The sequence below is a fragment of the Pagrus pagrus genome (genome assembly GCF_965226575.1).
Source record: "Pagrus pagrus genome assembly, chromosome: 8".
NCBI lineage: Eukaryota > Metazoa > Chordata > Actinopteri > Spariformes > Sparidae > Pagrus > Pagrus pagrus.
The window spans coordinates 2646167-2934524 of NC_140192.1; the positions used below are offsets into that span (position 1 = coordinate 2646167).

General features: G+C 41.9%; 4 protein-coding genes across 5 annotated transcripts; 2 read left to right on the top strand and 2 right to left on the bottom strand.

Moving 5' to 3' along the window:
• The first annotated feature begins 5044 nt into the window (after positions 1 to 5044).
• Positions 5045 to 6115, top strand: tcima (transcriptional and immune response regulator a). Its single transcript, XM_084361052.1, has one exon. It carries the CDS (start codon positions 5197 to 5199, stop codon positions 5497 to 5499), a length of 303 nt encoding a protein of 100 aa, XP_084217178.1. The 5' UTR covers positions 5045 to 5196; the 3' UTR covers positions 5500 to 6115.
• Positions 6116 to 68511: 62396 nt separating this feature from the next.
• Positions 68512 to 175294, bottom strand: zmat4a (zinc finger, matrin-type 4a; the record flags this gene model as incomplete). The annotated part of the gene is given in 8 exon segments (XM_084361051.1): positions 68512 to 70022; positions 88370 to 88466; positions 100654 to 100875; positions 112071 to 112227; positions 133421 to 133510; positions 156345 to 156446; positions 175075 to 175182; positions 175184 to 175294. Coding segments are annotated over 8 exon segments (915 nt in total). The 3' UTR covers positions 68512 to 69994.
• Positions 175295 to 213218: 37924 nt separating this feature from the next.
• Positions 213219 to 228706, bottom strand: sfrp1a (secreted frizzled-related protein 1a). The gene is made up of 3 exons (XM_084359044.1): positions 227608 to 228706; positions 223003 to 223083; positions 213219 to 216282 (listed from the first exon to the last, which is right to left on the bottom strand). The coding sequence occupies exons 1-3, from the start codon at positions 228128 to 228130 to the stop codon at positions 215960 to 215962; spliced, it is 927 nt and encodes a 308-aa protein (XP_084215170.1). The 5' UTR covers positions 228131 to 228706; the 3' UTR covers positions 213219 to 215959.
• Positions 228707 to 253840: 25134 nt separating this feature from the next.
• On the top strand, positions 253841 to 273053 carry LOC311261438 (golgin subfamily A member 7-like). 2 transcript variants are annotated; one of them, XM_084360051.1, is made up of 6 exons: positions 253841 to 253928; positions 255751 to 255876; positions 259634 to 259786; positions 263846 to 263947; positions 265603 to 265655; positions 272094 to 273053. In XM_084360051.1, the coding sequence occupies exons 1-5, from the start codon at positions 253920 to 253922 to the stop codon at positions 265642 to 265644; spliced, it is 432 nt and encodes a 143-aa protein (XP_084216177.1). In that variant the 5' UTR covers positions 253841 to 253919; the 3' UTR covers positions 265645 to 265655; positions 272094 to 273053. The 2 variants fall into 2 exon arrangements, with proteins under 2 accessions (XP_084216177.1, XP_084216178.1); XM_084360052.1 differs by having other exon boundaries at positions 272097 to 273053.
• The last annotated feature ends 15305 nt before the right edge of the window (positions 273054 to 288358 follow it).

Sequence of the window (288358 nt, forward strand, 5' to 3'; positions counted from 1 at the left end):
AAAGCCTGCGAGGAATCGTTATTCATCTTATTGTTCTTCATCCAATAAGATGCTGTGAGTCACTTAATTAGTACAGCTGCTAGTTGCTGCTAGTTCAGGTGGGTTTTTGTCACTTATTGTATTGTTATATTCATGTTAGCAGCAGCAGCAGACGCCCTTCTCATGAATTTAATGAGTATTTATTCTGTATTCCTAATAAAAAGCACTAAAGCTGTTAGTGCGAGTCACATGGTTCAAACTCAAAGGTCAAAGTCTCACCAGAGCTGCGAAACCATTACCTGATAAAAAGCCGTCTGCGCTTGTGCTTACCTCATGTGTTGAACATTGAAATCTGACATCTGGGACATCTGTCGGTTACACAAGAGGAACAGCAAACAGCAATTGAGGCATTTCCAAAACACCGCCTGACCATTTTTGAGAAAACCAAACAGCCTCCAGTCAGTTTCTTTGAATTAGCAGATTTACTGAGTACGAATGGTGTCGTTTTGTCTCCGTACGTCCTCTTCTGTCTCAACAAGCAGGACTGATTGTTCAAAGTTTGTCCCTGTCACATGTTTTCTCTGTGACACACTTGATTTGGATTAAATATGGATGTATTTTCTCTTATTATCTTTTCATAGAAGATCTTCTGTGACTGATTGTTTTTAATCCAAACAAACTAAATGCTGCTTCCTACGAATATATTCAGTATATAGAAACAGACAGAGGTGGTAAATGGCAGCAAGTGGTGCTTCATATCATGTCAGGGTGACAGACATGGACAGTTTTTCATGACAGTGTAAGAAATAGAGGAGGTAAGTCAGATACAAAAGTCAAGAGGATGATTATTGGCTGTATTTAAGGGTCAAGGGTTTTAGCTGTTTTCCAGTGCCTTAAAGGGACATTACACACTTTCCCTCCGGCCAGCAGTGATATTGAGTTTTTGAGATAACAGCGTAGAGATTTCTGCCTTCTCCAAAACAAAAACATGTATCTAACAAAGACCTGGTTGTGAGAGTTTCATGTAGAAATATTTTCTTTCTACCAAACAACAGCCACCAAATGCATCACTGTGCATCTCACTACATGGACGAGAGGCTTAGCTCACCAGCCTCTCATCCATGAGTAGATGTACTCTTCCTTCTGCTGCTCTCATAAGCTGAGTGCCATCTAGCAGGGATTGAACTCACGGTATGATAGATACCACAATATTAAAAATAAAGACTTCTGTGACGGTCCGCACCATGTAGTTCCCATTATCTGTGAGAGAGGGCAGACTTCTCTACAGCCAGCATCCTCAAAACTCAACAAACAATCCTGATGGATGAACAGCGCTACAGACTCAGAGGGAAAATATGTATTTTTGACTTGGTGGGGGAACTGTCCCTTTAAAATTATTCTGAAGTGTCCGAGATTCATATTTAGTAAATATGACTCAGTGAGCTCATGACACACACGGTCAGTTTTTACATTTTCATACATTTCGGGCTTCTCCCCGTCTTGTATAAATCCAATTTTTAGGGCAAACAAACTGCTGTCGAGTTGGAAAACAAAGAAAGGGCAGAAACTACCTTGTGCTTCTGTCTGTGTGTCGCCCTTTGTTCTGCTCAGCTGCTGCGTGCTAACCTGCCTGGTTATCAAATGGCCTCGCAGGACTTTTCAGAGAACATTGGCTCGCTGACGGATGTTGAGCTTAACATCGAACATGTCTGGCTACCTGGAGCGTTACGCAACCTCCCCTGTTGTATCCCAAACGGACCATTTCAAAACCTTGTTGATTTGAAGCTGAGAGATTTGTAACTCAGGATGACTCAGATCTTCTTGCAGCTCAAGACGTCTCACGCCAGGCTCTGATTTTGACGAACGGTTCTGGAGGTGGTTGGTATCTGAGACGTGCTCTATCACAGTTTACTGCCTGAAGTACAGTTAACCCGTACACAAAGAGGAGGACGAGGAGGAGGAGGAGGAGGGAAACACGGCGATATTGCTCCAGATAGATTAACACTGAACATTGACCGTTACTTAATCAGGAGGACTCCTTAAACAAGTCTCAACAAAGGCCCTCTTATCTGTGACCTGGACTCTATTTTAGGGACAGTTGGGAGTGCTGTTATGCAATTTGATCCAAACATTAAACATCGGTGGACAGAATCTTATCTTTAAGGGATACGGTCTCGGGAGATCCCTCCCTGTGGGGAAGAAGATGACTGAACTCTGACCCCCGGTTAAATTTAGTGTCCCTTTTGTTATGATAAAGTATGAATGCTTGGTGTGGACAGGAGAATAGGGTCAGCAGCTCAAGGCTCCAGTTTCCGTGTCCCCCGCTGCAATCTCATTGTGCATTGCTCGTCTTTCGTGCCGCGGGGACAACTTTGAGGTCATAAATATGCCGTCTCCACCAGCAGAGGTGCAGTGACACTGTCTGCAGTCATAACTGCCATGCCAGCTCCAGACAGACAGGTATCCTGTGGCGACACATTGTTCACGCAGACCTGCAAAACAAAGCTGTCAGCGAGGATCTGGGTATTGTTTCGCTTCGGACTCGGCGAGGATCTTTTGCTTTATTGTTCTGCGCACAAAGTCGGTGCACATGCCGGGCATACCGTGCATGAACTTCATTCTGCAGCTCCTCTGGAGGAAATACACTTCCCCCGAGCCACATATGGCCACTGCAGCTGGCCGGGCTTTTTCCCCATATAAGGGACTGGAGCCGTGGTCACGCTTGTAGAGGTGACAAGTTTTTTTTTTAGGAAAACATGAGAGTTACATCAGCGTGAGAGTGACACTTGCCGTTGTTTACATGCAGAGTTGCGACGAAGGGGGGGGAACGCCTTGCAGCCTTATCAACACACATCAGCCACGGGCCATGGGTCAGCGCCAGCTGTAAACACAACTCAATAACCCTCCCAGCTGAAGGCTGAAATGTAAGCTAAATATTTTTAGCACTGCTTAACTGGAAACGGCAGATATAATCTTCTGTTGCAATTTTGGGAAACTGTAGAAATCACACGAGTAGTAACACACATGACTGAATAACGATAAACAAATCAAGTTAATCACATCCAAAAATAACACTTCAGACAGCAGTGTGTTTGTTTGTAGTCTTTAACAGGGGCACTATGTAGTTTTTTAGAAGAAATTCAAACTCAGATTTTTAACATTTAGGATATTAATGAGGTAATAATACAAATTCAGAAATATTAATTTATTCCATAAGTTAATAAACAATCTGCTCTCAGAGGAAAATAAGGTTTGAAGCGAGAACGGTGGCAGGGTCCGCCACATTTAAACAAAGTCCTTTAATTTCCGATGAAGATCTTTCTCTTCTGGTTAAAACAAGTCTATACAGCGCTGTGTTTGAAGTCTCAGAGCTGCAGTCGGTGTGAACGGACGTCCAAACAGGAAAAGGCCACTCGCTCAGTAAACACACGGAGAGCAGTTTTATTTAGCTTCATCTCGGTTTATAAACTGTTTCAGCGACGTGTTAACAAATCAAAAAGACACAAATGACTCAGAAGAGCCGAGACATCACATCTGCGTCACATCAACACACTTTATACTGTTCTGCTTTGTTTATATGTGGCGGACCCTGCCACCTTTGTAGCTTCAAACAGTGTTCTGGGAGCTTATTTTCCTCTGAGAGCAGCTTGTTTATTCACTGATGGAAAGGATAAATATTTATATTACTGCCTCATTAATATTGTAAATATAAAAAATCTGATACCTCGTCCACACGCAAACGCAAAGCATCAGGTGGCGATATAACCTCTACCGTAAGGCCACGTTGGCCAATCAGAAGCCGGCAAACAACCCCGGGTTTTCCTGCCTACGCATTAACACTGAAAACGTTGTTTCTGATTATCTTCAGCCTGACAGTCTCTGTTTTCAGTGACCTGAAACTCCGTTGACGTGTGTACAGACGGCCAACGCGCATAGAAAAAGTTTTGTTTTCAGAAATACCCGTGTACGAGTGTGCGCGGCCTCAGTTTGAATTTCCTCTCCAAAACTGCATGGTTCCCCTTCAGAGGGGGAAATGATAAGTAAGTGGTCCTTCTTATCACTTCAGGGTGACAGGAAAACATTTCTGAGCATTCATTTCTTCTCAGAAACTACATAGTGCCCCTTTAACTTTAATATTTTAAGGTGCCCATATATTAAATTATAGATATTTTAGTGTTTCACCTGATGTCTGAACTTTTATTTTGTGTTTTTGTCCCCATGACACATTTCGTTTGACTTTTATTGGATATCCATACACCAATATCCTGGGTAAGCAGGGCCGTAGCCAGGATTTTAGAAATACTGAGGTCAACACTTAATATTAATCATCATTAATAAATGGTGGACAGCACGGCGGCGCAGTGGTTAGCGCTGTTGCCCCACAGCAACAAGGACTTGGGTTTGAGACCTGGCTGGTGGGTTTTCTCCCGCTTCCTCCCACAATCCAAAGGACATTGAAAAAAAAGTCAGGTTAATCAGTTACTTTAAATTGTCTGTGAGTGGGAGTGGCTGTTTGTCCCAATATGTGTGATGAACTGGCGACTTATCCAGGGCGTACCCCGCCATTCGCCCAATGTCAGCCGGGATCGGCTCCAGCCCCCCAGTGACCCTGAAAAAGATGAGAGGTTTCAGATGATTGATGGATTAATAAATGGTTCATAAAACATTTTTTAAGTAATTGCAAAGGTTGAAACACAGTATTATGAACATTAATTGCAACTTTTCAAATAAAACAAATAAATAAAAGTCTAATTAACTATGAATGTGCCTTTATTAATCATTTATAATTGCTTAATTTAATGATATGATAGATATTATAAAGTCTAGCCAAACATAAAGGCTAGGACGTGTCCTCAGTGGCGGCTGTGGCCCGTCTGGCTCCTGGTTCGCTCCACATTGATGAGCTGATACCGAGGCAGGTCTTCCATCAGTCAGCCTGCTGCACACTGTGTTTGTGAGGAGCTGTGCAGTCTATTGTGCTGCTCGGAGGCGGTGCCTCGCTCTGCTGATGTCACGGCTGGTATCTGTGCAGAACAACCCTCCTCTCGGCTCCATAAATACTCCTGAGCCTCAGCTCTGCTTCACTCACTCTGCTCAGCCGCTGAAGCCCGGAGCCGCTGCTGCCCAACGGTGCGCACCTGACAACTCATCCACCGCGAGTTGGAGGGCCACACACGGAGCAGACAACACGCAAAGACATCCAGACAAAGAGACAACATGTCGTCCTACGTGTCCTCAGAGTGCCGCCGGGTCAGCCCATCCGTCCATGGCAACAAGTTTGACACGGCGCACCGCAAGAAGGCGTCGGCCAACATCTTCGAGAACGTCAACCAGGACGCGCTGATGAGGCTCTTCCAGAAAACTGGTGACATGAAGGCGGAGGAGAGAGTGAGGAGCATCTTCTCCTACACCCAGGACCCGGAGGAGACGGCCCGGGCCCTGATGGCTCTGAAGCAGCGCAAGAAGGACAAGTTCCTGCAGATCGCTGGGATGCTCCGGCAGCTGCTCAAGATGCGCTGACCGGGGTGTCTGCAGTCTTTTTTCACCGCCTGTGTCTGTCTGTCGGCTCCTTGCGTGAGCCGAATGTGAAAACACTCCCGATACGACCGCCGCGCTGCCGCCTGGGAAAAAAAGGGGAGCGTGAGGTGCGGAGAAGGTCGTGCGTCCGGCCGCCTGGAGCGCGCACCGGGGGCAGCAGCTGTCGCCTCACGGACGGAGGTGGCAGCGGAGAGAGGTCCTGCCCGGAGCGGAGGGGAGAACATGAGCTGTCTGAAGCGGGAATACGAAGAGCAAAAGAAACACGTCTTCCCTGAGACTTGAATTCATGAATGCATTCCTGCGGATGCCTGACTGTGAAGCAGCACCTTGTACAGGTGCAGCCTCCATCGCATCAGTGGTGCTGTTGGTGGAGGCGCACAGCTGCAACATGAGACTTTTCTAGTGCCGAACAACCAGCCTGAATGCCTGTCCTGAACACATGCCTTGTTTCAGCTTTGTTTTATATGAACACTGTTTCATTAGTGGCCACTAATGTGTTGTTGTCACCAAAATGTTGAAGCACAGTGATGTGCATCGATGATGTGCTCCTTTGTTTGTCATTTTTAATAAATTATTACATTGTCTACAAAAAGTTGAACGCTTGTTTGTCCTTATTACGCATGTTGGTTGCATTGTGTGGCTTCATTGGCCCTGTGAGGTTAATATCCTGTTTAGATTATGGCAGATTAGTTTATATTACCTCAGGCTTAATATTCTGATTCAGTGATGCTGTGTGTAAGTCTGGAGAGGCATCACAGTGGTGTCGACCTCTTTGTTCTGAGGAAAAAACCAAAAAGAAGCTCATGTTCAGGCATTTTAAAGGACAAAGCAGTGAAGTTAGGCTCATCTTTTAATCCTGGCACAAAACAAAAACACAAAACTGATAAGTGAGGATTAGCTGCATGAAGAATCACATTTCCTTTATTTCTAAACAGATATAACGTCTGTGATTCCTGATGAGTGGGAATGATCATTTATTGGATCACAGTTTTCATTTTCACTTTAAAAAAACACTTTAATTCATGAAGTGAAAGAAAAAGAAAAATGTTTTTACACCAGAAGACAAAGATCTGCAGGCCAGAGCGTCTGTGCGTTTAAATCTTCATCACAAAATTGCAGGATTTGGATGATATTAAGTCTGAATCTAAAGATCAACGTGATTTGTTTTGAGCTTTTTTGACACATCTGCTGCCGGACAGCTGTGTCCGTACGGGGTCATAAACAGGGAAACCCCTCGAGTCAAACAACACAAGTCACCTCAGAAATAGGAAAAGTGATCAGTCTTGACCTCACGCCTGCGACATGAGGGTGTTGAGTCATGTAATCTAGGACGACGTTTCCGTTTATTTCACGGACACATGGTGATCACATTTGTGTCTTTTGTTCTTCATCCTGACGCAGCAGAGGGCATTTGAAGGGAACGGAGTTACTCATGAGAGGATGTGGTTAACCTTCATCGGGTTTCCCCTCACAGTGCTGAACGCCTCACCAGACCAGCGTGAACCAGTTTGGCTCAGTTTGGGCGGGGAGGTGGAGGGGAGGGGAGGTGGAGGTGGAGGGGAGGCTGACGGCTTTCACCGCACAGTGTGTTTGCGTTGGAGTCTATTTAATCATCCCCGCTCTCTAGATAAGAGCCTGTCTAAGTGGCATTACAGGGTTTTAGACTGGGTGGAGGCTTCCCTTCCCCCCTTATCCCCTCTGATTCTTCACACTCTACACAAAATCATAAATGACCCCTCCACCACTGCAACCATCTACTACATTCACTTCAGCCGTTTCAAAAAAAGCTCCTCTGCCTTGTTTTACAGCGTTTCATCAGCCGTTGGGTGGAGGCTTAGCTGCAGACACACAGATCGCCTGAGTGGATGCCTGCTAATCTGCTTGCCGTGATAGTTCCTCTGCCGGCTCAAACCAGTTCCCTGGGTTGTTGTTGTGCATGACGACATCTGACTGTAGGCGCTCCCTCACATGTGCAGAGAGATATATGGGGGAGGCTCCAGTAGCAGCAGTCACCCTGCGGTGTGTGTGTGTGTGTGTGGAGCTCTCAGGTGAATAATCACCTGTGACTGGTAAAAAAAAAGGTGTGTCTGCGTGCTGACGCCTGAAACAAATTAATGTGAGCCACAGACAGCCGGATGCTCACGCGATCAGCTAATTTTAAACCATTACTCCTTGACATCTTTTTGAAAGATGAGGCCGTTAACAACAAATTAACAACACAAAATGAAGATAGATTTAAATGCAGGTGGATAAAATCAATACATTTGATGGTTTAATGACAGGTGAGGTTAACTATAAAAGGTGTTTGACAGATTTTATGACGCTGAGAGAGGATACACTCGTAAAAAAACAGCTACCATCATCATTTTTATAATAACGACAGTGTGAAAGGTGTCCCTGCAACCGCTCACAGCTGTCAGCTCTGAAATCAGCTGACGGACACAGTAAGCAACCAGCTGTGAACATGGTGGAGCATTCAGCAGCTGAAGAGACAAACATCTTCCTCAGGAGATGGCGGAGACCAAAAACAGAGCTAAAAGAGAGCGACTATTGGACTTATGTATTCAGCAGGTGACGGTGACGTCATTCTGTAACTGCTGAATGTGTAAATTAGTAACTTTACAACAGATTGAACCAACTTTATTAATGTTTAGTAGTTCAACATTAAGGGAAAAACACATCAGCATGACGAGTATGAAGCAACCAAGCGTGGTCAGTTAGCTCAGTTAACTCCCGTTAAACCACAAAATGTCTTTGTTTTCACGGCTTGAACAAGGAAGTATAATGTGTTAATAAGTGAGCTTAGCGGTGCTGTTTGGTGGATTTTGTGAATCAGTCTTTGTGCTAATCAAAGCTAACCGGCTGCTTGAGGTAACGATTTTCAATATTTTCATCCAAGTCATCTACAGGAATGACGCCTGAAGGGGGAAAACTAACATTTAATGTCACTAAACACTGAGGATATGCATGATTTTTCTTTTTATTTGAATAATCATCTCCAGTGGAGGTTGCAGAGGTCACCCACCTTTTAAACCGACCGCTGTATCACAGTTGGTTTATCACAGCGACTATTTTTACTCTTTTATCTCTCGGTCCCTTTTGTTTGGCTCGTGTATCTCACACCAGGCAGCGTTTTTTATTGGCCCCCTTTTCCCTTTTAGGGCAATCCAATTGTTCAGGAAAAAAAAAAAGCTAAATATTCAAGGCAGTTGTCTTGGCCCGTCTTTGCTGTGTTGGCAGCGGTGTGCAGGGTTGGACCCGTGCCTGTGCTCTCCCACCCTCTTCCTGCCTTTCATCAGCCCTAGAAACGGTAAATGCTTTGATGTCAACAGACACTCTGGCAGACAGCCTTCGAGCCTGGAGGACAGTAACCTCAGTGAGAGGAAGATACTGGGTGGAGGTGTGTGTGGGGGAGGGGGGGGGTGGGGGTTTAACACAATTGCATAAATGAGAATATAGGATGTGTTAAACATGGCGTGATTATCAGAATCATAATGTGCACAAAAAACATGCAGTCGACATGAAGATACAATTAATAAGTCAGATGAAAAAATACTGACATTTAATAATAAGTGCTTTTTTTTGGCGCTCTGTTCAGATATTTCTTTATATTCAGGAAAGGCTGGATGAAGGATCTGAGCTCTTTGTCCTCTGAGAAACATGCACAATAAAAAAAAAGGATCACGTGTCTGCAGAAAAGGATCTCCTGCACCCTCTTCCCCCGAACAAAGAGAAACATTTACAGTGTGGTTTCTCTCTTTTCAGGCAGCCAAAGCAAGATCTGGCCTGTTCCCTTTTATCATAAATGCAGTGGGGGGATGGATAGAGAAAGAGAAAGAAAGGCGGTGGAGTGGAGAGGCACCAGATCAGTGACTACAGCGCCGGGGAGTGGCAGTCAACTCATATCCAGCGCAGACCGGTTCAAACCGAGGTCTGTGATGAGGAACTAAAGCATGAGCTGTACACAGGCTTAGGATTAGTCAGCGTTTGGCTGGAAGATCCTGCCATAAAATCAACTGCCCGAGACATAAGTCAGTGTCTTGTTTTGTGAAATAGTGCGGGCTATGACAAAAAGGCTCCGCTCGCTTCTATATTTAGTTTGTTTTATCATTAAAAAGAAGCCGAGCAGCTGCATCTTTTCCTGGAAACAGGCATCAGAGAGTGAGACAAATGATTATATTCCCATTTATCAGACAAAAAAAGACCTGCTTATTTAAAATCAGCTTTATTAAAACAAGTGGAGGAGGTTACCAGCAGCCACCCACCACTAGCTGCTTAAATGTGACAGTAAGAACACTTCAAAAGACACACATCAGATTTTTCAGGCCTTCAGTGTCAGTGCCAAAACACTGCAAAACTGTTTATAATATGAGGAAAGACTTTAATGCTCTGGAGCTCTCGCAGATTGTATATTTGTGGCAACAATCTTGAGGTTAACCTGTTCATAATATGGATTAATGCACCAGGAATGAGCTGTGACGTGGCATCGTGACTCTGCAAAAGTTGAGTCACGCCGCTCGCGTGGCAGAGTACGCTGTTTGGGACTAAACTAAGGTGAGGTTTAGTCGTAAAGTCAGGGGTTTTTAGAGATTTTAAAAGTCAATTTTGTAAGAAAGTTGATTTGTGAGTCTCCTGACGCTTTGAGATCCCCAAATCCTGAGTTAAATAATGGAACGATTCCAAAATACATGAGTCATAATTTAGTTTGCTGAGCAACACTTGCCTCATTCAGGTAATTCTGCATCATCATCATCAGCCTCCATCACAGTTAAATGAAAACAGAGCCTGCTGTGAATGACTGTTTAGTGTGTCACTTTCAGATCCTTTGTAATCCTCAAGCACCCTTTCCCTTAACACCGCCAGACAAAGTTGCCTCCTCTAGTGTCGAGTGTGTTTGATAGTTCGGACCAAAGCGCTGGCCTATTTTTCGCCCACCGTGTTGTCAAAGGCAGCTGCTTGACCGGGCCTGCTCGGGACGGAGCAAAGGTCAAGGGGCTGCGTGGTGATGTAAGCTCCATACAGGAAGAGGGTCAAATATGTGAGGAGAAGAAGAATGCAGGGAAAGAATGGGCACTCAGTGAGAGTCGGAGAGTTTTCCGCGAAGCGCCGGCGTGTCTGACTCACAGCTTTTCCCACAGGGGCCCTCACGTCTGTAGTAGCATCATCCGGCTTATCTCATACAAAAGAGACAGACTGAAAATGAAACACATTCCCTGGCATCAAAAAGGAGGGATTCCTGGAATTTGGCACATTTCGCTCTCTCTGATTGTCTTTGTGCAGATGTCATTCGCTGGGGAGCGAAGCTGCTCAGGCTGAGGGCCCTCTTTGTTGTTTCACGATGACTCATTGTATTGTGCATGCATGCCCCTCGCTCTGGTACGCAGTTTGCCCAAGCCTCACATTAACACCTCTGCCCATGTTGCGTCAGTGGCCCCGCGTCGGAAAGACGACCTCCCATCACCTGGACGGCGCCCACAGAGGGGCCGCCATGACGCTTCATTCACATCCCCATGAAAACATTTAAAAACGTCATGGCGGTTCAGGATCGCTTTCTTTTTCCGACAGCGGTCTTTCCTGTCGCTGCAGCTGCTGCTGGATTTGACAAACATGGGATGGATGCAGATGGTGAGAAACTGTGACCAAATATGGTCGAAGTGCTGTTGTTTCCAAGGAAAAGGAGGGATTCTCATGTGGCGTGTTTGCAAGATTAAATTCTTTCCCATGAAAAAAACAGGTTTGATTCACACTTCGGTCGGACTGGATGTTACTGATGTTAAAACAACTTCAAAGCTACGTCTGTTAACAAACCCCTTCTCATTAACTTTCATCGAGTGAGACTCTGGACCCTGTTTTTAGAGTGATGGGAGAGACGTCTGGCACCGTGCACGTACTTTAAACTGCATCTGGCTTCGTCCTCAAAGTGCTGTCAAACACTCGGCTGTGAGTCTGTTAGTTCAACGGCCAAATGCAGCTTTGGGATCAGGGTTGGGAGCGACTTCTTCAAAATAAGAGATTAAAACGCAATAAATAGTTTGACAAGATCAAAGTGAACCAAAAATATATTCTTAAATAAATCATAAAACAAGTCTACAGCCTGCCGCAGCTCTGTGAGGCTGTACCTGAGGCACGGTGATGCACTGAGCTTAATGCTAATGTGAACCTGCTAACAATATACTAATTAGCAGCTACACTGTGCAACGCTGTCAAAATTTATTTTTTGGGGTCAGATAGCCTCACTGAGGGGTCGACCGGTGTCGGTTTTCAATGTCCTTGATTATAATAATCAGTATCGGCCCTGAAAAAGACACATTTTAGACAGATATTAATTTGCGTTAAAAATGAAACTTTCAAAATTTGTAAAAGTCAAAAGTATAAGTACTTTACCTGAGTATTTCCATGTTCTGCTACTTCATACTTCCTCTTCACTACATTTATTTGATACGTTTAGTAACTAGTTACTGCAGTTTCTGAGTATTCAGTGTTTACAGGCTGTTAGTTGTGACGTGTTACCAACCAAAGATTGTTGTGGCCGGGACAACGTGTGAGAGGATCATCAGAGCCAAAGTAGCTTGTTTTTTAAATTAGGTTATTTTATCGACAATCTGACAGAACTAAAACAGTGCAGCTTTAAAAAATTGTTGCCATAAAAATATAGATTACAAGATAGTTAATGCAACAAAGGTTCATTAAAGTCTTCTGGGGATCATGAATGTGTGAAACGTGTTGCTGCTCAGCTGTTTCAGTTGAGATATTTCTGTCTGGATCACAGTGGTGCGTGTGACGAACACTGTCGACCATGTCAGCCTGCACGAGCTGTAGCAAACTACACCCAGACCACAACATTTTGCCTGTATGCAAACACGCCAAGTCCAGTTCTGTTTTGTACACTTTCCAGGTTCCAGTGAAAACCACGCTGGTCCTTGAATATAAACAGCGGCCTGTCAGATGTGATATTAACCTGGCCTGAGTTTTGTTGATGGCTGATATCGATGCCGTGTGATGATCCCACAGCTCGAGGTCAAGCTTCATATTTCAAATGTTCTTCTTGAACTTGAGATAAGTGACCAGAAACCGGCCCGGTCTGGTATGATTCCTGACCACCTTGCAGAGTTAGTGCTGTGTAAGCAGACAGCGAGCAAAGCCCCGGGGGCTGAATCTTCTACGAAATGTTCTGCCCTTTGGTAACCTCGGCCTCTGCAGCTCATCCCCCCTGACAGAACGGTCTGTTCTTTGAGTTTGTGTGAGATGAGTCCCAGGAGCTACAGCAGAGTTATGTCCAGGGCTGGGTCAGGATGGGGGCCTCTATTGTTCGCGTTTGTCTGTATCAGTGTGTGTTTGTATGTTCTGTCAGTGTGTGTGTTTTAGGCAGCTCTGGAGAAAGCCCTTTCCTGTGTGGCGCTGGAGGTTCCTTCTGGGGCTGGGCGGCCGGCGGCCCTGCAGACATGCTGTCTCGCTCCAGTTCCACCACAAGGCCTTACCATTGTTCTGCCCCTCACTCCCTGTGTCCTGTTCAGTCTGCCAACCCGCCAACCCCCACACCTCCACCCTCTCCTCCTGTCTCTTGCCCTGCAGGTGCAGCTGATCCTTGGCCCGGCGAAGGAGGAAGTGCAGGCCCAGAAACAATAGCGGAGCTCAGCTCCTATTTATACATCAATTCTTTTTTTAATCTATATGTTTGACTGCTTATTTTGGGGGATTTGACATCAGTATGTTCAACTTTGTAACCATGCTGGATTGTAAAACCCCCTGTGTCAGCATACAAACATGTTTAGCTTGTTGCTAGCCAACTAGGTTAAGGCATTCCCCTCCTGACGTGAATGAAAAGTCCACTCTGTGCGCTTCTTGTATTGACTAACTTCTCTGTGCTGTTGAAATCGCCCGTATCTCCCACACAGATTATTTCCAGTAGCTTGATTTGTATCATAAATGGGAAGGAATTAAAATAATAGCCGCAGCTTATCTGAGCCACACTGTGGCAAAGTGTCTACTTTACTGTAAGGGCAATGAAAGTGTGATGTAATGAACGGACGTTGGCGCAGTGCAAAGGTGAAAGGTGGATGATAAGGGTCTTATGAGAGCGCGGAGAGATACCGCTGCTCGACGCGGTTACAATATGGATCAAAGTGCTTGGCTGGTAAAAATGTGGCAGACAGATAGTGTGTAACAGGGCGACGAGGGCAGGACGGTCACTCTGTGTTTTGAAAGGTTTCTCAGACTGAATGAACTCCGGACTGTAAACCTCCGATAGAGGAAACTGAGATTATTGCTGTTCGCTCACGCCCCAGCCAGTCAAACAAGTCGGACCTTTACTGAACGTGTTTCCAGTATAAAATGGTGAGGAAACCTGTTTGACCGTCATTTGATCAGTGGCTGTTTGAACCTGTAGGTTCCCTCGAACGTCACTTCTTGAAGCGCAATAACAGCCAGAGTCGGGAGCTGGTCGGGGCGGGTCGTTCACAGAACCTTCCCTCCGGAGATCGGGCTCTGCTTCCCGGTTGTCAACAGTCACGAGTGATTTATTGTTAATTAATGTAACAAAAGCAAGTTAACATCGATGAATGATGCGTAAGTAAGTGACACCACTTAAGATATGTGAGTGATGTTAGGTACATTTTGTGTTTGGAGTTAAGTCACTTACGTTTGGAGACTGAGTGAAGCTATTTTAACCCAAAGTCCAATCAAATCTAACCAAACTACGATCATTTCACAACATTAATAACGGTCCAAAATCCATAATATGTCAACCTTTGTCAGCAAGCTTTATTTTGGAGAGAAAATAAGTTCAGACATAGAAAATGAAAAAGAAAGTTCTCACTTGGCCCTCAGGGCTTCCGTAGTCAAATAACCAGCACTGTGAATGTCTTTTGCAGCTGTATTTTATATAAATTATGTGTAAAATGTGCATCGCATTCACTTTTTGCAGGTGAACATAAATAAATATTTGATGTTTTGATATTGTAGCAACCTTTGCAAACACTCCCGAGTCTTTTTCTCCCACCGTTTATGTTCGGTGAAGTTTATTCTAAACTATTTGAAAGTAGTTTTTTAACCTCATCCTGCACGTGCAGCTAATACTGACACTGTACTGACACTGTGAACTCTCTGTGCTGGTGCATGAACACGTCAATGGATCAGATCTTTAGGACAACATGGCAGCACTGTAAGAAGTTTGGTTTTGTTTTCTAAGTATGAAATACTTGTTTCCTATTCTCTCATATTCTAGGAAGAATATTTTAGAGGCCGATGTCATACTTCTGCAGTACTGACCCGGTCATGGACCATGTCACAGAAGTCTACTCCCTGTACCAGTCATACTCTCATCATGTGGCCCGGCTGGTTTGCCAAAGCCTTCATCTTCATTTCTGCACTGAGCCGACATCAGTAGCCAGATTAAGAGCCCTCGCTGCCCACCATCGCAGCCTAACGACTACTGACTGCCTCCCTCTCGCTCTGATTCTCCTAGTGATGTTGATTATAGGCCAAGATAAATACTCCCTCTCACATCTCAGCAGCAGCAGCAGCTGAGGAACAGAGCGGAGGAGGGAGGACAATAAACCCAAGTGGAGTTTCTGAGATCTTAAAGCTCAAAGTCAAAGGTTCCACTGAAGACTTACTCTTTCTTATCTAACGATGGATCGGCAATAAATGTTGTACAGATGATCCCAGAAGATGTTTCAGCTCAAACAACCTGTTAAAAAATACATTCCCATCAGCTTCAGCTTCCTTGTATCAGTCTCATTGTGTGGTACTTGCTATATTTTTAATTTTGGCTGAATTTTTCTGTATTGATTGCAGTGGACTCAGATCAGCTGTGTGCAGGCTGCTGGACACTGGCTCCTAATTAATGAGTGAAAGCAGCTTGGGGCGTTCCCCTCTCAGCCAATCAGGGTGTGACGACGGCCCTTATTGTGAAGGCTTAAGAGAGGTGGGGAACGACACCCGGGTCAGACTGGTTCTGATTCTGTCCTCGACCCAGAAACTCTGCTCTGTTGAGGCTGAAGTTGTTTGTGTGCTGAGTGACCAGTGAAAGTCTCCCTTCAACTCGTCTACCTGCATCAGGCAGTGTGTGTTGCTCGTCCTTTGAACAGCCTGACGCCTGCAGCTTTTCTTTTGTTTGCTCATCTTAACTGAACCTCTTGAATCCAAAGCTCCTCTACACACCTTCAGTTTTCCCATTTTATTTCATGTAATTTTGGACTTGAGAGGTTTTAAAAGCATATTTCAGTTTCATTATCCCCTGAAGATGCATTTTTCCTGCCAGTACCACAACATACTAATTAGCAAATATTAGCATGCTAACATTATGCCCACTAAACCTCAACATGCCAGCATCATAAGCATGTTACCATGCCGTGAGCATTAAGCTCACCGCTGTGCCTGATTATAGCCTCGCAGCAATGAAGACTCTTAATCCTGTCTTATCTTGCCAACACTAAATTACCATCATCTTCCCCATATCTCCTTTTTAAAAATCAAGAGCTGATCTTTGTGAAGTGGGCGCACCTTTATGGACGTACTAACAGACACAGTATCACATGAGGAAATCATTAGATGATGAAATCCTCGTCTCACTTGATGTAATGAATCGAAGGTTAAGAGAGGACAGAGATTTTTATATAAAGATTCATCACCTGCAGACAAGCATTGACGGTTTGAATGAGCATCTGGACACATGTCATTCAGGCCACTGCGTGCGTCAAGTATCAGTAAAATGTGTGTTACACAATGTGAGATTGCAGAGCAGATACGGTCTGATTTTTATTGCAGGATTGAATCGGTGATGCACAATGTATCACCAGCGAACAAAGCGCATTGTCCCTTTGAAAATTACTGGCGGTCTATAATGTTGCACGCCCTGATGAACTGGGCCGGACAGCTGTTTAAGACATCAGCGCTGATGGAGAGAGCGAAGACGTAAACCCAAGCGTGACTGCAGCAGACGGTCTTCAGATCTGCTCTCCCAGTGGCGTAACGCCTGACGTTTGCCCACTCAGATATGGATCAGCTACAAAGCAATTGAGCCTTATCAGCTTCCTTTTTCTTTATCAAGTTCCTGCCTCAGCTGATGGATGTTGGGCAGGTCTGCAGCTATTGTTACTCACATGTTACTCTGGAACTGTGAAACTGTCAGAGCCACATCCAGATGTAAACAAACTGTCGGTCTATATCGCGCTGTTCACATGAACCCGACTGGAGCTGCAGCGCTGTAATCTCACTTCCAACATTTCCCCTTTTTGGGAGTCACATAGGTTTTTCTTTTAGTAAATATTCTCATTTTAATTCCTAATAGAAAACATTCTGGTTACTTAGTAATTGTAAAATAACAACTGAAGTTGTTTTGCAGATGTTACACACCCATTTTTCATCATTCCTAATTCTTAATAATTCTCATTTTACACACGCATTTATTTGAGTTACATGAAGATCTGATGCTGATACTTCAAAACGTTTTCATTGGTAGCATTATCAAGTTGTTGCACCACACTTAACCTCCATTTTGCTACGTCTGCTTCCCCACAAGATCACACAGGAGACATCACATGAGGTGGTGTAGTGTCACTGTATGTGTCCAGCGTGTTTTCTGGTTTTTGTGGTGTCTGTTGTCTTTTTCTTCCAGTCTCCTGTTTTCCCTCCACACCTGCACTGCATCCTTCCCTCCTTCCAGTGTTTTTCCAGCCTTTTCCAGTAATATTGAGCATCCAACACTGCAGTTTCTGTGACAGACGGACGTCCTTGCTTGACAGTTAGATGGCACATAAAGAAGCACACTTTTCTATCTACAGTACACAAGGAGGTGTTTGGTCCTGTACATGTTGAGTGCGTCAGTGTCATGAGACAGGGCTGCGGTGGTTTCTTCAACAGATGCCATGTTGTTTTCCTCCTCTGCTGCACAGTTTTGGTTTGATACATTTGACTTGATGCAAAATGTAAAGTCTCTATCTTTTCCCTATCAGGCCTCCTGACAGTGAACACTCGTTCTCTCCCATCGTGTCAAATCCAGCAGCTTGGTCAGTGGCCTTAGACTTTAAACTATGACGCTCTACCTTCCCCTCTAGTGTCAGTTTTGCAGATAATGGACAACATCATGTAGACATTTGGTTTGGTTTTTTCCCACCAGATCACAAGTCATAAACACAGGAGAGAAAATATTATATCACCAGGGGAAAAAAACTTTCTCACTTGCCCCTCAGAGCTTCTATATGTTACTGTTCCTACAGTATCGAGATTTAAACAGAATATATTTCCCCCCATTTCACATTTTAATGGACCTGGTTTTTTGTGTGTGATATTCATGTTCCCCAGAGGATTAAATCCGACTGACTTTAGTGATTCCCTGACTTTTCTCTTGATCCACCATGAGGTCAAACATATCAATAACTTTTGCATGGATTGCTATGAAATGTGTAATTTGTAATAACTTTGATCCCTTGACCTTTCACCTCCTGTTGTCGCGCACTAATGACATTCCCATTAATCTCTGTGGAAATGTGTTCAGTTGATAATTGACAAATGTTAGCATGATAACATGGTCAACTACATTCAAGACAGCATCCTCACAGAGCATAACGCATGGTTGCAGACTCTTGTTGTGTTAATGCTTTCATAGTCAGTTAAGTTTGCACCACCAGTGTTATTTTGCATAAATATAATGACAATACATAAAATAACATGTCTAACAGACTTCCTCTATCGTAGCAATCAGTATTTTCTTTTACTGGAAAGTGTCACTATTTACAATAAAGATCATCTGCATTTTAAGTTAGTTTAAACAAAACACACATCAGCTTCTTCCATGATAACATATTGAAACTGGAGGAAATCTGTCCGGTCACAAAGCGAGCTGAGGACACAGAGGAGGGCTCAGGCTGCACACAGAGAGCTTTAATGCTGGATCAGCACACTCAACAACAACAACAGTGAGTAAAAAACCTACAGAGTATCTGCCTGCATGTGCGCGGACCAGGCTGGCTGGCTGGCTGGCCCAGAACCGGTTTCAAACCTGTTCAGATTAACCCTGTGGGTCAGATCAGAGGGAGCCGGAGAGAGCATAGCAGAGCACACCACACCACTGCTTTATCCAGGCAGCCTGGCACCTACAGTAAAGCCTATAAGCAGATCAGCTGTCAGCCGGCCAGAACAGACGTACCGCACCACCGTACACAAAACTGGAACCTCGACAGGCAGAGTTTTGTGTTTTAGTGACACAATTCTCTGCTTCTCACCAGGGAGAGCTTGATCTCCAGAGCATTGTTCCTTTAATTAGTGTTCAGAGCCAGCCAAAAGCTTTGATAGACATGGACTCTTATCCCTCTTAGCGTATAAAGTAATACTTAAGAGACTAGTGAGGGGACGGCCAGAGATCATCACGGGCCAAATCCTGCTCAGCTTTCTGGACCAATAACCGGGCCAGAAGATCTCACCACTGACTCATCAGTGGCTCCATACCTGCAGATGATGGAGGAGTTAATTTCTTTTAATCAGATTGTAGTGCTGAGAACACACAGGCACTGCAAGAAGTTAGAAACACTAAGCTTATTATTGACCATAATCATGAGTCATTCATTTACCCGGGCTGGAGTTATGTCACAGGTTGGCTTGTTCAGGACGCATTTCAAGGCTCATGGGCAGCTTCTTAGGCCCAGTGAAATGAAATGAGACTTTCTCCAAACAACAAAAGTTTTTGGCAGGTTTGCACCAGCAGTCTTTGTCTCTAACCTCTGATCCAAGCCACCAGGAGCTGTCACACACTGTCTGTTTGGCTGGTGTGCTAATCACATGGATCTATTTACTGCAGGTTAACCACAGCGCGCGGGAAGACGGCAGGAAAATGCCTGACTGTTGACTCACCGGGGTTTGTCTGCTACCTGGAGCAGGTCAAACAGTGAGGTGAGACGGATGAGATTCCTGTCTGCATCCACGTGGAGGCATTACAAACTGGTTCAAACCAGCCATCCTGAGTTTGCAAAATGGGACACATGTTTCCTTTGTTCTGTGCACTTGCATCACCTTGTTGTGTTTGTCAGTGATCTCTGTATGGGCGACGAGATCAGCTCACAGATTAGATCACTGTAACCTGCTCTTTCGGTCAAACCCCCGAAGAGACTTTTCAAAATGAATTTACGTTAGATTTTAATGTTTGTCATCTTGCGTGTGTGTAAATATTGTATGAACGCTGACAGAAGTGAACTCATCTCAAACAGTGTAAATGTGTGACTCTCTCCTGACTTCATTCACATCACGATGTCGGCCATCGGGATGCTGCAGTGAGATTTAACCTGCTGATGCTAAACTGGCTTTTTAGATTCAGGGACAGGGGAAAAAAAAGTGTCGAGCAGTTCCAGTGTGGATGCAAAGTGGAGAGCGCCATCTGGTGTTGAAACAGTATTACTGGTTTATTAATATGAGTCTGAAAATCATTTGATTTACTGTCTCAGCTTTCCTCCACACTTTCTGTATGCTCCTTTAACAGCTGGATATCAAACAGTAATGTTTTTAGGTGAAAGTCAATCAAATTATAGAAAGCTGTCTTTTATTTTTTTTCTTTGTGGATCATAATACAAAGACAAGACATTTCAGCATTGTGATTAAAAAAAATATTAATAAATATAGAAGAGTTTTCATTAAATATAATTTTTTAAGTGGAGAAACACTAACATGCAATAAAAAGAGGTGTGTTTCATTCAACCAGTACAGGAAGACATTTTAGCAAAGGGTCACATGACCTATAAGCTATTGAAAAAAATGACAATTTTTCATTAAGAATATTAAGAATCATCAATAACATGACACAATATGATGACTTTTGATTAAAACTATTTTTAAAATTGAGAAAATGCTACAAAAGAGCCATTTCTCATTCAATGAGTACAACTTAGCTACCATCACCATGGTAACCCTTAATTCCAGCTGGGGAGCTGACAGATTTATCAATGAGTGCAGTTTAACACACACTGTGGCAAACACACGTACAAAGGTTTTACAGCCAGCAGTTCACAGTTGGTGTCAGCTTTTCAACAGCCGCGGGTTCTTCAGAACTTGGCTTCTAGTTATTATTAGTTTATTTCAGGTTCTTACACAGGACACCGTCACACTCGTATCTGTTTCTTTGGGTCATGTCCCCATCTAGTGGTCAAGATTTATACTTCACCACTGTTCCTCTGCAGTGTCAGTAAACTTTTATAGCCCTGACTGAATTACACTTACATTCACTGAAGAGACGCACACTTCTCGTCCTGCTGCACGGCTGTGATAAAGAGCTGCAAACAAAAACCAGAGCATCGCACCAACATGGACGGCCTCTGAGGTAAAACAATAAACAAAGGAGCTCTACGCACGGACAAGAACAGCACTTCCTGTGTTTGCATCCAGCAGCCAGAGCTATTTTCTCTCCATTTGGCATGCTGATTCTTTACATTGTGCTTTGTTCGGACTCCAGTGGTCATTGTTTTTTTTGTTAATTCCACAATTTGTCATGGGCAAAGCTAAACAGATAGACACAGGGGGGGAAAAGCCCAGAACAAACATGGGGCTTATGAGTCAGTGCGTTTGATGCCTGCTGGAGAAAAGGCAAAAACAATGCTTTGATCTACTCAAAGGAGAAAGTACACTATGACTCATTTTCTATTATACCCAGTCCCACAACAAGACGTAGCCTACAGTGGAGACGCTAATAAAGTGTGATAGCCAACAGCTCATTAAAAAACAGTGTGCAAACTAATCTGTTGCCAACTGTGCTCAAGGGAGCACATTTCAAATGACTGAAATGTTTTCTAAATCTATTGTGCAATTTAAGAGTTTGTCTGAGTGACTTATTATTACTACATATGACAATACTCATCCCTTTAAATCATCGACGCAGGAAGTTAACAAATGTTCCTTGCGTTGATGATTGATATATGAAGCCCTAAATTAACATTCTCATAAATTACTTAATCACAAAACTTTTTCAATCAAAAGTCATCAACTATACAATAAATGTGCTGTATTACATATCAATACAAGAGTGAATGAAAACACACATCCGATTCAACAATAAAGAAATGAAATGAACTTGACTTTGGACCGACCAGCGTGGTACCGACCTGTTCTGAAAGTGTGCGTATTTTGTGACGTCGTCTTTTAGTTTTCTTCTTGAGTTTAGTAGATTTGTACAAAGGCTCATCTAGCGACAGGAGATTTTAATTAGTTCAGGCTGCTGCTACTTTCATTAAACTAATTGTATCAGGGGCTGATGGATGGTCAGATCGGCAATAAAGCCATTCATAAAGAGGAAGAGAGTTTCTAATGTTCTAATAAGCCATCAGGGAAAACTTGGGGGATCTTCCTGATGAGCTAAAGAGCTGAAAAATATAAATCCATGTCGTACTGGAGGAGGGTAAACACCTGCAGCACTCAGAACTGTCAATACAGTTTCCTACATGTCCATATAAACATCAATCTAGCAAAGAAATCATTGCCTTGGGGGGTATTTTTTCTTCTTTGAAGAAAGAAGATGACTGGCTGCTCTACTTAACACAATGTAGGCAAAAAAGAAAAGGTGATTGTAACGGTGATCCAGTCACTGCAAAAGAGAAAATATCAAGAAACATGGACGAGGACGAAATTAAGAAATAAATGAGCTTCTCTAAATTAATTTGTCTCTTTGTTAGATGACATGTTTTCACTGAATATCAATAATTATAATACAAAACAGTTATTGTCATACTTTTTGTATTTAGTTGTGACTTGGACCAAATGACTTGAGAATTAGACCAGATGACTTGAGACTTGGACCAAATGACTCTGGACTTGCTTGAGACTTGGGCCAGTGACTTGGGACTTGCTTGGGACCAGAACCAAATGACTGAATAAAGGCGGCTCGGTCGCGCATGTTTCAAACTGATATTTCTGTAACCTGGACCACGAGGTTCAGAGAGAACCAGCCGTTGAGGACGTGATGAGGTCTTTGCGGTTCTGTTGAACACTGCAGCAAAGAACCAGCGTTCTCGGTGATTACTGCTGCCAAGTGCCCGATTAAAAGCACAGTACCTCTGTGATGGCGCAGAACCGGGCCCCAGACCCTCACTGTGGCAATATGTGTCGAACCCATTCAGCTGCATTTATGGAATTAATGGTAAAAAAAGGTTAGCACTGGTGAATGCTCGGGCCTTGAGGGCAGCAATACAGGCTAATTTGACAGATATTTCTATTGTTGCTGTTGCTAATCTAATGCTACGATGGTCCTTCCTCTCCCTCCCCCTGTATTTTCCTCCTCTGTCATCCTCCTCCACCCACTGAGCCGAGCATTGCCAGGCCACCAAGATGGCTATAATTATCCCGACAAACGGAAATATGTGTTGTTGGATTTGACACGGCCATTTTCACTTTAATTGCTGTTTAGATGCCAGCAGCGCAGTTTAATCATGGCGGGGGAGAGAGAGAGAGAGGGAGAGAGAGAGAGCTGGTGTGTGCAGATCCAACCGGAGCGATCAGCATGGAGATGAGCTGAAGTGTCAGCTGTAGCACATAAACACAGCCGCTCAGCACGCAGAGCGCCGCCATAATTACACAGCTCGAGTCGCCGCGCGGGGAGACTTGAGTGGTACGTGGATAAAACCTTTTAATTCTGAACCTGCCTCGAAGGAGGGGATGATGGATGACAAAACTTCCGTAACAATTTAAAAATGGAAGGGTGATTCTTGACATGTGCTGGATACTTTATTTGATCTCCTGATATTTTTGTGTTAAAGACTCGTGTGTGTGTGTGTGTGTGTGTGTGTGTGTGTGTGTAAACTTTACAGCTTAATTTTGGTATATATATATACTGTCATCCCTATGGATTAAGCGTGAACTGCAGCTTCCCTACATTTCCTGTAACACAACTCAACAAAAGTAATTTCTTTCACGACAACTCAAACGTACACCGTTACCTTGAGTAAACGTGTGGATATTTGTGTTTGAACAATGTTGGAAACATTTGGGATAATGTAAGTAAAAGATGAAGAAATCAGTCCTCAAGGTCCTTTTTTTTGCTAGAGTGTGCAACAAGTAAAACACAGGTTTTTAAAGTTGCTGTAATCTGAACTAATGTCCAAACAATCTCATTCTTCCCCTGGACTGATTCAGATGAGCCCTCCCTCTCTGACCTCCTGTCCAGTGCTTCTGTCGAACCCAGACCCACAAAAAAAAAAAACAACTAGATGACAATCTTGCAAAATAGCCTCACCTACTCACTCATCATTGTCTCTGTTGCTATCTTAATGGGCAGAATGGAGAGATCAGTGCAGCAATGTCTGGATCCAAACTGGAGGATTTTAGCGTCTCATAACACTCAACAGCTGATTATTTCTTACATAAATCATAAATATGTTTTGCAGGCAGTGTCGCAAAACGTTTGGTTACATTGCTGAAGTCTGACAGCGGTAAAACAGCCAATTAATAATAATGCTTTGAATTTACGTACAAGTTGGTTTAATATTAAAAACAACACATCTATCCTGCTCACTACGAGGCTTTGGAGTCGCTCAGTGCTGCTAAAACATGATATTTTACCAAATCTACGGAGCCCAGGAGGTGACATGGATGCAATTTAGTAATTTGCACACGCTGTAAATGGACTTGAATTTCTATAGCTTGCTTTACCAGCCTACAGACAACACTTGTCACGTTCACACACTTGTGGCAGTGGTTGCCATACAAGGTGCCAACTGCTCATCAGGAGCAATTTGGGGTTCAGTATCTTGCTCAAGGACACTTCGACATGCAGCTGAGGGGAGCCAGGGATTCGAATCAGCGACCTTCTGATGACCAGACGACCCGGTCTACCTCCTGAGCTACAGCTGCCCACACGGCACACTCGATCAGTCAGCTCTCGCCTGTCCACTACATTTTGGAGCTTCAGGAGGAAGATTGAAGGAAGTTAACACGTGTTTAGTGCCACTGTGAAAGCCAGGAGAAAATAATTAGACGGTCTTGAGCCATGATACATGCGTATATTTAACCAGCTGCGACTGTTTTGGCTTTCCAATCTCTTAAGTGTATAGATTTTGGCCGTGCAAATGACTTAATATGAATAAATCACACGCACAAGTTAGTAATTGCTGCATGATTTAAAAAAAACATCCATGTCACCTCCCGGGCTCCTTACAAATCAGCTCGCAGACCACACTTTGACCCCATTAAGCAGAGCAGGATGTAGCCGTCAGTCACAGGAAGTATAAATACTCTACTGTATATTTAACCTTGTTACTTAGTTTCTCTTGATTTTGTGTTTGAAGGTTGGAGGTTAATTTCCTGTCCTTCCCACACTAGACCTCCCTGATCTCCCTGAAGCAGAATTATCAAGCTGTCCATTCAACTCATTAATAACGTCAGTGTATATTAAATATGGCCACCTTAATGTGTGTGACACTTGGAGGACGCTGGCATGCGTGACATATGACATGTATGTGGTAAAACAACAGGCGTTGTTTGCGTTACGCACATCAGGGGTTACACACATGGTCAAATGGCTCCACATCCAGTATGGTAATTACACAGGCGCTTAAAAATATGGAAGCAGATCCAGATCTGCAGATAGGGTCAGAAAATGTGTTGCCTGTGAGGCGCCTGGAGGCTGCACGCTCTGCCCTTGTTGTCGCTCACAGTCCTTTGATGGGCTTCGAGAGTCAGATGGGAGAGGAAGTGCACGGCAGAGCGTGGTTAATTCCCATCGGAGCCTCACGGAACGACAACAACCAGGGGGCAGTGAGAACTCACGCTGCCAAGTTTGACGCAGCAACAGTGGAGAGCATGCATGTTTAATGGCCTGCTTTACAGAGGGGAAGACACACGTTAGCCAGCATGTAGCTCAATTAAATAGGAGGGGAGGAGATGGAGGATGACATATATACTTGATGCCGTCTATGGAAAGTTACCGGAGCGGCACATACTGCATGTTGCGTGCGTGTCCTTGCCTCCGACGATGCAGCCTGAGTGGTGCTCAAGGTCCATGTTCACTCAGCCTCCTGTCCCTCAGCCTCATGTTGTACTGTGAGATAATACACTGTAAACTGAAGATGCCTCATCCAGTATGGCTCATTAACAGTGCTGGTAGCCCCTAGTGTTTATACTACTCATTAACACTGTTAATTATGTGAGGAGGGAAACTAAATTTTCTTAAAGTCACTTTAAAAAAAAAACACCCTCTACATAACAACTGCTCTGCTGAAGTAATGTGTGCAGACTATCATCATCGTCATCACTTCATAAACTCTCCAGTGGTTAACCTCCTGATTACAGTTGTGAACGAGTGATTTCAACACTCTGCAAGAAACTATATGACACAATATTATGTAATCTTATTTTATGGATTGGATTATCTCGTGCTAACAAGCTGGTTGACTTAATTCAATTAGATGTGACTTGCCTTTCATATTTGGGATTACACGTAGCCAGATAAAGAGGCAGAGTCCCGCCCCTTCCTGTGAGCCTTGCTACCCTTTGACTTGAGCCATGAACTACACATGTGATATTTGTCAATTTAAAACAAGGGCCGTCATCACAGCACAGAAAAAGTATATAAAAATGTGAAAATCACAACAAATCTGGCAGTACCCACCTTTAGAGAAACTTCAAATTATATCGAAGGTTGAACTTTCACATTTTGACAATATTTCACCGGGATTTTCAATACTGCGTTTCAACAGGGAAAAAAATGACAATAAGCTCTTATTTTCATGTTGTAGAGCATAAAAGATCATCTTTGTAGTGGATCCCCCAACAATAACTTTTTACTGTGAGGGTCAGGAGTCGACCTGTCAGCCTCTCTACCCGTTCCATCAGTGCTTATTAATTATCAGGTATTTGCGCATCAGCGTCGCAGCAGTAAGCGCAATTACATTAATGTTTAAAACCGCTAACCCCATTACGATGTCCTGGAGGCTTCTCGTTGGCTTCTTTTTGGCAGCTCGGATCTTATATAGTTCCTTAATAATGACTGACTTAACTTTGGAGGAATATCTTCATATTAATCACTAATCCTAATTAACATGTAATTTCTTACATGTTGACGTAACCAAATTTTAGCTGGTTTAAAAGAGGACGAAAACAATATCACCCAGTTTTCAATTAAACGTTGAAATCCATGTTGGAGCTCGCTCGGTATCGTCAGCTGCAGTTGTACAACAAGGAGAGTTAGTTTTGTGAGCATGACAATATGCAGGACTGGCTAAACGAGGTTTCAGTTGACTTTCTCGAGTTGAAAAAGTATCTTTATAAATTGACGAATATCGTGTGTGTTATTTGTGGTACTGTTTCTCTCTCCATTAACCGCTGTGTGCAACCGAATCTAGTAGATGTTGAGATATTTTACTGGATAAGTATAAGCTTTCACCAGCTGGTGGTGCTAAAGAGAAAGTAATGGGATCACAGCATCATTGAGCTTCATCCTCTGGGGACCATTGCTATCTGCACCAAATTTCATGGTAATCCATCCTAAAACCCGTCACTCAAAATCAAAGACATCAACACCATGGTGCTGCTGTAGGAAAAGTCATGGATCACAAGAGCCAGTAAGAATTTCATAGATTCATGTTATGGCAACGGCAGCGCATGAAGATGCAGCGGACCATCATGGCGTCTTTCGCCCATCCATCCTGACCGGCTGGACCGCCCCAGGGAGGAAGAGAGTCGTAATAAGAGCCATGCTAATCCAGCTCGGTTTAAGGCTGCTCCTGGCTAATGTCTGGTCCCAGGAATAGGAAATGGACAAAATGGGAGTCAGGCTGGCAAAACAATGTGAAATCAGAGACCTGTCTCCACCACAACATCTCGAATCAGGCTGTTGTGCTCGACAGGCGGGACTACAGCTGGACGAGGAGAGGTGGACTCAGAGTTGACATCAGTGATGAAAGATGAACCACGTGTTTATGTAATCTGTGTAGCATGACGGTGTTTACAAACTTTCATTTCGGTATACAACCCTGCGTTGTATAATGACGAATAAATGACCTTGCACCTTGGATTCACCCTCTGGACACTTTGAACAAGACTGCATGTCAACCCATCCTGTAATTGCTGAAATATTACAGTCTGGATCAAGGTGGTGGACTCACTGAATGACAGCGCTACAGCTAGAGTACACTGGATAGGACATTTTTTCAGCTCTGTGACCTTGGCTGTATTATCAATCCCTCCCACTGTGACTTTATCCACAGTCTCTGCAGGACAGAATCAGCACTGACCTTAATACAACATGTTCTGAATTAGTTATCTGAATCTAATACTTCGGCAGCCTTGGGATGGATTTTATGTCGGTCATCACCGGTAAAAAGATATCTTAGCTGTAATCTGATGAACATGTTTATGATGAATGACTCAGATGGAAGATTAGTTGTTGTAAATTAATAACTAGGTGTTTAATTTCATATCCACATATTTTAATATGCTGTAGTGAACATGTTTTTTTTGTAATTGCCTGCATAGGAGCTCTGGGTTGTGCAGCTCCTGGGAGACGGGAGACGGCCACAAAAGAAATGTGATTCCAACCAGAATAAATGAAATTAAATCCCTGGTTGATTAATTATAGGCTAAAGGCAAGCAAGTCGAGTCAGTTCTTTTAAATGCTAGATTAAAAATATATATATATATGGATGAGAATCGGAGAATGTGTGGAGGCGAAAAACAATCAAACAAAAGGAAAATATTAACTGGAAGGTATGACAGCGTAATCGTTACTTCTCCTGCTCAGATCTTCTCAGCACAGTGACAGTTATCCTCGTGCACAGTGGAGATAAGAAACTTAATTTGCACCTCTCCTGTAGCCTGCTAATCTGCCGGAGACAATATGCCTCCTCAAGCATCAAAAAGACTTATCAGCAGCAAACCTGAGATATTACAATCCAAGTGACTGGCCAATTAATATGACATCCAAACAGGGGTCACATGACGTCACAACTGTTTCCTTCGCTTGAGCTTTTTCCAGACAAATGCTTTCCACACAGTGCGGCACTGTTAACCCTGTCTCTTTGAAATTGCATTTACACACTGCTCATTTCTGGTGGCTCAAGAGGTAAAGCAGTCCTATCCCCGACCCCTGCAGTCTACATGTGGACAGGGATCCTTGGGCAAGATGGCGAACTTCATTTTTATTGCTCTTGATGAGCAGGTGGCGCTTCACATGGTAGCCTCTGCCACCAGTGTATGAACGTGTGTATGAATAGGTGGATGCTCTCGTGTTGTGAAGTGCTTTCAACGGTCGCTAAGATAAAAAAAACCCAATATAAATAGTCCATTTAAAAGCAAGTATTTTTTGAAAGAAACATAATCCAAGTAGACTAAATTAGATTCAGTTTAAAAGTCATTGCACAGACAATGAAATGCAGTTTCTTTTTTGGACTTTGCTCAGAAGTGGTCAAAGTGTTGAGGGTCCATGAAAGCTGCTCCCAGAAATGTATATCTGGGGACAGCTCAGGGTTGAAGGTCAGGTTGTTGACCTTGTCCCTGTGGACCAAGCCAAAATTGATGTTGGTTACACCATTGTGTCGTCCGCAAACGTTTGAATGGTTGTTACACAATGTTGTAGACAATGTTAGACAATGATGAACATGTTAAATGCATGCACTTGTTCCCTGAACCTAACTACAAGCGCAAATCCCAGTCTCTGGTGTCAAAGTCCTGTCCACTGAAGTCAGGACTGCAGGGTCAAGGTCCAACTTCCACTACAGACTGCAATCACACCCTTACATATGCAGAAAACAGACGTAAATAACAACCTGGTATCAGGTTTGAACAAAAGTTCTTGTTGGTGTGAAATTAAAAGCACTTATTTTCTTTCAATGTAAGCACCTGCAGAATAAACATTTTTTTTTATTTTTAGTGCTACAGCTAGAAATCTGAAATTGTAGCAGATGAAACATGTTTTCTTACAACAGGTGTAGTGCTGCCAAGTGAAGAAATAAAATGTTCAGTTTGCATAATCCAGCTAGCGAGCACTACCTCTCCACACAGGGGGAGAGCTGACGGTCATCTACTGCAGGTAATACACTGACTGGGAAAAATGTACCTCATACACATTCACAGCTTCTCCAGAGAAAAATTGGGAGAACCTTCCAGTATTTTCTAAAAATGTGTATCTTATGAATGTCTGCTGCTTAGCTCTAGTTAATACCAGAGTCCCATCATGCGTTTGAAATGTGAAAGCATAAAGGAGTGACATTTTCTAATGTCAGGGATCGTTGTGAAAAAGCTCTTAATATTCAGCGGGTATCCCCTGGCACACATCTGCCCTCTGCCTCCTCAGTGTCCCATGCACTATTAACCACTAGCCTTTATGGAAATACTGATGCCTTTCAATATTGATATGACAGCAACTACACACACAGACTGACGTGCAAGACTTCAAACAAAAGATCCAGTTAAAAGCTCTCGAATGACCTGTGTCACCGAGGGAAATTAATGCTACATGGAGTTTTACTCCAGGATCTGATTACAAAGAGGGGCAGTGTTTCAGTTAACACACCTGTCACTCAGGTTTAGTGAGACAATGCAGGTTTTCCCCAGACTGACACCAAATGTTTTAAAAGGAGATCACAAGGGATGTGTCCTAATCCAGATGTGTTTATGTCATACAGAAGTACTACTCCGCCAGTGGAAACGGTGGTATCATGCCTTCAGTCGTATATATATATATATATATAGATATATATATATAAAACCCCCGATGGAGATTACTTTCAGGGGATACCTTCTCAGATTTTTGTCAGAATGCTACTCTTCAACAAACTGAGTAAGAAACGAAAAGACCAGTAATGATCAATAAATATGTACTTAAATACAAAATGGCATTTTTGCTGCTGAGAGGCTCTCAATCTCAATAAAAAGACAGGAGAGCTCAGAGATTCCTTTTAACTTTTGGGATTAAAAAGTGGATTTATCTTCAATTCTGTTTATCAACCTGATTACAGCAGCAATTTGCAGAGGGGACCTCCACTGTCGGCTGTTTATGAAACATTGATGGTCGACTGGAGCTGGAGGGGAAACATCCTTTACTTCAAAAACGTAATGTAACAGAGAGGAGAGGGGGAAAGAGAGGGAACTGGACTCTCTGGTTCAGTGAATGACCAGAATTCAAATACAGACTCACACCACAGTAAAGTGATCTGGCTGTTTGGGCCAATAAATATGCACATAAGTAATGTAAACAAACGCAAATGAGCCCCCCCGTTAAAGTCACATGAGTAATCCAAGAAGAAATTTTGTTCGCTGGTGAAGACACTTTTAAACAAACACCACTGCTTAAGAAAATGTATCTGACGTGACTGTGGTGACTGACCTTCACTGTAGTGATGAAGGAGGATCTAATCCAGTTAAAGCTCCATTAGTGAATAAGCTCTTGTTTTTGTGATAGGGCACCATGTCCATGCCATCCTCCTGTTTAAGAGGAATGAAAGTAAAAGCTCTGGGGACACAGTCGTTCAATACTTTTACTTTGATTTTTTTTAAAGAGCAAGGTGTTGTTTCAGAGAAAAGCATCCTGGCAAATCTTCAGAGGACTGTGGAGAGCTTGTTTTTGTAATGAAACATACGTGATTGAAAGAAAGAATTAACTGAGCAATAAATGCTTCAAATACAATATGTTGCTTTACTCCAGAGACTGTAATCAAGCTGACCTTGCTTGTTGTTTCAACCTTGTAATCACTGAGTCATACAGGTCCGGTTTTCCACCTCAGAGGAAATGAGAAAGCTCCTTTTTAGAGACAGATCAAGGCTTAATGGGAGTCCTGCCTGAACCTCCATTCTTTTCAAACAAGAAAAAGACTATCGTGTTTGCATGGAGAATAAAGTAGTGAGTGTTCCTAAAGACTACAGTCAGAGACTGGGGCTTGTTGGGGAGGGGTCATACAGTGATGGCAGAGGCTGCCATCACTGTATGATTGTGTGTTGATGGCAGAGGCTGCCATCAAGGGGCCGACCTGTCTAACCTGCATATCTTCAGTATGTGGGAGGAAACCGGAGCGCCCGGTGTAAACCCACGCAAACATGGGAAGGACATGCAGACTCCACACAGAAAAGCAAGAACCAGATGGCTCTGACCCGATGACTTTTCTGTGAGAGGTCAGTGCTTGTCTCTGAGTCACCATGCTGCCCTCAAAGGAACTAGACGTTTTTTTTGAAAAGGGGAATTCTGGTATTTTTTAACCTGGGCCCATACTTACAGTTTTGGAATTGTTCCAGCAGATAGCCTCAGCGGCAGCTGCTAAACAGCTGCCAGATGACGCTATCAACTGCACTGATCCCAAAACTTTTGTCAAGTATGAATTATTTACACGTCAAAACATGTAAATGTTGGGCCCCGGTTGAAAAAACCAAACAGAAATCCCCATCCGAAGTGCAGGTAGGAGGTCTGGCTCAGTTTTTCCGTCAATGATCAGGCGTAAATGATGTAGGCGTCCACCTGTACACCACTGGTAGGAGGCTCGGGTTGTTTTTTTTGTTGATGACCTCTGATCCTGAGGTAGATTTAATGGATTTGTGTAGAGCACAATTTTTCTTGCCTGACACCCAGAAGAAAGGGCAGCCTTCGATTCGGCTACAGTCAGACACTGGGGCTTGTTGGGGAGGGGTGGGAACCTTGTGCGTCTTGATATGGTTTCATGTGGGCCCTTTGATTTGTCCTTAGTGGGAGACGGTGTCGTATTTGATGCTGTACAACACATGTCAAATTCACCCAGCAGAGGCCGCCGTCAAGGGGCCGACCTGTCTAACCTGCATATCTTCGGTATGTGGGAGGAAACCGGAGCGCCCGGCGTAAACCCACGCAAACATGGGAAGGACATGCAGACTCCACACAGAAAAGCCAGAACCAGATGGCTCTGACCCGATGACCTTTCTGTGAGAGGTCAGTGCTTGTCTCTGAGTCACCATGCTGCCCTCAAAGGAACTAGACGTTTTTTTTTAAAAGGGGAATTCTGGTATTTTTTAACCTGGGCCCATACTTACAGTTTTGGAATTGTTCCAGCAGATAGCCTCAGCGGCAGCTGCTAAACAGTTGCCAGATGACGCTATCAACTGGACTGACCCCAAAACTTTTGTCAAGTATGAATTATTTACACGTCAAAACATGAAGATGTTGGGCCCAGGTTGAAAAAACCAAACAGAAATCCCCATCCGTGTTGCAGGTAGGAGGTCTGGCTCAGTTTTTCCATCAGTGATGTCTGAGCCTTACAGCGTTGGGGTGGATGTAGGCGTCGACCTGTACACCACTGGTAGGAGGCTCGGGTTGTTTTTTTTGTTTATGACTTCTGATCCTAATGTAGATTTGATGGATTTGTGGAGAGCACCCTTTTTCTTGCCTGACACCCAGGAGAAAGGGCAGCCTTCGATTCGGCTACAGTCAGACACTGGGGCTTCTTGGGGAGTGGTGGGAACCTTGTGTGTCTTGATATGGTTTCGCATGGGCCCTTTGATTTGTCCATAGGGACAGGCGGTGTCTTATTTGAAATAGGAGGCAAGCAAATGTTCCTTGATCTCTCTGCAGATTCCAACTTGAGCCTCCTCAAATCATCAGTCAGCTTTGTGTTCTGCTCCTTCTCATGTCTGTGCATTTCCTTGTACATTTCACAGTTTTGCTGTGATACCTTGTACTTTTCCTCAACCACTCTGATATCTATTTGACACTGGCGGAGCTTCTGTGTTGTGTCAACTGGCTGTTCAACCACCATCTTTCTCTCCTCCTCATTCTTTTTCTCTTCCAGTTCTAGTTTTTCTAAAAGCAAACTGTGCTCTCGTTTTTGCTCGTTGCCCCAAGTTCTGATGATCGTTTGGTTAGGAGGTCTTTTGAGGTTCCCGGTGTTTTGTTTCACTACCTTGATATCAGTATCATATTGACGCCTGAGGTTCACGTTCTCCTGCTTGAGAGACTTGATTTCCTCCATATATTCTCGGGCAGCTTCTTGTTGCCTGGTCTTCTCAGTTGTCTGATTGTCGATAGTCTGTGTCTTATCTGCTAACTGTTGTTTGCAGAACTTTAGCTCTTTAGTCATCTTGTCCTGCTCAGCTGCCATAGTGACCAGCTTTTTCTGTAGCAGGCACTCGTCCTTATTACTAACAGCTGAAAGGTTCTCCATTGATCTTTTTGTTTCTTCCAGCTTCCTGTTTATGTCTCTCCACTGTTTAGTTCTGACCTGATATTTCTTCATAATATTCTCCAGCTCTAAATTATTTGTGCTGATCTGATCACTCTGATCTTGAATTTCTTCAGTCAGTTGGTTAATTAATTTAACTTTTGAATCGATTGTTTCTTGAGCCTTGAACAGGTTTTCAGAAATGACGTTTTTCTCAGTCTGGATGAAACCAATCTCGACGATTCCATGTCTTACTCTCTTCTCCAACAAATCAATCGTATTGTTAATGGCCATATTTTCCTTATAATAGTTGGAGACGAGCCTGGAATTTTCCTCTTCCCTACTTTGGAGTTTAAGCTTCAGCTCTTCTACACTGCTGACTTCACATTCCATTTTTAGGATCAGGGCGTCCTGCTTTTTTATCTTTTTTCCTTTTTTTTCCACTTCTGCTGTTAGGGAACGCTTCTCTTTGGTTAGGATTTCAATCTTGACTTCCTGTTCCAGAAGTAATTTGTCTTGCCGTGTGTTGTCTTCTTCCAACCTCTTATTCTCCTGTTTCAACTTCCATGTTTCTTTCCTATAAGCCTCAGTTTGTTTTTGCATATCTCCTTGAAGTTTGATATCTTTTTTAGTAGCTTCTGCTTGGTCATGCTCAAGAGTGTTCACATTCTTTCGCAGCCTGAGATTATCGAATTCATTATGTGCTCCAGATTTTCTTGCTTCGTTATGTAACAATAGTAGCTCTTTATATTCCTCTGACTTGTCTTCTAACTTCTGCCTCAGTTCATCTATTGTCTTCTTGGCATGGTTGTGTTTCCCCTTCAAGTCTTCCAGCAGAGTTTTCAATGTCTGCTTTTGCATGATCAGTGTCTTGTTTTCCTTATTTTTGTCGTCTTGTTTGTCTAACTTCCTGTCCTTCTCTTCTCTCAACATCTTTTCCGAGGTGTATTCTTTTTGAGATTCTGACAGTTTTTTCTCCAAAACCAAATTGCTCTCCTGCATATCTTTTATTTCCTTTACCCTCTGTTCCTCCTCTATCCTGAAGTTTGTTTTGACCTTTGCATAGTTTGTCCTAAATCTGTCAATTTGGCTGTCCTTCACGCTGATTTGTTTACGTAGCCTATCAACCTCAAGCTGTTCTTTTTTCAAATACGTCTCAGCTTCAACAAGGCTGGAGAGCTTTTCTCGAAGCTCTTTGTTGACGTCCACCAGCCTTTTCTCACTCTCCTTTTGCTGTTGGAGCTCTTCCTGGAGTTGTGCCACCTTTGTAGTAGGGCGAGATCCTCTCTTTAACCTAGACCACATTGTGATAATGTATTATTACCGGCCTAAATTCGATTCTTTAACCTGTATTAGTCTTTCCACTGCGGTTTTACTCAATATAGAAAGCCTACTGTGTACGCTGAACGGGAACTGTTGATACACTGGTCCAAGCCACAGAATAAAAGCTCTTAAATACATGTCCTGTACCTCTTGTAAGGTGGTGACTTTGATGTCATGACATTCCAATGGTGACATCAAAGACATCAAAGATGGGAGTTGCTTTGATCTATTGTGGAATCACTTCTTGTTCCAGAACACTCTTACTAGCTGCTAACAGCAGTCTGGTTGCTATGGTTACGGAATACATCAGACCATTGACCACGCCCACATTCTCCGCTTGAGAAAGAACTTTGACTGTGACCCAGATAGAGAGCCGAGGTCCCGCCCCTTCCTGTTCGCCCCATGGGACCTTAATTCGGACAAAACTTTGTACGGAAGTGATTGAACGAATGAATGAAATGATCTCATTTGAGTTGTGCCATGAATTACACGTGTAATGTTTGTCACCTGCAGTTATTATACTAAAGTATAATAAGTTTATTTGCAAAAGCAATTAAAATCTGATCTGAGCTGATGTGTTATTATAAACTTTAACATGTAAGTTATAAGATAGTATGTAAAACATGCTGGAGTACTACCTCAAAGAAGCCAATATGTGTGCAAAAGTATTAAATAGGCTCTATCATAAGAGTAAGCACAACTACAAGCCAAGTATACTTAAACATTCTATATAAGGCAAGAATACTTAATTATACTTTTCTTAATTATATCTCGATCAAAGGATTAAGTACAAGTATAGGCCAAATATACTTAGACTTTTCTATAAGATAAGCCAAGTATACTTAAGTATAATTTTGTTAAGTATATCTGATTAGTACATAAAAAGTATACTGAAAGCATACTTCCTTATTTTTTAGTTTAAAAGAAGTATACTAATAGCACACTTGAATAAACTTTTTTTTCGCAAGGGCATGACCGCTCTTTTAGTCCATTTCATATAGATGTGTTCATCTATATTCAAAGTAATCAAACACAAATGTAGTGGATATCGTGTTGTATTTTTAATGCACACTATTTTTACATTTACAACTCTTCGGTCACACAGTGACAAGTTCTGAAATCATGATATGCATCGAAGGCTGTTACTATCTCAAAGTGTAGGAGTATCCGAGGGTGGTGGAACTGGATCGTGTTAAAATAATAAATAATGTACGGACAGTGTCTTTCACAATTTTGTTCTCGTCCAAGTGAAAAGGCTCTGAAACAAGCGAGCCATGGAACAGAGTACATTAACATTACCACTACAGTAATGACACCATTACAAGGATTAATTATCTAAATATGCAATCAACTGTTAACACACGGCGTGATATTAGGGCAGGACAGCCTTAACTGCCCGTAATCAGATTTTTAATAAAAGCCCACATATGCCAATGGATACCAGTCTGACCCTTTTGCAGTCCATTACACTGCAGGAGCCTCTTTTCATCGGTCTATTCGTCATGTGTATGAGGGCCAAAGAGCCTGTCACCTCAGAGTGAGGAGAGGAAGAAAATATCATCTCTGCTCTGGCCTGGCAGATGGATGAACTCATTTTCGGAAGGCCTGATTTCTCGTGCAAGAGCTAACAGTAGATTGGGAGAAACCGGCAATCTTATCCGTCATTTATTTTCTAGATTAACCCAAGAGCACATTTCTCCAGCCTCTCCTGATCAGGCTCTGCACTGAGGAGGAAAAGGGAAGAATCACAGTATTGGATTCTCACATCCTGTGCCTCACATAATGAGAGGTTTATCATTGATGGACACGTTAGATTGCTAAGGTTGAGATCTGTAGTTAAAGTGATAATTCAGGTGTTTTGATGTGGGGCTGTATGAGGTACTTATCCCTAGTCAGAAGATTACCTGCAGTAGATCAGCTCTCCCCGTGTGGAGAAGCAGCACGTACTGTAGCACCAACAGGGAAGCAGAGCGTCGTACTGTACCTGAAAGAAGGCACACCTAAAATGTATGAACGTCTTTCAAGGGTACGCTATGTTTTGAACATTTTTGGCGCTTCACATTGCCGTCAGACAGCCCTGTCCTGTGCAGGTGTAGCAGCTTTAGTAGTCAGCAGGCCAGCTTTGTGTCACAGCTGCTGGTGCTAACTGAGCTTGGGACAGGACCTTGCGTTGCAGCTGTGGAGAGAAGCTGGAACTGCCCCTGAGCCCAGGACGATCCACGAGAAGAGCCGCCGTGGTAGAAGAGAGAGAGGAAAGAAGAAGCCGGAGTTTCTGAATTCCAAGTCGGAAACTCGGGCAAGATCTCCGTAGCTTTTTTACCTCTTCGTCACTTTTTACTTCATACAGTGTTTGTGAGTTTTTGAGAGTATGTGTCAGGAGTCTTTTTTTAGAGCCCTTAAATTTTGAAATTAGCTCCTGTAGTTGCTTGTGAAGTTTGAAGACTTTTCCATTCAACACCCGTTTGAATGCGCCCATGTATTTCTGGGCAAATGCACTGGGGCGCTTTCAGATTGGAATTCAGGAATACCGACTCGGAAATTGCAATTGAACGCACCATTTGCACCAACGTATGAAGACTGGGGAATTCTGGGGAACTGAGTTCAGTTCAGAGTCTATTTTTGAAATGACAATGAATGACTTCATCTGTGGATCCAACACAACAACAGATATTCTTTTAATCAAAACTTAAAATACTTACACTCACTACAAAGTTTGAAGTATGAGCATCACTCTCTCTCTATATATATATATGGCCTCTTCTTTAAAAAACTAAAAGACCCAACAACAAAGATGAGACCAATATCCAGTGTGTTAGCATGATAGCTCCACACTTTAACATGTAGACAACTTCAATCTCAGTGACTGCAGTAATAGTCTGACACACACACTCACTGTCATTTGAATGCATCGCATTAATTCAGCCAGGAGAAGAATTCAATTACTTTCGAACAAATGAGTGTCTCTGTATCAGTCGGGGTAAAAAAACGCACTGACTTCCGAATCGATATGACTCCGTAGGTTATTCAGTGGTGGCAATTACTTCTCCCCCTGCCTGTTTTAGCTGCACCGATTCAGCCACAGCTTGTGTTAATGCCACGTTTTTTGGTCTGGAGATTTTTTTTTTTCCTTTACGCTTCATCTCCTGCCAGACAAAGGAGAGCCTTTTTTTTTTCTCAGATCATGATTAGCTGATCTCCTCCTCTCGAACACCGTCTCTGCTGCTTCAGATCCGGATCATGACAGGTCCTCACTTGAAGCGTTGCTAATCAGGAGTCAGGCCGCTGTGCTCGAAGGCGCAAATGTCACATGCAGCTATTTATCAAATGTCAGTTGACTTTCAGTGCAGCTTTTTCCTATTTCATGTTTGATACGGACCTACTCTCAATATTCTTAGTGGGGCCATTCTGCTGTTGCCGCCAGGCAGAGAAATGAAATGCTCTTTCAGTTATAAGATCAGTGCTGGAATAGCTTTTGGGTAAAAAAAAAAAAAAAGTGTTTACAGAGCTTTCATGTGATCTAATGGTCTCAGCAGAATGACTTTCGAAATGAAAGAACAGGCCGTCTCGTTTGAATAAACTGGTAAACATTTTACATTTCTATGCTGGCTTTGCTGAAAATGGATCAAGATACTGTTGTCATGACATTCTTCCTCACCCATGGGGAGCGAGAAGGGCTGGGTTTGGCTAATATCCTGTCATTATCAGCACAGACAGATTAGTAATGCCAGCGGGGCCATTATCAACACTTTCTGCATGATTTCCCCCTTACGTGGTTTTTCTACTACTGTGATGAGTCGAGATATTTGTGTATTAGCTTTAATCTTTGCTGCATACTGTATTTAACCATACTGACGACAGCCAGTTATCACATATAGGCCTTCGTGGCAGCCAGGATATCTGTAACTCTGAATGTAGAGGTATATTACACCGTCCTACATCCCTCTGCACTGTATATGAGGTAGGAGTCAACTGATATGGTCTTTTTCAGGGCCGATACAGATTATTAGTAATCCAGGAGACCGATGACTGATAATTGGAACCGATATAGGAAAAATAAAAAGTGTCAAAGTTGAGAATAAATAGGGGTGGGCGGGACACTGAGTGAGACCACGGAGTGATGGCGACAGACAGACAGACAGAGAGAGGACGCTGCATCCAGCCTCGGGATGAACATTTTAAGCAGTTTATTTAACCAATAGTCGGCTGCCTTAAGAGCCGATTAGCAGTTGATCATTGAAAATATTTGAAATTCATTTTTCCATTAGGAAACACTGACATGATCTGTGTCCAACGTAAACTCAGAGCAGGTGATATAACACATAAACACCAAGTTACTTGAATGATAAACTCAATAACACAAAACAAGGACTTCATTTTCATTGCAGAGCTCCCACCTGTAACTATAACCCATACTGAGAGTACTAAATGGCTGAAATGGAATAATATCTGTTTATATCGAATGTCTTCTTGTATTTTGTATTTTATTTTGATAAACTTGATGAGCGAGTATTTGTAATTTGTGACAAGATACTTTATGATGCACGTGTGCCCATCTCTGATTGTTGTTTAATGCATTTTTAATCAGCTATATTCTTAGTCCTGATTAATCGATTAATGATCAATCATTTACATCCCTAATCCAGCTAAAGTAGCTCACTCTTTAATTAATTAATTTTATCAGCAATCAGACACAGACACTGATACCCGATAATCAGGCAGACCAATAATCGGTCTACCACCATGAGGTACTGATACTCTTATACACTGTGTGGTGTTGTAGTGTGTTGGTTCAGTATGCCTGTGGGCAGTGTGTCCCTAAGCTGGTGATTCTCATATAAACACTAGACAATTGCTCCATTTACAGTAGCAGGAACAGCTGTCCAGCACCAGGTGAATAAACCATAAAACTGAACTGCCCATGCTTGAAATTACCCAGTCTCAGCATTTGAAAGGTGCTCACATGCACCTTGAAATTGCAAACCTAAAAGGCTGCAGTTTCAGCCGTTCAGGTCGCAGCTATGGATGATTACAGATATCGTCTTTATTTTATTTTCCCCGCTGCCGACAAGTATTCAGCATGCAAATGTTTCCAGGGTAAGGTCACTGTAACGACAACTGTAGCGTGAGCGTCAGTGCCGGGTGATATTTACAGCCATTTACTGCTGCGTTCATTCAGCTTGCATGTTATTTAAGGTGTAGCAATAGATGAGAATGAGTGCTGACACTCATTTATCTTCTCCTGGGAGTAGGAATTGCAGAAAACGCGACCCGCTTGCCTTTTGAGAGTAATTACACGCAGCATGTGAAATCGAAGACAGCTTTACTAAGATGTAACAGGCACTTTCTAAAGCCCTTAACTTCACCTTGATAAATGCCTGGAAGCTGTCCGATATCACTTAAAGATTAGTTTAGCAGCTTCACCACCGGAGGCAGGGATTGTCCTTGTGCATCTCAGCTGGTGTTGTTAGGAACTTTTGTCCCACCTGCTTTTTTTGTAAAAACCTGTCCTGACTCTGAGAATAACTCTGTTAATATGAACAGAGGACGGTGCGCAGGGGTTTCTGTGTCCTCTGCACATCACCTCTGAGAAATCATCTCAGAGTTATCTCTTACCTTTGGTCTTCATGAATGCTTGATGAAATTACCCTCTGACAAGAGGGCAGAATTTAACTGGGGGAGGGATTCAGGTTGAAATTTGAAATGAGATCATGCTGAATGAGGGCAGGGTTAGAGCACAAGGACAGAGCTGAGTGAGGAAACACTGACTCACAGCAGTGATTGACAGCGAGACGTGTCTCGCGTTGAGAAACACTAAATTAATGACGTGTCAACCAACATAAAAATGCATAAATTCATGAAGGAGCCTGCATGACGTCCACCTGCTGAAGATGAATATCCTGTGAAATATTTTATTATAAAAACTGAACTTAAAGGTGTAATATGCAACTAAAACATCAACTGAATATATTAAAAAAAGAAGCAATTTTAACATTATTACAAAGATGTCAATCTCTGAAACCACATGTTACACATGACTAATGTCATATACAGCCCAGTCTCATGCCAAAGCATATCACAGACCTGCTGATCCACTAGATAACAGGTGATGGTGACTGTTTAGCTTGACTATAGGCACAAAAAGTGCATGATGAAGGTGCTGTAGATGTATGATACTGTATGATTCGCAGCCAATAAATACATAAATACATAAAAACAAAAAAAATCAGCTCTTTTATAAGGGAAAACAACTTAAATTTATATCATCAAATACACAAATGTAACATCATGCATTGATTATCTTTAGTCACTTAAATGTTGGACTGAAGACCATTTTGTCTCGAGATGTCTCCTCAGCTCACTTGGCACCATTGCTGACAGGTTTTTCCTGCAGAGGAGGCATTTCCGTGTGGGACAGCTCGGTTGGCTCAGGTTTGGTCATTTCAGACCGTGTTGAGGGCTGAGATGTTCTGTATCAGCACAATTTACACAGACAAATATTTCCATCATCCCACTTGCTCTGCCAGTTGCTAACCAACAGCCAGAGAGTGTTAATGTGCAGCGCGGTTTCGCAGCCACACTGGACTGTCCTTGAGGCACCCACAACTTTCTTCATCATATTACAGCGTTTCAGGATCAGGTGCCTGATGTGCCTCTGCACTTGATGAAAAGCCAACTTAATAAAAAGGGAGCATTCTTGAGCGTTCCCAGTCTTTGTCAAGACTAATTCAAACCACCAAGTTCACTAAAATGTTAGATGCTTTGAATTCATATGCTGTTTTGACCTTTGAGTCTCTATTTGACACGTCAGATGTGATGTCAGTCTGGATGGTCCCTCTGGTCTCAGAGTTTAAAGGGGCTCTATGTCACAATTTGTAGCAATTTACATGAATTAATCACTTTTTATCGGCCGGATTGTGATCTGAGGTGAAAAATGAGACTTTTCCTGTCTGTCTTGGTCGCCTGTACAAGCCTGTGGACGATTTGTTGTTCAATGCTGTCGGACTGTGGATTTCTTTGTGAAGGCCTCGGGTTGGATGTCCTTGAATGACCGATTGCCATTAACAATAGCCGATAGCGCTGAACATGAACAAAAAATAAGGCAAGTGCCGCACTGGGTCGAAGGGAGTTTTGTAGAAGTTAAAAAATCAAGAACTCAAGGATGACGACGGAGACTGAATACAAATAAAAATGGCACAATGGACAATGACTGTCCAGTTTACTTGCAATGGAAATCCACGGTGTGTGGAGACACACTTTTTTAGGTAAATGGATACGCCTACCCATTTTGATGACAAAGTTCATGATCACTGAGCAGCTGGAGGACATCAGTGGGAAAATCAGATTGTATTTTCACCATAAAATATGATCTAGTTATAGATAACTGAATATAACTGAATATAAGTTGTGTTTTTGTACAGTAATCAGTGACCCACTCCCCAGAAATGCCCTCCCATGGCCGTGCCATAACAACTAGAAAGAAAAAAAAAAACCAAAAAACGTTAAAATACATTTTAGAAAACGCACAGAGGACTTTTGTTTGCCATTGTTGGGCCTGATACTGCTGTAGAGCTGATAAAAACATTAGAGCACTAGATCAATGCATTTAACCTGTTCAATAAGTGATAGTATTAAATGTTTCCATGTGGGGACCTCCGCCCTCCTGTTGTCACCTCTGTGCAGGGTTTTTTCTACATCTGCCGCTGTTTGTGCAGCTCCCAGGTGCAACGCAGCTCGAGTAAATGCATCTGAAGCCATAAAACTACATGAAGAACTTAAATAGACCACATGAACCCTGTGTTGCAAACATTCCCTAGAAAAATAAAGACCAAGAAATCATTAAGCATTTCGATGTCAAGAACCAGTCACATACAATTTCTGTTTGAGAGATACAAAACAAACAGGAGCCCTCGCTAGTTAAAAATAAGATGTGAATATGATCAGAGCAGACGAATATCAAGAATGATCTGGATAACAAATACTCCATTAATCTCAGTATCAGAAGGGGACACCTTCACCTGATATGAATTGCTAATGTGAAAGCGGCAGTGCTGCTGATGTTTCTGCAGATAAGCGGCAGCGTGTAATTTGTTTGCCGATGTGATTATGTTTATCCTCCTTTAATGCAAAATGATTCGGTTACTGTTTGATATGGGACTGAGCCCGGCGCGCTGACTGATCCCAGAAATGAAAAATTGAATCCTCTCGCTGTAAATAAAGCTGCTCGAGTCCATCCATTTGTGTTTGTACTCCGGTGTGTGCTGTTGTCTCTGAGGTACATCAAAGAGCCATTAAGACTTGTGAATCACACTGTGTTTTACTGCCCTGCCTGAGAAATGATATGATTACAGGCCAAAAATGGCCCCTCGTGGCCACTCAAGCTCCAGTGTGCCCCCGCTGTGGGCAGATGGGCTGTGAAAGAGAAAAGGGCTAGTACGGAAAAAGGGCAGATCCTGCTCATGTACTTAATTTAGAGATTAAAAAAATGAGTCAGAGGATTGTACAAACAGGTGTTACGAGCGTGGCTAATTTCAAATTCAACCAATTGCTGAACAAACATTACTGTAGCCAGGCTAAGAAGCACCATCTGGTTCATGAAATACCACCTGCATAAGCAGTTGGCCTCTTGAAACATCTCCATCGAGCTTATGGCTGATGAAAATCACAATATTTAGCACATGCTGGGATGGGAACAGACAGCATTAACCCAAATATTGTTGCTAATCAGCAACGCCTGGAATGTAAATGTAATCAGTATACAAGCCTTTAAAGAAGTCTGTGGAGTGAGACTTATGTCTAGATTTGTCACAGTTGGTATCCTCATCTGACAAAAAGAAAAAAAAAAAAACCTTTTCAGACACATTGTGTGGACAGACAGTGCCCACACTCCTTCAGTTAAGATGCAGGACAAATTATACCCACATTTAACCAAGCTGGAACAAAACATCTGTTGTACAAGATGCATGATTCAACTGGCTAAGTTTAGCCAAAGAGGCAGCTGTAATATTTATGAGAACGTGTTCTAAATCTCTGCCGAGAAAAGTCAGCCGATGCAACTACGGTCTGAGAGCGGATGCAGCAGGCGGGCGATAGTCCACGCAAACACACTCTAATGGCTCTAATGGTGGGCAAAATCTGGGTCTGCAGAGCTGACTTCAAAGACAGAGTTAAGCAAAGAAATAATCAAAGATGGCGTTATAGTGTTATATTGAGTGTAAACAAACATGTCTATTACTGCTCTGATACTGCAGGAAGAGATTTTGCCTGAAGGGCACATTGGATTTTTCAAAAACACTTTTCCATCTTGTTTTTAGGGTTTTCTGTTAAAAACAAGTTGTGAATATCTTATTCTAATGTGAACGTATAATGCATTCTGAAAATCACAATTTTTGCAATGTTATTCATTTTCCCATCACTGCAACAACAGTTCCTCACTCTGTCAAATCAAAACACACAAACTTCTGTGCACCACATTTACTGCTGTAGAGAGCAAATGGGTGCACAGGCCACATCAGTCCCCCTAACCAGAAACAGCTCGCCTCGAAGCCACCAGACTCCATAGACAAAAATGGTAATTTTACTCAAAGATCATCAATTGTCTTCTTATCAACAGCTCTGGTTTAGCTAGCGGTCCTATTTGTCGACTCAGCTGCAGCGTTAGGAGCCAAACCCAGCAAGAAAACCTTTTCTGCAGGCTGCTTCTACATGGCAGGGCCTTAACTCACATCCATGCCCCTGATATATTACTTCCCTCAAAGGTACCAGACTCCATTAACAAAAATAGTAATGTAGGGGTACTTACAGCTGAAATAAACCTGTAACTAGATGTGAACATATTCTGGATCTTCATGCTGTTTTCCCACACTGTACTTCAGTACAGCTTACTGATAAATGCAGGGGCAAGTTAAGTTATCTTAACATGGTCAATAATTGTTTGCTGTTATATTAATGTTGATCTCTTATATTAAACCTTTAAAAAAAGAAAACAAACATGATGCAGCTGTTCTGAATACGGGTCAGCCTCCACTGACTTGTATTCTCCCTCACACCCCACACCTGAATACAAATACCTTTGTATTACACCCCTATTAAATGCAATGCCTAATGTGAAGCATATAATGGTTTCAGCTATTTTGCTAAGCTTGGTGAAATGGACCATTAACCCAGGGTTTATCTCAGCAGCTAATAGACTACAGCCAATCTCAAAGTGGTTTTCCCAACTTTTGGCCAGGACCCGTCTACCCTGAGCTCCAACTTTTCTGCTAGTGAGAGCAGAGCTAAATGATGCAAAGCTAAATGAGGTACCATTTGCCAACAGCAACCTCCAGGTTAGAGTTGCCTCGGGCTAAGTAGGGAACCATTAATAAGGAATCCTGCTCGGATTCAGGCGCTGTGAAAGAGAGGAAAGTAGGTGTTGACTTTATATATGCAATATATATATACTGTATATACAGTACATAGCAACTTACTTTATTAGGGTGTCAATTTAGGTTACTTTTTCTTACAATAGCCTGGCAGCCATTAACCACTAACTAATTATGGAAAAAAATAAATAAAAACACAAAATTAAATACGAAAGTGTTGTCGCTGTGTCAGCGCTGATGAGAGGAGCTCACCTGAGAGCTTCTCCCAGTCAGCACTGATGACGTTACAGGGAGCTGTAAAGTTAGCTGTTGTTTGTGAGTCCAGCAATTGTTTGTCAGACTTAATGTTAGCTTTGTCTGCCCCGGCTAGCTTGACTTTTAGCTCATCCTTCGTCTTTTTAAAATTGTTTTTCCACGTGTTTAGTCACAGTAGGTGAACTTCGGGCTCGAGGTACCGACACAGCTCTTTCGAATCCTCAAGTGCATCACACTTTCTTGCCTCGGCGAGTAGTGACATTACTTTTCGGCTGTCAGCCATCCTTTATACATGCTGTTCTTAAAGTGGTTAATGTGGTACAGCACAGTACGACTACTAAACTGAAGAGTGGCACACATTAACTTACAATAGACTTTGTTGCCTGTGCTTCACTTTTGACCTCAGACTGCTCTGAGCAAAAGCCGTTATCAGATAGTGTGCCTGTATGCAAGTTAACCTAAAGACTGACCTGCACAAATCTCCTCAGCAATTAACCGATGAATGTGTAAGAGATCGTAACTAATGATCGTTAACCATCATTAGTTACAATCCTGCAGATATCTGGCCCACTCTGCTCTCATGTCAACATTAAATACAGTAGGGAGCAGTTAAGTATGCAAGTCGCACTTGTCTCAAAATGAATGCGATAATGATTTGTTGATGTTAAAATGGAGGAAAAAATGTCTGCAGCTTAACTTCCTCTCATGAAAAGTAACTGCGACCGTAGCCTCCTCAGCACTGGTGATATATAAAGAGCCCCCACCGCCCTTTAAAAGCAGCCTGATGAAGCTCAGTCGACGCTCTGCCAAAATATTTTTGCTAGTTTTTTAATGACACTAACTTATCCTCCCTACATCGGCCTTCAAGTGTGCTATCATCCTGCAAGTGACACGATTTGACCGGCTGAGTTTTTGCGAGCGGGACAAATTTCCAATGTTCCTGACTGGGTTAAGCAAAAGGTTTCTGCTGCATTATTGAAGAGGACATTTTCTAAATCCTGCTGTCTCTGCAGCTTGTACCCGAAAGGGGAGATTGATGGGCAGATATTGCTGGAGGAGAAATATTCTCACAGGTTTATTTTTTTCCATTTTTCTTTTTTTATTTCTTTTCCTTAAGAGCAATTTATCAGCTACAGCCGGTGACATTTCAGACGACACCGCATCAAACAAAACCATGGATAAAATGACATTCTACTCTAAATATGATGCCTGATGTGTGCGCATGCATTTGCTTGTTTTGGCTTGTGTGTGTGTGTGTGTGTGTGTGTGTGTGTGTGTGTGTGTGTGTGTGTGTGTGTGTGTGTGTGTGTGTGTGCGTCCAGTTGTTGATTCAGCAGACTGAGAAAAATCCTTCAAAAACAAGCGTGTCTAAATTGCATTTCATTTTACAGATGGAATTTAATTCAGCCAAACAAATCTGCTTCTTCAGGCTTCACACTTTTGACAAAACTTTTAAATTACCAAAAACACATTTGCACAGACAATCAATATCACTCAGGTGACCGAACTTAATGAAAGCTTCAGCTCAACTGGTTTACAAGGTGGCTGCTGCTGTGTGGCTCTCCATGAAAATACATCTAGGTTTTGTTTTCATGGTGATTTCCCGGCTGAGATGTTGTTTCATTAACTATAAGTCACTTTCCTCGGGTGATATAACTGATGAGGAAGACTAAATGATTCAGCTGATTGCCATCGATTGTCTATAATAATAACAGACTATCATAAACTGGTGGTTTGGTTGTTAGTTATTTTCCACAGAGGCAACACATTCACATGCCTAATTGAGGGATTGGGTTGTGACCAGAACGACATGTATCACAGACTGTTGCAGCGTACCAGACCTTTTGTTGTACGGTCACAGTTTGGTCAGGTTTAGGCACCAAAACTACTCGGTTAGGTTTGGGTCAAAATACGTATGTTACCTTATGCAACCATTTATTGCAACAAATTGAAAATTTTGTTGTAATCTTGTCCATTGTTAATACAGAAATATTGGTTAACGCAGCTTTAAATTATTCTGGACATAAAATATTAGCATATTGACGTATTTCAAGAGAGTAACTTGGACTGTGCCATAAGAATCGTATGCCATGCTATCTGGTATTGGATTTTAAAGGATTTGACTTAATTTCATGGTCAGAGTCGCCTCAAAGGATTACACTGAAGTAGGGGTAGACTGATTTTCTGGACCGATATTCAGTATTTTCCGATTATCAATATAAAAAAATGTACCTGCATCAATTAAAAATGTCCCGCCCTCACAACGCTTGGTAACGTGTCACAATTAATAGCCTGTAAACGCTGAATAATCTGAATCTGCAAAGTAACTAGTAACTTAATGTATCAAATATACTGTATGTAGTGGGGAGGAAGTATAAAGTAGCATAATATGGAAATGCTCAAGTAAAGTACCTCAGAATTGTACTTAGGAACAGTACTTGAGTATATTGTACTTTGTTTATTTCATCACTGGTTGTTGGAATTTTTACTGTAAATGAATATCGGTCTCAAACATCCGTTTTCAGTCGCCTTGATTTCTAATAATCGGTATCGGCCCTGAAAAAGCCGTATCAGTTGACCTCTACATTGCAGCCATGTCGCAGCTTTTGGTAAGTACGAATCATTTACACAACCAAACATGAAAATATGGGTCCCAGGTTTAAAAAATACTTGGAAGTGCCCTTTAAAGTAAACTGATCTAAAGCCCATATCCCTTGCAGAGTCAGTGGATGCTTGTATTTTGAGAGATCATCAAACACTGTGATCTCTGATAATTAGGAGGAACAAGTGCCTCTCAGTCAATTGATCTCTTTCTCTGTGATCCTGCAAAAATATATTTTAAATATGTTTTAGCATTTGAAGAGCTGGAATAAATAATCTACATGTACCGATCAAAAACACTTTGAAACTGAAACTGATAAATAATGGATATTTTGTGCAACAAGGAACTGAAATAGTTGTAAAGAACACAGAGAGACGAGAGACAGACGTTGACTTAGAAGTGTATGAAAATGCACTTTTACAGACGTTTTAATGGGATTTTGTTCCTGCCCTATTTTCTCTTGTTTGATTTCTTGTGTTTTTGATAAAAAAATAAATACTTTATACATTTCCCAACATAAATATTTAATAAAGTCTTATCTCGCATCAACATTAAATCCTTTCTCAGATCAAGAAAATGCTGAAATATTTAATCTTGTATCTGTCAGTTTTGGAGACTTACACTCCTGGGAAGAGATGATGGCAGACAGTTTAATAGAGAAGATCAAATGAAGCCGATACGATTCAGTGAGAGCAGCCGTAACTGGAGCGGTCACAGTTGGCCACCAGCACCGGCTGCCTGTGTATTGAAGTGACACTGGATACGGGACAGGACAGCTTTTGTACAGGCCCGGGCTGACGCTGATGCAGCCAGAGGATTGACAGCGGGACAGAAACTCTCTCCTGGCCTGTCCCGTCTCACTTCAGCTGATGAACACAACCTGATAGGGTTCAGAAAACACTTTGAGGGGGTGCTGCCTGATATCAGCTAGCCGGGCCGCTCGGCTCGACAGCAAGCGAGCCGAGATCCTGTCGACAAGAGGCTTTCATATCTTTCCTGGGAAGCATACGCAGCATGTCACGCATAACACTCCAACACCCACGTGAGTGTGGATGTATCTGCGGCTAGTAGATGTGCAAAGTATCCAGCGGACCAATCGTGTGTGTGTGATGTATAAGTTAGGATTAGGAAACAGATCATTTGCCGAAGGTCGCAGGAGGGGGACTGCTGAAACCTGTGAGGCGAAGGTCAAGTGACCAACGGAGACAATGATCAGTATCAGTGGGTCACTTTACAGAAGCCTTGTACCAAGAAGATTATTGATGTAGAAATGCATTAAACAAATGACTATATAACTATGATAAGTGTTAAAGGTTGATGTGTTAAAGAGCGTTAATTTGTCACATGTACTTTCAGCTTTTGTTGAGTTTTTTCAAAGCAGCCCTGAACTTCTATTTGAAAAGTAATCAATGCAAAACTTTCTAAAATGCAAAAACAATTCTTTTGAGACGATCAAACTAGGACAGCATGTACGACACATACTTAACCTGTGTCGCCGTTCATACAGGCCATGACGACATCCCTCCCGTCGTCTCTCTGTGCAGAAATATCTTCTGAAATATATCTGAAGCTAATCTGAGGCTTCAGCAGACTGAGTTAGTCACATCAATGGGATGTTTTCCAACTTAACAGTCGTTTTAATACAGAATTCCCTCTTTGTGTTTCCACAGACAGCTGTTTTTCTGATCACTAACGTAACAAGAGGAAATTTGGGCTAAAAAGACTGTAACTTTGGAAAACTCAGGCTGCTGAAGCCTCAGATTAGCATCAGAAATACTTCAAAACACATTTTTATACAGAATGAGGCCTTGATTTTTATGTCCCATCACTAGAGAAAGAGCTTCAGATCGGGATTTCCTACCAGAACTTATCTTGCAGAGATGGACTGATTGCTTTTTCATATGATGGTATGGATGGATATATTTTGGGAGTCTGTAAAAACTTCTACCTGACTTCCTCAGGTATCTTGTTGTACAGTTGATGGCATTATACCATTTAAAAGAAATACATTGTTCGACATTCACCCATTTGCCCTTTAATGACAGACTTCTCCCTGTTCTCAGTCATGTTTCCTCTATTTTTAATACTTAAAAAAAAGTGTGTTTTTCAGTTTTTTTGCACATAAAATTATGCCTTCATCTCATTAACTTTGCTGGGCCAATCATTACAAATGAATGTTCTGTAGATAAGCTTTGGAATTTGAATTCAGAAAGTGTGCGGTCGTATTTTTCTGTTTTGTAATAAAAATTGATGAAAAAGTTTTTCATTTCTTGACATTTTGTGGATTTGTTTTGCTCATTTTAAATCACTAACTGCTGGCGTATATCTCCTCGCTGAAACCAGGGGCTTTCAGACTATCGCCTCTGAGTGCATAAATGTAGCTTTATTACATTTTCCTTACAAATAATTTCATGGACGATGTGTTTAAACTTCACATGCCTTTCCTGCATGTAGGATGTGGTCGGTGTAGGATTGCAGCCCTCCCGAGGTGTAGAGCTCTTTACACCTGGGCCAGTGTTTGTGAGGAGCAGTCTTTTCACCGGCCATTACACTAATTGAACAATTATGAGCTTAAGTGAAAAGAGAAACTCTCAGCTGGTCTCCAAGTCTCAATTTGTCTCACATCTGTCCCAATTATCAGGTGGTTTGTAAAGCGATATGTTTGCTTTTGTCTTGGCAGAGAGCAACGACGACAGGCCCTAAATATTATGTAAAAACTCTCATTAACACTCTGCAATTGAATCCTCATGAATGGAAGATGAAATAGTGACATTCGACTGAGGGAAAATTTCTGTGCCATTTAATTCTGGCAGCTACAGCCAATTAAGTTTTAAAGCAGTGCAGCAGGCTGGCAATTATTCCTTTGACCTTAAGAGTCCCAATACCAGCGTCGTCGATCAAATTAGCCCGGTTTCATCACATTTCAAGCTCCTCTGATTTTTTTTAAAAGCATGTTTTACACAGTAACCCAGCAATGAATGAACAGAGCACAAAATAACAATATGATAATCTGTGAGCCTCACGAACAGAATACAGGACGGAGACTCATCATCATTATCTCGACATCACGACTTTTTAAATCAGCACTGTACCTCGTTATACAAAGTAAAACCAATCAAAACCCACAGTAATGGAGATGACATTTTCTTCTGCCTTGCAAAAATTCATTTTGAAATAGCTGGTAGATTGATTCATCTGTCTCCATTTGACTTCCACTGCTCAATCTCTTTTTTTTCTAGAAAAAGGAGGGAAGGATATATTAGCACATTTCAAGTCAAATGCAGCACGTCAGAGGACCGACTGTAGCTGTATTCTGTGTGCGTACAGAGTTCCTCTCACCAGAACATCCAATTTTCATCAAATATGTCAGAACTCCTGCAGAATTTCATTCCTGATACTGTACATCGACACTCACATTCATCTCCTGCTGCACATGCACACAGGAGATGAAGAACATAACTTGGGGCACATATCGACGAGTGTCTCTTTAAATTAGGTTAACGAGTTGCATATGTGTTGTAGGAGATTTGCTTCTGATTAAGGTTCTTGTACTGAACCCTCTACTGTGCATTCAGTGGGAAGGATAACCAGGAAGTATAAGTCTGGAAGTGAACGCCATCTTTGGGTTCCCTATCTAGTTATTTTTTAAAATCTATTCTCACTACAAACAAAACTGTTTTGAAAGCAAATGCACAGCTGAGCATGAGCGGAGAGCATTATGCTGTGTTTGTTTTGCAACAGTAGTTCTTAGACAAGTTTTCTAGAGTTAAAAGTATTAACCTTCTGGGGTAGACGGCACCAGTGATGCAATGACTTCCCTGCATTAAGCTTGTTAGTCTTCATGTTGCTAATGTGCACATCCATTTTTCATGCCTCATGTCTCCCATGAAATATACGATCATCAAAACATTGCAAATGAGGTACACGCAGAAATAATTAAAGAGGCTTCATCAAATATTTAAAAGGCAGAGGGCCATTTTTTTTTCTCGATTTGCGTCTAATATTTCCATTTAGATTATTCTTTAATTGCAGAGTCAGTTACGATGATTAGTCGTGAACCAATTTGCAAATGTCTGAAATGGGAGAGAAATGTGGGAATGTGAAGTCAAAGCAGTCGATAAAAGCTCTTTAAAACAAAGTCTGTAAAAAATTAAACATAATTGTCAGGATGATGACATTACTCTAGCCAGGGGCGGACTTACCATTAGGCAAAACGTGGCTAATTAAGCATACAAATCAAAAACAAGATAGATAGGAGGTATATATAATTAAATAAATGTTGTTTTTTTTAAGTCTTTGATGATCAAAATTGCTGTGCTATGTGTGCCACCTTCAAGCCACCAGGACCAGGAACTGCCATTGTACAATGGGTGAGTAATTGAAAAACAGTTAAAGACATGTTGAATTGTTATATAGCCGTGAAAAAAATATAATAATGTTTAGGTGTCAAATAATAATAAATAAGAAAATAATGAAATATATCATTTGTTTTCAATTAAACAGATCCAATGTGATGACTGCGACCGGTGGTTCCATGGCTCATGTCTGTCCATGGACAAAACCTGGAAATGTCCCTTATCCCAACAGAAACAAGGGACATGTTTATGTTATAATAAAATCATTGGAGCCGTACTAGTGTTGCATCATGTTATTCCACTGGCTGCATGAGATACACCTCTTGTTTTTACATTTTGAACCTCTAAATATTTTTTTATTATTTTTTATATGCAAATATTAGCATTTTAGCTCAATAGCTTCCAGGTCATGTGATCAATTGACTCAAAATCAGCGTGGGATCATGTAACTACACTGGCTGCATGAGATACACCTCTTGTTTTTACATTTTACATCTGTTCGTATTTTTTTATTAATTTTTAGGCTATATGTAAATATTAGCATCTCAGCTCAATAGCTTCTCAATAGCTTTAAACACAGTATCTCTGCTTTAAATATCCCACATTTTTATTTTGAAAACAGGAAGTCGGTACACGCTGTAGCCGTCTTCTGTGTGTTTACTGTAAAGTCTGTAATACGGGTGCACTTGAAATGTTGGAGTGGCTGCGAATGTCGAATATCCAACTTAAAACTAACTTCACTGAAGTCTTGTCATGATGTATTTTCCAGCTGGCCCAAGACGATTTTTTAAAGAGTTTTGGCTTAAGAAGTCGCCCCACAAAGGAAGACTCTTTCAGTTTATCACAAATATTAGCATTGAATCATCATTTTGAGGGTACATGGTTTTCACTGGGCAGGAAGTGTTTGAATCATGTAACCAGCAACGTAAATGATGTACAGTAGTGGAGTAGAAAGTGCAGTATTTGCCTCTGAGATACAGCGGAGCAGACAAAACTGAAGTTGCATGAAATCCTAAAATGTCTACGTCAGCACTTGAGTAAATATACTTACACTTCACCACTGGGTAAGAGCCTTATACTGTGTTTAGTGTGTGTTTGTTTTCAGAATGAGGGAGAGAGACAACGTGAAAAAGGGACAGGAAGAGAGGGACAACAGGTAAAACACATAATACATGTGTATTCTGTTAAAATGTATGTGTCTGTATAATTGACCTGTTGTTTTGTGTGTTGTCTTCTCATTTCAGAGGGCCCCATGCCTGCCTTTGCCTTGGGCCCCAAATGTCTTAAATCTGCCACTGACTCTAGCGGCCTCAGCCCATTTGGCATGTTTATAAATTAAGTAGTAGTTGTACCCATCCACACAAGCGCTACAGTCTAAAATCGGTTTGATACAATTTAATTTTCTCCTCCTCTGCTGCATTTTCTTCAGGCTGAAGTCATAAACTGACTGACGTTTGAGTAAAAGTGTACTTTCATTGCACGAATGTTGACGTCAGTTTGTCAGGATGAGTCCTGGAGGCCTCCCTGTGGAGGAAGTCTGCAGTGATTAATATTCATGACTCACTATTTTATTGGCCATATGTGAGATATTTGGGTTTTCTGCAACAGTCCAAAGGATGTTAAAATATCTTTAATACAACCGAAGAAAAAAAAAATAAAAGACAGCACTCTCATCAAACTGTTTATTCTTGCCACATGGACGCCCTTCCTCAGCGTGTATTCTGGCAAATTAGGGTTGTTTTTTTTAATACAACCCCAATTCCCAAAAGTTGGTCCTCTGTGTAAAACATGAATAAAAACAATGCGATCATTAACAAATGAACTATGTTTACTGACAGCAGGTTTACAACGTGTTACCGAGCCCATGTCGTAACATCCTGTATACAATTATGTGTTCCCCATCCTTCTGACAACAAGCACAGCATGCTAGCAGTTCAAAGATGTCATCCCCCATGTGAACAGTTTTTTAAAGCTCAGAGGAAGACAACACGATTCTGCAGGGGTTCATATGAGTCACTTGAAAAGCCGTCATCGACCACACAAGTGTATTAGGGGAATACAAAGCAGCAGCTCCATGAGTGCTCCACTGCCTACACACTAGTGCCTATTCAACAGGCATTTGAAAAGTGCAGGACGTATTCTTAAGATAACCCAAAGGCCAAAGCAATTACCGACAATACTGAGTTCACTGCACTTGACGACCGGCTCTTTTCCGTGGTCGATGACCCGAGGATCTTGTGGGATAATGGCAGCCCAGGTATTCTCCTCTGAGCCGCCGATACTTTGCAGACGTGTCCGTGCAGTACCTGCCCTTTATGATTCGTAGTCTGATTGATGACAAAGTGAGCGGATGATTTAATATGCCAACGCTCTCACCATCTCTGCAGTGTTTATAAATAGTTTGTATACCTAGTTTGTGTAACTTTTGAGGCCATAAAGGTGCACATATGTTTTCATGCAGTAAAGAGTATGTACTATTCTTCTGAAGGTGCAAGGTCCCCATCGCTCCATCAGTGTTTTGAGTGACTCTCAGGACTGTTGGGTCTTTGTAGGTCTAAAGGTGACATTGAGAAATTAGGCCTTCTTTCATGCTTTTAGCTGAAAACGTTGCCATAAGTTTTGGTTTCCAGGGACCATTTCTGTAAAAAGAGACAACTAAATGGGTGCTAGGATACAACCAATCACATCCAAGACATTATCATCGCTGTGGATATTGGAAAAGATGGTGCCTTTGAATCAGATGTGAAAACACAGCCCCGCTTAAGATCTTTTCTGTTGAAAGTCTTTGATTTCTCTCTCTCTGTCTTTCACCCACTCTGAATCCTACACACACACACACACACACACACACACACACACACACAAACACACACAAACACACACAGATCACCATTTTTTCCGGGGGATTTAGAAGTGACATTTCCATTTACCCCATGGAGAGTGAATTGGACAGTCTTCAACCACCATCCGTTTTGAAGGGCAGGATGTAGTGACGTGTCTCTGTGGGAATCTGCTTAGAAATAAGCTTTTTTTTTTTCTCCCAAGGATTCTTGATTGAATTCTAGAAACACCTCAACATTTACAAAACAGACATACTAAGATTAATCATTTAAAGACATCTCAAGAGTTTCAGAAAATTGTCTGTGGCAGTTGAAGCTTTTCTGAAAGTCATTTTTATTTCATTTCCAACCTGTATTTTCCCTTAAAATGTCTTTTTTAAATAAAATAAAAAAAATCTTCCATCAAACCTTATCTTTCATGCTCAGAGGACTTTGAATCAGAGAAGGTTTCACATTTGTTTTTTTTCTTCAGTGGCTATATTGCGTGGGAATGGCTCCTCAGATATTCCCTTAATGTTATTTCATCAGGCCGTCACTTGCCAGCTTTTAAATTGAAATTCCAGCAGCACACACCCACATCCACCAGAAAGCCAAATAAGATGGAGATGACATGCAGAAAAAAAAATAAAAATGTGACCCACTCTCTGGGGGGAAAAACACAAAACACTCAGACTCAAGTCAGAATGGTGGAGAAGCTCAGTATCTGTACTCCATCACCACACACACACACACACACACACACACAGGCATGTGCCTCCATTGCATCAGTCCCATAACTGTCATTAGTGGATTCCAGCGGTACCGACCACCCAGCTGGCAGATCAATATGCTGGCTGCCTCTGGCCCGCAGCGCATAATAGTGTCATCAGTCGAGCTGCAGTCAATGCTGATAGAAGAGCAGTGATTGCAAGCTTGGTGTGCTACTTGGCAACTGAGAGGCCTCAGTAAAGTAGATGAAGCGGGGGTTAACTGCCTTCCTGGAGCACACCTCTAGCAGTGCTGCTGAGGAAGGGGCGATGATACTTTGCTGCCAGTTTTACCATCCAGTCCGGTGGTTTAAACCGGTGTAGCAGTCCCATTGTGTAGTACTTAATATCTTTTTTTATTTTAGCTGAGTTTTGAAATGATTGCAGAGGACTCAGATCAGCTGTGTGCAGGCTGTTGGAGACTGGCTCCTAATTAATGAGTGAAAGCAGCTTGGGTCGTTCCCCTCTCAGCCAATCAGGGTGTGACCACGGCCCTTTTTATGAAGGCTTAAGAAAGGTTGGGAATGTCACCCGGGTCAGACTGGTTCTGGTTCTGTCATTGACTCACTGCAGACCTCATCCCAATAGACTGTCAGCCAGGAAGTCTGCTCTGTTTGGGCCCTGTTCTTTCTAGTTGAGGGAGGTTGTGTATATTCTGCAAGTTGGGTGACCGTCGAAAGTTGTTGGTTATTATCCAAGTATTTATATTATATTTGGTATTCCCTGGAAATACATGTATTTTTTTGTTTATATTTTGATGTGGGTTGCGGCTGGTTTGTAAGCATTTTACTGCTGGTACCGTCACACTGGTGACACTTTTAGTTAAGAGCACATCCAGATTTGATCGCTTAACCAGTGGTAACACAGAAGCTGTGCTGAATGAACCTAAATGAGGTGTCATCCTGCATATTTATTAAATGATTTATCACTTAATCAGATATTCCTTTCTCAATAGAAGCAAACAGGCAGCAATGTTCGGGATGATCCAAGCATTTGAGAATTTTACACCTGTTCATCCAAAACAGGGGACGGATACAAAAAATTATTTTTCACTTGTGTTTAAAATATGAGATAGGACAATTGGCCTGGGCGAGAAAACATTCAATACATCTTAAAATCAAGTAGATCGCTGGAAAGTTCAATGTTGGAAAACATAGCCAGCTGTATCTGAATCCACATTCACGGGATCCAGTAATCCTCCGGGTTAGCCGACTTCGTACAGAAAGCAGTTATTAGTGCCCTCTCAGTGGCACAGGTATCACTATTGGATCAAAAGATGCTGTAGAAATCAAGAAGATCTTCACAAGTTGTCTTTTGTGCCCTTTAATCTATGAAATGTAAACAGTTTCACCCAAAAAAGGAAAATTAGGGACATTTTTATATGTATACCTTTTTATCATATGAATTGGTGCTTGTGAACCTGTTGTAAAATGATATTTGAATTAACCTGACTTATTATCGTACAGATTTCTGTATTTGAATTTAACATGCTATTGTCTTGTTTTAACACAGTTTGGTTTAGTTTCTGGTAGCACACTTTGTTGTTACATCTTGGGGATTTAACTACCACCGAGCCTTCCAGCTGCACCAGCTCCTAACAGGCCACCTTAAAAGCCTTGGTTGCTAACAACAGTACAGGATTCTGGCCTCACATGAACCCCAGTGAGCTTCAATCACTTTCTGCAGTTGCTCCGCTTGTTCCCACGCATCCCTGCAGGGACTCTCGCCACGTGGCAGTGCCAGCTCGCGCCGGTCGTCCTCTTGTTTCAGTTCATTTAGGTTAACAAAGATGCAGACTGAAACAAAACCAAAGCTTTTGTGTAAAAGCATGTCAGTATCATGAATAATGACAGGTCATTTTTCAAACTTGATGTTATTGGGTTAATTAGTTTATCTTCCGCTGTCAGATCCCATTTTATATCCAGTTAATCAAAGCTGTATATAATATCAGGATAAAGTCTTTGGGCGTAACTATCTAGTACATCTTTACCTCGGAACTAGATTCATCAATCGTGTTACGAAGGAGTTAGAAGGAAAAAAAGAGAATCTCATTTAGATACGTATATTTTAAAGTAACTTTCTGGTCGTGGAAGAAGTGCTCAAGGCTTTTTACCTTAGTAGGAGAAGTGATACCACTTTAGAAATACTGTTACAACACTTCTGGGAATGAAAGAGCACAAGAACTAGTGAGAAGTGGTAGGATGGGACAGACACTAGTGCCTAATGAGAGTGTAGTCAATGAATCTTTGATTTGAGTCAGTAAGTCAGGAGTCTTCCCCTGCCACGGTGGCTGGGAGTGTCCCTGATGTGCACTTGCACGCAGATGTGAAAACACACACACACACACACACACACACACACACACACACACACACACACACACACACAGAGAGAGAGGAAGCACGCACACACAGCCTTCAAGCAAAAAGTAAAAAAAAAAAGGGTGGCATGCTAATTAAAAATACATGACATGGCTTATGGGAGTGCCTGCGTATTTGCATACATTACTCAATACCCGGAGGTGCTGCTGGCAATCGTGTGCCACTGTACATGCAACGTACAGCCAAGCACAATGTAATTAAACTTGTTGAACATGCGCCCATTGATTGTATTTAACCAGAAGCAGAGTCAGCTCGCTGGAAGACAAACTGTCAGTCAGCATGGTTGATGGCAGACAAAGACGTCGACATCAAATCCGATTTCTAAAAGAATGTGACGGTGATGTCACCAACAACCACTTGATGAATGTCTGATCAAGTAGACAAAAAACAAATCATCCTCAGGTTTACATCAAAATCTTTTTTTTGTCTTTGCTTTGTTACAGAAATCTTCAGTTTACGCTCTCCAGTTTTTAAGCTCTCCAGGGGATTGAGATTGGCTCTGACTGGGAGGGAGGTCATCACGCAGATTTGTGTTTTCTCTGTGTTTAAGTTTAGCTATCGTGCTCACAGTTTCCTGGTGTGCTAATTAACTCTTAACAGATGAGTCGTTGTGTGATTTTTAGCTACGTTACCTCCATTACCTTTCCAACGGGAAGTGTACCTTGTGTATCCACCAGCTGTGCCACGGCACATCTCAGCAGAGTCCCAGAAGCAGCTCTCCGCTCCGGAGAACAGGCGGCAAGTCTGTTTTTGATGGAAGCGTCTCGCTGCACAGAGCAGATCGAGCCACACAGGAAGTCAGACAGCAGAACAGTATAGTGTGTCTGGTCAATTTTCAAAATAAAACGCCCTGTGCAACAAAGTAACAAAGGCAACAAAGACGAGCCCAGTGGAGTTAAGGGCCAGGCGCTTTCATTCAGCGCCATCATTCTGCAGCATGTCGACCTCATAGTCTGGAAGTTTGCAACAACCAACAGTGTTACAAACTGTATTTTACCTCTCTGGCAGATCTGAAGAAAATGAACTTGATGCTGTTCCAGAAACTGTGCTGTGTGTTGTGTTGTGTTGTGTTGTGTTGTGTTGTGTGAGTGTCCCAGAGGAGGTCAGCGTGCCGTGTGTGGTTGTACCGGCCCTCACTTGTGTGGGAGGTGTTATGGCAGGCGATGCAGCAACAGGAATGGTGCTCCATGGTAGTCCTGTTTGACTGGCAACCATGCTTCACACACACAGACACACACACACAGACACACACACACAGACACAAACAAACAAACAAACACACATCCCACCTGTAACACTAAGATGCCCTGACAGGTCCAGACCCGCCAGGACAGCAGCATCTGGGGGATGCGTGTCAGAGTGAAAACAGACGTCTTGCTGCTGTTGTGTCTTTTTTTTCTATTTCTTTATTTAGATATTCAGACAATGGATGGTGCTGATTAGCCATCGATTAAAGATGTGGAAGTCCGTCAGTCAGTCTTTGCTCATTTTCAATATATTACATGTGATGCAGATTGTTTGAGAGTTAATTATAATTGTATTGTCTGTGGGAAGCCATCTTGAAGGCATCCATGTACAAAATTATGATTGGATTCACCAAAATGTCTGTAATAATGTGATTATCATGGTGCTTCAGTGTCCCAGCAGTGTGCTGTTTCTAATTAAAAAAACAAAACGGAAGGCTGATTCAGAGATCTGACACCCGAGAAGAGTGACAACACAAAATACAGCTTTAATCTTACATTAGCAGTTAAATCTATAAGAAAATGACATTTTATGTATATACAAAAATGCTTACATTGACTTGCGACAGCACCACTCGAGCGACGGCTGAACAGAAACATGTTGACAAGCGTGAATTCCCTCCAGACGTAATCTGTGGGTTCCAATCATGCATCATTTAAGATAGACGAACTGATGGCGAATTTATTAGTGTGAAAGTGGACGTATTAAAGCTCTTTTAGGAATTGTTTGCTCGTATTCAACTTTGTTATACCTACTGCACATAATCTCAAGACTGGCGGTTTGAACCCTCCGGCCTTCGGCTACTACTGCAACCCACAGGTTTGAGTTAGGCATTTGGGCTGCGGGAGAGAAATGTTGCCTGGCAGGAGACAGTGGTACCAAGCTTTCCACATACCTCACCAAAAGAGCGTAACATTTGTTTCCGACCACTTGTCTTTCACACATGATCGCAAACAATCGAAAGCACGTGTAGGGTATATAGATAGATCATAGATCACTGCTCACTGTGTAACAGACAAATAGCTCGATGAATCGCTGACTGCAAAAGAAAAGGAGCACTAACGCTGCCCGTCACAACAAACAGAAATGAATTTATTACAAAATCAAACAAAAAAAATTCACATTTTATGACAAATTATGGAAATGTGTAACGTGGTTACAGTGTGATGTCAAGAAGTCACAGGATTAAAGGTTTCAGGTGCATTGTGGGAGAGAGGAGCTTCTGTTGTTGCTGACTTTGACCTTAACCTTTTCTTTTTACATGCACAAGAACTTAAACTCTGAAGAAAGTAATAGCTCTCCTTAAGAAAACAATCATCACAAGGTCTTTTAGCAGCTCTTCTTTTTTTTTTTTGTCAGTATTTTCTCAGTCTTAGAAATCTCCCCCCAGAGGACACTATACAACCCTTTATTTGACACAAACTCAGTATCTGGATGAGCAGTTGGAGAGATGTTGGCTTAAAAGTGACAAGCTGGAGAAACAGAACGAGGACCTTACCTCTCAGTACAGCGCACTGGAGAAAGACAGGACAGACATCCGAGTACATGAAACGCTCCGTGCCTGCAAAAGACAAGAAGGTGGAGGAGCTGGCTGAGTGTCTGGAGGCTAACCATCAGACAGGACAGCCAGCAGGTGCAGGAGCTACAGGAGCTACAGGAGCTACAGGAGCAGGTCGATGGAGTTAACTCTGACCGCGGTGCAGTGTGAGAAGTACTTCAACACTTGCTTACGGTGGATGCATAGTGTTGCATCGGCTGAAACTTCATGTTTACAACTGAACCTCTTGTATAAAACTGATGAAAGTTCCCCTTTTTTAAAATCAAAGAAAAAACATTCATACGTTTAAAAGAAAAAATCAACAACAGCAGCGTCTTACCGCCACTTTCAGACCCAAAGAAGATTAAAGATAATTTTCCTCAGCGGGACTCATCAGCACCACGTGCAGAGGCTCACATGTAGAGTTGCGGGTAATGATGCTGCAAGCAAATTGCTGATTAAACATGAGAAACTGAGATCATATTTATTTTACGCTACACGCTTCTTTCCAAGTGGGTGATCTCTGATTAGCTGAGGAAGAGATTTACTTTTCCTGACTAAGGTTTTTGTAAGTCTAGCTCTGTATTAATGTCTCCACGTCTGTGTCTTCATACTGCTGTGTCCACACGGTGGGCGAGGTGTGCAGAGCCGTGCAGCAAACTCCCGCTTCACCTGAACGTCACATGTAAAATGTGCTCCGGCGATCAGAGCAAAGCTCCGTCTTCGTTTCAGCCTCAGAAAATTATGAGGCAAAAAAAAAATAATTTATTAATGTGCCATTAAAAATTGATTCATGTTCATTACTTTCTCCGATAACTTTCATCCACTTTGCATGCAGAGAGAGAGAATTTCATTTCCTCCAAGAAGAGGCATTAGAGGTTTGATGCAATAACTTCTAAATACTCGTTATCAGGAGACGACTAAATCAGGGTCAGAGTGTGGAAACTGGGTAGAGCTTTTAAAGACTCGATAGCTGAGCGAAAAATGTCTCAAATTGATTTTTACAGTGTTGGAGAACCACTGATGCATGTGTGAACAGAAATATAAAAGTATTTTACTGGTATTGTGTGCAACTGCAGTGATTTTAGAAATGAGTCCACATCTATGGGACATACATGCAACTGTGGGACTGAAGCCTGTCAGCGCCAGATAAATGTCTTTTCGCAGTGATGCCCTTTACATCAGACAGCAAAGATTGTTATGTGCCACATTTGGAGGCAATCGTGGTGAGGGAGCACACGGGACGATGGCGAAGCCTGTGGTGTCATAAGCATGTGGACAGTTTGTGTAATCACTCTCACTGCCAGGAGGGGGCGATAAGAGCTCCACACTTCAGATTAAAAATGTCCCCAAAAAAAGGTAAAATACCTCTATATAATTAAGTAGTTTTGGTGATTAAACCTAACCAATCAGCAGCCATTTCATTTCCACTTGATGAAGGTCACCTGACTCGTCCTTTACTGCAAGTCCAAAACACATAAAATGCATCATCCCTTCAAAATTTGAAGTATATGGGGACTCAGTCGCATATTCACCCTGTAGAGTAGGAAACATTACAGATAAACACAAACTGACATACAGTGTCTGACGGTATCTCTTTGAGGCACCTGTCCTTCAGACAGGATTACAAAAATATACCTTTTTAGTGTGTTTGTGAATGCAACATGTTGATGGACAGTTGAAAGCATCCAATATCTATCTATCTATCGATCTATCTAGAAAGTGGCTGAATCTTTTTCACATTCAAAACAATGCAGTGTCTTTAAAGGGGACATGAAACAGCCTAATACTGACAAGTGCACAATAAGTGTTATAATGGATTTATGTTTGGTACTAACTAATGCTCTCGCCACACTGACATCCATTATTTTTGCATATAGCTCCTTTAAAGCACAAAAGAAGCCACTTTCACAAATGTAATAAGTTAATAAACAACATCAACAATGACTATTGCACAATGAAGAGCACAGACGCTCTCATCTGGTTATTACATCCATAACTTCATGAGAATAAAATGCTTCTGTTTCCTCAAAATACAGCAGACACATTCAGATTTATTGTCCCATTACAGATGAGTGCAGCGTAAACAGACAGCGCTCAGCTCCTGTCGACACAGAATTTAATAAGTAATATTTGTCACATAGAATCGTGATAAGAGGCAGTTAAAGCTTTGCTTTCTACACACATTTCACTAATGTCTACATATCTCTTCTGTGATCTCATTTTAATGTGGCATGGAAGATTCATGTCACAATATAAAAACAACCCGATGTATTTAGTTGTTGAAGGCTATAAGCAAAATTCTTTGTTCATTATTTCTTTCTTTATTTGATACATTTTTATTCAGGCGTCTTTAATCTTCCATACAAAAACTCATCCAAAGATGACCTAAATGATGATGCAGCACACTCAGTGCAGTGTATCATAGATGGTATCAGCTCAGGATGTAAAGTGCCCGTACGTTTTCCCTCGGATTGTTAACCCGGCTACCGGCACACAGCGCTTTAGCTTTAGCAAAGCTCCTTAAATCCCTAATTCTCTCAGTCCTGGAAAGAGCAGTAACATACTTTTTCTATGCATAGGGGACTCACACAGGAATGGATGGGTTCTGTCCCAGATCCAGGAAACTGTTTTCTCATCTTTACTCTCTAATGAATCAAAGTGGCTGCGAGTGTTCATACATGTTGAGGGTGTAAGAGCCAGGAAAAGGAATAAAGATCTCATACTCACCTCAGCCCCAGTCCTCAAAATAACCCTCCTCCTCCTCTTCTTCTTCCTCTTCTTTCAAAAGGCTGGGACAGAGCTGCACCAACCCCCACAAAATTTTCCCTTGCTCAGATGTTTTTCCAGCCTCCAGCCCTTCAGGCTCCAACTCCTCCTTTGTCGCTCTTATCACGCTCAGGTAGAACATTAGAGATGATCTGATTCCATCTCTGGAAACCACACTTCTCCAGATCAAAAGGATTCCTGCACATCAGGTTTAATTCGGGCAGTCAGGAGGCTACAACGGGAAACAGGATTACAGTGTATCCAAACAACAAAGTTCGGTCCTCGACTATCCAAACTGAGAGGGTAGTTTTTGTGATAGAAGTCAGGAAAAATATACCAAACTGAAAGATTTGTTCAGGTTTTGATTGATGGCTCTGCCGGGAAAAAAGGTGTCAGTGACAAACTGATGAATGCAGTCTGATCCCTGAGTGTGTTGAGAGAAATTTTAATGATCCCTTTAGAGGTCGGTGCAGAAACCTCCAGTAACGCCCGGGCTCCTTCTCGACACACCGCCTCCTGCAGAAACCAATTTTGGGAACCTTTCCCCCCGTTTACATTCAATTATTCAAATTTCAGAACGAAGTGAATTAATGAGTCTTGCTTCCTGATGGGAGGCTGTTGTGTGCATAGATTAATAAGAATCATTTATCTTCACGGGTCACGACACACAGAGTCCAAACCCCGCTGGAACGTTTCACTGGAAAATGAAACATGAGGAGCGACTCGTTTTGTGTTGAGTGTGTTGTGGTTTAATCGCACTGAGCAAAAACATCCGATGTTGAAAAGACTTCCAGTGGAGAGCAGGATGAGAAGGTATTTCAAGACATCTTTTCAGCGTTCACTGGTGATGTCCAAGTGACAAAATTAAAGTTTTTACGATTTAATTTTCGACATCTTTCAGCAGTTTCAGCTTTATTAAACACCTTGTACCCTGTAGCTTTTGCTGCATGAAGTAAAATTTAATTTCGAGCCACAAAAAGTTCTTCAGGCGTCTGTGACTGAAGTTGTAAAATATGTCTAAAATTACATTGTAAAAACTGAAAGGATGTCACGAGTGAAGACGTTTAAAGGACATTCATTCTGGCTCTTCAGTGGGAGTCTTCAGCGTCGACAGAGACGTTGAACGGGCGTCTTCTGGAAATGTTTTTGCTCAGTGGGATGTTCTCGAAGGGTTAACAACGTTTTGCTCATCTGTGAGGAAACTGCAGAATAAAACTAAAGTTGAACAGACTCTTTTGACAGCTGACGTGTTATCAAAGTTTAACTGACTGCAACACTGTTCGCTGCACTGCAGTAACTGCTGTACCAAAGCATCGTCGGCGTCCTCGCCCTCGACCCTGCCACCTTTCTACCTGGAAAAAAAAGTGTTCTGGGACTTTATCTTCCTCTGAAAAACACACCAGTGCCCCTTTAAAGCTGACTATGAACATGGGTGTGGCCTGTCTGTGAGTCCTGAGTAACTATGTAATAATGTAGTAACGATCACAGGTGGGAACATCGTGATGCTGACAGGCCTTGTGGCTGAGCCCATCGAAAAATGTTCTCCAGTTCATTTATTTATATTTATTTGACACCTTTTCTCTCACTTTTATTTATTTAACACCTCTCTGGCACGCAGCCTGGCTCTGCTAACCAAATGTTAACAACCTGGTGGTCTGCCAACAGGAGACGTTTCGTCTCCACACAGGTGCTGGAGTGTTTTAAAAAATGTGTTGTATACTGAGATGATGTGTTATTTGTCATTATATGTGATATTATAATGGCAGAATTTACCAGACAGCCTCATCCGGGCCCACATACCACGTGAAATGGCCACACTTGGGGCGGTCTGCTCCCGCCACAAGCAGGCTAACGTGGACAGATGTGGGCCGGGGGGAACCAAATAAACCAGAAGTGGCACAAATCTGGGCCACAGCTCATTATTCTGGTAGGCTGGACCCGGCCGACTGCCTAAGTGCCATCATTTCACGTGGTATGTGGGTCGCGACACTTGTCCTATCAGGGAAGGCTATCTTCAGCACTTATTAATACTTTTACTTCACTTTTACTTCAATTTATGTAAAGAAACCTTTTCTGTATCTGATTGTAATGTCATGTCAGAAGTGAAACTGATTAGCGATCTAACTAATTAACTAACTTCCTAACTACAAATTATACATTTTAAAATGTCATTAAAACAGCTAATTTTGAGAACCTTTGTGACGTATGTGTGACTCTAAACTTCCTTCTGCTTCTCATGATAAACTTGTCGCGTTGCGCTAATTACAGTGATTATAACTCACTATAGAGGCATGGACGTGACTGTAATTATTGTAAACAAGATTAAAAAACACAACGGGATACAGAACAGAGTTTGTGTAGTTGCAAGTGTCTTTTTATTCTTTTTCTCAGACACAATAGAGCACATAACCCAGAGCACAGGGGGACTAGAGGGTGTATGTATGAGAGGTGGACCTGTGATTTAGGAGAAACGACCGATCCGAAGTAATGTCTGGACGGAGATGTCATCACTCAGGCTGAGCAAAGCAATTCAGTGGATGTTTTTTTTTTTTTTTTTTTTTTACGACTTGCAATAACAAATCATACGTGCACTTCTTCTTATTTGCAATATTAAAAAACACATTTCTATAAATCGTCGTTAATGTCGCCGGCGGTGGAGCCTCTCACGTCGGCTGGCGGCTCTGACATCAGCCAGCAAACAGTTTTTTGTTTCAGTCCGTGATGTTCGTGATGATTTTTTTCTTCTTCTTCTCGTTCTCTACAGCACAACTCTCCGGCTCTCTGTGTTCACGTGATTTCGGCTTTCAGTAAACTCAAGAGGTCAATGCCAAAATAAAATAAAAAATGCCTTAACAATGTGAGTCAAAGCTACATTTTTGATTCGACACAGCTCTGCAGTTGACACGGCACTGAACATGTGGAAGAAAACTGTAAACGGATAACAAATTAATCTGATCCACAACAGTGATATATATTACTCATTTATAATTTTTCCTCATAAATTTCATTTGTACAACACTGGCTTTAAAAGAAGAAAGAAAGAAGAATGCTACATTAGCTTTCGAATAAGATATATTTAAATATACGTATATATAAAGCTGAATTACCCTTTTTTAAAACACTCCACAATATCAATACTCTTTTTTTTGTGTGACCGTTACAGTTCTGGTTCTGTTCGTCTGACCTCATCTACCAACTACAAAGGCTCTATAGTGGAATGGATTCAGTACAAGTGAATGTTTGACTCACTAAAGCAGCCAGTTACACCTCCCTGAGATGAAGACCATACTGAAATGAAAGCATCTTACCCAGAGAAAACATTTCTGTAACACTGACCACATACTGTAACTGTATATGTCGCATCATACAGCGAAAAGGAAAATACCCATTCTTAATTTGTGAAAGACATCAGGTCCTCTATTATCTGTTCAAACTGGAAGAAATCTAAATATTTTATCTTTTGTTCTCATTTTTGTAGTATAGGGCATTATTTCTGATATTTTGGCGTTTTTTTCCCATCACAGCTGTCGGCCCGGCTCTGCTCGGTCTGACTCGCCGCGCACGGATTTGCATTTCCACCACAGCTGCGCTACCTGCTTAAAGGTGCGTCTTAAATGTATGACGCACTTGTCTCGATCCCCGCAGTACTTATCGAAGAATCGCAGCTAAATCAGCTACAAACACGTTCCATTTCCTATAACTCCTTCATAATAAAAGTCAGCCTTTATTTAGTCATTTAAAAGCTTTTATTATGAAGCAGCATCACAGGAAACGTTGTGTTTTCAGCAGCAGTAACTAAACATGAGTCCTGAAACAGCTGAAGCGAAACAGTAGAGATGTTTTAAGAACAAAGAGGACGAGAGAAACTAAAGAGATTCAGTTTGAAGCTACAAAAGTACTGAGAGCTGAACACAGAGACTTTTTAAAACCTACATGAGTTGAGTATGGATTGTTCGAGGGGGAGACGGGTGCTTGTTACGGGTTGGCCGCAGTAAAACTGGTGGTGGAAAATCAAATCGGCACAGCTGGGTTGAATCGGCATGGCCAAAAGTGCTGGTGGGAAAAAAAAACGCCAAATGTCCTCACCGAAGTAACTGCTGAGATCTAGAAACATGGTGCAATTAGTGGAACAAAATGGGGCAAGAAACCTGAGCAGTCAGGCCATCAGTTAGGCTGTAAACAAGCCAGCAGTTTAGCCAGCTCACCTAAAACCACTTCACCGGGAGGTCAAAGCGAAGGTGACACCCAGAGCGTCGGTAAAAAGCTCTCAGTGCACAGAAGGAAAACTGTGCACCAAGAAAACACAGGTAGATACGACTGTCTTACTACTTAACATCTTTTCTTACTCTTGTGATCAACAATCATTGATCTGAAGTCCAATTCTGAGGCGGTTCTGTAAATGGTTTTCTAATAAATATTAAATATAGCAACTTCTGTTAATCCAGTATCCATCAGTCCCGAGTGCGAGGAGACAAATAATTCAGCTCAGGATGGATGATCACAAATGTCCTCGAGGCCACATGTAGGTGAGCATGAACAAGGTTGTTGTCTGTGGACGTTCATGTGGCACAGACCAGGTGTTGGTTTGTCAGCAGGGTTACACAAAAACTACTGAACAGATTTTAACGAAACTTGGCTTGAGGACGGGTCTCAGTCCAGAACAGACCCGGTTAACTTTTGGTACAGATTCGGATAAATGGATGGATCCAGGAAGTTTTTCATTTTTCTTAATATCTCAGAGAATAATGTACAGATCTTGATTAAAGAAAAAAAGGCAATTTAGGTGATTGGTATCTATGAGTGAGGACTATTTAATACAGATCCTAATAAAAAATCCACATATGGGCGTGATTGAGTTGAAGGAGACTGTATGAGGGTTGAGGTTTCCGCTCTTCTGATTGACATCTTAGTTTTCTTCTGTTTTTGGATCAGCCAATCAGCTTGCACACTTCTGCACTTCATGTCGTTGAGATGTGGACGATCTTTGCACAAGAACTCTTTCAGCTTTAGACGTTTAGAGAGCTCGGAGCCGAACATCTGCCCCTTCATCTTCATGTTAGACTGAGTGAACATGAACCAGAGGATCTGAGGACTGTGGAGGAGGCTACAGGTCGTGTCCATGGATGGAGTTGGGGTAATAATTTTCTGTTCGCTTTACTTTACTAATTTAAAGTTTTGTTTTAAAGCCAGTCTGATCATCTGACTGCGAGTCTCTTCAGACCTCTTTATATCAATATCGTTGCGTTCCCAGATCTCAGTAATCACTTGGTGAGTGCGATGAGTGTCGGCTATAACTTCAGAACAAAATTGGACCTTAAATTGTAATCTGACTGAGCCTTTTAAAAGCTTTAAGAACTCATAACTGCATCATATTAACTCTGTTGGTCTCCTTTTTTAAAGCACTTTCAGAGCCACGGACAGAAGTCATTCACTGTTCAGTACAGCCCAGACAAGATCGTACCATCACAGCGTAAAGTAGGAGTCCAACCAGTGTCATTATTGCCATCAACCCCTTTTTAAGCTGCAAAGGGGGTTTAGCTCCACTGCAAGCATATATGCAATAAAAGCAGTATAGTTGAGTTGCATTGTGTGTGTACCATACAGCACGGTTAATGATCTCCGACTGTCAGTGGATAAAAAAAAAACACAGTACAGAGCTGCAGTGGGATGTCAAAGGTCGATGATTTAAGAGCGGCCAGCGATGCGGGAAAAAAAGGGTTTAAACTGTACTGTTTACTGACAGGTGAGGCAGTCGATGCAGTGCAGTGTTAGAAAAAAAATAAAAAATGTTGCTTTATTTTCCTCCTCGTCAGGGCGGCCGAGACAGAGACAGGAGAGAGAGAGAGAGAGAGAGAGAGAGAGAAATTGAAATGATGTGGAGGAGGGCAGAAGCAGGGCAGAGGCAGAAAAAAGCAGGGCAAGCTGACCACAGCTTGTCTGACATCAATCCAATAGTTGGTTTTTAAATCTTCGGCCCACGCTCACTGGACGCATATCTGATTCTTCAGGCTGTTGGACAAAAGACAAGAGAGAGAGACGGGAGAGGGTCGGGTTAATCAGGGACACACTGAACATCTCAACACAGTTAAACTCAGACTTATTTATAATACAACACAAGGTGTATTACAACGAGGTCATAATACAAACAAAGAAATATTAATTTTTTTTATTAACGAGCTGTTCTCGGAGGAAAATACGGTCCCAGAACACTGTTTGAAGCTAGAAAGGTGGCAGGGTCCGCCACATATACACAAGTTTGTGTATTCAGTCATGAAAACAAAGAGTTTGTTTATTTAGTTTGTTTAATCATAAAAAAAAATCAGTCGAAGAAGATTTACTACATAACGTACCTTTTAGGTGGCTAGCACTAGTAAAGTGTTTTTTCTTTAAGAGACAGGAGAGACTTTAAAAAAGGGGCTCGTCTGCTGCAACACGGTCAAACGCATCACAAACTGCAGTTTAAAGCTTCGACCGTGACTCGTTTTCAGAGACCTGTCCTCGCAAGAAAAACGACACCGTCAGAGGTTTTTAGAAAAATGCCCCCAAAAGATGTATGTGGACATTAAAGTGACAAAGAGCGCCACGGGTCGTTATATTTATGATTCTTGTCCGCACGTAGCAAAACAAGGAAGCGGTGTGATGTTGTTACAGAGCCACAGAGTCGGAGAGGTCAGGGCGGATGGATGGAGCAACAAAACGTCAAAGTAGATATTTTAACCACTAATGTTCATCAAGCTTTTGTCAAGTATTGGTGCCTGAACCGGTTCCAGCTGGTGTCACTGTCGGTGCCGCTGTCGCAAAGACAAACGGATAACTTTCTGTTTTCACAGGACAAAATGTGAGTTTATTCATTCAGTGAGTCTTTAAAGGAGACGTGAAAGCAGACAGAAACAGAAAGCTGACGGCCGATGCAGACAACATAGCAAAGTGAAAGTGAAGTTTATAGGGAACCAATCTAAAACCCAATCAATATTTACTTTACAACAATACTGAAGAAAGGAAAATAAATAAAACTACAGTATATATTGGTGTGAGATCAGAACCAGTATATCTGTGAAGCAATGATTTGTGACGGTGTTGGAACATCCTGACAGCTGATGCCTCGTGCCTTTCAGATCAGAAAAAGCTTGTGTTAATCTGTAGGGCAGACTTTGTCGTTTATTTGAGAGGACATCTTGAAGTGAAAACACTTGGCATTCATTAGACTAAAACAGAAAATAGGATCAAGCTTCCAGGGCAGAAAGGCTGAGCTGTGCATCGAAACTCTGTAAAACTTCTACCTACATGTCTTTATTTCAAACCGAGATCCGTGAAGTTTTCACATTCAGCCCACGCTGCATTGTCAACATAAATGTCTGCGAGCAGTGTTAGTCCCTCCGGTGTCGCCCCAGGAGTAACACTCATCATCAACACATTTGGGCTTTTGTGCGGTAGAAAGGAACAGAACTGTTCTGCAGCGTGAACGAACTGCTGCAGGTGAGCTGCTGCATAAATCAGCAAACTGTATTGTTCAATTTATCAGGGAATGAAATCACCTCAAAGGACGAAAAAAGTTCCCTGCGAGTTTAAAGAATCAATTATAATTGAGTTAAAAAGCTAAAGTCACTGTTGGAGGTGATTAGCTTCGGCAGCGGTTTAGAAAATACCTGGAGCTGTTTGGATGGATTGATAAACAATAATTACAGTTTTACATATCAGCAATTTCACTATGTAATCGAGGAGAGCGGCAAGTTTTATCCGCTGATCAAAAGATTTTAAAAAAATCCTCTTTTCACGTTTGCTTTCTGAGGGTTTTGTTCCTCTTCCTCTCTTCTAACAGCCGGTCAAGAGGTTGCTATCAAACCCCGCTGTTGTGTGATTGAATAGCTGCGTGGAAACATTTCATGTTACGCTCCAGCAGCCTGAAACCAAACGGACGTCCTCATCTTATCGGTTTCATCACTGCGCAGTCGCTGTCCTCATCTCTCCTCAGCGAGCAAGAACTCAATCACTCAACCCACAGAGGACCGTGTCAAGACGAGCCCTCGGCTGTCTGCCTCGTAGACAGTAGAAACAGCATCAGCGGTTGCCTGTGGTTTTAATAGCACAGATGGAAATAAATGGAGAGGAAAAACCTGCAGCGTGCCCCGGTGGGGATACACGGCGGCAGTGTAACCGGGGGCGGAAATGTGACAGATTGACAGTTAGCGTTGTTTTTGTTGTTACTGCACATAATCAATGCAGCTTCCTTCCTTTCTTTGAAATGGGAATTGCATGTTGTCTTCAGGTGAACTAAGCAGATTAATCAGTGTGTGTAGGGGCATCCCGCTGTGTGTGTCCCGCGAGGACAAAACGGCGTCAACACAACAAACTGTCACGCTTATTTTACCAGAGAGCTTAATGTGGCAGAACGCACCGATGCAGCAGAGATACAGGCAGACATCAACCTACACACACAGGGTGGTTTACTGAACTGGGTCTATTTTCTAACCCTAAACATTCAAGACGAACACAGAGCAGCTGTCACGGTTAAAGGTTAAGTTCACCCACCCTCATCTACACACACATCATGCCGATAAATTATCAGGTGAAGTTTCATGGTGCACAAAACATTTCTGGGACTTCACAGGGGAACAATGTTGCAGCGTTCTCCTAAACAACTGAAGCAGATGCATAAAATGGCCCCGTACAGCTCGCCCGGTGTTCTCGAGATCACAAATTGATCTACAAAGACGTTATCTGCACCTTTTTTTAATGCCAAAATCTGTTGTGTAGCTGCTAAGCTGCAGGTGCAGAAGCTCGACTACGTGTCCAGAGTGTAAATGACTTTCCGGATACTTAAGATTCACCAGGACGAGCTGTAAGGAGCCATTTCAAGGTTTTTTGGTTGTTTTTAAAATTTAAAAACAGTCAGAAAAAACTCCCCATCTACTTCAGTTGTTTAGGAAAACTCCAGGAAGTTCTTGTGGACTTTGAAACCTCACCTGACTTTGCATCAGCATGATGGGTGAGGAGATAATGTCTGAATTTTTCATTTTTGGGTGAACTCATCCTTTTAAGAACCAAAGCATACAGTGTCATCGAGCACAGGCGCATAGAAAGGATAATAAAATGTCTTTTATTAACTTTATTCTGGACACCTTGCTGCTTTAAATGCAGATGTAGCCCAGAAATATAGGTTAAAGCAACATTATGTAGAAATAGCAATGTAGGTGCTAACTACGAACAAACCTCATCACGTCAGAACAATGTTACATGTTGAAAACTTGCATCTGGACGTAAACGTGTGTGTAACGCTGTGATCCTGCCCTCCAGAAACAAGTGACAGAGACACCGTTCACACTATTACAAGACTCTGAGGCATCAACATGATTCTGAAGCTGTTATTTTAAAGATAAGAAAGTTGCTTTAACAAAACACGATGTAAACTTTGCAATCTCCTTTCCTGACTGGCACCTGTGTGACTGAAGCTGTGGCAGCACTTCTGTCACAGAGGAAAAAACATTTTTTTTTTGGGCATCCCACCTCTGTTGAATGAAAATCTCCCCGGACTGTCAAAGGAAACACAAAGCAGATGCTGTCTGTGTGCTGTAATCTCAGTTCAGTGATAAGACGGTGATGCAGTGAGGAGCAACAGTGCCGACAACGCTGTCAAGGTTACACGGCGCTTTCCATCAGCCTGTCCTCTGTCTCCATTACAGCTGACAGGAAGGCACATGGACGTCCCACCCCCCCTCCTGAGCTTGTGGTATTTTCCTGGTATTGAGGCACAACAAGAACATTTCCTGACTGTATGTATGAAATTGTAAATAATTCATAAATGTGTAGACAAGCGTAAAAGGTCGTGTGGAAAATCTGACAGAACGATAAGTTGAGCTTTATAGTTTGAACCTCCACGATTCATCAACTCATTCAGGAGCCGTGTGTGGAAGCTTAAAGCTGCAGTCATCAGTGTGACGTTGACGACGGGTCAAATGATTGTGTGTAACGTGAAACCACAGAGCGCTGACCAACTCTACAGTTCCTCTCAGCTCTACGGAGCTTCTGGTGTCGTTCTGCGCGTTTCTCACGTCTTCACTGTTTGTTTTCATTCCCGCTGCTTTTATCCACCGTCTTCCCAACGGCAGCAACGGCCGACATTTACCATAATGTGACAATGTCCTGTTTACTCAGCCAGTGTACTCTCATTTAGTTTGAGTGGTGTAAAATAAGCCAATCTGTATCTGGAGGAGCTGCACTCTTAGCCAATCAGAGATCACTTTGGGGGGAGTGGGAGAAAACGAGGTAGACTGAGACGGAGCAGACGAGCGCATGTTGGAGAAGTCGAAACTACGTTTAACGTGGAGCTGAACAATATTTGTAGACGGACGTACTTTCACAGTTTTGGCACAAATATCCTGCAGGTAAAACTCTTGTGTTTCTCGCAGTTCATCGACTCGTTTGTGCAGCCAAGTTATCTGCGTTTGGTGTTTTCATTAGGTTCGGAAAAAGTTTAAAGTTTAATACTAAAACGTGGATGTTTCAGCGAGCACGGTTGTGAGCTGTAGTTTCACTCTTTCCTGTTAGCAGAGTCAGATATTTACCTCTTCAGCTGATGGAGACTGAAAGCAAAGCTTAAAGGAGGATGAATATTGGACTTAAAATCACCAGATTAATAGAAATATGACTATAAATGAATGTTGCCTGGTAACTGTTAGATGAAATATTATATTTATTGTGATATAAAAAAGGTATCGGCAGACAGCATCTCCAGAGCAGAAACCACAGAAACAACCGTTAAGACCGCACGAAAAATGCACTTTTCTGGGAATAGCAGCGAAGGATTGCTTCCGTTTTACACTCCTCTGGTGTCATTATACGTATGAATACACACTCAATCATACATATACATTGCAGTCTTAATTATAGTGCATTCAGGATTAGGTGGAATCTCTTCTTTTCATAATTCCCAGATGAAACAACAGCAAAATGACTTCAAGGCATCATTACATTACATCAATTCTTCTTACATGAAGCCACATTTAATTTGATATACGACGCAGCTGGCAAACCCCAGTTAAAAACATTGGTGTGCTTCGACACGGGAGGTCCCAGGAGTTCAAATTTGTCTAATTTAGCACCTCATCACACCGGCGAGCAATCTTAACCGCAGACAGCTGGATTACAAGCCACCTCTGAGACCCGTCCTTACACTCGTCTGCTTCCTGTTGTGGTTAACGCGGCCTGTAAAGAAAGAGGCTGCCTGGTAAACAGCAGGTCAGAGGCTCCGTCCCCTCGGCAGTCGCCACCTTCTTCCCTGTTCACCTCTCAAAACATCAGACACACTCGCCACAACGCCTCAACAACAAATTTATGAGCCTCTGGAAAACTCTCTTGTTGGCTGTAAATACAGATGTACTTTTCTTTTCACGACAACCAGGAACATTTGAAAATAAAAAAAAATAAAAAACCTTTGTTGCCAACAGTTGTATTTAAGATTTAGGGTCTCTGATATGAATGTAGAAATTAGGTTCACAGTGGACTCAGATCAGCTGTGTGCAGGCTGTTGGAGACTGGCTCCTAATTAATGAGTGAAAGCAGCTTGGGGCGTTCCCCTCTCAGCCAATCAGGGTGTGACGACGGCCTCTTTGTGACGGCTTAAGAGAGGTGGGGAATGACACCCGGGTCAGACTGGTTCTGATTCTGTCCTGGGTTCACTGCAGACCTCATCCCAACAGACTGTCAGCCAGAAACTCTGCTCTGCTGAGATTTCTTTGCTGCTCCTGTTCTTTCTAGTTGTGTGTGACCGGCCTGACGCCTGCAGGTTTTCTTTAGTTTGTTCATCTTTAGTTCATCTTAACTTAATAAACTTCACTGTAACCTGTGTCGGCTCACATGAAACAGCTCGTGAAGATCCTTGGGATGTATTTACTGCAAAACCGATCGTCTCATCATGTTCATGGTTGTTTTCACTCTTTGTCTAAATCACTGGCTCAACCTGACCGCTACTTGTGATGTCAACAAAAAGCTTGGTGACGAGCTGATTAGTATTTCTTGAGCTACTGCTGCTCAGGGAACGCAGGAGAGGTTGAAGCCTGTCAGCTGGCTTATTCGTGGCAGCAGGGACGCTCTGTCACAGAAAATGAAACGTGCAGCTGAACTCAACGACGAGTGTAAAGGGTGTGACCTGTAGCGAGGTTGTTTTCTGCATTTATAAATCACTACTTATAAGAAGGTCAGTACCTAAATCTACATCTGTCTTGGAGGCCTTGACCGTGCAGACATACTGTACAGCACTTCTGCATATTGAGTGCTGTGACTCTTCGCCACCTCTGAATGACAGACAAAGACCTGGCTGTTTATTAAATTCCTCTGTAGCACAGCGTGGCGCTTCGCACGTTACTGATGAGCACTTTGAATAGATTAATCAGTCAAGTGAGCGCACTGACAAAAAAACATCTTAAGGCCTTCTTGGTGTCGGTGTCAAGTGCAGATTCAGTTGTTGAACTCGGAAAACAGATTTTTTTTTGTCTTGAGTATCTGAAATCCTTGCCGCAGTTTGCTTCGCTCTCTATTAAAATGTCAGCCCTCAAATGTGCATCCTCCCAAAACTTGACAGCAGGACAGGCTTTTAAAGACGCTCAGGGATGATACATGGCCTTAAGCCCAGCCTTCAAATGCTGCTGCTGCACACACACAAACACACACGTGTGCGCGCGCTCAGAGATTTAAAGTGAAGAGTAGAGTTTTTCAAAGCTACTGTATATCAAGGCTCCCAGCTTTCCTCTTAAGGCGAAGAGGGCTCTCATGAGTAATTCACCGTGCAGTGGGTGCAGGTTACACAGCTGCACGACCTCCAACGTCCCGGAGAAACCACACCACCCCGACTGCACCAACTCCTCGAACGTGGCTACTCTGCAACTTATGTATTCCTGTGGCGTGTGACAAATTGTGTCAGCACATTACTCTGGTGAAGCATTTTTCATGCATAATTCATCCCGGAGCCTACATTCCACATGGACATTTTCAAATCCCTTTGAAGTTAATTCCCTCTCTTCGTGATAAACAGCCTCGCTCGCTTCAGCTGTGTTGCGGCTTATGATGGTCTGTGTCGTCTGTGTCGGAGGAAGTCACCTGTCCGAAACACTTTCACTGTACAACGCTGAAGCGCCGGAGAGATTTACATCTGCTAATCCACCGTGCAGAAAAAACCTTACTGAGTACTTTGGTGTGTTTTTTTTTTTTTTCTTTTTGTACATTCGAGGAAAATTCAAGGACAGTGACACATGTTTTATACACATACACATACACACAAGTACAAGTGTGAGCCCTGAGTTTGAAAACAGCTCACACACGTCCTTAACGACTCTGTAAGGACACTCCCACACATGGTGGCGCTGGAAGTGAAGTCAGGGGATTACCAAGATCATTAAGATTCATCTTCTTGGAACCATGACTGTTTCAATTAATCTTGTAGATGTTGATTAATTGCACTGGATACATGCAAACCTGCCGGTGGGGCTGCATGGAAAGTCAGTAGGATTGATCCTCTGGGAATCATGAAGAAAGGTAAAATATTTTAAGGTAATCCATCCAGTAGTTGCTGAGATATTTCAGTCTGAACCCAAGTCGTGTACAGACTAATGACTTACATCGCCACCAAAAGAGCCAAGGCACTAGCTTAGCTATAAATGAGGAGCTAACAGCATCGATCGTGCCTCTGATTTAAAGTGGGACGTGTGGACAGATGGAGGTTGTATCGACGGGACACTAAACGTTCTGAGGTGGTCTCTGTGACTGTGGCAGACCCTAGTTAAAACCCTGTACCTAAGTACTATATATGCACATATGGACTGGCCTTCAGCAGTAAGAGATGATTTTCAGTATTATAAAACACAGAACAAAGCGAATACTTCCGGTGAAGTACAGGGAATTAACTGAACAAGGGTTGGCATCTCATCTAGCGCCAGTATCAGCCGGCCCTGGGGAGAATATTTGCAGAAGAAAAAATGGAGAAAGAGAAGAAGAAAGCAGGTGAACCGATTGGCACTTGCCCCACTTGGAGGTAGACAATCGCCTCCTCTGTAGCCAACTGGGTCCCTGAGTTATCTCCCTGTGCACCGGGGAATTAATCAGCGGCTTGATGGTTGGGGAAATGAGGCTGAATAATAAAAAGCATTACGATCTCTCTGTGGTGTGGCTTCCTTTTGTCCCTTTTTCCTACCCAACCCAAGATCATTGTCATGCCTGGGAGCTGCTCTCGTCATCAATACCCACCTACCTCGCACACATAAAGCGGTTTGTAAAAAAAAAAAACCCCTCCGCTGAGCAGATAATGGGTGCAAGGTGTAGAAATGGCCTGGCCATTCGCAGAGCTCCCGCTGTGCATTGTTGTAAATCAGAGAGCCATTACATCAGGAGATGAGTGCTACGAAAATATAGGCACTGAAAAATTTCCCCTGCCTCAGCTCTGGCTGTTTTTCTGCTTCAGCACACAATGCACTGTACATGCTCAATGTTTAGCCCTCCAGTCCTGCATAACCACAGGTACTCCAGCCCAGATAGCAAAAATTGTCACGGCCCAGATCTGGCCCACACCAGACACGTTCATGCGGCCCACATACAGCGTTGAATGATGACACTTGGACGGTCCACTCCTGGGGCAAGTGCAGAGTTTTATCCATATTGAATAAATCCACACCTCAAGATTTACATCCAGTGCCAAAGCTGGAAACCTGCCCTGTATGCTGCGAGACTGAGAGGTTGTTGAGATCGGAGAGGATGAGGTGTTTTCACATTAGGTACCATCGTTTCGAGTGTGGCTGCCCCTCATCCTCTCTCCCTCAGCGGTCAGCTTTCACATTATAAGTGTGGTTCTGAGTACACTTGTGTATGTACACAGTCCAATACAGTAGGTTTATAATCCGCAGTCCATCACACCTGACGCAAACCGTTGCCGGGTACCAGTTACGTATTTAACTTCAGTCTTTAACTTCCCTGTGCCAAGTTTTTACTCTTTATTCTACTTTACCTGACTTCCTCCTTTGCTGCTGTAATAACTACTATGGCCACTGATGGTCGCCGCCTGAAAAGATTGTAACTATGAGTCGTCATAAGCTTCAATTGTTGACCTATATGGTCGTTTTCTGTGATGAGGACTGCCTGGATATGTACAGTAAACATTGTTTGTGATAACCACAAATCTTGCCATGGTTCCCCCACAAGATATTATAAAAAGTGAGAATTTTGAAAACATTTGCAAACACCTGATTCTTTTTCCTGCACTTCTGTAACTAGACTGTTGCATCTCGAGCTGTTGTAACAAGTGAATCTCCCTGTTGTGGGATAAATAAAGCCAATCTAATCAAATTAGACATAAAAAAAACCTAAATCAATGTTCGTTAACACACGTCAGACAAAAAACACCTCCTCGTGTTGTTAGTAACAACAAATCCTACCAAAACTGTTACAGACCTCCGATTTGTATTTATGACAGTGGTGTTGCATCCAGAAACTGTGGGGGGGCGCCACATCGCACAAAATGCTAATTTCTACATCGTGTTGCTTTAAAATGGGACATAGTATATTGTTTGATGTTTTCCAAGGATGCCCCAATGGCCATTTTGTTTCTGCATCTAAATAAGCAGCAGTCAATTACCCAGCAGAGGCTGCAGCTCCACGACATCTGCACCAACCTCTGCGTGCTCGATGCAACCGGCTGAATCCTTCGCTTCCCTTTCAACAAAGTAAATATGTTGTCTGAATTGCAATGAGAGAAGCTGTCGAGGCTTATTAGAAGGCGTTCCTCCACGCTTTGAAGATGTGATCATTTGTATGCGCATGTTTTACTTGTTTTGAAATGGGTTGAACGGGAGGGAAGAAGCGACGCTGGTGGTGATTTGTGGCAGGCAGGATGGAGCCTCGAGGGGCTGATCGCTCCCTGAGCTGGCCTCTAACAGCGACTTCAACGCCTGAGAGAACAAGAAAGGGAAGACGGTGGATAGTCTATCAATGACGCCCAGAGGAATTCTGCATCGCCGGGTTGCTGCTGTCACTTATAGGCAGTCGGTGGGGAATTACTGTAAAATAACATGCGATCTTGAGACTTAGTGTTATGAATTTCACTGGTTTACATTCAAAATTCTGAAAACTGAGCAAAATAAATATGAGATTGTGAGAGAAGGGTGTTTATTTATTAATGACAACGAGAGTTTAACATTTCAGTGAATTAAACATCAACCAGATGACAAACTGCCTCAAGCTGCTGAGTGACGGAGAGAAGAGAGCTTCTCATTCTGTGCCTCAAGTTATAAAAATAAAAATGAACAACTGGGTTTTTAAATAACACTGAAAACTAATCGAATGGTGATCAGGATGAATTCAACAAGTATGTTACTCGAAGTATTTAAGTGGAAATACAACATCTCTTGACTATTTGATGGAGCTGAACCAGAACGTAAACAGTAACTTTTGTTCTTTAAAATGTACTGCGAACATAAATCCACAAACCAAACTAAAAAAAAATCATAATCATTTGAGCATAAAATTATATTTTCGATTAGTTTTTTAATCTTCCTAGTTCACGGCCTTTTGCCAGATAAGTCCTGTGAAGATTCTTAAATTGAATTCATTTAATATGACTTTGTTTTTCAAAAGACAGTTATTAGATCATGTTTTAAAAAACCTGCAGCGTAGTAAGATCAATCTGGAACTAAAGTTTTTGCAACATTAACTTTCTTGAGTAAGTTAAGTAAAAATACTTTACTTCAGTAAAGTATTTCAGGAATTATAATCAGGAGTTTACAAAAAAAAAAGACAACTCTTCCAGATAAACTGAATTCGGAGAAAATGACTAGAAAGTCAGGGATTTCAAAATACCTCAAAAATATTCTTTTTACTGATTTTCTGTAAATCACCTTATTTGTTTTTACATCAATGGCTGTGTGCGTCCCTTGGTTAACTAAACTATGGCCACAAATCCCCCTTCAGGGAGCCAAAGGATCCCCTATCCAGCAGAAACAATAAGGATTGTGTTGAGAAGTGAGCCGCGGATAAACCGCCAGTGAATTGGGAAACAGCGAATGAGCAAATTGCAGAGGAACAATTGGGAGGGAAATGTCATGCAGCCGAACTGAGCTGCAGAATCAATACGCCTGCCTCTGTGCTGTTTCTAAAAAAGGGGCATGTGTGATGTGTAGCTATTGGGTGTTAAAGTGGACAGATGAGAGCAGAGGCACTCAACACGAGGCACGACCGGGGAGACACAGGTAGGAATGCATCCAGGCTCTGGCATTACACTATCACATTCTGTTTCATGTGTCTCGGCTGAGCGTGGAGCGAACGAGCGGGACAAACAGAATAAATCCTGCTGCTGCTGTCAGACGGTACAACAAGCTGGACTTAACCCGGCTGAACACAATACATATTACAGTGTGTTCTCTTGGTGTAGCAGAGGACACAGCGTGAGTCACAGCACAGCACCTTTACACATAATCATGCCATCTCCCCAGTAACACCACCGTACTGAGTTAAAATGACACCATGAATTGGAACCCAATCCCTTCATTACATGTTTTTTTACTGAAGTTTGCTCTGTAACTGATTGGATTTCCCAGGATTTGTTTACGAATGTGGTACAAAAAACCAATAACGATTTGTTTTTCATGCAAAATTGGAATTATATATCGGGAAAGAAGAGGCCACATTTGGTAAAAACCTTCAGGGTTAAACTCCAGGTAGAATATCTGTGTCCCATGTTTGAGTAGTCGACATAAATAGATTATTTTGACAGTACGTCTCATGATGTATCCAACCGAGTTAGTTAGATAATGAAGATACCAAATGAACTACAACTTCATATATACTCCAAAAATTAAACCCACTGAAAGCTGAAGTGACCAACATGGATCATCTTGTCGCTGCTGGGAAACATTGGGTCCTGGAGTTCCTGTGGATGCCAAACCCACCACCCATCAAAACAAAGTACAACCCCTCATATATACCCAAGATGTTAGAGCATCTGTGGGACCAGAACAAGTCAAACCCACGGAGGCCCGACCTCACAACCCACACAACTCAAAGGATTCACTACCAATGCACCTTGGTGCCAGATACCACAGTACGCCCTCAAGCCTTGACCGGTCAAGGATGCTCAATCAGAATGGGGGCTCTGGGGAATCTGGAAGCCAGGTTGATGCCTTGAGCTGTTTGTCGAGATCCTTGGATTGATCCTGAGCAGGGTGGTGCACGTCCACATGAATACAAGGACATTTTCTCTGTTTTTCACTTCGCCTGTCAGTAGTTTTAATGGTGAATTAAGTGTGTTTGTATAGGACTTTTCCTCTAGAAGCACTTTCACACCCTGGCGACAGAGGCTGCCATGCAAGGCGGCACCCGCTCATCAGGAGCGATAACCATTCATCAGCACTCGCACGCCGATGGAAAAGCCATCCATCAGAAACAGATTGGGGTTAAGTATCTTGCCTTCGACGTCTAGACTGCAGGGGATCGAACCACTGACCCTCAGATTGGTGGACAACCGCTCTGCCTCCTGAGCCACGATGTTGTGGCTTATACTGATCTATTATATTGATGGCTTCCTAAACGATTCACAGCCAGCTTTTAAAATCATGTTCAAATAACCGTCTACTATCAGATTATCACGTGGTCTGTTTGCTTTCACACCACAATTGAACCGCAATGAGACCGATTAACCGCTGTCACAGCAGCGCTAGCGAATCACACTAACCAGGCAAATGCAGCAGAGTTTGTTTTGACTAAATCAAACAGGTTAGTTGTGACATCATCCTAATTACAGCCTCACAGAGCTGCCAACATGACTGTAGACTTTCTCGTGCAAGTGATATTTCAGGTGCTGGCGGATCAGGATAAAGGGGTTTTGATATTCCAGCCTTGATTTGAAGCCATGGATTTGCATGAATTGATGAGATTCAGCACAGAATTATAGTGTGCACATCAGTCGGAGTGGATAATTATTATTAGACAGAGGCAAAACGTCTGTAGACATTAATTATGTATGACTTACCATTTCCTGAATATTTTCTTTCCAATTGAGTGCTTCACTGTCACAATATGCCACAGCTACTATCAAATCTGGACGGTAAGAAACGCTTCACATTAGCGATTATTCAGGCTTCCTGCTGGTCGAGGTCGATGCATTCGACTGAAAGCAAACAGTGTGTTTTCCCACAAATGAGTCGAGTTTTCTAAGTTTTTTTCAAGTGGCCAGAGGTCAAGAAAACAACTCACCGGTGAGAAAAACAATGCATTTACAGTCACAGTGTCTTTTTTTCCCCCACAACAGCAGCCTCAGAAGAATGGATGTCAGACTCGCGAGGTAAGAATACTAAACAGTTACCTTCAGGTATCGACTCTCAGCAGCGTAGTTACACTGCACAGGGCTGAAACCGTTCAACTGCTCTGTCAAAGGCGCAACACATCCTCATCCTGCAGCAGTGATGGCAGACAGTATGTGGCTAATCAGTTTTCCGCAGCCTATTAGCATACTCTGATCTAAAACCACCATACATACACGTGTGTCTGTGTTCATGCATGTAGGATGTACACACACACACACGTAGCGGCCCGTGATGGATGGCTATCCTGGGAAGAGGTGATGGCACACTAATTACACTGTCAGCTTGAGTTGACCTATCGATAGCAGCGGAGTTGAATACACTGCAGGATTGCTCACATTAACAAGTAATTTGTCTTGTATTCAGTTTTAATGTGATAACTTGAAGCTCGGGTCGGTAAGTATCTTTGTTATATTTGTAGAAAAGACACTAAAGACACCGCGGGGGCACAAGAATGAGAGGAGAGTGCAGCCAAAACAACAGCCATGTTCGTCGTGTTCGTTCATTATGATAATTAGATGTTTGCTTACATGTGAGTGAGACGTGAGGTAGTTGGATATGGTTAGCGATGGTTCAGCAGTGTGCTAACTCAGTAGCACTGAGTCCCCCGAGGCGAAGAACGACTCACTCATCCACCAAAAATCCATTTGCATTGGAGTATTTTTAAATGCTTACAGCACATTTGTGATTAGTTTTGATTAATTCATTACAAAGCTTGTAATCAATTCCATCATTTTTTTTAATCACTTCACAGCCCTGAATAACATTTCAAATTGAACTCTGGTGTTTTCATTAAACGGCTGCCAGCACAGATAGAGAAGTTAATCAGTGATGGACAGACAGCAGACAGGTAGCACCGCTTCCTCTTCTGCAACACTGTTTTAAAATATGGAAAATCATGAACAGGCCAACCGTCAGATTATAAGTTGTTTCCGTCTGTCTGAGGAACATTAGCTTTGTATCTATCGTGTCAGCTCCTGAAAGAAGTCATGGACGTACAAAGATGTCGCTCATCTAACTGGAAGTCTGACTGAAGTCAGTGTCACTGCTTTCAATTTTGGCTGGTAAAAAGATGCTTTGTACTGCAGGAGGATTGGATTGACTTTTTTGGATATCTGAAGGTGTGTTCAAGGTTAAACTACTTGTTCAGTTGCTCTTTAAACTGGTATTAGACAACTTGGAGTAAATACTGATAGCACAGTGTGGTAGAAAATAAATGACACCATCCCTATATATCTTTTCCAGTTTTAGGTTGAATTATGATAAAAGGAAGAGAGTTTGCCATTGTGCAATAAAACCAGGAAGGATTGTTTTCCCCGGTCACAATCCTCAGGTAACGGTGGAACAACTGGAATAACTGTGGAGACTCTACACTGCAAAAGAAAAAGAAACCAGCTGATCTATTTTTTGAATTAAGATTTTTATGAAAAATCAGCATCTTTATCAATAGGCTCCATGTAGAGTCTGCAGTTTTTTCAATAGCTTCCTATACTGGTTGAATGAGACACACCTCTTTATGTTGGATTTTGTTGCTTCTGTTATTTTTCTACCAATATTTTTATGAAAAATCATCATTTTTGATTCACTTGATGAAAAGCTCTGTTGTTGTGTCCAAGTCTGTTTCCTCTCACCACCGGGACTTGAGACGGTTCAAAACCGGCGTTCTTTCTACAAAACTTCACAAAGTTCAGCGTTTCTTTTTTCAAAAACATCACTTCAACATCAGGGTTGGTGTGATGCCATTATCCACTGAGGAATGCTGCAGACATGAATGTTAAACTGTAATCTCCAGAGCCTTTAGTTTAACCTGTTGGCTTGTCCTGCTTGGTTGTTAGTTGCTTGTGAGTATGTTTTTCCTCTGTAAGCAGCAGCAACAATATCACAGCCAATAACATTTCCCCTTCCACGCTGAACCTGTTAGTAAAATGACTTAATACTCGTCCTGTCAAGAGAACAAAGATCAGCACTTGATAACACCATGGATCGCTGGATTGACTGTTAAGCGATCCATCCAATATTTATTTTGCTTGGTGAATGGAGGGAGACAGACTCTACTACAGGTTTAGAAACTGTGGAGACTGTAAGGAGGTGGAGAAGGTGGTGTGGGGGAATACCATAAAACTAAATCAAACTAGTAATTCGTAAAGACAGACTCCATTAGGTTAGAGTTTCCTGCTTTGGATGCATCAGGGTTGTTGCACTCGTCTAGCCGGCTCGTTAGAGGAGTTATCGATCACACTTCTCATTAGTACACCTGTCATGAACGGGTCATTTGTTCCCCTCCTGACTCAAAATTGAATTTTCCTGCCCCTCAGTTCATCTGAGCAAAGAAACAGTCATGTAGCCGTGCAACTTGTGAGCTTTGTTCAATGTGACCCTCTTCATATTGATGTGATATTATCACACACACACACACACACACACACAGACACACACAGACACACACACACACACACACACACACACACACACACACACCACCCTGCTCACACTACAACCTTAGCTGACCTGGTAAAACATGCAAATATCATGTATTGACTGTAAAGAGGATGTTAATAGTTTCATCACAACCCACAAATGTATCTTGTGTCTACATGAAAATAATGCACTCTCAGATTATTTCCTGTGTTTTAACATTGTCTTGACTCACATTATTTACATGTTTTGGCCACTTGGGGTCATTGCAACAAGCTGTAAACGCAACACTGACATGTTATCTCTGGATGCACGGGGCCGGCGCACTTTGGCCCCACTCCGGAGAAAGTCTCGGTTCAAATCAGCACGACATGGTTTGACTCGGCGTGACCGTGGAAAATGCCCAAATGTCCTCGTTTGGCTCGACTGTTAAGTATTTATCCTGTTTATAGCATCTTCCTGTGTGTCCTGCCTTTGCTCTGTCCGTCAAAGCACTTTGTAAACTCTGCTTTTTAAAGACGCTCTATAAATAAAGTTATTATTAATCGAGCAGCCATACAAGGACAAGCTTTCCAGTTCCCATTCACTCCTGTTAGGCTCAGATAGACTGTAAATGCCACTGTGATAAAGACACCAGACACTTTCAATATTATTCTCTGGAGTTTTTTTTTTTAAGAACAGATAAGCCTTTATTCACTTCGTGTAAACCAGCATTAAGCAAATGACCTCAATAGACCGGAGGCACCTTTTGTGGGCTATGTGGATGAAGTCAGGCTGGTTGGGGTGGAGGTGGAGGCTCGGGGGCTCACGTGTGGTCTGAATTGCCTGCGAGAGCTTTGTCCTGCTGCGGGTGTGTGTGTGTGTGTGTGTGTGTGTGTGTGTGTGTGTGTGTGTGTGTGTGTGTGTGTGTGTGTGTGTGTGACAGTGTGACGGGATCTGCATGGAGCCCCAGTTGCTCCGACAAGGCGGTGCAGCCATCCGTGACTAAAGCACGGGGCTGTTAAACGGCATGTCACGTCTCCTGATGCCAGCAATCCCCGTGGATGTGTGCAGCCAGAAACTGGCCAACAGGGGGAATTAATTCCAGGACATGTACCATGGAGGCCCCCTTCACTTCACACCTACTGCCTGAGACCCACGCAAAAAAACACAGTTTACAGTCCTCTTATTCCTGCTGAAGCTGCTTTAGGTCGAGTAACCAGTGCAGAGGAGACGGCGAGGAAATAGAAGAATAAATAAGCAGACGTGGGAGTTCAGTGTGAAGAAAAAAGCACTTCACATGTCAAGTTTTGAAGGACATCACTCCCCCTGAAGTCACCTGACATCGTGTCAGCTGCTGCTGGCCGTTTTTCATTTGACTTTTCGTGTCTAGTGAGCAACAACTGAACATTTAACTGACCAGCATTCACTTCTTTTTACATCAACATTAGGGACTTTTTGCTCCCTGCGATGCCCGCGTCATGGTAACGCAAATATCCTGCCATCATACCATCTGATAGACGGGATGGCATCATGGAAATACTTAAGTGTCTTTCTAAAAACTCAATCTATCCCTTAAGATTTTCTGTCTTGCTGTAATACGAAGCCTGATTGCTTTCATTGACTGAACAAGCACAGCATCTACACGAGGGGTCGACCGATTATCTGTATCAGCGTTTTATTTTCCTGATTGCCGATAAGCTCTCTAAAAAACAGTGTGCTACTTTCGCTCTGCCAGCAACACTACTCTCATTGGCTATTATTTCTTGTGACTTGTAACCAATCAACACTGACGGCTCTGTGCCACTGACAGGCACAGAGACACGGCAGAGACGGGGTAAAAGTACATGTGATCGAGCCGTGATTTGTGTTTTGATGAGCAGGTATTTACTTGGTGTGAACTGCGTCAGTATTTAGAATAAAACATCAAGCTTGCTGTTTTTTTAATGATGTGTTTTGTGATTTTAAAACAGACAGGGCCTGAACAGAGGGGTACCCAGATGAAATATTACAGCCAGCGTCACTTTAGCACCAGTTTTTGGGTGGAAACTTGTAGATTTGTTTAATGGTGCTTGAAATTTCAGAAAGCTTCATTGCGGTATTCATTTACGGTACCTGTTGTGACTGGCAGGGGAACCGGCTGTGTTCAGTTTTTTAAAATGAGCTTTTGTTTTATAGCTTGTTTCTCGACAGAAGTCTGCTGGAGAGCGACTTCCAGCGGGCTGCGTTGTTTGTTGTGACTATACTGTTAAAGCTTGTTGATTCACAGCTTGAGTTTGGCTCCTGCCGGCGCCGCAGCCTCCAGGTAGCTTTAGTATAAAAGCAGGAAAAGGCTCAATTAGAGAATTTTCTTTCAAATTGTATACTGAGTGCCCTCAGCGAAACCGAACTCATCAGTTATTCCTGTCTCGGTAATGCAGCTCTCTACAATACTATCATCGTGCAACGCAGAACGAAATGCATGTGAGGAGCAAAGGCTTCTCTGTAGGATGCACGAGGTTTCAAGGCTGCAGATGAAAGCAAAAAGAAAACAACATATTTTGAGCGGAGCGTTTAGCACTGCGGCATTAATAGTTAGAATTGGAAAATGGCTCTGGTGCTGCAGTGAACGGTGGCGTAACCACTCACTTGTTTTGGTGCTTTGAGCCCTGCAGATGTGCATGGTACTGTGCCACCGAGTTCAGTGTGACGCTGCAGACTTCACAGCTGTAGCTCCGTTTCAGACCTGGAATTGAACAGAAAACACACGTTACATAAAGAAATACAGGACATGAGGACAAGCAGTCTGCTGTGAGGAGTATAAATAACAATCATCTCATAATTTCACGTCATTATTCAGTACAACAGTAGGATTCACGCTGACCCACGCACAATAGATACAGAATCAATCCGACCAGAGCAATTCCTCCACGCAGATACATTTCAGTCTCACTGCAGGTGAGTATTCCTGTGTGTCAAGTCTGACACAGCTGTAAAAAGGCTGCTGGTGATGAAGTGTGAAAAATCAATGGAACCATAAACAATGACATTTCATTCATTTCAAATCCCGGGGAAATAAATGTCACAGCTGAATCTGAGAGCTTGTTCTTCAGACACTTATGCTCCAGTTTTTTTTTTTTCAGATAGAGAAATTTTTCTATGTACTTGAACACAATTGAAGCAAATCTACCGAGGATGACTGATGATACACCAACCCGGCCTCAAACACACCTTTAAGCCTGTGTTTAGATGACAGGTCTTCAGTGTGTAGGCATGCTAACATGTGCAAATTAGCAATAAACACGTGAGGTTGAGGCTGACGGAGATGTTGTTGGTTTTGACCTGATGTCAGGTGTTTACCGTACCAAAGTCATTAAAATTGATCCTGGCAGGAACAGGATGTGGTAGCTGAGATATCCCGTCTTCTTGTATTTAAAGGTACTGAGCTCATTCATCTTCATGCTTTTATTTTGAATCTCTACTTGAAAGAGTTTACATGCTTTAATGTGCAAACAACACATTATTGTTTCTCACGCTGTCCATTGCTGCAGCACCTCGATTCACCCTCTGTTTTAGTGCCTGTCTCTTTAAGAACCCCTTCTGTAAAAGCACACTCTGCTCTGATTGGTCAGCTCTTACAGGTCTGAGTAGGCACCGCCCACCGTGTCCCCACATCGGCTCAACTGGTGTTTTTTATAACCACGGCCGTGCTGGGGGCGTGGCTGAGGGCAGCGACTGTACAGTTGTGACATCACAACCTCACGGAAGCCCTGATGGCTCATTTCTGAATACAGGCTGCGTGTATTCAGCGCTCACAGTGTTAATATAGTGTCTAGATCTGCTTTACAATCAAAACAGACGTGGAAATGTAACATAATTCCTTAACTCGAGCCTGATTTAATGCCAGAAAGTAAGAGGAAAGTCATAGAAGTCATTGAGAATAAAGCATAAACACAACTCAGGCGATATACAGTACCTGAGACCTTGAGGTGTCTGATTTATTCAGAATAAACAAAATGTAATAAGCTGTCTCATTTCTTAAAAAAATCGTACATCACTGATTATGGTTGTACACAGCCAGCGCCCTGTTGCCGCAAATTACGAGCGCTCCTGTGTAATCGCTGTCATGTCGTACTAATCTTATTGTGGCATGAAAAATGGCCGTCTTCATTGCCTCGCTCTCACAATTGAGTTAGCTCCTCCATAAATATGCCTCAGAGCAAAAGGCCAAGAGAAAATAAATGTCGCCCTGCGCTCATTGAATCACATTTCCATATCCTCTTCAATCAAATTTCCCCGCATGAATGATACGTTTACTCTCCGTCATCACACCAGAGCACGAGCTGCTGAATCTTTTTAGAAAGCACAGTTTCTTCCTTCTTTCAGAAACAGCTACGGGGAGATGCTGAAACTTTTGACGTTCACTGACATCTCACTCCTCAGAAGTTGATGTCAGCTGTTTACTTCCCAACATTTTGATGGAGGGCAAATATTCTGCAGACAGAGAGGGAGCAAATCTCTCCCTTTCACTTACCCCCTGATAAGCCGTACAATAACCGCCCTGTCAGTGGGCTGCCACCGGGATTGAGATTTCAATTTTGCGCGGCCGTCCCCAGACGCAGTCATGAGCTGACATTAAAGTTCTGCAGCAGGCGGCGAGGGTCTAGCTCTGCAGTGGCCCCTTTGACAGCTTGCTTCTCAAACAATTTCTGAAAGGGTGAGAGATTGTACAGCGCCCCCCGAATCCATCACTGCCAGCCACCTGCGGCTCTTCCCCTCGTGGTGCTGCCCTGCGTGAGCGATGAAGCACCGGGAGCCTGTAGGCCTTTGCAGTGCTTCCCCTTCGATCACCTTTACTTCCTGCTTTCTGAGGCATCACCGGCGTGTCACTGGAGACTCGTTTGTTTTGGTTAACTTGTCCCTTCGCTGAGAATAGAGGCAGCCTAGGAGAGCATGCAGAGGAAGAAAAATGTGCTCTGCAGTCTCATTTATTTGGGGGAAAGGCTGGAATTGTATAAAACCATAGTTAGAGATTGTGGAGCTGATGCATGCGGAGGAAAAATGCTCTCTGATGTCTTATATCTTCATTTAATATCAAAGTCACTTTTTAGGAAGCAGCCACAGGCAGCAGGAATGCAAAATGTACGTGCACTGACAGTAAAGTTATTGCTAACTTCTCCTGTGACTGAAACCATGTGCTGATTTATTTACAAAGACCTGTGTCCACAGTGTGCTACTGAAAATACCAAATATAGAATAATGGCACAGACCCGCTGAGCAAAGACGCGTTTGCTGTTTTTTGGATGTGTGGAATCAATGTTGTAGAGATGTTTTAATAATAATCTTCAGGGGTCTTTGGAGATAATCTGGTCACTGAGTTACTTTGGTACGAAGATGAAGCTAATCTCAGTTGATATCATCAAAATATAAAAGTGTGAGGGAGTAAAACTGAGGTCAGTACTAACCTTTATCATGATTAACAATGTTTTCATTATTGTAAAAGTAGACAACCATGACTTTTCTCAAGATGAAGCCTATTAAAGGTTCCATCGTGCTCTATTTGTTTTCTTAAAGCAATTAAAAAGGAGGGTCGCAGACGGGTCGTCATTAACCTGAAATCAAAAAAAAACTTGTATATTTATGTTAAACGGCCTCTGTGCAGTTTGTAGAAGAAATTCAAACTCAGAATTTTAATATTTCAAAATCTCAATAATTTACAATATTATTGAGGTAATAATACAAGCTAGAAAGATGGCAGGGTCCGCCACATATAAACAAAGTAAAACAGTATAAACTGTTTGTTTATTCAGTTTATTCAGTCATGAAAACAAAGAGTTTGTGTATTTTGTTTGTTTAGGCAGAAAAAATAAAGATCTTTCTCTTCTGATTAAAATGGCCTCCCCAAAACTACAGTTTGCTCCTTTAAGTTAACAGCAAATTAAGATCCTGAATGGTTATTTTTAAGAGTGCTTCTGAATCAGTATTTGAAACTAAAGTTGAGGAAATTAATTTATTTTATTATTATCTGAAACCTCTAATCGTTTTCAGGGTCGCGGGGTGGCTGGAGCCGATCCCAGCTGACACCCGGCGACGGCGGAGGTGCACCCTGAATAAGTCGGCAGGTCATCACAGCGTCATCACACTGATTTATTATAGACACACTTTAATGATCAGAAGAAAAAAACTTGTTGTATGAAATGTGGAGTCTAGATACAGATACTGTAGATGTTTAATCATGTGAGAGGGAGGGAGACTCTTAAATGGAAAAAAAAAGCACTATTTTTAAAGTTAATAAGCTACTTTCCAATTCAATATACTAGAAAGCTCGTAGTAACAGATCGCTGGTCTGTATCTGTATATCAGCTCACCAATAAGCCACAGATTGGGGTGCTGAGTTGAGTTATTTCATTTGCACCGTAGTAAATCTCTAGTTGTCTCTCAGCTAATTGAGACCTATTGCCGGAGCCCTTGGGAGGGAACATGGTGGCGGGTTTGACTGATCAGCTGTGCGGTCCTCTGTGTGGACTGTTTATGAGCAGGGGAAAAGGTGGTGCAGGTCCAGGGTTCATGCTAAATTAACCAGCAGCCATCTGCCCCACTCAGATGGTTGCAAGTTTAGCTCATTCCCCTCTCTCTGACTGCGAGAGAGGGGAATGAGCGGCCAGGCTGAAAGAGCATATGCTAAATCTGAATCCGTACGAAAACAAATTGTTTGCAACTGTGGGGTGGATTATAATGAATTGCTTTGTGAAAATCGACTTTCCGAGATGAAAATCATCACTCAAAAGTGTTTTCAGCCCCTTGAAGCGATAAAACTGGCACACTCACCAAATCACGGATAAGATTGGTATCTGAAATTGGACGCAGTTAGGAAACGGGCAGTAGGTAGAGATGTAATATCTTGATGAGAACAGGCGCTGGCTGGAAACAAATGGCCGGCCCTCTGCTGCTCCAATCCAGTGTTTAAATTGAACCAGTTAGCGGACACGGGGACACATTTTGCCCTTTGTTATCTGCTGAAGAGGACCTTGATCAGCTTGTTGTAATTTGCCAGTCTGTGGCAATAATAGGTCTATTTTAGGGTCGGGGTGGGAGGGGAGGGTGGCGAATGTAACACACAGCCATGAGCAACAGCTTGAGAGCTGCAATTGCAGGGATCGACAGAAGGAAAAGGAGGAAGTGAGAAAGAGGGAGACAAAGTGCTAAATCACATCTGTCACAAACCCATCTCCGATTAACAGCTATGATGGAGTCTGGAAAAACACAATTTGTCTGTCGGGGATGTTTGACAGGCCAGACCACGGTCTAAATTTAGTGTTTTTTTGGCGGCTACACGAGGAATCAAAAGAAAAACCAATGGGTGACCAAAATAATAGCGATGAGGGAGCCAACTGCAGCTCGATCAATGAGAACATGACTGACAGTTCAGACGGGAAGTGTTATCATTATTTCTTCTTTCATGGCATAAAGAGGCCAGCTCAGGTCAGTCAGCCAGGTTGAAACCTTGTTACCTGCAAACTATTGAACTACATCACTCTCCGGGTGTCAAACTGTATATTATGGTTAAAAGCCCTCAATAAAAACCTCCTTTTTTAATGCATAAGCCTAAAAAAATTTCATAAAACCATTTATGTTCTTGATCCCTGCTGAATACAGACACGATCCTGGATTCTTCTGAATGGTTACTGCAGTTTACCATCACAAAGTCAAAATGGCCCATCACACAGAGATGTGACGCCAGACAAAACCAACCAACCACCAAACAAAATCATTGTTTTCTTTATGGTACAGCACATCAGGCATGTCCTCGTCTCTCGCACAGTACGTCTTGTTTATATAAGATGAAATATTCTCGCTCCACACGTACCACATTTGTCTACTTTCCTACATTTATGAATGAAATATGCATGTTACTAGGTCTAGTCGGGCATAGCCATGTTTGGACACGGCCAGTCCCAAATGTGGTGATGGTAACACTAGAACTGAGGGAGGTTTGGTGCAGGCGGACACCTGAAACGGCCATTTGGAGAATGATATTATTGAGTGAGCAGTGAAATAGCTACACATTTTCTTCACCGGACGTGGACATCTACAAGAAAACTGACTTAAATCTGACTTACAGATGATAAAAAAGTAAGGAGTTATTAGTTTAATTTGTTGTGCATGCTTTGGTAAGTGTTGCATGTGTGGTAGCTCATCATGGTTTGCACTGCTGGAAGCGTGGGACCGGACTATCAGATGATCTCTATAGTGAGGCCACGTCACAAGACATCACTTGAAGAAAATGTGCCGGTGCAGAACGGATCTGTGGGCAGTTTTTAATAAAAAAGAGCTAAATGAAATATTATTGCCTAAATTCTAGATTATCTATGAATTTTTCACACCACAGCCGCTAATTTTCACACTACTCCTACAACCCTCCCGTACTGCACTGAATCAGAACAATGTCGTGTCATTGCGAGAATACAAATTGGCACCTCTTTAGATTTATCGTGCTCTCTTAACGGTGATTTTAATCACGCTGGGTGCCATTAATTTCTCTTGTATCAGTACTTTTTAATAACATTCAACATTAAGATATTCAGGATGATGACTTGGAAAAAAGCCTCAGTTTTACTTCTGAGCTCTGTGTGGTTCACTGGTCTGTGTTTGAGCTGCTGCTTTGTCTGTGTGTGCTCGTTTGAAACAATTTCTATTTAGTATTTTATAGTGTATTTATGTGACCAACATACACATATGACGCAGCACAGAACAAGAGGGGGAACTAGACTTAAACAAGCCAAGACAAATAAGAGAATATACGAGCTGTTGAAGCAAAAACAAAAGAACAAAACAAAAACAAAAACACATCGCAATGTTCAGCCAAGATTTTAATGATTGTAGTACATATACGTGGAGGAGGAAGGGATGGGAAGGAAGTGAGGATGGAAAGAAAGGGAGGATTGGAAGGAAGGAGGGATTGAAAGGAAGGAGGGATGGGAAGGAAAGGATAATGGGGAAGGGAGGATGGGAAGGGAGGGAAGATGGGAAGGAAGGAAGGAAGGAAGGAAGGATGGTAAGACTGAAAGGAAGGAAGGGAGGATGTAAAGGAAGGGAGGATGGAAACAATCAGATTTGATGCCAGTTAAACGTTGAGGTGCTCTCAGCAGCAGTGACCACTTGAGGTGTGGACAAAGCCGGGTGACACAGTGAGAGGTGGACGTGAAGGGTGTTTCAGATGTTTCCATGCAGACTTCACAGCAGCCTAATTTGACAGCCAATGAGATTGGAGGGAGATGACGTCACTCTCTATTGAAGCATTTAGAAAGTGAAAGATCAGGAGGGTAGCTCTGCAGTATGTGTGTGTTTGCTGCACCCTCTTTCAAATATAATTACTCTCAGTATGAATATATCCAGCCTCTCCATGTGGAGAGCTTCCCCCCTCGCTGCACTCAAGAGGAGCTGCGTCACCAGGAGGAGCACTTAATGGACACGTCAGTGTGGGACCATCTTCACACACCAGACATGAAGCATAGTGGGCAGGTCGTATGACGGCCACGGCGATGTGATGGGAGTGGAAACGAGTTTCACTGCCATCGTGTTTTCAGTTCAGTATTTTGATTTATTTCCTTATTGTCAGCTATGTTAGAAGCAAACATAATAATGTAAGTGGGTACCTCCGGTTCTGGAGGTAAAAGTCCCATTCATTTACACCACTGACAGTGTTACAGTAGCTGACTCACAGTTTGAGCTTATACAATTACTGTATAATGTTTATCTTTTATTTGTTTGGATAAATAGGTTAGAAATCAGTTTCTGCCAGGGTTTGAGTGGTCGTGGTTCAGTAATTTCCTGTTTTATTTTGAAGTTCTGTCCTCATTTGTCATGCTTTGCTTTTCAATTTCCTCCCTTTGTCTGTTTCCTCGACCTTCCTCACCTGTATTTTATCAGTTATTCACCTGTTGTGTATGTAAGTCCTTGTCGTCCCCTCTCTCTTTATCAGTTCGTCTGCTCCGTTCGTCCTGCGTCTCCTGTTCCGGTTCTGTTTTGCCACACACTACTGTTGTGTGTTACCGGGTTTTGGTTCCTAATTCCTTGCATTTTTTCTGGTTTGTACTTCGTTTGCTGTTTCCTGGTTTCGCTTGTCTTGTTTTCTGCCTTTTGTTGACACGTTTGTTTAACTGTGACACGTTCTGTAAAGTACACGGCCGAAAACAAGAATACTGATAAAAAACGGAAATGACAGCATGTGGGCATATTTAATGATTCGGGACGGAGCTGAAATTGTTCTTAATGAGAGAAAACTTGTGTGTATAGTGTCTTCACTTATGTAAAGTTCATACTGTGCTTAAGAGACTCCCCCCTTGAAGCTTTAGAGGCAGCGACTGCAGCTCTGGTTTCATGGAGACGATGTAGGAAGAATAAAGAGTCCCATTATATTCCCATGCAATAAAGAGATTTGGTAACAATCATCTCTTTGTATTCTTCCAGTTTTAGATAATTGCAGCATGTGCTCTCATTGGCCAGGCCTGTACCAGAGTAAGAGTTTTACCATCAACCCTTACAGGAAATTAATGTTACTCAAAAGAAATGAATTTATTCTTTCACATAAATATGAATCAGGGTTAGAGAGATGCAGTGGTCTTCAGAAAGTCTGCAGCTACAATTATGTTCATTATCAATTCTCACCATTAATCATTTAGTCAGTAAAATGTGAATAAATTGTGAAAAATGCTGGTCAAAGTTTCCCAGAACCCAAAGTGACGTCTTTGGATCGCATCTTTTGTCAAACCAGCAGTCCAAAACCCAAAGACTCTTCATTTACTGTCACAAATAGCAAAGAAAAGCAGCAAATCCTCAGATTCAAGAAGCTGGAACCAGCAAAGTTTTGACATTTTTGTTTAAAAAATGATTGAAACAAAGAATTAACAACTCATCCATTAATCAACTAATCACTGCATTTCTAGTTGACAGAATCCTTGTCAGGACAAACGTGGACCATAAGTATTTAGCTTAATAAATTCATTGAGACCGAGCTTATTGTGAACTATGTATGGATTTATAACAATGCCTGGTTTTACAGTGGCACTGGGTCCTGACGGGTCAGGTCCGTAGTACAGAAGAGCTCCTGCAGCAGTCAGCTCCCTTATTTGAATGTTTATTCTTATATGCATTTGCTCAGTTATACATTGATAAGCATTTTCAGTTTGCCCGTTGTGAAATTAACTTTTCCATATATGCAGCTGTCCACTAATGATGATGTGTCACTAAACTACATCGTGGTTGGGTTTACATCTTGGGGGACTGTATGACAGGCCTGTAAAATTCTCTCTGACGAGTGAGCCAGGCACAGCAAAGCTAACGACAATATTGGCCGTGTACAGTATCCCCGAACAAACCTGTGTTTAATCAATTAACAACAGATTTATTTAACAACAGGAGGCAACAGGAGGGGAAATCTGTGGGGTAGGTCTGTCACGGGCTACGTGTTAATTCAGACATGTTAACTTCTGGATGACATCAAGAACATCACTGGTACCATCTACAGAGCATCAGTGACATCGGTGAAGTGAGACGTCTGCACAGAGCCCAGAGGATACATAAAGACAACACCCACCCAGCCACAGTCTGTTCACCCTGCTGCCATCTGACAACAGATACAGAAGTATCCGCTGCCGTACCACCAGACTACACAGCAGCTTCACTCCTCCTCATCCATCATCAACAATCCAGTTTCCTTAATAGATGTAGCAGGACAAAAATGACAATAAATGTACCTTACGTTACGTTACGTTACTTTATGTACTGTGCTTTAAAATGTAATGCTTCTATGCACCAATAAAAAAAAGGGACGCATCAATCAGATCTGTTGGATCGGCAGCGGCTGATACCGACTTATTAAGCGCATGATCTCCAATCCGATTTACGACTCTGCAAACATTACAGTCCTCACTGTAGATGAAACGTCCCATCTCTGCAAAATATTCAGTAAAACATAAAAAATGACCAAATGACTTAAAGCAATTTAAAAGAGCAAAGGTGAGGCAGTTACATCGGTTTTACAATGTGCTGCGAAGTATTTTCTCATACAGGACGGTGAATATACAAGTATGTATATGCGTCATTATGGTATATACAGATAGCTATAAAAGTTTTAACAACCTCCTTTTAAAGAATGTTTTGGGTCGAGGCTAAGAGCTCAGTCTGCAGCAGATACGTTTGACCCCTAAAGGTTCTTCTACTCTTCAAATCAAACACAGGACCGGTGGAGCGCTAATGGCCCGGCCAGTGCACTTACTCTCTTTCTCTGTTTGTTTGCCACCGACCTTCCTCAGCTGCACCGCGCTGCTGTATACACAACAACAATATGCAGACTCCAGGATGATGGCACCGCCTCCTTTTTTATGGGAGCTGTTGAATATTTCATCGCATGGCAATCTTTCAGAGTCGGACCGCACATTTTTTCTCAGCGAGTTGAGAAGTGCGCGAGGACGTGCTGGAGGTCAGGGAGAGGGGAATGGCAAGCAGAGGACGGGCAGAGGGAAGAGACAAACTCAGCACGAAGGAGATGCGGAGATGAAAAGAAGGAATTAAAAAACTAAAAAAGTTCTCCCAGTTCCCCAGTTGCAGCTTCACCACCCGCCCTCCCCTTCTGTCCCGACCGCCTGGTCGACCCGCTACGCCTGCTGAGGTCCCATTCTCTTCTCCACAGGCTCACAGTGCTGGTTTTGCCTGATAGGATGATTTGCCACTTCATTACTAATTGATAATCACCGGAGAGAAATACTCATTAGCCCAAGTGCTGAATAGTGCAGCGAGCATGCTGACATTTTCAGCCTCTCTGTAATGACTGTGTTGATGCTGGCGAATCTGTCTCCTCCTGACACAGTGCAACTAACAGGGATGGTGTGAAAGAGATGAAGTCAAAGATGGGGATGGCTTTAAGTTAGAGTGGAGAGACTCATAACCTGTCTGCAGGAAAGTGCTCACGACTCGGCACCTAAGATGCAATCACACCAATTCTCAGTGAAGCTACACTGACAATATTTCAACAACAAACGTACTAAACGTACGACCCAGAGTTTTATTTCCAGCAACAACACTGACTCTCATCAGTCCAAATCTCTAGTGATGTTGTTATTGAGATCACTGCAACAGGATATTCACAGATTCACATAGCAAAGACTCTAATCCTGAAACAATGAGAAGAACTCAGCACTGAGCTTCCTCGTGATCTTTGGATGACTGGAAAATGTTCAGATTCAGTTTGTTTAAGTCACTTGATCATGCAATTTAAAGCCAGGGTTGGTAAATTATTCTGAAAGCATATTTTCTTATATTTGCATAACATCACAGCAATCAACAAATCAAGGCTGTCACAGGCCTCTAATAAGCTCATCCGATTGTCTCATTAGTGTTAACGACACATGATGCGACCTGGTTGGTTGAAAATTTAAAGTGGGCCAAATGTTCTGTACCTGAAATAGACATCATGTACAAAAACACCCTCCATATCCAAGATGACAAAGCTGAACTGATTCACTCAATTTGCCCTCAACCAGACACAGTGCACCTATAGGCATGAAGAGCCAATCAGGCCCACAGTTTGGGGTCCGTGTCCAATCAGTTTTGAGGACTTGTTTCTCCCGTTCGTTATGGTCACGCTCCAGTGCCCTTTTACAACACCTCTGGGCTGCCTCTGCTCTTCTGGCAGCCGGCCCCCTCCGCCGACTGGAATAATATTGTGTAATTGTTATTGACATATTGTGACTGCGAGAGGATAAGCAAGAACATTCTCTCCACCTCCTGCGTGGAAATTAACAGCTTGTGACAGCCCGGTGGACTGCAGAGGGAGTCGAGCTGACAGCTCCAGCCAAGAGGGCTGCCTCCTTTCAGTACCACCGTGGAGGACTTACAAATGATCAGAGGTCTTTCCAAACGTAATCAGGATTATACACGTCACATTATTGGCTTCGATCTTTTAAAGAAGAAATAGCCAGAATTTGAAGGTAAATCCAAAACTATCACCTACAAAGAGGTTTACGAAACAGGAACACACTACATAGATGTATTTGACAAATTACCCCTTTGAAAGCTGCATTCAGCAGTTCAGCTCTGGTTTATTTGGTGGGCTCTTGGCTGACATCTGCTCAGGTCTGGCAAACAGGAGCGGACCGTAGGCCGGATGAGGGTGTCTGGTGCAGTTCTGCTATCAGGGAATGGACTGGTGAACATGTTGGAGCATTTAGCAGCATTAGAGACTTTTGGTGGGAACTTTTGCTCAGATGTTGTGAGAAAGAGGTACTTTTAATAACAAATAATAATAAGATATGCCCATGATCGCTGGCAGGTTCTGGCAGGTCGCCCCTGGGACCCTGCAGGGTATCAGCGTTCTGCTCAAGAACACTTCAGCTTGCTTCAGCTTCAGTCTGCCTGCTGACAAGGTCCATCGCTCTATTAAAGGATGTTTCTCCTACCACTAGGTCACCCCCCCGTCCACTGAGGTACATTATACAGTGGAAGAGAAGCCCCGGGGTCGACAGGACTCTATATCATTACTTAACACCTTGCCATAGTCGTTCTCTAGGTCACTGTGCATAAGTCTGAGTCTGACACGGCCACTGGCACCGGGACATGACGGAGGAAGCTGTCCAGGACACTGAGGCCGTGGTGCACAAAGAGCCTGGCACAGTACCAACACCAGGCTGACATTTTTTTCATTAGATAAATACTTCTTAAAAGACTTGGAGGCTTACCGACAGTGCATGCAGGACTGTGGTGCCTAACTGCTCCCCTCTAATCCTTCATTTCAATCTGGATTCGCCAGATTTGGAGGTGTTTCAACCATGACGTGCTTCATATCAATAAACCATTAACAAGATTTAAAAAAAAAGCATGAATGTGATTTGCGAGAATATAAAAAAAGTATTTGCTAACTTCAGCAGCGTCCGTACCTTTCATCTCTCCCATGTCCAGGGTCTTGCCCAGCTGCTCCAGCAGATCTGCTCTGGCAGCGTTCTTCTTGTGCTTTTTGCCATCGTAATGTTGTTGAGCCATGCCGGGGTTGTTGAACCAGGCGTTGCATAGCTGGCAGTAGCGGTCCGAGTCGCGGCGCTGTCGCGGGGAGGTCATGGGAGATGTTTCTGGGGAGCTCTTTACAGGACTGGGAGACGCCTCTGAAGGGGAAATCAACAAGAAAAACACAAAATGGAGGTTTTGCAGCAGGTTTTACTGGATCAAGAGAAGACACGTGCATCAGTGAGCTTTTATATGTTTTAATGGAAAATATATTCAAACGTGTCTCTGGTCCTAAGCAGATGTCCAAGCACTTTACTTTTACTTCCATAATCTAATAACTCTCCTTGTAAATTTTACTAAACGAGAAAACGTGCCTTCATAATCAAACTCCACAGTCTATTTTCTCTAAGTACATCCAACTAATGTACGTCCCAGATCTGTTGTTAGACCTGCAAAGCAGATGTGCTTGGGCCCTTACTGTATCACTGGGTAATTAAGATAAAAATATGATTTGGTGTTTAAAATATTATATCTGTAAATGTGGGTAAGTAGACAAACAACACAAAGTATTTACAATTACACAGAATCGTTTATTGGTATCTAAAATACCACAAAGACGGCAGCACCTCGGGGACGATACGGCCGAAATCTCCGAAAGAGTAAAAACCAGCTTTACTTCAAAATGGAGGCTTTAAGGCTTTCCAAATGAGAGCGATCATTCAAAGTGTTAAGTTGTGTTAGCGTGCAGTCTCAGCTCAGTCGAGGTGTCGGAACAGAATCAATTTCAAGTGCAATCAGATTTGTTTTTTCACATTCACACTCTCGTATGCAACACAACTCTCGCAGCGGTCGAGCTCAGCTGTCGTTAAAGAGAGACGCTCTGCAACACGGACATTTACAAAACACAGAGAAGTAAGTTTTAGTTTTAGTCAAAAATGATCCATGAAAATATGCCCCAATCGGCACTTTGGGAAGAAATTCAAACTTTATAATATTAATGAGGTAATAATACAAATTCAGGAATATATTTTTTTTTCCATAAGTGAATAAACAAGCTGGAAAAGGGGAAAATAAGGTCCCAGAACACTGTTTGAGGCTAGAAAGGTGGCAGGGTCCGCCACATATAAACAAAGTAAAACAGTATGAAGTTGTGTTGTCCTTTAAGGTCAGTTTGTTTATTCAGTCATGAAAACAAAGTCTAATAAACTACACAGTGCACCTTTTAAAAGTATGATTCACACCACCGAACCGATCTTAATGTCCAGCGCTAATTAGCCAGCACTTCTTTTCACCTTGCACCGTACTGCAGTTGTTTCCCTCCTCGCTCTGAGACTCAGTTTGTGTTATTTTGGCCCAAATTGTTAAGTTTTTGGCCAAAAGGCAAATGTAAATGGAGCAGGGTGATCACCTCTGAATCCTCTCTGCAGCAGATACACTGCTTCAGGATAGTAAAACAGAGCTTCACTGTGTTGTGCTTCAAAACATATTTTTTTTTTAAAAAGTGAATCATGTTGGCAATATTTTTAGCTTATTTTTATAACAAGATTGCAGACCACTAATGACATGTCACCACAGCCTAAAACCACAAGTTGGCCTTTTTCAGAGTGTGGCTGTGCAGCCAGCAGACAGAGGACAATGTGAGGGCTTTTAATGAGCACTGATCAGCAGCGATGTAACAATGACTGCGGCTCGGCGAGTGCAGCCCTCTGAATAACAAGCCGTTATCTCCATTAAACGCCTGAAGAGGAAAAACCTAAATTCTACTTGGCAAACGGATTAAAGAGCCTGCTCTCCTCGTGGCTACCCACTTGTGCCTTCATGCATGGATGACAGCATTAACCGCGAACGAGCGCCGCGTTGCACCGAGAGCTCCCCGACACAAAACAGCACTATCAACTTAATCAGTTTTAACACTCGGGTGCTCGACCCAGCCTAAGTCAACATTTAGTGTTGTCCCATTATGTTCCATTACACCAGTCAACATCTCAAAGTGGCGACCCGAGAACCTTCGCTGTCAGCATTTTGCTCTCCGTTGTATTCGGTGCAGTTCAGCCTTCAGTGAGTCAGAGCTGCGATATAAGCAGAGTTCACATTTGCATTATATTATACATTCAGCGCTTGGGTTTGGCGCTCTCATCCAGGGAAAGCTGGCTATTATGTAGGATTGAATCTGTGACTTTGTGGTTATAGGCTGACCTCTCCAACTAATAGGCCAATGTAAACTGTCAGACTTAATTTAATCCCTGAAGTCCCCCTTTGCAAGGAGGTCAGAGGTCGGCTGCAGAACAGAAGCCCCAGAGCTGTTGTGGATGTAACGCCTAGCCTCAAAGGACGGCAGCTTTCAGAGAGCGGGGCTGTGCCTCCGCCCTGAAGCTCAGACACTGAATCCAAGAGGACCACATGCAGGAGACCCACCTGCTCCTTTTGATAGTCGGTGAGAAAACTACAGTTTGTATCCTGACGTTAACTGTGTAGAGAACTGAGAGCTGTTTAGACACCTCTGGCATATGAAAACATAACCTGAAAGCGCAGCTCTCGGTTTTAATAATAACATTCAGGCAATTACCTGCGAGAACAGAGAGAGAGGTGTGACAGAATGTGGGAGAGAGGATTTAAAGGCTGAGGGAAATATTTATTGTTTGTGGAGAAGCCGAAGAACAGAACAGAGGCAATAACTGTTTCAAAAAACAACTACTTGACTCGCTGCAGTCAAATTTGTATTATTTTCATAATAATAACAATGATAATGATGATAGAAACAACAGCTGTAGTATTTGTATTGTCCACACTAACAGCCTGTATCCCAACATCACCTCTCTGAGTCCTGGATGGTTGTTCAGACACTCACAGCGTCCTCGGAAATGATCTGAATGTGCTGTTCTGACCTCAGACAGTAATTATTTAAATGGGCCACCTTCATGACACCGGTAACTGAATCTGTGCCTTTTGCAGTGCAGATCCAAAATGCACAGCTCACTCAGACCCGGCTTCTCAAAAAGGACACAAGTTGGTTTCAAATCAAAAAAGAAAAAATCTGGTACTTCTCTTTTTCCCTCGGTCCAAAAGTCAGTTTCACTCGATAAACATCTCTAAATGGCGAATACACAGGGGCACCATCACGTTTAGGCGAGCATTTGAGGCTTTAAAGCGCAGGAGAAAATCACTCCAACAACCTTTTTAACACAAAACTACACAACAATAAGGTTTCACATAACAGCTTCTACAAATTATCTGAAATACGTTGAAACTGACAGCTCAACACAGCGCAACTCAACAAAACACAACACAGCCGTGCTGCAAATACAGAAACCAGTGCGGAAACACTTCCCATTGCTGTTTGTGTGTTTGTTTGTCTCCTTTATAACCTCAATAAAAACCTTATTGACGTTTGTGAAATGTAACTGTGAAAGGTTTCGCTCGTAGTCACGAACCCACAGAGAATTGTCACCTGAGTCTGCAGCTCCCCTCGGCTGCACCGAGCCTTACAGTGAGCTTCAGCTCATCGTTTCGCTGTCCGGCTGCAAATGCACTGTTTTAGTTCGCTCTCACTGCCCTCACAGCGTCGATTCACCCGCAGCAGGCAGCTGTTTTTAAAGAAACGTACACTACCTGCTCGGCAGCAAACAGCAGATGGACACAGACTTTGTGTTTTCCTTCCTGCTGCTGGAGACGAGGCTGAGGGGAGTGAACCAAGACAGTAAAGTTGTGGGCTTGCAAAACCAAAACAATGAGCTGAAAGAGATGCTAAAAATGATCTCTAGAGCTGAGTGGGACTGCAGATAGTGGGTGATAGTTATCTGTAGATTTGTCATCGTAAGTCTTGCTGCAGCTTCTTTGGACTGGAATAAATCTCCAAGATAAAATGAGTGTAGGGAAAATGGAGACAAGTAGAAGATTTATCGGTCGTATCTCTTGTGTTTTAAAGATGGCCAAAAAGTTGAGAGAGCAAGAGGAAATGAGAAGCAAAGAGGAGAAACTCTGCCAAATAACGCTCGGCAAACACTCGGGGAATTAAAGGAGCGTGATTACAAGACCCAAACAAAGATCATTTATCATCGTCAGTGTGACCTCACCGTACAGTATCCTCCTCCAGCCAAGTGTAATCACGGTGATTTAATATTCAAACCACTTGTATGTCAGAGTGTCCCAGCCATTCGTCTCGCAGCCCACCGGTTTTTACCTAAAGTATTTACGTTCTCTTCGAGGTGGCACGCTCCTCATTCATACCCGGGCTGTGTTATTGCAGGATGGCTCTCCAAGTCCCATAAATAACCCAGCAGGCACACAAAGGAACGAAACCCTCTTCCTCGCATTTAGCGCGTCATTAGAGCCATACTGTTTAACACCCCTCATGCGCTTTGATTGAGGGGGTTCAGCTCAGTTCAGGAGGCAGGGCTCCTCGCCATCGCCAAGAGGCAGATGGTGTCGACTCAGCGTGGCACCTGCTGCGTAAAGGACACTTTAAACTCTGTGAAAAGGCCTCTCGCTTCTCTTTATTATAGGTTTAGGTTGAGCGTGATAAGAAATGTGCCTTATTTTTGCTGCACAGAGATGAATTCACAAGCTTTGGACACAGAGTACGAAGCTCTGAGAACACACTAGAAACTGCTCGGAGAGGATTGCAGCTTTTTCCTGAAGGCGTACGATTTTTTTGACGTTGACGTCTGAGAAGAACATTTTTTTTTTTTTTTGGGAGAATCATCAGCACACGAGGGGATGAATCATCCAGGCCTGATGGTCTTGATTTATCATCATCAAGTCAAGGAGACAGTACACATGCCACATTTCATAATGGCAGCCATGTAGCTGGTTAGTCAGAGGACACACACACACACACACACACACACTCTGCAGCAGTTTATTGGCCTGATAAGCTCTCGGCTGTCTGACCAAATGTGAGGGTGAAGAGCTCTGCCTGTTGGATCAGATTGTAAAAAAAAAAGGAGGAGAGACTGAAGGAAATCTAGCACACGGACTCACAGGCTCACGGGTTTCACTGAAGATGGTGTGTTGACGTCACATCATTCATTTTCTGTTTCATGACAGTAAATACCAACTTTGTTTACATACGACACAATCAAGACACGACTAAACCCGACTCAATACCGAGCAGGATCTCTATCCGAGAGGATCATAGCGTGCATACAACAGACAAATCCAGTGTTATTAGTAAAATGCTATTTAAGTGGGTGGTATCTATGAGTGAGTATTTGATTTGGGTGGTAGATCTGGTGAGATTAACTCCTGGTCAGGCTGTTATGGGTGGTTTATGTAGAGTGATACAGGGCTAAAAACCTCTTTTTTTTTACCTCTTCTCTCTTCTTTCATCCTTAAATCCCTAAATCACAGCTGCCCTGTTTGGAGCTTAATTTCTCTTGTAGTAAACACATGAATATATGAGGCCAGACGGCATCTACTATAATTTCAAGTATCATTTACGACCACAAACTCTGGTGATGGACTCGATCAGCTGGAGAATGGAGGCAAACAGCAGCTAATAAGAGAAATCAGACAGGATGCTGTTTGTCAAACTATGACGTTATTCCTGTAAATGTGTTTTGCCCGCTGTACAAAGTGTTTGTGGGTAATCTGTAGGCGCCTGACGCAGGTTTCAGAGGCTTCTGTCCTTCAGCAGACACTTTCTTCATGGCTGTAATTAGTCATATTCAAATCACTCAGTGTTTGTCTCCGGGGAGATGCACAGCAGTCATGTCAGATGAAAAGCTTACATTTTATAAAAAGGCAGCTTTGCATAAACAGCCTTTTTTACATTAATGCAAATGCATTTTTTAAACTATAGAGCAGCGTTCGGGCTTTATTATTGACGAGGAGTTGAAAACAGTTGTGACATTTGGATGCAAAGCAGCAGGAGCTCTGAGAAGCGCCCCGCTGCGTGGACTAAACGCTGCTCTGTTCAAATATTGTGTCGGCTTTCGTCACCTGTCATTCTGATTTTATTTATTCAGCTCTCTGATTTGCTCAGTTTTGTGCATTGGGAGGGTGTTTGTGTGAAGACTTGGTTCATCAGTGACCAGTCTAGTTAAGAAAAGAAGAAGAGAGAGAACTAAAAAACCCATTAGTAGTGGATTAAACATGTCATTTCGCCGAGCACAGAGTTGTGTTTGAAAGCCAAAATCCCCCTCCTTTCGTGGCATTTGTATGCAGACGGAGAAGCGGTACAAAGTAGACCTATTTAGCGTGAACAGAGTTATAAATCTGAGGCGATTCAGCATCTGTGAGGAGAGAGGGGGATCAAAGTGCTCTGAATCCATGCAGTTATCTCTTCCTACAATGCTGCTGCTCCCTTTTGGGGCTTTTCCACTCACCAGCCTCTCCTCTGCCTACAAACCAGGAAACAAAATATTTTCTCATATTTTACTTCTTTGTCTCCGAGGAAGAATTTCTGCAAACCAAACAAACATCTCCATCTCTGAGATTGATTAATGTCTGCGAGGCTGGAGTCTGCAGACTTTTGAAAGCAGGAAAACAAGTTTGAAGAAGTTATCTACCAAATTACTGTCAGGGGTGCAACATTTTGTCATTTAAACTGCTTGTATTAGGCTGAAGTAGTCAGGAGAAAGTAGGGAAGAGGGAAAGAGAAAGGTGGTACGATGTCGATGTGACTGTCTACAGCTCGTTTCCAGGTCTATTTCTGCAGAGAGCTGCGTGCGTGTCACGGTAAGAATAGGCGAAATCTGAATTTCTAAATAAAGCGCGACTGACGCTGGCAGTGTGTCTGCTCTAACCTGTTAACGTGGACACTGAAATGAAAAGCAAGACGTTACGTGACGCTACGCACATGTGCTGCTCACTGGTCAGTGTGTCCAGCCAAAAAAAGGCACTTTCATAACACATATTGGTTAAAAATGCTGAAATATAAGAAATGCATTAACTACCTTGTTATTTGCTAATGCTTACGTCACTCGAAACTTGATTAATTTATCAAATATTTTATTCTGTTGCTGGTCATGTCGTCATTACACCAATTCATGACAATAAAGATATTGTAAAAGCACTAATTTGCTCTCGGTATCTCCAACTATCGGAGGATCTCGAGCTGCTGAACTGCACCAGGATGTCAGCAGAAGCCCTCCGATGTTAATGCATGAACATGTAAATGTCTGAATGTTGAGGCAGCTCATTATATAGTTTGCACAGCAGCGAACCAGAATGGGGCAGTTTAAATGTTACTGCTAATGTTAATTCACGTTAACACGTCAGTTTAATTGTTAATAGACGGAGATATTAAGAGTCATCAGATAATAGTCAGTTACATGTGAAGAGAAACCATGGTCGTGTTGCCATATGAACACTTTAGCTGCGCATTTCTCCAAATCACTTCCCAGTACAAAAAAAAAGAAAATCAGTTCAGGGGAAAGATAGGTCCCTACATTAAGCTGCAGATGTTAAAGGAAGTGACATTCATGGCGAGGCTATTGCGCTTACGGCCCAGACAATTGGAAACGGGCCAGAAATGTGCAAATAGTGCTCAGAGAAACCATGTGGATGAATGTGAAAGTACATGTGACTGTGATTATATAAAAAAAAATTGCAAATTAACATTCATTCAGGCTGCCGGAGCCCCAAAATAGACCCTGAATAGGAATTGCAGCTCATTGCAACACTGGCAGGTTTGATATTCAGCTACAAATGCATGCAGATGAGCGTGTGCTATATGGGTCAGTGAAAATATTCACATTAGCACGACTGTGCCGGACTTAAAGGGCAAAGAGGGGTTATTTGTTAGCTTATAGAGGCTACGTGTATGAGAGGAAACAGCCTGTGGGAGCGACATTAAACATTCATTTCATCTGTCAGATGAAATTCCTGAATGTTCAAAAAACTTAATCGGAAATTCAGAACAAGAGCTCGCGCAGGACTTTTCAACAGTGGATTTCAGACTGATAACGGGGCATTTTTTAAATGTTTATATGGGTTTTGAACAGACTGCGCTCATCATTCCTATTCAAAGGGAGGGGAAAAAATAGCTGAGTACATGAGGCTCTCCCATGACAACAGAGCAGAGATGCTGTATAATCTCAACAGCAGCACCTGCACGGATCTTTGCTGGTTTGGGCTGAATGAGAAATGCTTGGCAAGCTGGAGATTTTGCAACTGTATAGCGTCTGACAGCAGGCTGGAACAACGGGGCGTCCCCAGAGGCGAGGCGGTTCAACAGAGGAACTCGGCCAGTCCGCTGACGTTACTTATGTAGAAATCAATAGCCCGGGCCTCCCGGTGCCCTGGATTTATCTTCCTGACATTTTCTATTTGTGACAGATCTGGGTGCCTGTACAATAGAGGTACTCTAAATGTTTCAGAGAAGGCGAGCTCAGTTCAAAGCTAGCAGCTCTCTTTATTCCAGCTGGATGGAGGGTTGTTTGGACAAGTGTAACAGATCCAACATTTTACTGACAGACTCTTTTCCCTTCATGAGTTTTCTGATGGTATATGTGCAACTATTGTGACACTAATGTATCAATGTCAGTGAATATTACTACAGTGTATTGAAGGCTGTTGCACCCTGAAAAGGATCCATCAGAAGGACTGAATGTTTGCACCTTCTGTGATTTTTAGTGGTGAAAATTGTCAGATTTCTGGATATCAGCAGCTGCAATCAAGAAGAAGAAGGTATTTTCTGCCACACAAGAGGTGGGAGGAGGATCCTCAGGAGCTCGCGGGGTGTCAACACGATTGATGGCTGCGTCTCCCCCTCGTTTGGCCGGGATGGAGCTGCCTCGGTTCTGAACCATTGGCCACAGATGGCATGCTTAATGGCCGTGTCTGTCACTGACATGTGGCAGAGAGAGCAAATAGCAAAAGGGTGCCGGCTGAGCTCGACATCATCAGACTGCAATCAAAGTTGTTAGGAAGTTAAGTACAAATGCAATTAAACAGTGTCGAAGTTTCCTCAAGGTAATTTAATTGCGAGGCAGCTGGACGGGAATCCAACTTTTCCAGGCCTCAAGTTATGCGCCTCTGGCCAAACACAGGCGGTAAACAATTTAAAGTTTGTTTTTGTTGATCCACGAGTTGAACAGGAACACTGCACTGAGCTCATTCAGGCTCTGCTTCATACACTCCCCGACACCATAAATATTTCAACCAGCCAAAGCAGGAGCAGGGCGAGATCGATCCAAACCCCCGAAATAAAAAAAGAACGGAGCCCACAGGTGGATGCTGGGCTGTGACTGCACAGGAAGGAGCAGCGACTGGACGGGTGCAGCTTGGTGAACATGTGCTTGTGACCGCAGCGATGACCCAGAGTGCAGAGCTGCTCAAGATTTCTGGCTGATTCGAATGAAAAAGTTAAGCCCCTATTGTCATTTCTGTCACGTCAGATGTGCAACGGAAACAAAACTCATTTTCCTTTCGCCTGAACTAGCTCAGCAGACTTTACAGCACACCCTCTGTCTCTACTGTCTATGCTAAAATGATATTCTGGTGCAGCTACAGAGAAATGAATTAATCTATCTCTTTTATTCAGCGAGAGAGTTCAAGGATTTGTCCGACAAACATTAACTCAAAGAGGAGAGCTTTGTGCGCCAATCTACCGATTCGATCCATCCACTTTAGAAGGGAAATAGGCTGCGGCGGCTGAGGCAGTGCTAATGCAGGATAAATTCAGGATGGTCCAACAATGGGAGACTCCAGATAATACCACTATAAAAATGCACCGCCTTATCAGTCAACGGAAAACTTCCTACATATTTAAATAAAAGCAGCGGTGGCTATCTGAGGGCAGGAAGTTAAACGCAGAGCTATCAAGTGCATACAAATGACTCGGTCAACTGCAGCCAACGAGCCGCAGTAAACAAACAAAGGCTCGAGGCTCATCTATTCACACCCACACTGCTTATTGTGGACTCAGGTGTTGGGCTCCAGAACAATCTCCAAAACATAAAGTTTCTCCTTCACTTTTCCCCCAGTGATCTTCACTCATTATTCAAGCACAACTGCCAATTTGTAAGTAGATTGGAGGAGAGCAGCTGTCAGTGTTTCACAGCAGCAGCAGACTTCAGTCACCCCAAGGTAAAAAGAGCAGTTGGTGATTAAATCTAAATAAAAACACACAGAGACTCCAGATAAACCAGCCGACCACAGCAGCTTGCTGTTTTGCTGTAAGTAAGATGTAATTGGCCCCCAAAACACGACGTGCAACATTTTTTTTTTTTTTTTTTTAACAGACAAACCCACAGTTTCCACCGGGCCGTCACTTTCAGCAGCGGCTCCCCGCTCTGCTACGCACCAAGTTGATTTTTGACCTAAGCGGACTGCAGCCGCCTCGATCTACACAGAGCAGATCGAGCCAGACAGGAAGTCAGACAGCGGAACGGCTAGTACATCCGGTCAGTTTTCAAAATAAAACACCTGGTGCCGACTTACAGGACTTACAGCTCAACAAAGTCTGAAATATTAACAACAAAAAACTTTAACGAAACAATTTAACTACGTGGAGGTATAAAAAATCAAGGAGAGGCCTGACGCTCCACTTCTGAAACGCTCCCACATGCTAGCAGTACTGTGAGGCTGTTCTTAGGCACAGGGGTGCTTTGGATTAAATGCTAACATCAGCATGCAAAGCCAATCCCAGCTACACTGAGGTCCAAGCACCCTGACGCACCTCAGAACCAAAGTTGTAGCGACCAAAGGCAACCGGGAGCATGAGGCCGTCTCTGGATTGGTTGAGGAGTGAGTACCAGCACCAAAACATCACTAAGTAACGTTCCTCAGGAAAACACACTAACGGAATAAGAGGTGTGTTGGCTGTAGTGGTACGTATGGCTTTAAAGAGCGCTAGCAGCTCATGCTAACAGACACCAGTGCTTGTCTGCCCCCCAAGAAATGCTACGTGGACACGGGCGCTAACTTAGTGCTGATACCAGAGAAACGACAGCAGATGTTTGGTTCCAGGAACAACGACAGGAATGAAAATATGTTCCTTCTGCAGCCGAGCCATGCTCTGACCCTCACAACACCTCTGTGTGTGTGTGTGTGTGTGTGTGTGTGTGTGTGATGTTACAGAGCACTAAATCACGGCCATGCACTTGTACACGAACAAACACACTACGCAGGCAACGCTATTTGCTAGGACTCACAACTCAGAAACAACAGAGGGCGAGTGAGGGACACACACTGAGTCTGAAGCGAGAGCTACATAATTATTTAAAATCTGCTCCGTGGTTCTACTCCACTTCACACGTACATAACAACACCACCACACATTATCAACACATATGGCGTCTTGCGCCTCGTTCCTTGGTTATTTTTCTTCTCAATAATGAATCCCCTCCTGAGACGTTTCGCTCCTCTATCATTTATACTCACAATGTATTTTTAACAGGGGCTATACCTTTGGTTGTGATAGCAGGCTGCTCCCCCAGTAGTAGTTTTAGCCTCTTGGCGTGGATTTTACCCTGGTAGTGTGACTGTGCCACCACCGCTGAGGTGAAGGACATGTTACACAGCGTGCAGCACTTATTCTTGTCCACGTCGCCTTCGTCGCTGCCCTAAAAAAGAAAGAAAAAGCACAGTGACATCTCATCAATGATACATCAAAGCATCCAATTATTTATCTTTGGCAGCTTTTAAAACACGATCCAATCAAACACAAGTCAAATGTATTATGAAGAAAGTGCAGCACACTGTGCAAGCAAGACAGCTGCACATTGAACACATCACTAATCTCAACCACCTCAGATGCAACACTCCTCCCCTAAAGTGTTTAGATCCTGGCGGGATGCAAATGAAGTCGACTTTGCATTTTAAGGGGTGATAGTTGGGCCAATGCAGCCAATGGTGCACCGCTCTCTGAGCCTCCATCTGTGCAAGCTGCACCGAAACCCATTATCCTCAGAGAACGCGGAGGACTAAGAGCAACCTGCCATTGCACGCAGCAAGACAGTCGGATGCTACTGTTTTCACTGAGAAATGAGAGGGAGGAGAGGAAAAACAGTGGCCCGCCAGGCAGGCCGGGTCAAGAAAGGGCTGATATTCAGAGAGGAGGAAGAGGAGGAGGAAGTGAACTCCATGACTTCACTCAGATGTCTGTTTGCAGCACATACAGCCAGTGAACAGCGTGGAGTGATCTGTGTGCGTGTCTTTACAGTTGAATTGCCTCAGCTTGAGACGAGCTGAGATAATGAGCTCGTTCACCTTCATGATGTACATACGGTTGACTTTGTGTTGTGTTTTCTTCGAATGCAGCTTTGTATACGCTGATAATTAACGTGTTTGGGTTTGATAACAATGCAATATTTTACATTTTCCACATTATTATATATATATAAGGCAGACTGAAATTCAATTTAGGTGTTTGTTTTGACTTGTGATTAGGGCCCATAACCGATGCACCCCTTGCACCGACCTTTCAGCCCTACCCCTAGGGCCTTCACACCTAGGGGTAGGGTGTCCTGAGTCATGTCAGGGTTATAATTGTTTGCTGATGTCTCTGTAGCTGTATCGTAGGGAAGTGGACTTGTTTCAGTTCCTTGAAGACGTTTCACCTCTCGTCCAAGAGGCTTCTTCAGTTCTAACTACCTGGAGGGGAGTTGCAGGCTTATTAGACTCTGTGTGGGAGTGTCCTTACAGAGTCATTAATCAAATTAAATTACTACATCATTACATTATGAAATATACTGATGTAGTGAAAAGTTGCTGCTCTTGGTAGCACTCCTCTAACCCCAGTGCAGACTGGCAGGGTAGGAGCACAGGTTGCTAAGGTTAGCCCATTAACCATCGCGAGTGGCCAGGTAATGAAGCAGTGTTCTTTATTATTTAATGACTTGATTGATTGCAGCAGTTGTGACCAAACTGTGAGCATTCATGCTTTTAAAAAGGGACATTGCATTCTCATAACACCAGGGTTGCCACTGTAACGCAAGAGAAATCACCACAGCTGAAGATAGCATGTTGGAAATGTCCGGTCTTATCCGTTTACACGACTACGGATGATATATTAGGAGACGTTGCTGTATGGATTTTGAGGACATCAGTACAAACCTGCTTCCTGACATGAGATGGAGCCATCAATCAGCTTGTTTGACGTGCAAATCCACATAACATGTCTGACAGGTGTGCACGCCAGGTACCCTGCAAGCCTCTGTGAGGCTGTAGAAGTGCGAACACATTCTACATGTGTCTTTGCAGAGGCATCATTTCAGCTTTAGATGCTGTAGTAGTGTGATTTTTGCAATCAAAGCTGATTTACAGCATTTGTTAACTAATTCATTGTTAACACATGTATCTATCTTCGCTGTCCAAAATAATTTGGACCGTAGCCAAACTAGTAACAAATGCAAACTTCTGGTTTGAGCCATCTACACACTGTTTGTAGTCATTAAGGATGCTGGATGTGAGCTGGCACAGCTGCCAGCTTACACTGACTCTATTTTAGAGCTTTTTAAACAGCGTTTAATTTTTTACTCTGCTCGGAAAAAAAACGAATTGGTTATTTCAGCACTACTCAATTACTCTCAGCACCACTCAATCGCTTTCAATTAGCCGGCAGAAGTACATTTATATTCACTGCATTAGTCTGTGGTCTGCATGCAGAGAGGAGGGTTTGTTCTGTCTTGAGGAAAACACATGTGGGTGAATTTTTAGGTGTTTAATGAAGTCATAAACATGACAAGAGGTTCTTCTCACTTGCCAATCATTGCACCTTTCATCTGACCATGTCTTATTATTTTACATATAAAGAAATGTGTCAATTCAGCAACTTTATACTCTTTTCAGGGGAAGACCACCTAGAGAGGAGACGAAGAGAGATCCAGGATGCTCATCCATCTTGGATTTAAGGCTGCTCCTGGCTGATATCTGGTCGCAAGAAAAACTGAAATGGGACATCAGAGACTGACTCTTGTTGATGGACAGTGTTTCCCAGATGTCGAACTTTTAATGTTAAGATGTCGACCACGTTATCATCGCCATCTTGTTGCAGGTGTTTTCATTTCCCCCAACTAAAATCCAAGAGATGCACAACATGTTTATGGTATATTTGAATATAATATGTGTTTGGTATCGATCTCTTCATCTAACTCTCAGCCAGGAGGCAAATAAGTCATTTTTAAATCGGCCATCTAATCCTTTACAGGCCAGCACACCACTTTTCCAAACTACATCCTATATATGTATGAAACTATCCATCTAACCTACTAACTTTCTCCATGACACCATGAGACAATATGACCCGGCCGCTGCTCTGGTGCACAAACTGTACACAGAGAAAGCCAAACTATTGATCAACCTCATTCCACCACTGTAACCGTGGGGAGAAATGCATGAAATTACCGAAATGTGACGCTGTTAATGGTCTGCTGGAGCTTTGAAATTGGAAAAAACCCAACAGCGTTGTTTATGCTTTGATGCGCTGGATCAAAGCAGCATTGATTGACTGAGCTACACGCCCCGACTGTATGTGACACGACTCATAATTATATTCCAGGGGAGCACAATGTTTGTTTACTTGTGAGGCATTTGCATACAGTACAGTCGCAGAGAATGCACACACAGCTCCCATCTGTTAAAGTCTGCAGCTACATTAACACAGGTGACGTTATACATTCACCTGTCTTCATCAGACAAACTGTTCTCCATCTCATTATGTACCCTGCACTCCCGCCGGAGGGGCAGGTGACTTTTCACCGAGGCCTCACATAAACACGCAGCATGATGAGCCAACATGTGTCCAACATGACACACAGTATATTTCATCGAACACTTAAACTAATGAAGAAAACAATTAAGCTAATTAATGATTCAATGATGAAAACTGCAGAACAGGCTTGGATATGAAGCCGTGCGTTACACAGGTGGCTGAAATCAACTCATGCCCCTCGACAAGTCTGTTTCCACCGCACGATATTTCAACTTTAAGATCCTCTATTATATTTTGACTGTTGTAATTAAGTTAAGATCTAGTTCGTTAAGCAGAGTCACAGTCGGAGTATGAGTGTGCTCAGGTATGTTTTACTGTAGACCTCTCTCACTCCGGACCCTCGCCGTGAGCAGTGTCTTTAACAAGGTGACATGCTAATAAGATGATAACATGGTCAGTATCTTCAGTTTGACATCTGGGAAAAACTGCTCATCAACACAGAGTCCACCTCTCGTCGTCCTGCTGCAGTCCTGTGCTCTGCTGGCTCAGAACACGGTCGGCCCGTCAAGTAAAACAGCTTGTTGTGCTGGAGACAGGTCTCTATAAACACGTGGGCACAGCAGTCCCTGTCCTGTGGCCGGCCTGAGTCCCATTCGTCCATTTCCTTATACGTTACATCAGCAAGTAGCAGCCTTCAATCCCAGCTGGATTAGTATGACTCCTGGATCTCTCCCCTCTCCTCCCTGGTGCGGTCCGGCTGGTCGGGATGAATGGGAGAAAGATGCCTTGGAGAGTGCTCTTACTCCAAAACCAACACTTCCTTTTCCAATGCTGATTAATGTGTTTCTGTCATAGGTCATTTGTGTGTTTCAGCGATAAAAACAAAAAAATTAACGGATAATAAAACAAAAATGTAGCTGCCTCTGCACTCGCTGCCGTTGCCATGTTCATCGCTATAAGATGCTGTGAGGCGATCAAAGCTTTGTCTCTTCTGACAGATGCATCAGCGTTACACAGCACCGCAAAAAACTATTGTAAGGAAAATGCAGCATGTGCTCAAGTCGATAGAAGGTCAGTGCCTTCTACTTTTAATAAGCTGACTTTGTCATTGTCAAGCGTTCCCAAAACATCTCTTCTCTGAGGGAACATCTCCTAACTTAATAACGGCTCAGATACGACTGAGTGAAGTGAAGAAAGTTGGAAAAACGATTTTACTTCTCGAGCTACAGGTAGGACCCAAAAACCTTCTCCTCTACCTCTACCTTCAGCCCGGTAGATTTCCTCCTGTTCGATTTTATACCCACAGCTTTGAGAACACATATTCATCCACGTCAAGCGGTACGATGACAATCGAAGAATAAAACATCCTGCAGCTGAGATTATCACATCGTAAATAAAGCCGCTGCAGACGTGTTTCACCAGCGGGGGTTCCCGTATTGGACCTTTTACTGAAAATGGTATTTGTAGTAAGCTGCAATCTAGTGCAGATCACCACTGTGCACGCGTGTGTGTGTGTTTGGTCTGTGTGTGTGTGTTGTGTGTGTGTGTGCATGTGTGTGTGCGGATGAGGAAAGGACAAAGACACACAGCTTTTCCTCCCACAGTGTGTGATAACTGAGGAGCACTGCTGCACACTGAGTCATTCCAACACACAGACACACAACCACACATACACACACACACATAGCCCCTCCTCCTGCCCTTGGCCTTGTCCTTCAGTAACTCTTAGCACACTCATGTATGCACACACACACACACACACAGACACACACACACACAGACACACACACACTTCTTTCAGCTACCAAGGTGGCAGCAGCAGCAGCACAGCCACTAGATTGCAGGATTTCATAGTCATAATGAGCAAATATATATTCAGGAAGAGACCAAAAATACACCAGGAGATGAGACGCCACCTCCAAGTAGGAAGGATCCATAATTTCATGGTTAATTAAAACTGGATAAACGAAGAGCTAATTGCAGGGAAATGTGATTAATGAAGCGGCGGGTCGGTGTCGATGATGCCAGATTGACAATCACAGTTAAACATACAGAGAGCGGCTCGATCGCTGTCCTATATTGTGGATCTGGGGTGGTTACAGCGTGTGCAGCGGAGCAATAAGTCTAATGTGATTTGATTACCACAAGTATCGGAACGGTGGAGGAATTTCTGATAAGCTCAGCAGCATATTTTGAAAATTATCTTTGTTTCTTTCCATTTTTGGTTTCCGGGAAAAAAAATCCATGAGTCATCTGAAAAAACGCAACATATCCAACCTCTGCCATATTTCAGCAGTCATGTGTGGGGAAGGTTCATTTTTTTTGTGTGTAGTCTGAAACCCAACAGTGAGAAATAATTGGAGTTCTGCATTGGCAGAATATACTGCTGCGCTGCACTTCTCTGAATATGTAACTGATGGAGGCAGGGAGACAGAGAGGGGGAGAGAAACGGTGCATTTTGAGAGGAGAAAGGGAGAGAGAGAGAGAGAGAGAGAGAGAGAGGAGGGGTCCGCCTCATTCCCATTCATGTGAGGCATAATAAAATAATCTTTTTGATTTGCAGGCAGTAAATTCTCTTTGCTGTCAGCGCCGTGCTGCACATTTTCATCTTGGTTTAAGTGAGGCACTGTGTCCCTGCCTGCCTGTGTTTGTGGCGTAATGTAGACGGGCTGTGATGTCTTTACTGCGCCGGACCGTTGTTGTTGTTGTTTTCTTTTGTGACTGCATCAGAACTGCCACGGCGTCGACATGCACGGGCTCGGAGACGCCGTCTAAGGAGGCAACGCTTTACTTTCTAGTGCTAGAGTCAACAAGCTGCACTGCTTCTTGAGGTAATAGCTTTACTCTGCGACCAGCCCGGACAGGATTGGCCTGATCCTTGGCCAGGCTTAGCACCGTATAATGCCTGAGCTAAATCTGGAGGTCAGGGAACTCTCACTACTCATGTGCATCTCCCCTAAGGCACATGCAGAAGAAGTAGAACAGCCAAGTGCAAGGGTAACCCTGCAAAAAAAAAAAAAAAAGACCTGCTCCCGACATAGCTGTAGACAATGCAGCCCATTGCTGCCAAGCGGAGCATACAGGGGAGCACTAAACAGGGCAGACACAGCCACAGCTGCTGCTGCTGCTGCTGCTTCAGCCACACGCAATCAAATGACCTTCACATTAAACAGCAGGCAGTGGACTCGCCTGGACTCACTTAAAATGTGTGTCACAAGGACACAGCGAGAGAAAGTTAAAGTGGCGCCACACGTTCTACTCTCAATGTTTTATTTTCCTTTTAAGGCCTCAGGCAAGAAGCCCTCGCACAAACACATTAGTTATGAATGATACACACACGTGATTTACTTCTTGCACTCGCATCGCATAGATGTGTGTAAGATCGTGTGATGAAATGTCTTCGCTCGTTCATAACTGTTATGTAACACGTTAGCAGAAGAAGTTTGATCCAAGTAAATTCCAGATGAAAATGATTTATTTCCACTGATTGAACGGTACCCAACAATGCAACCGCTGAGATCTTGTGATGCGATGAAAAAAAAAATGCTTCATCAAATATTATGTATTGTTCAGACAATCAGCTACTCTATCAAAACTGTTGACTATTTACAACCTGTCTACCACTTTATTAGACTTTAGTAGACTCTGTCTGTCTGTCTGTCCTTCACATATCTCGAGAACTGACTGATCTACTTCAAACTTGGCAGGTTTGTTGCTGATGACCCCACGGAAATGCAGTGTTGAATATGGTGCAGTTTGGATCTTTGGACCATCTATCTAGACTCAAGCTGGGCTCACACATGATCCCCCTCACATGATCTCATGGGGAAGCAGATGTAAACAAAACAGAGATTTGCGCATTGCAGTGTGAAAACGAGTCTGGATGAGCGGGGAGACGTGGTCAGCACAGGATTTCTATTCTTCAGTGAGAACTGGAGGTGAGATTTTAAGTTTCTGTCAAATCAAATCAATTTTATTTATATTGTCTCAGTGTTGCCTTCTTTTTGAGTGAGGAAAAACTTGAAAAATAATTGAAATAATAAAAACCCTTTTAACAGGGGAAACAGTAGCATGCTAGTCAAAGTTAGCCTCAAGGGCTAGAAAGGTTTATCATCGCTTGGCAGCACCGTCAACTGCTCCGGGACGCCTCGCTGATTGTTTGTAGGGTCCGGCTCGGAAAGTACCGATGCAATCATCCAGATTCTAAGTCATCAATATCAAACATATTTGATATAATCAGGGCCACACTTGTCGTTGTGGAGACTGCTCCAAGGGCGAGTCGGTGAATAAGCTGATGGGTTAATCACGAGGTTACACTGAACAAGTTAACACAAGCAACTGACGACACATTTCTACAGTTCAGAGGGTTTGCTGAGTCTGACTGAACACTTGTACGAGCACACCTCAAAGACAAAAAGAGAGATTAACGATAAGAATACAAAAAATGTTCTGAATAAAGCTTCTCGATTGACAGACTTGTCTTCATTCAATATCTGCCGCCTTCTCTTTGTCTTTTCACAAGGTTAAACATGTTCCTGCTCATCCTTATCTAAGCTCTTCACAGTTTAACATAATTGTGAACAGCAGGTTCACACTGTGGATGACCCAGCTGAGAGACTCGGGGATATTCTGATCAGTTACACCGACTCAGCAAAACGCACAGCTGTGATTACTGCACGTTCAGCACTTTCAGTGAATCATATGAAGCTGACATATTCACCCAAATTAGTTTTCCCATTGTTGGAGTCACCCCTCACCTTGACGATGAGGTCCAGACAGCTTCCTAAATAAATGCACAGTTCAGAAGTGATGATAAGCGTTGAGGCCTGCAAGAGGGAAGGTTGCACTGATCCTCTAAATCACAGAAATCCAAACATTCGTATTGAGCAACACAGGGAGAGCTGAACTCACAAACGTTAGATATTTTTGCACTCTCATTCTTTTGCAATCCTTCATTGGAAAACATCACAGACCACCCGGTGTGCCAGACGTGCTCAGTAGAGTTCAAACACTTCATTCTCAAACGGTTTCCTCTCGCTGTGAGTGGAGGGCAACGTGTCTGGTGTGGCTAATGAGTCGAAACTAGTCGAATTTGGATGGCAACTTTTAAGAAGACTCTGCTGGTGGTGTTTTTTTCTGTAGCGTTTCTAAAGCTAAATTGAGATTTGAACTTGCCGAACTCCTGGTCCCAAACCGACACGTTCTCACTCCCGACTCGTCAAATCCGACAGCTTGGTCAGAACCCTTCAGATTCAAATTATGACGCTCTACCTACTGCTATTGCATCAGTTTCACATGTGAAGGGCTCCACAGTCGAGCTGGGCTCAGTAGCTACTATGGTTGGACTTCAAAATAAAGCTTGCGGACAAACATTTCACCAATATAACTTTTGGACTGTTTGGTTTAGGCACAAAACTACTTGGTTAGGTTTAGTAGTAGGAAAGTAGTACCTATTACCAACCCAACCACCCCCTGACTTGGACATTTCTTGCTCTTTATACTACTATATAAGTCAGTGAATGTTCCTACCCGAGGAGGAACAACATTGTCACCTCTCTCACACCTTCCTGTAGCTGGAAATGGTTTTCTTTCTAAAGACAATTCGCCGGATCCCTTATGGAGGTTCCCTTTATCAATTAGTTCATTGCCCTTGGACCTGTATTGTACCTCTGGACCCCTGCCTTCATTCTGGGAACAATAATCCACCTTTCCTCACAGAGCACCAACTCACATCCATCCCCTTTACAAAGAAGCTCAGAGGACATTTGCACATTTAGAAGACAAATGGATGTGTGGTGTCCAGGTTACATACTGAAGGGAGCTGCAAATACAGTTAGGGAGGCAAAGAAGCATCATCCTCTCCTCGGTTCATTTTTCAAAGAGTAGAAGATTGACACTTCAGTACTCTGGAAAATATTTGATATTATATCTAGCAGTCTGAGGTGCCTTTATGTTTATTCAGCATTATGTTCAATAGAGTCTGTGTGCATTTATCTGTCAGTGGTAAGCCTTAAAGTGATATTTAACTGCTCTTTTTTGAAATGTCACGCATTACAGATGAGATTTAAAGTTTTGTTTCCGGGCAAAAGTGGCTAAAAATGCTTCAAAAGCAGCAGCTCGGACCAAAGTGTTCAAATCCATCTTCACACCCAAATCGGCTCAACAACTATAATGTCTTTCCCTGTCGTAAAATTATAGAGCCAACGCTATATAACCCAATAATTCTTTATCTTTTCATCTTCGAGAAGCAATACAAATAGCAGCTACACAGCTCTTATTTCCATGCATTATCTGAGTCATCTGGTTTTCCTTTCATCCTGTTTTTGCTCTGCGTATCTTTGTTTTCACATTATGTGAAGCCACCTGGCACGGCGTTCGAAACAAAGATACATGAGAGCAGTATGTTTTGTACATGCGGTACCTCCATCTGTGTGGTAGTGCAATTATGCAAATGTATTTTGCACATACATTACGGCCACGTGTGAGTAATAGTTTACACTTTCTGCGCGGTACATCCATCTGTAGACCAGACTATTGTAATATATGTGCTTGTCACATTATACATTTCCATTTGTCTGAATTTACAGTTCATTTACATACTTCTTTGTGTTGGTGTGTGGTGCATTTAGCAATTCATGCCCTTGACTCCTGTATCAGTACTCAGCTACTGCAAATATACTGAGAAAACTGTGTGTATTACTGCATTTGGAAGATAAATATAGTTACTATTTTTGCAGTTTTTGCAATGACACCACCATGTATTTCCTCACAATGGCAAGATAAAGTGGATAATTATCCTTACCCACAGTAACTGTATGCTGTGAATTAAAACTAGCAAAAGTACATGTCGATTGCACATTGTAATGGCTATGGAAAAGTCAGGCCATCGCAGTCAGATCTGTTCCCTATAATCCTCACTTTCACTTCGCTATTTTGTCTGCCAACATCCACGAAAAATCTCCCGGGTCCAGGCTGGCAGCCTAGCACCCGTTTCCACCTGCTTTAATGTCTTCATTACAGACTGAATGAATTAATAAACTCACTTCCTGTGTTGTTGGTTGTTGCTGCTCTGAGAAAAATGGAAAGTCATCCAGTTGGCACCAATAATACCACTTGGAAACACGAGGGTTGGACGGTTGGAAAGTGGAAACCCTCCATAGTAGAGCTGAGTTCTAGTTTTGAGCGTGTTATCCTTCCGTGAACTTTTATTCCATCCCTGGTGCTTTCAGGTCAAATACGCTTTACGGTGCATACATGCTATAAGAAATGTGTGTATTTGCTATAGGATGGATGTTGCACCATGTGTGCAGTATGTTAGATACTGCTCAAGGAGAGGTCGAGGCAGCGAAGCATAAGACTGCAGTCACTTCTTATTCAGTCAAGACACCTGTGCCGTCTCCAGTGCAACTGCTCCAGCTCTCCACCAGGGTCCAGTGGCGACGCTGCAGGCCTGATTTTAATGGAAACTGGCAGCTGAATAAACTGACAGGCGAACACCAGAAAACCAAGTCTGCACACGTGAACATTTACAGTATCATGGATATTACTTCTGCTTGATAAATTACTAAATCGTGCCTTGAATAGTAAGTGCAACATATAATACAATGAGAGAATATCATATTTAGATAATGTTCTCACTGATGAAAGTGTGGTGCAGAGAGCATTGATCCCTGAGAGGCTGTGGGGCAGAAGTGCTGCCACTGTCCTGCCACACAGAAAGGTTTAGATGTAAGATTAAAAGAGTTACGTTAAGGTGTCAGTCTTGAGATCTTCACTTTAGTTATATAAATAGCAGAAAATTGTTTAGCTAGCTTCAATCTCCTGATTAATTATTTTTGTCACTGTAAAAGCGTGGCTCTGTGGATGGCAATGTTGGTCTGTGGGAGTCGATCCTCCACTTCTCTCCAGACTGAAATATCTCAACAACTATCGGATGGATTGGCGTGACATTTTGTACAGATATGCATGGTTCCCAGAGGATGAAGCCTGTTGACTTTGGTGATCCTTTGACTTTTCCCATTTGTGTCACAAGCAGATCAAAGTTTCCATTATCCTGTGAAATATCTCGACATCTAATCGATGAATTGCTGTAACATTTGGTAAAGATTTATGGCTCCTAGATGATGTTTCCTGTTGACTTTACTGATCCTCTGACTTTCCCTGAAGTGTCACCACGAGGTTGCCAGTAGTAATTATAAGTGAAATGCCTCAGAGGCTACTGCATGGATGTCATTAAGTTTGGCACAGATGTTCATAGTCCCAATAATAATGATGAGGGCGAACTGTAGCACCATCATTGGTTTATGGTCAAATACCTGAAAACTAATGACATCTCTATTAGCCTTATAACTATTTTGTTTGTACCTCAATTAGCCAATTTTACTGTAGCAAGCTAATAAGCAGAACTAAGATGACAAACATTACCTGCTTAACATCAGCATGAGTATTGTCATTTTGAGCATGTTAGTACGCTGACGTTAGCATTTATCTCAAAGCACAGCTGCAACCTAACAGAGCTGCTAGCATGACTGTAGACTCAGTCCACTTAACAGAGCCAACAGGGACGTAACACCACCAGAATACAACAATAGTCTTCTACTTTTGGCAACAGAGCAGCTTCCGGGGAGCCGTTCTGGGTTTAAATGCTTTTTCAAGGGCATCTTGACAGCTATCGTAGAGGTAGGGGGCAGCTACTCTTTCACATGTCCCTCTTTCAGCTGCTGTGAGGGTTAAATCACCAACATTACTATCAAAAGAAAGATTCTCAGAGCTCTTGTCTGCATTCTGATTTTGCCTAGTAACACCTTAAGAATGACAACTTGAACAGGAAATACAAACTGTGTGTTGCAGATACTCCCATAGTGAGTTAGTGTGGCGATCAAAGAGCTTATTTGCCAGGAGGCCGTGTTTTCCTTTGGCATACATTTAATTTCATGTTGTATGCATGCGCAGCCTTGTAATCTGCCCTGAAACATGTTAAAACCAATCACAACCACGGTCTGTAGCCATCATTAGACCTGCTTACTGCATGTAGCTTTGTGGGAGAAGGACGTCTCCTCCTGAGCTGTTGTAACATTAAAACTACCATCTCCTGGTTGAGGTGGGCCGAACCCCGGGGATAAGACAGAACAAAAGGATCTGAGGAACCATCTATGCAAACTGTAGTTTTAACAAGTGTCTACAGCAGCAGAGCTTTCAGACAACACACCAATAAAGACCAATAAAAACACGTCCACCAACGGAGCTGCGATGGTTCCTGGGAGCGAGTGTGTAAACGTGGAGAGCTGTTTGTTCCCGGTTAACAGCGTCGCCTCATGCTGCAATTCTGCGAGGGGTATTTCATCAAACACCGAGCTGTCCCGGTTTATATTAGCTGCCTCTTGGATATTCAAGTCTATTTCTTCAATGTAATTTGGACGGAGGTAAGGGCAGTAATTCAGTGGATGCTTGGGAGCTCAGTGCGATATTAGGCAACTCCCAGGCAACTGTGAGCACACACGAGGAAATGATGAAGGTGCCGATGCTGGAAGCGTATTCGTCTTAACTGTGAGCTTCACCTGTGTCTTCTCATATGTGTACCTCTCATGGTGTTGTCCAACAGTTGCAGTATGGACTGTATCTAATTAAAGTTAGTTAGTTTGGTTATTCATTCTTATTAATGATAATATTGTTTTATAATGTCACAGCCTATGCCGGGGATTTCTGCAAAAATAAATCTGGCAACTATGAATGGTGGCCTATAAAAATACACTAAATACACCTCATGGGGATTCAACACAACGTCCTTCTGTGGTGTAGTTTAGTGTCTCACCATATGTTGGTGTGTATATACTTTCACAGATGGCATCAACACACAGACACACACAGCGTGACCACAACAGATCAGACGATAACAACAAATAGATCAGCTTGAAGTTGATTAAAGATGTGTAGCAGTCTCATCGTGTAAGACTTGCTATATTTTTTAATTTAGTCTGAGTTTTAAACCCTCTGTATTGATCGCAGTGCACTCAGATCAGCTGTGTGCAGGCTGTTGGAGACTGGCTCCTAATTAATGAGTGAAAGCAGCTTGGGTTGTTGCCCTCTCAGCCAATCAGGGTGTGACGACGCCCATTTTGTGAAGGCTTAAGAGAGGTGGGGAATGACACCCGGGTCAGACTGGTTCTGTCCTCGACTCACTGCAGACCTCATCCCAACAGACTGTCGGCCAGAAACTCTGCTCTGTTGGGGCCCAGTCCTTTTTTAGTTGAGGGAATTTGTGTGTGTGCTGACTGACAAAAAGCTATCAGAGATCGATACTCAGCATCTCTCTAATTATCAGTATTTTTTGTGTCTATTGCCAATAAAATAAATCTATTTAAATTGGCTCTGATGCTCTGACCTATCCTGTATCTGTTTAATCAGCCCCGCCCTGTTACCTGAGTTCTCCCCCATTTGCTTTCCCTCCACACCTGCACTTCATCTCCCTGTTTGTAGTGTTGTTCCCTTCATTAACCCTGTGTTTCTCCGCCTCACTCCACCTGCACCTCTATTCTATCATTTATTTGGTTGTCTGCTCTTTGTCGATCTTTGTTTCTGTGATCTTGCTTAGTTTCTGTTCTCCTGCTGCTCCCGTTCCCCTGATGTTCCTTCGTGTTTGTCATCTCATGCACTTCATGTCTGCTGCATTTAGGGTCCACGTTCCCTACTCCAGTGTGACAGTACCTGAAGATTGTACCTAAGTACAGTACGTGAGTAAAATGTAATTAGTTACGTTCCATCACTGGTTATTCTCGACTTGACACTAAGATTTTTATTTCTACTGCAAATGTTTATCAGTTATCGGTATCGACCCTGAAGAAGAGAAAAACATTTCAGTCGACCTCTAATATAAAGTCTTTGGTGTTCATCCAGCTGCTGCCTTGAACAGAATACTGAATTAACTGCAATAACAACTTAAAAACCACAAACGCTGGACACATCCCCGACTGGCAAAACTGCAGCCTGGATACAGATTTATTCGTCTCTCAGGTTTGTTTTATGACAAAACATCACCTGTATTTCATCATCATGTATTTCTGTCCTGCACATTTGACTTTCTAACAAACCTAACCAGAACATAACCACGCTGGTCCAAACATGTATAAACTATTTCACCTTCTTAATCCTCAAAACCCTGAGAACATGCTACGTGACACTCCCTCCCCACATGAGAGCAGGTTATCACAGCAGCTAGCATGACCAGCAGCGTGTACAGTTGTCAGATGCCATCAGCTCAACCAGGTCCAGACGCGGGCCGTGCCAGGCCATACGCACTCCCACAGTCTCTGGAGGCGGTGCTGCCGCGTGTATTTTTAGACGGTGCCACCTTATAAGCACAGCCTGGTCGCATCACATCTGTGTAGTTTAAGTGGAGCCCTCTCCTGTGAGGGCAATGTGCCCTTTTACCAGGAGCCTAAGGTCAGCCTGCAGACCCAACATAGATTTATTGTGACACTTGAAAAAACAGAGATGAAACGATGTGTGAGGCAGGTCCTGCTTTGATCACGCCTGTTGTCGACCTGCTTCAGAAAGCCAAACCACAGTTAATGTACAGTAAGTTTCAGGTGTGCGACTGGATATCACCTTTCCCTTTGTGTAGTCAAAAATGTTTTTTAAATGTATTTTTAAAGTTTTCTACCATTAAAGATAGAAAGAAAGGTCCTTGTTATTGTTCGTAAACGTGCTGCAGCTAATTAGCAGTTTAGCCTCCAGACTGACGTTAGCGGTGCACTTTGACCTGGTGATTGGTTTGCTGGCCGAGGCCGCCACAAAATAACACAAGGACAGGAGTGTGCAGTGATGCAGCTCTGTGAGGCCGTCTTGGGCACAGCGATGCTGACAACGTGTATATTCTGATGTTCAGCAGGTATAATGTTTACAATGTTTACAATCAGTTGTGCGTGCTTATAGGCACAACACAAACACAAAGTATAGCCGGGGCAGATGGGAATTTAAGCTCAAGGTTTAAAAAAGCAATGAGAGTTTTGTGGGTGAAGACGAGAAATCAGGTGATCCTTTGTATTTATTGCAATTCCCTGAGGGGTGCACAAACGTCTGTCTGTAACAAATTTCATGGCAATCCATCCAATAATTATTGAGATATTTCACTCACATGCTTAAATGTCAACCTGCTGGTATTGCTACATAAAAGGTCAGGCGATCACCAAAGTCAATATGATCCATCCTCTGGGGATCCTGAGTGTCTAAGCAAAATGTCATTGCAGTTGTTGAGATAAATCAGTCTGGACCAAAGTGGCGGACAAACCAACAGACGGACCAACAATGCCATCTTCTAGAGCTGTACAGTGAGTGTGGCTAGAAATGTGTTTCCTGTGACTGGGGTTTGGTGGTGCATGCATTTCCCACTTCGATCCACAGCAAATGTAACAGCAGCTGACCCAACTGGCCGGTGACAGCCGACACCATGAGGCCCTGCCACCAACAGAACCAACGCGTCCCTCCATGACTGACCCATTTTCTATAAAAAGGTGTTAAATACAGTCTTTAAAATCCACTGTGAATGTTGTGGTTATAACTTCACCCACTTCATTTGACTACTCATCTTTAAAGATGCTCAGTTGTGTAAAGTATAGAGTGAAAAACTGGACTCATCTCCATGATCCAAATACATAATAGATGACTCAAAACAGAATCCAGAGGCTGCAGCCAGCGAACCCTCAGAGGGACGCCGAGTAGCTGCAGCAGAAGAGAGTGAAGGATAGTAAATCCCAACCTCACAACCCCACCCCCCCCATCTCCGTCTCTCCTGGAACAGATATCAACCCCAAGGTAGATTTAATTTGAATAGCGGCGTGGCTCAGAGGAGATGTTCTATCAGCTCCGAACTCCTCCCGTGGCTCTCATTCCCGTCTCCTGACAGGATTCTGCAGCGAGTTACACAACATTGAGATTTTTCTGTCTTCATCCCGCCGAGGTCCATTAGCGGGCTGATGCTGGCAGTTGATTTGTGAAATGTGCTGCATACAGGGAGGGGAACGCGTCCCTTTGGGCAGATTTGATGGTTGTTGTCCTGGTGGATGGCATCTCGTTATAAGCAGACACTCCTCGTCAACGATGGGTGTCAAATGGAAACGTGCTACAGCTGAATTTTGGTTTGATGGATGCCTCATATAGACATTTTTATAGCATCTCACTGCAGCCATAGCGACAATAGTTTTAGGACGGAATAGCCTGAAGGAAAAATCCTGAAGTTGAAGCATTTGCATTGAATTTCAGTTCGGCAAAAGGCTTTTACACTTAATGAGCTGCATTTTATTGTAGTTTTTATAGGTGTGGATTGCAGGATACATAAAGCAGTCCCTCAGTTCGTGGCATTATTAAAATGGGCCTGCCTGAGCCGCGGCAGACTTTATCCTGGGATATGCAAGCTTTAGCAAGAGGCTTACAAATCATCGGAGTTTGTAACCTAATGTCTAAAAACAAAATGCAGCCCCGGGGCAAATGCAATACATGCTGATTTATTGAACGGGCTTAGAGACTTTATGGTCCTTGACTTAATCCTATTAGTTGAGCTTTCATTTAAACTTTAATTTATCTGTCAAGAACAATTTGTAAAACATTTTCACACAATGCTGATCTGAGTACACGTCCTGGAGAGCAGTGATGGAAGCTCAGGACAACCAGGTAGAGTTCATGAAGACTCCTGACCCTGCGGCTGCACAATTAAATGTGAATAATCATACTGTTACTTTATATCAGAATTTATAACCATATATTTTGTTTGTCGTTGACGTGCCTGTTAAACACTAAGACTATCTTCAGACTGCAAACTGTTTTTTGGCATATGCAGATTGTTTTCAGATTGATTTCAGGAAGTCTGAATGACAAACTCAGGTAATGCAATCTTTTGCAAATTGGATCCAAACCACATTTGAAGGTGGTTTTAAAATGCGATTAAAATGCGACGTCACACACTGTACGACGACAAATCAATCACAGGAGTGCTTCAGAGCAGCTGGGCAGAATCCACTTAGGACAAAACATCTCTTTACAAGCACTTTGGTACAAACCCTGTTTGTTTTAAAGCGCTCTATAAATACATTTGACTTTGACCTGTGAAGTGTCACATTCTGTAATAATATTAGCAATCTGATTTTTTTTATTTAAGACTGATCTGGTGATTCACTATATTATGTTAACTGTCAACAAATTCCATAAAAGGACCCAAATCATAAATAAATGAATGTATCTCTTAAGAAGTATTGTGTGTGTATGAACGTCTGATATATCTTTTTCCTCTGTGCACTGTTGTTGTCTTAAAAACACTCCCCCTACACTCACTGAGCACCAAATCTGAGGATAAAACAATCCCTCAAAATGCATCATTTCATTTGTTAAAAACCACAATGAGCAGCTGTCTGAGTCAAAGTACATTTTCATGGGCCATGTTAAGATTTACATCATCAGGGACAGGGACCTCGATAACTAAAATTTAATATCTATAGCCTCGTTATTTAAATGTCTCTTATCCAAAGATATCACTCTCTGGCAGAAATACAGGAATTTATATTTGGACAGTATCATCTTTAGCTCAACCTTTACACATTATCAGTCCCTTTTTAGATTATTAGTGACATCAGACACGTGGATTTTATTTCAAATCAGATCAAAATGAGTTTTCAATACATAATAATGTAATTTTGTACGATTGGATATCAGTGCCCTTGACCAAGGCACCGGCTAAAATCTGTAGATGTTGCTCACTGTTACCTCGTGATGTGTTAAATGCAGAGTATGACTTTGTTGTACATTGTACGATATGTGATCAAATAAAGATTCTTCTTCCTAAAACATGCCTCATCTTCATCTTCACCCCAGCACATGCAGCACAAACACATTGTGTAAATGTGTGTTTTTGCTGTCAGACTCCACATCCAGAGCTCTGCAAAGATAAAAGCAGCTCCCAGACATTTACATCATAGACTTACAAAGAAACACTGAGCGCAACCCTCCCCCACACCGATGCCTTTAGATGACACAAGCCATCAAGGTCACCTCACATGAACCGGCACTGAACGCTCGACATGAGCCGTTTCCCTGTTAACTCCGCTGCAGTATGGACGGTTTCTGGTAAAACAACTGTATCCATGTAGGAAACAATTTCCCCGCCATGCCTGTTAACAGAACGGCTACAAAGCAGACACAGATTCTACCTGACAGCCAAACACAAAATACAAACAGCTTTGATATTGAGAGCAGCTGAGAGTAATAGTAAAGGCCAGAGGAAAAAAATCCGACTGCCTCTACCTCACACACTTAGCCAACTTCTGAATGATTCTGCATAAATATGTTTTACTACCAACAGTTACCGCTGAGAATTTTATTTTCTGAACATCAGCAAGTAACACAACACCATAAACAGGCTGGATGCCTTACAATCATGTCTGTCCAGACTCATGTAATATATGTAGTGAAGACTTTGTAGGTATTTAAGAAAAAGGTACGTATGTTTTTAAAAAGAGGAAGTCGTCATTGTATTGACATGCATGTCAGTACAGTATCCTTTTCTGGAAGTCTCAGTGTCGTATCGACATTTTTATTCAGTCTTGTCTCAGACAAAGAGGACACTTGCAGGGATATAGCTGGATTGTACTTACTGATGGTTTCTACGGGAAGAAAAGAACGATGCGTGCAAAGAGTCTATTGTGTTAAGTTGATGGTAAAACAGAAAAGGAGTGTTGAATGATTTGTTGACTTCAGCTCCTTCGATTTGTTTGCTTGCTCACAGAAAACAGAAGTAAGATTCAAACCCACACGTACAATTCAAGTCTGCAATGTCTTTTGATCATTTCCAGCCACACTGTGAGAATGTGGATCCTTCAGATTGAAATGCCGTCATAATTAGCTCCGTGTGTTTGTTGTTTGGTCGGTAGGCTCGTTTGTCAGCAGGATTATACAAAAACTGTTGATTGGATTTCTGTGGTACTTGGACGGACAATGGATCTTGACATTTTGTTAACTTCTCAGGGAATAATGCACGGATGTATTATTCCACAACACAATGGAGATTATGACTTCATCTGCATTGTTTTGTTGTCCTAGTGGTTGGCTGTTACAGATCTGATCATATTATGCAAATTTTCAGGTTCATACTTTTATTCGGGGGTCCTAGTAGAACAGGTTTACATACTTTAATTTTCAAAAAACACATTATTTTTCTCATATGGTGCATCGCTGCAGCATCCGTTTACACATTGTGTCTTGAATGCTCCGTTTTAGCTACAGAGTGAGACATCTCGCCTGAGAGTTGCACATGCGCATTACTTAACGGGCGGGATGAAACCAATCAGAGGCAGAGTAGGGCGGGTCACGCCGAGCAAGGTAGTGTGATCTAAAATGACGCCACTACAGCAACTGTATGTCTGCTGACTGACTGGAGTGTGTATATATTATAAATGGATATAATAAATATATGTATTAATATAAGGCCTGTTACATAGTGATGCACATTAGTTTTCTGTGGAACAGAGTAACTCCCTACTGTGTGGACTTTTTCACTTTGCAGAACTTTGTACATGCACAAAAATGCTTCATAACACAATAAAGGAAAAGGCAAAAAACCCAAAAGCATAACATAACCTCTTAAAAGCCCCCCTCCAGTGTATTTTGGTATTTTTATGATATCTCTTATCTTTCTGAATCCTTTCCTGACAATGTTGAGCCACACAGTTCCACAATTTGACTTTTGAGTATGACTAAGTCGAATCTGAGAGTCGTAAAACATCCTCCAATAGAGGTTATAAAAGCAGCGTAGATCCTTTTTTAAGAAACAGGGCTTTTTGTAGCTGCAGCTCGTCAACACTACACTGAGATATCACATTCACAAGAATGGTGCAGACATACAGATGTACACAACGCCTCTGTCCATGGTTATCACCAGGCGCAGAGGCATAAAAACAATATGACACCATGCATCAAACAGTCAGACGGCGAGTTGTAAGTAATGGGAAGCACAAACTGCTGCCTATAACCGCGTCCGTATCAGTCTTCGCTCTGATTAGATGTATTTCAGTGCGAGTGATAAAAGTTTCAGCACAATGCTGACAGGAGATAAGAGTACAAGTCCTCCTGCGTCTGAGAGATCGCAGAACAATCTAATCAAAGAAACAGTCGTAGAAACGAGGAGAGGGGGGAGAAGGAGACAAGGTGGGAAAGTGAAGAAGTGGAAAGGGGAAAAGGGAGCAGGCGAGAGGAAAAGGCATGTGGGGACAGATGAGGAGATGGGAACGAAAGAAGACAGCGAGGCAGCGTAGGGAGCACTGGGTTAGAGGGGGAAAGTACAGTGAAACAAACGTAACAGCAGGACCGGATGATGAGCGGAGGCAGCCAGAGAAAGCGATAGCGTCTCTTGATGTGTCCTTATCTGGTCCAGTAGCCCAGATTTCTACACTGATATCTTGCAAACTCCCCAGTAATCAGTCTCTCCACAGCCTCTCTTCCCTTCCTACATCACATCACACCACGCCAACCCCGAAAACGCCACTTGAAAGGAACGTGGAAGGGAAACGTCCCCTTTCAGTGTGACACAAACATGAAATCTCAACATGCACCGTGAAATCTCAACACTGTGATGCTTATCTGAGTGTTTTTTGTCTTTGCCTCATGGAGACAGAGGGACCAGAAGTTGCTTTTGAGTGGTAAAAGGCTACACAAAAACAACCAACACACATCACTTATCGAACAGGAAATGACGGGCCACATAATTGCGCCTGTCAAACACATCATGTACTCCCAATTTACATGACAGGGAGGGCTGGGAGGGCCGAATACCTCACAATGTGTCTTTGTGTTTAATGCGTCAGACCGAAGCGCTGTCACTGTCGCATTGTTCATTGGTCTAGAAATGCGGTACTGCTGTTTATCTGTCAGCCTTTCTGGGGAGCGGGGGGGTAGCGGGGGTGGTCACACTGGTGTTGGGAAAAGCAGAAAATCCATTAAGAGTGAGGGTTAGCATATGAGACTGGCAAGCTTGTGGATTGATGTGTGCATGTTTCTCAGTGATTACCGACACCGTGGGGAGACACACAGCAGCACGGAGCACAGTTTCACACAGGAGGACTCACATTGTCTGTTCTGAGCTTCTTGGCAGGGCAGCCTCCATCCACAGGATGTAGCATGTAATACAGCCGCACTTTGTTGGCGTGTTTCCGACTCTGAGAGAAAGAAAGAGGAGAAAAAAATAAGAGAAGAGTCTCGTTCAAGAGGTAGACTCATTACAGGAAATCATACAAGTGGTTGGTAAACACTTCACGTCTCAGTGTGTGTTCCTCTCTAAGACGAGGTCAACAACATTTTTCATTCCTCTTCTTCTAATCATTCCACTCAAACCGTAAACAGGACTTTTATTAAATGTTTCTAATCAAGTTTCTCATCTCTCACGATTCAAACTCGATTCACAAATGTAAAAAAAAAAAAAGATTTTCTAAATGTTCATTAGTAGCGTAGTGACGTCGACGGAACAAAAAAAGGTGGAACTAAACCGCGAGGGTAGAGCAGCACCTGGACACTTTACAGCGCGCACACGCTAGAGTTATCTTGAAGATCATCTTCAAACAAGGCAGCGGTTGCAAGCATGTCGTTTAACACATTTTGTGTCGTCACGTGACGTTATGATGAATAAAATAACTACAATAACACTTTGCTCAGTGTTTAACCTTTAAAAACTCTGCTCAGCGTCTTGTACAACGATAGATCTCGGAGCCAACAGTGTAGCACAGAGGCAGTAATAACGTTAATAACACAGCACAACACACCTCCTTATTGTGTTATCCACATGCACGCATGCTTTCAAATGAATTAATTAATGAATTGATGCTGTTAAACTTTTTCCAAATTAAAAGGTTGCAGATGATTTATCTTCCTTTCCAGTTGTGTCTCGTGTTGTAAATCAGCAGATTAATGACCCCAATTAATGGTTCAGCAGGAAATTGGAGGAAAAGAGTGAAAAATAGGGCACTCGATAATCAATTTTCAATCGAATCCGACAGCCAAGAATCGAAAACGAATCGAATCGCGAAGAACTTGGTTGTGTTCAGGGAGCAACTGTGGTCATGTTTTTTTTAAATATAGATATATTGAGTGTTGGTAGGAAACGGAGGTCACCACCCAACACTTAATTGACCCATCTAAGCACTCCAACCTTCTCCCTCCGCGGGGTTTAGTGGCTCTGTGATAACACCGCTTCCTCCTTCACTCCCAACGTTCAGGAGTCATAATTCCCTCAGCTGCTGATGGGCTTTGGCACCTGAGCAAAAATTTGCTGAAACGACGATTCTGTCGTTTTTTCCTGGAAGGAAACTCTCGTCTATCCACACTGCAGAACCCAAATCATTCCGAGGCCCATCGGGATATTTAATCCCATGAGCCGCAGCTATTTTTAGCACGTCGGATGTACCAATAATAACCTCACTGAGAGGAAGGTATCCAGGAGATGTTCTATTGATGCCTGAACCACCATCTGACATATCCCATATAAGAGCCCAAATTCAATATTGAGGTCAAAGAACAGAGAAAGCAGTCCTGCGACTGAGAGTTAATGGACTGTGTCATATCATGGAGCTTATCTGAAAAAGCCACATATTATTTACAGGACTGTAGCTGAACACGGCACTTTGCCTTTTCAGCACTCTCGATACACACTCCTGTTTTTTAAAGATGTGGTTTTACATTTGTGCCGGGAGGAGGTCCCATTAAACATCGGAGACGACTGTCAAACGAAGTGCTCGCTGCCGCTCCCTGACACTGAATTGAATGGATAATTAGTGCTTGGTTCACTGAGGGTGAAGCCGGAGTCTTCTTACCAGCAGCCCATCGATCCCCCCCAGGATCTGATAGCACAGCCGCGGCAGTAGAAAGACGGGATTTGGAAGGACAGGAGTAGTTTATCTCAAAATGATTCTGCTTTTACAAGGAGAAGCAGCTTCAGATGTCAAGATACAGAGAAAGAGGAGGTAAAACCCTCCTGTGATATTGTCATGGCATCGTCAAGGGAAGCCGCAGATGAGGGGGAGTTTACAGTTACAAGATAGCGTCTACTGAGGCGTGCAGCAGCATGGACAGGTGCCCGATGCGTTACTCTGTCAGGCAGAAGGACAGCCATCGGCTTCTCTTCACAAGGGCATGACAGACAAACTCATCCCGTCTGGTTGGGGGGTGAGAGCAGGGCTGAAAGAATCTATTTGTCTTGCCTGTCTGCTTTCCTGGCAGCGATGCCGCAACCTGAGCTCTGCCGCTTCTTTGAGGGGAAAAAAATGATCCATCTTGAAAAGCATTGGATACAAGACAGTTAACTCTCTACACTTTTAATTAAAACTGGCTCCGGTTTGATCGACTCCCTTTTTTTTTTAAACTAATACTCGCAGAAATATGAAAAGTGATTGTGACACTTTTAGCTCAAACGAACGAGGAAACAAGCAGATTCTGCCTTTTTATATGAAACAGCAGTCTTGTTGTGTATTTTGGGAACGTGAAGCTGTTCTATTCATATTGTATTACCCTTTTAAATATAACATGCTCACTGCAAGAGCAGACATGTCTCAAACTCTCTTTAAATGGAGAAGAAGGAAAATTTGAGCATTTGAAATTCAAATTTTCTCCCCAACTTTACTGATAAATAGACTGAATCAGCCTCGCACTGTTCACGCTGTTTGTTCCTGTTCTCAAAATATGCTTTATAAGATCTTTTTAGAGATTTTGAAAAGGGATAATCAAACGGAGAAAATGCTTTGCTCACGTTTGCCACTGATGGAGTACATAAATAAGACAATCAGCCAGAATTGAACATCATTTTCCTGAGAGGTCACCGTCTTCACAGAGATACTATCAGCAGCAAACTGGGCTTTAAATCACCCCCTGAAATCATATCGGCGCTTTGTTCACCTACAATCAATTGTACTTCCAGTGCCCAGACACATTATTTGTTATGTCACCCTAAAGTGCCTTTTATGCACTGAGGTAACATCTCTTCTTTGCAGCAGTACTTGGGTATCTGCAGTGCAAACACTTCCAACTGGATGAAAATGTTCACATTTCACCAGCCAACAGAGGACACTGCAGCAGTTGGACTGTCCTGCACACTGGCCTTTTGGTATATACACATTTGAAAGTCTTATTATATGCTAATTATGTTAGTTGTTAGTTGTATGTACATATATTCTTCATTTACTTTTATAACTTCCTAATTAGCAAGCGTCGCCAACTGCAGATGCAATTACAACTGTTGCCAGGAGTGAAAGAAATGTTGAAATGATATCTGGCACACAGTCTGGTGCTGCAGGTCCTTCAAGGACTAACGACTGCAGAGTCAAGGAACAGTTCATTTTGTGAAGATTATTCACTTTCTTCCTCAACACTGGAAACAGCTGGTCTGATATCACCAACCAGCACCTCTTAAGCTAAATAAAAATGTTTCCTTTGATAGGTTTTCTTTATACAAGGGTTCATGTTTCAGATTATTTTTGTGGCGAGGATCAAAGAGAAGAAATAATATGGCAGTGTGCGAGTGGTGCCGCCTCTCCATCCTACAAGAAAAAGGTTATTTTTGCAATTTGTTCCGTAACTGGTTCATTTGAAAATTTGATGAAAGAGCGCATCTGTGAAGCCGATGTCGCTCATGTGGAATCATTCCTATCATGGCTCCGGTTTCTGCCAGCAGCAGGTCCCCTGTTGCTTCCCCACATTGTACCTCACCAAAGGTCAAACCTGTACTATTACATGCATCTTTCAAAAGTGCAAAACAAGCACAGAACTATTGAGATTTGAGCTCTAGATAATAAAAGCAGCTTGCATGAGAGAGGTAAGCTCGAGATGGATGAAAATAAGCCTAACGATGATTACAAAGAAGGCTAAAAGACCCAGGTAAGTTGTATTAAATATGATTACACAGGGAGGAAACATAGATATCATAAAAGGGCAAACAGCAGCTGCTTCGTAAGTGATCATCAAGAGGAACGGATGGTAATGTTCAGTCCACAACTTTGGTCCAAACTGAAATGTTTAACAGTTTTCACAATGTGGTACAAAAGATGAAGCTTGCTGACTTGATGCTTTTTCCTCTAGCACCATCATCAACAATTATTGGATGGCTCATCATGACAATTGGTACAGACATTTTGTGCTGCCCTCAGGAGCAATTGTAATAACTTCAGCAACCATCATCAGGTCTAAATTTCTAATTGTGCTTTATTTCGGTGTATACGAAGCCTGGAGGGTGCTGAGGTGGAAAAAACTCAAAAAATAAAAACATTATCGGTGTCTCTCAGCCTCCGCCGTACTGATGTTAAAGCGAGGTAACACACAAACCGAGGACGGGGAACATGGTTAACATTACACCTGCTAAACATTAGCATTTTATAACATCGTCATGCTGCCATTAACATTTGGTTCAAAGCACCACTGTGCCTTACCTTGCAACGAATGACTGAAGCAATTATTTGGTTATCAAAGTCGTTGCTGATTTATTTTCTGCACATCGACTCATCAATCATTTGACTAATCGTTGCAGCAGCAGTTCAGCGTGTTGGATTAAGTTCTGTGCTATATTTACTTCAACAAGTATTAAGTCTCTGCAAGTTCATGTTGATGCCACAGTAAAATATACATGGAATATGGAGTGAACCTAATGGACCGGACGAACAGAAAACAGTGTGTTTGGGAAGTGGCCTTGAGGGTTTGTCAGGTTTATGTGATTTTGAGTAAATGAGCCAAAACAAACCAAAACATTACAAACACTCCAGAAAACCGAGTCATGAGAAAAGAAAACTCTGTGCAGGTATCAGTGAGGGGACACATGCACCAATGGACTGAAGTGATGGCAGCCTGTAGGTTATTAGTGTAACTCACTGTGCACCGCAGATTTACAGCTGTTCAGGCATGTTCCAGCTGATCAGTTTGTCAGACGACCCTTATTAGGAAAAAAATGACCACTCACTGAGAATGTAACTGAACTATATTGCAACAGGCCGGCTGTGGGACGTGTTTGTATGAGAGAGAAGCTCGGTGAGCGCTCTGACATAATCAGGACTGAAGAAAAAATCCATACTGCATTACCACCTCATCAGTGAGCTGATCAGTGGAGGCTCAGACGCTCCCCCTCCCCAGGGTCAGGGTGGCTACTGTACAGTACAAGTGATAAACACACCCAAACCAACCGGAACGTCACGGCCAATTAGGAACTAGCCTCGTCTCTAGCCTTGTTGTACTGTATATAAAAACAGATCTTGTGCCTCCCCTACAATAATTTCTGTGAGGCACAAGATCTGTTTTCTTGTCCTGTGGATGTCCATGGATGAGTCCAGCTAGCAATACGGGCATGATTTGATATCGCTGTGTTGGTGTTGTTCCTGGAGCTTCATAATTAATGTCGCTCCAGGATAATCATTGCAACCGACCAATCACATTGTGTAATGTCAGAGCTTGGTGAAGAAGGCCGGAAGTAAACACAACAAGAGACAACATCACACAACAAGAGTAATTAGTAATGGAGTAACACTGCAAAGTAGCAGCACTTTCACAAGACAATTCCAGACGACACGTATTACGATAACGGTTTCAGCAGGATGACTGTTGCAGTGTATCAGTTTGACTATTCTGAGGAGGAAATGGTGCCGGGAAACAAGAAGAGGGGACACTAAAAGGACATCATCATCAGATCGACCAAAACACCCTCTGGTGTGGCTGTAAGACATGTTGAATTATGCAATCAACAACAGCGCTTGATGGGACATTTTGGAAGCGCTGTTGGAGGGATCTGGGCCAAGGCATCAATGCAATGAATGAACCTACATCCTGATACAGCGCTCTCTTGTAGGTACGCAGCAAAGACTACTAAGTTGTTCGTCCCTCCAAGCTAGAATGTTTTTGCCACAAATGCGGAGTGCTTCACTGAGCACGGTCGCTCCAATCCGAACTTCTCATCCATCTCATATCGCTGAATGATATCTTTGCCTGCATGGATGGAAGGTGGAGGCAAATATTGGTTTCTTATTTGGGCATAAACATGCACAACCACTGGTACGGTCCTTTTTTTTTAAAAGACATGGTAACTTGCCTGTTTTGCCACCAAGTTGAGTATTTGTATTTCATTCCAACTGCAAAGGCTCTCCTCTCTTGTGCCCTGGAGGACGAGGCAAGTACCATCATTAGTGCCATCTCCTCTCATCACAGCGCTCTTTCCTGCCTCGTGTTGACGCCTGTTATACAACTCGGATGAACCTCTCTACCTCCCTGGCAATTTTTTCGGAGCCCTTTACCCAAACACAGGCCTGAGTGTTTTGTGACCGGGAATAGACCAGTGGCTGTGTGCTGGCAGCCTCGGCGAGTCCTCTAATTATAGAAAATCAGACAAAAACAGTTGTGACAGAGGTCAGGTAAGCTCCGAGACACTCAGGACCGAGGCTGAGCCGTCTTACTTAGCTGTCCCTGGATGATTTAGGTTTGTTAGAGTGTTGTGTGCTTACCAGTCAGCCCAAGGCTCTGCGTTGTTACTACTATTACTACTGTTGTTGTACACCCTCCAGTCTATGACAAAGCTCTCCACTGCATGGAACCATGGGAAAAGCACCGCAGTCCCCACTCAAACAGGCATTATCTCATGAATCATCACTCGTTTACATCTAAACAGCCGGCTCACGCAGTGTTTTGTGGGGGGGGGATTACAGTATGTTTACTCAGAAAAACCTCCAAGGATTTGACGCTTCCAGCACAGAACGAAGAAGAAAAGTTCTGCTAAAGTTCTTCAAAACACAGCAGCAGAGTACGGAAGATGATTTAACTTTCCTCACACCGACAGCCTGCAGCACATTTACCCAGTAAAAGGCATAAATAGTCCATGAATGATTTCCATTAATTGCTTTCTTTTGAAAACAGCTGTGAAGAAACCAACCTTACTTCTAAATGCACTCGAGACCTGCACTCTTAAAGACTAACACAAGGAACCCTTTACAGTCTCTGCATCCATTTACCCACACTGTCAGGTTCTTCAACCGTAAAAATACTTTAACCTTTATTTTCCTTTTCCTATATTTTCTTTGTCAGTCCATATTTTTTTTCACAGTCAAACACCTTCTCATTGGGTGTTGGGCTTCGCCACTCTTGCCCCTTGTCTCTGGGGTGAGGAGAGAGTCCGGTTAGGGACTCTCAGAACTGCAGCCGTGAATTTTGTAGATGACGTACGTACTTTGGCTTCATCAGACGGTGAACTTCAGCACAAACTGGGGCGGTTTGCAGCCAAGTGTGAAGCTGTTGGGATGAGAGTCGGCACCTTAAAGTCTGAGGCTCTTGTTCTCTGCCTGAAGATGGTGGTTTGCTCAAAAGGAATGGTAAAAAAAAAAAAATGGAGCGTGAGATTGACCGGATGTTTGGTGAGTAATGTGGGCGTTGTGCCGAACCACTGTGGTAAAAAGGGAGTTGAGCTGGAATGCAAAGCTTGAGATCTACGTTCAACTTTAACCTGTGGTCATGAGCTAAAAGATGAGATCCTGAAGTGAAGCAGCCGAAATGAGTTTCCTCTGTCGAGTGGCTGGGCTCGGCCTTAGAGATAGGGAGTATAGCCGCTGCTCCTTGGTGATGAAAAGGAGCCAGCTGAGGGGCTTCAGCCATCCAACTGGGATCAGACCTCCAGGGTAGACCCAGAACTCACTGGAGGGATCATTTATCAAATCTGGCCCAAGAACATCTTGGAAGTTGCAGGCCCCAAAGTTGTCGTCACTTGACAGCATCATTTTAAAAAACCTTCTGTTGTCAGTGCTCAGAAGTATCCAGGCTAACGTGTGCCTCAGGAGTCATTTGGGTGCAGAGTTTTACTGCTACAGTGCATTACTGTTACCTTCGCTCACTGGCGCTGTTTCCAGATATATTTCCCCTTTGCTGTGCTATTGGGGCTATAACAGCGTTAGGCACTGTTACAGCAAACTGAAGGGGAACTGCTGTCATAAACACAAGGGGAAGTGACACCATGCTAATTTCCAGCTCAATAAAAATCGATTCACATTTAGGTTTGGACATTTTCCAGTATGACTTCGTAAGTGATGGGAGCTAGTGGAGACCAGGTCAAGACTGGAAGAAGAGTGAATATCGGACAGACGTTCATCAGCCATTTCAACTTGATAATGTGCTGGTGTTGAGCTACACTGTCCACATCTGGCTTGTACTTATCAAATATATAAAATTATATTTAGCTATTTTGTAGCCTCAATACGGTTTGGATTTTGTTGGGAGAGTTGAATGGCGACGGATTTCAATTAAAATGTGGAAATTCAAGTAACAAGTATAGAGCATGTCAGTGGTTGAAACCATTTTATCATGGAAAAAACGTGTAAACGATTAATCGATGACTATCAATTACAGAAATTGCTTCAAATTTGCATCCCTAGTTGGGAGTGTGAGCAGGATACCCACACAGCGTGGAGCAAGAGGTCCGTCCAGAGAGAGAGCATCACAAACCAGCCAGAACAGGCAGGCAGCTTTACAGAAACACAGGATTTGCAGTAAACACACTAAATGATTTTACATTGAAGCACAAATTCATAACAGCTCCGTATGCATGAAATGAGAAACGGTGGAGGACTAATGGAGAGCCGGGTGTAGGAGCCCGGACGCTCCTGCTGAGCTCCAGTCGGATTAGACCGATCCATCAGCACAACCTGCTCGCTTCTTACCGACAGCGTCTGATCTATTACTGCTTTTCACCGCTTCTCTGCCTGTTTACATTAAATGTACTTGATTTTACTTTGGATTCTGTTTACCTTCTGGTTTTTATTATTTTCAGTTCATGAGAAGACTTTGACATCATATTCGTTATCTGGCGGTGTTCATTTTATTTTTTTTTTTCTTCTCATTAGGTCGGTGCAGATGAGATGCTGTGTGTGTTTTTATGAATGTTATTATCTTGATTGTTTTGTGTCGCTTGGATTATTTCATTGTATTATCATTACTATTATTCCTCTTGAAAACACGAGGATGTACTGTAGCTCATGGGGGGTTTGTCCTTCAATCAAAATGTGAAATATGACATACCGGCCCAACACCTGTCGTCTGTCTTCCCTTGTTGGCTTGCGTTTGTCACGCTAATACCTGCCAAGCTATCCGCTGGTGGAAATGAACCTCAGTTCAAGCTGCTCACACCAACATAAGCAATTGCAATCAGAGCATATATCAAAGCAGGAGTTCAATTTGTTCCTCCGGACAGGAACCTACCTAATTCTTCACTGCTGACAGTGTGATGTGAATAAACAGCCGCCTCGCCACCTCACTGCTCTTACAATAGATTTGAAACCTCAGATGATTACTAGATGGATTCATGATCTTTTTTTTTCCCCTTAAAGTGTTTAACCCTTTCCACACTAAGACAGCACGCTGGAAGCTGATTGGGCCACTTTGTAAGCAACCAAGAGGGATTGTTGAGCAGAGATCAGTAGACAATACAGGGAGCAATCCCCGAGACGGCTGACAGAATGCTGTCGTGAAAAAGTAGGCCATGCAGTCAATTCTCAAACTCCCACTAACAACAACGCATCGACCGCGAACAAAACCCTCTGAGATCAAAGACAACAGGCCCGTCGGCTTTACGCGACATCCCGTATTAGAAAGCACAAATGCAGCGATCCCCCCCCCCAGCTCCCAGAGAGAAATGACATCATGTGCGTATGTATGTCGCCGCAGTTTTATTGTCACACCACCGACGATGTCACCAGCAGAAACAGAACAAACCCTGTCAGTGTTTGGCTGATGTACACACTTAACGTCTGCTTGTAACTGTCTACCCATGACCATATTTCAAGAAGACAATGCACCGTCACATTCAGATGTAAAGAGTAAATATATTATGATTCTGTGGGCAATTCAAGCTCAGTGTCTCCTCACAGAGCCCGAGGACTTCTCACTCCGATGCTTTTCTTTTTGACGGATCATAACCTTATTTCTCGTTCCTGTTCCCCAGAGCTCAGAGGGCTTTTTTGTTCTTCAGTGGATTTTAAGATGATTTCTCATGAACGTTGGACTGATGAAAACAGTGTTTGAGCACCGCAATACAAAGTGCCGACTGCTTTCTTCTCATGCGCTGTATGACAAAACCCTGTCCTCTGCAAACCTCCAAAATAAATCCATCAAAGCCCATAATAATACATAATGACGCGTTAATGCTGTTTGAGAGGCGCGTTACTTGTACTTGCAAGCAGTGAGTTGTCTCTCTGGCAGTAAATGTACAGTAATAATGTGACAGGTAATAACTGCTGCAGCTTCCTCTGACCAAGAAAAGTCTTTCTATCGTTTCCCCAGATGCTGGAAAAGTAAAGAGGGTTAGCTCGAGCAAACATCCCCCCGTGCCTCCAGTGCAGTACACGGCACATTTTCGAAGTGTTAGGTAACGTTAGCTTAATTTACAGGATGCATCGTTAATTAGGCCGGCTTAAGCTGCATGTCATTACTACCTACGTGTTCAGTGTTTAGAGTTTTAGTTAGCAAATGAGACAAATGAAACATAACTCATTGGTTATTAATTTGTTATATTTTAATTATAATTAAGCAGTCATTATTCGTGATGCTCCTTGATTAAGTTCCAAACTGTCTTTCTCACATGACAGTCGGGGAAAAACGCAGCTAAACTTCAGAATATTAATAAGTTTATCTGAGATATTTGGGACTTTAAACTGGCAGCAGACACACTTTTTGCTTTAATGTGTCATTATGAAGCTAATGTTGATTGCACAGTGTAATAGCTACAGAACGACACCATCAGTGTTCAGATTGATTCCCTCGCTTTCACTCTGCTGTTCGGTCTCCTACCGGGCACGAAATCACCCGGGGAAAAAAGAAGGCAGCACAGCACCGTCCCCGTCTGCTTTCATATCTCCGCTGTAGATTAAATTAATGAATAAACTCTTGTTTTGTCCTGCGCTGTTGGTAGGAAAAAAAAGAAACAATCCAGCTGTCTTTGGGACAGACTGAGAAAGTTAAAGTTTATGTTTTAATGGAAACGTGTTTCTAAAAGCGAGTTCTGAGGTGGATATTCATGAAGGCTGTAACGATGTCCCAAAGCAGATGACGGAGACGATCTCAGCAGCTTATAGACTTTCTTAAAGACTCTGTGAGAAGAGCTTTTATCTCCAGACCCATTGATCCTTTCAAGTGAGGCATACAGTGCAGTTTGGGAAAAGACAATTAACGCACAGACCATTTATTTTACACTGTGCAGAGTCCCTCCTCACACTGACCGTCCCATACCTCATGTGCAAACACAGAGATGGTCATCTCAGTGGCACCATCGTCTCCTCCCATAGACTCCAGCACGCTCAATTTCACAGCCCTCTGCAGCTAAGCAGAACGATTTCAGCTCCTCTGCATTCTCTGTCTCTGCTCTCAGTTGTACTCCCCGTTAGTTTTGGTATTTTGAACATCAGATTTTAAATGTGCCCCAATTTCACACATTAGTTTTACATATTTTGAACATCTTGGTTTTATGATTCACTCGAGAGTCTCAGATTTAAATATAACAATATACAGACCTCCTTAAATGTAAATTCAACACTGTATGCTCTGAAAAGCACATGTGTGAAGTTCAGTAGATTAATACAGATAAAATAAGCTACTCCTCTATATTAATCTCTGGAGGGCTGCATGGAAAAAAATCCAGGAGTTCAGCTTTGACTCATTAAACTGTCAGCAGCTTTTACTCTAAAGGGTTGAGGAGGAGCGGGGAATAAAGCAAGTATCACTTTCTATACTGTGATTTCATTTTCTACATCCTACAACCCAAACCACCTACATATGTGCATATGCAATTGTTTTCTATTTAAAAAAATGTAAACACTGGCCCCGATCCTCATCAACAGCTCCATCAAAGCCTATAAAATATGTTAATGACTACAGTTTTTATCTCTAAAGGTTTTACGGCGCACTAACATCCTCTGTATTCATGCACCGCAGCCGTAATGCACAATAAACATCACAGCAACGCGACAAAACAATTTCCCCAACACCACTGAAGGCGAGGTTCACCATGTTTAAAAAAAATGCAGCCTGTTTTTTTTAATTCATACCTCTTAAGGCTGGAAGCACATGTGGTGACGAAGACTGGGGGGATGGGAGGAGGGGTGTTATATTGAAATTAAAATCCTGCCCGGGATTATGAGCTGAGTCATCCCGAAAGTGTGAAAGAATTCAATCTGAGTGTGAGTGGAATCTGCATCTCACGCTCTCTTAATTTGACACGCTTCGTCGGCTAATCGCCTCCCTGTCAGAAAGATTCGGGGCTGTTTCGAACTCGTTTAATCATCTTTCAAGAGCCGAGAGGACCGTTTCACCTACCTCGCTCCATCCCTCCCCCTCCATCCCTCTCTCTGCTCACCAGCACCGCTTTTTAAAAGGGCGGACTAACAACTGATCTCTCAGGACTATTTCCATTAATAACCCCTCCTTCGCTCCACTGTTTCCCAGTGAGACAGGCTCATAATTAAACTGTGTAAACGCTGTTGCATCAGAGTGAACTAAAAAAAAAAAAAAGAGGCTAAGCATCTCAGCGGTGCAGTTTTTGTGCTTACATGAGAGGCTTTGGGCCACTTTTTCTTTGTGCCAACATGTTTGTAAGCATTTTAATTACCTTCTTCCTGTGTGTGTTGTTAGCGCACAGAGCGAGGATGTGTTCTTGAGGAAGGTCGTGTTTGTCTTCTTCCCATTTTTAATTTAATGAGATGGACTTTAACAAAGGCGCAAAGTAGCTTTACAGTTGATTATGTGTTCCAGACGCGAGGCTCGTTGGAACGACACTTTTTCAGCCTCTTCAATTATCAGCAGGCGCCGTGATGATGATGATTCAGGCTCATTTCACTACTGTAGATTATTTTCTGTCAGCACTAGAAATTGCTAATATTTCCATCCCATTAACTCCGAAGCCTATGAAAATGACAGCGCGATGATCGATGGGTGCAGCGTGGACATCAGTCTTGCAGACGCAGACAACAGCATCTATAAACTCTCTGACCGCCCGGCTGAAACTATTAGGAGACCTCACTGGACTAATGATGCATGAGAAGTAATTAAGAAGGGATCATGGAAATTAGTTTCTTTCTTTATCTGACAAACACGTTCAACTCGTGACAGACTAAAGGGGCCAAGCAGGGCCGCGAAGAAACTACCAGCACTGCAAATTTGCTCTTCGGGAGGTATCAGTCTCCTGTGTGAGGAGACATTTATTAAAAACCCATTTCAATGCCCTGGATAATATATATGTCGGTGCATGTATACAGGCTCCATCAAACTGATGAGTCAGTCGCTGCATTTACAAATGTGTTTGCTGAGCGCGAGCGTAAATTGACATGTTCTTTGTGTGTGTGTGTTTAGAGTGATATAATCTGAACCAGAGGGCAGCCACTAGTACTCACACTGACTGAGCTCCCGCGCTTCACTAATCCTCTCCTCCCAAAAAAAATCAATATTTGCAAAGGTCAAACAGAGCAGGCATGGAAAATGCAGATTAGCTCGTCAATAGTTGACACTCTCCTACACCCACATGCTACGAGCCGGTGAGGAGCTGATGGAGCCGTGTGGGAGGTGGAACCGCTCAGGGTTTGTAAAATGTTATCTTGAAGGCAGTCAAAGGTCACCTTGGAGAAAAAAAGATAAAAACCTACCTACCCACCTACTTTATGTGTGAGTAGACGACCGGTACTGACAGGCTGCCTCAACTTGTCCATTCATTCATGGTTTCCACATTGTGCAGACTGAGTTTTTGCCTCTCGTGCGACCACGAGGTTGAGATCTGTTTTTTGTGTGAAATGTCTGAAGAACTACTGTTGGGCCGCAACTAACAATTATTTTCATTACGAATAATCTGCCAGTTATATTCACGATGATCATTTACGCTCTCGAATGGAAAACGAACGTGAAAAATGCTCATCAGAGCTCCCCAGAACCAAAAGTGACGTCTTCATGTTGCTTCTGTGATCCAATTTTTCTCATGAACCACCAAACTTAACTGTTAAAAATCAGGCAAATGCATCCAATGATTGTCTTTTACTATACAAAGTATTTTCATTGGTTGGCCACCTGTCGAATTCATACTCCAAACACATAGAGGGCAGCATATCACCAGAGTAACCGCTAATGGCTGCTAACTGTAGCCAACTTTAACTAGCAAGTTCACTTAGTGCAGCTGGCGGTCGTTAGTGACTCTGCCCTGACGAGGAGCTCGGAGCACCAGGGGAGTGCTGACGATGGACTATCATGTTACACAGTGGTTAGGGGCTAACTGGTTAGCATGCTAACTTCAATAGATATCTCTGCAACACAATACACAGACGTCTTTGTCATATTGTTAAAACTGTTATTTCTTTGCATTCTGTTAAGTGAAGTTAATTTTTTGAATGTTTTAAAACAACTTACATATTGCACATTTTTTAAATCAAAGAATAAAATAAGAAGGTGAAGCCTTGGCAGAGATGCTTCCATTATCAAACAGAAATCATAAAGTCAGATTATTGGTAAAAAATCTGTTTTCTCTCTCTGTAGGAGGGAAGTATGTGCTGAATTGCAACAGATGATAACACGGAGAATGAAAAGCACCTTTATAGTGCAAACGTGGTGCATAAAGGACATAAAGCAGTTTGCATGGGCAGAAGCAAACCTCATCTCTTTGGATGAATGTAACAACCTTTCTGCCTGCAGAGGCAGAAGCATAATACGAGGAAGAGAGAGTTTGGGGAACATTTTACTTCGAGCTTTGATATTTTCAGCAATCTTGACTGGATGCAAACTCAGGATTTTATATTAGATCAAAAAAATCAATATTCCAGCTCACACCAGGATACGACTGACACTGTTTTATTAACAGTTAAAAAGAAGAGTGAACTACGCGTTTTGCATGTAGCTTCAGGCTTTTATACATCTGGCACGAGGCTGTGTTTGTATTATCTTTGGTGCCTCGCAACTTTGAATCTACACCGGTTATCAGTTATGCATCCGATCCAGGCACAGAACTGAACTAAGTAAAGTTCCAAACGTTGGACTTTATTTTGTCTAATTCAATGTATTTTTTTTTTTAAAATCCTGCAATTTCCATTTTTACTTTGACCACAGCTCCTTTACCATTTAAATTTACCCTGGAGGCCCTTCGCACTCCAGTGAATTGTAAAGTCTTCAGCACCGCCCACCTACATTTAACTTGGCACATAATATTTTGTCTTTTTCAAAAGCTTCTCAGCTTCAGACTTGATTGTTCGCTCAAACGAAACATCAATCTGTATTTCTGCAATAACCAAATGTGGATGTATGATCCTTTTGTTCACTCGAGATGAAAGGATAAAATATGGCCATCATCTGATGTTAACAACATGATTTTCACGCATGTGATGCACTGCAGGCAAACATCTGCATCCAGCCTGAATGACACACAGAGGCTGATCATCACATACGACATGCATGTGTTCGACACTGGGGGAAAGTGAGGATGAGACATCCATGCAGACATCCTTGAGGGCAGATGAGCCAAGTCCAGTTAGTAGGTCTCCTCCACATATAGCTTCATCCATATTCAGCAGCCTGATCGGACCACTGCATGTGGGACTAAACCACCCAGGACAAGGATGACACAGTGGCTCACGTCATCATACTGCAAGACAGTAGAAAGTCATATTACAGGGTTTCTCCCACTTGACCCACATGTTTCGTCCCTTTTACTTCCACAGTTGTTGATCTGAGGGTTCATCGCAACAGCAACCACCCCGACCACAGCCTGTTCACCCTGCTGCCATCTGGCAACAAGATACAGAAGTATCCGCTGCTGTATCAGCAGACGACGGAGCAGCATCACTCCCTCGGCTGTGAGACTCTTCAATCCATCAACACTCACATTTCCTGTGATTATGTGACACGTCTTCATTCATACTAAGAAGCTGATTTAGGTTTTATACGTCCTGATATCACAAGACAACACATCAGCAAATAAAGCTAAAGAGACCATCTTGATTTTTATTACACTCTCAGAAGTTTAGTCTGTGTTACTGTAATCCAGTGGTGAACCCGAGTGAACGTTCTGCCCCTCAAACCTAAAAACCACAGCAGGGAGATAGTGTGAAGTATGTGGTGAGAGTCGTTATATGTGATGATGTGCTGTAAGGTCACACCGTGTATCTGTTGAACTCCTAAACCTCTGCTACCCATCTGAGAATTGCAGCACAAACAAAACAGCACATGAAGCGTTGATGGGCAAACTCATTTCACAATGCACCCGAGATAATGGAAACCAATTAGTGAAGACGTGAAGTGGACGAAGGGCACAGCGGTTAGAGACTCCACCATCTCCACCAGCTTAATACTGCTGTTAACGGTCACTGTGGCTGCTGCAGCTCTACAAGCCCGAGAAAATGATTACACTCTGTTTCTGAGGAGTTTATATAAGTATGGTGGCATTTTGCAATAAGCCTCTCTAGCATTGTCCCTAGACGTACTTAATGACATTATTCAGGGCTAAAGTGGCTGAATATACAATTCTGTAGATGGATAAAAGTGCACTAAAGACAGTCTGCTGTGGCATTTATAGTTCATGCAGCTAAAAATGTACAATTTCCGGTTCCGACTCTTTAAAATAAATCACCCTCACAGACCTGGACACTAATGCTGTATATCTCTTGTGGTGGCTGTTTCATAGTTTCAGTTTCAGAAATTAAGTTCTCTTGGTCTCCAGGTTGTCTGAATGGTGCACGTACACAGCAACCTGCTGCTTTTAACAGATACTCAGCAGCTAGAATGGCACTCAGTAGAGTGCATACCTCTGCCATGGCCCAACAATCCCCTTGAATTCAGTCGAGACTATTCAAATATCAAACTGTATCACTTCTAGTTTTAAACCACACATAACTGAAGCTAACAGATGTGAAACGGCTGTCCACAAGGACAACAAAATAATGCAGATGGACTCATAATCTTCATTTATTTGAATGTTTATATAAAAATCCAGTCACGCAGCTTTACTTGTGACACAGCTGGTGTCGGGACACAAACTGTAGCCAGTACCGAGGTGGTTTACGGAGTTTAAATGCTGTTAGACAGTCAATGCTTGCTCGTTTAGCCATGCAGCTAACGTGAGCGGTCCTACTGGCTGACTAATGTCAGGCTCCGGGTTGACAGGAGCCAAACAAAAACAAAAACACCTTGTATTCCCCGTCGTCGACAGCCGGCGGTCTCAGATGCTGCCATGTTAATCGCATGTATTCACTGGAGGTTCACGGTCAGCTACTTCGACATCTAGTCCCTCCCTACCTGACCATTTTTACAGGAAACACGTAAATATGTGCAAACAAACAACACTCTGCCTTCTGTTTTCATATTAAGTGGAGAAAGTGAGAAAAATTTCCTGGATCCACCCGGATTATCCTCGGATTATCTGGATTCACACCAAAAGTTAATGGGGTCTATTCTGGGCGACTGTATTGTTCAATAGGCTGCTATTTCCAAAAGAAAAGGCTCTGGCACACTAGCTGCTTCACCATGTTCGCTCTATTGTTAAAGAGCCAGAGATTCCCCTCAGGAGTTGGTAGCGACCAAGAAGGAATACTAATATTTGAGCATATTTCTGCACAACTAATGAAATATCATTCTGTGGGAAACACTGGAAGCAGCTCTGTCCTCCACTCACTTTGTTTCTCAACCTCATTTAAAAAAAGCTTTGAAATGGCACATCCTTTTCAAGTGTTATGATGTACTGTATGTGCCTTTGGAAGAAGGACTGCAGCCCCTGAAACATGACAACGCCCAAGCTACATACAGAGACACATGCCTGTAAGAGTATCAGTGAATTTACGTAGATGGTTTCGCCTTGAATAAGAGATGCAGGGTTGGCACTTGCTTTTAAAGCCGCGATATATTCCTCGTTCCTTGAATTAATTGCTCTACTAGCGCACATACATTACTACCCCCGCACCTCTCTTAATAACTACTCCCGCGGTCACTCCCCATCCTATTTTCTCTGTGAAGTAACAGGCAGTGATTTGAAAAAGGAGCTCTCCTGCAGCGCATGAAGCCGTGCAGCCTGTCAGGAGTAGCCGCAGCGCGCTGGATCCACCACACATGCAAAGAGACGGATGCATAAATTAACACGAGCCACTCGATGTCTTTGAACTGTGAACCAGAGACGGCTCTGATCCCCCTCTAAAAAAAGGAGCGCTGGCTTTGATGTGTTTTGAAAAGGAGGTTTAAAGATCAATTACATCTCCGGTCTGTACTGTCACCCGAGACACTGCTTTAACTTTGCAATTTCAAATTCGATTAAAAAAGGAATGTATGGAAATTCAAAAAGGGACGTCGACGAGATCAGAGATCATCGTATTAGTGCGAGTTAGATGATCAGTGTGTCAAGAATGTTTCAATTTTATGTGAAATTAATCTTGAAGCTTTATGAACTCCTCCATTTGATTTGAGAAATAAATACACAAAAAGTGTTTCTGCTCCACATGAACAAACGTCATCCAGCGAGCATGAGGATGTAACAAGCATGAGTTCTTCCCTCCATACAGGCTGGCATGTGCTCAACACTTGCTCGCTCCATGACCTTTTTGATTGGTACTTTGGTTTGATCACCGACAGTCAAAGACAAGTGGTTGCCAGAAAAAACCTCTTTCATGGAACCATCATGTCGGAGCAAACATCTTTGAAAGATGTTAAAGATCTTATTTACTGTATGTAATACAGGCTTTATATTCTGTTTATTACTAGACAAACAGACTATTTGATGTTGCATAAGCTGCTATCGCCTTGCAAAGGTTGGTGTTGAAGTGACCAATCAAAGGAGGGGGAGACATCAGCCAATGTCTTTTCCATCCCAACCAAAACTCCCAAAAACAGATTCAGGCTTTGAAGACAATCTGACATCGTGGCAAACCGTCACGAGATGCACACTGGGTCAGAGATGCACTTTTTCCCATAAGCTTAAATTGTAACAGAAGACTGTAAAATGCTGTTTAAACATTTGGAAGAGTCAGGAAGAGCTGCACCATTAAATCATTAAATCCCCTTTCAAGTTAGCAGACGGCTAAACAGGAAGTTAGCTGCTTGGCCTGAGGACGTCTCTGGCACACGAGCAATGTGAAAGCTACGGGGCACTTCCATAACTATGACGACAAAATCTGCATACAAAACAAAGACTGCTCTGTTGAATATCGAGACTGTGTCTTTGAGCAAAACATCTTTCATCAGCAATCATAATCATCATCATCATCATAATAAAAGTGTGGATTGTCCCTGACTTGCATCTCAATTCTCGAGTCGAGGGAGTCGACGTATTTGTTTGGAATAAATCAGAATAATGATCATGAGTGGTGACGGCCACCGTGACAAACACAGAGGAAACATTATAATATACTGCGGAGCACGAAGCCAAAAAAGTTTGACTTCCTGTGTTTAAAGTCAAATAACAATACTGTTCATCTTTCATGTTCACATGACTTATTCCCCTCAGGAGAGCTGGATGATTAACATCGAGTTGACTTCACCACACCTGGCCAATCGCTGCAAAACGGGTCACACTGTCTGTTTCAGAAATTACAAAATATATATGCAGCCCTCTCAAAACAGGCTGTTTCAGACACTGAGACAATCTGGCACTAACACTTCAACTGGAGCGCACTTTAATGTCTGTGCAGTATGATGTTTGCCTCTGTTTGGCGCGGTGGCCATCACCACTCACGGTCATTATCCTGATTTATTCCAAACAAATATGTGTATATTTTTTTTATGGAGGATGTTGCGGTGCTGTGCTGGATCCCCAGATTACACATTGAGATGCAAGTCAGGGACAATTTATATTTTTATTATGACTGTGCACAAACCACTGATGTCTTTCAGCCCAGGCATCACTTCTGATAATCACTGAAACGAAGACATTTTGCTCAAAGAGACCATTTATATCCCAACATTCAACAAAGCGTTCTGATTTTGTTGTTAAAGACCAAATCTACAAACACAGTACAAAAGAAATAAATATAGACAAATCTATGCAAACAGAAGTGAAACATCTCATCTTCTTAAGTGCAAAACGACCTTCTGCATCTAAGAAAGAGGAAAGTTTTGTACAGTCTTTATTTCCCATCTCTTTTTTTTGTTCTTACTGCCGTCACTGTGACCCAAACACGTCACGATGCATTAGACCCGAACTGTGCTAAAAGAGAATTCAAATATGCCCTCATCTCCAGGAGGCAACAGGCCAAGTGCCGCATTCAGCATCCACCACACAATAACAAAATGAATATTTGATTTGCATCGGTACAGCCACTTCCTGTCTCCTGCAACGCCCTGAAGAACAAAGCAGTTCTCCTGTTTCCCATGGACAGTTAGGACTACTTTAAATAGCACTCCGCAGCACCGCGGCGAGCACAGCGCCTGCAGGAAACACAGTTTGACTTGTTCAGAGATGGAGGAGAAAAGTTGACTCAAAGAAAAAAAGCACTGCAAACTTTGAACAAAGTGACGATGTCAAATCAAATTAAAGAAAATGTATTTCTCTTAGATGAGATTTTTTTTTGTCTTTCAGCAGCCACCTGGTCTTTATTTGGGCCGACGATAGAAAATCAATAAAGACGCCAAACTGACTCAAGGTCTCAAACTATTTCTTAAGAGAACCACAACTGGCCAACCTTTTATTAAAACGTAAGCGTTGAGTGTTCATATGAGTCATTTCAGCTCCTGTTACTGCAGACGTCCAACAGCAGCAGGCTTTTGCTGCCGGACTGGTCGTATAATTCAAAGTGACAGTGGGTGAGAGGCAGCGTCTGCAGAGGGGGGAAAGGTCCACCACCTGACAACACTCAGGCAGGAGGAAGGAAACTGACTGGCAGCTTTTCGTCACGCTGTCCTTGAGGTGCCTGATCGGGGCGGCTCGTATGGGTGTCACGGTGCACAGAAGTCACGGTGCGCTACGTCGCCTCGGATTTGGCGTCACGGTTTGGTACGAGTTCAGTACGACGTGAAAACGGCAACAAATAATCCCAAATCCATGAGTTTCCGTTTCATTTATTTTCAACAGACAGTAGTGGAAGTTGGTTTGTTCCACCTGGTTCCACTTGACATCGTCGGTACAGTCTGTAGTGCATTAAAGCAGTAAACTGTGAAGTCATATTTTGATGCTAGGGTGATAAATATGGGTCTAACGCCTGCCTTTAAATGTAGAGGCTGCTTTAAAACAGCGGGGGTGGGTTGTTGGACTTAACAGATCTTGGCTATGTTGTCAAACAGGGGCCAGAATCATGGAGTAACCCCAGATATGATGCGATTCCTTCCAGAAGGACTATTTACTGTGTACAGACTTAATTCAGTCCGAAACACGTCAAGGAACTGACGGTTCACATCAGATGATTATACAGTTTGAGTTGTTGGAAGGAGCTCTGAGAGAATCCACGCAGCTGTGAGGATTCTGCTCGGAGGACTAACTTCCCACAGACGCATGCATGGACATAACATCCAGATCATAAATGCCAAGCACATAAACTGAAGAGGAGGCTGTGGTGGCGGAGCGAGCCGCGGCAGCAGACATTAGTGTAGTAGTGAGTAATAGTGAAGTTTTAACGGCTGCATGATTGGACACTAACAGCCAGCTGGTAGCCAAACAGCTCATGAGTGAGCCAGTGTTGTCCTGCAGGCAACATAATCTGGAGAGTAGGGGTGTGAATCTTTGGCTATTTCACGATTTGATTTTAATTCAAAGTCGACAGCAATTGAATGAATAGAAAAAGGGGCACTATGTTCAGTATTTTCCAGTTTACAGTGAGCTAAACAATTAATTGGGGTCCTTAATCTGCTGAAATACAAAATGAGACACAACTGGAAATGAATACATTAAAAAATCTGCAGCAGTTAACAGCAATAAAAAAATAAATGAATTTGAAGGCATACATGCGTGTACAGTATGTGGATAACAAAATGTGCTCTGCTGTTATAAGAAACATGGAAAATCAATCTTTGACATTTGGGCAAATTCAGAGACATCGATTCTGAATTGTGGGAGATAAGATTCCTATCGATTCCTGTTATTTATTTTTATTTATCTATTTATTTATTTTACCCAGCCCTACTGGAGAGAATCGCCATTTTAAGAATAAACTCCTTCCTTGCCTTCCTTCCTGTGAGCTTCATGGAGGGAAACAATAATAAGTAGCTCATAGGGCACACACACAGCTACAAACAAGAAGTAATGAACCAAAGAACATTAATAAACTCAGCAAATGTTTGACACTTAATCAATTGTGAAAATAAATGCCAATAAATTTTCCAGTATCTTACTCAAGGATATGTTGACAGGAGGAGCTGGAGATCTCTCCACCAACCCCGTGAGCTTCCACCCCGTGACTGCTGAATTTAATATTGGCCCAACACTGGACGCTACAACAGCGAGAGCCAGCGCAGCCAATTATCATGAAGAATGGCCACATAACACACACATAATGTGGCATAATGCTTTCAGTGTTTGGACTTGATTGTTCTTACATGACTGATCGCAGTGCTTATTATTGCTTTTAGCTGCTCACACTGCTGGATTAGCTGCCGTGTTTGCACTTCCACATATTGCAACACAAGCCGGGTGATCTAAGAGCGTAGTGCCGCACGATGTGAAATAAAGTGTAGCTTCTCAGTGACGGCTTTGCTTGTTTACTGTAATTATACTAATGAGTCACAAGAATATGGCAATTATCTAGTAGTGTTAAAAAGCGGCGCACAGCACCTTTAACATCCGTGTGTTAGACAGGATGCATTCACAACACTTAAGTAACCAAAGTTCAGTTTCTACTGCTGTTGTTCCTTCATTGCTGTAGTTTCCTGCTGAGCTTTAATGAAGAGACAACTGGGTAAACGCAGGTGTGTTGTGTGTGTTATTGACATCGTATGTCAGCTGCAGGGCTCAGGTGTATAGATCAGCCAAGTGTCTCTAGAGGCAGAGCCGAAACAGACCCTTAGCCTTTCATTAACACTAAAAGAGTGTAGTGTGAGGTAATGTGGGGGGGGTGTCTCCACCTCATAATGGGCGACCCTCTGGGACTCGGAGATGAGCTGAGCGCTGCACACTTTGCAGTAGCTGTCTGTGAAAAGCCCTTGGTCCACCTCTGTTGACTTCATCTGCAGAAAAAGACAGACACACACATGGTTACTGAAACAGGATGCACTTTGTGGAAATGCCAGAAATGTTTTATTCTAGACAGAATGTGTCAGACAGATCTGGCACACCCAACAAAATATTAAAAAATATGGATTCCTCATCATTCCTTACACTATTGAAATGAACTGGGGGAAAAAACAGACTGATAAAGAGACTTCATGTCACGTGCAGGGTTGCCATGGTGCACACGCTGCTTTTGGGATATTCAATTGACGAGTCAGAGACAGATCATTACGGCACAGAGGTCAAAACAAAGCTCTCTGGAGAGAGAAACCGACAACAGCAGTCAGAAAAGAGGAAAACTCAGCTGACGTTGGGGGGATGCTCCTCCACCCTCCAGCTCCTCTGACCCAGAACCAACCGGGTAGGTTTCTGGTTTTGTTGGTCCGGTGTACGAGCTTCAACCAGTTTAATTTCTGTTAAAACATATTCTAAGAGCGCCTCCTGCATCTGTTTCAAATTAAAGGCCCTCGAGCATTTCAGTGGACAAAAATCACAATATTTGGACAAAATATTCAATATTTGAATGTTTTAAAGTTTAGAAAAAGAAAAGCTAAGTTGGATTGTTGTGAGAAATAAAAACCTGATGTGTCACAGTTGCCCTGATGGACTGTGTTGCTGAGATGTAAGATCTTCTGGTACTGTGGTGAATCACTGACCTACAAAGTGAGGTAAACTCTGTTATCTGAAAGTCTGAAACACACCGGACCTCGTTTACCGCACTAAAAAAGTGCTGAACAGAAATTAGCATAAAAGTCATGTCCAAAAGATTCACTATTTATTTATTTAGGAAAGAAAGTCTCAGATTTTCGTTGTCACTGTCACGCAGCCTTTGCTTTGTAGGTCTGTAGGGTGCTGAGACAAACCAACCAAGATGTAACAGAGCAAGTAAACAATAATCTCATCTCATACTTTCATCAGTGTTAATCAATATTTCATCACCTCAAGCATTTGAGTTAGTGACAGACGCTGAGCAGCTTTTGCAAGCAATGAGTCAGAAAAACCATTTAATGTCAAACCTCCCACTAAAACTTAAGCCACACAGCCAGAATTAAATTTGATGATGATGATAAATAAATAAGGACAAAAGATCACGCTGACAGTTTTCCCTGGAAATTTAATTTAAACATGGCTGAACTCCTGTTGGAGGAAAAGGGGGACAGAGGCGGCAGCGAAAAAAGCTTTTTATTTCCTCTGACACAGCTGAGCCATCTCTGCTTTCTATTACTAATTCAGCCCGCCTTCCATTAGAGGCTCACATTTCATATTTGGAAGCAGTCAGGCTCAACTCATCCTCATTTACATCGGCACGTCTTCATTAGGAGCAGCAGGACAGATGATTACTGAGGTCATGTGGGTATCGCGGCAGATTCTCCCGACTTGTTTGTATTTTCTTCTTCGCTGAGAATGTGAGGCGAGAGAGAACTTTAAGAGCTGATGCTAAAGTGTTTAGGTTTGTTCTGTTTTGCATACAAATGATGCTCTCAGATGTTTTTTCCAGATGAAATGCCGCTTTCAAATATTCACCAACACATAGCCGGCAGTTGAGGCATCGCAGAGAAGGAGGAAAAAACTGCAGGATGCTTTAATAATTCTCTATAAATACCAACCAGTCTGCAGTGACATCTGAGTTTAGATTCTGTCCCACAGCAGAACTCATTTCTAAAGCTTTCTTAAGACTCCTGTTTATGGATACATCAACATATTTTCAACATTAAGATCATAAGATATCTTAAGTATATTGGATGCTATGAGCTGTAATGTGCACTGTATATTTCCCTCACTGTCTCCTGATGGTGTTTAAATAAATGATGTTCAGATTTCTTCTGTGGGTTGCAAACAATTCCAACATGTTGTTTTTCTGCCTGGAGCTACAGGTAAGGTGAATAATACATATGAGAAGTTTAAGTTTAAAAGTTACTTTTTAAAGTTTTCTGACCACAGAAGGCTTCAACTCACAGCTTGGTTGTAAGGCTGCTCCCGGCTAATGTCCGATCACAGGAAAAGGAAATGGACAAAATGGGACTCACGCTGGCAAAACTATTGAAACCAGACACTGTTGTGTCCACAGAGACCTGTCCACCACAACATCTCGGATCAAGCTGTTGCACTCGACGGGCGGACCGTGTTCAGAGCCAACAGAGCGGAGGACTACAGCTGAACGAAGAGATGTGGACTGTGTTTGTAACATCGATGCTTGGTGCTCAATCACAGTTAAAGATGATGGACGGTGTTCCCCAGATGTTGAACTTTTGATATGAAGATGCCGACACGGTAATAAATGACCTTGTACCTTGCATTTCAGTGATCCATGAGCACAGTTATGGTTTAAGTAACATATTGTGTTTCCTCTACATTCAATCAGGAGTGGATTGATTAATTGTTTGGGTCATTTCTCAGGCAAAAATGTTAAATCCTTGCTGGTTCCAGCTTCTTAAAAGTGAGGATTTGCTGCTTTTCGTTGTGATTTCTGGTAGTAGATGAAGACTTTGGGTTTGAACTGAAAACTTCACTTTGGGCTCTGGGAAATTGTAACGTGAGGTTCCAGCTGCACAGTTACAGTTACTGCATTCACATATGTGACTAGTTGAACTGTTGTTGCTTTTCGTCGTGCTAAAGTCTTATTTTATTCATTTTGTTGATGCTAAACTTCAGAAGAAAACATGTTAAGGTGAAATGCTGTTGTGACAAATGAAAACAGGAGGTGTTGCAGTTGCCCTGATGGACTGTAGTGCCGCTGTCATCATGTTCCTCTTGAGTCTCACGTGACATATAGTGGTGAAATTCGATATTATTTTAATACATTTTATAGACTCAACAAGAAAGTCGTCGTTAGTTGCAGCCCTTCTTTTGTGTGATAGCTTCACATTATCATGTCCCCACCTTTCGAGGACATGACATGACCTAAACGGTGACTAAAAGCAGAATGCAATCTGCCTCTGAGCTGCTGCCACACTGCTCTCTGGTCACCAGCAGCCCAGAGGCCACGACCAGACCGACACGACAAGGATAAAACATGTCAAGGGCCGATGTGTCTGCAGCCAAATGGCTATGAAAGAAGAGACATATAAATAAATCAGCAAAGCCACTCCGGTCTTCAGACTTGTAATATGTCGAGAGCAGTGCGGTTTCCTGTTCAGATTCTACAGGACAAACAACATAAATGAGCGGCTTTCAGAGCCTCTATCAGCTTGTGCCAGTGTTGGGCCCGCTGCCTGTTTTTAGCAGGGGGGGCACAGATGCTGCAAATGAATGATTAATCACCCTAAATTCTGTTAAAAAACAGAAGCATCAGCGGCAACATCAGCAGCCGCACGAGGAACTGCAGCAGCAGCAGCAGCAGCCTGGGAACAAAAACAACTCTCATCTGAGATGTTATTTTCAGCAGCTAGAAGAGGGCTTTACTTCTCCTTGTTTCATTGTCAAGTTTGCATTTTCACCTCAGTGTGATAACAAAATGTCCCGACCCAGCAATGTGGAATAAACCGATAAAGGAATGAACAGTTTGTGTGTCTATTTCCACAGTATGTCTCAATAGTGCATCATTGTGCTGAGGACCCAGAAACACTTAGCTGGATCCATTGTCGGGATGTGACCTCTGACCCTAACTTTTGTCTGCATGTAAATTCAGTAATCATGGGAGTTTATTTTGCTGTCACCACTGAGTGCACAGCTCTGGAAGAATTACTACAGCTTATTAATTATAATCTATATAATGATTTTCATCAGTCCTGATGACACTGTATTTTCCAAAATAACTGCTACAAATGTCTGACGGGGCACGAAACTTACGGATACAATAAGTCCGGGCTTTTATCTTCCTCGCCTCCTCCAAAAGAAACTAGCAAGGGATGTTGGTTTCTATTTTTCACTCACGTTAGTTCCCACAGTGATGGCAACACATCACACAGACAACAGGCAGCTAAGTGAAGGACGACTGACTGCTGAGCTCGCACAGCTGATCTGTTTTTAAATCAGTACTGTGTTGTAGGTGTGACAGCGACTAACGAGAAAACATGCAGCACACACAGACGAGGTAATTACAGCACGAGGAGTGGATGCAGTTTAGTAATTATTTGACTTGTTTGCCATATCGGAATCAATCAGGAACAAATTTGAACTCAGATTTAATTTGTTCAAATAAATCAGAACTCAGCCCGTTCAGTCTGCAGAACTCACGTTGTTCTGTTCAGTTACAGTGATCAGCTGCTTCACTTGAGTGACAAACAATCTCCAAACCTATCGGCTATTGTTTGACGCCAATTTAGCCTCTGGGAGCAATGGCCAATGTTTCAGGGCTTCCAGTGCACGTGGCGAATATCCAGATCACAGATATTTGGATTCATTATTTATTTATTTATTTATTAGCAAAGTTAAACACGGGAGTGGAGTTGGAGTTGAGGGACGACTTCTCGAACTGCGATTGTTTCAGAAGTAGCGAGTATACGCAGAGAAAAGCGATCAAAAAGCTAAAAAATCATCAGACAATAACAAGTTAAACGGACTGCATTTAAGCCAGTGTTCTGCCTTTTTTTGCCCTCCACGCGGGCCGTTGACTGCCAACAAGCGGTGGCTCAAGATAGTTGTGTTTGACACAGTCAGCAGACGCACTCCGCAGCACACACTGCTTTGCTGCGTTCTGTGGCACGGCACGAGCCGCTGGAAATAATGGGTTTCAGAGCGCAATAGTGCCGATGTCACATTCTGTCTGAACGACCATTCACATGTATCCATTTTGATTTATGGTGCTGAATCCAACATGCTCCCACTCAGATGGTTTGGTGTCATCATTATCCATTTAGCATGGCTCACTAATGTTCCCTATTTACATGAGCAATGGCAGCAACAGTAGCCTATAGCTTACTGATGCAGACACTTGGTCATTTTGGGAGGTTTTCTCTTACAAATAAGCTTAACTAACCTCGGGGCTCGTTTAAAAAGTATCTGATTGGCTTTAATTGTTTGCCTTGTTAGACTTTGTTACAGCAATGTTGCTGCATTTTTGAGATCTCAGCAATTTACTGACAGGAACGATGGCCAAAATGACCAAAGTCATAATAAAAACCAGAATTACCTTTTTAACCTGTTACTTGACAGCAGCCAGAGTGTGTCTATCACTCAGCAGCACCGGAGAGGAGGTGAGAAAAAGCCCTGCTGAGTGTGAAGCACAGCCCTCCAAAGAGCAACCACTGCTCACTGAATTAACATGTCCCTCTCCTTGGCGATCAATTCATTAAGCTAATGGATTTTACTGTCAGATACACCGCTGTAATTGCAAGAGGTTGACTCTCTTCTAAATGAGATGCTGTGAAAAATATTAATTTTCACCCGGTGTAATTGGATAAGGGAAGACATCACAATCATAAACCAACAGGGGGTTCTCTACACAATTCAATCATCAATATCTGATCAGAGCAGCTGTCGCAGCCCGGCTCTCCCTGTGAGCACAGCACCGTGAGCTCATTACAGAAGTCGTATCGCCGCTTTGGTGAAGGAGAAACACGGGGAGAGAGAAGTCGTAGAGGAAACAACGTAATGTGCCTCTTGTTGACAATGAAACTAGCAGGAAGTCGGCTTGTTTCTCACACCTAGTCAACACCGTTCATCGTCCGTCTTTGACTATGACGAGCCGCCAGCTAAAAATCAGCCAAAGCAAGATGCGAGCGAGGCTGGAAGCTCGAGACTGGAGGGGGGAAAAAATAGAAAACGCTGATGAAACAGTGGGAGGGAAGGAGTGCAGAGATGAAAGGGAGGTCACAGCAGCAAGTGGCCAGCAGATGTTGCAGCTATAAAAGGTCATTTGTAATTCATTAGAGAGGGTGTTGAGCGGGGGAAGCTGGACTAATGCCCGCACAGACAAGCTGGACTCATACCGGCCTTTTCCGGTAGGTGTTCCTTCTGGCGGAGGACGGATCAGAATCTGGACTCTGATCAGCAGAATTAATTTATTAATCGACACCAAAAATACTGACACCGATAATTGGAAAAATGCTAAATACCGGCTCTGATATCCATCACACCAACAGTTTCTCACCAAAACTCTGATTAACAGAAGTGCTAGGGACCTCTGGACACTCCAGTAATTGTGCATGGTGAGCTCGGATGTTTCTCTTTTGGAGACTCTTCTTCATCTTGACTGTGCATCCATGATGAAAAGCTGATTCACTCAAAAACTACATGACACAGTTCATAGCAGGGGTGGGACAAAATATCGATACAGCAATATAACGTATCACTTCCTCTTGCGGCAGGATAATCGATAGACTGGGGCCAAATATCGACATTTTTATTAAAACGTGCACTCAAAACAGATTCCCATGACAATCTGAGTTACCGGTGTCAACTCAGAAGTGTGCGTGTGTTCAAGAAGCACTAACCTAAGACTCTTTGCACTTTTTAATACATGATTTCTCTCCATTCATGTCAAACTATGTAAAAACTGACAACAGGATAAAGTGAATAAACACATAATCCCTGAACTTTGCGGTTTTAGGGGTATTTTGTTTTCTTCAGTTAGACAGATAACGTGATGTATCATCAGCTTATCGTCTTGCGACTATCGCTACCGTGGGAAAAGTATCTTGATTCATATCGTATCATAGAGTAACTCCCTGATTCTCACCCCCAGTTCAAAGAAGCACCAGGAGCACAGTTCCTGTTCAGTGACGATTTTGCGCCTTTGTGTGGATGAACTGCTCTTTCTCAAAAGCTTTTGAAAATGGATGATTAATGAAGTTGCAGCCACACTAGCAGCTCTGTGAGGTTGCGCGTCTCTCGAGTCATAAGCTAATGTCAGCATATAAGTGACGCCCGTGGGAATCTCATCAGTTTTGCAGGTTTTCGTGCTTACTCGACAAATTAAACGTACAATATGTAACTTCTGTAACTATTGGTCCCTCTATCAAAACAAAACTGAACATGTTTGCTGAGTGTTGTGGAGGGCAGGGCTCTGTCGGATTCAAATACACAATGTCTTCATAAATTATTGTGATGATGACAAACATTTTGACTTTATTCTCATTAACATCCGATAAATAATGAAGCAGACTGTCACAGCATCCTTCACATATAAAGTATAGACCTGCTAAATGAAGACTGATAACGACACATGGATCATCGTGGTAGCTCATAAATTAGAAGTTGGCCATTCGTTCCATATGCAGTATTAGCGGTAGTAAAACTGCAGATTAATCATAGCTGCTGCACACATTAAGAGTATCAGTGCTGGGAGGTCGCGGCTTTGAGCTGCTGTCGCAAAGAACTGCTGAAGTGCTCAAAGCAGTAAAAGTCATAATGAGGTCCGGTTGGAAAAGGCTCATAGTCGGCACGACACACTTTAAAAGTCGGTGAGAAGTGTTGGTGGCTAAACAGCATTTTTCTCCTCAGGCACTTGATCACAACCAACCAATTAGGTGTTGTTTACCAGGATGCTCCATCTGCATCTCTCTGTCTCACCAAACCAGCACCAGGCTGCTTTTAATATCCCACTCTACAAAATGTACAACCCACCAAGTAGCGTACAAGTCACCACCAGTTAACACAAAAACCTGTTTTGGTGTGAACAGCGTAGGTTTAAAGTGTAATTACTGCAGAGGAAGCAAACCACAGACACGTTCCAGGTTGGCATTTGCACCAAAACTGGTGTGTCACATGACTTTCAGGGGAAGGTGGTGGCGTTATCACAAACCACAAGGCTGCAGTTTGAATCTGTGGGGAGGTTTCCAGTCTTTTAAGCCAAACCGTGGTCTTTTTTTCTAACCTTAACCTTAAAGTGGTTCTGAGAGAAAATAAACAAACATCAAGTTGCAACATGATTTAAAACTTTAAAAGTTTCTTCATCTGTGGTTTTTGCAGAAATGTGCTTTAATTCTGGTGACTGAGTTTGAGGGTTTACTGATCTGAGAAAATTAACTGTCTTACAAACTGAATTTCTATCACTTGTTGTTTGTTATTAAATCACTGAAGGATGAGGAGGAGGATTTTTTTGTCGAACTCTTGAATCTTTATTCTTGGAGATTATTATTCATATCTTATTTATTCATAATTACTCACCCTAACCTGCAAAAAAGCCACATATAAAAATAACCAAAATAGCCAAATAACCCTACCTTTCTAAATCCTACAGAAGAATGTGATGATTGTTGTCAGGCCATAAAATCAACGATCTGTTGATCTTTACAAATCAAGATGCAGTAGTCTAACAATGGCACGACCGTCAGTGCTGGAAAAGAAAAATGTCGATCGTAAAATCGAATGGATTTGGAGAATCGTGAGACCACAGGAGAGAAATGAGGGAGAGAGATGCAATAAAACTGCAGTTAGTATCCAAAATATATTATAGCAAGAACAAAACTAGCTCCGATAAAGTGAAATACCAGTTGACCCATCAACCCATCACCATCTTCAGGACCTGCTGCCAGGACCGCATGAAACCTTTGTGCCTTTCTGTGCCATTCTGACCATTTTCCAAACGTTTCCAGACAGAACGGTTAACCTTTTCTCTGAGCAATTATGGTGGAAAATGAAGAAAAAGGGTGTTTTTGCAGCTGAATACTCTTTGATTGATGTTTGGAAATATCAAATTCAAATCAGCCTGCCACGAATATAGTTTTAGTCGTGTTAATGATCAGAGTTGGAGGATCCTTGCTGGAGTAAGATGGCCTTTTTTAAATATCCAGTATGAAGCTGCTAACCCTCCTGAGTGGCTGGAGAATTGATTTAATTTTGACCACATGGTCTTAATGCTGTTAAGGAAGTTTTCCAGCTTTAGTCAACGTCTGTAAAAACCTGGTGCTTAAAGAGAAATTGTACTTCAAAGTTGAAAGACGCCTCTTTGGCGCAGCTCCTTGGACGCGGATGTATATTTTCTAAAATCAATACATCATCCACTTTTGCTGATAAGCAAATTAAATCTGGATGAAATTTGCAATCCATACAGTCAGTGATGATTAAGTTGTCAGAGGTTCTGGTCGTCATAGTCCACCATATATTAATATTCTCCTGTAGTCGTCCTCACACACCTACATTTTTTCCTCATTTCGTCCCGACTTTGCAGTGAGTTTTCAAACGCCCAGCGCAGCAAAACGAATCAATCACTGATTTGGCACAATGGCCAGAATTGTCCTTTTTTTAAATGAATGGTTGTTATCTTTGCTGACCTGTTGCTGACAGTGAATGATGATAAGGAATAAAGTGAGCTTGACACGGTCATGAATTTTTAGAGGGGCCTCCAGTGCATCTCTTCAGGGGACCAGATACGAGTGTAAAACCCAGCGTAGGCAAGAATCCTCAGGCTGATGAAGATGCAATCTAAACCAACTCAAGTCACAAATGACGAACTCTTCAGTCCTGAGTGGAGGACAACACTTCAGAAGTCTTTGTGATTATATATCACACAGCTAATTGTACACAGATGAAGGTAAGCAATTACAGTATCATGCCCGTTTAGTCACCGTGTCACCAGAATAAACTGACTCATTTGACTTATGTGTCAGAATCTCCTACGCAGCTATAACACACAGCTGTAGTGTTGAGTGAACTGGGTGACGCTGTTGCTAGTATTTTTATTCTAAAGCTGCCGACATTCGCACATATCTTTTTGTAAATGTCACTTGTATAGCACTTTGCCGCAGGAAACTTAAGCAAGTAGATTTTTTTCCCTGTCTGTGGACGGTAGGAGCCAGGAATCGATCAGCCGACCCTGCAATCAGTGCACGGCCCACTGAAAAACTATAAAACAGAAAACTATGTAATAATGCTGCCGTATGATCCATTTATTAGATCCGACCTGGCAAAAGAAAAGTGAAAAACAAGCGAGAATTTATTCAGTTTTTTTCTGTATCCACCAAAGATTGAAAAGACGTTTGTTTTCCTATCTTCTGCTTGAAAAAGAAAATCTAATAAGGAAACAAAACGTTATTATGACTTCTAATACCACTAATACTTGACGTGCATGATAAGCAGTAATGAAGTAATAAAGTCAGGATCAGGACTGTTTTAGTAACTAATTCTTATTAACAGTTAATCATTTAACTGGTTTTCTTGATTTGCTCCTCACTTATTTCTTAATGAACTAATCATTAATTTATAATGGGATGCTCTATAAAACTGGATTAGGAATTACTTAATCACTTATGGTTAACTAGCAATTAGTTCCTCATTCATTACACATCTGTGATACAATTTCCTGAGTGTGTGTGTATATATATATTTTGTGTGTGTGTTGCATGAAGGAACTACAACTCTCATTTCATTATGCAACATTGCGTTGCATAACGACTAATTACCTTGATAAAACAATAAATACTAAAATGCATATATTGGCCGCATATTTGCCGTTCATGTTGGCTCACTGCCACGCTGTCGTGACTTATTGCAACTTACTGATACAGTAAAGAACCATTGTCAGTTTTACAACATGAACTTTTCCTACGATTCAAAATGTCTGCCATGAAGACGACCTATTATTAGCAACATTACAGGCGCACATGAGTTTTAAATAAAGCAGCTGCTAATCTAGAAATCTGATTGTCTGACACCTCCTGTGTGAAACTAAGTTGCTTTTAATATTAGCAATTACTTTAGTGAGAATAATGTTATCATAACTGTCAGGACCAACTGCAACAAAAATACACTTTAATTAACTGCAGTTTTCCTTCAGCACGCCGATGGGAGACTTTCAAGTCTTTCGTACTGCGCCATATGCCACCGCTAGGCACGTAATCCATTTTATCTACCGTCACCATCGTCGTCTTCATCATCAACTTAATCAAACATCATTGTCGTCATCATCATACAATCTCCCCACCGCAAAGTATCTGCATGAGTGGCAATCACTGCTCCAGCCGGCCTCTGAATGTTGATGAGGCTACCCCTGCCACTTGATTGCAACAGACCTCACTCTCTCTCTCTCATCTGAGGTCCTGTGTTCCCCCTAATTGAATGTCTTGTTAGCCCAGTGCAGCCACCACATCTGCTGCCTAGTGAGACATAACCCAAAGGTATGGCTCCACATGTCTGCACCAGTTGGTATATCTCTTTCAATAGGGGATGCTTTACATCCTGTAATACAGAAAAATCTGTATGTATCAACCAAATTCTCTTGTTTAATGGCTTTTTCCAAGACTGTCCTCAACATATGACAAGAGCTTCAGATTCAGACACAGCATTTGAGGCCAGAGTCCAGTTCATTCCTATGTAAACTGCTCAAGTGGTGCATGAAGACAAAAAACATTTGACTTCTCAGGTATAACATCGCCATCTCCCACATAAGCATAGCTTCTGCATTGTGCGACCCATACAGCATAAGCACTGGAGACTTCCACCGGCTCTTTTCAGACTTTCTAATTGTTATTTGACTGAAATGGATCAACTTTGGGGGCTGTGATGCTCAAAAAAATGTATGAACTGTATCACAGCGGCTTCTAAACTTATGGGAAAGAGAGTTTCGAGGCAGCGTGCATAACGTGATGTTGCAATGACACGGAGCGGCCGCTATGTCGAATTGACTTCAAAGCCCAGCGCTATTTCTGGGAGCTTGTTTGGGAATGACACTGCCATCCATAGAGCCACGCTGCCGGCACACAGATGAGTTTATATAAAAGAAAACAACCTAGAATTGCCCCCTCGCAGTTGTATGCCTGCACATACAAGTCGCTGCTCCTCAGCAGCAACGGACTTGTACATTTCTCACTATACTTGACATTTAGTTTCACTCTGATCGCAGGGATGTTTCATCGTTCCTTCAGAGTTTTGTCTCCTGTATATGAAAAGCTCGAGTATCTCGACTGTGAACATAAAACATGATGTAACGTAAAGAAACCAGCGAAGAAAAGTCTCTTCAGCATAAATGCGACTACCTGCTGGTGAGTGATTTAGTAAGTAAGGCGGCTGCCGGGCCTCCCCGGGCTCGCTGTGACCTGTACGCTCTACAGAAATTGTTACCTCTCCAGCTGGTGCTCAAGGGCCAGTGAGAGAGACTGCAACACCCCAGATGGATGAATGAGGCTGCACACTCTCACAGCAGAGAGAGAGGCTGTAACTTCCTTTCCCAGAAGCCTTGTGCACTCATCTGACTCCCCATTCTGTCTCTATCATTCTGCTGCTTTGGCTTTCGGGGGACGCAGAGGCAAGCCAAATTGTAATGCCATGCCTCGAGGTCAAAACAATGAGCAGTTACTTTGTGTTGTGCCGCTAAGTGGCCTATTCCCATGCAGCGTGACCTGAGCGGCCGTCCACACAGATCTGCTGAGTGAAAACATTAGCACGCGCGCTGGGCAGCCTGCCTGCACTTCAGTAATATAATCAGCTTGGTGTTCAGCCAGCGCAGACATTTAGGGCAAATGTTGAGTCGGTGCGACAATAAAATTGTGGTCAGCCTAATGAGATTAATTCTTTCCGGTGTGGGCTTTCCATCAAGGCCGGAGGATTCAAACTCAAATCATCTGCGGTCAAGGAAATAATACAGCAAAGCACCTGTTGCAAGAGACTGTTGATTCAGTAACGCTTTAGATTTTTACCCAGAAATAATCTGGCTGAGGTGAAATTCTCCCTCTGATAAAAGCCTCTAAGTCACTCAAGACTTATTCACAAAGCACTCAGCTGTGGAGTGCGTGGATCCATATATCGAGCAGGTCTAAGATTTAAAAGACTCTCCTGTTGCAGCAGCAGCTAATCAAAACCACCAAATAATGTATTTTTTCTCCTGTAGCTTGAAATACATCCACTAAGCTGCACAGTTAATTATGTGCAGCAGCAGCTCAGAGTGGGATCATTACTTTACGCTCATTCTGCGATCTATTATTATTATCGGTCGCTATTGGTGACCAGTACAGACTTCAACAGGCTACATTTTTCTCTCTGAAACACACATCAACCCTCCTTTCCCCCTTAAACTACAGTATGATGGGCTGTGAACATACACTCTCACAATAGTATATTAAAGGAAGTGTCGTAGTTATTGGAGCAAATCTGCAGCGATTAACTGATTCATCTGTTTGAGTAACTTTTTAAAAAGAAAAGTCCAAATTCTCTAATTCCAGCTTCTAAAATGTGAATATTTTCTGCTCTGTGCTCCTCTGTAACAGTAAACTAACATTTAAGGACATCATCTTGGGCTTTAGGAAACATTAATCACCGTTTTCTGGCAAACAACTAATCAAGAAAATAATCAACAGTGAAATTAATCATTAGTTGCAGCCCTACAGCAGAATCAAACTGTTTACAGGATCAGTGATTTTGCTGGGTACGTGTCCTTCATCTCTGTCTGTCTTTCCCTGATATCGATGCTTGTGAACAACATATCAATACTGAAATCATAGAAAAAAGAAACCGTGCTGTCCAAAGGTCTCCATTTTGTTAAGTAACGTCTGGCTTGCACAGACTAGATCTCGTGTTTATAGTCTGAATTATTACCAAGTGCTACTTTTGCTGCAACAAGGCCAGGAGAGTTAGCCTCGTCATTCAGCCCTCCACATCAAACACAATTTTAAGGGCCGTCCACACCGAGAACGAGAACTATGACAGTAAATATAATGATAACCGTGTGAGCATCCACACTGATGATCGATGGCGATCTGTAAACACTGGTGTTAAGCGGTAGCTGTGAGCTCCAGCTGTGTGTGCAGCTCAGGAGCATGTAGGATATTGATGACCTGTTACTGCTGTATGTTGTAGAGAGAAACACAAAGGAAACCAGAGGAATATGATGAAACCCTTCAAAGCCGCATGATGCTGCTTCCAGCAAACACTGATCTGCACCAAAAGTCCTGATCGGAGCACTCTTCAGATTCTAGTCATACTTTTGTATAAGTCAGCACAAATTATCCTTCTGAAAAAATGAAGTTTCAGAGACTGTTTGAGATGTCTCAGGTAAAATCACAGGTTTATTAATGTGTATAATCATCATATGGAGAGTGATCCCAAAGATATCGTTCACCGCTTTCGTTGTGGCGTGAACGATTTTTAAAACGGTCTATTCATAGTTATAGTTTTAGTTTATAGCTTTTGGAGTAGACGGCTCTGAACACTATAATCAGTCCAAAAAAACCCATTAATTTTATTGGGGACCCACTCAAATAACCACCTGTGGACCCCAGGGCACTCACTGCATTGAAAATCTATCAACATCACTGCAGGATATCTAACTTTTGTTTCATTAGGAATAGATCTGTTGTTCCCAACACCAAACCGCTCCTCCTTCTACTTAACTCTAATCTACTTTCTAAAGCTGTCTGATTTCTACCCATGGTCCTGCGTCGTGTGCTGCATTGTCTCCTGTCCTGGCTCACTCACTCACAGACTTCATGTGATCACAGCGAACACTTCAGGAACATTAAATTTACGTTTCATTAACGTCTGTACGGCCTTCAGACTGCAGGTTCCCGGGGGCGGACATTTGAATTCAGCTGATGCGTCTGTATCTGCTGCATCACATTTGACCACTCTTTCTTTATTTTACCTGCCTTTCTTAAGTCCCACAGCTGGAGCACTTCCTTTAAAACGATCCTGGTCATCCGCTTTATTGACTTCATTCGGTGGTAAAAGTATTTTGAAACTCATTCAGAGGTTTGTGAGTAATGTCTTAACTTCACTGCTGTCTTTAAAAGGTGCCATGGTTTGATTTATATGCAGCGCTGTCAATCAGTTGTAAGAACAGATGTGGAGGCTTCGTTGGATATCTACAAATAAAGACAGTCTTTGCATGTTTTTAAAAAAAGATACAAGTTGTTCTGCAGATCTGAAGCCGGTCTGGAACACTTTAAAGTTGAACAGGATTAATCACCTTTGATAAAATACACATTTCTTCATGTGATTTTTTTGCTTCGTTATTTGCTTCAAAACAACTTCTGCAGCGTGTGAAAAATAAATGTGTTGAGCTCAGATTATGATGCTCTTTGTTACTCAGCAAGCTATTTATACAAACACTCATACCATCGCAGATGACCTTCTGCGAAAGAAATAATGGAGACAGAACTGAAAAATACTGCGGGAGGAAGGGAACGGAGAGCAACAAAGACGGAGGGGCAATTTTAACTTTACAATAGCAAACAATTATTGATGACATCGAAGCCTTGAGCTTCAAAGTGTTTTATTTATAGGCATCGCAAATTACTGCGAGCAGACGGGGGAATAGGGTTTTTCTTTTTTTGCAATACTTGAAGTTTTTCGAAATCAGGAAGGATGACTAGAGGGCCTGAACAGACGCAGGGAAATCACAGGGATATTAAAGCGAGAGGTCGATGAAGGAGCTTTACGATCTGAGGCTGTGTGTTACATGTAACTGTCTCAGAGGAGAGAAGACATGATGGAGACGGGCATCGCGTCCCTGGCAGGACTTTCTCGAAAGCTTCCTCGGTGCCAAGATGGAGCCATCTTGTGGTTTGCTGGAGGAGAGGGTGATTATATCATGCAGCTTCTCGGGGGGGAAAGAGTCAACTTTAACTGAGGCAGATGGAGATGGAGCTCGGAGCGCCTGCTCGGTGAAATGCTGCATTATTCTTCTTTTTTTTTATGTTTTTTTTTTTCTCACCATGCTGGAGGCAGCAGAACAAAACACTTCATCCATATCTGGATCTTAAGTATGTGTTGAACTGGTGCTGCAGGAGAAAAAAGAAGAGGACGGCTCCTCTTTCAGAATGAATTATCTTCTGTTTGAACAAAGCGACACCTACTGTACTCGTAGAAAAGAAATCGCACAGTCAAACAAAGGATACAGCTCCGGTTGAATGTGGTAATACCTCGGTCCCCTTCAATTCAGCCAAGGCATAATTGTCATAATTTAGGCTCACTGGATCTGTAACAGCCAACAGCTAGGACAACAAAACATTTCAGACAGGATCATGGTCTCCACTTTGATGTGAAAGTTGAGCTGAACTGGAAAACGCCTTTTTAACCGTTTTAGATCACATCCATTTACCAATTTAACAACAGTCAGAATCCAACCATGTCCTCGTCCTTTAAAACAAAAATGTCACGTGTGCTGATGTTTTTTCCTGTGTTTTTTTTTTATGCTTACCTTTTTGATTTTGCATTTGACTTTTGGATGTTATATTGTTAAAGTTTTGGACTATCAGCGTGTTATTAAAGCTCGCTTCTTGTCTCAACCTGTCTGCCTTTTTGTTTATCCCCCACAATCAATCTTCAGCTGAGTTTACATTTCATTTCAGAGCGACGCAGCTGACGAGCAGATTGTTTCTGGGGATGGCTTCTCACTGATTACCGCACAAAAACACAAATTTATATCTGTATTCACTGATTTGAGGATAAAACTGCATCATCTTTTCTAGAGACAATATTTTCTGTTTTTCCTGCTGATGTCCTCCGGCTGCTCTGCCTGAACCCTCTGTGATTTGCAGAGTTTCCTGATGAACAGATGGCTTCACTTGTGGCTAAAGTAACAGCCGCTAACTGTGGCTAACTGAGTTCAAGTGCACACGGTCAGTGTCGGGACACAAACTCAGAGACCAACTGCAGCCAGTTTGACGACGGGGAATCCGGTACAGAGGTGGTTTACAGAGTTAAGCTGCTGTTCAACAGTCACCAGTTACTGCATGCAGCTAACATGAGCCGTCCTGTTGGCCGACTAGCGTTAAGACGTGTTGCCGGCAGCCAAACCCAGCAAGAAAACCACGTTGGTACTAGACTGGCAGCTGTCGGCCTCTTTGCCAAGTCCACTCATCACTTCATCAGCTGTGTTCCCTACCTGACCATTTTACAGAAACATAAACATGCAGAAGCAAATCACACTCCGCCTTCATCGAGGCTTTAGACGAAGAAACTGAGAAAGATTTGTGTGACCCACCGACCAACAAATGGACGCAGGTGAAAACTTAACCTCCATAGCGAGGTAATAAAAGCTGATCCTCAGGTATCATTAGGAAATATGAAATACAGTTAATCACCAACATTTTTGATAATTAATTTGCATTTTTCAAGCAAAAATCTTTACATTTCACAAGCTCTTCCTCAAATGAGACTATTTAAACAGGTGTTCTGTCTTTTATGATAATAAACTGAATATCCTGTTGGTGAAACATAAAAACACATGTTTGAAGATGTCATCCTCACGGTGCGATGGACGTATTCTGCCTGTTTTATTGATTAATCAGCTAATTGTCTGGTCTATAAAACTAATCAGCAGATGAATCAATGATGAGAAACCTCATTAGCTGCAGCCCCTAACTTAGAATACAACATGTGAATCCCTCGAGGACGAAACATTTCAACAAATTAAAAAAATAAGCAACAGTTTCACTGCTGTGCTGGTAAAATAAATCCACCTGAGAGTCGCGTTCCAGATTTTACATTTGTGTTTGCTTTTCTGTGGAAGAGGGAAAAACTGAGTTGACAGAAAACGGTGGGAAAAAGAAACAAAGTCTGGATTTTATAAATTGTTTTGCCTCCTGATGTATTTTCCAGCTGAAACCATTAGCAGATTAATCGATGAGTTAATCTACAAGTCATCAGCAGCTGCACTGGTGATACATTTTCCCATACAAACGATAAACGAGTGAGCAACGTGGAGTTTTCCAACTGCGGGTGAGATGTGAGAAATAATTCATGGGCTCTGGGAGATTATATTGGATGTTTTATCAGCACAAATCAATCCAGGAGAAACTTAAAAGAGATTATCGGATAAGGAGAATAAGCCTTACTTGCAGCTCTAATATGTTTGCCAATATTTTCTCCAGAGCAAATTCATCAGGAGTCGGGTTTTTTTCCCTCCTGCTGAGCTACATTACATTACATACCATCAGATCCACACAGGTGCGCAGGTGTAATCAGGTAAACTCTGACCTCCTCCTGTCTCTTGAGGGAGAGCTACACTCTATAAGACCTGCTGTCAGTGTGACAGGATGTGATGAGGACTCACATCAGCTGGAAGCAGCACTGTTAACCCCCTCAGCTCCACACGGAGGTGGTGGAGGTGTGCGCTGCTCCATCTCTGCTTTCTAATCCACTTTAAATGTCACCTTGAGAGAATCGACCGGCCGTCCCGTGCATGCAGAGCAGCCCTGGGACGACATGTGGAGGCTTGTTGATGCTGACACTGTTACTCTGCTAATGCACATGTGTGTCCACAGTGGATACAAAGAGACACGCTGCAGAACGAAGCTTACTCTGAAACTCTGACACAGATTTCCTTCAGGATGATTTCGCCTCTGAGGCTGCAGGAGTTCAACCCTGAGATCATTTCTGTCTCAGGCAAAGGCTATAAGGGACCCCCTGGAGTGTCCCGAGCCGGTCCCCTGTCACGGACCCGCATGCTTATGAGTCGTGAGGTCAAACCACCACCACGCTTACTTTTAAACCTCCATGCGCACCGCACCGCACCGCACCGCGCAGCCAGCCAGCCAGCCGGCCACCGCTCCGACTCCCGGCGGCGAGCAACAAGAATCTCGGTGAGAGAGAGAGAGAGAAAAATCTGCATGCAACACGACATCCATGCCTTCCTCCCGCAGTAAATCATCTCCATAAAGTCACACTCACACCTCTGCACGCGTGCACGCCTCTCATCACGGATAGTACAGAAGAAGAAGAAGAGAAGAAGAAGAGGAGAAGAAGACGGGACTTGCACAATGGCAGTACCTGTAACTCCACACTGTAGCCCTGGTAGAAGTGCGTCGGGAACACCGCCAGCTGATGTTGCACTTGGAGGGAAACTGTATAATCCATTAACCAGAGGATGCTGGAGAGCGGCGGGCTGAGCGGGAGACGCGTCCACACTGTTGGCGGCAGTACTACACTGTAGTACGGTCCGCCGCTGCTCTCCGCCCCGCTGCGCTCCCATTGGCCGCGCGGCGCTCATCAGCCGCGTCAGTGTCGCTCGAGGCAGAGCAGGAAGTGGCAGCTCAACATCAGCAACATCATCTGTCTGTCTGTCTGTCTGTCTGTCTGCAGCCCCCATTCATACAGAGAGCAGCCAGGACCAGAGCCCAGCACGACAGATTACATATTACAAGCTAAAGTAATAGATTACGTTACAATATCACTGTCTGCAAAGAGTAGTATGTTACTTATGACACTACTTTTTAGTTACTTCAAACAAAATGCAATAGATTACATATTTCTATTTACCTTAATTTCTTAAAGTAATATATTATGTTACAACATTACTGTCAGCGTAGAGTAATTTATTACTTATTACTCTACTTTTAGTAACTTTCAACAAAATGTCCAGATAACCTGTATAGAACAGTTAAATAGATCTTTTTAAATAAAGGATGAGCAGGCAGACACAGGATCGTGATAAATATTTTTAATTGCAGGCTCAGTCATATGAAACACAGCAGACCTACACCTTCTGTAATGACACGACAAGACAAACATCTCTTCTTCTCTGCCTTTTTATTTTACTCCGCAGAACAAGGAACGCATGGGGATGTGGAGGGCTTCTTAAAAAATAACAATAAGCACTTCACTTTGGTCGTCAACACGGATTGTAACACGTTACATGACAAAACTATAATAATATATTACTGAAATATTATAAGTAACGTGTTATATTACTCTGTTACCGCTAAAAGAAATATATTACTGTATCATATTACCCCAAAACTGATTATATTGAACATATGATTGAACATTGCTTGGAGTCAAAGCAAATTAGCTTTATAGATATATATATATATATATGGAGAGAGAGAGAGAGAGAGAGAGAGAGAGTATTATTCTACTAGCAGTTAATAAATAGATAATTTCTACACATTTCCAGAAAACCTCCAATAGGTTTCTGCTTAACTTCTGTTGATTGAGCCATTTTAATTTCTTCCGTCTAACTTCTGCCTGCCAGTAAATTCAAGTCCATTCTTTAATTTACTCTAATTTACAAGTTTCCCTACATATCTTTTTAAAAAATGTTTCATAGTTTGCCAACATAAGTAGCTAATTACCAATAAATACAACTTCAAGAAGTTGTATCAATCAAGAATTAATAATGTGAGCCGTTGTTGCCCCAGTAAACACACCTCCACTACTGTCGCAGCTGCAGCGTCTCTGGGCTCATCAGGTAGATCAAGCCTGTCCGCTCCAACTAACCAGCGCAGAGACACTAATTGTGATTAGTGACACTCTGATACAATAACTCCAAAACTGCTGAAAACAGATGTTACCAGAGCTGCTGTGTGAGTTAACAGTTTGAATCTGATGTCAGGGTCCAGCTGTAAGTCCAGTGATTGTGGTTCAGACTCACTGCAATTTCTTTAATCGCCTGAAGATATGAGTCGAACTCGTGATTAGTGAGTGGATATTAAGTCTGCTTCTTTCTGCCTTTGTTAATCACAGAGACCCTGACATTAGCCAACGTCAGAACTTGTTCCAGCAGCACCACCAGACCAGAATAATTAAAAATGAACTTTAATCCAGCCCGGTTCTGTGTGAAGGAACGACCGCAGAGAGAAACGGACTTAACAAACCTGCAGTTTGGGAGTTTCTGTATCGGCTCCATAACTGCAGAGCTCAGTCAGGGAAGTTTCCTCATTAGTATGCAGATATGCAAATCACACTGAAAACCTTGCCCCTCCCCTCGAACCCCTCCTCTCCAGATTTACATCATAAAAATCCTGTTGCTAAAAAAAGACAGACATGAAGTCAAAATCAGAAGATTGTCATTGAAAAACACATCAAACCCAAAAAATATCAAAATAAAATGAAATAATTTGTCTGTAATGTGATTTTTGACTGTTCCTTACTGTAGCTGTTCACTGCCACTGCTCTTATAACTGTTTTCAGCCTCAGCTCTTTCCTCTGAAGATCTAAAAAAAAAAAAAAAACACACCACTGTAGGCCCACAGAGAAGTGGTGCCAGCTTGAGTTAAACAGTGGGGGCTAAAAAAAAAAGTAGTTAATGTTTGACGACATCCTCTCGTGAGGAAACGCCACCTGGGTTTTAGGTGGTTAATCACTATAATTAACTGCAGGTGCAGAAAAGATTCCAGTATGTGGGCTGCAAAAAAACAAAAGATAACAGAACATAACATCAATCATCTGATCCGCTGGTTTGAATACATTTTCTTCTTCTTCATTTTCTTTTACCAGAGCCGGGGCTCTGAACTGCGGCTGGGGTTTACACTCTTGTGATACCCGAGGGGAGTCACTGGCCGTAGAGCTTTTCAGTCATTTATGTTAAATTGTATGAGCAGGATTTTATGACACAACACGTCCTCATACCTGGAGATTTAAGGGGAGCACAGAGAAACCTTCCTCCTCCTGCTTTGAGCAGTCGCTACACTGGAAAAGTCCATTTACCAAAACACATTTCTGAGTGGAGAGAGTTCTCTCCAACAGTTTTTTGCATTCAGCAGTATTTTGTTCAGATTTTTGTCAACGTGCATTAAAATATCTATAAATAATGTACCCAGTTTTCAAATCTAGCTGGAGGGCCTGATTTCAAAGTCAATGTGATGTGTTGATGAAGGGACGACCAGCGTAACGATGTTTTACGAAAAGGTTACTGCTGCTACAATGTTCATCATAGGAAAAGTCAGTTGCTGTAATGTATGGTGGTAATAACCCACTAATCACTGAGCCCTCAGGCACCATGTTCATCATGACAACGTATCGCATCGACTCCTTGTGTGTAGGTAACGCAGCAGCTGTCGTGCTACGTGAACAGCGTGAGTCGAAAGAGTACAAAATAGACGGTGATAAGACGAGCTGCCGGAGACGGCGCCGGCACCTCCTCCTTCGAGGTCTGCTTCAGAATGTGGGTTGAGGTTTAAAAGACGGTGCGTAGCTGCGGGGCAACATTTATGTGCAAATAGGGTCGGCGATGCAATTTGCAAAATATCTCCACAGCTGATTATTTCAACTAGGTCAGAATATCAGGTCGGAAATCAGTACAGAATTGCATTTGGTGGAAAAAAAACAAAAGAGCGGGCAAATGTCTTTTATCTGCCCTTGAGCACGGTGCCCATGGTCCAGATGGTTGGACTGTCACAACAAGCTATGTTTGCAACAGGAAGCATGTCACCTCCTCGGGGGCTCGTGTGCGCCACATTTACATTTTCGGCATGTATTCGGAGTGTGTTGCAGTTTAGCGAGCAGGTAGGCTTTCAGCAGCGCACCTGACCGATAATTGACGCGCCCGCCGCTCTGGGAATCGCACTCGTGACCTTCCAGTTATGAACAGTGAGTCGGGCCTCACCACCGGGCCGCCCTGGCTCCCCCTGGAGAAGCGCTCTTTGATCACAGCTGCATGTTGGCCACCAAACGGGAGCTGTGCGGAGAGGAAACGTGTCAGGGCCAGATGATCTATTTTTGTTCATTTGTAGATTTCTTTGCATCTCATTACTCAGTACTCAGCGTGGAATATATTCATGATATGCATTATGGAGGAGTGGTTGTATCTGAGAAGTGAATATTAATTCTTCCCCCTTTTACATTGTTTCCAAAATAGGATTCCCACCCTCCTTTAGAGGCTCGGCACATTAGCTGCGTATTTGCATACAGTCGAATGTATTTAAAGGACTCTGTCAACAAGGACTGTCACAAACTGCCGCACTTAGCAACAAGGGATGTAAATGCAAAAGACTCCTATGCAAAAAAAAGCACTAATACTCTGATAGCTTGTGAAGCATGAGCAGCTAAATATAGGCCACTCCTAAAGGTTGAGGATATATGGGTGAAATCCCTGCCGCTGGTGATAAAATACAATTTCACCAGGCTCCCTGAGGCAAGAAGCGGGAATCATTTCTCCCGTAGACAAGTGTATCCGTACCAAAAGTTCACGAGCACACGCGCTTGAATGAGGTTATATTATTCTAAACACAGCAGGCAGCTGCAATTAAGCTTTACAAACCTGGCCCAGTTTTGTTGTGGGGAGTCTCTGTGTCAAGCCTGCAGCACACATGCCTGTCTGCGGCTGGCGTGCTGTTTTGGCTCCTGTCTTTCCTCCTCTTTATTTTTTTCAGTTTGAGCTGCCACAAAGTGAGCGAATGCCACCATCAGTCAATCTCTGCCGCGTAGCCCGTAGCAACCGACCGACACCACGAGCATCAAACTGACTGTGACCCTGAAAGCGGGAATGAAAAGCCAAACAACCAGCCCTGCTCATCATATTCATCTTCGTAAGAAGACATTTTTAGGACTTTTGGACATTATTATGAGTGTATGGAGTCAATTTTACTGACTGCTTTTTTTTTTTTACATTTGTTTTTATTGAGTGTACGTACTGGAGCTACCCATCACATGTAATCTGTTTGTGATGAGATGGTGTTGAGTGGTGCTAAGCTAAAGCTATAATATGTAACATCAAAATGTCTAAAGACGACTTGTCAACGTCTGTTGTATATTTTGTTGAGTCGTGTACTTACATTATCTTTAATGTTTCCAACAACGTTCAAACTCGGAGAAAACTGTAATTTTATTCATGGTGATATAGATTTTCATCAGCGATGTAGTCGTAAAAATGAGGACAATGTAAATAAAGTGACTGTGCGAGCAGGTTATTGTGACCCATATTTACATTTCCTGTTAGGTGGTGACCTCTAGTGGCCGTAGTAATTATTAAGGCAGCAGTTATTTTAACTTAGTAACGTCATCTACATTTGCATTACTTACGTAAGTGACAGAGATAAGTAACGTAGTTGTTTTAACCCAAACAACATGTCTTCCTAAACATAACCTAACCTGAGTGAATACGCTGAAGGTCCAGCACGTCTGTCACTGGTACGCTGCAACCATCGTGATGTTCTGGGAATGGTGATATGTCATTTTGGGAGTCGCTGACCGATTGAGTCGTTTAGGTGTGAGGATGTGTCGCCCATGATGCTAGTTGGGTCTTTTGTTTTGTTTTGATTGAGAGAGCCCTCTGTGTGTTTAAGTGTTGCTGCTGGTGTCAGGACAAAGTTCCTTACGTACAGGATCTTGCAAATAGGATATCGAGGACAAAATACTAAATTGTCTGACTGATTGATTCTGGTCATTTGGTCATGTCTTTAACGTTGGTGCTCAGGAAATGTGGAAATAGGAAGTTGCAATATTTCAATGTAAGATCACTGCATTAAACAGGGTGACACGCTCTATTAGGCTACTTTCAAAACTTTGATGAGTCACTGACTCAGCCACTGACCCCACTGTTATTAAACTTAATTGCCTTTTGTGACTTGAGTGTTAATTTCTGAGGATCCACAACTGCAGACAGGCAGGATACTTGGAAGACATCATGCACACATGCTAAAGGCAAGCATCTTTAGACACAGGCTGAGTAGATTGAGACTGAAGGACTGAGTGCAGAAAGACCAACCTGCTTAAAATGCAAAGTTTCCATATGATTATCCTACATTTGCTCTGCTTCACTGTAAAATCTGGTTATCTAGTTGCCACTTCTGGGTTGTGCTGGAAGCTGCTAACACGGCCAATAAAAAAAGGATTCACACATACAAATTGCTAACACAGAGCCCCTTTATTAAACTGACATGTTTATACCTTATACTGTCAGTGTGTGTGAGAAGACGGGGGCCTAATATGTGACTCAGCTTTCAGAGGACGCCCCTGTAAAAAACATGCTCCTGCTGGACTGCAACCTGCTGTATCCATGTAGCTGGAAAATATGACAGCATGCGTTACATCACATTCTGACTGCGGATATTTGTGCCAAAATCCCCACTGGCATCAACAGCCCCAAATTATCTGCTTGGAATTAAACATCTCCATAATTGTACACTCAGAATTTGGATGCCCTGACGCAGTGTGGGGGTGAACCCGGTGTGTCTGTTTGCACAGTAGGCGTGAGCACACTGCTGTGGCTTCATGTCACAGATCAGTGAACCCTGTATTGTTAAAAAGTAATTATTAGACAGGACGCCAAAATTTAAAGGTTGGTTATTTTGCTCATAAAGCTCATGGATCTACTATCTCTCCCTGTCATTGTGTTGTTCTGTTTGAACAGCAGAGGGCGCAATCATGCTGCTCAACACTCGTTAGTATGGGTCCCCGCTACCCTCCTCCGTCTCTGATTGGTTGGCTTTGTTGGTTGCGTTCTCTCTTAACTCACACAGTCGTTCTGCTGATGTCTGTTTCTGGTGTGTTTGAGAGGTAGTTTTGCAGGGAAACACACCGACCTCTTCACACCGACTCTGGTAACTGGTGGGGAAACTACGGCTAACAAACCACGAGAACACGTCAACTCATTAATACCAGACAACCACTGAACATGTACTGTACACAGTCCAATCATTCATTGCCAAAGAAAATTCATGGCTACTTTTTACACGTGTAGTTCATGCTCGGCTATTTTTATTTTACTATAGAAGGAAAGCGGAAGCGCTTCAACTACAAAGTAAAAACAAATAGTATATGAATAATAAATGCTGTACACATCACATTAATTATTAAAGGACATTGTTCAAGTCATCTTTTCTTTGTTTTTGTTCGGATCGTGATCAATATCGTATCGTGGACTCTTTATCTTTATCTAGGCCAAACAAGACTGTGCAACCAGGATATTTTTACCGTTAATGTGACACCACTGGATATTTTTAGGATACCTCGGGACGATTTCCAACCATGTTCGTCACGCAACCATGTATCTTAAAAGAAAAACATGATCTTTTCCTAACCCTGCCCATTGTGTGCCTGAATCCAACCAATCCAGACCATAAGCACAGCATTGTGACAGCATAAAACTGAAAACTAAATCTAAAGTTTTAACATATCTGTGGTTTGCAGAAACGTACAGTGCCAACATTTACTCCTCGTTCTGATCCATTATGTACAAATCCATGAACGTACATTAGGAATTATACAGTGTGGACATGGAGGATGCAGAATTTAACCAGAATTTTCTGCTCAAATATTGAAGAGGATCACTGTTATATGTGATTTGAGTTTGACTGGCTGATATCTTTTTTTTTTTTAATAAAAGGCTGAAATCAGCCTGTTGCATTGCTGCTACCTTTTAATATAGGCCTTATATGCATCTGCCAAAAAAAGGCGCAGAGAGGCCAGACAGAGGAGACAACAGGCTCTGGGGACTCGCATGACAGCGGTGGAGATGACAGATCCTGACAGGTGAAATATGAATTCCACTGATGCAGGAAGCAGGGGGATAAACCACACGCACACGCACACACACACACACACACACACACACACACACACACACACACACACACACACACACACACACACACACACACACGCACACGCATCACATCTTTCCAATACAAATTCATCCTCTTCTTTTACTCAAGGTTTTCTCATACATCACAGCAGAGACTTACAAGGTTGAGGCTTTTTGAGGTGCACAAAGGAGAGATGTTGAGTCATTTTCCCTTCATCCAGCTCATGAGCAGAGGGAGGATAAAAATGGTGGTGCCAACAGTGAACTGGTCTCGGACCGGATTGATTAAGTGGACCTCTGACATTAAGATCAAATGTGTCCTCAGCCCCATTCAGACTGGATTTAGGGGAGATGGGATGATTTTAACATCGCCTGCTCTGGTCAGTGATTTCAATCCTGTCTGTGTGAATGTGGGTCATTTTTCACCCTTCACCCTGCTGCTGCTACAGCTGCAATAACCTGCTGTTTCTCAGTGAACTCGCTCGTCCTTTTGTAATTAAAAATCCTAGAGCAAAGTGGATCTCTGAGTTGTTTCCGCAGTAAAAGATGCTTTTCCTTCTACTTTTCACAAACGTAAAGTCCTGTTTGGGTCATCAGGAGAGCAGGACGGTCCTGTTTTTGAAGCCTATAGTTCTTTCCCTCATAATATAAGCACCATTACAATTGCGCCGAATTTGCTAGCAGCAGTTGCTGTTTGCAGTTCATCCACGGAGTCACAGACAACCGCTGCTGGATTACATCACCACTGAAGAAAATCTAAAAATATGCAGATTGTAAGGCAAGTTCTGAACTGTATTTTTTTCTTCTACTGTACTTGTAAGCAGATTTTTAAGGACATTCACGTTGGACAGTGATAATGATGTCCTCAGTGAGCATAAATTACACTTCCGAGTGTGTCAAGTATTTTTGACTTTACCTTCACATCAACACTCTCACACCCTCCTGTTGACGGTCGAGGAGCGCAGTGAATATTTCAATAATCCATTAATCCTGTCTGAATGGGATTTCGGATTTCAAGTGGAGTCGAGCACCTGAATGAACACATCGTGTTGAGATGAAAAAATGTACTTTCCAAGTGATAGGGCAAAAAAAAAAAGAGCTGTGGGCCACTTCTGAATGTTTCACACTCTTTGAGTTAGCCGTAAGTTGTGGAATTAGTTTGTAGCAACTTTATCAAGCCAAATTTTATTAATTTAATCTGTAGTTAAACAAGAGACAAGTTAAACATCTTGTCCTACAACATAAACTTCATCAGTAAAACCCCATGTTTGAATGGTTGCTAACAAGTGGCTAACTGAGACGACAGCAGGAGTCTCATGCCTTAACTCCAAGATGAATTTTCAGTGTCTTTTCCTTAAACTTAACGCAACCGTAACCATAACACCTTTTAATAATGCTTCATTGTATATTATAGGAATATCAAAGTATATATGTTGTGCATTGTGGCAGTGTTATGTATTTGTACACAGGTTATTTTTAGGTCTGTGTCATCAGCTCCTAACTCGTGAGTCATGAGGATTGCTGGACCGAACGTATAGCATCATCACAGCAGGTTAGCAGTTCCCGAATATGAAACACAGGCCGCTGCCCAGCTGATCACACAGGGTCACAGTTGACTAGTGAGTTTGATTGTATCCTGTCTTCCACTCTGAGTCTCCCCTCTTTCACTCTCTAAATAATGCAGGGCTTCTGATTTATATTCTGCACAGTTCCCCCGCTGGTAAATGGGCAGATAGGGTAAGCGGACATAGATGGCTGGACACACTCCGGTGCTCCGTTGTAGAGTGCTTGATTGAAATTGCCTGGTGCATCACAGGAGCACACCGGGCAATTACTCACACACATTGCAATTATGAGACAATATGCGTTCGCAGACAAACAGCACTGAAGGGGTTGAGTGGAAAACAAGCACAAAACACACTGTGCTGAGAGGCGCACGCTCACGGGTGAACGAGGAGCTACTGGTTGACTGTAGTGGAGGTCTGCAGCTGTTGACAGAGCTGCGGCTTTTATTGCTGACTCGATTTTATGGCAAAACGAAAGCTTTGAAGTCAAATTTCAAACTGAACTTATAAACATACGACGGGGAAGATGAAGAAAGATCCGCTCTGTGGTCCGGTGGTGCGGCACTTCAACAAAGTTTAACTTTTGTCCACAGGGGCAGCGAGAATTGACACAAAATCACGTTTCCTTGGAATTTGAAAAAGGAAATAACACATTTCCTCCTGCAGTCATTTAGATTTATATGTATTAATCACCTTTTTATTGGTCATTTATGAGCGGATTGTACCGTGACGTGAAAAATGAGACCTGCCTCGTCTCTATGGACGATTAGTTTAAGTTGTTTAAAGCTGCTGGACTGTGGATTTCTTTGACTTTTCATTTTCATTTTCTAACAATGACTCTTTTCTCAAAATCGACAAAAAATAACCTCTATTTTAGTACGTCACAGAAAATGTTTACATGTTTTTTTTATCAGAGAAGTAGACACAGCGTACTTCAGCAGGAAACGTCTCAGTCTTAATCCTTTTGGTCATTTATTTTACGTTTGTTAAAACCGTTGATATCATGTGTGTGTTTTTAAGTGTCCAGTGGAGACTGTCACTCCTTTGTTTTGGCATCGTCAGTCCTCTAAAAGTTTTTGGGCGGATTTATCTTCCTTTGGTTTCATTTGCTTCCTCAAATGGGAAAAAAAAACTCATTCATTCTTACCATATGGACACATTTTATATCCACATTTAAACACTTTTTTGTTTTTGTTCCCATTTTTCACAAGTTGAAGTAAAAGAGCTCAGACGTTTGGAGTTCATGTCTCTCAGATTTGTTGTTAAGCTCTGTGTTCGTGAACACTTCTTCTCCTTTGACAAGATAATTCATCCATGTCATATCAAGATGCTGATTAAACAGCGTGATTAGTGCACAGGTGTGCCGGTTGTAATTAAAGGCCGCTCTATATTGCACAGTATCATTATCAAAAAGATAAAACTACGTTTACGTTGTTGATATAAAATATTGATTAGTGCAGCTTTAAAATGTAACTCTTGGAATAGAGCACATTAAGCCAACAAATCAGGGACGCAGCATCACATTAACCAAATGAAATCTGTGCTGTGTGTCATTGTCTTCAACACTGACAGAGCAGAGCGTTGCTGTCATGCAGCCTCTTCAGTCTGAGTCAAACTCTTCTGGAAGACATCGACTCTGAGCCCAGAATAAGACTGCCAGCCCCAAACATGCAGCTCTGAGTCAGGGTCTTCCCATCTTCACCCCTGAAGGGTGAGAGTCTCCGGGTCGTCACAGGCATGACTATATGCACTACACCGTGTGAAGCTGTCGGCCATTACTGGGGGCGCCATGACTCCGTCCATGCTGCGCGGCTGTATGACAGTGAACAGCCGCGTCCTGTGTTCAAGATGACTGTAAACTCTCGTCCTCTGTCATTTATTCTTCGTCATCAGAGTTTGTTTCACGAGGGAAAGACAAAAGAATGAGTTACTGAGCTGCTCAGGAGGATTTATCACCCCCAGGCGTTTTATTGGCGTCACGTAATGAAGTCTGTAAATGTTTTTACTTTATGTACATTCATCTTCATTAAAGGAATATCATTTTGCCGTGGATTTATGCGTCTCTAGTGTGGAGAAAGTTTTTTTCTATCTCAGTGCCTTTATTTAATGTCTAGAGACAGTATTTGCATACAAGTTCACAGACTCGTGAGTGTGTGCATAAACACACCTGGCATGTTTCCAGCCATTACACTGCTTTAGTATGCTTAACATGGTGCAGCTGTTTGCATGACAACACATGCATGCAAACACATTCCACTTAGGTGCACTCATGAAGCGAACAGACACACACGCACACGCTCACACACACTCACACACACACACACACACACACACGCAGTCTCCAATACTGAGACAGACGGACCGAAGTTCGCTTGCTTTTAATTTTGCTGCATAATAATCCATAGTGCAGACATTTCTTTGCCTCTGTGATAAATTTGACTGCCTTAACGTCTAAGTCATCTCTACCTGGAAAATCTCAGGGAATTAAAGAAAAATGAGGACTGCAACTGTCAGTGCTTCTTTATCTTACTGGGCTCAGTTCTACTACTTTCACACTGGATAAAAACCCACGAACACCTGGCTTTTGTCTTTGGTCCAATTTGAAAGAAAGTAGATTTTTGAGTGTCAGTCCCCACTCGTCGAATACTGACGCTTTGGGATGATGGCTGACGACCTAAAATACCAAAGCGTCGGCATTTGATGAGTTGGTAAACCCAAAGTGTAAGGAAGTTGATTTTTGAGTCTCATTCCCAGTTCGTCAAACTGGAAAGAATGGGTACAATCAGCATTCGCTCGCACGTCAGTCGACTCTGCAGGTGTTTGTCGGCTCCAGCTCCACCTGGGTGAATATGTTAGTTTTTGCCCCGTGTTGGGCACAACGCTATGACGTGTGTTGAAGCTTTGGCAGCTGGATTGTAAATACTTTTCTCTCCGTCTTTGTTCCCTGTTTTTTTTTTTTTTTTTTGGTGCATTTGTGCTGATGAATGTGACACACGAGATAAACAAAACAGCAGAAAGACAAAGTTGTCTCCTGGCAACGGGAGAGGAATCAATCGCCTATTTTTAGCAGGTTTACTTTTTCATTCTTAGACTGTGTTGGTCTAAAAATGGTGTTTCAGAGACAACTGCTACCACTGGAGCCATCTATCAACTATGTTTTGTTTCTTTTACTACGGAGCTTTACTTTATGTAGTTTTGTAGAAGCAATCCAAACTCATAATTTACCACATTAACAAGGTCATACAAACTCAGAAATATGTATTTTTTCCAGGACTGAATAAACAAGCTGTTCTCAGAGGAAAATAAGGTCCCAGAACACTGTTTGAAGCTAGAAAGGTGGCAGGGTCCGCCACATATAAACAAAGTAAAACAATATAAATTGTGTTGTCCTTTAAGGTCAGTTTATTTATTCAGTTTATTCAGTCATGAAAACAAAGAAAGGTTGATTATTTAGTTTGTTTAGGCAGAAAAAAATCAAAATATAGTCCCCAAAACAACATAGTGCACCTTTAATAAGCTACTTATTACGACGACTAGGTTCCTACACAGTTTTAAACTTTGTTTCCACTCCAAGATTTGTTTTGCGACTGTAATTACGAGCGCACGCCTCGATGCTAGGAAACACATTTCTTTCTGGATGGATAGAAACATGGCTCTCATGACTCCGGGCGACCGGGACAACTGACCCGGTGTTCCGCCCCAGTCAGCGGCCCTGCACATAGTCATTTGTTCATCCTGAAATATTGATTAGTGCACAAAAGCAACTTTTCACCAGAGCACACATTAAGTAGAATATTCAATATGTAGCAAGGTTACACATTTTTCTGTGTGTTGTCCAAAACCACACAAATAAGTGCTTTGAAAGAGGTTTGTCCTCTGAAATATTCATGCCTCCAACACAGCGCCGCCCACACCCAGCTTACAGTAACTTGAATTTCAAATTACACTTGTCCCCTCCCTCTTCGCTTGATGGATTAATCAATAATACGGATTGATATAAGAACCAAATGATCGCCTCCTGTATCACTTCCCCTGCATTGCTGCTGCCTCGTATTGTTGGCATGTGCACAGTGTCTGTCACAGTGTGCCTTCAGTCCAACAGGGTGATTTATTAGGAAATACATGCTAGATCAGCTCCCGGCAGCATTACATGGACCTGTGCGGCTGACTGTGGGCTCTGTTTTTGCAAATCTCATTCATCATGCCGACCTGCCCCCCCCCCCCGCCCATCCCATCCCATCCACTCTCTCTGCTCGAACAAAAGAAAGGGACATCAACGTTAGCCAGCAATTATGAGCTAACAATAAAAAAATCCAATCAATCTCCTGACACTCATCTGCAGCAGCATTGCCTGATGGCAACAGTACAGATTTAATCCTCATCGATAGCCAATATTCATCAAGAGTCTGGTGAAATGCCCTTGAGCGAGGCATTAAACCTATATGTAGGCTACTTAGTCATTCACATTTCAACATCTGACTGAAACACGCATGCACAGATGCTCAAATTCACACACAAACACACACACACACCATGTCGTGACCCATTGCATGCTAGTTACTCAGAGCAGTGGAGTCACAGTGTTATGCTTTACGCTGCAGCCCTCGGGGTAGCCATTCACAAGCATGTTTTATGCCAGCCCCATTATTGGTAATATGCGATGTGTGAAAAAAGCCAATATAAGTTTGCTTGATTCCTTTTGGTTGTTAATGGCTCTGTCGTGCCTTATCATGCAATGGCTGCACAGGTCACCTCCGTCCACTGCACTGATTCATAGCCTTTTGACAGAGCTGCACTTTTTCAGTTCATCTGGTCTCGGTTCAAGCGGCTCTTAGTCCCTAAAAGCGATCTCAGCGAGAGCAGTTAGCTTGGATGGAACTTTTCGGAGTCACGGACCATGATGTTTTCATCTGCAGAAGTGCTGTGATCAATGGAAACCTGGCTGAGTGCTGTTTTTCAAGAGGGTTGGTGGAAAAGCGGTCAAGCCCCTGTGAAATTGGGAGCAAGGGAATCGAGTGCTGATCAGCCAGTCTGTCGGCGCTGGGAGGATAAACTGTGGACCCTGCTGGGTTATAGCGCTCTGTATGGTACATCACTAATGGGACTGGCCGGTCACGGGTCAAATCTGCAAATGGCTCACTGTTATTGGCCTGTATCATATATTATTATCTCAGTGAACGGGAAAGAGAAAGACATAAAGGGACTATATGATATGTAGTTGGTGGCCAGGGGGACTGAATCATGTGTTTTATTTGTATTAGAAAAGTAGGACCCTCCCCAGCAAATACATCTTCTTTGGACCCTACCCATCACTTAGAAATAGAAGTACCCCACCATCCACCCAGTATCTTAAAATAATTTATAGACAGCAGAGCAAATATAATTAAAAACGTGAGCTACCTTATTATTTGGAATAATGAGCCATTAAATTAAAGTTTTTTGCAGCCAACACAATCAGCAGAATGAATGTTGGGAAAGGACGCTGCGGCAGAACCACAGATAAACTTTATGTTTCTTTATGTTGCAATTCTACATTTTTCTATAGGTTCAGTCGTATGTTTACACATGACATCACTCATGTATGTTATGTCATTACCTTATGTTAACTTGTCAAGAAGTGACATCAGAGGGGCAACTACAGCATCAAACTTAGAAGGCCACTGACCAGGTTGCTGTATTTGATCAATGGGTGTGAGAATGGGCTGCATAACCAGAACCGACAAAGTAGCTCACCGCAGTTCACCGCAGTTCACCGCAGTTCCTCCAAGGCTGCCTCCTTCATTCGCTTGCAGGGTTGTTGTTTGTGTTTTATTCTGTTTATTTTGGTGATTCATGCAAAATCATGGTTGGAATATATAAATGGTTGGGATAAATAAATGGTTGGGATAAATAAGAGATGATTAAATTGGAGGAGACAAATTATCACAGTTCTGGGTCGTGATGATGATGACAGCTGTGGTGTTGTCTGATGTATTGTCTCCATCGATCTGTTCATTTGTTCAGTGTTGTCCACCACTTGAAAAATCTAAGACACTTCCGATCTGATTCAGATGAAACTTGATGGACCGATTAATTTCACGCCCTCATGACAGGACGATTCAGGTCAAACAATGAGACTGGCCCAACGGGGACTCTGTCATGTGCAGGTGGCAACACATTATCCTGTCTTGCTGTTTGCTCTGGCGTTGGTGGCGTTGCTGTTGCTGCTAGAGGAGATAGCGGATCAAATTTACTTGAAAATCATCCCCGGGCTGTTACCTTGCACTTATCCTCACCTTGCCAGACAGACAAAAAACCAGAGGAGGATTAAAGCTCAGTACCTCTGCCAGGATGACAGGAGAGGGAAGAAAACAATGCCAGGCGAAAAACCACTCAGCAAATCCTTCGCTAACCTCATTATAACCTCAAAGCAAGATAACTGAGGCAGAAAAGGGAAAATCCCCCAGCTCTCAGCCATGACAGAGGGCTGATCATTCCTTATCAGCAACATGGACCTTCAATTCACTTGATTACATTTTTTGTAGAGGACAAGCTGCCATGAGCCAAAGCAGGCTGCGGCTTTGCGTTGCTTCCAGTCCGGCCAAAATGAATCAGCTGGGTTGATTAAGGGTTATACACCCACATGTCAGGCTGATATTGGCATTTATGTAAAGATCTGATATCAGTCTGTCAGTGTCGACTAGCTCTGATGTGACTTATAGGATGCGGTTGTTAATGTATAGATTGTAGTATGATCAATATTTTACTGGCTGTCTGTAGGAAAACCATCACCGAGAGTTAATCCTGCAGCATCAAATCAATGACGGTTCCACACATGTAATGATCTTCATTATTTGTATTGTTATTATTATTATTATTATTATTATTATTATTAATGGTAGTACATAACCAGAAGGACGAGGTAAAAATTCTGTTGATAAAATCTTAACACAAGGTCCCAGTCATTGCTTTTTATGGGACTTCATTCGATTATGTTGAGAGCAAAGTGAGGAAACAGCAAAATAAAACAAACAAAAAAAATCAGGAAAAACACAACACTTAAGCTATAACCTGATCCTCCAAGACATTTTACCTTATCACATTTTAAAAACAAATAAAGAACAAGTGGAAAAAACAACACATTAAAACATATTAGAAAAATAATCAGCATCATCAATCAATCATCATGATAAGGATGAAATCAGTTCATCAACTGTCAAATCAAGATATGTTGCCCAGCTCTAACATATGTGATCCTTTTGTTGCAGCTTTAAACAAGATATGAAGTAGTTTTCAGGAACAGCGGATATCTCTTATCTTTATTGTTCTAATTAACATTGAACCAGCAACAATTGTCCAGGACTCAGCGAACCACAACAGCAGTCACCTAAATCATCTACTTTAATGCCCTTGATTTTCTTTCCATCATCGACTCAAACATCCCAAGATATTCCCTCCACTTGTGGTGAGCGTGGACCACGCAGCTGGTGATTAACAGTTCACCCAGCAGAATGGCTTGTTGTTAGAGGATTAGTGGTTCTCTGGGGAGGATACAGTCAACAGAGGATGGGAAACCACCACATCTACGTGTAGCAACAGATCAATAGTCCGCAGTTAAACATACCATCAATCACTCGGACACATGGGACCCGAAGCCTAGTGCCTCCCCCTACCCTCATCCATGATGATGAATAAAGTATGACTCCGGGGACGATCCATCCAAACCTCAAAGGATTCTGTCTTTAATGACTGTGCTCTTTGGTACCTCTTCTCTTTCTTGTGTAGTTTCTGCATGAACAATGAGATACAGTGAGGAATATAAGGGGCTATATAGTGTTTGTGCCTATAGTGCTGGATGATTGATAAAGATCTGACGGTGACGGATCTGACTGGTGTTGGAGAACAGCACCATCTTGAGGTACTTTGGCTAAAAGCCATGCAGGCGATGCAGATCTTGTATCCTTTATTGAAGTAAACTGAATCTGTTTATTGCCTCCTTTTTCTTCCTCCTCCACTAAAGTACAGCCACACATATTTCAGAAAAGTAGTTTAATTCTAGTTGAAAAAATAAGCTTTAAAAAGGTATATGCAATATTTTATGTATGGTTTGTCTGCATTATATTTTTAATGCCCTTCTACACCAAGAAAACTTAGAGCTTAGAATTGTAATACTTATTTCATAGTATATGGATTCCTTTTTATTTTTGACAAACACACATACAGTGTTTGTTTATGTGACAAATAAAATCTTCATAATCTTAGCGAGGAAGAGCAGAGTGGGCCTGACCCAAGGTGAGCCGACATTGACGGATGAAGGCCTGGACGAATGGGATGCTGACCTCTCATTCCTGGTCTGGAAAGAGCGGTGGCTGGTACCCTCTGGAGCACTGAGAAGGCGAGAGGCCAGTGGCTGAACTGGGGAGGGTGTTGTGCGCTAACTCCACCCAGAGGAGATGCTTAGACGAGGAAAAGGGATTACTGGAGGCGATGAAGCGCAAAGCAGTCTCCATTTCCTGATTCTTGCATTCGATTTGTCCATTAGATCGAGGGGTGTAATCTGGAGGACAGGCTGACGGTGGCTCCAAGGAGGCAATTCAGACCAGAGGTGAGAGGTGAACTGTGGCCCCTGGTCAGAGACAATGTCACCGGGGAGGCCATGCAACCGAAAGACATGTTTTAACATTATCTCAGCTGTTTCTCTGGCTGAGGGTAACTTAGGCAGAGATATAAACTGAGCAGAACTGGAAAAACGGTCCACTACTGTAAGTTTCACAATGTTTCCACTGAGGGTGGAAGTCCCATGATGAAATCCACTGAAATGTGGGACCAGGGCTGGTGAGGGGCAGGCAAGGGTTGCAGAAGACCAGAGGGAGCTTTGCGGACGTCCTTGTGCTGAGTACAGACCTGACAGGCACCAATGAACTCCTTGGTGTCCTTATCGATAGTCTCAGCATGACCAAGATGGCAAGCTAGGTGGGATGAAGGCTTAGGACACCTCTGAGACAGGACAGCCCGAATCCCTGAATCAGAAGCATCCACCAAGATCAAGTTTGCAAAACATGGTGGCCCCCTGAAGAGTCCCAAAGGCACAGAAAATGAGGGTAGATTGTTCTTGACTGTAACAGCGTTGAGTCCTCTGTAGTCAATGCAGGGTCGAAGTGTCTTTTTGGCCACAAAGAAAAAACCTGCTCACCTGCATACAAGCAGTGAGGAGGCAGTGAGGTGGCCCATGCCTCGTTGAATACCTCCTTGAGGTCAAGGTGTTCCTGCGGCACCTCCGAGAGGTCAAGATATTCTGAGGAGACAGAGGAACTGGGTGCAGGTAGATAGTGCAAACCTGAGACAGGCTGCATGGCAATGACTGCTACACTGCAAAATAGCTCCTGTAGCCCAATCAATGTGGGGATTATGTCTCTTAAGCCAGGGATAACCCAGGATGACAGGCTGATTAGGTGCATTCATGATATGAAAGGTAATGAATTCAAAATGATTACCTGACATGTCCAGGCGGGGAGGAGTAGTCTGGTGGGTTACAATGCAGAGAAGTCGATCATCAAGAGTGGTGGCAGGAATGGGTTTAGCCAAAATTTCCCTGCCAGTGCCCAGCTGGGTGACGAGAGAACTGTCCGAAAAGTCTGTCCATAGCAGTAATTGACCATTGGCGAGAGGGCATATCAGAGTACAAGGCTCGGCTTGGCTTGACCCCTGGATTACTGGTGAGCCTTGGCAGGAGGACAGGAGGCAGCTTTGACCACAGTACTGTACATGCAACAATTCTCCTGCAGGCGGCTCAGTCGTTCTGCAGCAGAGAGCCCGGCCCGGCCCAGCTGCATGGTTTCAGGGTTGTTCATGCTGGAAGGTGGATCCAGAAACGGGGTGAGTGAGTCACAGGGCCGCTGGGGTGACTCCTTAAAGTGATCAGACAAGGGTCTCTCCCTCCTGTGCTCACGGTGATGGCCATCAATGTGGACAGCCAGGCTTACGAGAGCAAGGTTTGCCGGGAGTTCCTGTGCCGCTACCTCATCGTTAATGCAGTTGGACAGCCCATTGTAGAAGGCATTGAATAATGGAGCAGCGTTCCACTTACTTTCAGCAGTGCAGAACTCGATGAAGTAGTCGGCCACGGTTCTTCCTCCTTGTGTGATATTAAAAAAGACCCTGCGCTGCCTCTTTTCCTGAAGTGGAATGAACAAAGACTTTGCAAAGACTGTCTGTCTCACTCTGCTGTTACCGACTCCTTCGCTTGGCCTGAGAGGAGCAGGATGATCTACACCACACGTGACTGTGCCATTGGGGAGGTAGAGGACTGGAGCTGGAAGGTCAGGGAACGCTGGGTGAAGAAGGACCAACAGGTTCCTGGATCCCCGGAGTAGTAAACCGGAGACAGAAGCTCTGGCTCGTAACCCGGGTGTGAGTGAGCTACAGGGCCAGGAGAAACAGGAGCAGAGGGAGCCATAGCTTGAGTGGAAAATGTCTCAAGACGGTCACAGATGGACTCTTAACTGTGCTCGAAATGACGGACATCTTCTGAAGCCTGCCTGCCAAGGAGCTAATTTGGCTTGAGCTATGAGCCAACTCAGAACCTTCCAGTTTTTAAAGATTATTTTCTTGGTGGTAGTGAGAGAAATTGGGCTTCTGTCTTGGGTTGGAAGGGCGACTTGTGTTGCGTCTACCAGCAGACAAAGTGATGGAGACAATGGGAGCCCAAGACGGTAGAGTTTTTCTGGGACTACTATCCAAAAGGACTGCACTGGTTGACAGACCCAGATGGTGTGAAAATAATCGTCTCTGCTACTCATGGTGCATTGTGAGCAAATATCTGTTCCCATTTTAAACATTTTACGTTGGGTGATCTGGGTTCTGTGGATAGTTTTACATTGAATGAGTTGCAGATTTGTATTAGTGGTCATAGAAAAGATGGTTTTATTAGATGGCGAGGTTGGGAGGTAGGGCCAAGTCCTTTTCCAATTGTCCTGAATCTCAAATTAAACTAACGCCGTCCAAGAACACCTCAACACCCCCCTTTCAAAAGTATTTCTTCCAGCATCCCCTGGTACCGCCCCCGCTGAGAAACACTGATCTAGGCCTTTATTTTATCTATAACCTTGAATGAAGTTTATGTATTTCAGTCAATTTTACCTCACTTCTCCTCAGATGAACAGAAACAAGTGGAGGAAGTAAAGAGTAAAGGAGGGGAAATATATCAGGGTTCACCCCTCCACACCTCATTAGATAGCATTTCAACCCAAACCACTGCCACCCATTTCCAACAACCACAGGCAGGCAATCAGGACTGTTTCCACTTAACAACCAGATTCCAGGAGGAAAGAAGGCATGAAAAAAAAAGCCCAACCCTGGTAGGGAAAGAAAATGTGAACACACGTGGCCGGGTTGCCAGTCTCTGTGCTCACAGAGATGGAGGGCTGCCAGTCAGTTACATGTTTGTCTTGGCAGCCTGACATGGAGCGGATGGAGAATAAAGGAACCTCCTGTGCTGTCAAGCAGAGGATTGAATATCAGTGTAATTGTCCAACAGCATCTCACCTCATCCTCTCCTGGCCTGAGTGCAGGACGGGCGGTATGTGGGAATCTTTTTTATCATTTCCTTTAAGCTACTTGGAGTCACGGCTTGAAGGGATTTACCACGTTGGGGTTCAGCTGTCAGGCAGAAAAACATCTGAAATTGAAATGGTGTCAACTTTCTATCCTTAATCTGCAAATACATGTAATTTCCAGAAATAATCAATGTGATTTTCATATAAAAGCACTGATTGCTTTAAAAAGGCAAACATAAGTATATACAAAAGTATATAAATATAAACAAATATACACTTCTAATCAGGAGTTTATCCCTTTTTCCCCTTCTTCAGATCTGTGTTCAAACAGGCATTCAATTCAATAATCACATTCATATTATAATTAGAAACCTTTTCATGCTGAGGACATGAAATAGATGTTTATTTAACACTTAAGATGGGATTCATCTCTTTTCTTAAGCTTTATTTATTCAGGGAGGGTTCAGTGCTTTCTTTATCATGAAACGCCCTGATCACATTCACACAGTTACACACATCCACACCTGGAAGCTGCCTAATACAAACACAGTCTGGTTTGCAGAGCAGCTGTGTGGGGTAAGATGGTAGGGCGAGATTTATCCAGCCAGTCGGACCTCTGAAAAACACTTCCCCAACCTTTAGGCCACCAATCAATTGATCTCGTCCCTTCATCCCAGTCCCCCAGCAAGGCTTTGACATAAGGCTTCATTATCCATGTTGTATCCCGTTGTGACACCAACTCTCTTGCAGCACTAGAGGGAGCTCCGTCCCAGCTTCTCAGACCAGACTGCTCAGGCCTCCTTGAATGAAATCCCCCCTGGAGTAGTCACTAATGGACATAATAACACACTGACTTATACCAACTCTTTTCAGTTCATCTATAATAGTAGCATTATATTTGGCTCAATATAAGGACACAACAGGCCCAGTGAGCCTGTGAACGACACTGCAAGTAGGCCAATTAATAATTTATGAATGTTTGCAGTTGCTTGCTGGCAGTATTAAGACCCTCAGATACAAGCATTTTGTGAACAGTGAACAGTATATTGTACTTTTTTTTATCAAACGTGGTATAACTGATTATGCTGGGTGATATAGCTGGAAATGAAAAGGATGTAAGTCAGTGGGAAATCCAAAAAAGTCTTCAGAAAACATGATTTATGTCTTTTTCCCCTCCTGTCCTCATACAGCCTGCATCCTTTGACTGTACTTAGTGGGATGTGTGCTGTGCCATCCCATAATTAAGATTTATGTCAGCCTTTAAGGTAGGAACAGTGATTTTTTCGCGGGGTTTCCCACTACGTCAGTCTACATCAGAGGTGGATGGAAAAATGTTCGCTTTGGTGAAATGAGCTTTGAAAAGGAAAGAATAAAATATTTAACTGAGAGATTGGTAGAGTGTGAGATGCATGTAAGGATATTTATGACAGCGATTATATTTAATGATTATTCAGCCAATCCCATGCATAATCTGTTTAAGCTGTTATTGCCACAAAATCCATCGAGGGATACATCTTTATGACAGCAGGCCCGCCTCCTGCTGTTTTCTCTGTCTCTCTCTCTCTGGATTTAGTTTGACATCAGCAAGCCAGTATTGACCTTTTTAGTAAATGCCAGACATTCGCCAGTTAGTGCCATCAACTATCCGTTTGATGGATGTTTCCTTTAAGAGACACGTCTGTCACTTTCCTATAAATTTACAAATGGTAACATTTACTATCAGCAGCTTCTGTATAAAATTAACCCGTTTCGGCTTTCAGAAACCCTTCTCAGTTTACGCTGACACTGCTGATCTATGACCTGATACTGTTGCCCCTAACAGAAACACCATGTCGTTCATTATGGGCCCTGCAGGCTTGGACAAATAGCAGTTCAATCTCCCATTCAGGGCCAGTGAAATACGAGCCGGTCCTTTTCTCCAGACTCATTCTTCGGATTACCCTGCTGTCCACAGTTTGCACAGACGTCCCTCTATTTCTACTGTAACCCAGTTAATAATGGCCATCGCAGCACAAGGTATGCATTATGTAGGGAACCAGCTCTAGTTTTTTAACAGATGCTATTTGTTTTTCTAAAGGGAGGATGGGATGTTGAATGCTGAAAAGCTTTCTGTGTCGTATATTTTGCTAATAAACTAAACAAAACAAAAAAACCTAAACCAGAGTTACCCTTCCTTATGCCAGTGAAGTCGCTTAAAAGGGACGGAGTTGATTTATTCTCAGTTCAATCAAGATATTTCTCTAAATAAATTGAGTGTCTGGGGCTCAGTGAAGGATCTCATCTTTGTTATTTGAATTTGTTTTCAGCCCAACGCTGTGTGTGTTCCTGCTCCAGCCCACAGTTTCAAAAGATTTCTCAAAAATGATTAATCTCTGAAGTCAGCCTTCATAAAAAATGGGGTTTTCACATCCTTATGCAGTTTCTTTGACATCAGCATGAGCTGGACACACACTATTCTCTCTTGCAGTCACGTCACATATAACGAGAATAACATACAGTCTGCAGCTATGCTAGCAGCTGTGTGAAGCTAAGCTAGTACCAGTATACCAACATGCTTACGAAGATGTGATAGTAAAGGCTAAATTCGCTCATTGTCTACTCACTCCATGCCGATTGAAAGTCGGGCGAAGTTTTGAAATCCAAAAAATATTTCAAGGCCGAAATCTTCACTGTAGCTGCTAAGCTAAAAGCATTAGCGTACATCCCATCTGTAGGGAGTGCACAAGCTGGGCCGCGTGTCGAAGGTGTAAATAACGTCTTTTCACAATAATTTGGATCTTGGCTGTATAACATGGCTCCATAAAGCTCGTCACATGTAGATTAAACCACACACTAACGATTTTAGTTTAGCAGTTGCAGTCAAGATTTCAGCTTTGGATTACGCTGGGCGAGCTGCATGGAGCCATTTTATGTTTCTTTTCGATGTTTTTTTTTTGTTTGTTTTCCAAGTCTCTACTCATCTACTTCAGTTGTTAAGGAGAACGCTGCAACACTGTTTTGCTATGAAGCTCCAGAAATGATTAGTCGGTTTGGAAACTTCACCCGACTTTCCTCTGGCATCGGGGTGAGAGATGATGACTGAATTTTTTTTATACTTTTAGCAAAAAGTGAGCATCCTAACATGCTAAACCATTAGCATGTTAGGATGCTCACTTTTTGCTCATTTAAACTGAATAGACGGTACAGATAATTGGATACGTTTCGTGATATTCCATCAATCAGTTGTTGAGACGTCTCAGTCGGGAACCTAGTGTGGCGAAAAACCCACTGAAATTATCTTGATTGGTACAATTTAAATTGAAATTAGCAGCAAGATTAGGTTTAGGCTTGTGGTTTATGTTTTGACAGCTACAATTTCAGTTATGCCATGTTTGTTGTGTAACCTTGTGGTCAAAAAAACACCAAAATTGTAAACTTCAGTCACAAAGGAAAACATCCTGTCATAAGGTTAGAATTAAAAACAGATCATCAGACATTAGAGTAAACTGATCCATCCATTTAACCTCCTCAACTTTGCTTTCATTTCGATGCCAAGCTGCTTATTTCTCAACATCTCTTTCATTTATTCCTTTCCTGGTAGGGGAATGTGTTTTTTTAAGGCAAGGACCACACCCGGAACTCGTCAAGGATTCTTGGATCGACGGCTGTCGTCTATCATCGCACTATTGCTTCAGAAATTCAACAATGATGAATGATATCTCAGCAGGTAGGACTTAAGAGTCTTGCTCAAGTGCACTTTTGGGCTATTTCCATACCTATAAATACTGAAACTGAGTTCCTGGGGTTCTCAAACAGTTTATAAGTTTCCATTTTTAAACATCATGTACTGAATCTGAGAAACCGGTCTTCCATAATCCTGGTAATGTTAAGAAGTACCTGATCTCCGGTTAGATGTCTCGGGGAGAAGAATGCCAATATGTTGGTCATGTTGCAGGTAATTTGGTATCTAACTTGCTTTTTCATGTGTTTCCATTTGTGATGTTGTGCATTGTTGCTACCTTCAAACTGAATTTATGAGGTCATATTTTTGAAGTTGAATGTGTGATGTTTAAAGGAGACCTGTTCTGCTGCAGTTTTTTGTGTAATAAAGGTTCTTGTGCATGTAAAAGCTCCTCTCTCCCACAGAAAACACGGCTCCTGAAGTGCCTGAAACGCCTCATCAATAGTCCTGCCTTTTATTGCGACATCACAATGCATCACCATGTCACACATTTGCATAATTTATGCTGGAATTGAAGCTAACTGGAAGCTAAAAACACAACAGAGCTGACCAGAGACACGGTGAGCGGTGCTAGCTCAGACGTGTGTGAGCTGACCAATCAAAGCAGACTGGATATGCATGAAGGGGGAGGGCCTTAAAGGATAACTACCGTTTTTTACAACCTGGACCTTATTTCTGGCAAAATATATGATCACTTACTCACCCAGATAACTTTGGTGTCATTCGGCGTCGTTCGGACGAAATTAGATCCAGTGTAGCGGCGATATATCCATATAATGGGAGAGACGGGGCAGCGACACACAGCCTCTATATAACGCATTATCTGCCACGAAACTAGTTAATTTCATCAATATTTTGTTATGAAATGCTAGCGCTATTCCCCTCTGAGTCCGGGCTCGTCCGTTATCAACATCCGGGGTCAAACTAGCAGTAGCAGCTACAGGTAAACAAGCCGCGCTGTCGCGGGTGCGCGCGCAGCTCAGAGACGACATCTTCCAGGTCAGAGGTAGTAGATCAGCCTACAGACCCCGGATGTTGACAATAGACGAGCCCGGACTCAGAGGCTAATAGCGCTAGCATTTCATAACAAAATATTGATGAAATGAACTAGTTTCGTGGCAGATAATGCGTTATATAGAGGCTGTGTGTCGCTGCCCCGTCTCTCCCATTATATGGATATATCGCCGCTACACTGGATCTAATTTCGTCCGAACGACGCCGAATGACACCAAAGTTATCTGGGTGAGTAAATGACCATATATTTTGCCAGAAATAAGGTCCAGGTTGTAAAAAACGGTAGTTATCCTTTAAAGAGACAGGAGCTGAAAGAGAGCGTCTCAAGGCCCATTGACACTTCCTTTTCAAGGCGGGAAACAGTTTTGTTCTGCCTCTGATCCGTCAGGCCCAGAGCCCCAACAGAGGAGAATCGATGTCTGTGTGAATGGAAAAGCCGGCAGCGTGGGACAGGGGTGTGTCGGTCTGATGGCGTTCACAGTCTGACAACTAAACAGATCCTTCACACTTCAACCCACAAAGCAACGGTACAGGACCAAACAAGCCAAAATGTCTTCAGCATCTTATATGAGGACAAAAATACCAAATTTATATGTGGAAAAGTGTCTGTCATCCTGTCTGTCCTACCGACTCTTGTAGGGCTCTGTCCCCGGCGGCGAGAGCCAGGCAGCTCCTGCAGTTGAATTATGTTACGTGATTTAGAGCAAAACACTTTAACTCACATGTCTTTGTCGCCTTCCACTATTGTGTTGTTGTAGTGACTGTCTCTGTCAATTTATACAGAAAACAGCCCTCCGGACCAAAACTTCAGTGACATTTCCCAGAGAAAACCGCAAGACAGCGCCAGACAGGGTCGACTATTTACTGCTGGTCATTATGTAATTAAGTAATTTAGAGCAAACAACGTAACTTTGTCACTTTGCATGTTGGATCAGTATCTCAATCAGAGCTCATTATAACAGCATCCCTATGATTATGAACAGTCGGTGGATACATGTGTAGATTAACAGGTGGAAACACACAGATCTGATTGTCATGATGTGTACCGTCGCGCCTCTTTTTGTTCCTGCAACGCCGGCGTGCTGTATGAAATGACATTTCCGGCGCTGCTTGATTCAGTGTGAAAAAACAAAGGCGGCATTAAGGTGAGCCTTCGTTGTGACGATATCGTGAGACAGAGGGGGAATACAGTGCTGCTGCGCTGGACGGCATGAGAAAACTGCTGCATTTGTTGAGCATTAAAGCATGTAAACTTATTCCAGTCGTAAACCAAAATACAGTTATGAAGCTGAACACGAGCACGATATGTCTTATTTAAAGTTGAAGTGAAGAACAAGGGAGAACATTGTGGCTGGTCTTATTTATTTTTCTAGCTGCATAGATGGTTTTTGGTTTTGAGATAATTATCCTGAGTTGGATATCTGAAAAATGAAAAGCATCTGTAGAGGAAGATAACAGTGAGAAGTAAGTGAGAAAAAAATCTGTTTCTCATGATTGAAAAATTCCTTCAAAATGTATAAAACAACTTGTAAATTTAAATTAATTAGAAAATTTCCACTTCCCACAACAAAGCTGTGAAACAGACTCCTCTGTAGATCACAGAGATCATCCAACTCGGAGCCTTCCACACTTTCTTCCCAAGAAATGATTATGACTATGATTATAATTTCCAGGAACGCTACGCTGTGGATCTTTTCTCGTCAAGACAGCGTGTCATCGCGTCCTCGATCGGAGTTTATCTCCTTCATCAACCTCTACTCTTAAAAAGTGCTGCAAGAAAGTTAAAGTGTTGTGGAGAATGCAGTATTCTGCAGGAAGTTCAAGTAAATACGTCACATCCAGCTTATGACGCATTTCTCTCACTAGATGAGGCCAATTTGTGGACAAAATGGTATGAAGGGTCAGAAAGGTTGAGACTGGACTGTGACTGGTAAACCCAGTGTATACTCTCAGTATACCGAGAGGTGAGGGTAGAATAACACGTGTCGATGAGGCATGGCTTCCACTTCAGCGTGTGTGTGTGTGTGTGTGTGAGCACCCACACATGAAACACAAACCCCCGGGGAATGTTTTTTGTGTTGTTTTTATGGTGCTCAAGTGTACTACATAAACAGATAGAGCTGGAAAAATCTTCCCACTGGAATATCATTTCAACATCAAAATTTATGAGTGTTTTCCTAGCAGCTTGTGATGTCAAGTTTATTTAATCAGCGTGCACAAAAGCCCAAATCATCAGACATGTTGCGAACAAACCGCTGTCACAAGCCGTGCCTGGACTTGATAGAGTCACACAAGGTGCCAACGGGCCTCAGGTTCTTTTTTTTCATGAGCTTTGACTTTGGCAGCGACTTCGCTGTGTGAACTGAACTGAGGCGGTGAACAAACACCGAAACACAAAATGAAAAGAAAGCCTGTTTGTGTGTGCTGTGAACTGAAGAGATGGCGTCTATCCCGAGAAAAATAATGTAATAATTCAGAAAGAATGCTATTTTGGGTTCATTCAGAATCACAGTGACATGTAGCCCTAGGCTACTTAGCAGCTAACTTTAATCAAAATGTTGTAACATTGTTGTTTTGTGTAATATTTCAGTTTCCAGCTTCTTTCACAGACACACTTTACTACAAACTATAAACAGTTGCAGGGTTAAACATCGCCAGCTTGACAGAATGAGCCGAGACTGTGCAGCGTCGCAGGGATGACATATTTTTGGAGGCTAACCCAGAAGTTAGCTTTGCTCCTCAAATAGCCTGTGGAGTTTTTCAGTTGGATTTTTGGATTATTGCAAAAATCAGCTCTGTGGCAAACACAAGTTTATGATTTTTTGTTCAGCAAGATAATCTTCACAAATGAACAGCACATTTAAAGGCAATTGCTCGAAGTAAAACGATAACATTAAGCTGTAAACGGACTAGATCACAGTAGCGTTTACTATAAATCTTCAAGTTGTAAAGTTGGAGTTTTTCCCATCTCCAATTTTAGTATCAGTGCCCATATTTGAAATCTACACCGTTGAATTATCACTTAAAACATTGAAGTTAAAGATGAAATGGCAAGCCAGATTTGTGACGCTCCAGTGTGGTGCTTGCTCATAGCGACTTCAGAAGGACTGAAGAGAAAAGTTTCAACTTACGCTGAAGTTTTTTGGGGGTTGAACTGCTCAAACAGCTAAAACAAACCAATTACATCATGCCTGTTAAGCGACCATTTTCATTTCCTGTCACACACAGTAAACACTCCATTAGGCTACGTTATGTTTATGGCTGTAATCTTTCTTCGCCTCCTTATTCCAGCTGGTTATGGAGGATTGAAGTTGATCGTACCTCTGAAGCCGGGAAGCCCTCAAACGAAAGACTCATGGTGAGGAAAATTATGAGACAGTCCAAATGTTTTACTTTCTCTGTCAAACTAATGAGACAACCCACCTGGTCCAGATCTTTACTTACTACATGGCTGTCTATTTTTCATGCTGTAAGCATGTAAACCTTCTGTGTCATCTCATCTCTTGTTGTTTCATCGCTTCATTACCTTGAACTTATATTTTTTAAATGATTGCCCTTTTAATGATTTTAGGTTTTAGCCATGACGATAAAGACTTTTTAATATTTCCTTCCTCATTTCTTGATATTTTTGTTTTTTGAGTGCCTGGACTGAGCTTTTCACCCGACACAACTTTTCCCTAAATTGTCAAGATTATTTTGTCCAAATTACGAGATACTAGTATCAACGTACTCATAGGCCTTCTTTTATCCACAACTATGACTTTTCTTATAATTTTGACTTTACGTGACTTAACATCAGTGAGTAAAACAAAGCAAATGTGTTGTGTGCTTCAGTTTTTTGTCATTTCTAACACTTCATTTATTATTATTTTCTTTTGGCAAACATGTGCTTCCATAGATTTTGGGAAAATTACATTTAGAGTGACTGTTTACTTTATACAACCCACATCATGACTCACAGATCCAACCCACGCACACAGTCACAATAGTCGAGTTAGCTTTAATTTGCTTCAACGATCAGAATTACACGCCTCAAAAACCTTAATTGAAGGCCACTGAGCAAACAGACACTAGACTGTCTTTCTACAATCACCTGCAGCCACGATCAACCATAATTTACTAAATTATCGGCGCATATAATCTAACAATCATGATATCTTTGCCCTTTTACTCGTCTCTAAGTAATCCAGGAATCTTTCTCAGTAATTGAGGTGTTTTCAGTGACTCTAATGAAACCTTACGTCCACCATCCAGTTTATTGCTGCAAAGACAAGACAAAGTATCTCAGTGTTACAGTTTACATGTAGTAGTCATTTTCTGAGTGACTCCTGCATAAATAGTTTCACTTGTCACCCGAGCAGAGAGTACGTTCATAATTACAGCTCCTCGATATGTGCATTCGTTTTCCAAAAACCACCTTTACATTCAACATTTTCCAAACGGGAACCGTGCCAGGAAAACTTTATACGCAAGGTGTGGAAAAAACTCCAGAAGCTGTCTTTTTTTTTTTTTTTTGCATAAATATATCATGATAACATAATAAGCAGGCGGCCGCAGTTCAAAGTCAGGCCCTGGAGTGAGGTAAGAAAGTCGACCCAGAGAATAACTACTAATGTGCTGGAGGTACGGAGGGCGTGATAGAACAAACCCGGGAGAGAGACAGTCGTCAGTGAAGGCTGCAATTATAAATGAGTAACAAACATTCAGTAACCGCGAGCCTGATGGGCACGCTGTTGACTTTCCAGCAGGCTGTTTAGCCGAGGGATCCTTGCTTTGTGGACTTTCTCATTGACGTCCTGAACTGCTCTTCCAGGAGGCACTTGTCAGTCAAGCATTGTTGTATCCTTCTTCTTGGTATTCGATGTTAACGAACTTTTTAGCAATCATACAGCCAGGGGCATGGCTCCGGGTTGGCGTTGTCGACCCGTCTGTCTGTCTGTTAGCTCGCCACTTTAGTCAACACCTGATGGATAGATGAGCACAGAAGTAGGAAACAACGTTCATAATTCCCAAATGCTGAACCCTACTCAGTCTGGTGAGTTGTTCCTCTCTCGCCACCATCAGGTCGACATTTGCGGTTTTGAGTGCGATGTCTCATCGGCCGTTGGATGGATCGCCAATAAATTTGCCTCACACGTTCAAGACTTCTCGGGATAAACTTTCAAAGCTCCGCTGCACTTTGTGTTTATTGCCGATCACCAAATGTTTGCGTTTGTTAACGTGTTAAACTAAGATTGTGAACACGGTAAACACGCCTGTTAAACATCAGCACGTTAGCATTTAGCTCCAAACACCGCCGCCTCTCAGGTCTGCTAAGCGTGGCTGTAGACTCTTTAGTTGTTTGACAGTTGGTGGTAATCGCTGCTCGTGTTTACTGCCCACTCCTTCTCCTGTTTATTTGCACATTAAGTGAAGGATTTAAACACATTTCCTGTCGGCGGCAATGACAAAGACAAACTGAGCGCTGAAGCTGTCAAAAAACAAAAAACTGTGACCCTTTTCCTGACAGGTCACTGTAGACAGTAGCGCGATGACTCCAGGAATGGAGAATGGGTCATAAAAGTAGAAAGTTAAAGGGACATTATGTAGTTTTGAAGAAGAGATTCAATGTCAGAAATCAGAAGAGGAAGATCTTATTTTTTTCTGGCCAAAAAAACTAAATAAACTCTCTTTGTTTTCAAACTGACCTTAAAGTTTTACTTTGTTTATATGTGGCGGACCCTGCCACCTTTCTAGCTTCAAACAGTGTCCTGTGATCTTATTTTCCTCTGAGAACAGCTTGTTTATTCTCTTATGGAATAAGTTTTAATATCACCTCATTTATATTGTAAATATTTAATTTCTGAGTTTGAATTTCTTCTCTTGAACTACATCGGGCCCCTTTTAAATATAAATGCTGATCCAAACGTGGAACAGATTCTCATACTGATCCTCTGACTTTTTAGTTCTCTACTGAAATATCTCAACAACTATTCAGTGGATTACTGTGAAATGTAGGACACGGTCATGGTCCCGAGCAGGAAGCACTGGAATAACGTTTATCTCCGGACTTCACGTAGCACCATCATCTGGACACAAGCTGATTTTTTCTCCAATACTTTGCTGGATGACTGAATACCTGCACAACTATAGACAGTCTAATCAGCATCAGCTGTACTGTTGTGGTTAAGTGCCAATTAGCAAATATTTGAATGCTAACATGCTGAAGCAACACGGTGAACACGGTAAACATTTGACCTGAGCATTTACCTCAGGTGCAGCCTCACAGAGCCGCCAGCTGGCTGCAGACTCTCGGTCTTATGTTACAATAAAACTTGAGGTCCACCCAAGAAAAATTATTTATCTTTCCAACAGTGATTTGTCAAGGTTTTGGCAGGAACTGAAAAAAAAAATTATGTCTTGCTGATAGAGGCTTCAGATCAGATCATTGTTCTGGAGTGCATGGAAAAACTATGTATTTATAAGGAGGACTTTCTGCAGCTTCTCCCCATCTTATCATCTTATTGCAGTCAGTTCACTAAAAAATAGTGCATTAAAAAGATTAGCACAAAGTGTGGATGGCTTTGAGGCAAAAGTGGTCATTTTGATGAGCTGTTTGAAATCAAATGGTAGTTTAAAGCATGTCAGCATGCTTAGGTAATGAAGATACACGTCAGAGAAATGAGTAAACTCCAGTGTGCAGTTAAATCCTGGTGAAAATGAGTAGAGATGGGTTTACTTTCCCGTACATCCTGGTCAAAACTTTACTAAGTAACAGCTGCTTGTGATTTATTAGGGGAACAATTTATGAAATTCACCTAAAAATCGTTGGCTTCGGAAGAAGGAGAGGCTTTTCATTGAGCAACAACTGAACTTTTAACAGGCTGTCATGATGGATTTGGCTGATCCGGAGCTGTGGAGCTCTCCTCATGCATCAACTAAAGCCTTGTATGGCTGATGCAGCTGAAGAATTTGTTGTAATAGTGCCTTATGTGTGTCGAAAACAGGGAAACCCACCCAACTCAGTTCGCCCACAGTTTTATGTGCGGAATAGTTTGCTGCGCTATAAATCTTCATAGCCAGAAGTAGCAAAGTGATTGACGTTATGAGAATTCAAGAATACACAAATAAATACTTTGTGGGAATGTAGAATGGATTTCTTTTGTTTTTGATGAGCTGCAAAACCAACTAAGAATGCTGTGAAAACCATTAACTGGGACTTTTTTATTTTTTTATTCTTTTTACATTTCAATGTCTGCTTCCTGTTAAAAGCATTAACCAATAGTCAATCATCCACAACATTTTAAATTCAAGTCCCCAAAGTTGAACCAGCTGCTTCATTTGCACAACAACTTTTGCATTTTCCTCCGCGGTTATTTCTGACAGGTCTTCGTGGTTTTTAATGACCACTCATAAATCCTCTTTTTTTTTCTCTCTTTTTTTTTTTTTTACGAAATGTTTTTACGACTTGTGGCTGGTCACTGGTGATTGATAGTCAGTGAAGTGCTCCCAAAACAGCACGGCCATGTTGACACTGGCACCACACAACTTTATCCAGAGACTTGCGTTTGCTCACATCCCTGCCCAAGTCCACAGGCAAAGAGGATAAGACTCAGTGAGAGGAAGAGGTTTAACTGCTTGCTGAAAGCTATGAATTAAAATTGGAGTAAGACAAAAACTGGAAGGAGACATGATCTTTCCGTCCACATCGTGACTAATCCCATGTGCGGCGCAAGCCTTATTTGATCGTAACTTGATGTGATCGGGCCGAGGAAGTACACTCACCAATCAATCCATGTTCCCTGCAAATATTTCCTCACCTTGCTCAGAATAAGAATCATGGATTGCAGGAGTCATTTCAGGGATCCGATCCAGGACTGCAGGAATATAGTTACTGGAACAGCAAACCGACAATGACATCATCCTCTTAAAACTAATGGCTATTATTCAAAAACACATGGCCGCTGGCCACATGTGTAGTCCGTCCCACACCCCCCCTCCTCCTGCCCCTTTGTGGACTTGCGCGAAAAAGAAAACAATTGTTTCTCTGTTTTATTTTATTTTCTGGCTATCCCCTTCTCCCCCAGGATTTCAATAGCTGTTACAGTCGTAATCGCACTATGCGAGCTGCACTAGCGAGAGGCAAACAGCCGGAGGTTCTGGGCGGTTAACAGCCAGAAGATTGATATGACTAATCTGCCAATTTGACTGCGATCCCAGAATTCCAGAGGAACCTGGTCTCACACAGCGAGACACAGTGTGCCGACTCATCCCTCTTCCTGAATCTTGCAGACAGGCCCAGAGACATTAATGGTTTGCTCTGAAGCTCAGGGTTAACGCAGAGCCAAAAACACATCTTTATTTAAATGGCTTTGTAAAATTTATGCAGTCACACACGCTGGAGAAGCTCTCGTCATGCAAATTTTGCATTTTTGGATTCTGAAAAATCGAGTCCAAACTGTGTTTAAAGATGATTCATTTCATATTTTTTTTTTAAAAACTACAGGAAATCATTTCAATGCTACAATCTGAATGTCATTTGTTTGCATATTTCTGTTTCACGGCTGCCTACACAAAAAGCTCTGCTGGCTACTGATGCTGCACCACCACACGGAGAATACAGCTATACGATTAAATACATGGATGATTTTACAGCAGTTGGGAAAATGGCAGCAGCTTTGAAGGCACATACGTGGATTAAGAACAAGAGTGGTGCCTCCTTTATAAAACCTCGAGGCTCAGCCATGGTTCACAGATCCATAAAATGAAACATTTGGACCCGGTGAAGAGAGGAGAAGAGAAAAAAAAGTCATTTTACGATGGCTTATTTGCTGCCAAATATTTGCACTATAATCCTTAATAACACTTTATTGTTTCCGCCTGTTATTGTGAGGATTTGGAGTTGCATCTTAAATAGACAGTGGTATCCAAAAGTCCCCCAGATGTTTCTTTGAAATGCAGAGGGGGGGGAGGGGGGAGAGGTAAATAAGTAGAGCCTCCTCTGGTACGGGGTTATTAGTCACAGGCAACGTTTACTGTGATCTCAGAGGTCGGAAAAGAGTGTGAAGCTGTTTTCTGAGATGTTAGGGTGCTAAACCTCTAATAGGGAGTATTTTTAAAACTGTAGAGTTTTAGAAAATACAATTTAAAAGTAGAATATGTAAGAGTGGCTGTTTTACAGTGGCCAGGTCAGCTTAGCCAATGATAGCCTACATCCATTCCTGCTGTTAGATTAACATGATGAGGCCTCAGCGAGGGATTTTGTGGTTCTGAGCCTTTATATTACCGGCTGAACCTTGTGGGTAACAAACTGCTGCAGTGTCTTCCTGCATTGTTCTCAGCAGAGTTGGTCCAGACTGTGAAACGCTTAAGTTACTTAGCTAAAGTCAATTAAAATAGTCTAAAACCAGAGCGCTCCCAGTCGCAGTTCGGATCTGGAAGGTAAATCACAGAATCAGGCATTTGGAAGTAACACGATGTGCACGGCTGGAGACTTACGGCCTCCCGTCCTCCCAGCGGTGATAGAAAATGTGTTTGGGACGGACATTGATTCTCCCCGGGACACCTCAGGGATGAAAAGGAGTTTTACATGTGTACAGTATGACTATCAAACTGAACTGAGCCTCTTCTCATGCTGTTACAGTACTTATCTCTCTCTTTCTACAGTACTGAGTCAGTGCTAGTTACAGTCACTGGCTAGAACAAGACTGTGACACATTAAAGTCCCCATGAAGTCAAAATCGCTGTTTAAGTGCATATCTCACCTCTACGCCAGGATGAGGCCCAACAGTGGCGAAACAGCAGTCGTGCAGATGAAGCTGAGTGTTAGTTCATGCAGGACACAGAAGTCGTACACTCCAGCTGTCATCAGCCGACAGCCTGCCGATTATATCATCATTACCAATCAGCCTCAAACCGATCAGAGCTATTCTCACCACAAGGCGGTCCATTTAAATATGGCTCCCTCCTCACCAGTGGACACTGCTGCTGAAAGCTTGCCACCACCACCCAAGCCTGCACTTTGTTTTGTGTCCTTTATTCATTGTCTTGGTTTTTTATATATTGTGCTCCCTAATTCTGCCGCGTAGTCATTTCAGGGAGCATCTTAAGAGCGGAGCCGTCGGCGCCGAGCAGAACTGCGTTCGACTTGTTGCAGTAAGTAGTTAAACCTATGACGACAGTGTTTCTGACTGAAGTATTTTTAAAGGTATTTCAGAGTTTGTAACTTCCTGGAAACTCATTAAAAATGTTGATGACTCATCCTTTGTCCAATAAACGCTTTCTTTTATTTTATGACGCTGCCATGGATGTAGGCTACAAACAGAAGAATGTCGCCATTTTTACTTTATTCGGTCATTTGGGTGAAACTGGGTGATGATTTACGGTGAAAATATGTTCTGGTTTTCTCTTTGCTGCCCTGGGACTGCTCTGCCCTCAGCAACACAGGACAGATAGCTTTATTTGTTGCTAAAGTAACTGCTAATTAACGTAATGATAACCAGGAGCCGCTCAATGAACACCTCCGGACCGGGCCGGACGAGAACAACAGCTGCAGTACCAAAGTAAACTCTTACTGCTGCCAAATGTAGTCAGCTGCCTTAGCTTGGTGAGCGGTACGATGGTACTATATTCCCTTCATCACATTGGCCACCGTCTTCTCAGAGGCTGTGCTGTTGTGTCGTTGTTGGGCTGTGTTAACTGGGAGCTACCAGTCAGTACCGGCGACTGGGCGGTTAGGGGTAGAGACGAGGGACGTCAGTAAAGCTACAGTCCTGTGGTGTGTTGATGGAGCTAACAGCTAATGAAGCTAAAAAAGCCTCCTCCTAGTGTTTAACCGAAGTCGGTGCCAGTGTTGTTTCAGTAAAGAAGACTTGGTAACACTTATAACCGGCTCTTTATCTGTTAAAACCTCCAATATATTCACCAAAAGGTAAGCTAACTAGCTAACCAGTCTGTATGAAAGTCTTGGCTTTCAAACCAGAACCAGAATGGTACCCAGTAGAGCGCATACCTCCACCAACAGCCCCCTTTTTGTACTCACTCCTAGATATCTGCCAAATAAATATGCTTGAGTTTTTCCACCAATATTCCTTCAGGAGTTAATAAAAATGTTATAAAACATCTTGCAATGATAAAGTCAGACAAATCCCTGGATCTGTCCCTTTATGTGGATCCGCACCAAAAGTGAATTGGGTCTATTTTGGGCTGAGACCCGTCCTCCATCCGAGTTTGGTGAAAATGTGTTGTGTAGTCTTTGTGTAATCCTGCTGACAAACCAACGAACCAAACCAGTAACACGAGTGAAAACATCACCTTCTAGACGGAGGTAATAATGAGATATAAGACACTAAACTGCTTCATAAAGCAGAGAGGCTGCAGAGTTTTCTTTACTTATATATCACATTTGATTCATCGTCAGTATAAATTCTGCCTTTATGATGTATCTGATGTTTGAATTGAGTCGAGACTGAGTTGATAAATGACCCCCGAACATCAGCACTGTCATTGAATCAGGATGACTTTACTGTGTTTTGTATAAATCATTTATTATTGGGAGCTACATTTCTTGCTCTACATTATTCGCCAGATGTTGAGTAGACACCACACTAAAGTAGGGAGTAGGTATTTGCTTTAACAGATGCACATTTAAGCTGGCTCTGGTATAAACTGGCTCTGCTGGAGAGTTCCCAGTTAAATAACTCAAGTCCGACTTCCCAGTTGTCAACTTTGAAGTGTGTTCATCGCACAGACAGAATCATGTGTGTGGCGTTGAGCTGGAGGGATAATTGAATACCGTCCTAGACTCCGACAAGGAACTAATCAAAATGGTACTTCATCAGCTTCGTCGATTTGAGGTTTCCAGTGAGACGACGAATGCAACAGGATGTTTTTTGCACATCATCTCTTAATAGGACAAAGCTGGATCTTGGCTCCAGGTTTTCTGGGGCTCTTTTGAAGGCAGCTGAAGTAATGATTAGAAAGCAGAAAGTCCACATCTGAGATATATTTTCCAATACCAATGGCATTACTGGAACCAGATGGCCGAGACGTTGGTCTGTTTGATACTTCCTGGTTTTTAACAAGCCTTTTTATTGACAGAATGGTTTCATGTTTATGTTGTTTACACATGTTGTACTGACATGAGAGATTAAAGCTTATAAAAGTATTTACATTAAAACATTCATCATCGAGTTACCCCAAATCTTTTTCTCGTGCGGTGGTGATTCAAGCTTCCACCCGGCTGTGTTTATGGACTCTGTGCACGTTTGCATGTCGCTTTTCAAATTCAATAGCATGGTAACGTCATGCCTGTTTAGCGTAGAAGCCGTATCCATCAGCACAGACTGTGAAAACAAATCTCTCTGGTTTGCAGTTGATTAGACAGCGCTGCTTTTTGGGTTAAGAAAGCATTGAAGTTCACTATCAGCACAAGCTTGTTGATGATGTATATCTCAGGATTAGCGGTCACAAATCACATACCGATGCACAAACAGCCTGTGAAACTGGGATGAACATGAATCAGAAGACACGCAGACAAGAGGGGGAGTAAAAAAACATGCGTGCGTGAGAGATCCCTTCGGTGTTGAGATCTGGCAACGTCATGCTTTATCTTTCCAATGAGCATGACAATGTTCGTTTGGCACAGCGAGCAGGAAGCGCTCTCTGACGTGATTGTCAGAGCAGAAAACGGTCTGTTTTGGCAGCTCATACTCACAGCCAGGTCTCTCCTAATAACTTAATGTGTCGTTGTGTCGATGCTGAGATATTTCACTGGGCGCAAAGTGGTGGACGGACCAACCAACGGCAAACAGTCGAAGTAAATCTTAAGAAAACTTAAAAAATATAAAAAGACACCATTCAGTTTTCCATATTTATGTAAAATTTGTATGTACATGTAACAGGCAGCAATGCACCGCTGACATTCATATCTGCAACATTAAAGTCAAACAAACCAGAACACAGAGTCTGAACTTTGATAACTTTTTGCACTTGTGTACTTTGCAACATGTTTGACTACAAGGCTTTTTTTTTTTTCCAATATTGACGAATACTGATTAATGCAGTCTGGATGTAGAGAGACAGAAAAGTGGTAAAAAAAAAAAAATTCAGCCAAACGTCAGGTGACAACACACGACAACAACAAATCAAGATGTCTGCCACACGGGCCTACACGTTATCTCATGATGCAGATTGGTGGTTATGATTCTCTTACGATTTTTTTCAAGTAACAAAAAAAGAAATGTACCAACGAAAACGAAAAAAAAATGAAAATAAAATGATCAAAATCATTGGTAGTGCAGTCTTTAGTTTGACAAAACAATCATCTGACGGCAGCATTCTCTCTCACACTTCTGTCAATAAGTTATTCAACAGACACCCTCTGCGGAGCTGCTCTGCACAGCTCGGCTTCTTAAGCTCCAAGTGACCTGCGACTGCCAATTTTGTAGCCATTGATTATAAGATTTGCTATTATATGATCAGAATCAGAGAGATCTATATGAACATTTTTCTTGCTGAGAGTTGGATGAGGAGATCGACATGAATATCTTGCTTGTACACTCAATATAAAGTAGACCCAGCAGATGGTTAGACTGTAGCCCCGTTAACACTGCCTCTTCGAGGAGAACCTACGTCTGTGCGTAAAGGTAAGCCAGCAGCCTGGGACAGGAGTGTGACTTCCTGATGGCGTTCACAGTCTGACAACTAAACACATCCTTCACTGGATATATCGCTCAAAACTAATGAGACACCCACACTTCAACCCAACGTTACAAGACCAAACAACAGTAATGTGGTGAAGTTGTTGAAGCTGTCTCCTGGCGCCGGCAGCTACTGCTGTTTACAGGCGGTGATTATGTGACTTGATTTCAAGCAAAAAACTTAAACTCAGAATCGGCCCTGTCTAAACGATCTGTGGCGCCTCGTCTAAAGCGCATGGTGCAGGTGCGATTGGGGCGGGTCCAAGTCCGCTAGTTCACCGGCACGTAATCTTTCACAATCATCTATCCGATCAATAGCTCCATTTGACTGATATTACCTGAGGAGGAGGAGGAGGAGAAGCGCTGCGGCACCTCCCTCTGAGTGTACGCAGACCTCAGTTCGACTTTTTGTTGTTGGTCTATGGTGCAGACGCTTTCTGCTGCCTCAAGATAGCAGTGCGCCATCAGTGCACCAGACCACACCTCACTGTAAGACCAATGTAGGCGCCGGTACATTTGCTACTTAACACAACGTGAGCGCTGGGCATGAAAATGACAACGGCGTCGTTCTGAGACTAGCAATGACGGTTTGCTCCAGGTGTAAGATAGAGCCCCGATGTCTTTGTCGCCTTCCACTATTGTGTTGGTGTTGTTGTGGTCTTTGGCAACTTACTGTGGAAAATACACAGTAAGTTGTCAGCCCTCCCTACCGAGTCAAAACTTTATCCTCTTCTGTTAAGTGAGATGCTGATTATGTGATGTAATTTAGAGCAAAACATTTATCTTTCCACGATGCGTGGTGCGTCAGGATCTCAATCACAACACATTATAACAGCATCCATATGACTAAAAACAGTTTTCGAGAGAGACGTCTTTAGATTTACAGGTGGAGACACGCTAAAAGACCCCCCACAGATCTCAACGTTATGATGTGTGCCTGGCATGCCGAGCAGCGTTATACCGGCGCAGCTTGGTTCAGTGTGAATAAACAAAGGCGAGCCTACGATGCGGCGCTATCGTGAGGCCACAGTCTGCACCAACAGGAGCTCCGCCCTACCACAGAAAACACTGCTCCTGAAACATCTCGTCAGTAGTCTCATCTTTAAGACATCGCACTACGCCACCATGTTACACATCTGCATAACTTATGTCGAGCGGCTAGTTTGGCTCGTAGGAAGGTGGTGTTGGCTCAGGCGTGGGTGAGATGACGAATGTTTGACCATTAAAGCATGTAAACCTGTTCTAGTAGTGACCCAAAACAAAAGAATGAGACTCAAATTGAGCATAATGTGTCTCATTCAACACATTGTATTGAACTAGTTTAATCTGTACAAAAACAAAATGTAAAAAAAAAAAAAGACAGTTAATGGGTTGTTTACCTCTGGATAGTACCACGCTAGCTTTTTTCCGTGCTGTTCTCCAGTCTTAAGGCCAGGCTAAGCTAAGCTAACCATCTGCTGACTCCAGCTTTATATTCATCGTGTACAACATGAGGATGGTGTCAATCTTTCTCTTCTCACTCTCAGTAATAAAGCCCCTAAAAATCTCCAACTATTACTTTAAGCAAAAATGCACTGACCTGCTGAGTGAAAGAGTGACACCGAGTATCTACATACACAGAGTGGAAATGATTTCAGTGAGGAAGGGCTTTACTACAATGTCCTTTTTCTGAAGCAGAAGAAACAAAAGGAAACCCCTTTTTTTGTAGTGTCATCACTCACCACATTCGACTAAAACTTAACAATGGACATTTTCAAAGTATATCTGTAAATATACAAAGATATATATAGATATATAAACAGGGCAATAGAAAGCAAAGGGATTTTTTAATGCTTGTGCAAGTTCATTTCATGTAGGATGAGATGCGACCAATGGGGTGAGGTCGAGGGGTCACATTATTAGAAGACGTTCTCAAAGGCGGGACATTTGTAGGTCTTGAGTTTCTTGATGGCTTTTTTGAACTCTTTGCTGGACTTGTCCCACTTGTGGATGCCCGTGAGGAGGTACTGCTTATCCACCTTGCGGCCCATGATTAGATACTGGTTTGCCAGGTTGTCCAGCTGCTGGCAGGGGCAGTCCGCACCGTTCTTCAAGTACATCACCAACGTCTTAATGTCCTTGTTCTTCAGGTTCCCCTGTTTCAACATCTTCTTCCTCTTCTGCAGGATCACTTTGCGATCCATGTTTTCTCGCTTCACCTCCTTGATCTTGGTCTTAAAAGCTGTGGATGGAGAAAAGGAGGAAAAAAACAGTTATCTCACACATAAAGTTTGATATGATGTAGTTAATATTTTTTATGACTATAAAATGCCAGACATGCAGTGTCTCAGCCTCTGTGCTGGTGGAATGAAACATAACGGTGGGAATCAATGGCAGCTATACTGGATTTTCTCTCCTTTATTTTTCATTAGGATTTAGTTTTCCTACTTTTACATATTGGAGCATGCACTCTTGCTTCTTGACTCAAAGCCAATTCCTGTTTTTTTGTAAAAAAAACAAAAAAAACACCACAACAGCTGATAGCCACCAAACACATCCACAAGTGCCAGGCTTAAGGCTTAGAGGACCCTCCAGTATAGTGTAAATGTGTGACTTTCTACACCCCAGTTATCAAGAGCCCATTATCCAAAATCTAAAATCATGCATTAGCTAGATTGTGGTACATTACTTGCCCCAGTTCTAACTTTCTGGCATGTAGCGTCCTGCAGGACTGAGTGCTACAACCAGAAATAAGTTAGCATTTTTTGCACTAAGGTCTTTGGTGAGCTTTATACATATTTGAATTATAACGCATTTACGTGTCTGAAAAACTGCGGTTGCTAAATGAGACATGATACAGACGTCGTCACAGACAATAAACATCCTCCGCTGAACAGACTCATCCGTGTTAGTCCGTCTTTAGAGGCCGACTTCAGCTGCAAACTTCTCTGACTGCAGCTCAGTTGTTAATCCAAAATCCAATCCACGAATGAGACCATTGGCTGATGGTCAGATAACAGATAACAAAACATTTTTTTTAAAGGATCCCTCAAGTTTGTTCTCTGAACGTATGTCAAGAAGTGTTTATGAAACAGTCTCAGTTTAATACTGATGCCTATAACCTACATAAGTAGTTTTTATTAATGCGTGTCGCCAGGTTGGATACTGTGGCTGGAGTGCTGCTCTATAGTCTGGTGATATGGCACTAAAACTTTGTTTTACATCATTTTTTGTCCAAATAAACAATAAATAAATAAATAAATCACAGTTCCTGGTAGTAGCTTTTTGGCCGACATGTACACTGATACCAACATATGAGCAATAAGCACCAGCCGAGACTGTTTATCAATCCAGCTCCACATTACACCATTGTTGGATTAATTCCTCTTGTTAAAACACTTTACTTTAAAAATAATATCAAGCAATCTTCTAACAAACTACTACTGGAGTCTTGAAGTCTCAGAGCATGTTTCTGTTCTGTGGTATTAATATACCAAATTAAATTAAAGTCAAAGCTACTTAAATGTTCTGTCTACTGAAGGAATATCCATGTCAGTGACTTTGACTTTACAGTCTGTTTTTATTTTGTGAAAGTCTTGTATCTGTCTGGTGAGGATCAGCAGTTGCTCGAAAGTTTTTAATCAGAATCGTTTTGCAACAATGAAGTGCGGCGCGTTGTTTTTGGCTTTGACCTCCCTCCGAATCTTAGGCTGTTTTTTTCTGCTTGACCATAATACCCCTGATCTTTCACTAAACTCTATTTAACCTTTCTAATCTCTCTGTTTCCTCCAGTTCACCCTTAAAACGGAGCACGAGTCGGACTTTGGTGGTCCGACTCCCTCCGTACGCCTGCACACATTACGTCCTCTCAGGTTCCACTGACATGCGGTTGTGTTTGCGCGGCGCGGACGACCTTGTGACACGGAGAAGAAAAAAAAGCGCGGCATGCTACGTCCAATCTGGTGTGGGGATAAACCACTGAGTCATGTCAGAGATGAAGTCTTGTGACCTACTGTGCAGGGAACAGCCTGATTGAGCGTGAATCATTTCACACTCCAGGAGAGATCTGGACTGATAAAACTGTAACCTCTGTCTCATTCTCTCCAGTTTTAGACACCAAATCCTTCATGACTTACGTTTCACACAATCATGCTTGACATAAAAACCAGAACTGGCACTTTAAGAAACTCCCAAACGTTTCATCTCTTCCCTTTGCACCCGTATCTCCCCATTGCTAATTAAAGCGTTAAACAAAAAAAAAAAAAGAGCCGCCCTGTTTTTCCCAGTATTAGGAGTGCACATGGTAGGGATTAAGACTTTCATCCTCTGTCTCTAGTCTCTCAAATGGTCTCTATGAGGAGGCTTAGTGTTCAGTGAAATCAGAATGGGCAGCATTCATAATTAGTGAGTCATAAAAAGAGAGGGCCCGGCCCGGCCCACCCCTGAAAGGACTTCATCTTGATAAATCCTCCATCCTCCGTAATCCTTTGACGCCATGAACTTTCTTTGCACCTCGTGTTATTCGAGGGTTTAATCTCCTGAGCAGCCGCGTACAGTAAGAAGTTAACGCCGAGTAATTGAACTCTTTGTTGTTAACTGTCCTCAGCGTATGGCCGGTGAACATACAGTAATGAGAATGTGCATTAGAGCGCTGAGATGTTAAACAATTGTTTTCTTTTCAATAAAAAAGCAGGTGGTCCACGTTCGTCTGCTGCTGTTCTCCTCGTACAGGATGTATCAAACATGGAGCTTTAAGGCTCAGTAAGCTGCTATTGTTCAAACCGAAGCTTTGTGCCGAGAGAATAAAGAGATTTCACTGAACAAAGCAAGAACCTAAATGTTATAGTTTAAAGCCGCACGATCCGGCTGAAATGATTACGACTTTAAATAAAAAACAAATCTGCAGTATAAATAAATATTCGTATATGATTACATTACTATACTGCAGTACTATACCTTTGAGTACTTCCATCTTCTGCCACGTTCTAGCTCCACTAATACTTTTTTACTTCACTATATTTCGACTGCGTACACGCTTACAGAGCAGAGTCAGATTCTGCTTACAATTATATACAATACAATACAATATGATGCATTTATTTTTAGTTTTTAGTTTTTAGTCAGTATTTAAAAAAACACAGATTTGAAAGAGTTTAGGAAAAAATACACTGAATTTGGTGTAAGAGTTCTGCCTTACCCACCTAATCATCTCTTGACCGCTGGTGCACCACTGGATTAGACTACCAGGTAATATTATACAGCATAAAGTAGTTAATGTTAACTTTAATGTTGAGCATTAAGTACATTTTGCAGGTAATGATTCTGTTCTCTTTCAGATTTGATACTGATTTAATACAATCAGCTGTGTACCAACACAACGCTGCACGTGTGTGGAGAAGTGAAACCCTCAGTAACTCACTCTGCTGTGTTTTAATTGACTGGAAACGTTAATTTGTAAAAAACATAGAATTTTGTAAAAAAGACAACATGATGACTTAAAGGTGCATTATGTAGTTTTTGGGACGAAATCTTCAGTGACAGATTTTTTTCTGTCTAAACAAACTAAATAATCAACTTCTCTTTTATTTTCATGACTGAATAAACTGAATTAACAAACATTAAAGCATCTTTTTTCATCATTATAATATCAGACAACATAGTCAACACTGATATATCTGTGATGGGCCAATAGCCACCGATAATATCAGTCATGCTCCATTAAAAACGCTCATTTTCTGACCTCCCCTGTCCTGTTCTGGTCCCCGACCCCTGACCTGATTTCTGATGCCACTTCACAGACACAGACGGGACCTCCAGCTCTCAGGGTGTCATAAACCCAGCAGGAGGGTGGGTGTGTACCGCTCCCCATTCTCAATAATGGAAACACAACTGATCCGATAAGCTCAAGTGATCAGCGCGGCTGCCCTGTTGTTTTACGGCACCTGCAAAGGGGAAGGAGCAATTTGGCAAGGACAACAAAGTGAGCCGTCGAGGCAGAGGAGGGATTTAATTGAAGGGTGCTGGACTTTTTTTTTTGGGACAATGAGGTACCGTAAAACCTTAAGCATGGAAATATATTGCGGTGGGAACAAAGTGTTGAGTGGGATGAGCTGTAAATCTGTTACCAGCTGAGTGCCGCAAATAGGGCCGTGTGTGTGTGTGTACATGTGTTCGAAGGAGTGTCAGTCCTCAGTGGACTCACTAACAGCGCCGGACTGAGAGACTGTTACTTGTTACGGCAACTCTGATGTGCACGTCTGACTTACAAGAATCTTCCCCTCACATCCAACCACCTGAAGACAAAATCTGCTTCGTTCTCTGCTTTCTATCAGGATCAGACCGCCTGGAAAAGTCCAAATGTGCTTGTGCGAATGATGGGAAGCTGTTCTGCAGAGCTTCACATGCTTTAGATGCTTTTATTACAACAAAAAACAACCTCACACTTCACTTTTACCTCGAGTGAGAACAGACTTTTCGCAACTTCCAGTAAAAAGCTAATTCACAGCCAGGGTGGGGATATTTTACACATGATTGGTCCGCGCAGATTAATAAAGACTTCATTGTAAATCACTGATTCATTCCTCAAGCCTCCGCATGGTTTTCCTTCCCCCTCGTTCCACTGGGGAAGAGCAGGAAATCTATCTATCATATCTTTTTTTTTTTTTGTGGTTAAGGCTCGTCTGCTCCTGTAACTCCTGCTACCGACGCTATCTGTCCACTTCCAGTCAAGTCACAACTAGCAGAGTGCAGCCAGGATGATGGTCTTATCTTCGGTTGGTGGGATGAGACACATCGTGATTAAAGCTGGGGGTTTCTTCCATCTGCATGTTTTCTTTTTTCCCCAAGACAAGACATTAACCGATGTTTGGCCTCGGCTGATGTTAGATATATTTATAGTCGCAGCTCTCTCCGCAGACTTAAACTGAATTCCACTGGTCTACTGGAAAAAGCAACAAACAAATCTTTAGTCTCGCTGGTGATATAACCGGTGATGGTATCTCTGGGCAGGCTGTGCATTAGTTTACCCTCTGTAATCAACTCATGTGCCACGCTGAAATCACAGCCACATTCCTGAGGAGGTCGGTCCCCTGTGGGTTCGAGCCTTCGACATAAGCGAGCAGTGTCCCATCCTCGGCTCTGATACTAAATCTGTCTGTGTATCCTCACATGTCAGCTGCTTAAGGGGGCTTATGACAGGCAAGCAAAACAACATCTGTCTTCATCTGACATGAAACAAGCCAATAATGTGCCACTATCCTCTTGGCAAAGCAGGACGCAGACTGAAAAAAGGCGACTCCCATCACCGCAGCATAAACAACAAGACAATTCGTTAAACAAATGTAACTCAAAACTTTTTTTCGGAGCACTGGAAGAAAAGTCTGTTTCCAATGTGCGTCCGGGTCTATGTTTGCTCGGCATGGCACCTGGAATCCAAGCTGCCACAAATTTTTGGTCCAGCCAGCGAATAAAAAACATGAAAGCCTCACATCTTGCATCTTGTCTGCATCAAGCGCAAGTTATTCCTGGAAGTCCTCATCACTGCGATTCAGACGATGTTTGTGTTTTTAATTGAACTCCAGGGCTTTCCAATGTCTTTTTTTTAATATATATTTTAAGTGCGCGGCTCCTCATGCTAAATTTCCAAATTTCCATAACTAAATCAAATTCACCCCAATCAGCTAAAGATGTTCCTCCTTTCCTTTTTTTTATGTTGTTTTCAGTGTGGTTTCCCGTCCAGCTGGGTTGAAGAGACACACTAATGAAATTTAGTTCATTTTCACAAAGGTCGATCCGCCTCTAAAAATTTCCAGATAAATTTGACGATATTCCAAAAATTTTATAACCACTGGAAACCTAAGAACGTGACGGCAGAGGCCATGACAGCCCTTCAGCATGAACAATATGACTGTGTGGTTTCTAAACCTGGCATCGGAAAAAACTCGCCATACACGACATGACATGACATGAATATCAGAACTTAATCTACTTTTTGCTCTGTTTTTGTTCTCCACCAGCTCCTGGGAGAAATGTCTGGCTCTTTAGCTGCTTCATGTTCCACTTTGTTCACCAGCTAATCGCTAACGACGTCTGTCGTTTGGTGCTTCTCGCTAAAAAAAAACAGCTGCCAGTACCAAACAGTAAGTCGCAGCAGGACGAGAGAGAGAAACAATGAGCTGAAACTCACGAAATAAGACGAACCCAAGAGGAGCTTCAGGTTCAGGTGATAATAGCGACACCTGTCATGTTATCATGTTTTTTCATATTCTAATTTGAGATTGTTAAAGGTGCACAATGTCCTTTTGGAGATGAAAATATAATCAGAAAACTGACTGATTTTATATTGTAAATATTAAAATTCTGAGTTTAAATTTCTTCTCCAGAACTACAGTGTTCCCTTTAAAAATCAGTGTTACTTAAGCAAAATAAATACATGGTTTAACGTTAACGACATAATTTGAGGAAGACGTTTGATGTGGTTTTTTTCCCTCCATGTGCAAAAGGTATTCTGCAAACAACAGTCAGCCCAGACAGCAGAACAAACATCTCAGTTTACTACTGCGATGACCCACCACATAAAGACTTTAATGACCCCAATTCATTAGTCACAGTAACATTGTCCTCCAACAAACCAGACGGGGCCTGCTACATCTGAACGAGAGACCAAAAAAACCTCACATGTAGCTTTTTAACCGAGAACATTGCTGGCATGAAACGAGTTCTGGAAACGGCCAAGTATTGTCGGACGCAGGGCGCGCTTCAGGAAAGAAAAATGCGGGCTTTGACATACTTTGTTAAGAATTTATTGCCTGTTTGAAGCTTGACGATGGAAGATGTGATTGATGCTGCTCTGATTTCACGGACCGCCGTGATACACGTCAAGGCGAATCAGAGCGGGCGTGTGTGTGGACGGCAGTTTCGCACGTTGCGCTGGGCGCGGCGAGCGTTGAGGGAGGACACTTACCGAACTCGCTGGCACACATGTGCTCCAGCATGGCGTCTGTTTTCATTTCATTGTCACATGCGGGGCAGATGGGTGAGTAACCTATGGATAAAAAGAAGAGGCGTGGTTAGGAAGTCAGTCAAAAAAAGAGGCAAAAATAATAAATGTAGGTTGCAATAATACAAGCAGTGAATCATTCACAGGACTTAACATGGGATTTATTCACATCACCACCCATTCGGGATGCGGTTGAAAAGAGCGAGAGCATTGGAAATAAAACAGTCATTCCTCATTTGAAATGAAAGGGACTCAAAGTCTTTAAAAAATCAGCACACTGTCATAAAATCCAATTTCAAAATGATTCATCCTGTGAATCTCTGCACACACCTAACCCCCTCTCTGCAGGCAGAGATCCCATCCAGAGTCTGGTGTCAGTCGCCTGGGCTCTCGGTGCTCGTACGCTCTGATGACCTGACCTCAGTGAGGAATGTCCTCAGCTTTTATAGCCAGCTGTAACTAAGAGCTGCAGTAAACACTCTTCCTCGCTCTCTGCTACATTTAGACACGTTTTCAGAAAACGGACCTTTCTTCCTGTAGCAGCAATTCAAACTTAAATGCAACAACAAAAAAACAAAGTATTAGAAATGTGGAAGAAATAAATGGTAATGATATTCAATCCAAGCTTAAAGGAATGCTCTGACATTCCCAAAAAATAAAAAAAAAAGGTAATAATAGCCGCCTGGAAGACAAAAAGCCGACTGAAGACAAAGAGCCAAAATGTGTTTTTGCCAAAAAGTAATTCAGTCTCGAGGCATATCTGCGAATATTTTACCAACAAGATTTTTCTCTTTTTTTTTTTTTCTAATACCGCAAATGATCACTTCGTGCCAACAGCCGAGTTCACTTTCCAAACAGACTTGGACCTGCGGTGCGATCGCAGCGTCCTTGCAACATTTAATTCAAACTGACTGCATTACAATGCCACAGCGCCGGATTGTGGATCCAGTGAGCAGAGGGGGGGGAGGGGGGCGAGCGAAGGGAAACAAATAGTTTTTCTCTTCCATTGCCAGTTGTCCATTACATGTGTTTAACGAAAGCTTGTGAAAGTGACGCCCAGGTGTAAAGAGCTTGTGAAAACAGACACTGTTTACAGAGTCACAGGGTCCCTTTGCCTGCGTGAGCCTGGTTCCTCCTTTAAATCAATTATCAGCAGCCTGTGCTGGTGGCGAGCGCCGTTAGCTGACCTCTATTAACAATCATTAAGGAGAACGACTGAGAAGATTGGGCTGCTTTTTGCTTCAAGAGCCGATATTACCGATTATACTTCTACCAGAGATATTAAAGGGGCACTATGTAGTTTTTTAGAAGAAATTCAAACTGAGAATTTGAATATTTACAGTATTAATGAGGTAATAATACAAAATCAGAAATATTTATCTTTTCCAAAAAGGAATAAACAAGCTGTTCTCAGAGGAAACGCTGTTTGAAGCTAGATAGGTGGCAGGGTCCGCCATATATAAACAAAGTAGTTGTTTCAGTTTATTCCGTCGTGAAAACAAAGAGAGTTCGTTTATTTAGTTTGTTTAGTCACAAAAAAAAATGAAATCTTTCTCCTCTGATTAACATTTCTTCCCCAAAACTCCCCTTAATGCACCTTCAGTGACAGAGTGGACCTGAGGTGGACCGAGTCCGGCTCTAACGGGCCCGACCGTCCTGCAGGGAGAGAACGGCTTCTTTATTTATCACCGGCAGCGCTGACAACAAATGATAACAGGTGATGTCTGGACAGCTCTGTGTGGTCCGCCCTCACCCTGAAAAAGGAGTCTTATTGAGAAGAAATGGGCCTCGGTCCATACCACCATGTCAGTCAGCAGCAGCCGCCTCCCCCCCTCCACCTCCACACACACGGGACATGTTCGCTCCTCATACAGCGGGTACTGTGTGTTTGCTGGATGATCCACAGAACCCCCCATTTATGGCCAACACGTCTTCAAGTGGTGCATTTACAGCTTAAGATTGAAATATAAGTAAGTTGATGATGTGATGATGGAAAGTCCCCTCTGTTTTATGGCTAGAGTGAATGAGGTGGTTGTACTTTCCCTTCCCTGGCGTACGCCTCACCTAGGCAACCGGCGAGGACGCCGAGCCCGAAAGCTTCAAAACCAAAACTATTTCAGAATGAGAGCCTGAGCCTCGTCTTCCTCTGAGCTTCAGTGCATTTTTCAGGGTTTCTCTGGTATTTGTCAGCTTGGCCCATCAGGTTACTGCTGGAGGAGCATTTTTTCTGCTCTATGTTACTCAACCCCCCCACTTCACTGATGCTACATGAGGTGTCTGCCGGGACTGTCTTTGGCGGGGCTTGTTTGGAAACTTGCTGGATCCGACTGGATTTTAACAAACGTTATTTGGACAGTGTGTTTCTCGGATAGCGTCTTCCTCATTCCTCGTCTTTCATCACATTTGATTCATTCGTCAGCAATGGTGCGGGAGGAGAAAAACATTGCGATTAATAGATGCAAGTAAACACTTTTCGCTGCTGGACGTCCTCCCAGCATTGTCCCCCCAGTTCAACAAACACCTTGAAATAAATGACTACCATCTGTTGAAGCTTTTTTTCCTTTATTACAACATCACTCCAGGTCAATGGCAAGCAAGCAACTCCCGCAGTTCAGATCGTAGCCAGAGTTTATGCAGCAGATTACAGAAGGAAGAGGAATCGTAGCCACATAAGACTTTTCTTTAAGGAGAACGGGGGAAGGAGGCGAGTTGTTAACCCCCAAAAGGTTATGTTTGGCTTGTTTGTGTTGGGATTTGCATCTGCAAACACACCGTCACCCCTGAAACAACATTCTCAAGCCCATTTAACTGCCCGGGTGTCGACTTTTACACTGCGGCAAAAGTGGTTTCTGTTTGTTTTCTCAGTCAGGTAGTTTACTCTGAGTTAGGTACTTAATGCACGGCTGTATTAGCGAATCCCAAATGGCTGTGTTGTAGTCGCTGACAGTTTCAAACACCGACATTCATCCCCAACAACTGATTCATCATTTGCGTCATTTATCAAACCAAAAATGCAAAATATTTTCCAGCCTGTCTGTTTTATTTCACTCTGAAGTGAATCATTGAATTTTTGGTCCATTAGTCCGACGAAAACAAGATACTCGAGTTGTCATCTGCTCCAGCAGGACAGCTGCTACCACTGAGGACACTGAGGTTCATGCCCTCTGTATTTTTACTGGGAATTTTTTTTGGGGGGTTTAAAGGATTAGTTCACCCAAATAAAAAGAGAATTCAGTCATTATCCGCTCAACCCCACGCGGATGGAAAGTCCAAACGTTTCAGGAGCTTCACAGCAGTTCTCCTAAACAGCTGAAGTAGCTGGAGACTTGTTTTAAACTTAAAAACAACAACAACAAAACAAATAAATGGCTCCATATGTCTCCTCCGGCGTAATCCAAGTCTCTGGACGCCTCGAGATCCCAAACAGATTCAAAAAGACGTTATTTACATCTTAGAAACATGCGGTCGAGCTCCTGCAGCCCACTGCAGACGAGCTGCACGCTGACGCCTTTAGCTCAGCGGCTACAGTGAAGATTCTGGCTTACAAAAGTGTGTAAATAACTTCTTTTCAATCCACGTTTGGCTTCCAGAAACTCGGATCGCACCAGACGAACCGTGTGGCGCCATATTTGTTTTGTTTCTTTACATTTTTACAACAACTTCGCTGTTTTGCGTGGGAGGAGATAACGACTGAGTTTTTCATTTTTTGGGTGAACTTTTCCTTTAAAGAACCTGGCGAGGAGTTTAAGTTTCAAATTAAAGCTACACGTGTATATTTTTTAGTATGCTGTGTTTTTAGACTAGATTTCATATATTTATATTTAACTACTTTTAAGCCACACTCTACAGGAAATATGAGTGACTCGTGTCCTCAGGACTTCTCGTTACAGCCCTGGGCTTTGTCCATGTTTTGATGGATGTTTGACATTATTTTCTGTAATCTTACACAGCAAAGGATTCATCAGTTCATTGTTAAAAATAAAAGGTTGAATAAACAGATTATTAGCTGCAGTCAAAGTGAACATATACTTCTTCAGGTAGCACAGCGGACAGGGAGAAGAAAACCCTCTCCTCTGCTCATTAACGTGAATTATTGCACTCTTGAACCAATCTTCAACCCCACAGACGTCCTCGGTGACCAGCAACACGCTGCGTTCACTCAGCAGCTACATTAAAATAATACTTTGGTGTAAATGATCCTGAACGCTCAGCTGGCGGCTCTAGAGAAGTTTTAACAAAAGCGCCAGAAAGTGTTTTGATGAGAAGGAAAGACCTTCACTGACTGAATAAACTGAATAAACGAGCTGACCTTAAAGGACAACACAGTTTCATACTGTTTTACTTTGTTTCTATGTGGCGGACCCTGCCACCTTTCTAGCTTCTAGCTAGCTAACAGTGTTCTGGGACCTCTGAGAACAGCTTGTTTATTCACTTATGGAGAAAAGTGTGTATTAATACCTCATTAATATTGTAAATATTAAAATTCAGAGTTTTAATTTCTTCTCAGCGCCCCTTTAAAAACCACTTTGACATGAAGGAAACCGTCAGTGACGCAGATGTGTGAGTTACCTGTCGGCATGGTGGCCTCGGTGGCGTTGGGCTGCGTCATGGCGATGCACACGTCGTCTTGGGGAAACTTGTCACAGGTGAGCATCTCCGGCCAGGGGAAGCCGAACGCCTCCATGATGGGGGTGCAGCCGTCCCGCACGGCCTCGCACAGCCAGCGGCACGGGAAGATGGGCCTCTCCAGGCACACGGGCGCAAAGAGCGAGCAGAGGAAGACCTGCGTGCCCGGGTGGCAGTTCTTGTGCACCAGGGGCACCCAGCTGCTGGCCTGCTGCTTCACCTCGGCCATGGTCTCGTGCTCCAGCACGTTGGGCAGCAGCATCTGGCTGTAGCCCACGTTATGACAGAGCCGGAGGTCCTCCGGGATGTCCACGCACTGGGGAGGCTTGCCGTAGCTGCGGCCGCCGTTGTACATGTCCGACTTCCAGCTGAGGTACTCGTACTCTGACGCCGTGCACGCTGATATGAGCGCCACTGTCACAGCGAGACGGATCATCCTCCAGACGGACCCAGAAGCAGATATCATCTTCTCTCTTTTTTTTTTTGCAACAATGGAATAAATGCAGCTCAAATGCGGCTCAGGCTCGATTCAACACTCACTGCATGAAGAAAATTCAGAGTGAGAACCAGAAATAAATGTAGAGAAACAAAAAGAAAAAAGAAGCTGGTGCGTAAAAACGTGCTGCGTGTTCTGGTTTGGGTAAAGTCCACAGGCACTCTCCTTTCCTCTGGCTTGCAGCCCCGTCGCGCTCCTCTGGTGCGTCTGACTCCTGTGAGAGTTTGGGGAGGTAAAGCGCTCTGCTCTGTGCGCAGCTTGGAAACAAGAGGAGATTGTAAAGTGCGCTCCGGCCAATCGGAGTGCGTGTGCGCCTTTTGGCACTCTGCTGTCAGTCAAAGAGCTTAATTACCCAGAGTGTAAAAAAACTCTGCAGGAGCCTCCCAACCACTCCTCTCAGCCCCCTGCTTGTCTTTCCTTTGTCCAAACAAAACACTGAATAAATCAAAAAGATCATAAAATGACTAAAAGAGACGCATATAGACAACAATCCTGGGTTTGTGGTTGAATTGGAAAGATTTTGCAGAATGAAAGTATATAATGGATCATTTCATTTCATTCCAGTTCCTGAAGTGTGGTGCAGGGAGCAGCATGAGCCAGTGACAATGATGAGGTCACCCCCCCTGCAGTAAAATGAGGAAATCCTAATGTCATCAATATTAATTAACTAGAAATGTCCCAACAGGAGGATAAATAACTGAAACTGAAACACTGAAAATCACAGAACCACCAGAACCTTCTGCTTTCAGGAAGAAGACTCTTCTAACCATTAAGTCAAGATTGTGATCTCATGGTTCTTTTCGCACAAGGCTCACATCATTTGTTGGACAATAAAAGACAAATGTAAATGATTTTTTTTTTAAAGGGTGGTTCACTTAGTAGAAATAAAACAAGAGAATATGTCATTTCCAGTTAGTGTGTTTGTGTGGATTAGCAAAATAATGGAGGGGCGACTTGGGAAATGAGCGAAAAAATCCTCTTTATCTCGCAGCAGACAAATATTATTCCATCCAGATGTTTAGAAAGAGCTTTGAGGGCTCTGGAAATATATTCAGCACTGCAGTACATCTTGTTAAACTGTACCCTCTGGGTTCTTTCAAAAGATTTTTACTGTTTGTTTTCGGAGACAATCCGATGCTTAGCCCTGCGACTGATGCAATGATAGGAGGCACAAACGGCTCGAACGGCTCGCTTTCATTCCAGTGATTCACAAATTGTGTTGACAGTGAGTCAGTGAGGATACTGAAAGAAGCCCCCACACATAAAATGAGGAGATGGTACTTTCACTGATGAATTAAATGTGGTAGATCTGGTTCTGCAAACCACAGATGTGTCGTAATGTGTGTGTGTGTCAGAGGCTACACACTGTAGCACGATGACATTTGTACAACACGTCATGTTCACAGTGTATGGTCATTACCTGACTGTCATATCAGGAGGCGGTGGTGGTGGTGGTGGTGGAGTTGCAGGCAGCGAGGCTGACAAGCTGGTAAACACAGTCGAGTCTGTGTTTCAACATTCGTATGTGTGAAACCACTGGATGTCTTTGAACAGACCTCGGGACAATTTCCAGCCGATTGTGATGACAAAGCAGCAGACATTTTGAGGGAAAGTTGGGCCATCTCTCTCCGGTCGTTTGTCGCAACCAAAACAGGTTATTTTAAGCCAAAACATGTTGTTTTCCTGACCCTAACCATGTGGCTCTGGTGCCTTAACCTTAACACAGCATCAGCACAACATCCTGACTAAAGAAACATTGAAAAATTGAACAAAAAAAACAACAAAAAGGTTTCACTTATCTGCGGTTTTTCAGGAACGTACTTTGCCAACGTGTATTCTGGACATTGGGGTTTGGCTTCGATCAGCGTTGTGCAATAAAGTTCCAGAGTGCTGAGCCCAAGTTGTGTTTGACAATAAACAGTTGTCTTGAGAAGCTCTTTTGCACATTATCTTATCAAACGGGGGGTTTGGTGATCTAATACAGCTCTGTTTGTGCCTGCTGGACATGCAAACGTTTGGGGAAGTGCTTCTTTATCCAACCTAATTACTCACTGCAGGCTGAAGTCAGTTTGCCGAGCCCCGAGTGTCCATCTCCTCCCGGCTGTGCCCCCCCCAGCTCCTTGATAAGGCCAAAGGTGTGAAACCCCCTTCATTTAAATGGATGCCGATTTGCATTCCAATGCATCGGTAACGGTTCTTGCAGAGCAACAGAAAAAACAAAAGCACCTAATTTGATTTGGAGTGTGGATGCAGCAAACACAGACCTCTTCAGAGTGCTGGCTTTTGTTGAACTTATTTATCAAATCAATGTGTTTTACAGCTGTCTCCAGCGCAGGCCTCCGCTCACCTAGACACTCTCTCCTTCTTCTTTTTTTACTTCTTGAACCGCGGCCAGGAGAAAACATTCTGCAACAGCATGCCGAGATGCTGTTAAATGCATTACGCAGTATGGATGGATGGTGACAGATGGCACCGTAATCAAAAGATTGACTGTAATCTGCTGGGGCGCAAAAGTTTGACCTGACAAATTAAAGTGTCAAAAAATAGCTGTAAATCATTTCTGGAGCTGTAATCAAAATCAGAATGAAGGTGAAAAAATAACAACCTCGCTTTGCTCATTAGTTTCAATTATCCATTAACGAGGACCTCAGCGTGCCAGAGAGGTGATGTGTGTTCAGAAGAAGGCCATCTGATTCTCCAAAGTACTGCGAGATGACACCTCTGTTAGACAGTAATGGTTTAATAAGGGTGGCGTGTCTTTTGTGGCGGTGCTACTCAGACTGCTTTATGAGCCTGATGGCATCCAACAACAGTTTGTGCAGAGATGGTTGCTAAAGCAAACTTCAGATTCAGGAGACAGGAGGGATTTTTTTTTTTTTATCCTCCAGACTAGACCTGGCTTTGCTCAAGTCCTCGAGGAAGCCTCCTGTCAGGAGCGATAGGCCGACTAAAAAAAACCACCAGCGGGACAGAAACGAGCCAAAAACCTCAGCGAGGACAAAGAAATGCAGCGAGCGGAGAGCTTTGGATTCACTTTCCACATGAGTGTACGGCAAACAAACGCAGATATGAACGCTGAGACGTGGACGTAGGTGTTATCACTCCCACATTCACTTTCCAAACCTTAAGCTTTAACAGTGTGTGACTAACAATAGAGAGACTAAATATTTGGACTTTCAGGCCTCTGGGAGGACGGAGTTTCCCAATGACGGGCCATCCATCTATATTCACCACTGTTTAAAGTCACAATGTGCCCCTTCATGTGCATGTATTGCCATGAAAGGGCATTTTTTTTGTCCCTGGCAGAACCAACATGTATGTCATTAAGCGTCTGTCGTCAGCGAGCATTGGCTAAACACTGGATCTGCTCCAGAGCACAAGGGCGGCCACGTACTAACGAGGTGTGTGCACGAGAAAGGATGCTGAGAGCGAAAAAGCTCCATTATAAGAAAATAATATTAAAATAACAAGCACACCTGCTTTCTATCAGGTAACGACCGCAGAGTGCAGAGAGCTGCGTATGCCATCGCTTTTTCTTCATTCTCAGACTGTTTGGTATCGTTTTTATTTGTCGACATCAATCGACTGGTTTGATTTTGTTTTTCTGTAAAGTCTCTTAAGACATGCTTCATGATGAAAGGATGTGTGCTGCTGATTTGATAATTGCTACATTGTGGGCAATTTGAGCTCTGGGCTGTGATGAAACTGTGCAAATTCTCAAAGGAGAAATTCAGACATTATCTACTCACCCTCATGGCGATGGAAAGTCAGGTGAAGTTTGGTAGTCCCAATATAAAATGGCTCCACACAGCTTAATCTGAGTCGCTGGAGGCCCAAATCAATTTGAAAAAATGTTATTTATGGAGACGCAGTCAAGGTCATGCACCCACTTTAGATGAGGCGTGTGCTCATTTTCAAAGTGGTACTGATGAAGCCGTGCAGGTTACTGGCCAGCCATAGGTGCCCACTCAGAGCAGATATAAACACTGACCTCTTGGCTTCATTCAGTCCTTATTGTTGTACAGACACAACTCAGTGATTGCTTTTACATGCACGTAAAAAAACAGGTTACTGTACTTATTTAAGCAACCGTCAACATCTCTGATGGCTGATAGTCATCGACCTCTTGAGCCCTGTACCATCGTAACATCATGATTTTAAAGGACCCCTGTTTTAAACCCGGCATGGGGATGTTTGGGTGTTTGGCGCCTGCCTTGCCCTGCTGCTAATCTGTCCAGCGGCTTTCCTCCTCTTCTTTTTTTTCATGTTATCACTGCAGCTAGATTTTGCCTGACACTGGTATCTGTAACTTAATGAATAAGAAATCCATATATATATATATATATATATATATATATATATATATATATATTATTGCTTAAACTGTAACATTTCCAGCATCAAGCTCGAGGGTTTTTTCTTCTTCTCTCCACCTTTTCACATTTTTTTGATCCTTTATCCATTCATACTGTATTTTTTAACTCTGTCTTGATTTCATTTCTTTCCTGCTTCGACTTGAAGGGGTGACCATGGTCGGTACTACTTCCTGTACCTGTCGCACAGTATAGACGGTGTATTGATTCCCAATCACATGGGCTGTTGCAACATCAAGCGGCCAACATTGCTAGTGGTGGCGTGGCAGTCCAACTGAGTGGGCTGGCCCATCTGGCTTTTGCCAGAATTTCCAGATTGCCAGTCTGAGCCCAGTCAGACGAAGGGAAGATATCGGCTTGCTGACCTCCTGCATGTAAACATGGATTTGACATTAAAGTGCATGAAGAAATGTTGAAATGTACGATCTGCTGTGTATCATGAGTTCTCCTTGTCACCTGCAGCTCTGTGAATACTTTTTCATTCGGTCCACAGCGGAGCGTCTGAGGAAGCTCGGCTGATGTGTGTGGGTGGTCAGCGAGCCTGTCGGTTGAAAACATTGGCCGTGGCTGATCATGGTTATTGGCTTTCAACAGCCAATTTAGATCTGTGTGCCTGTTTTGCTTTATGGTTTTTTTTTCTTTATGACTTAGTTTCATGAGTAATACTAACAGATGGTGAGTACAAAGTAGAGGAGCTATTTAAAATTCACTTCATTGCAACTTTTATCTGAAGGCGAGCTCAAATGTATGAGGATGCAGATGTATCAACTATTGAAGCTGTTTCCTTGAGTTGTTCCTTGAGAGTATTTTGCACACATGGAGAACATTACTGAGGACTAGTATAGATAAAAACTAGAAGAACCAAGCTACACAGGCATTTAATCCTATTTGTCTTAACTCCGGTAGGTTTACATGTTTAGTGACATGACTGTTAAACATTAACATTACTTCTGCTGTAGTTTGTAGGGAACAAACCTAAAATAATAAACACAGATTGAAGCCCTGTTACGGCACATGTTAACTCATTTAAAGTATTTATACAAGCAAAGTTCTGTCAAAACAAAGCTACACTTAAAAATATTGAGCTTTTTCTTGACAGTATAATCTGAAAAATGACTTAAAGGGAGATTAAGCTCTGATCAGTGGGCTAGAACAAAAAAAAAACAGTTAGTGGTGTTAACCACACAAAGGTGGAGATAGATATCTGCACCAAAAAGTAAAAATAACAATCAGAAAGCACCCATTTTTTTACAAGTGGTCCAAAGACAACAGTGTCCACCTGTTGTTAACTGTCAGAGTTGTCATTTCGCTGTCCTGTTCACCAACACACAACTTTCCGTCTCACTTAGCTGTGCAGAGCAGAGAAAACACATGATTTTCATGAGCAGACTGTACTCTACTGTACGTTAATCCGTACCAGAGGTCCGTGCCGTGATGGCCTCAGTACCAGACTGCTGCAGCTGTTTTGTTAACAGCTTATGCTTCAGAAGAAGGTGCACCGATGCCCCATTTATTTCTGTGCAGCCACCACTTCTGATCTCCAAAATCAAAGTGAGCGCTACCCTGCGAGGGAGTTTTTTCGCAAAGAAGGTGAGCCGCAGCGCTCGGCTGCCTGTGATGACTTGCCTGGGTGCACTGCCCTCGCCATGACTAATGCAGGGCAATTTGTGACATTTGGATGCAGACGAGGAGGAGGAGGAGGAGGAGGAGGAGGAGGAGAAGGAAAGCGGGAAGAAAACACGCCGCAGTTACTGTAGCTTAATGATGCTTCTGTGTGCTTGAAGACTGAGGCCAAAATACCTCTCACATAACTCATACCTCATGCTGGAGAGGCGGCATTACCGCTCAGCAGGGGGGGAGAGTGAACGCTTATCTGGCCCACAGAGAGCTGCGAGTTCTTCTCCGAGACAGCTCATTGTAGGCTTCGAAATGTCATGAAGCTGCATCCCACACTGATATAGTTTTGTTTGTTTGAGCAAATTCTTTTCATACTTTGACTTTCGGTGAAGAGTTGAAGTAACCACTGCTAATCTGAAAAGAGGTTTTTTGTTGCAATGCCCCAAATTCTGCTGCTCAGCTTCAGCAAGGAGCTGATCGCTGTTTTTAGACTAAAGGAGGCAAAGACGCACACCCCCGTCTTCATCGGTGGAGCTGAGGTGGAGCACTTTTAGGTTAATGGGAATCAACCCTTTAGAGAAATTATCAAGGTCTTGACAGGTCAACAGAAAAAGAAGAGAAAAGGCTCTATTTCTACTTCAATTCTGGTAAACTTTTACCACGGAGCAACAGAAAATACTGATGCTTTGGGGTTTGTGGCGAAAGAGACTTGACAATCGACTATCTTACAAATTGGATCTTTAATAAAAGGACTAGAACGCACATTTCGTTGTACAACCTTGTGTTGTAAAATGATGATTAAATGAACCTTGAACCTTGGATGAGCGCACCCATAGATTTCATAAAGCCCAGAGGAAACCTCAGTGTGCTGCACTGCTGCTTCCTGAGCTCTTTATCACATATTCACCTGCACGTTTTCTGTCTGCAAGCCAGAAATGACAGATTGATTTGTGTCAAAAGAAAATGAAACAGCCAAACTTGCACTGCTTTGCATTTCTCTCACACATGTACCACCATATACGCCGGTTTGATGTGCGAGATATGCTTTTGCTGCAGACTACAAAACCACACTACTCAGAACGCAGACCAGGGCCAAGCCACTTTCAATATGTGCATCCCTTCTGCAACTCGCAAGATTTCCATGTTCTGAGCCAACCTTCCTCTTCAGATGCTGGCCGTGTCCACAGTAGTTATGTAGCTGCATCCATGAAATGATTTCGTCTCCGAGCTGCTAGCCAAAAGTCAATGAGAAAACCATCATGACTGATCATCCTGAAAGACATTGAGCACTGAAAAATGAGACATCACAGTGAGGGAAGTGCTGTGTGTGTGTGTGTGGTTGGGACTGTAGCTGAAAGTCATCCATGTGTTCATAATTACATGGACTTGATTTCAGCTGCATCAAAACTCCATTCATCATCATAATTCATGGTTTTAATTCACAATTGGGCAATTATCTTCTAGTCACTCAGGGTGATGTTTCAATTAATCAAAATATAGTTACATGGTGACTTTTGCACTTTGGATGGCATTGAGAGGAAAACTGCTTGGAAAAAGTGATCTCCGGTATCAGGAAATGTGGTGAGGTGACATCAGACGTCTTCTAACATAACAGTCTGGTCCATCAACCGGGCCCCGGTTCTGTGATTCGTTGTATGACTCTGCACATGAAGGAAAAATGTGGACTTTTGGTGAGTCCAACTTTCCCTTGACAGAGTCGTGTCTTTGTGATATTAGCGTCTGGTCTCGTGTAAAAACCAAAATTAAATGGAATCTGGATTTACTCATGGAGAAATCAGAGATGCTTTGACTTTGTAACTTTGAACGACTTTGACCTGCAAAATTGCACAGTGACAGTACTGAGCTTTGAGGCAGTAACTGAACACCGGGGTAGTTATTGTGTTAGCTGAATTTAATTTCAACGTAACTCCTGTGTGTTAGCATCAATTAGCAACGCCACATGACATTTTGCGTCTACTTCCACTGACCCTGCACACATGAAAGTGGTTGCAACCCTGCCTACTCCTACTCGCTCCACTCTTCTACCATTTTTGCATCAAAATTAGCGTTTATAAATGCAGGTTTTTTTCCAAGATGCATTGTGTTGTTCTGCTCTTTCAATCCATCATGTCAGTCACTTGACATCTAAGCAGTCAGTTAAGTTTTTTTTTAGCTTGACAAGAACATTAAGTCTCAACTTGTAGTTTTATTTTCTGATGTTTTTTAAAGTTTTGGGCACTTTTGGATTTGCAAGTCTGGATCACCTGGAATCTCTCAAGAAAGTTGGCAAACGAAATTAGCGGAAGAAATGGATGAAGTAAAACATTCTCTGAACTTCACATCAGAGGAATGAAGCAAGGTGGCTAAAAAAAAACAGATGGACCGACTGGATTTAATTGATGAAGTGCAACAACTGAAGGCTGTGATCAAAGAAGAAGATCTGGAACAGTACACAAGAATGGACGACCCGGGGATATCTGGACCTGACGACCCACAGGAGGTGACAAGCAGGGAGATGCACTCAGTTGAGCAACAAGTCATTAACTTCTTCAACAGTAACAGTTGAGTTTGTCTCGTCCTAACAGTAAAGATATAACTGCTTGTCACATCGTACCCCAAAAACAAAACATCATCACTCGATTTGTGAGCAGAAAATGCAAAATTGAAGAGCGAACGCTCACATGAGGTTTAATGTAAATGAGCATCTCACAAAGAGAAATGCTGAAATTGCAGAGTCACTTCTACCAGAACGTTAATATGACGTATGAATGTTATTCTGAAGACAGGTTCAGTTTAAATGAAGGGGTTTTTTTCAGTGATCCACTTTAACAGCAGGAGTCTCTACAGTAACTTCTCCAAAATTAAAGATTACCTTCAACGGTTTCAGCAAAGATTTAGCGTAATAGCAACTTCAGAGACTTGGCTGAGTGATGAGAAAGAAGTGCAGGTTGGATTAAAGGGCAATGAAATGCTTTCGCAGAACAGGGCCAACGAAATTGGAGGGCGGTGTTGACTTGTTTGTGGTGTCTGCTCTTAAATGCAGGCTTATTGGTGATATGACAACCGTTATTGACAAATTGATGGGATGTGTAACCATTGAAATTGAGGTTGAACGATCCAAAAACATATTAATTAATTGTATTCAACGGGATCTTGCATTGATCAATTTAATGAGAAGATCTCTGAGTTACATGAAAAACACGATAAGGTGATTTTAGTTCAGAGTGACTTCGACAACTTGAACTCTTCATCCATTCATTGTGAAGCCGAGCAGAATAACTAAGGATAGTACGACATTGATTGACAATATTTTTGTAAATATAACTGATGGGAAGATAAAAGTGGACTATTAATGACTCACAATTTGTTTAGAATAAAATCACCAAAAGAAATCACGGCTCTTATTAATAAATTATGATTATAAATTATATAAATTATGATTTGCAGGAAGTTTAGGTACAGGACACTAACCACTCGTGATGCATTTTTATATACATTCTTGATGCTTTATTAAATCGGACAAAATCCTGAAAACAGGGGAAAACCATGGTTGACAAAGGGGGTTGGAAAAAGCTTGGAAAAAGGCTATAAAGGGAATTTACAAAGTTAGTAGAAAACATATAAAAACATCTATTATGAGACTGCAAAAAAAGCTATTTTGATCAGCTGTTACAAACCCATAAAAATAATATTAACCCTACCTGGAGCGTGCCTGTTTTCCAACATACATTGATAGAAATGACAATTCAATTATTCATAATATAGAGGAACTCGTCAATGAGTCCTATGATGTTTTTGTTAATGTAGGCCCAAATTTCAAAATAAATGAACCTTTGAGAAATGAAAAATATTAAGTTTGATAACAACAATTCAGTGTTCCTTGGTGGAATTTACTTATATATGTAAAAAAAAAACATTTAAAAAATAAAAATAGTGACAAGCATATTGTATCAAACTATAGATCTGTTTCAATCCTACCTCAGTTTTCTAAATACTTTAAGAAAAACTGTAAACAGACTCGACGACTTTGTTGAGAAATACTGCAGATGTATTTATTGATTTATGTAAAGCTTTTCACACAGCTGCTCACTCCTCACTTCTTAAGAAATGTGGACACTGGTGTTCGAGGTGGGTTTATTACTTATTAACGACAGAATGCTGTGACATGATTTCCACGGCTGTGATGTCGGCTTATAGAATGGAGTTTATTTTTACTTGTCAAATAAAGCTTAAACACTCTATTTTCCATTTTTACACGCTCTTACGACGTGTTCCCACTTTGACTTCACATCTAAACATCGTGACTCAAGAAAAGTGTTTACAGCTGAGATGGATAGCACTCTGGAGGTGCTTTACAGTGGCCTTTCAGCAACTTTTCCATCTTTGCAGCGGCGCTCTCTCTCGAAAAGTAGGTAAAGCACTTGAGTGAAAGCAGTCGATGCACTGGGCACGCTGTGAGTCGAGCTCTGTGGCACCCAGCTCTCCACCATACACACACACACACCGGCCCTCCAGGCTCTCCCATGATGCATGCTGTCTGTTTTGACACAAAGCAGGGCTCACAGGGGTGTTCTGGCTAACATTAACATGCATAAACATTACAATTAATGAGCCTTTGTGACAGCGCGAGCTAAATGCCTCCCCACCACCACCACCACCACCACCCGCCCTCTCCATTACAAATTTAGAGCCATTTTTCACGCGATCGATTATGTCGAGTAACGCTGCAACTGCAACGCGCGACGATAAACAAACCCAGCTGCACTCCCCCTCCTCCCTCCCTCACACACACACACACACACACACACACACACACACACACACACACTCCTCAGCGACCATGGCTCTGCTTCCTACCCAAATAGAGACTGTGTGGGGCCTTTTTTCTTGTTCTCACTCCCACTGAAGAAATGGAAAGTGCCTACACTGTGGTCACTGAGAATAGCCGATAGCTTTTCAAATGCAAAAGATCAGCCCTGCGTCATTACTACCTGTGCTCCCAGCTCACATGCTGGCAGCATGCAAGACAATCACATGTCGGTAAAGCCACAAATTGCAATTAGCTGAGTCTGCGTGTTGCATTTGATTAAATCTAACTCAAATGACCCATTCGGTTGTTATAGCATTAGAAGAACAGCGTCATTAAAATAGCGAGGTAAGAGCAGCTACAGCGGTGAGCCGAGCGCCTTTACGTCAGCGCGTTTTTAACTGTTTCATCATGAGCTGCTGCCCTTAGCGGGGGTGATGCAAGCCAAAATGCATCATTCTCATCTTAGAACAACCAAACGGGAATCCTTCCAGTTGTTTTCCTCCCCCCCCCTCAACCGACCCCAGTGTGGGTTCAACAGGAACCCACTGCAGTTAATCAGGAAAGCATGTTGCCCTGAGTTCAGCCATCCTCCACAACTGGAGATACTCTGCACCACTCCACCCTTTCCCCTTATGACATTCATTGTTGATGGGAATGCATCAAATTCATAACTCACTTGAACCCCTCCCCCCACCTCTCCCTTTTCCATCTGTACCATCCCCTCAACTCTAAACTCCAGCATTTCTATTAGCATGTCATACAACACAAACTTGTTCTGGATTTGTTCTCTGTGTTTTTGGGTAACGACGTGCTTTGAATGTTGAGAGAAGCTGCGCGGTCCAGGGCTGAGCTCACAGCGTTATGTTGATTGATGAATCTAACATCTGTAGCGCGTTAGCGGCGCTTGTGCACGACAATTAAGAGTACGACTTTTCCCCCTTTCATCATCAGTCAAGTTTATTTTGCGTTCGCTGCATTAAAGCTGCTTTAATCAATATTTTTAATTCAACAATGGAAGAAATGACTATGAATCATTATCTGACTGGCAGTGATGAACCCGCAGAGATTTACGACCCGACGCTGTAGTTCCCCTCCACAGAAGCCCTTCATGTGTGAAAGTGAGTCGAAGTTTGTTTTTCCCGTGTGGTAAAAAAAATTGTATTTTCAACGAAAAGCATCCATATTCCTCCAAGTGAGCTTTAATTCGTCTTTGCACTCTAAACACAAGATGCATCATTATGTGTTGGCAGGTTATGTAACATGACTGTCGTGTCTTTGTTTCGCTGAGGAATGTGTCGTACTTGGCGCTAATCTGCCGTTAGTGCAACTCAGATCAAGGATTTACATTTGATGTCCTGATACGTACAGTAGCAGAATTAAAATTCTGATATATGTTACATGTTAGTTTACGGTCCGATGGTCACTGTCAGTTGCAGCAGTTAGAAAACGCTCATGGTCAAAATGAGTATTAAAAAAACAACAACAAAAATATTTTCCTCTTGAAAGAAAAATATTTTTTATCACTCAAACTGAAAAAATGTTTTTTGTCTCCTGAAATTGTTTTTTCACATGTTTTTACAGATGGAAAGAAAATGAAGGAACTTTTTTTCCCCACCAGATCAGAAGTAGAAATAATTTAGATCAGACTCAGAAAACCAAATATTCACACTTGTCCCTCAGGGCTTCCGTACCCCTCTGCTCTACGGATCATTTCATTGTCTTGCAGCTCATTATTTCGGTTTTCTGACCCACATCTTCACTGTTTTTTGCTTCAGTCCCGCTGCTCCCTGTTTTTCAGCGATAAAGCTCTGATACAGGCGCTGCACTAAACGGCAGACAGACCCAGTTAAAGACTCGCTCTTAGACATAGTGAATATTTAGCAACTAAAGAGGCAGATTCGTCTCTCGGGAGTCAGCGGAGGCGAAGTTATCATCGAGCTAGTGGAGCGTTTAGCTGCTAATGAGCCAGGCAGTTCCCTCAGAGGTTAGTGGAGACCTAAATAATATTGGACTTACATTCCTCTGAAACAAAACTCCAAACGGATGATAACGTTTCTGGTTTTGAGGCTAATAAATAGATGTAAGTTTAAAAGTAACAAACTTGTTTGAATGAGCAGGAGCTGAGATTTTAACCATCGGTGCTAATTTCTAAGAAACCTTTGGCGACAGTTTAGAAATCTTTAAAGAACAATCTCCACCCGACGTTTCAGTCGACCATCACCAGCACTGTGCATCGCAGCCAAACATCTGAGAAAGAGTGGCTCGTAGCACGGTTCCTCTGCTGCTGGTTAAACTTCTATTCAGTCCAAGTTAGATCACATTTTAGTTCCTCTCATTTACAGATTCTTCTGTTTTATGTTGGCAAGCGACTAAATGAGCAACCCAATCACCAGGATTCATGTTGTGAGCACGTTTCTGCAAAGTTTATGTTTCGTTATGTTATATTTCTCTCTCGTCACAACGTTGTGCTGATGTTCTGGTGAGGTTTAGGCTCAAAACTAATTGGTTAGGGTTTGGATAACATCATGTTTTGGCTAAATATACCTAACCAGTGATTTCCCACTTACTAATGTTGAAATGCTGACTGGAAATTTGGTCACCGGCTTGGCAGCCTTCTCGTCTGCAACTCCATCACCATCCCCCACATTTTGTAGAAATGTCAATACTGTATGTAGCCTATGACACATACAAATTTGAACTTATCAGCGGTTTGCAGAAACTTTAACTGCTAACATTTCATCCTGGTGACTGGGCTGGAATGAAATAGTCATTTGATCACACCTCATGAACGCTTCATGTTAACCGGGCAGTAATTCTGCTGCACTGTGGTGATGACATGATTGTTTTATGATCATCATGAACATAAATACATGTTAATGTAAACAGCTGTGCTCTGTGATCAGCTATACCGACACGTAGAAGGAGTGGAGGCAACAACAGGTTCCCTCCCACTGTGAATAGGCAGGTTCATGTTTTGGTTTCTGATTTTTAAAAGGTCTGAAAAAAGCTCAAATATGGTTAGAAAAACGTTGGCTCGGTGCTGAAATAGAGAGTTGGCGATGTGAATGGAGACAAGTTAATGTTAATGTCCTCTTGACTCGACTCGAGCTTTTCCTTTAACCTACAGAGGCCCTTTAAATCAAAGTACCAGAGGCAGAGACATGGGGATGACTTAAGCAATTCCCAGCCCTCCAGTTCTCAGCCCCTGCAGCACCATGGGAAAGCCAGCCAAGTGAGCGTGGGTCAGGTCAACCTTGTCTCCTCGCCTGACTGTCAAAATAACAGTACCTTCCCCTCCGGCTTCCAGCACTGTCCGTCAGAGCCGGGCCGCTGAGAGCTGTGGCACAGAGGGGTGGAAAAGCAATTAAATCAAACATGGGTGAGTAGCTACAGGACAAATGCCTCGTCAGCGTTTTTCAGCTCTGCCAGAGGAAAGCTATGGGGTATTGAAAGAAGGAGTATTGAAAGTGAAAAAGAAAAAACCCTCCAAAAGAGAGCTAAGACATTTTGTGTCACCCGGTGACCAATGCCGGAGTTAGCTGAAGGGTTAAGAGAGAGACATTGGCCCAATTCAGAGCCTCTTTCTTCCCGGTGATGGCCTAAAACTTGGGGTCAGACACATACTCCGACCCCTGACCCCCTGGTTCACGTCTCCTCGTAATTACCTTTGCGCATCAACCCCTCGGCCACCCCCTCCCAAAGACAATGTAACAATTTGTCTTTTCAATTGTCTGTCAGTCACTCTCTTACAGGCCCTTTCAGTGGGCGTATATGGTTTCTTTTTCCATTTGTATTTATTTATTTATCTTGCTCGGAGAGGTGGGGGTTGTCTGGCCCCAGAAACAGGGAGTCTTTGTTTGGGCTGGTTTCACATGGATATAACCCCCCCTCCTCCTCCTCTGCTCCCCCTGCCTGCTATCCAGCTCCCCATAGTCAGACCCCATGGATTTGTTTGGGAGCTCGAGGGTGGCTGATCTCAGGGTCATTGTACATGGCATTTCCATAACCATTGACCAATCAATGAGACTTTTCTCTTACCCGTAGAACACTGAGGTGCTTCTTAACTGCTCCCTATAAGGTATATACTGTCAGCTATAAGGCCAAGTTTGTTTCCAACTTTACCTGCAAGCAGCAGCCTGGACTCTCCACATGTTTGATTTGGTGATTTTGTCACAAAACACTTTAAAAATGATAAATAAATACAAAATACTTGCATTGTAACACGGTCACAGTGTGGTGTGGTCTGTAGAAACAGGTATGACCTACTTCTCTGAGCTCTGGCTCTGATCAGCTGGAGAGAAGAGCTGTCGGTGTGTTTGGTGCCACGTGAGTCACCACACAGTCATCTCAGGAAAATGCTGCATTTTGAATAAATAATCAACACAAGGTGCCGTCTTCGTCTGTGGATGGAGTCTGCCCACTTGTCCTGGAAGTAAGCGCTTTGAAAAATACAGCTGTCTCCTCGACATCTGATGAAGAAGATGCAGCTGAAAGCTCGCAATTGGACCTCGTCTGGTAAATTAACTCTCAGGGTCGAACATACTGTATATTTTATTTTAAAAGTTGAATCGTGAACAGTGAACCACCAATCACCTGAGAGGTTCAGTGTTTGAAACCCTGTGACAGGAGGAAGGCAGGCACCCCGCCTGCTGCAGTGCCCTTGACCCTCAGCAACCCAAGCGCCACAATAAATGTTGGCAAAGTAATAAGATACAACTTTAAGTTTCATGATGTCGCAATTTAACCTTTGTTTATGCTCTGGTTAGGTTTAGGCACAAAAACCACTAGTTCGGGTTTGGAAAGAATAATTTTTTGGTTTGTTGGTTTTGTTCTGTTTTGGTCGACACGAACACAGCTGAGAAATGATTCATTCATTTTTAAAGGAGACCTGTTATGCTATTTTGTTTTTTTCCCTTTCCTTCAGTGTTGTATATACTGTAGGTTCTTGTGCATGTAAAAGAGTTAAAGTTAAAAAGGCTTACGTCCACAGCTACAGGAGCTCCTCTCTCCCGTGGAAAACGCTGTGCCTGAAACGCCTCGTCAGTCGTCCTGTCTATAACTCTGTGACTTCTTGACATCACACTACCTTAAAGTGACAGGAGCTGAAACAGAGCGTGTCAGATAGTAACTTTGAAAATAGTCCATGTTCCTTCATGGACCAAGGAGTGCGTGATGGTTCCTACAGTGTTGGAGGCTGGATGGGATCACTTTACGACCAGCATGGACAGAATAAGTGATCACAGCAGCTAATAACTCTTCAGGTATTGGCATGTGAGTGCTTGAGAAAATCTGAAGAGATCCTTCAAACCCCTTTTGACTTGAATCTCTTCAAGCAAATTAAATGGAATCATTTCTTTCAGTGTGTTTTCAACAGTTTCTCAGGGCAAAATTATAGCTGCACCATTGGTTTTTATTCAAGATTTGGCCATAAAACTTTATCACTTTTGGTTTCATCTTGGAGCCGTAAATATATTGGAAACATGGCTGCACCTCAAAATTACCAGTTTCAGTTTATTAGATCCAACAGAGCACTTTAGAAAAAAGATTCCCTCCGAGTTCTCCCCTCAGGGAACTCTTAACATTACTGATGAATAAGAATAAAAAACAAATTATCTCAAGATACAGAGGGCCCTCTTGAAGGGTGGTCATTTATAACAATAGCCCTATAGGAGCCCTGCTGTGACAACAGGCTCTCCAGCACCTTATTGTTTGGCAATCGCTGCATGAAATTACAAGGAACGCACTATTTCCCCACATAAGAGTTCAGAGGCGAGGTAATTAGAGCCAGAGGAGCGAGAAGACGATTCAATCTTCGACCATGTGATGTCATGCGGTTTCTGAGGGATAAACACAATCGGTCTTCCAGACAGCTCGGTTTGCGCAAGTCACTCATTCTGATTGTCTATCATGTGTCTTATGAGGCTCATAATTACAACAGTGTTGGGAGGGAGATCTGCACAAAGACTGCGGTTTGCTTTGATCAGTCTAATTTGCTCTCTCCGAGAGAGGGGTGAGAATTTGCACGAGTGGTTGCAGTTGGTACGAGTAGAAACAGAGCTGTCCCAAAGTCCTAAAGACACAACGCAATTAATCCCTTGTGGTATTTCAGATTGTGCAACAGGTATACATTTACTGTCAGGGTTTACACTCACAGTGGTGGGCAACATAAGTACATAAATCACAATAACAGATAACTATAGACAAAACAAAAACAAGACCCCCTGAAAATGCTTCTCTGTACTCCAATCATTTATTTTTTGCCGTGCTAAATGACTTGTACTTTGTCTTCAGGGCTCTATATCATAATGTGAGCCAGCAAACATGTGCAGGCTGTCGCACCTTCACAATTAAGTAACTGCATCCAGCGGCCACGCACTTCTTTAAATTTAAAACATTCTGGTTGACTGCATGTGGCTCCTTGATGATGATTGGCTGGTTAGTCAGTACATTTTCTAGATAGTGAAGCAAAGATGGTGTCCATTCAGTCTAGCATCTGGGTTTACTTCCTGGTTATGAGGCTCACTGACGATGCAAAGACGTGTTGGGGGGAGAATGTTTTTCGCTAATCGGGCTGCAGGGGATGTTTTTCTGCATTACCACAAGTGCAAGCTAGGCTGGGCAGCAGTCTCGTAGACAGGATACATTCATGTTAGCATTGTTGCTGTGAGCATATCAGCAGTTGCTACACTGGACTCCAAAGCCCATTGCATGGCTCTTACGCTGGCCTCTGCAAACACGCATACTGCCACAATTGCGTAATTCTGTCCAGCGTGCGAACTCTTACAAAATCTGAAACATTGTAGTCATCTGCACGTGGCTCCTTGTTGAATATATAGCTTAGACTGCAGGGCCCCAACACACCAACCAAACTGACATATTTATAAATATTATGGAGGCAATAAACAACAAACCATCAGCAGCACTCACTGCAGTGTCGGCACGCAATGGCAACTCCCGCGCAGACGAGTGCGTGGCTCACGTATGTGTACATTAATAGCTGCAGGCAGTTCACACACCTCCATCAGAGGAGATGCTGCACAGATATCTGCACAGACCATGCTCAGAGATTTAGCCCCGCCTGTTTTCATCCCTGTCAAACATCTCCATGATCAGTAGAGGCCCCGTTTACAGCAACCTGACCATAACGAACAAGCGCAAACAAAGACTGACTGATCAAACGCTTTCAATCACATCCTGTATTTACTTGAATCCACCACAAAGACTGCAGCGATAGCCAGCTCGTGGACAACATGCATGTAGCCCACATTCTGTGGCTGGCTGAGATAAAATAACAGGCCGGTCATTCGTAACCCAAAAAATATTGTGGAACAGCAAACAAAACAAAAAAACAAACAAACCCCAAACATTTTCATGCCACTGTGAATCTGATTAGACACGCTCAGAATAGAAACTGAGCAGTGGGAAAAGAAAAGACAAAGAAAAGGAAATACATCAGGAGAACTAAAATGGAAGCAACCTCTGTTGAAATGAAAGTCACCAAAAACAAAGAGCTTACTGGCTCTGACATCTGATGTCTGTACGTAAAATTAGTATGTACATGTGGGTTTTTTAATCACATGATAAACATGCTAAAATAGGGGATTTACTCTTAGTTTGTCTTTCTGTTGTTTTCCTGTGCGTCATGTTCATCATCACGAAGCGTCCTTAAATCCAACACATCATAGCCTCACGTCACAGCTGATCAGAGCTCTAGCTGATAAACATATGTACGTAACGACGTTACATTCATAAAGCAACTTCATAACAGGTTTTTTATACCCAGCCTACGATGTTTTCCTCAGCTTAACCAAGTCGTGTTAGTGCATAAAACCCAACCAGCTGCACCCGTGACACAAAGGTCTGGTACGCCTGTCGCTGGTTCGTTGCGACATCATGTTGTTTTGAGAACAGTGGTGAATGTCGTTCAGAGAGTCACTGGTCATCAATCGATTCAGTCGTTTGAGTTTGAGGATGTGTTGCTTGTGACTGTGGCTGTCTTCCAATTTACTAAACATGCAGACAAAACAACACTCCCACGCTGTTTCTACAGTCATGTCTGCAGTCACGTTACCTGCTGCAGGGAGCGCCTTCACGTTTTAAATGAAAGTGAAACAGACAATGCAAACGAGATATGTGTGTTTCTGATCACACATTTAATGAGGAAAATACGGCTTTTGATTAAGATTTCATTGTACAATCAGTTCGAGCAGCTCCAGTTCCAGCGTCTGTTTTGTTTAAAGGGCGGGTTAGCCTGTTGCTATTGACGACAACTTTTATTAACAACATCTGTGTGTATCTAACCAATCAGCGCCACGTGATCGTTCGGTCTCTTCCTTCAGATACAGTGCTAGCTCAGTCCTGCCCTCTCTTCTTCCAATAAAGTTGAGTTCTGTCACGCAGCACGTTTGTGTAACACTGTAAACGCAATATTTATATTTTCAAGGGTGTGACCAAAAACTCTCTTCCCAAATATGTTGAAATTATTAAGTCCAGCATGCAATACAGCTGCACAACTTATTGCCAATGCATTGAAAAACTCATTAAAAGTGATAAATAAAAGCAGCATTTTTTTACCCGAGGTCCCCTGACTAGCTTTCGACCATGTTTAGTGGGCTTCCTCAGCAGATTAGGAAGACTGGGCTGCAGGTTAAAGCTCTGGAAAAAGGTAGCAGGAGGTCCTTGAGTTCGAGTTTCAGGAACTTTCTTGCCCTTCAGGCGCGTTGACGCGACGGTTCAGCTGGTTTTGCTATAAAATCACTTCCTTGATTGAGTCAAAACACGACACAGAAAAGATAACTTTACACTCTGAAACACGTCTGCTAGAAAGAATCATATAATTTTGAGCTATTCACAAGGAAAATCAGCAAAAAGCTTAATTTGAATGCAAGTTTTCATTCAGTCATTATTCTGGGAAAGCTTTGTTTCATGGGTCTGTTGTTTCCTTCAAGACTAATGTAATTTATCAGTATAACAGAGAAAATGGGAACATCTAAATTTAGAAGTAACTGCTCTAACTCCAAACAGTTATTCGGTATTTCACAAAAGGTTTTTTTTGTTGTAATTTCTAAATCATTTCCTGACAGTTTTCTTCAACATTTTCTGAGGAGATCTTTGCTTTTTTTTTTGTTTTAATTGCAAACATCACAGAAACAGTGTTCAATTCATACATTTCCAAGGAATTGATTTTAATTAATTGATAGCATAACCCATTTTTTAAGAGTTTTTTAAGTGTAAAATTAGTTAATTAGTCCAGAAATCTGTGATTTACAAATATTTTTTTCACAGTATCCTCATAAGTTTTCTGGAGAGAACGTTGTTATTTGGCACTAATTACAGGCAACATGGAGACAAAGTGCAATTAATTCATTACCAATTAATTAATTCAAATTATTTGCAAGCATGGAGTCTTTTTGGTCTGTGCACAGCTGCTCAGCTGAGCATGTAAAAAAAAAATAATACATGGTTTGTTTTGTTTTAAGAAGGTCAGACTGAAGCCCTGCTAAAATCCATAAGGAAGACAGTTTGTATGAGTAAAATATTCAAAGTAATAACTGAACATTAATCTGGATCACAGTCCTGGACTTCCTTGATGTGGGTTGATGTTCATACTGTTGAATATATATATATTTTTTAATCTAGAATCATCTTTAAGTGCTTTGGAAACAGTTTGCTGTATGTGCTCCTGAGCTGGCAGATGATTAAATCTGTTTCTCATCTTTGTTCTATAGTTTAAACCACTTAAACCACTATTGTCTTCATATTCAACAAAACCAGTCAGGCATCAAAAAAGAAAAGAGAGAACAGAATTGAAATGACTTTATTAGCGAGAAGGTTTTGGCCGCTGGTTTTTTGTGGAGGAACGTTTTGGTCATAGGAACTGTGCAGGAATGCCCAGCTGTAAAGATTTCTGCTTGTTAAGTTGGACATTTGGGTACATAGGTCTTTAGTGAGCAGTAGAGTTATGTGGGTTATAAGCACTCTCACACACAACACTATAAAACTGTCTCGATTTAACGGGATGATTAATGCCCCTCAGACTGCTGAATGAAATATGAGGTAATCCGACTCCCCCGATCCCAGTCAAAACATGCCCAACATGAGGGCAACACACTGTTTGCCACAATGAACAGGGAGCTTTTGCCATTCTGTGTCTCACCAGAAAATAAAAATTTACATTTTTTTGCCAACAGAAAATAAAGTGCACGATACAGATTTAAGGTGCAAAGCTTGCAGGAGGAGGAGAAACACTGGTCCCCTACAGGAAACGGTGACTTAACCGAGGGACTTAACAACACCGAACTGATAAAAGACACCCTAAACAGGATATTAAACAGCTAATAAACATTTAGAGGCATGTATGTTTCCCTTTAAATCGTCCCAGCCATCTTGTGGAAAGTGATTGTTTGAATTTCCACGGGCTGTTGAATGCATGCTGTCGACCACATCTGATGCAATGAGTCATATGGAGGTAAGGTAATAACGTCGTGTCATTACGCTGGTAATTTGGGGTGGCACGAGGGACATTTTGAGTGGTGCACATAAACCATGTGTGACTGAGGTATTCATGCATGAAATACAGCAAATTCAAAGCTTGGATGTATACGTAGCTTTGAAGAAATGTTCCCTACTCTTTGTACTTACTGTTTAAAAAACCCTAAATTATAAGATTATATGATTAATTCGCCTGTTATCTGTGGTGGTTAATGTGGGTGCTGATGAATGGCAATGAATGAATAATTATGTGGGCAGGTGCTGCGATGTCTGGCTTTCATTTAGCAGCCCGACAAAAAAAAAAAAAGATCCACACTCGCTGGAATTTCAACACACTCCTCCACACACTGACATGTTCAACTGCTCAGCAGCAGAGGGAGGAAAAATGAATAATAATGATATAAAATAAATAAATAAATAAATAAAACCATGATCACTAAAGTTAACTCAGAGATAAATATAATTAAATGCAAGAAACACAGCTTGAAATGAATTGTGACTATAATCTTTGTTTCTTTTTAACATTTTGATAATTTATTTATTCATTAATTTATTTGTTTGTTTGTTTGTTTGCTTGTTAATGTGTCTTGAGGCAGGTGGTACTAACCTCAACCTATAGCAACGGAAATAAATAAATAGATAAATAAATACGAAATAGGATTGTCAAAGTACAGCAATGAATACATTTAAATGCATTAAAATAAATAGAGGACATATATTTATGTCTTGATCATTTCATTTATTTTTCATATACTTTATATGTTAATTTATTTCAATATTAATTTCAGTATATTATCTTTTATTTCTTAAATGACGTTTATTTTTTGTGTTTCATCATTTCTATTTAATTTATTAATCTATTTCGATGTTTCTACTTTTTCTTAGTGATTAAGTTATTTATTATTTTCCTCTGTAACTGACGCAGTGACCTGGTTAAAGTAAAAAATGATAAATGATCCCTGTGTTTATTCAGTTTAAATTGCTGCAGTTCCCACAAGCTGCCAACTGAGGTCACTGACAGGCACAGATTTCTTCATCAGTATTTCCAGTATAATGTTAATATAGTAAAAAATACTTGGAACAAATGAGCACGCTGGCTGCTGTCAGGAACAGCTCAGCACTATTTTTTGCGGCTGCTGTTTCTGCTTGGCTGCTCACAGGGAAGCAGTTTAAAGCCTCGGAGCTCGAGGACATTAAAGGATGTAAAGATTTCAACAAAGCAGCACAAGAAGCAGCTTTAACTTCCTGTCAAGGACATGCTTTTCCACTCGTAGATCCTCAGTTGTTAGTCAGTTGGCCTTTAAATCTCAGTTTGAAAGGAACCAGCTTGTGTGTGGATGAACTCCTGTATGCGTGGATGTCCAGCCAAGGCATGAAAGGCCTCAGGGTGACGTGGATCGCTTCAACTTGAAATGTAGAAGCAGAGCAAGGAGGCCAGGATGAGAAGTATGGAGATCATCATTCTCGAGCAGAAGTTCTGCATTCAAAATGTTATTTAAAGTCCTCCGTTGTGCAAAAATGTGCTTTTCATCTCAACAACAAGAGAGCAGTGACGGAAACAGTCTTCGTCACACACGGCAAAAGCTGGAAAGCAAATAATACAGCAAATATGTAGATTTTTGAAAACATTAGTTTGATTATTTTGGAGGAAATAATAAAGCTTTATGTCATTGTGACACCAAACATATTTGAGACATAATATTTGCATAGAAACAGAAGTCAGATGGAGAAAATGCAAATTTCCTATCAAGCCAATTAAAAAATCTATCTAATCTGAAAGTAACGATGCTGTCAGCTAAATGTGGTTGAGTAGAAAGTCCAACATTTCCCTCTAACATGTGATGAGTATAAAGTGGTAGAAAACCAAAAATACTTAATAAGTGCCTAAAAATTGCACATAAGTACGTTTCTTTTTATAAAAAGAAATTATGTCAAGAAGTGACTTGATATCTGTCGGGCCTGCTGTCTGAAGTCTGGAGAAGCTGCTCTGCTTTTTAAAAGGTGATGAGAAAAATCCCCTTGTTTAGTTTTTCATCTTTGGTGCGAGGTGTTCTCTTTAATTTGCCTCCGTCTTTGGCATTTAATGCTCAACGCTTGAGTCAAGATGTGGGTAATTATGGTTAAACACAGGCGCTCCAGGCAAAGTCATCAAAACTTAAGAAATAACCAGAAAAACATAAAAATGTAATTGAGCAGATTTTCCCTCACAGACTGAGGTTAACCTCTCGCCCCTAATGTTCACACAGTGCTGTTTCTGTTCCACCTCACAGTGTGAGAGAGCAGGGTTTGTGGCAATGCTTCAGTGAAAATCAAACCCATTACAGCCGTCAGTGTTCGTACCACTCTCCCTTTTGTTTGCATCCAATACCTGCACTCATTAATTGACATGATTGTCATGTATATGTTCTATATAATCCCTCTTAGAGTGACGTTCACTGAGCTGGAAGGTCCAGGTGCCGCTTCGCTCTATAAATAGCACACTGGCCCAGAAGTGATCATCTGAAAAAGGATGTATAGTGTTTCCATTAGAGAGCCATTTCAGCATGAGCGGCCTGAGCAGCAGTAAAAAGCCATTGTCGTGGGCTGTTAACCAGCATGTGTTGTAAACGAAAGGGCCCAAATGGTGCTGATTAGTGGGCTCTCCCACACCGGCCGTCGCAGAGCTGAGGGGCTTAAAGACCCACCCCTCTTGTCAGGAGACAAACAAGCCCAGTGCAGGGAGCAATAGTTGGATTTTTACATTTATACAGATCCACTAATTACCCTCTGAAAGCCCGGCTCAGTCCCCTCGTGATGCATGGGATGGCTGTGAAGAATGCATTCCTCAAGGGCAAGCCCTCCAAACTTCACACCAGCTCCTGACAGGCTGTGAAAATCCATCCTGACTTTGCCAGAGTTGTTATACTGAAGCTCTATAACTCTTACAGGCGTGTTTTTCTGCTGCTATCTGTCGACTTGAGCTGTGTGTGGAGGGGTTAAGTAGCCAGTTGCCTCTCAAATAACAACCCACTCTTGATGGTCACAATATGTTTCACATTTTTCACAATATTAGTGTAAAAGAATATTTTGGCTTTTGTCTGGACTTTCTCAAACGCGGGGAGCCTATCTGTCTCAAGGCCCAGAGCTCTTCTTAAAAAGACAAATTTCTATTCATATTTGCAAATGTATCTGCTTGCACAACTGCGGCTTTTGAGGTCTGTGATGGTCTGAGGCCAGGAACATCTGTCTCTCTCGGGTATTTCAGCTTAATGCTGTTGTGGAAACCTAATCTGAGCTCAGTGTTGCCCTCAAACTTAAATTTCAAACAAAAAAACAATCTGAGACACAGAAATGGCATGTCACATTAAAAGGACAATACCAGCGTTTGTGTGTCTTTAACTACAAATACGTTTTCTCACAACTTTAAAATGATTCTGTCCTGTTTTTTGTTTGTCACTCATCATGCAAAACTGTGAGACTTGCTGCAGCTTGAGATAACGTAATCATGTCACACTGTTTTATCGTAACACTGAATTGATGCATGATCACCAAGTTGCAAGTTGAGTCTGATTTGTAAAGCCTACTCTGCATTGCCACACAACCGTGACCTGTTACACATTGGTGGAGGATGAATCCGATCCTTACTTAAGTAAAAGTAGCAACACCACACTGTCAGAGTACTCGATTATAAGTAAAAGTCCGGCATTTCAAAATTATACTTAAATAAAAGTGCAGACGTAGTATGAGAACAATTTAAAAGGTGCACTAGTTTTGGAGAAGAAATTCAAACTCAGAATTTTAATATTTACAATATGAATGAGGTAATGATACAAACTCAGAAATATGTATTTTTTCCATAAGTGAATAAACAAGCTGTTCTCAGAAGGGTCTAGAAAGGTGGCAGGGTCCGCCACATATAAACAAAGTAAAACGATATGAAACTGTGTTGTCCTTTAAGGTGAGTTTGTTTATTCAGTTTATTCAGTCATGAAAACAAAGAGAGGTTGATTATTTGGTTTGTTTAGGCAGAAAAAAATCAGTAAGTGAAGATCTTTCACATAGTGCACCTTTAAATATTAAAGTAAAATAAATCACCAAGCATGCAAAATGCCCTCTGTCGGGATTATTTTATTATCTAGCCTATTATGACATTAAATTATTACTACTGACGCCTGGAGAGAAATTTAAATATACATAATACTCATCTGCAGATAAGTAGAAGTCATGCTGTTTGATAAAAAGTGCAATATTTCCCATTTGAGTGTAGCGGAGCAGATGTATGAAAAAGCACAACATCAAAATACTCAAATAAAGTACCTCAGGATTGCCTTGATTTTTAGAGTACATGTATTTAGTTACTTTTGTCCACGATTGTCAGTCCCCTTTAAACGGAACCTTTATTCCGACACAAACGTTTCCGCCCGGAAGTGTTATTCCACAGTACGTGCTAAAAGCTGCTAGCGGAAGATAAACAGAAATCGAGTTCACCATGGCAGAGGTAAGCTAACGATGATTTTCAACCTTATTTCTCAGCGGTCAGTCGTGCGTGAGTAATTCAGGCTCAGTGTCACATTTTGTTCGTGTTTTCTGGGAGTTTGTCGGAGAGAAAAACGGGAGGAAAGTTGAGGAGCGTTAGCCCGGCTGGTAGCTCAGCGGTCGGTCGGTAACTTGGCTGGTCATGTTCACTTGTAGCACAGTCGCATAATTTGCTAACGAGCCTGGTTATTTCCTAAACGACTCGTGTATGCGGGAGTGTCAGCAAAGTGTTATTTATCCGGGGAGTTAAGTACCGACTGCGTTTCATGAGTTATTAGCAGTGTGCTAATTACATACCTTTTTTTTTTTACACGATGAAACCATAGGGGACTAATTGGCTTCAAGGAGGGGAGGAAGAAGAAGAAGGAGGAGGCTCTGGTACTTGTCAAAACTCGACCTCCTGACAGTATTAAGATGATTTAAGATGGTGAAATAATGAGGAAAGTTGTTGACGGTAGTTGTGAGCTGCCTTGATCCTCTGAGAGTGAAAACACAAGCTCACAGCTGATCAATAAGAGCAGATAAAACCAGTGTAAGTGCAACTCAACAGAGACAACAGAGACAAAATAACTCTGGACAAGACATCAGATGTGGTTTAGTGCTGAATGTAGTCCATAGTCCATTTATCTATGCCTGACAGGCCTCATATAGTTATATAACACATTTAAGTAGAAATCTTAAAGGGGCACTATGTTGTTCTGGAGAATAAATTCAAACTCAGAATATTAATGAGGTAATAATTAGGGCTGTAATGATACATCAATCCAGATCGATAAATCAATTCAATGATCAACGATCCAATAGCATTGATGCAAAGTGAAAACATTGATTCATATTGCGCCACCCTAAAGATATGCCTTTATTTTGAAATACCCATGGCATGTGTGTGTCACAGTTTCCATCCATAGTGCTCTCTTTTATTTAATTAAAAACAATAGATTGTTTTCCATTTAAATGTCTGGAACCACTGATAAAATAATATTTCCACTAAAGAGTTCAGTAATAAAAGTGTCAAATCATATTTTAGTTGCTGTTTGTGAGGTGATATAAATGTAACTGATTGTGTTAAATGGACATATGATATCATCTCATATTGATTGCAGGTCCATGTATGAATGAAATTGAATCGTGGCAGACTTTGTGATATCAGCAAATATCGTATCGCCATCCAAAGAATCGATATATTAGCATATCGTGATGAAACCCGTAGTAATACAAACTCAGAAATATTTATCTTTCCCATAAGTGAATAAACAAGCTGTTCTCAGAGGAAAATAAGGTCCCAGAACACTTTTTGAAGCTAGAAAGGTGGCAGAGTCCGCCACATATTAACAAAGTAAAACAGTATAAATTGTGTTGTCCTTTAAGGTCAGTTTGTTTATTCATTTTATTCAGTTGTGAAAACAAATACAGTTTATTCAGTTTGTTCAGGCATGAAAAAAAATCTGTCACTGAAGTTCTTCCTCTTCTGATCAAAACTTCTGCTCAAAAACTACATAGTGCACCTTTAAATGACAGATAGGCCTTGTGATTAAAGTCTCAGATTTATCTCTATGAAATGTTTATGGTCTACAGACATAAATGAGATACTCTGTGAAAGCCTTCCATCAGCACTTTGAACTGGCTTTCTCAGCTTGTCTGTAGTTGGTATATAAATAAAGTTATGTTGCTAATAGATAAATCACGGTCAGTGTATTCATTTATTAATAGACTCCAGAGTCCAGCGTGTATCATATGTTGATATGAGCTTGTATAAATTGTAATCTCCTGCTTTTTCTTCACAGACTCACAGCTTGCAGGACATGAGGCAACAGGCAGCCGTCGCTGCCAAAGTCTTCATTCAGAGAGATTATACCAACGGCACTGTGTGCCAGTTCCAGACCAAGTTCCCGTCTGAGCTGGAGACCAGGGTAGGTTCAGTTACACTAACACATCTGTCCTGTCTTTGGCTCACTGGTGTTCAGACCGGTTTGAGGAGTAGGGTTGGGCGATATGACCAATGTGAGAATATTACACCATGACCCTTTTTAATGCCACATAGTTAAGAAAGGGTAGAACAAGAAGCACCACCTGCAGGGCTGTCATTGTTAGACATATTCAGAAAATACAGGTTGTACCAAACCACTGTGGACTGTCAGTCCTACATGCTTCAATGAGCTGTAGCAAGGACATCCGCATATAGAGCTGACAGGTCTGCACGCAGATTCATTTGCACATTTTTGGACATTTTTGTTTGAAAAGTGACTGAAACGATGAATCAGTTATCGAGTTAGTTGGCTTGGTTATTTTCTCTTGGGCAGACTAATCAACTAATTGAATAATCAACTAATCGTTGTAGCTCTAGTCAATTTTATGGTGTTGTTTTATGAGTTCTTTGATATTTCCTTCCTTATAATGTATCTCATTGCAGTTGCTCTTTTTATCGTGTTTCATCAGTGTTAAAGTTTCATATTACACTTTGTAAAGTGTTTTACCAAGTATGGCACACTAAATAGGCACATTTTGAGACATTTTGTACAAGTATGGGTGCTGTAAATGTGTTTTTCCTCTTTATGCACCAGATATAATGTGATCCATGTCCATTATTGCAAATTCATGTGAACTTCCTGAACAGTGAAACCCAGGACTTCTTTGCTTTGAGACAGCAGTGTAAACCTCTGAGCCACTGTTCCACCTGGTGTGATCAGTTTACTGTTTCACAGAGTCTGCTGCCAAGAACCAGGTTATTTAGGAGCAAAACTATTCTAAAGAAAAGAGAAAAAGGAAAAATAGAAAATGAATTAAATATTATAATTTCACTTGATTTTGCCTTCGCCGCTGGAAAATAATCCTTCATCAGAGTGGATGAACAGTCGCTGCTTTGGCACAGGAAACAAACAGGCGTCTCTAATCAAGAGGGAAAATGAAGCCAAAAGTGAAGAATACTCTCAGCAGCATCTCCAGAGAAACCCGGCTGGACTTTGCCTTCGTGTGAACCGCAGTGGAAGTGGGTTCAGAGCAGGCATCGGTAATGATGTTGAGCAGGAAGAATGGGTCGCTGAGACCGAACAGTCTCCTCGCCACATTAAAGGCGGTGCCAGCCAAACAGTTCATAGTTCGCAGGACAGGAAGCTTAAGTTTTTGAAATGCACGCACCACATGAAACGAGCAGCTTCACAACACTTCATCCGCTCACTGGTGGTTTATTGGCACTTCCCTTCTTGATTGGGTGGTCTCCCATGTTTTCTGGTCGGATTCAGCTCTCACACACACACACACAAACAAACACACGGAAGTGCTGGACAAATGGAGAATGCTTAAAAGCATATGTCCCCTTATCATAAAAAGATCCTTCCACATATGTTCTTTAATGTTCTGCTGGAGTCCCTGTTTATGAAATATGCAGTATAATGACACGCTGCTTAGTGGCTTCCATATGTAGGACAGTCAATTGTGTCACTGTGTTGTTAAAAATGAGCTGACATTTTTTGACACCAGCGTTTGATTTTGCCATATAGTTCAGATTCTGTTTTGCAGCAGTTTGCATGCAGTAACATCACATTCTTGCAGGCAATTATCTCAGGCTGTGGGGTTTATTATTTTTGGTTACTCTTTCCTGTTGTAATGCTGTCGGAGGACTGTGCCAAAGAACAGGGAAAGCACGCAGTGTTCTGAATGTATTTGGCAGCCAGATTGCCAAATCATTCAAGAGCGTTTCATTAATTGAGAGCTGGTAATTTTCACTGACCTGTGTCTAATACTTATTTCCTCTGTTCACGTTATATTTAGTGACAGAAACAATTAGGAGAATATCCTCTTCCCCACTTGAATTTGTAGCCTCGCACTCATTTTTGTAATGCATATATGGCTGCGTCAGATGTAATGGAAAGATGCTCAGGCGGAGAGATGTGGTTTGAACGGCAGCCTCTGAATTGGAAAATTAGAAGGAGAACAAAGGCTCTCCATGGCTGGTACCAAACACGCCTAAGACCACTGATGTGCTGGAGCTTGTTGCTGCATTCCTCAGGCACAAGGGAGCAGAACATTGGAGGGTTTACAGAGGCTCAGGAGGTCCCTGGCTGGCTCCTCGTCTAGTCTGGAGGCTCCTTCTTTTCCCCCCTCAGTATCACAGAGAGGCTGTTCAGACCTGGTATCCCCATGTGTCCTGTGTGATCTGATCACGAGTGGATGGACACCTCTAAAGTACAGGTGTGAACAACCCCAAGTAGCTTTGAGGACGCATTTGAGAGCCGATCACTCCGAGCACATCCGGAGGTGGTGTGAACGACCACACACTCAACTGACGTCTTCCATGAAACAAGAGCAAGAAATCACAACACCAGGCAGAGTGGATTACACGCTGTCTGATTTTCATGTTATTCAATGTAAAGTAAATTAAGTGTTTGGGCTCTCTTAAGCTGCCAACACGTCTGTTTCAACTAACCATGAACCAGTGATCGCAACATTCCCACGCTCCTTTTACAAATCACGTTGTTTTAAGAGAGAAGAGAAACTCTGTGAAACTTTGCTATGACAAATTTTACATCATTCATGCCTTCTTTTAAATTCGGCATTTAACGCAAAACATGAAGTTGTTTCTTTCCTTGTAAGAAGCGTCGGTCTGTCGTGGCATCGTTTCACCAGCCCGTCTACGTCTGTGTCTAAAGAGCATCTGACCTGCCAACATTTAGCAGCTTTTGAACTGATTTTATCATCTACACTAAATTCATGAAAGAAGACAGCATTTTATTAATGGTAAACAGTGACTAATAACATGATATAAGCTATGTCCTTGAAAGCCCATGGAGAAAGTCTCCAGACTCCTTTAAGAAGTCACCAAATTTTGTGGGTTGTGAACTTAACTTAACTTAATAAACTTTGTGAAACACTCTACAACAAATCATTAACTATTTGGGCCTTCTTGTTAATTCGGCAACATTATACATGGAGATATTTCTTTATTTGTGTAGAAAACATTGTGGTCACACAAAACACATGTTAATACCATGAACTGACGGGCGTAAAGCTGTGCACAAGCTGTGTCGCTCATGACGGATGTTGAGACCAAGTGTAAACAGCCTCAGATAGATCATCAGTTCCTCTATGGGCACCATCACCCAGTCTAAACAGCCTCTGAGTATAGCAGTTCTCCACATCCACCCGTCTTCCCTGCAGCAGACCTTCATTTGAGGAATTGTTGAGAATCTCTGGTTTGATGATCAGCCAGTTTTCCTGCCAAAAGCTGCGAGCAGTCTGCAGAACAGCAGAGCTACAGTACGTCTTTATCTTACTCGAGGTGAGCCTGTGCCACTGGAGAACGATTCCTTCCTGGTGTCACTGTGTGCGTCCTGCTTTCAGCACGTATGTCCAGTCAGCTATTAAGTGAAAACATTCACGGAGCGTTTGGCCAAAGCATCCTAATAATTCCAGGAGGTGTTTCCAATGTGGGAAGGAGGCCCAGCACTCCCCTGATGTATGACCAGTCCAAGAAAAGTCAGCCCCTCATTTATCTAGAGATGGAAAGAAGTGGAGAAAAACGATCTGGTGCTAATAAGACCGGTTTCCACTTGAATATCCCCACAGAGGCAGAAAGCACTCACACACTACTGTCCAAATGCATGCCTGGCTGTGTGCCCTGTGTCATGATTTTAACCCTCGGATCTTTCTTGATGTTTCCATGTGTTTCAGATTGACAAACAGCAGTTTGAGGGGACGGTGCGGACACTAAATAACCTGTATGCTGAAGCGGAGAAGCTGGGAAGCCAGTCGTATATTGAAGGCTGTCTGGCCTGCCTCACAGCGTACACCGTCTTCCTGTGTATGGAGACTCACTATGAGAAGGTGAGAGATATTTCACCTGCATAGATGCGTACAGTTAGAATGAATATGGCTGGTTATTAAACAGCCTATAGGTAATATACCAATATGAGGTCACATCATGTAGATTTAATTATGTCAGCTGTCAAATCTCAAATCCATGTGAGTTTTAGTCATATTCAACTTGATCCCTCTTTGTAGGGGGAAATGGTAAATCATTTTACTCATACATTGATAAAAACACTTCATAATTCAAGTGTTTGTCAAAAACTTTGTGAACATCTTAGCCAAGTTCCAGTCGAGACCAAGTATATGAGCATTTTAGCCAAAAACTTTGTGCTCAACCAGAGACAAGAAGAGAGCGGGGGGGTGTTTGCAACCAAAGTTAGATTCTAAAAAATTCTGACTCATCCAAAACGGCTTGGACATTCAGTTTTCAGTGTCACAATTTAGCACTGTGAAGACTTTTCTATCTATGTCCTCTTCATACTGTGTCCTCCTGAAACTGCGCAGCGTGACACGGCATGTGGTTTGAGCCCGATGTCCTGTTTCTAATTTTAATATTGCTGCTTGAGCTGAAAGGTTGAAGCTGAAGTAATGTTAAAATAATGAGTTATCTATCCAATATTGTCTCCTTTTATTACAAAAAACTATATAAGGTGCCAGCTGGCTGGTGGGAGATCGCCAGGGAGCTGAAAGTTTCGGGTAGGAAGACAACAATCTCTCCTCGCTGTTGGCTATACTTTGTCATTCCCAGTAGAGAAACATCTCAGTGTCACAGTATAAAATGTGTGTTTCCTGATCAAAAAGTACAAATGTGTATGTATCTTAGCAGCCTCACCCATCTTATACTTGGGTGGTCAAGTGTCCAGTCTGATATCCAGTGCACACATAACAACTACGTAATGAACTGATTTATCACCAACTAAGAAAAGATTCTCAGAAAACACACTAGAGACCGTCTTGTGATGGGATCACACCTCAGTTAGCTGAAATGAGGTCGTCACCTTTCCTGTAACAACTTGTACAACATTTATACTTTATTAAACGACGATGATTCACGATGGATGTTCACATCGTAGTGTACCACGGATACGTCTGCCATCCATATCGGTTAGAAATTGCATTATATTTGCCCATATGCCTCAGATTGATATAGCATCTGTTTGCTTGTAAAATCATTATGTAGCTCTGTAATTAATTGTATTTACAGTATATTAATTATGATTTAATGTTTGGAGGTTTTCAGTGAGGCAGGTCTGAGGATGCCTCAACCTACAGGGAGCCTGTTAGAGCACATGTCAGTTATATGTTTAGTGAAACTCTGAATAGCTCTGAAACTGAGGGACTGTTTCGCTCTGAAGAAGGCAAAGTTTCGAGGTCTGCAACTTTTTCGCCAACATGTGCTCACTTTTGTAGCTGAAAACTGTCGTGAGATTATGGAACGATACATGACAACAAGATCGAAAGACGATAAAATCCATAAAAGAAGCTCATTGTTATTTCCTGAAAGTATTTGTTTAAAAACTGTATTTTCCCTTTACTGAAACATCTGAAAGGATCAGAATAAATCTGATGGGATTGCGAGTCCTAACAAACAATCAGCTCGGCATGTCTCCCAACACTGCTGCACGCTCACTCTTTCAACAGCAAAGCTTTGTCCAGATATCCTGTGTGTTTCTGCAGAGCCCTGCTGCTGCTGTCATAGCTTTTTGTCACCTGCTTCACTTCAGGGTGGGGTTACATTCAAGGTCCAGCTCTGTTGGCACTGTGCTGCTGCTGGGAAGATAACCCAGCCACGTGAGAGGAGAAGTCATGCGTTAGAAAAGTCTCTGTAATTGTATCTGCTCTTTGATTATTTGGAGATGTAGCCACAGTTTTTGTTTCTTAAATCCTCCTCTCACCACCGTCTTTGCCATGAAAAATAAGTCGTCCAGAAATGTACAGTATTTCGTCGTAGTTCTTCCCCAACACGCATGATTCAAATGAATGGGTCATTATCAGCCTTTGGTGTTGGTCGCTATCAGTGCTCGATGACCAGCTGAACAAAAGGGAAACTTTTAAAACAGGCAGGGCAGGAAATGCCAGAAACACTGGCGTAGAGGCTTTCAACTGTTTTTGACTAACAAGTTGCCACCAGATGTCTGGTCAGATTGATAATCCTGTTTACTCATTCTTTGATTAGCTAGTTCCTGATTTCTATCACGTGTATTTTCAATTTTAAGCTTTTTATTTATTCACAGATCTTTTTTAAGTGCTTGTGTTGAGACAAGAGTCAACATTTGAGAGGTTCGGCCTCTTTTGCTCGATTTAAAAAAAGGGTTATGTAGAAAACTGGTATTGGTACCATACTCAGAACTCATAGAGGCGAATATCATGTGGATGTTTTTTTCCCAGCCCTGAACATCACCATCCATTTTGCAGAGGTCCTGGATCTGGCTTTGAATGCTGCATGCATACTTATCAATGACACGGTGTATAGATGATATTGGAGATGGTTAAAGATGACGAGTACTGTCAGAAGCTATGTTGCTGCTGTGTGGAGGCTCACAGTTTGGCTGTAAATCAATAACTTTTGGACCTCTATGAGAGCGAGCAAATAACTATGATTTGTGTACATGTAAAATCCCTTTTGGCCCCTTTCATGCTGACTATAAATGGATCCGTATGTCAGCGGTCTTTCTCTACTCTCTGAATTTGTCTTTCAGTGGACAGGAGAGAACTGCGATAAAAAAACATTTGGCTTAGTTTGGGTTTTATGAGAACTCGTAAAGTCATGCAATTTGAAGGGACTGGTCATTACCAAAGTAAAAACTGAGTCTGTTGTTCAACTTTTCAGTTCAAGAATGCGTTGGATTGGCTGGATGGATCCTCTGGTTGCTTACTTAGCCAAACAAAGATTAGCTAGATGGACTCCAGGTAGCAACAGAACCTTACAACAGAAAATTGTAATAACACTTAACTGGACGTTGTGGAGCTGATGTGATCAGAAAATTATTCAATTAGTTGATGGACAGAAGATTAATTTGCAGCAGTATTGTCAATTATTCTATTATTATTATAAGTCAGTTATCAAGCAAAAATGCCAAACGTTGTCTGGATCCAGCCTCTTAAATCTGAAGTTTTGCCACTTTTCTCTGTTTTTATATAATTGCAATTCGAATATATTTGGGTTTCGTTTTGTTGGTTTGCTCAAAACTAGACATTTGAAGATGTCACTGTGGGCATTTTCCACTGTTTTCTGACGTTTTACAGCCAAAATGTTTAGTAGTCTTTATGCCAACGCAGTACCTGAGTTTTGGTACAAAATTATTTTGTAAAATATTTTACAATAGCTTACTTTAAAGAATATAAACTCAGTTTATATAATCTTCCTCCTCTAATAAATCCTCTGTGAGGATGTTATTAGCCATACCTGTGCCTTAAGCCGCTAGTATGCTGACAAAGAAACACAGAGGCCCAGCCCTGGTCTAAAGGCAGCAGAGTCTACTCGGTCAGTATAATAATCTAGACATAAATGCTGAATACACGTCCTTGGAGGAAGCAGTTTTTACAAAAATGTCTACTGCGTGTGTTAAGTTAGCACTGTCACCAGCTGAGTGGAGTTTTACTAGAGGATAACTTTCGTCTACTTTTTATGAATTTTGCCAGTGTTGTCCAGGCAGATAAACTGGGGGAAAGTGTTTTTGAGTGGTAGATGGTTTAAAAATGAAAAGAGACATTCTAATGACACATACAGTCAGTCAGTCAGTCAGTCAGTCAGTCAGTCAGTCGACAGCCAGATGTTGTCAGGATTTGTAAGCTTAGCTAATACTGCAAAACTGTCTCTGAACGAAGATCAGTCAGTTTCAACTTTGTTTTCATGTCCAGTCTGATATGATTTGCTGCTGTGATTTGTTTAGTACATTACGTTACACTAGTAAAACAGAACAATATGAGGGATCTGTCCAGAGCAGAAAAGATGATTAATTGAGAAGTCAATCAATAGAAAATGAAAACATTTGTCTTGTGTAAATACTGTGGTAAACAATTGAGACTCTTACAACATGTCTACATTTTCCTGTGTTTGCTGTGTTCCTTCAGGTTTTGAAGAAGATCGCAAAGTACATTCAGGAGCAGAACGACAAGATCTACGCACCGCGAGGCCTTCTACTCACCGATCCCATCGAGAGAGGCCTGCGAGTCGTATCCTACTTTTTTCAGTGTCTGTCGTAGCCAAGAAACGCTGTTTGTTCTTTTCACACAGGCTGAGCTGCCGAGCCTTGTTCAACTGTAAATAAACTGTGAACAATGATCCCCTAAATAGATTAATTTCAGGCATTTGTCTGACTCCATATTTCATGGGAAACACAATGAAAACAATAGTAAGAGTAAACTTAAACTCAGATTGCCCGCCTTACAAACAAATTAGAAGCACAGTCGATGTTTTTATAATAAAAAACAAATCTTGTTACACAAGAATGAGCCTGTGTGGGAAAGAGGAACGGTATGTCGAATAATTCGGGTAACTTTAACTTGTTAAACGTACGCTAAGATGAGGACATGTGAATGCAATCACACCACAGCTTTAAGTAAAACAAGGAGCGTTTACAATGACCTAATAGATTTAGTGATTTACAGGCCTTCTGCCTCCACCACGTCTCTGCCTGTAACTGCTGGATGAAAATGGAAAGCAGCAGTCCGGGCAGCTTACAGGAAATCCAGCGCCATGTAGGGATACCCTGTAAAAACACCAGATAAAAGTTAGTATGTAATCCATAGCATCTGTATAAAATCAGTGTGTGCACCGACATCCTGACTGTACCAGCATCTGTGTGTGTGGGGGGAGTGGTGACTCAACATGCCAATTAATTGTAACTGGGCAGCAATGGGAGATTAGGGATAACAAAATATGACTGAAATTGTTCACAGCTGAGCTTTTGGTTCCCCCTCTTGTCTCTGGTTTTACTGGGTTGACAGTGATCTGGATTATTTCTCCGACACTGTCGGGCTGCTGTGCTGACTTTGGCACAGGAGCGCTGGGAGATTGACAGGAATGTCTCACCTGAACTGTTGTTTTAACATTCGAACCAAAGAAACATGATGACTGCATTTGTAACTGTCTGATGATGTGACTGCTTAATGCTACCACCTGAGTATTTATATTCGCCTCCAAGTCTGAGGTTTGAAAGTTTTTTTTATAATCATTTAATAGTCCCTCCTCCTGCAATACAGTGGACTGTGATTTTCTTTAAAGAAAAACAAATATAAAAAGTTTTTTTATGCCAAAAGCTATCAGGTTTTCGACTCTTTAAGACCATGGCAGCACTTTACAGCCCCGATACCAAAAAAAAGTCTGGTTGCTGTGTCAAACAGTATGTGATAATTTGTTAATCCTTTACGACAATATATACTGACGCTTTGGGGTCGACCGCTATCCCAAAGCGTCCGTTTTTGACGAGTTAGACGAGTTCGTCATTGAAATCCAAGTGTAGCGCAGAGAGCTGAGGTTAAAGGACTAAGTGTCCCAGTGTATTTGACAGTTGGGTCACTTGCCGTGGCTCAGAAGTAAAGGTTAGTGGTCGGTCTAGTTTGCTAGTGTGTGTCTTGTATCAACATCCGTACCCTTCAAAGGGCTATGATTTATGTCAGCCACTGCGATGAGAAGCACCAACCCACCCAGAGGCTTGAAGAAGCCGATGTACAAAAATGGAAAAGAAATATGCTCTATAACTGCAGAACCATTAAACTTTATATTTAGGTACCAAGTGAAGTGACTTCATATTTTATTTGGCTTTAATTGAATGTAAAATGAACCCAAACTTGCTCCGAGTGCTTTTCCTTGACTGAATCATCTAAAGGTTGAAGTCACCATCTTTGAAGACAGAAGCCTGACGAGATAAAAGCTGCAGCGGTGAGTCCCATGTTTTATATTTCACGCATAAAGAGGATGTACACTTTTCTTACGAGTACAGATTCAGTGCTGGACTGTTCGATATGCACAACACAAACAACATTTTGAAAAATAATTATGAAACAGACATTTTCCTCTAAACGTTTGGGAAGTAAAGAAAAAGGGCTCAAGCGGTAATAAAAGAGGGTTCGGTCTTTATGTGTGCTGTTTCTCTCATGCCTCCTCTGCATTCAAAGAAAAATCCCACATCAAAGTTAAAAGCCTCTTCATCTGTGAGTAATATTAGTTAACTGCTCTACAGTCAGGAGGCCTGTTTCTTAAAGCTTTTAAAGGACTTTATGACTTCACGTTGCACAGTGCTCACTCCTCTGTCACTCACTTCACTGAAGGCTGTACAGTGTGCACATGAAGCTCTGATGGAGCGCTACCGTCCAGAACACATGAACCAGCCAAACCCAGCTGCGATTAAGTGTCCTTTCAGCACAACAGCAGGCTCACTGCAGTTACATGTCCTTAAGTAGCTGTAATCAAACAATTATCACATTTTAGTTCAAATAGCCTATTTCCTTGTTTACTCTGCTGGCCGCCGGGCTTCTACCACACTCCTCTCACACCGGAGGAATTGGCATAGTCGGGTTTCATGGCTTCAGTTGCTCATCCTACAGTGAGATCTTTTTATTTTTGAGGGCTTAAACCCATGAAACCTTGAACAAAAGACAAATTTCAGCCAGGGGTCGGCAAAATGGCTTGCTAGTGCCCCTTTTAAACGCAGCCCCTGGGACTTTTTCGCCATATGCATGAAATTCGGTACACGTGTATCGCATAGAGACATACAAATATGTTGCTTGGTGCCATGATCTAAACCAAACGGGAAGTTGGCACGTGTTTCGTCAGAGTCCTGGCCTGAACACATTTACATTCCAATATTCAGTTACAATCGTAGCGCCCCCTAGTGGTAGCAGGACATGTCTTATTTTAAACAGTGATGTACTCCTGCCCTGTATTGTGATCATTGTGAGTTTTCGTTGAAGGGCGTCCAAGTATTTTCCTATCAACTTAAACTCTGCTGTCTGAGATGCCTCGGGCCTGACAGCTCTGAGGGGGATTAGCTTAGCTTTGAAAAATACAAATGTTGAGCCAACAACAGCACAGCACACTTAAAAGCGTCGGTTTACAGGGACATCTCGTTTAATAGCTGACTGATGCTGAAACAGAAGCTGTTACCAACCTCTCGACTTTCTTCATGGCGGTCGGTGTGTCTGTGCCTTTCCTTGTTAATTTGCCTCAAATGTGCAGCTGGCACCAGTTTATCAATACTGTAGAAAATGGAAACTGTTTCAATTATTCAGAATCGCTTTTTGGCTCCCCACAAATATATGTTAGATATACGATTGATAGTTTTCATTGACAAAATGAACACTGGTTTAATTCCACTTTCACCAGCGTCGTCCATACAAGGTGCTCAACCACATTTTGTCCATCGCTCAGCAGTGACAATGCAGACGTACCAGCCAGTACACTAAGTGTATTTAGGCACAAGTAGTGTTTCAAATCAAAACACTTCATTCGTAGACGTACATATGTGCCTATCTACCAGCACGAACAGTGCTGCTCTCTATCCCGTCTTCCTTCGTGAGCTTTGAGTTTATTACGCTGGTAAAAAAGACGCTTATTAAGACTAAATGTCACTAAGAATTACTAGAATACGATGACATGTCGTCGATTTCAAAGAAGACATTTTCTGGGAAAAGTTTCCCGACTGAGAAAATATTCTCTTCCTCGTTTATATATTTTTTATATAATTGTGGCAATTATATTTTTTGTTTATTAAAGCATTCCTCAATACTTTTCATTCCTTTGCAGCCGCAGTTTGTTACACATGACTGCTAAGACGTTCTGACACAGCAGAGAGCGATCGTTAACCACAGATTGCTTTCATATATCTGCAGATCTTTACCCTGGCAGACGCCTCATGGTTTTTTCGCCTCAGGAGCACATCTCATCCCATAAACTGTTCCAGTCTCTGTGACAGTAAATCCCTACTTTTCCTCCTCTGTGCAGAATAAAACAACGGAGCTCCTTTTAGTGGTGTCATCCCAGGATGTGCTGGGCCCAAATCATACTGAAAAGTACTTTGTGTAGATGCTGGCGGGAGCCCAGTCTGCACTGTAGTATAGACACTACCATAAGGGGCAGACAAGATATACCCCATAAATACTTTACCAATGGGAAATGTTGTGTTTGGCAGTATGTTTGAGACCACAGACCCCTCTGGATGGATAAACCACTGCGTTACTACCGTACAGACGCACACGGGGATTAATCTTCTCGTTTTGAAATTCCTTGCCGAGCTCCTCGATACATATACATGTCCTGTTGAGGAATGTAAACCCAGGACTTTTATAAGTAGCTGTTGAGAGAAGAGAGCGTTGGAGCTTTGCCATGGTCAAAGACAGGGTAAACCACAGCCAGCCAGCAGACAGAGCGCACATACAGTGTATCAGTTCTCCTCCGTGTCTAAGCCTCTTTATCCTGCCAGGGTCTCTTCTCCCCTGTCTCCATCAGGATTAGACTGATATATCAGTGTATCAGACTCATGCAACTCATTGAGTCGTCATTAAGCTCTGCCACGATGTGATTGTGATAGAGCCTCCTCTCGTTGGCCATCTTCAGGAGTGGCAATCTGCAAAGAGACCTCCCTGTTTTCTCTGCAGTTCAACTCATCTCTATGCAGCGTTATAGTTCTTGTCATTCTGTAGTCAAGTGTTTTGGTTTTACAGCTGCGACTTGACCTTAAAATAATATTGTGATAACAGGTTATACCTTGTCTCCTCAAAAGCACTTAATAAATACTAGGATCAGGCAACAAAATCAAGAATCACGTTATTTACAACTAAATACCTAGATTTTTGAGTGTTGTAGTGACGATGATTTGGAAAATATGAACACAATGACATTTTTGATAGATAATCATCAGTTATGTGGATATAGGGATTAAAGCCGTATTTGCACGGGACTTGTACGACCTGGGAACCTCGAGTCATTTGTTATAATTGCAGAGGTCGTCTTAAATCTTAGTCTTGTGCGAATCTGTCATGTTATTTGTAAAAAGCAAAAATTCAGCAGAATATTACCGACCATATTTTGCTAAACACAGAGGTCATGTGATAATATTAGTCCTGTGTAAACAGGGCGATCCCATGTCTGTGATTTGGGGTTGTATTTCTGTTCAAACATCTGTTCTTCTGTTGTCACACAGCTGAAGTAAGAAACTTGATCTCAGCTCGTACGTTTGAACGGCTAAAATAAACGGCTATATTAAAAAGCGATGACAGAGAAGGTTAGGAAAAAAGGTTGTCAAGTGAAGCCACAAAGCATCTTTTACTCAATCAAAATGACCTACAAATATGTATTTATGCTTCTAACACATGCAGGAAGTGGGCACAATAACTATATTAGGAGTGTGGCTGCTGAAGAACAGATGCTCCGCTTCTGAAGTCCTTGACATCTTATCCTGGGGATAATGTCAGTAAATACGGGGAAAACACAGACTTCACTTATCCCTTGCAAATGTGGGGGGCTATTTCTAAATCACACGAGGTCCCCTGGTAGAACCAGTCCTGTGTGAACAGGGTTTAAGTGGATGTTAAGTTTGTGCAGCCCTGGTAAAGATCCAGCAGACGCTACCTACCCGGCACTAAACCACAGTTAACAACCAGCTGGTGAACATGATGGAGAATGAAGCTACTAAAGAGGACTTAACTTTTATTAGGTTGCCAGAAACACGAGTTCAGATGAGTGCTGACCCGTTTCTGCTGGATTTGTGTTTGCTACAGATTGTTTTGGCCCCGCAGTGGTCAGAGTTAAACCAGGTTTGTTTATTTTGTGTGTTTTCAGCTGACTTATTGTCACCTTCTATAAAATTGTTAAGGAGAAACCGTCGCCTGTTTTCAGCCTAGCGTAGGTGTCTGGTGAGTTGGCTTGCTCGATGACCCTCCTGTGTTTCCCATGATGTAGCTAATTTTCTCTGTTTGCCATTAAGTGCACTGAAGACGGCAAACATTAAAGGTTAAACTTGAACTGCTAAGTTTCAGGCCAGAAAACAAAAACAGTTAGCTGATAAACTCTGCAGAGCTGAAGGGAAGTCTCTGAGTTCATCACAAACTTTTTTAACTTCTACATTCATCCAATCTGTATAAAATATTTATTAGTGTCCAATGATCCGAAGAGTTTTGGAGGGATTTTCTGCTCTTATTAAAAATTGTCTCATAAAAAAAGTAGTTTTTTCCAACTCATAATTTATTTTGTTTTAATTGCTTTTTTTTGGCTAAAAAATAAAAAAAGAAGGAAGAAACCTTGACTTATGAGGTGCCCCTGGCTGCTCCACAACAATAAAAAACGTTGGTGTCGACCTTCATCACGTATCTATCAATCTGTCGTCTAACAGTCTCTCTCCTTCCCCATTATGGCTGAAGGCCTAGCAGGATTAAGGCAGGATTTTTTGTTTGGCTAGCAGCCTCCCAGGTGAAGGCCTGTACAGCATGATGGATCAACCTCCAGTGGGGATGGCTGCACTGTCGAAAAACCAGACTTGGCCCGAGCAGCTCCTGACTGCTGAGCATTCATTCAGGGGGCAGATGGCACCAAGTCATTGTCCTGGCATGTTATACAGAAGACATTCTGCCTCTGACGAGGCGTGTTCAGGCTCCACGTAGAAACTTGCCGCCTGGCCGCAGCACGCCAAGGAACCTGTAAATTAGGCTGCACACATGAGAATATTTAGTGTCAGTAGGGAATGTTGGAAATGCTCATGCATACATGGTATTCATCATTACTTTGCTGTTCTTTTCATTGTCTGAAATTAGTTTTCCCTCACCGCCAAGAATATTCTTCACAGGCCAAGCCAGTAGAGATTTTTTACATAAATGTCTCATGCATTCTTTATAAATACCTGAAAGATCAATACTTGATATTGATACCAATGCTTTTGTAGGAGAATAGAGACATTTCTCCGCATTTAATGTTTTGCAATTCAGTGTTTTGCAGTGTATGTGTGATGGAGATTAGTTAATTTTAAATAGTTGTGTAAGCCACGTTATCTCACTGAGTGCTAGTAGGCTAGCAAACAGACTAAATCCTCAGTAACTAGTACTGTTCATGGTTCTTCAGATTTATGTTCAGTGATGAGGTAAAGTACACCACTAACAAACGTTTCTGTAGGTGAATATAGAAAATGATGGTGTCTTATCTGATGATGCTGTGATCCAGAGCTATCATTTTCACAATTATGTGAATACAGAAATTCAATCCACATTTTAACTTTAATCTCATACGCATCAGGAGAGTGATTAGCTTCGTCACAGCTGACATTTTGACATTTCATAACAATAAACAATAACTGTAGCCCTTTTCAGACAGATTCTGCAATAGCTCCGCTCTAGTGTGTCATTTCATACAGCGTGCCGGCGCTGTGGAACCAGAAGAGGCGTGACGGTCCGTTTAGTTACAGTTAAAACATTTAAGAACAAAATGTCAGCAGAAGCACTGAAATGTTTGAAGCATCAGTTGAAGTATGAGCATGGAAAAGAGTTGGAGTCTCAGCAGTGGAAGCAGCAGTCAAGTGGTCAAGTTTTAGGTCAAGTGAGGGCAATAGAAAGTTGAAGAGTTAGTTGAAGTGTGATCCCTGAAAGCAGATGAATGAACGGTCTCCTGAAGATTTTAGACAAAGTCAGTTAAAAGGTTGAAAGTTGTCATGTAAGCACTGAACGAGAAGACATTTGATATATAAAAGTTTTTAAAGTGAGCAGAACCTGCAAAAGTTTAGTGAGAAATTTCAAAATGTCTTCATAAAATTGAAGCACTTACTGAGTCAAAGCCTCGTTAAGCCTCAGCTGAAGTGTAAGCACTGCAAGAACTTTAACGCTTCAGTTAAGTGTTCGTGGATTACTGTCGATATGTTTGTTGATGTTGAGTGAGATTTCAAATGAGTTGGTGTGTTTAGTAGAAGTAAACAGGATAAGCTCTGTCATGGCAGACATGTTGAAATAGCAATAAAAGCAAGTGTGACTGGAAAAAGGCAGATTTTCTCCAGAAAATGCAGCAATTTCTGCTGAATTTGTGTTTAGTACTGATTGTTTTGGCCCCACAAGTTAAAGCAGGTTTAAAGCTGTTTGTTTGGTTTACCCTATTATTTATTATTTTGTGTGTTTTCAGCTGAACGTGTTGATGCATCAGTCAAAGTTTAATCACTTTTTCTATTATGTGAAAGAGCAAACAACCGTTAAATCACTGAAACTCTCTTATAAAGTACGAGATCTGCTTTACTGGTGCACCTACATGGAACAGTCATCATTATTATGAGTCACGCTTGTGATTTTCCTGTTTTTACTTCATGTTCACTTGGTGTCGTGTCATTAACTAATCTTTCTGTGTCTGCAGCAGCTGTTTGGTTGAACGGAGCTACAGGGCGTGCAGCAGCCCAGCACCAGTGCCCACCTCCCTCCAGGGGACCACCCAGACCTGCACCCCTTAATACTGCGTCTCTACAATCTGTCCCTGTCCCCTAACTATTATGTGCATGTCCCATGTAGAGTATACTTTATGACCAAGTTTGAGATTTCACACACACAAACACTTAATCAACTGTAATTTTATTATTATTTGTGACATTTCCCCTTTAATCAGATTAGGGTTCAAGTCTGTTTTATGGCTTGTAGCTTGTTGTGGACTGACACACGGTTTGATTGACACTCTAATTATCCTTAATGTCGGACTAAAATCTAAACCTTTTTCTGAATGATGAACTTTTGTATATATACGTTTTCTTTTTCGGGACACTCCTTTTTGAATAATGAAGTCAGCACACAGGGTAACTTATTTTTATGAAGGACTGTAGAACTCACTCACGCCCATGCTTTAAGTGGTTGTCTTGGCCGAACTGAGGATATAACTTATTCAAAAAAAACAGATAACCCTGGTTATTAGTGTGATTTGTTGCATGTGCCACACCTCAGTTTGTTTGCTTTATTCTTATTTATGTATTCTTGCGATGGTGCTTGCTAGTTTTATCGCCTTTCCTGCATGTTTGCTTTGTAGTGTTCGACCTTAAAGCTGAACCTCGTCAGGATCCAAACATTCCAGTCAAACTGTCAGAGTCAGATCCATCTTTGATTTAAGAGATTCTTTCTGAAAAAACCAAAAGTTGTGCTCGCTCTGTATTTAGCATGTAATATTGTTAATGTTCGTTCTCATGTCTAGTTTTTTGGGGGTTTTTGTGAGCTGTGCCATGCACGGTGTTCGGTGACTACTGTGGATTTTTGACTCATATCTAAAAAGCATTTATTCATGTATGGTGAGATTGCCTTTGACCGAAGTATTAAAAGTGCTCTTGTTAGTTGACGGTGCCTGTAATGGCTTTGAATGTTGCCTTTTGTTAAAGTTTGAAGGCACGGTCACATCAGGATCTACAACGGCCAAACTTTGCAGCGATCACATCGGGTGAATTTGACCCTCAAATTCGCGTTGTTGACCGATGGATAGTGCTGAGCTTTGAGGGTACAGAGAGTCCAAAATGGAGGAAGCTACCATATCTTATTAGCTGATTCACTGTTGTTTGACCTCCTCTGTCAGAGTATTGACTGCTCCACAAAAGATCAGTGGTTTGCAGACACTTGAAAGATATCAGCTGATGTTAAAAACAGGCATTTTAAATAAACTGTGGGAAATTACTATCACATTAGCGACTGAGCTAAGCTAACAGACCGTTAGCTCATAGACTTTCATTTTCCTTCTTCAGCAACTTTTTTTTAATTGAATAGAATGCGTAGAGGGGAAACAGAGTGGTGTAGATTGTAATCCTAAAACCCGGAAATGAGTTAGCATTTTTTGTACATCCGGTCCCCTCAACTCAAAGTCAATGGGGTTTTTTTTAAATTGGTTTTCTCCAGCTAGTCGAGCTCATACCAGAGTTAGTGGTTAGCTAGTCAGCTACTACAGTTTAACAACTAGCTCTGTAAGTTGTCACTGAGCTCCAAAAATGAAATATATCATAAATTGTGGTGTGACCGGGCCTTAACTCTGAAATCATGTGAGTCACATCTCGGCATCTAAAACCTAAGATTATCACATTATGTTATTGAAACCTTCACAAAGGTTAAATATACTGTAGAGTTTACGGCTAATGTTTAATTATGAAATGACAACATATACAAGTATAGATTTTTGAATGCCATAGCTTAAAGATCAACAATCATCTTGATTTCTAATGATGTATATAATGTTTCATTAATCATTTTGATTTTGCTTGTACTTTATCTATCTGCTGTTCAGTTAACTGAACTTTTGTATGTTTGTTTTTTCAGTTGAAATCTGATGTTTTATGAATCTAATACTTGTATGCTAATAAATGAAATGTACATATTTTAAACCATGCTTTTCTTCTGGTGTTGTGTTTGTGTTGAGAGTTAATGCACATATCAGATTTTAAAAAACACACTTGCACACTTGAGAAAAGAGCAAGAAGACGCAAAGTCTTGGTGCTCGTTATGATTTAGAGACAAAAAAGTTTAGAACCGAGTGCTGAACGAACTCCAGGGCTCCATTTCAACTTGGTTTGCTTTCAAGGGCGGTATTTTGTGTTGACTATAAGAGTTATACAGCAGGAAAGCTCTCCTGAATCCACCAGAGCTGCACTATTTCTCACAGCGGAGGTGAACCCTGACCAGATGAAGTTATTATTCTCACAGGAGCGGCAGAGTGATGCATTGAGGAGCTGCACCATCCTTCAGCTGCATGAACCCGAGTTCAGCTGGTGGATCTGCAGATATGCGGCCTGCAGAAGGGTTGCTTGACTAAGACGTTATGTTTCCACCAATCCCCGGTCGACTTGTCTATGTTTTTATGACCCCAGATCTTTGTAGAGAGTAAGATAGGGAAAAAAATCCTAACAAGGACCAGAATTGTGAGAAGTTTCATTATATAACATGTACCACATTCTTCAGTGTAGTTTTCAAAGTAAGACATGATATACATATGAACTGTGAAGATCTTATCCCAAAGAGATGAAAACCACATGCAAGTGTTTGAAGAGGGAAACGCCTCGTGAAAAATACCAGTGAGATGCCAAAAAAAGATGATTTAATGATAAAGTATTATAACAAATTGCCCTCAGCGCCTTTGATAAGTGTTGTGGTGATGTAGAAGAGAAGTATCTTGCCCATGCCCTTGAGTGCTTCTAGTGGTGTTAGTGTTCTTTGAGGTTTCCAAGAAACCTTAATAATTTCTGTAGAAAGGAACAAAAGGCGTCTTCTTGCTGAGACGAACAAACAGCTCACCGCAGTACACTTTCAGGATATTGACTGCGTACAAGGCTGAATTACCAAACCAGACAAAGAGAACTGCAACTGCACTAAAGTGTCTGTGTGGAAAAGACGTTACTGTAATTTAAATAACTGCTCATTTGTATGTAGCAGAGAACAGACATCTGTTACCTTATATGGTAAATTAATATGTAGTTAAATGATTTACACTTCATGATGAAAAAAAAATGTATTTCGTGTTAAGAATGTAGATTTATGTTAGAGGATTGCAAATGGTGACTGCCAGTCTCACCTGTATGAAGATAAACTTTTATGATTAGTGATCACAATTCACATATTTCGTTTTTTTTTTTAAATGTGAAAACAAAGACTTTCCGCTGTTGAATCTCTTGGTTGAATGGAAACAATGAAAAATATGCTTTTGCCTCACAGCAAGAAGGTCCTCGGTTCAAATCCTGGCTACATTCAGACCAAATCAAGTGGCGCGGTTTGATCCGTGTGTGTGACGTGTTGGGAACCCCCCCTGATCAGTTTGGCGAAAGGCGAAGCTGCTGTGGTGCTAGTTAGTCCTGCTAGTGACTTTTTGTCCGCAACATAAATATCAGGCTAGCAGGCTGGCCACACTCGATGCTTGTGTAGTGCTTAGAGGCTGCCTTGCTGAGTTGTGTAGCTATGTATTCTATATATATATATATATATATATATATATGTTGATATTTTTGACAACAGTACACTGTGTTGTACTCTGTATTATTGTATGTGACCAAGATTCATCTTCTCTTTGTTAAAGTGTTGCTGGCAACATCTTTGCCGTTAATACATTCCTCACTGCTTTCTATTTCATGAGGGTTTTCTTCTCACATATTGGTTTGTGCGTGTGTTTCACCTCATTAATGCCTTTACTTTTTATTTGACTAACAAACCCATAAAACCCTGTTTGCAACCTGAACTTGGAACACACTGTTTTCTGTTTTTTTGTGTTTCTTTCCTCCTGTGAAAATCTGATCGCTGATTGTTGAAGTTTCGGTTGAGACTCTATCAAACGCTCCGTTATTGCGTAAATGTTGCCAAACTAGGGGAATAGAAATAATGCCACTCACATTTCCCGACCAGGACTTGCTGCCCTCATCAGTGTTTTTTGGGGAATGTCATGGCACCCTGACAGAGAAACTGGTATTTTGATAAATCATCCTAGAAATGGTTTATATCACGAGGTGAAGGGATGTTCTGTATTTGACTGGTATTCCCATGCATTGTTACCTTTCTGAGATGATACACCAGGCCAGGAGAGATCAGCACTTTTAGGATGTGGAAGCACACCAACTTAAAAACTCCCTGTCCTCTGCTTCCTGCCAACCACACGCATAATCACAGAGGCCGAGTAGAAAAAATGTGACATTTCTCAGACCTCTGTTGTTGGAAGGAGCAAACACCTGAGGAGTAATCCTTGGATTATAAAGGGATATCATTGTATAACTACATATCATGCAGTTATTCCTCACTTTGTAAATTCATTGTGTTCCGTTCATTGAAAAAGTACATATAGAGGTTAGTTTATAGTTTCTTATCCAAAAGTGTGACAAATGTAGAACACAAAGGGATCTGTTATGAAGGTGACAATGAGACATTTAGGGCAGCAACTAACAATAGCTGTGTATACATGGACTCTAATATTCCACTATTAATCAGATTAAAAGCCCAATCACAACAAAATCCCCTCATGTGACCTACGGAGGCCCCTGAGGGGCAAGTGAGATTTTTTTTTTTTCTGATGATCCGTTTTCTAAATCTGATCTAATTTTTTTCTCTCCTGTGTTTAAGATTATATTTCTGTACTGTGTTTATAATTATATATATTTTTTTTTTTGTGTGGATCCACAAGATTTTTTTCTTGTACGTGAAAGAAAAAAGGTTTTGTTTTTTTACCCTTATCACCATAAACTCATGTAACATGAAATGCTCATACATCAGAACTGCAATAATACTACTAATGAGGTCATTAAATGTTAATCCTCCTCCTAAATGAGCCTTACAAAAACCTGACAAAAAAAGGTAACGTTTCCTCTTGATTTTGACTTTTAACTCTGTTCCACACGCGAAAAAAAAAAAGTATCCTGAAAAGAATTTTCTTTTCAAAATTTTCTTTTTACTCGGTTCCACACGAACTGATACAAACTGATTGATTTTTTGGGATTTCTGGGTGAAAATGTGTTCTTCTTAGGGTTAAAACAACTATTACACAAAAAAACCAGGGAAAATGAGCCTGACTGACAGGAATGTTCCTCGTAAAAAATGTCAGGTGGCTACACCCACCTAAAGAAAAAGAAAAAAGAAAAATTGTCTGGTTTTTTTTTCCGTGTGAAAATAAATTTTTCTTAAAAACGACTATTACACAAAACAAGCGGGGAAAATGAGCCTGACTGATACGAATGTTCCTCTTAAAAAGTGAAAAAATCAGTTGGCTACACCCACCTAAAGAAAAAGAAAAAAGAAAAATTGTCCGTGTCCATTTTTTTATGTTTGTCTGGGTGAAAATTTGATTTTCTTCAGGTTAAGAAAAAAAAAAGTAATGTTCCTCTTAAAGAAAGAAAAATTTCAGTTGGCTACACCCACTTTTCTTTTCTGAGTGAAAATTGTTTGTTTTTGTTTTTTTTCGGGGTGAAAATTGTCTGGTATTTTCTTTAGTTTTTGGAGGTGAAAATTGTCCTTTTTTTTGTTTGTGTCTTTCTGGGTGAAAATTAGTTGGCTACACCCACCTAAAAAAAAAAAAAAAACATTGTCCGTTTTTTTGTTTTTTTTTCTTTTCTGGGTGAAAATCGTCTGCCTGGGGTTTTTTTGTTTTTCTGGGTGAAAATTGTCTGGTATTTGTTTTGTTTTTGTTGGTGAAAGTTTGGTTTTCTTTGACATAAAACAACTATTACACAAAACAAACAGGGAAAATGAGCCTGACCGACTGGAATGTTCCTCTTAAAGGAAGAAAACATTTCAGTTGGCTACAACCACCTAAAAAAATGTTTAAATAAATAAAAATTATAAAAATAAATAAATTTTCTGGGTGAAAATCGTCTGTTTTTGTTTCTTTTTTTTTCTGGGTGAAAATTTGGTTTTCTTCAGGTTAAAACGACTATTACACAAAACAAACAGGGAAAATGAGCCTGACCGACTGGAATGTTCCTCTTAAAAAAAGAAAAAATTCAGTTGGCTACAACCACCCGAAAAAAAATAAAAATAAAAATTGTCTGATTTTTTGGGGGGTTTTTTCTGGGTGAAAATCGTCTGTTTTGGGTTTTTTTTTTGTTTTTCTGGGTGAAATTTGGTTTTCTTCAGGTTAAAACAACTATTACACAAAACAAACAGGGAAAATGAACCTGACTGACTGGAATGCTCCTCTTAAAAAAATTAAGAATTCAGTTGGCTACACTCAACTAAAAGAAGAAAAGAAAAATTGTCGCTGTTTTTTGTTTGTTTTTCTGGGTGAAAATGTGTTTTTCTTTGGGCTAAAACGACTATTACACAAAACAACCAGGGAAAATCAGCCTGACTGACAAGAATGTTCCTTTCGACCTAAAAAAAAAAGAAAAGAAAAATTGTCCACTTTTTTTTCTTCTTTTTTATTCTGGGTGAAAATCCTCTGTTTTGGGGTTTTTCTGGGTGAAATTTGTCTGGTATTTTTTTTGTTTTTCTGGGTGAAAATGTAGTTTTCTTCAGGTTAAAACGACTATTACACAAAACAAACAGGGAAAATGAGCCTGACTGACTGGAATGTTCCTCTAAAAAAAGAAAAAATTCAGTTGGCCACACCTACCCCCCCCCCCCCCCCCAAAAAAAGTCCTTTTTTTTTTTTTTTCTGGGTGAAAATCCTCTGTTTTGGGGTTTTTCTGGGTGAAATTTGTCTGGTATTTTTTTGGGTGAAAATTTGGCTTTCTTCAGGTTAAAACGACTATTACACAAAACAAACAGGGAAAATGAGCCTGACCGACTGGAATGTTCCTCTTAAAAAAAGAAAAAATTCAGTTGGCTACACCCACCTAAAAAAAAAAAAAAATGAAAATTGTCTGGTTTTTTTTTTGGTTTTTTTTCTGGGTGAAAATCCTCTGTTTTGGGGTTTTTCTTGGCGAAATTTGTCTGGTATTTTTTTGTTTTTCTGGGTGAAAATTTGGTTTTCGTCAGGCTAAAACGACTATTACACAAAACAAACAGGGAAAATGAGCCTGACCGACTGGAATGTTCCTCTTAAAAAAGAAAAAATTCAGTTGGCTACAACCACCCGAAAAAAATAAAAATAAAAATTGTCCGTTTTTTTGTTTGTTTTTTTTTCTGGGTGAAATCCTCTGTTTTGGGGTTTTTCTGGTGAAATTTGTCTGGTATTCTATTGTTTTTCTGGGTGAAAATTTGGTTTTCTTCAGGTTAAAATGACTTTTACACAAAACAAACAGGGAAAATGAGCCTGACTGACTGGAATGTTCCTCTTAAAAACAAAAAATTCAGTTGGCCACACCTACTCAAAAAAAAAAAAGTCCTTTTTTCTTTGTCTTTTTTTCTGGGTGAAAATCGTCTGTTTTGGGGTTTTTCTGGGTGAAATTTGTCTGGTATTTTTTTGGGTGAAAATTTGGCTTTCTTCAGGTTAAAACGGCTATTACACAAAACAAACAGGGAAAGTGAGCCTGACCGACTGGAATGTTCCTCTAAAAAAAGAAAAAATTCAGTTGGCTACAACCACCCGAAAAAAATAAAAATAAAAATTGTCCGTTTTTTTGTTTGTTTTTTTTTTCTGGGTGAAAATCGTCTGTTTTGGGGTTTTTCTGGGTGAAAATTGTCTGTTATTTTTTTTGTTTTTCTGGGTGAAAATGTAGTTTTCTTCAGGTTAAAAAGACTATTACACAAAACAAACAGGGGAAAATGAGCCTGACCGACTGGAATGTTTCTCTTAAAAAAAAGAAAAAATTCAGTTGGCTACAACCACCCGAAAAAAATAAAAATAAAAATTGTCCGTTTTTTTGTTTTTGTTTTTTTTTCTGAGTGAAAATCGTCTGTTTTGGGGTTTTTCTGGGTGAAATTTGTCTGGTATTTTTTTGTTTTTCTGGGTGAAAATTTGTTTTTCTTTGGGTTAAAATGACTATTACACAAAACAAACAGGGAAAATGAGCCTGACCGACTGGAATGTTCCTCTTAAAAACAGAAAAAATTCAGTTGGCTACACCCACCTAAAAAAAAAAAAAAATGAAAAAATGTCGTTTTTTGTTTTGTTTTTTTCTGGGTGAAAATCCTCTGTTTTGGGGTTTTTCTGGGTGAAATTTGTCTGGTATTTTTTTGGGTGAAAATTTGGCTTTCTTCAGGTTAAAACGACTATTACACAAAACAAACAGGGAAAGTGAGCCTGACCGACTGGAATGTTCCTCTAAAAAAAGAAAAAATTCAGTTGGCTACAACCACCCGAAAAAAATAAAAATAAAAATTGTCCGTTTTTTTTTCTGGGTGAAATCCTCTGTTTTGGGGTTTTTCTGGTGAAATTTGTCTGGTATTCTTTTGTTTTTCTGGGTGAAAATTTGGTTTTCTTCAGGTTAAAATGACTTTTACACAAAACAAACAGGGAAAATGAGCCTGACTGACTGGAATGTTCCTCTTAAAAAACAAAAAATTCAGTTGGCCACACCTACCCAAAAAAAAAAAAAAAAAAAAATTGTCCGTTTTTTTTTTTTTTTTTTTTTTTTTCTGGGTGAAAATCGTCTGTTTTGGGGTTTTTCTGGGTGAAATTTGTCTGGTATTTTTTTTGTTTTTCTGGGTGAAAATTTAGTTTTCTTCAGGTTAAAACGACTATTACACAAAACAAACAGGGAAAATGAGCCTGACTGACTGGAATGTTCCTCTAAAAAAAGAAAAAATTCAGTTGGCCACACCTACCCAAAAAAAAAAAAAAGTCCTTTTTTTTTTCTTTTTTTTTCTGGGTGAAAATCGTCTGTTTTGGGGTTTTTCTGGGTGAAATTTGTCTGGTATTTTTTTGGGTGAAAATTTGGCTTTCTTCAGGTTAAAACGACTATTACACAAAACAAACGGGAAAATGAGCCTGACCGACTGGAATGTTCCTCTAAAAAAAGAAAAAATTCAGTTGGCTACAACCACCCGAAAAAAAATAAAATAAAAATTGTCCGTATTTTTTTGTTTGTTTTTTTTTCTGGGTGAAAATCGTCTGTTTTGGGGTTTTTCTGGGTGAAATTTGTCTGGTATTCTTTTGTTTTTCTGGGTGAAAATGTAGTTTTCTTCAGGTTAAAAAGACTATTACACAAAACAAACAGGGAAAATGAGCCTGACCGACTGGAATGTTCCTCTAAAAAAAGAAAAAATTCAGTTGGCCACACCTACCCAAAAAAAAAAAAAGTCCTTTTTTTTTTTTTTTTTTTCTGGGTGAAAATCCTCTGTTTTGGGGTTTTTCTGGGTGAAATTTGTCTGGTATTTTTTTGGGTGAAAATTTGGCTTTCTTCAGGTTAAAACGACTATTACACAAAACAAACAGGGAAAGTGAGCCTGACCGACTGGAATGTTCCTCTTAAAAAAGAAAAAATTCATTTGGCTACAACCACCCGAAAAAAATAAAAATAAAAATTGTCCGTTTTTTTTTCTGGTTGAAAATCGTCTGTTTTGAGGTTTTTCTGGTGAAATTTGTCTGGTATTCTTTTGTTTTTCTGGGTGAAAATTTGGTTTTCTTCAGGTTAAAATGACTTTTACACGAAACAAACAGGGAAAATGAGCCTGACCGACTGGAATGTTCCTCTTCAAAACAGAAAAAATTCAGTTGGCTACACCCACCTAAAAAAAAAAAAAAAAAAAAATGAACAAATGTCGTTTTTTGTTTTTGTTTTTTTCTGGGTGAAAATCCTTTGTTTTTTATTTTGTTTTTCTGGGTGAAAATTTGGTTTTCTTCAGGTTAAGATGACTTTTACACAAAACTAACAGGGAAAATCAGCCTGACCGACTGGAATGTTCCTCTTAAAAAAAAGAAAAAATTCAGTTGGCTACGACCACCTTAATCAGCAAAAGAAAAAAAAAATCCGAAAAATTGTCCTTTTTCTATTTTTTTTCTGGGTGAAATCGTATGTTTTTTGATTTTCTTTTTTTGTTTTTCTGGGTGAAAATTTGTTTTTCTTTGGGTTAAAATGACTATTACACAAAACAAACAGGGAAAATGAGCCTGACCGACTGGAATGTTCCTCTTAAAAACAGAAAAAATTCAGTTGGCTACACCCACCTAAAAAAAAAGAAAAAAATGAAAAAATGTCGTTTCTTGTTTTGTTTTTTTCTGGGTGAAAATCCTCTGTTTTGGGGTTTTTCTGGGTGAAATTTGTCTGGTATTTTTTTTTGTTTTTCTGGGTGAAAATGTAGTTTTCTTCAGGTTAAAAAGACTATTACACAAAACAAACAGGGGAAAATGAGCCTGACCGACTGGAATGTTCCTCTTAAAAAAAAGAAAAAATTCAGTTGGCTACAACCACCCGAAAAAAATAAAAATAAAAATTGTCCGTTTTTTTTTTCTGGGTGAAAATCGTATGTTTTGGGGTTTTTCTGGGTGAAATTTGTCTGGTATTTTTTTTGTTTTTCTGGGTGAAAATGTAGTTTTCTTCAGGTTAAAAAGACTATTACACAAAACAAACGGGAAAATGAGCCTGACCGACTGGAATGTTCCTCTTAAAAAAAAGAAAAAATTCAGTTGGCTACAACCACCCGAAAAAAAATAAAATAAAAATTGTCCGTTTTTTTTTGGTTTGTTTTTTTTTCTGGGTGAAAATCGTCTGTTTTGGGGTTTTTCTGGGTGAAATTTGTCTGGTATTTTTTTGGGTGAAAATTTGGCTTTCTTCAGGTTAAAATGACTATTACACAAAACAAACAGGGAAAATGAGCCTGACCGACTGGAATGTTCCTCTAAAAAAAGAAAAAATTCAGTTGGCTACAACCACCCGAAAAAAATATAAAAATAAAAATTGTCCGGTTTTTTTTCTGGGTGAAAATCGTCTGTTTTGGGGTTTTTCTGGTGAAATTTGTCTGGTATTCTTTTGTTTTTCTGGGTGAAAATTTGGTTTTCTTCAGGTTAAAATGACTTTTACACAAAACAAACAGGGAAAATGAGCCTGACTAACTGGAATGTTCCTCTTCAAAACAGAAAAAAAATCAGCTGGCTACACCCACCTACAAAAAAAAAAAATGGAAAAATGTTGTTTTTTGTTTTGTTTTTTTCTGGGTGAAAATCGTCTGTTTTGGGGTTTTTTTTGGTTTTTCTGGGTGAAAATGTGGTTTTCTTCAGGTTAAAATGACTTTTACACGAAACAAACAGGGAAAATGAGCCTGACCGACTGGAATGTTCCTCTTCAAAACAGAAAAAATTCAGTTGGCTACACCCACCTAAAAAAAAAAAAATGAAAAAATGTCGTTTTTGTTTTGTTTTTTTCTGGGTGAAAATCGTCTGTTTTGGGGTTTTTCTGGGTGAAATTTGTCTGGTATTTTTTTTGTTTTTCTGGGTGAAAATGTAATTTTCTTCAGGTTAAAAAGACTATTACACAAAACAAACGGGAAAATGAGCCTGACCGACTGGAATGTTCCTCTTAAAAAAAAGAAAAAATTCAGTTGGCTACAACCACCCGAAAAAAAATAAAATAAAAATTGTCCGTTTTTTTTTGTTTGTTTTTTTTTCTGGGTGAAAATCGTCTGTTTTGGGGTTTTTCTGGGTGAAATTTGTCTGGTATTCTTTTGTTTTTCTGGGTGAAAATTTGGTTTTCTTCAGGTTAAAACTACTATTACACAAAACAAACAGGGAAAAAAAAGTCCTTTTTTTTTGTTTTTTTTTCTGGGTGAAAATCGTCTGTTTTGTACGACGGAGTATTAGGGCCACATTGAGGGGGAAAAAAAATCACAAACTTCGAGAATAAAGTCGTAATTTATGAGAATAAAGACGTAATTTATGAGAATAAAGTAGTAATTTATGAGAATAAAGACGTAATATATGAGAATAAATTAGTAATTTACGAGAATAAAGTCATAATTTATGAGAATAAAGTCGTAATATTACGAGAATAAAGTCGTAATTTATGAGAATAAAGTCATATTACGAGAATAAAGTCGTAATTTATTAGAATAAAGTCGTAATATTACGAGAATAAAGTCATAATATTACGAGAATAAAGTCGTAATTTATGAGAATAAAGTCATAATATTACGAGAATAAAGTCGTAATTTATGAGAAAAAAGTCGAAGTACTTAAAACGGAAGTAGGTTGATTGAATGGTTGTGACAAACAGGTGATCAGATTGTTTACAGAAGTATGTTGATCTTGACAGGTTGCTTATTGTTTACAGAAAAATGTATTGATGTGTTTGCATCAAACCCAAGTTTTTATTGTTTACAGAAAATGTATTGATCTGTTGTGATCAAAGCAAGGTTATTATTGTTTACAGAACATATGTGTTGATCATTTGTGATCAAGTTGTCATGGATTACAAAAGTAAGCCAAAGACATTGGATTTCTTGAGGTCACTTGCAGATCTTTGTATGAAGAGATTTTATTCTGACTGTTTACTTACTTGTGAAGTTATTAAAAGATATGTCTCCGGAAAAGATGCATTTTCTTGCATAGTCTTTTTAAAGTCCTAATACTTATGATGATATGATGCTGATGTGCCAAAAGATTAAGTATCTCCTTGTTTGTGAAACCTATCCTAAAGTACAACTCCACAAAATCCTCCACGGCCCTCATTTTACCAACTGTCTTCCTCTAAAACAACAGGTTAGAATATTATGACTTCATTCTCATAAATTACGACTTTATTCTCGTAATATTATGACTTTATTCTCATAAATTACGACTTTATTCTCGTAATATTATGACTTTATTCTCGTAAATTACGAGTTTATTCTCATAAATTACGACTTTATTCTCATAAATTACGACTTTATTCTCGAAGTTTGTGATTTTTTTTTTTTCCCTCAATGTGGCCCTAATACTCCGTCGTACTTTTGGGGTTTTTCTGGGTGAAATTTGTCTGGTATTCTTTTGTTTTTCTGGGTGAAAATTTGGTTGTCTTTGGGTTAAAATGACTATTACACAAAACAAACAGGGAAAATGAGCCTGACTGACTGGAATGTTCCTCTTAAAAAACAAAAAATTCTGTTGGCCACACCTACCCCCCCCCCAAAAAAAGTCCTTTTTTTTTTGTTTTTTTTCTGGGTGAAAATCCTCTGTTTTGGGGTTTTTCTTGGTGAAAATTTGGTTTTCTTCAGGTTAAAATTGTCCGTTTTTTTTTTTTTTTTTTTTTTTTCTGGGTGAAAATCGTCTGTTTTGGGGGTTTTCTGGGTGAAATTTGTCTGGTATTTTTTTGTTTTTTTGGGTGAAAATTTGGCTTTCTTCAGGTTAAAACGACTATTACACAAAACAAACAGGGAAAGTGAGCCTGACCGACTGGAATGTTCCTCTAAAAAAAGAAAAAATTCAGTTGGCTACACCCACCTAAAAAAAAAAAAAAATGAAAAAATGTCGTTTTTGTTTTGTTTTTTTCTGGGTGAAAATCGTCTGTTTTGGGGTTTTTCTGGGTGAAATTTGTCTGGTATTTTTTTTGTTTTTCTGGGTGAAAATGTAGTTTTCTTCAGGTTAAAAAGACTATTACACAAAACAAACGGGAAAATGAGCCTGACCGACTGGAATGTTCCTCTAAAAAAAGAAAAAATTCAGTTGGCTACAACCACCCGAAAAAAATAAAAATAAAAATTGTCAGATTTTTTTTGTTTTTTTTTCTGGGTGAAAATTGTCTGGTATTTTTTTTTGTTTTTCTGGGTGAAAATTTGGCTTTCTTCAGGTTAAAACGACTATTACACAAAACAAACAGGGAAAATGAGCCTGACCGACTGGAATGTTCCTCTAAAAAAAGAAAAAATTCAGTTGGCCACACCTACCCAAAAAAAAAAAAAAAGTCCTTTTTTTTTGTTTTTTTTTCTGGGTGAAAATCGTCTGTTTTGGGGTTTTTCTGGGTGAAATTTGTCTGGTATTCTTTTGTTTTTCTGGGTGAAAATGTGGTTGTCTTTGGGTTAAAATGACTATTACACAAAACAAACAGGGAAAATGAGCCTGACTGACTGGAATGTTCCTCTTAAAAACAGAAAAAATTCAGTTGGCTACACCCACCTAAAAAAAAAAAGAAAGAAAAAATGTCGTCTTTTGTTGTTTTTTTTTCTGGGTGAAAATCGTCTGTTTTGGGGGTTTTCTGGGTGAAATTTGTCTGGTATTTTTTTTGTTTTTCTGGGTGAAAATTTGGTTTTCTTCAGGTTAAAACGACTATTACACAAAACAAACAGGGAAAATGAGCCTGACCGACTGGAATGTTCCTCTTAAAAAAAGAAAAAATTCATTTGGCTACAACCACCCGAAAAAAATAAAAATAAAAATTGTCTGTTTTTTTTTTTTTGTTTGCTTTTTCTGGGTGAAAATCCTCTGTTTTGGGGTTTTTCTGGGTGAAATTTGTCTGGTATTGTTTTGTTATTTTGGGTGAAAATTTGGTTTTCTTCAGGTTAAAACGGCTATTACACAAAACAAACAGGGAAAATGAGCCTGACTGACTGGAATGTTCCTCTTAAAAAAGAAAAAATTCAGTTGGCCACACCTACCCAAAAAAAAAAAAAAGTCCTTTTTTTTTGTTTTTTTTTCTGGGTGAAAATCGTCTGTTTTGGGGTTTTTCTGGGTGAAATTTGTCTGGTATTCTTTTGTTTTTCTGGGTGAAAATTTGGTTGTCTTTGGGTTAAAATGACTATTACACAAAACAAACAGGGAAAATGAGCCTGACTGACTGGAATGTTCCTCTTAAAAACAGAAAAAATTCAGTTGGCTACACCCACCTAAAAAAAAAAAGAAAGAAAAAATGTCGTTTTTTGTTGTTTTTTTTTCTGGGTGAAAATCGTCTGTTTTGGGGGTTTTCTGGGTGAAATTTGTCTGGTATTTTTTTTGTTTTTCTGGGTGAAAATTTGGTTTTCTTCAGGTTAAAACTACTATTACACAAAACAAACAGGGAAAATGAGCCTGACTGACTGGAATGTTCCTCTTAAAAAACAAAAAATTCTGTTGGCCACACCTACCCCTCCCCCAAAAAAAGTCCTTTTTTTTTTGTTTTTTTTCTGGGTGAAAATCCTCTGTTTTGGGGTTTTTCTTGGTGAAAATTTGGTTTTCTTCAGGTTAAAATGACTTTTACACAAAACAAACAGGGAAAATGAGCCTGACCGACTGGAATGTTCCTCTTAAAAACAGAAAAAATTCAGTTGGCTACACCCACGTAAAAAAAAAAAAAAAAGAGAAAAAATGTCTTTTTTTGTTTTGTTTTTTTCTGGGTGAAAATCATCTGTTTTGGGGTTTTTCTGGGTGAAATTTGTCTGGTATTCTTTTGTTTTTCTGGGTGAAAATTTGGTTTTCTTCAGGTTAAAACTACTATTACACAAAACAAACAGGGAAAGTGAGCCTGACCGACTGGAATGTTCCTCTTAAAAAAAGAAAAAATTCAGTTGGCTACAACCACCCGAAAAAAATAAAAATAAAAATTGTCTGTTTTTTTTTTTTGTTTTTTTTTCTGGGTGAAAATCCTCTGTTTTGCGGTTTTTCTGGGTGAAATTTGTCTGGTATTCTTTTGTTTTTCTGGGTGAAAATTTGGTTGTCTTTGGGTTAAAATGACTATTACACAAAACAAACAGGGAAAATGAGCCTGACTGACTGGAATGTTCCTCTTAAAAACAGAAAAAATTCAGTTGGCTAGACCCACCTAAAAAAAAAAAAAATGAAAAAATGTCGTTTTTTGTTGTTTTTTTTTCTGGGTGAAAATCGTCTGTTTTGGGGGTTTTCTGGGTGAAATTTGTCTGGTATTTTTTTTTGTTTTTCTGGGTGAAAATTTGGTTTTCTTCAGGTTAAAACTACTATTACACAAAACAAACAGGGAAAGTGAGCCTGACCGACTGGAATGTTCCTCTTAAAAAAAGAAAAAATTCAGTTGGCTACAACCACCCGAAAAAAATAAAAATAAAAATTGTCTGTTTTTTTGTTTTTTGTTTTTTTCTGGGTGAAAATCCTCTGTTTTGGGGTTTTTCTGGGTGAAATTTGTCTGGTATTCTTTTGTTTTTCTGGGTGAAAATTTGGTTGTCTTTGGGTTAAAACTACTATTACACAAAACAAACAGGGAAAATGAGCCTGACTGACTGGAATGTTCCTCTTAAAAAACAAAAAATTCTGTTGGCCACACCTACCCCCCCCCCCAAAAAAAGTCCTTTTTTTTTTTTTTTTTTTCTGGGTGAAAATCCTCTGTTTTGGGGTTTTTCTTGGTGAAAATTTGGTTTTCTTCAGGTTAAAATGACTTTTACACAAAACAAACAGGG

Excerpts from the sequence above, each read along its gene's own strand:
- sfrp1a (XM_084359044.1), bottom strand. The coding sequence starts at position 228,130 with ATGATATCTGCTTCTGGGTCCGTCTGGAGGATGATCCGTCTCGCTGTG. Across the intron at positions 223,084-227,607 it reads CGAGGCCACCATGCCGACAG|GTTACTCACCCATCTGCCCC; the intron begins GTAACTCACACA and ends TTTTATCCATAG. Across the intron at positions 216,283-223,002 it reads CATGTGTGCCAGCGAGTTCG|CTTTTAAGACCAAGATCAAG; the intron begins GTAAGTGTCCTC and ends CTCCATCCACAG.
- LOC311261438 (XM_084360051.1), top strand. Across the intron at positions 255,877-259,633 it reads CGTCTGAGCTGGAGACCAGG|ATTGACAAACAGCAGTTTGA; the intron begins GTAGGTTCAGTT and ends CATGTGTTTCAG. Across the intron at positions 259,787-263,845 it reads TGGAGACTCACTATGAGAAG|GTTTTGAAGAAGATCGCAAA; the intron begins GTGAGAGATATT and ends GTGTTCCTTCAG.
- tcima (XM_084361052.1), top strand. The coding sequence starts at position 5,197 with ATGTCGTCCTACGTGTCCTCAGAGTGCCGCCGGGTCAGCCCATCCGTC.